The sequence below is a fragment of the Heterodontus francisci genome, chromosome 42 (assembly GCF_036365525.1).
Source record: "Heterodontus francisci isolate sHetFra1 chromosome 42, sHetFra1.hap1, whole genome shotgun sequence".
NCBI classification, from domain to species: Eukaryota; Metazoa; Chordata; class Chondrichthyes; order Heterodontiformes; family Heterodontidae; genus Heterodontus; species Heterodontus francisci.
This window is the reverse complement of record NC_090412.1, coordinates 28,937,549-29,181,448: the sequence shown is the minus strand read 5'-3', so window position 1 is coordinate 29,181,448 and position 243,900 is coordinate 28,937,549. Positions and strand designations below refer to the sequence as shown.

The following is a 243,900-nucleotide window of genomic DNA, read 5'->3' as shown; positions in this document are numbered from 1 at the left end:
GTTTACAGTAGTATCAGTCTTACCATATACTACACTCCCTCCCCACTTGAAAAAAATTATTACCGCACAACACAATATGACTCATCAGTACCTGCAATTTAACATGTTGGGTTGCATTTTTGTCTTTCCTGTAATTGTAGTATAAGGGTAAGAAGGGGTTAATCTTGAGAGACTGTAAAGATTACCACCCACCATGATGATGTAAGAGATCATGCAGGAGAGACTTGAGAACAGATTCAATGTGGCTTTTGAAGGAGACACACAGGCTAGTGTGCAGTGTATATAGTTGTTATTAAATCAATATTAATGTTTAAATATTACAATCAAAGAACCTCTCTGGTAGACTCAATAAGGTGGCAGCATTCAGAACCCAAACATATAACATAGTGAACAGTAGTGGGATCGTGAACAGTGAAAAAGTTTGAAACAACTAGCTGCAGAGAAAAAAAACTGCAGACTTTAAGAGACTGAGAGACGTTCCATAGAACGGATGCAAAGCAAACGATTGTGTGAGCCATAGTGCTGACAGTCAAGGAATCCCGGTTAAAAATAAATTATTTGAAGAGCTTTAGATTAATTTTCTAAAGGCAGCAGTGATTAAAAAAAGGAGAAAAAAAGGGCTGAACGTGAGGGCGAAGAGCGGGAAACCTTTGACAAGCGAGCGATCTGCTGAAAAGCGCAGAAACCCCCGAGCACAGCAGGGAGACTTCATTAACGCAGCTATATTGAAAAGGAAAAAATAAATAAACTTCACATTAAGTCAGCCAAGCTGAAAAAGAAAAAATATATAGCCTGTACATTAAGTTAGCCAAGCCTGGAAAAGAAAAATAAATAATCTGCAGCTCTCAAAGTAAGGGGAAAACCCTTGAACCATCTATCAAACAGTTGTGTCAACTCCATTAAGCAGCTGAGTAAACAAATAAAGTGAATTGCTCAAGGAAAAATACCCTAGAATAGCCTATTAAAAAAACAGCAGGGACACTTAAAAGCACCTGCTACACCATTAAAGCAAGCTAGCCTGGGAATACCAGAGAGTTTCAAAAGTCACTAGGAACCCAATCAGACTTAAAACTGGATGCTATGGAGAAAAAGGTTTCTCAAATATAGTATTGCATTGAGATTGAACAGTTGGGCTGAAGCAGAGCAAGTGAATACATTATTATATGCAATTAGTGCTATAGCTGATGATATAATAGCAAGACAAGGTATTAATGAAACATCAGCCAAATTTGATGAAGTTTTAAATGCTTGTGATTCCTACTTCAATCTGCACAGCAACAAGATTGTTGAAAGAGGAGATTGTATTGTTGTGGGTGTTGCAGATGATTCCATATCAGACCTTTTACAGTCTAAAGAAGACCTCACCCTAGAAAAAGCCATTCAGCTGGTGAGGGACAGAAAGAACAGACCAATCCTGCAAGGTGAAGAAAGACCTTGGGGTTCAGGACACCTCCTGCAACTGCTCAGTTCCTTCATCAGAGGACTGAAAAGAGATCCAAGAAATTATTTCCAGGGTGACAAAGCAAGGATTATTAGCCAGTATTAGACGAAGAAAAGTCCTATCAAAACAAACAAACCCATAATTATAACAGATGATACCGTACAAGAAACCTATCAAAGTTGTCAGAAGGGCAAAAGGTATGAGTATGAGACCAAAATAGAGAAGGAATAATTCTCCAGAAAGACAAGATCAACATCGATCTGATATACTACGAACTCTGGAAGGTACTCTACAGAGAAATAGAAGGAATCTTATTCCTTTACAGCAAAGACATCAATCGATCGCACATTTAGACGACATAGATGATGAACCGGAAATTCAAAAAACACCAAGTGCTACAACCCTCAGTGAAGGCCATCCAAGTCAATACGCAGGAGATCACAGGCAATCTTCCACATTTGATCAGGCAGTGTTGTGAAGCATCCTGCTAGGTTGAATCTATGGGGCTGAATCTTATGAGCCCTCCGGCGCGGGGGTCATGGCGGGGGTGGGGGGGGGGCTGAAAATTCCTCTGGGAGGACCCACCACGACCTGTGACGCTGAGAAGGCCCCACCATATTTTACCAGTGGCACGGCGGGGGCCTTGATCTTAATATGCAAATGAGATTCAAATGAAAGAATAATTGCCTACCTGGTAGCAACAGCCGTCCCACGCCGATATTCTACCTGCCGACTGGAAGTCCCATGCCTTCGGAATTCCGGAGTTCCAAGGCATGACACTGGTGGGGAGAGGGGAGGAGTGAAAACTTCAGGGCGGAGCAGGGAGTACTATAGTAATTGGTTGTAGGAATGGTGGAAGGGGTTGAGGATCAAGGGTGCTGAAGGTTGGGGGGGTGAAAGGTCGACATATTAAAAAGTGGTTTACAGGGGCTATAGGTCATTTTAATTATGGTGAACTCGATGGCGGGGGGTGTGTTGGTGCATTGGTGGGGGGATGAAAGGGGATTCAAAGTTTAAATAAAATTTTATGTACAGTTTTCATCCAGCGGGACGTTTACAAATTTAAATCAAACTGCAGGGCTTGAAGCCCTTTAAAAATGGCACCGTTGTTGGGGACGGAGCAGCCATCCCCTCTACATCATTGGGGGCGGCTGCTCCTCCCCCTCCATTTAAATGAGTCCCTGCACGAAATATCGCAGGGACTCAGCGATGGCGCATCCGCATCTGAAGACCGCCAATTTCAAAGCGCGCCTACGCGATTTGCAGCGCACTAATAAAACTCAGCCATGAAGTCAGAGACTTTGGTGGAGATGGAGTAGTATGTAAATAAAAAAGTGAATGTCTCTAAATATGTACTGGGATAAAGACATGGGGGGTGGGGGGAGATGTATAAGGGTAAGAAGGGGTTAATTTTGAGAGACTGTAAAGATTACTGCCCACCATAATGATGTAAGAGATCACGTGGGGACTCGAGAACAGATACAGTGTGGCGTTTGAAGGAGACACAGAGGCTAGTGTGGAGTGTATATAGTTGTTATTAAATAAATATTAATGTTTAAATATTACAGTCAAAGAACCTCTGGTAGACTAATAAGGTGGCAGCATTCAGAACCCAAACATATAACAGTAATCACAACTAATACATATATGACAGGTACACTTCTTCATCTTCTTTGGCCTCCTTAACTCGAGAGACAATGGAGGAGGTCTGTGGTGTGTGGAGCAGCGTCTGGAGTAGCTATAAAGGCACAGTGCGCAGTGGTTAGCACCGCAGCTTCACAGCTCCAGCGACCCGGGTTCAATTCTGGGTACTGCCTGTGTGGAGTTTGCAAGTTCTCCCTGTGTCTGCGTGGGTTTCCTCTGGGTGCTCTGGTTTCCTCCCACAGCCAAAAGACTTGCAGGTTGATAGGTAAATTGGCCATTATAAATTGCCCCTAGTATAGGTAGGTGGTAGGGAATATAGGGACAGATGAGGATGTGGTAGGAATATGGGATTAGTGTAGGATTAATATAAATAGGTGGTTAATGCTCGGCACAGACTCAGTGGCCGAAGGAACAGGAACAGGCCATTCGGCCCTCCAAGCCTGCGCTGATCATGATGCCTGTCTGAACTAAAGCCTTCTGCACTTCTGGGGTCCGTATCCCTCTATTCCCATCCTATTCATGTCATTGTGAAGATGCCTCTTAAACATCGCTATCGTACCTGCTTCCACCACCACCCCCAGCAGCAAGTTCCAGGCACTCACCACCCTCTGTGTAAAAGATTTGCCTCGCACATCCCCTCTAAACTTTGCCCCTCGCATCTTAAACCTATGTCCCCTAGTAACTGACTCTTCCACCCTGGGAAAAAGCTTCTGACTATCCACTCTGTCCATGCCACTCATAACTTTGTAAACCTCTATCATGTCGCCCCTCCACCTCCGTCGTTCCAGTGAAAACAATCCGAGTTTATCCAACCTCTCCTCATAGCTAGTACCCTCCAGACCAGGCAACATCCTGGTAAACCTCTTCTGTACCCTCTCCAAAGCCTCCACGTCCTTCTGGTAGTGTGGCGACCAGAATTGCACGCAATATTCTAAGTGTGGCCTAACTAAGGTTCTGTACAGCTGCAGCATGACTTGACAATTTTTATACTCTATGCCCCGACCGATGAAGGGAAGCATGCCGTATGCCTTCTTGACTATCTTATCCACCTGCGTTGCCACTTTCAATGATCTGTGGATCTGTACAACCAGATCTCTCTGCCTGTCAATACTCCTAAGGGTTCTGCCATTTACTGTATACTTCCCACCTGTATTAGACCTTCCAAAATGCATTACCTCACATTTGTCCAGAATAAACTCCATCTGCCATTTCTCCGCCCAAGTCTCCAACCGATCTATATCCTGCTGTATCCTCTGACAATCCTCATCACTATCCGCAACTCCTCCAACCTTTGTGTCATCTGCAAACTTACTAATCAGACCTGCTAATTTTTCCTCCAAATCATTTATATATACTACAAACAGCAAAGGTCCCAGCACTGATCCCTGCGGAACACCACTAGTCACAGCCCTCCATTCAGAAAAGCACCCTTCCACTGCTACCCTCTGTCTTCTATGACCGAGCCAGTTCTGTATCCATCTTGCCAGCTCACCTCTGATCCTGTGTGACTTCTCCTTTTGTACCAGTCTGCCATGAGAGACCTTGTCAAAGGCTTTACTGAAGTCCATGTAGATAACATCCACTACCCTTCCTTCATCAATCATCTTTGTCACTTCCTCAAAAAACGCGATCAAGTTAGTGAGACACGACCTCCCCTTCATAAAAACCATGCTGCCTCTCGCTGATAAGTTCCTCTAACAATCTCTCTAAATCTTGGTGGGATAATGACTCTTCAACCACAAAGGAAACAGCCTTGATCTACACTCAGTTCATTTCTATGTGTGCAATACTCCTTTGGTTTCTTATATCATGCTGTTTAGGCCAGCCATTCATGACATAATTTAGCACTTTACTGAGCACTGCATCCCTGTGAGTTTCTTCACTTACTTCTCTGGCAGACGCTGGCATGTCATTTGTGTATGCAAAGTAATTCACAAGTAATTCAGTGGCTAAAAATGAATCAGTCTTCATGGGAAATCTTGACAGAACGTCTTCACTTGCATGATCTGCTGACTTATGGGGCTGCATTTTACCAGCCCCTCGATGCCGTGGGAAAATTAGGGTCAGGAAAAATCTAAATTTAGCTCAGAGTCCATCGAAAAGTTGTTTAAATTTATTCATGCTCTTCCTAAATTCGAGGAAAGGGACATCGAGGCAGTTTTCATGTCTTTTGAAAAAATAGCCAAACAGATGAAATGGCCGAAGGAAAGTTAGATACTGCTTTTATGCAAAGCAGGTTGATAGGCAGAGCTCATGAAATTTATGTCATGCTTCCTGAAGAGGCTTCTGCAGATAATGAGATGACAAAAAAGACTATTCTTGCCGCATATGAGTTAGTCCCTGAAGCTTACTGTCACAAGTTTCAGAATTTAGAGATTGGCTGGGCAAACGTACGTAGAATTTGAGAGGGAGAAGCAAATTAATTTTGACCGTTGGATACAGGCATTAAAGATGGAAACCCATACAAGAACCTTCAGAATTCCTTCAATAGTGAGAACTCATGTAGATAACCTGAAAGTTTTGAAAGCTAGGCCAGCAGTAGAAATTGCTGATGATTTTGAGCTTGTGAATAAGCCAACCTATTTTGTCCATCACCCCCGTAAACCACAGAAGGATCGAAAGTGGGAGAGTGAAAGGAAGGCAAGTAGCTGGGGACAAGAAGGGACAGCTGGGAATGTCCCAGGATCACCTCCTCAGGTCAGAAAGGAAGGTGCTGAGGGTAGAAGTGAGGATCGCAAGCCAAAGTGTTATCATTGCAACAAAAGGGTCATCTTCCTTCAGAGTGCTGGAAATTGTGAGGTAAACCCACAGAACTTGTTGGGGCATGCAAAGCTAGTGCAGAGGAAAAGACTCTGACTGAGAGTATAGCAGACCAGGCATTAACTTTAATGACAGTTGTAAAACCAGATCTAAAACTAAAAGGAGTGTAGAGGTTAAGAATAAAATACCCAAGAGTTATAATGAGTTTTTGTCAAAGGGGAAAGTAACTCCATATCCTGTAAGTGAGGCAGGAAAACCTATCATTATACTCAGGGATACAGGAGCAACCCAAACACTCTTGCTGGGGAAAGGTATGACGTTTCCACCAGAGAGCACCTTGAACGCTATGGTTTTAGTTAATGGAATTGGCGGGGAGTATATACCCATATCTTTATCTAAAGTACACCTAGAGAGTGACTTAATATCTGTGATAGTAACTGTAGGAGTTGTCCACAGTTTGCCAGCAGAGGGAATTGATCTACTCCTAGGAAATGATTTGGCTGGATCAACAGTATCAGTTTCTCCTATAATTACAAAGGAACCAAGTGAAATTAAGGAAACAGAGCAATTACAGGGAAAAGTTCTGGGAATATTTCATGCGTGTGTAGTCGCCCTAGCAATGGCTAAACGGGTTCCATTGTCGGAGGTAAAAAGGGCACCACAAACAGGTAGTCGAGTATCTTAAACCTTATTTTGGGATTTAGATAATCCAAATGAGACGTTTAACAGATCGTCTATCATTGCAGCACAGCAAGCTGATCCAGAGATATACCGAATGGCACAGACGGCTCTGTCAGAAGCTGAGGTGAAAGGAGTTCCGGAAGGCTACTATATGGCAAATGGGGCTTTGAGGAGGAAATGGAGACCGCCTCATAGACCTGCCAACGAAGACTGGACAGTTGTTGAAAAGATAGTGGTACCACCTAAATATCGCCATGGATTATTAAGGTTAGCACGTGACATTCCTTTTGCAGGACATAGGGGAATTTGGAAGACCGAATCACACACAAACCAACATTATTACTGGCCTGGTCTTACAAAGGATGTGAAACAATTTTGTAGAACATGCCATACCTGTCAAATGGTGGGAAAACCACAACCTACCATAAAACTGGCACCACTAGTTCTCATACCAGTGATTGAGGAGTCATTTAGCAGGGGATAAGTAGACTGTGTCGGACTCTTGCCAAAAACAAAAGCGGGACATCAATACATACTTACTATCATGGATATGGCTACTCAATTTCCAGAGGCTATTCCTTTGAGGACAATTACTGCTAGAGTAGTAGTAGAAAAGTTAACCCAGTTCTTTATGAGATATGGATTACCACTTGAAGTTCAATCAGATCAAGGTTGTAATTTCATGTCTAGGATATTTCAAGAGGTCATGGGCAATTTGTGGATTAGACAGTTTCATGCAGACCCCCCACCCCCCACCCCTGCCAAGAATGAAGCATATTAGTTTTGTCATATGAACATTGATTTTAAACTGTTGCTAGAGTGAAGAAATGACTTGTTTGAAGATCACTAGACGCTGGGCTGGAAGGACATTTGCATACTAAGAGATGCTGCTTGTGGAGACAAAGGGCTATTCCCTGCTCCAATTAACCCAAATGGTTTTTGATCACTAGACATTTGAAGGTGTAAGGAAGCTCAATCCAGGCCCTGCTAAGATGATTCACAGAGCCAGAACTGGTTAAACCATTTGGTCACATGACTAACTGGCTGGTCCAGGTTTTTGAACTAGCCACAGGACAGTTTGAATTCAGAAAGCAGTGTGCAACTGTAGCTGGAACAAGGAAGCCTCTCTCTCTCTTTCTCTCTCTCGCTTTCTCCCAAGCCACCGGACCCACGGAAGACATGTAAACCTCAAGAGAGAAAAGACTCCTACATCAAAACAAGTTGAAGCGCAAACTGGACCCCAACGAATTGCAAGACTTACCAGCAACCAATTGAACTGAAAAGACTGTAACTACCAGATATTGCTTCAAACTTTCCCCCTTTATTCCTTCTACTTTTTCTGTCTCTATCTGCGTGTGTATTTATTGCATACGCATGCTAGTGAGGTCGCGTCGTAGTCGTTAACCGGATTAAAGTTGAAGATTAATAAACTTCTACCTTTCTTGTTTAAATCTAAGGAAACCCGTTTAATTTCTTTGCCTTACAATTGGAGCAGTGAACAAGGATTCACTGAGGGGGGAGCTAAAAACACGGTGTTTCAAAATTAAACCCTATTTCGGTTAAACCAGGCAAAGGCTGAGAGGGAACCCCCTAGATCCCTTCTCAGTTGAAATCTTCAGCATATCACCCACAATCACAGGGAGCTTTAGAGAGATTTCACCAAACTCTCAAAACAATGATTAGAACATACTGCCATAAATATCCACATGACTGGGACAAAGGACCAGAGTTTCTTTTATTTGTCATTAGAGACTCACTGAATGAGTCTACAGGCTTTAGTCCTTTCGAATTAGTTTACGGACATGAAGTAAGAGGTCCTCTCAAACTGGGGTGGCACAGTGGCGCAGTGGTTAGCACCGCAGCCTCACAGCTCCAGCGACCCGGGTTCAATTCTGGGTACTGCCTGTGTGGAGTTTGCAAGTTCTCCCTGTGTCTGCGTGGGTTTCCTCCGGGTGCTCCGGTTTCCTCCCACATGCCAAAGACTTGCAGGTTGATAGGTAAATTGGCCATTAGCAATTGCCCCTAGTGTAGGTAGGTGGTAGGGAAATATAGGGACAGGTGGGGATGTGGTAGGAATATGGGATTAGTGTAGGATTAGTATAAATGGGTGGTTGATGGTCGGCACAGACTCGGTGCGCCGAAGGGCCTGTTTCAGTGCTGTATCTCTAAACTAAACTAAACTTATAAAAGACAGATTCTTGGAACAAAAGAATGAATCTTTGATACTAGACTATGACTGGGATTTAACCATAGGCGGACGGGAGCCAGCCACTGACTGAAAAGTTGGTGGCGAACCTGCTTCCGCCTTGCCTGGGGATCTGACCCGTATTTTGCAGGTCGCCGGGCTTCAATTGTTCTGAGGTGGGACAATCAGCGGGCTGGCAGCTCCTAGACTCAGTAGCGTCACCAGGAGCAGTGGCCACTGCTAGGACTACAGCCCAGCTAGAAGTAAAGATGCTGGGGAGCCTGGAAGGCAGGTAAGTTTTGGTTGCCTCGGCAGGGGTAATCGGTCGGGCCCCAGCAAGGCAAGGGTGGTTGGTTGGGGAGACGAGTAGCGTGTTGGGTGTTGCGGGTGGTTGGGGTAGTGGGGGCGGCTCTCCATTGGGCACAGGGTGCCCGATCATGAGGGCTCTCCCGGGATGTGTGTGAGCTGCCTGCTTTTGGCAGGCGGCTTCTCACAGGTCTAAGATGCCCGCTTGCCACACGTAACATCCGCGTGGAGGTGGGCAAAGACCCTTAAGTGGCCGTTTAAGGGCCTTGCTTTGCCTGGGGCGGGCGGGCCGTTTTCCGCCGCCGCACTGTGTAAAGTGGCAGAGGAGGTGGGAGTGGGTTGGGAAGGGCTCCTGGAGCCTCCCGCTCCATTTTACGCCACCCCCCCACCACCTCCCCCCACCACCATCCAGCTCTTTGGCACAATTCAGCCCAATGTATCTGTGTTCCGAGAAAGGCTCACGAAAGCTTGCAGTGTCGCTCAGGAATGCCTTAAAGCATTCCAAGCCAATATGAAAAAATGTGCAGACAAGAATGTAAAAGCACGCAATTTTCAATCAGGGGATGAAGTATAAGTGTCGTTACCATTACAGGGAGAACCATTTAAAGCACCGTTCAGTGGCCCATATAGTGTGATCAAAAGAGTGGGTAAGGTAGATTACTTGATTGACACCCTTGATCACCGGAAGAAGAACCGGTTGTGTCACATCAATATGCTAAAGCAGTATTATTGCAGGGAGGAGGATAAGCCAATACAGGTATGTCAGGGAATCAGGACTGTTGTGAAGGAAAAGGATAGTGAGGATGAGGCAGAAGCAGGCCTAGAAAATTCTCAGGGGTGGGTTGGAAGGGAAAACAATTTTTATTGGCTGTGGGGATGGTGGGAAGGGGTTGAGGGTCAAAGGGAACAAATGTCAGGGGGGGAAAGTTTTGGACACTAATAAAAGTCTTTTATGGGGGAAGAGGGCAATTAATGTAAAAATTACCCATTGCGGGGGGGTGGGAGATGTGATTTACAGTTGAAATAACATTTTATTTTTATTTCCCAGAGATTGGGACCTTTAAATTTGATAATGTAACTGAAGGGCCTGAAACCCTTTAAAAATGGCGCTGGCGCCTGCGCGATGGCACCGGACGCCATTGCCAGGAACGCAGCGGTCGCCCCCCTCTATGTCATCGGGCGTGGCCGCTCCACCCCCCTCTATTTAAATCAGCCGCCACGGGGGCTGTCCAGCAGCACTTCCATGTAGGAAGGCCGTCGAGTTCAAAGGGCGTTGCCGCAGAGCGCAGCGCGCAAATAAAATCCAACCCATGATGTTTAATATCATACTTATGGGTGATGAAAATCAACACCGAGCTCTGAAACCATGCTGCCATTAGGGATAGTGCTTTCTTTGAACCAAATATGATTGTAAGGGCTTGGTGGTCAGTTAACAAAGTGAATATCCTAACATACAGGTACTTGTGGAACATTGTAAAACCAAATATGACAGCTGACGCCTTTCTCAACTTGTCAGTAATTTTTCCCTGACTTTGTTAACATACGTGAAGCATATGCTACAGGCTTCTCCACAGCTTCTTCCATTATGTGAAATAACACCACACCTAGCCCTTGTGTTGAGGCACCACATGCTAAACCGATTGTTTCTTGGAATTATAGTGGACCAAAACAGCATTACTAGTCAGTACTTTCTTCACTTCTTCAAATGCTTTCTGACACTCTACAGACCACTCCAAGCGATTCTGTTTTACACAAGAACACATGAAGTAGGGGCAAGAGTAGGCCATTTGGCCTCCCGAGCCTGCTCTGCCATTTGATAAGATCATGGCTGATCTAATTGTGGCCTTAACTCTACTTTCCTGTCTCCCCCAACAACTTTGACTCCCTTGTCAATCAAGAATCTATCTGGCTCAGCCTTTAAAATATTCAATGACCCTGCCTCCACTGCTCTCTGGGGAAGAGAATTCCGCAGACTAACAACCCTCTGAGAGAAATCATTTCTCATCTCCATATTAAATGGGAGACCCCTTATATTTAAACTGTGTCCCCTAATTCTAGTCTCTCCCATAAGGGGAAACATCCTCTCAGCATCCACCCTGTCAAGTCCCTTCAGGATGTTCTATGTTTCAATAAGATCACTTCTCACAGTGGGGTAAATGTGTTAGCTAAGTCTGGGATGAACTTAGAATAATACACAACAATTCCTATGAATGTTTTAAATTCTTTGTTCTCTTATCTCTTTGTTTTCAAAATCCACTCAACCCTTTCCTGCATTTCCATCTATTTGATGACCCAGGTATGTTACTCTTGACACCATGAAGCAACACGTGCGCTTTTTTGCTTGGATGTCACACTCTTGAAGTCGATCGAGGACTTTGTTCAATTTTACAATATGCTCTTCCTCTGTCTTACTGCTAATTAGAATGTCATCGAAGAAGCAGCACACTCTCTTCATACCACTTAGTACCTGATCCATGATGCTCTGGTACACTGTGGGAGCAGTAGACACCCCAAATGGTAACCTTTTATACTAGTCCAACCCTTTCTGTGCATGAATGGTAAGCAATTCCTTGCTTTTGTCAGTTAATTCTATTTGCAAGTATGCATTTAGTAGCTCTATCTTACTGAACACCTTCCCATTGGCTAAATTAGAAAAAAAATCTTCACTGTTAGGGAGTGGGTAAGTATCATTTTTGATCACCTTACTTACCGTTTGCTTGTAATCTCTACAAATCCAAACAGATCTTTCTACTTTTTTAACTACCACAATGGGTACAGCCCATTCACTGCTCTTCACCTTCTTAATTGCCTCGATCTTTCTATCTAACTCTTCACTTACTGCTTCTAGCTGGGTGTAAGGCACTGGACTAGCTTTGCAGAATGTCGGCTGTACATTGTCCTTTATCTTGTGGTGCCTAATTTTATCATTTGGTCCTTCTTGCTCAAAAACCATTTTGTGCTCTCTTAGCTCTTTCTCAATGTCAGACGTACTCTTACTGATCCCTGCTGTAAATAACTTGGTCCAGTTTAACCGTATCTTCTTAAGCCAATTCCTTCCCATCAGGGAGATTTTGTTTCCTCCAACTACTACCAATGGTAAGTAATAGGATGCATCATCATATTCCATGCTAAAACTAACTTGACCTATCACTGGGATACTGAGCATAAGAGACTAGCGTGCAAAATTAAAGCACATGGGATTGGGGGTAAGGTACTGACATGGATAGAGAACTGGTTGGCAGACAGGAAACAAAGAGTAGGAATAAACGGGTCTTTTTCCGAGTGGCAGGCAGTGACTAGTGGAGCACCGCAGGGATCAGTGCTGGGACCCCAGCTATTCACAATATATATTAATGATATAGATGAGGGAATTAAATGTAATATATCCAAGTTTGCAGATGACACAAAGCTGGGTGGGAGTGTGAGCTGTGAGGAGGATGCAGAGAAGCTCCAGTGTGATTTGGACAGGTTGAGTGAGTGGGCAAATACATGGCAGATGCAGTATAATGTGGATAAATGTGAGGTTATCCACTTTGGTGTCAATAACAGAAAGGCAGATTATCTGAACCGCGATAGATTGGGAAAGGGAGAAGTGCAGCGAGACCTGGGTGTCCTTGTGCACCAGTCGCTGAAGGTAAACATGCTGATGCAGCAGGCAGTTAAGAAGGCAAATGATATGTTGGCCTTCATAGCGAGAGGATTCGAGTACAGGAGCAAGGATGTCTTGCTGCAATTATACAAGGCCTTGGTGAGACCACATCTGGAGTATTGTGTGCAGTTTTCGTCTCCTTATCTGAGGAAGGATGTTCTTGCTATGGAGGAAGTGCAGCGAAGGTTCACCAGACTGATTCCTGGGATAGCAGGACTGACGTATGAAGAGAGATTGGGTCGATTAGGCTTGTATTCACTAGAGTTTAGAAGAATGAGAGGGGATCTCATAGAAACCTACAAAATTCTAACAGGACTGGACAGACTGGATGCAGGAAGGATATTCCCAATGGTGGGGGAGTCCAGCACCAGGTGTCACTGTCTATGGATAAGGGATAAGCCATTTAGGACTGAGATGAGGAGGGATTTCTTCACCAGACAGTGGTGAATCTGTGGAGCTCTCTAACACAGAAAGCAGTGAGGCCAAATCATTAAATATATTCAAGAAAGAGTTAGATATAGTTCTTTGGGCTAAAGAGATCAAGGGATACAGGGAGAAAACGGAAACAGGGTACTGAGTTTGGATGATCAGATATGATCGTATTGAATGGCGGAGCAGGCTTGAAGGGCCGAATGGCCTACTCCTGCCCCTATTTTTCTATGTTTCTATGGCCTGACCCGAGCCTGAATTTTGGACCCAGAAGAGAGACCCGACCAACCTGAATCCGACACATGTCGTTGGGTCCCGTCGGGTTCGGGTCGGGTAGTAAAGCTCTATAGCAGGGCGGATGTAGATGGGATGATTCTCCTTGCTGGTGAGTCTAGAACCAGAGGACATAGTCTCAGAATAAGGGGCAGTCCATTTCTGACTGAGATGAGGAGAAATTTCTTCACTTAGAGGGTTGTGAATCTTTGGAATTCTCTACCCCAGAGGGCTGTGGAAGCTCAATCATTGAGCATGTTTGAGACAGAAATCAATAGAGTTTTGAATACTAATGACATCAACAGATATGGGGATAGTGCAGGAAAGTGGCGTTGAGATAGATGATCAGCCATGACCTAACTGAATGGTGCAGCAAGCTCGCCGGGCTGAATGGCCTACTCCTGTCCCCATGTTCCTCCTGCATCTCTTGTGGAAAACCTTATATCTGTGTCCCCCTAGTCATTGTACCATCAGTTAATGGGAACACTTTTTCCTTGTCTACCTTATCTAAGCCTGTCAGTATCTTGTACATATCTATCAAAGCTCCCCTCAATCTCCTTTGTTCCAGGGAGAACAACACCAGCTTCTACAATCTAACCTTTTAGCTAAAATCCCTCATCCCTGGAACCATTCTGGTAAATCTCCTCTGCACCCTCTCAAGGACCCTCGCATCCTTCCTAAAGTGTGGTGACCAGAACTGGATGCAATGCTCCAGTTGTGGCCGACCCAGAGCTTCATAAAGTTTCAGCTTTATCCTCTTTGAGTTTGATTAGTTTATTCAGTTTTCTTGAGTTTAAACGAGAAAGGAGTGAGTTTATTGTACTTAACAATCTAAACCCAGCCTAAACAAAATAAAATAATACGCTACACATTCACGCATACAAGTAGATTACAGAGTGTAAAGTAGATTTTATGGTTGGATTAGAGTTCAGAATAAAATAAAATAAAATACACAGTCCGTGAAGTTGGGTGATTTGGTCACCTTCCAGCTAAAATTATATTCTTGAAGTCTTTGGCTGGTCAAAGTTCACTTTGTGGCTGACCTGCTTGGCTTAGGGTTTTCTTGAAGACAAACTTGTAGGTGGTTCTCTTCCCCTGGTCTCTGTCTGTAGCAATCTGTAGGCTAGGAGGGTCCACAGTCGCAGATGGTTTTCAAACTTGGTGTGCTATCTGGGGAGAGAGAGAGAGAGGGAGGCACACAGCCTTTCTGCTGTTGCACAGTCTGTTAATGCTTGTCTCTCTTTGTTCAAGGAAACTCCCAGCTTTCACAGAGATGGACAGGCGGTCACATGACTGCCTCATGTATTCTCTGAAAACTTCTAATGAGATCCAAGGTTCAGAATTGGCTCCCCAGGCCCCAGGATGCCAACATTTACACTTACAGGGGTTTACTCTTTCAAAGTCAAGGTGTCAGCATTGTCTTGAATATTGTGCTAATGAAGCAATCTTAGATAATTCAATCACTTAGAGCAAGCCATTATTCTGGGTCCATGCTCCTCAGACCTCTGTCTCTTGTTGGAGGCCTGGAATGTGAAAAGGTGTTTCAGATGAAAATTGCAGTAGCCATCTTGGCTGCCAGTTTTTTTTTTAAGTTAACTGCAGGATTTTTTCCATGAAAAGTTTATTGTAAGTTTCCAACTGATTAATTAAAATTCCTCATTTGGCATATTGTTTTTCTTGACAACATGTATGCAGATGATACCCAGCTCTACATAATCACCACCTCTCTTGACTCTTCTACCATCTCTTAAATTGTCAGATTGCTTGTTCAACATCAAGTACTGGATATGGCGTTATGTTGAATGATGATTTTTTTTAATCCACCGGCTGAAAACCTGAATTAAACTTAAAAGAAAAAGAAACAGGTAAAAGGTGACTTTAGTAGCAGCTAAGGTGGCCACCCTATTTTGCATCACTATACCCTACATTCCAATGCATCGAGGTGGAGACAAGTTGTCTGCCCAATCCCAGCAAGAACAAGGACCTGAGGAATCTGAGTGAACTACCTATCCTGCTCCCATTAGCAGAACATTAAGGCTATTACTTGAACATTAAACTCGTGGAAACAAACCACTCAAACCTAATCACTTGAACAATGGGACCCTGGTTGAGAGAAGGGATTTCCTAGACATGGGCTGATTAAGTTGCAAAAGGAAAAACACACTGGTAACCATCATGCTGAATCACTGGGTGACAGTCCTGTGACAGGCCCACCATCTGCGTGCTTAAGCTGGTGTTTTCTCTGTAGCAGCCAGACAAGCAGCGAGAGACTGACAAGAGCAGACCCAGGTGGGGTCCCTCCTCTCTCTCTAGGCCACCTTGCAAGCTTTGAACCCAGCCTGCTGGCCATAATTCCCTCGGCCTATAAATGCTGCAGACAGGGACCCCATAAAGGAAATCATCTGCATCCAGGAGAACAACTGAAGTAGATGCCCACATTTGCAAACCAGAAGCCTCAGGACCACTGAATCCAGCCTGAAGTCAGCCGAGTCACCAACTTGCACAGATTTTTTTATTGCTCCGGACTGTAATCCAACCAATCTATCCTTCCCCACTCTGTAAAGTATTTGTGTGTGTGCGTGTGTATGAAAATTGCAGTGTAGTTTATTATTTTACTTTGATTGTTTAAGTACTGTTGCAAAAGCACTTCAATTTTTTATTAAATTTTGAGGACTTGTGTTTTATTTGGGAAAACTGAAAAGGATTCCATGGATTTTTTTTACCGGGGTCATTGAAAGGACTGAGAGGTCCTGTTTGCAAACAACATGTACTGAAAGTCACCTGTGTTCGGATAAATACTCAGCAGGGGCTTTTTGACTTGGGGGAGATGTTTAGAGAGAAGTGACAGATCAAGATTTATAGGGATCATGAGGCTTGTCTCGAGATATTGTTTTGGTTTCGCTTTGGACAGTGTGTTGGAGTTTTCAAAACCAGCCAAGAGAGCAGTCACCCCAGCTCAGCCTTTACCATCTCTTTGAAAAACCTACCAGTTTTTCCATCTCTTTGAGAAGCTGTTAGAAGCGAGCATAAGAAATAGAGAAATTGATGCTACATTTGTCCTGAAAGGCCTGCTTGAAACCCCTGTTGCCACATTTCTCCGAAGACGCTGGAAAAACCTGCCAGATAAATCCTCAACTCCGCCTGAATGAACTGCTCCAGAGAAAGATCCCAGTGACATCCATCTACACATATTTGGGACTTCAAACCAAATAAGGGACAACTGACATCTTTCCAAATCTTCTCTTTTTTTCTTCAATAATTAGCATGTATTTGGCCAAAGTATTCTATTTTGTCTTTTTTTTGTAACAGAGCTCTAAAAAGAAAATCTAGTTTTTTTCGGTTAACTGGTGTGTGTGTGTGTGTGTGAGGGGCTAAGGTAAAAGGGGGAACTTTCATATTTCAGTCTGTGTTAATGCTTTTCTTCATTACTGATTAAGTCTTGTTTTATAATAAATGGATAATTTTATTGTTTATTAAAGAAACCTGGTTGGTGGATTTTATTCTGAGATTAAAAAATAGCGTCTATGATTGGTCGTATCGGTAACTGGGTAAACATTTAAATAAATGTTGTGATCTGTGTAGAAATGGAAATAGAAAAAACAATGCACTCCTACTGCCTTGGTCGTAACAGTACAATAAAGCTAATCTCTTTCTTTGTTAAACTTGAGAAAACCTGTCCAATTGGTTCTTTTTATGATTGTAGCACATAAATAGTTAAACACTTACTGAACTAGCAAATATATCCACTTTACAAAAAGGAATAAACCTGTTGCGGAGAGGGAAAAGAGGGGAACCCTTTGAGCCTTCCTCACCTGATCATAACAATGTGCAGACATTTCGTCCAACTAAATACTGGGAAGATGGAAGCCATTGCCTTCTCTAGGCACTGACTTCATCCCTCTCCCTGGCATCTATCTGAGGCTGAACCAGACTGTTTGCAATGACAGTGTCATATTTGACCCCGAGATGAGCTTTTAACCACATAGAACATTACTAAGTCTACCTGTTTCCACCTCTGTAACATTGCTCCATCAATCAATATCGGCGACCACGCTCTGGAAGTGGTTCAAGAGTTCACCTACCTAGGCTCAACTATCACCAGTAACCTGTCTCTCGATGCAGAAATCAACAAGTTCATGGGAAAGGCGTCCGCTGTTATGTCCAGACTGGCCAAGAGAGTGTGGGAAAATGGCGCACTGACACGGAACACAAAAGTCTGAGTGTATCCTCAGTACCTTGCTTTACGGCAACGAGGCCTGGACAACGTATGTCAGCCAAGAGTGATGTCTCAATTCATTCCATCTTCGCTGCCTCCGGAGAATCCTTGGCATCAGGAGGCAGGACCGTATCTCCAACGCAGAAGTCCTCGAGGTGGCCAACATTCCCAGCATATACACCCTACTGAGCCAGCGGCGCTTGAGATGGCTTGGCCATGTGAGCCGCATGGAAGATGGCAGGATCCCCAAGGATACATTGTACAGCGAGCTCGTCACTGGTATCAGACCCACCGGCCGTCCATGTCTCCGCTTTAAAGACATCTACAAACGCGACATGAAGTCCTTTGACATTGATCACAAGTCATGGGAGTCAGTTGCCAGCGTTCGCCAGAGCTGGCGGACAGCCATAAAGGCGGGGCTAAAGTGTGGCGAGTCAAAGAGACTTAGCAGTTGGCAGGAAAAAAGACAGAAGCGCAAGGAGAGAGCCAACTGTGTAACAGCCCCGACAACCAATTTTACCTGCAGCACCTGTGGAAGAGTCTGTCACTCTAGAATTGGCCTTTATAGCCACTCCAAGCACTGCTTCAGAAACCACTGACCACCTCCAGGCGCTTACCCATTGTCTCTCGAGACAAGGATGCCAAAGAAAGAAAGAAAGAACATTGCCTGACTTCATCCCTGTCTCAGTTCCTCTGCTGCTGAAACCCTCATTCATGCCTTTGTTACCGCTAGACTATTCCAATGCACACCTGCCTGGTCTTCCACATTCTACCCTCTGTAAACTCGAGGTCCTCCAAAACTCTGCTGCCCATGTTTTAACTCACACCAAGTCCATTCCCTTATCACCCCACTGCTCGCTGACCTACATTGGCTGCTGCTCAAGCAACATCTTGATTTTAAAATTCTCATCCTTGTTTTTAAATCCCTCCATGGCCTCACCCCACCCTATCTCTGCAATCTCCTCCAGCCCCACAACCCTCCGAGATATCTGCACTCTTCTAATTCTGGCCTCTTGTGCATCCCCGATTTTAATCACTCCACCATTGACGGCCATGCCTTCAGCTGTCTTGGCCCTAAGCTCTGGAATTCCCTCTCTATCCCGCTTTCTTCAAGACACTCCTTAATACTCACCTCTTTGACCAAGCTTTTGGTCGTCTGACTTAATACCTGATGAAAGGTTATCAACTTGGCTGGCATGAAATCTTCTGTTGAAAGGTTGTCCACCTGAAACATTAATGCTGTTTCTCTCTCCACAGACGCTGCCAGACCTGCTGAGGTATTTCCAGCACTTCCTGTTTTTATTTCAGATTTCCAGCATCTGCAGTATTTTGCTTTTATTTGCCCAAATATCACCTTACGTGTCTCGGTGTCATATTTTGTTTTATAACGTTCCTGTGAAACACTTTGGGATGTTTCACTACATAAAGGTGCTCTATTAAATAGTAAAAGGGTGGTAAAAGGAGGAGTGGGGCCGATTATGGATCAGAAAGGGGATTTACACATGGAGGCAGAGGGCATAGCTGAGGTATTAAATGAATACTTTGCATCTGTCTTTACCAAGGTAGAAGATGCAACCCAGGCAATGTTGAAACAGGAGGTAAGTCAGACATGAGAGGGGTTTAAAATTGATAAAGAGGAAGTATTAGATAGGCTGTCTGAACTTAAAGTGGATAAAACACCAGGAACAGATGAGATGCATCCAAGGATACTGAGGGAAGTGAGGGTGGAAATCATAGAGACACTGGCCATAATTTTTCAGTTTTTCATAGACTTGGGGGTGGTGCCAGAGGATTGAAGAATTGCAAATATTAACTCCCTCTGGACCATGACCCCACCACCGAACATCAAGCTACTGTCCACAGGACTGTCACTGACCTCATCTCCTCTGGAGATCTTCCCTCTACAGCTTCCAACCTCATAGTCCAACAACCCCGGACAGCCCGCTTCTACCTCCTTCCCAAAATCCACAAACAGGACTGTCCCGGCAGACCCATTGTGTCAGCCTGCTCCTGCCCCACTGAACTTATTTCTTCCTATTTTGACTATATCTTTTCTCCGCTGGTCCAGTCTCTTCCCACCTACATCCGTGACTCTTCTGACGCCCTACATCATTTTGACAATTTCCAGTTTCCTGGCCCCAACCGCCTCCTCTTCACTATGGATGTCTAATCTCTCTACACCTCCATCTCCCACCAGGACGGTTTGAGGGCTCTCCGCTTCCTCCTTGAACTGAGGCCCAACCAGTCCCCATCCGCCATCATCCTCCTCCGCCTGGCTGAACTTGTTCTCACATTGAACTACTTCTTCAACTCCACTCACTTCCTTCAAGTAAAAGGTGTTGCTATGGGTACCTGCATGGGCCCTAGTTATGCCTGTCTTTTTGTGGGATATGTCGAACAGTCCTTGTTCCAGTCCTACTCAGGCCCCCTCCCCCAACTCTTTTTCCGGTACATTGATGACTATATCAGTGCCGTTTCCTGCTCCCGCCCCGAACTGGAAAACTTTATCAACTTTGCTTCTAATTTACACCCTTCTCTCACCTTTACATGGTCCATCTCCGACACTTCCCTTCCCTTCCTCGACTTCTCTATCTCCATCTCTGGGGATAGGTTGTCTACTAATATCCATTATAAGCCCACTGACTCCCACAGCTACCTCGACTACACTTCTTCACACCCTGCCGCCTGTAAGGACTCCATTCCATTCTCCCAGTTTCTCCGTCTCCAACATATCTGCTCTGATGATGCTACCTTCCATGGCAGCGCTTCTGATATGTCTTCCTTTTTCCTCAACCGAGGATTCCCCCCAACTGTGGTTGACAGGGCCCTCAACCGTGTCCGGCCCGTTTCCCGCGCCTCTATTTTAACCCTACCCTCACCCCTTCCCCTCCCTCCCAGAACCGCGATAGGGTTCCCCTTGTCCTCACTTTCCACCCCATCAGCCTCCATATCCAAAGGATCATCCTCCGCCATTTCCGCCACCTCCAGTGTGATGCCACTACCAAACGCATCTTCCCCCCCCCCCTTCCCCTGTCAGCATTCTGAAGGGATCGTTCCCTCTGTGACACCCTGGTCCACTCCTCCATTACCCACACCACCTCGTCCCCTTCCCATGGCACCTTCCCTTGCAATCGCAGGTGCAAATACCTGCCCATTTACCTCCTCTCCCCTCACTATCCCAGACCTCAAACACTCCTTTCAGGTGAAGTAGCGATGTACTTGTACTTCTTTCAATGTAGTATACTGTATTCGCTGCTCATAATGTGGTCTCCTCTATATTGGGGAGAACAAACGCAGACTGGGTGATCGCTTTGCGGAACACCTTCGCTCAGTCTGCATGCAGGACCCCGAGCTTCCGGTTGCTTGCCATTTCAACACTCCCCCCTACTCTCATGCTCACATCTCTGTCCTGGGATTTCTGCAGTGTTCCAGTGAACATCAAATTAAGCTCAAGGAACAGCATCTCATTTACTGATTAGGCACACTACAGCCTGCCAGACTGAACATTGAGTTCAACAATTTCAGAGCCTGACAGGCCCCCATTTTACTTTTATTTTTTGTTATTTTTATCTTTTTAAAATTTTTTTTGTGTTTATTTTATTTTATTTCATGTTTGTACTTGCGACTGTTCAATTTTCAGTCTGTTAACACCCTATCTGTACTAATGCTTTGTCTTTCAACACACCATTAACATATTGTTTGCCTTTGCTCCACGACCTTCTGGTCAGCTATTCTGTGACCTTGTCCTATCTACACCTTCTCCTTTGTTATCTCTCGCCCCACCCCTGCTTTACTTGCTTATAACCTTTTACATTTCTAATATTTGCCAGTTCTGAAGAAGGGTCACTGACCTGAAACGTTAACTCCGCTTCTCTCTCTACAGATGCTGCCAGACCTGCTGAGTATTTCCAGCATTTCTTGTTTTTATTGCAAATATTATACCCTTGTTCAAAAAAGGTTAACTTCGGTAGTGAGAAAACTTCTAGAAAATATAATTTGGGACAAAATCAATAGTCACATGGACAAATGCGGGTTAATTAAGGAAAGCCAGCATGGATTTCTTAAGGAAAAATCATGTTTAACTAACTTGTTGGAGTTTTTTGAGGAGGTAACAGAGAGGGTTGATGCGGGCAATGCTGTTAATGTACATGGACTTTCAAAAGGCATTTGATATAGTGCCACACAACAGACTTGTGAGCAAACTTGTAGCTCATGGAATAAAAGGGACAGTATCAACACGGATATGAAATTGGCTGAGTGACAGAAACAAAGAGTAGTGGTTAATGGATGCTTTTCGGGCTGCAGGAAGTTTTGTAGTGGAGTTTCCCAGGTATCAGTGTTGGGACCCTTGCTTTTCCTGATATATATTAATGATCTGGACCTCAGTGTACAGGGCACAATTTCAGTTTGCAGATGATACAAAACTTGGAAGCATTGTGAACTGTGAGGAGGATGGTGGAGAACTTCAAAAGGACATAGACAAGTTGATGGAATGGGGAGACAGGTGGCAGATGACGTTCAATGCAGAGAAATGTGAAGTGGTTCATTTTGGTAGGAAGAACATGGAGTGACAATATAGAATAAAGGGTACAATTCTAAAGGGGGTGCAGGAGCTGAGGAACCTGGGTGTATATGTGCACAAGTCATTGAAGGTGGCAGGACAGGTTGAGAGCGCAGTTAATAAAGGATACAGTATCCTGGGCGTTAATAATAGTGGCATAGAGTTATCTTCAGGAGCGGAGAGCAGTTGGACCTGTGTGGAAATGCCGAGAACCGGGAGCAGATAAATCCAGTGCGAGGCTCGGGGCCTTCACTTACCTTCAGGAGCGAAGAGCAGTCGGACCTCTTCCAGCACGCCAGAGTTTTGAAAAAAAAAGCCAACAGTGACATCACAGGGAAGCTGCACAGTGATTGGTTGGTGAGTCACTGCTGTTCGGGAAAAGCTCTAAATAACTGGGTAAGTATCGAAGGTAAGAAAGGTTTACAGTTTATTTCACATATAGCTAGTAGTGTTTCTTTTTTAGGGAGTTCTGTAGTAACGAGGACCAGGGAAGAAGGGTCCTAGTGTAACTGATATTATTTGACATTAAGATCTTCCAAAAGGTTAATTTAAAGGGTTACGTCATGGCAGTAGAGCTCAAAGCCGTGGTGTCCTCCATGTCGGAAGCCGGGAACATTTCCAGTGCCCGGGACCGGTATGTGTGCCGGATGTGTCTCCAGCTGCAGCTCCTGGAAGCCTGGGTTTCGGAACTGGAGCGGGAGCTGGGACACTGTGGAGCATTCATGAGACGGAGAGTATCGTGTATAGCAGGTATAGAGAGGTGGTCACACCGCAGGCTCAGACTCCACAGGAAGGAAGGGAATGGGTGACCACCAGGCAGAGCAAGAGGACTAGGCAGGCAGTTCAAGAATCTCCGTTGACTATCCCCCTGCAAAACAGATATACTGCTTTGGATACGGTTAAGGGGAATGGCCTCTCAGGGGAAAGCAGCAACAGCCCAATTCGTTGCACCATGGTTGGTCCTACTGCACAGGAGAGGAGTAAAAAGTGTGGGAATGCAATAGTTAGAGGGGATTCAATTGTAAGGGGAATAGATAGGCATTTCAGTGGCCACAAAAGAGACTCCAGGATGGTATGTTGCCCCCCTGGTGCTAGGGTCAAGGATGTCGCAGAGCGGTTACAGGACATTCTGAAGGGGGAGGGAGAACAGCCAGTGGTCGTGATACATATTGGTACAAATGACATAGTGGGGAAGCAGGTGCGTAGTGGTATTATCACTGGACTAGTAACCCAGAGACCCAGGGTATTGATCTGGAGACAATGGGTTTGAATCCCACCACAGCAGAAGGTGGAATTTGAATTTCATTAATAAAAAATCTGGAATTAAAAGCTAGTCTAATGATGGCCATGAAACCATTGTCGATTGTTGTAAAAACCAATCTGGTTCACTAATGTCCTTCAGGGAAGGAAATCTGCTGTCCTTACCTGGTCTGACCTACATGTGACTCCAGACCCACAGCAATGTGGTTAACTCTTAGATGCCCTCTGAAATGGCCTAGCAAGCCACTCAGTTGTACCTAACCGCTACGAAGTCAATAAAAAGGAATGAAACTGGACGGACCACCGGGCATCGACCTAGGCACCGGAAACGACAACGGCAAACCTGTCGACCCTGCAAAGTCCTCCTTACTAACATCTGGGGGCTTGTGCCAAAGTTGGCAGAACTGTCCCACAGACTAGTCAAGGAACAGCCTGACATAATCATACTCACGGAATCATACCTTGCAGACAATGTCCGAGACAATGCAATCACTATCCCTGAGTATGTCTTGTCCCACCGCAGGACAGACCCAGCAGAAGTGGTGGGACTGTTGTATACAGTAGGGAGGGAGTTGCCCTGGGAGTCCTCAATATTGACTCCGGATCCTATGAGATCTCATGGTATAACATGGGCAAGGTAAGCTCCTACTGATTACCACCTACTGCCCTCCTTCAGCTGATGAGTTGAACACCACTTGGAGAAAGCACTGAGGGTGGGGGACTTCAATGTCCATGACCAAGAGTGGCTTGGTAGCGCCACTACTGACTGAGCTGGCCGAGTACTAAAGGACACAACTACTAGACTTGGTCTGCGGCAGGTGGTGGGGGAACCAACACGAGGGAAAAACATACTTGACCTCGTCCTGACCCATCTGCCTGCCACAGATGCTTCTGTCCATGACAGTATTGGTAGGATTGACCACCGCACAGTCCTTGTGGAGACAAAGTCCTGCCTTCACATTGAGGATACCGTCCATTGTGTTGTGTGGCACTATCACCGTGCTAAATGGGATAGATTTTGAACAGATCTAACAATGCAAAACTGGGCATCCATGAGGCGCTGTGGGCCATCAGCAGCAGCAGAACTGTACTCAACCACAATCTGTAACCTCATGGCCCGGCATATCCCCCACTCTACCATTACCATCAAGCCAGGAGACCAACCCTGGTTCAATGAAGAGTGCAGGAGGGCATGCCAGGAGCAGCACCAGGCATATCTCAAAATGAGGGGTCAACCTGGTGAAGCTACAACCCAGGACTATCTGCGTGCCAAACTGCATAAGCAGCATGCAATAGACAGAGCTAAGTGATCCTAAAACCAATGGATCAGATCTAAGCTCTGTAGTCCTGCCACATCCAGCCGTGAATGGTGGTGGACAATTAAACAACTAACAGGAGGAGGTGGCTCCACAAATATACCCATCCTCAATGATGGCGGAGCCCAGCACATCAATGCAAAAGATAAGGCAGAAGCATTTGCAACAATCTGCAGCCAGAAGTGCCGAGTTGATGATCCATCTCGGCCTCCTCCCGAAGTCCCCAGCATTACAGATGCCAGTCGTCAGCCAATTCGATTCACTCCGCGACTGAAACGACTGAAGGCACAGGATACTGCAAAGGCTATTGGTCCTGACAATATTCCGGCAATAGTACTGAAGACCTGTGCTCCAGAACTTGCTGCACCCCTAGCCAAGCTGTTCCAGCATAGCTACAACACTGGCATCTACCTGGAAATGTGGAAAATTGCCCAGGTATGTCCTGTACACAAAAAGAAGGCCAAGTCCAAACCGGCCAATTACTGCCCCATCGGTCTACTCTCAATCATCAGTAAAGTGATGGAAGGTGTCATCAACAGTGCCGTCAAGCAGCACTTGCTTAGCAATAACCTACTCAGTGATACCCAGTTTGGGTTCCAACAGGGCCACTCAGCACCTGACCTCATTACAGCCTTGGTTCAAACATGGACAAAAGGTGAGGTGAGAGTGACTGCCCTTGACATCAAGGCAGCATTTGACCGAGTATGGCATCAAGGAGCCCTAGCAAAACTGGAGTCAATGGGAATCAGGGGGAAAACTGTCTGCTGGTTGGAGTCAAATCTGGCACAAAGGAAGAAGGCTGTGGTTGTTGGAGGTCAATCATCTGAACTCCAGGACATCACTACAGGAGTTCCTCAGGGTAGTGTCCTAGGTCCTACCATCTTCAGCTGCTTCATCAATGACCTTCCTTCAATCATAAGGTCAGAAGTGGGGATGTTCGCTGATGATCGCACAATGTTCATCACCATTCACAACTCCTCAGATACTGAAGCAGTCAGTGTAGAAATGCAGCAAGACCTGGACAATATCCAGGCTTGGGCTGATATGCAGCAAGTAACATATGTGCCACACAAGTGTCAGGCAATGACCATCTCCAACAACAGAGAATCTAACCATCTCCCCTTGACATTCAATGGCATTTCCATAGCTGAATCCCCCACTATCAACATCCTAGGGGCTACCATTGACCAGAAACTGAACTGGACCAGCGATATAAATACCGTGGCTACGAGAGCAGGTCAGAGGCTAGGAATCCTGAGGCGAGTAACTCACCTCCTGACTCCCCAAAGCCTGTCCACCATCTACAAGGCACAAGTCAGGAGTGTGATGGAATACTCTCCACTTGCCTGGATGGGTGCAGCTCCAACAACACTCAAGAAGCTCGACAACATCCAGGAGAAAGCAGCCCGCTTGATTGGCACCCCATCTACAAACATTCACTCCCTCCACCACCGACGCACAGTGGCAGCAGTGTGTACCATCTACAAGATACACTGCAGCAACACACCAAGGCTCCTTACACAGCACCTTCCAAACCCGCGACCTCTACCACCTTGAAGGACAAGAGCAGCAGATGCATGGGAATATCACCATCTGCAAGTTCCCGTCCAAGTCACACACTATCCTGACTTGGAACTATATCGGCCGTTCCTTCACTGTTGCTGGGTCAAAATCCTGGAACTCCCTTCCTAACAGCACTGTGGGTGTATCTACCTCACATGGACTGCAGCGATTCAAGAAGGCAGCTCACCACCACCTTCTCAAGGGCAATTAGGGATGGGCAATAAATGCTGGCCTAGCCAGAGACACCCACATCCCATAAATGAATAAAAAAAGGTAAAAGAAAGAGGTCCTAAAAGCAGAATACAGGGAACTAGGAAGTAAGTTGAAAAGTAGGACCTCAAAGGTAGTGATCTCAGGATTACCAGTGCCACGTGCTAGTCAGTGTAGCAATAGCAAGATATATCGGATGAATACATGGCTGAAGAGATGGTGTGAGAGGGAGGGTTTTAGATTCCTGGGACATTGGGACCGGTTCTGGGGGAGGTGGGACCAGTACCAACTGGACGGGTTACATCTGGGCAGGACCAGGACTGATGTCCTAGGGGCAGTATTTGCGAGAGTGGTTGGGGAGGGTTTAAACTTAAATGGCAGGGGGATGGGCACCTTTGCAAGGAGTCAGAGGAGGGTGGATCAAAGACAAGAACAAAAGGCAGTAAGGGGAATAAGAAATAAGATTCTGGGTACTGCCTGTGTTTACAAGTTCTCCCTGTGTCTGCGTGGGTTTCTGCCGGGTGCTCCGGTTTCCTCCCACCTCCAAAAGACTTGTAGGTTGATAGGTAAATTGGCCATTGTAAATTGCCCCTAGTGTAGGTGGGTGGTAGGAGAATGGTGGGGATGTGGTAGAGAATATGGGGGTAGTGCAGGATTAGTATAAATGGGTGGTTGTTGGTCGGCACAGACTCGGTAGGCCAAAGTGCCTGTTTCAGTGCTGTATCTCTAAATAAAATAAAATAAAAGTGATAGGCAGAGAAATCAAGGACCAGAATAAAACAGGGCCACAGTGAAAAATAGTGGGAAGGGGACAAGTAATGTTAAAAAGTCAAGTCTTAAGACTTTGTGCCTTAATGAGCGGAGCATTCGCAATAAAGTGGATGAATTAATCACACAAATAGATGTAAACGGGTATGATATAGTCGGGATTACGAAGACATGGCTGCAAGGTGACCAAGGATGGGAAATGAACATCCGGGGTATTCAATATTTAGGAAGGACAGACAAAAAGTAAATGGCGGTGGAGTTGCATTGCTGGTTAAAGAGGAAATTAATGCAATAGTGAGGAAAGATATTAGCTCTGACGATGTGGAATCTGTATGGGTAGAGCTGAGAAACACTAAGGGGCAAAAAACATTAGTGGGGGGTGTACATAGACCCCCAAACTGTAGTGGTGATGTTGGGAATGGCATTAAACAGGAAATTAGAGACACATGCGATCAAGGAACATCTGTAATTATGGGTGACTTTCATCTGCATATAGATTGGGCAAATCAAATTAGTCACAATACCGTAGAGGAGGAATTCTTGGAGTGTATACGGGATGGTTCTCTGGACCAATATGTTGAGGAACCATCTAGAGAACAGGTCATCCTAGACTGGGTATTGTGTAATGAGAGAGGAATAATTGACAATTTAGTGGTGCGAGACCCCTTGGGGATGAGCGACCATAATATTATAGAATTCTTCATCAAGATGGAGAGTGACGTAGTTGATTCCGAGACAAGGGTCCTGAATCTTAGTAAAGGAAACTACAAAGGTATGAGGCGCGAGTTGGCCATGACGGATTGGGAAATGTTACTTAAAGGGATGACGGTGGATAGGCAATGGCAAACATTCAAAGAGCGCATGGGTGAAGTGCAGCAATTGTTTATCCCTGTCTGGCGCAAAAGTAAAACGGGAAAGGGAGCCAAACCATGGCTTACAAGGGAAATTAGGGATAGCATTAGATCCAAGGAAGAGGCATATAAATTTGCCGGAATAAAACAACAGATTGGGAGCAGTTTAGAATTCAGCAAAGGAGGACCAAAGGATTGATTAAGAAGGGGAAAAAGAGTACGAGAGTAAGCTTACGGGGAACATAAAAACTGACTGTCAAAGTTTCTATAGGTATGTGAAGAGAAAAAGATTGATAAAGACAAATGTAGGTCACTTACAGTCAGAAACAGGGGAATTTATTATGGGGAACTAAGAAATGGCTGACCAACTAAATGCATACTTTGGTTCTGTCTTCACAAAGGAGGACACAAATATCATACCAGAAATGTTGGGGAACACAGGGCTGAAAGAAATCAGTATTAGTAGAGAAATGGTGTTGGGGAAATTGACGTGAATGAAGGCCGATAAATCCCCAGGGCCTGATGGTCTGCATCCCAGAGTACTTAAGGAAGTGGCCCTAGAAATAGTGGATGCATTGGTGGTCATCTTCCAAGATTCTATAGACTCTGGAACAGTTCCTACAGATTGGAGGGTAGCTTATGTAACCCCACTACTTAAAAAGGGAGGTAGAGAGAAAGCAGGGTATTATAGACCAGTCAGCCTGATGTCGGTAGTGGGGAAAATTCCAGAGTCCATTATCAAAGATTTTATAGCAGAGCACTTAGAGATCAGTGGTAGAATCGGGCAGTCAGCATGGATTTACGTAAGGGAAATCATGCTTGACAAATCTACTAGAATTCTTCGAGGATGGAACTAGTAGAGTTGATGAGGGGGAGCCAGTGGATGTGGTTTATTTGGATTTTCAGAAGGCTTTTGACAAAGTCCCACATAAGAGATTAGCTTGTAAAATTTAGCGCATGGGATTGGGGGTAGTGTATTGTGATGGATAGAAAATTGGTTGGCAGACAGGAAACAATGAGTAGGGATAAATGGGTCTTTTTCCAAATGGCAGGCAGTGAGTTGTGGGGTGCCGCAGGGATCGGTGCTAGGACCCCAGTTATTCACAACATACACTAATGATTTAGATGAGGGAACTAATTGTAATATCTCCAAATTTGCAGATGACACAAAACTGGGTGGGCAGTTGAGTTGTGAGGAGGATGCAGAGAAGCTTCAGGGAGATTTGGGCAAGTTGAGTGAGTGGGCTAATGCATGGCAGATGCAGTATAATGTGGATAAATGTGAGGTTATCCATTTTGGTAGCAAAAACAGGAAGGAAGATTATTATCTGAACGGCTATAAACCAAGAGAGGGGAATATGCAGCGAAACCTGGGTGTTCTCGTACACCAGTCGCTGAAGGTAAGCAAGCAGGTCCAACAGGCGGTATAAAAGGCAAATGGTATGTTGGCCCTCATAGCGAGAGGATTCAAGTACAGGAGCAGGGATGTCTTGCTGCAATTATACAGGGCCACTGTGAGGCCACACCTGGAATATTGTGTGCAGTTTTGGTCTCCTTATCTGAGGAAGGATGTTCTTGCTATAGAGGGAGTGCAGCAAAGATTTACCAGACTGATTCCTGGGATGGCGGGACTGATGTATGAGGAGAGATTGAGTCAGTTAGGATTCTATTGGCTGGAGTTCAGAAGAGTGAGGGGGGAATCTCATAGAAACCTATAAAATTCTAACAGGACTTGACAGGGTAGATGCAGGAAGGATTTTGCCGATGGTGGGGGAGTCCAGAATCAGCGGTCATAGTCTAAGGATACGGGGTAAACCTTTCAGGACTGAGATGAGGAAAAATTTCTTCACCCAGAGAGGGTGAACCTGTGGAACTCACTACCACAGAAAGCAGTTGAGGCCAAAACATTGTATGTTTTCAAGAAGGAGTTAGATATAGCTCTTGGGTCTAAAGGGATCAAAGGATATGAAACTAAAGCGGGAACAGGTTACTGAGTTGGATTATCAGCCATGATCACAATGAATGGTGGAGCAGGCTCGAAGGGCCAAATGGCCTACTCCTGCTCCTATTTTCTATGTTTCTATGTAAGAGCAAGGAAGTTATGTTGAACTTGTATAAGACACTAGTTCGGCCTCAGCTGGAGTATTGCATCCAGTTCTGGGCGCCGCACTTTAGGAAAGATGTGAGGGAATTGGAGAGAGTACAGAAGAGATTCACGAGAATGGTTCCAGGGATGAGTAATTTCAGTTAAGATAGATTGGAGAAGTTAGGACTGTTTTTCTTGAAGAGAAGGCTGAGAGGTGATTTGATAGAGATATTCAAAATCATGAGGGGTCTGGACAGAGTAAATAGAGAGAAACTGTTCCCACACGTGAAAGGATCGAGAACAAGAGGGCACAGATTTAAAGTAACTGGTAAAAGAAGCAAAAGTGACATGAGGAAAAACATTTTCACGCAGTGAGTGGTTAAGGTCTGGAATGCGCTGCCTGAGAGTGTGGTTGAGGCAGGTTCAATTGAAGCATTCAGAAGAGAATTAGACTGATATATGAAAAGGAAGAATGTGCAGGGTTACGGGGAGAAGGCAGAGGAATGGGGGGAGTACCATGAAGCAAGTGCAAAGAAAATTTACTAGGCTGATTCTGGGGATGGCAGGATTGACGTATGAGGAGAGATTGGGTCGACTAGGCCTATATTCACTCGAGTTTAGAAGAATGAGAGGGGATCTCATAGAAACCTCTAAAATTCTAACAGGACTAGACAGGCTAGATGCAGGAAAAATGTTCCCGATGGTTGGAGAGTCCAAAACCAGGGATCACAGTCTCAGGATACAGGGTTTGCCATTTAGAACCGAGATGAGGAGAAATTTCTTCACTCAGAGGGTGGTGAACCTGTGGAATTCTCTACCACAGAAGGCAATGGAGACCAAGTCATTAAATATATTCAAGAAGGAGAGAGATATATTTCTTAATGCCAAAGGGATCAAGGGATATGGGGAGAAAGCAGGAACAGGTCGCCACACTACCAGAAGGACGTTTTTTTTTTAAGAGATACAGCACTGAAACAGGCCCTTCGAGTCTGTGCCGACCATCAACCACCAATTTATACTAATCCTACATTAATCCCATATTCCTATCACATCCCCACCTGTCCCTATATTTTCCCTACCACCTACCTATACTAAGGGCAAATAATAATGGCCAATTTACCTATCAACCTGCAAGTCTTTGGCATGTGGGAGGAAACCGGAGCACCTGGAGGAAACCCACGCAGACACAGGGAGAACTTGCAAACTCCACACAGGCAGTACCCAGAATCGAACCCGGGTCGCTGGAGCTGTGAGGCTGCGGTGCTAACCACTGCGCCGCCTTTGGAGAGGGTACAGAAGAGGTTAACCAGGATGTTGCCTGGTCTGGAGGGTATTAACTATGAGGAGAGGTTGGAAAAACTCGGATTGTTTTCACTGGAACGCCGGAGGTGGAGGGGCGACATGATAGAGGTTTACAAAGTTATGAGTGGCATGGACTCAGAGTGGATAGTCAGAAGTTTTTTCCCAAGGTGGAAGAGTCAGTTACTAGGGGACATAGGTTTAAGGTGAGAGGGGCAAGGTTTAGAGGGGATGTACGAGGCAAGTTCTTTACACAGAGGGTGGTGAGTGCCTGGAACTTGCTGCCGGGGAGGTGGTGGAAGCAGGTACGATAGTGACGTTTAAGAGACATCTTGACAAATACATGAATAGGAAGGGAATAGAGGGATATGGGCCCCGGAAGTGCAGAAGGTGTTAGTTTCAGCAGGCATCAAGATCGGCGCAGGCTTGGAGGGCCGAATGGCCTGTTCCTGTGCTGTACTGTTCTTTGTTCTTTTGTTCTTTGAACAGGGTACTGAATTAGGTGATCAGCCATGATCGTTTCTGAATGGCGGAGCACGCCCAAAGGGCCGAATGGCCTACTCCTGTTCCTATTTTCTCTGTTTCTATGAATGGCTGCCGATACTTCAATCTCCGATCCTGCTGTCTTCACAGTCCAGAGTGTCTGCAGCCACGGCATGCGGTAAGTCCATTGAGGTGAAGAAGGAGCTGCGGGACCCGAGAGAAGTCCTGTGAAAAGGTGCCCCGAACACCCAAAACATCCACGAACGGCCCCCCCGGCCGCAACTTCAAAGCGCCCGCGGGAGATGGCTCGGAGAGCATCTGCAGCGCACTGTCGGCAATGCTGCATGCCTTTATTTAAACCACTGCAAAAAAAAAACCCTTCGCAAATGTAATCACCTCTAAGTCTGCCAAATGATGCTTCACCTCCCGAAGGACGTGGATGAGCTTTCCGGACGTCGATGGTGGGCACTGAGGAAATGGCTTATTATCTGCACCAGATTCCACCCCCCCTCCCCCCACCTTTACCCCCCTTCCACCCCCCCCCCACCCCCGTCCCTGCTCCACCCTCTCAGCTCACCCCCTCACAACCCCGTCCCAGCCCGCCCCCCCTCGCACCATCTTCACCCCCCCCCCCCCACCCCCTCCCTCTACCCCTCCCCCTTGCATCCCCTCCTCCCACCGGCACCATCCTACACCTGTGTAGGGGCCCCAACAACCCCACTGCCTTGTGGGCGTCTCGGGAGAGACCAAGGCTAAGGGAGTAAACCCTAACAGAAAATCCGGAGCGGAACCCCGTAGGCGGTCATGTGTCACCTTTGGCATGTTTCCGGCAGTTCCGGCAGCCATACTGGTGCCAAACGTCGTGTCCTGCACTCCTTTGGACCCCACCAGAAAGGCCGAGAGGGGTTTTTGACGACTGGGCAACTCTCAACCTCCATAAATTTGCCCAGGCATGCGCCATGGAGAGGTCACTCCATAGTTGCCTCACAGCGACTAAAACAACACGGAAGGCAGCAGTTACAGGTTATAAGTCCAGATAAATTGGCGTAGAAACTGGGCACCACGGGTTGCCTTTGTCGGTGGGAGAGGTCATTGCACCTCACTGGACAGCTACCGCCCGCCTCAAACCGGGCAGCCCCCGGTCAATAAGGTTCTGTCCCGCCACAGTCTGCCTGCTTCAATGGGTGCTTGGAGCTCAGGGTCATTGCCCGAAAGGTGGACTGATACACCGCACCAAACAACATGAAAAAAGGAAAGAAGGTACCAGCCCTTCGCTTTGCAAGCTGGAACGTCAGAACTATGTGTCCTGGCCTGTCGGAAGACCTTACACAAATCAACGATTCTCGGAAGACCGCCATCATTAACAACGAGCTCAGTAGATTCAATGTGGACATTGCAGCACTTCAGGAGACTCGCCTCCCCGCGAGTGGCTCTCTAGCAGAGCAAGACTACACCTTCTTCTGGCAGGGCAGGGATCCTGAAGAACCAAGACAGCATGGAGTGGGCTTCGCCATCAGAAACTCCTTGCTCAGCATGATAGAGCCTCCCTCAAATGGCTCGGAACGCATACTGTCCATCCGACTGCTCACCACCTCTGGTCCAGTACACCTACTCAGCATCTATGCTCCAACACTCTGCTCCGCACCTGAAGCTAAAGACCAGTTCTATGAACAACTCCATAACATCATTAGCAGCATCCCCAACACCGAACACCTATTCCTGCTGGGGGACTTTAATGCCAGGGTTGGGGCCGACCATGACTCATGGCCCTCCTGCCTTGGGCGCTATGGCGTTGGAAGGATGAATGAGAACGGGCAGAGACTGCTTGAGTTGTGTACCTATCATAACCTCTGCATCACCAACTCGTTCTTTCACACTAAACCCTGTCACCAGGTTTCATGGAGGCACCCAAGATCACGTCGTTGGCACCAGCTAGACCTCATTGTCACAAGGCGAGCCGTCTTAAACAGTGTTCAAATCACACGCAGCTTCCACAGTGCGGACTGCGACACCGACCACTCCCTGGTGTGCAGCAAGGTTAGACTCAGACCAAAGAAGTTGCATCATTCCAAGCAGAAGGGCCACCCGCGCATCAACACGAGCAGAATTTCTCACCCACAGCTGTTACAAAAATTTCTAAATTCACTTGTAACAGCCCTTCAAAACACTCCCACAGGGGATGCTGAGACCAAGTGGGCCCACATCAGAGACGCCATCTATGAGTCAGCTTTGACCACCTACGGCAAAAGTGCGAAGAGAAATGCAGACTGGTTTCAATTTCATAATGAAGAGCTGGAACCTGTCATAGCCGCTAAGCGCATTGCACTTTTGAACTACAAGAAAGCCCCCAGCGATTTAACATCCGCAGCACTTAAAGCAGCCAGAAGTACTGCACAAAGAACAGCTAGGCGTTGCGCAAACGACTACTGGCAACACCTATGCAGTCATATTCAGCTGGCCTCAGACACCGGAAACATCAGAGGAATGTATGATGGCATGAAGAGAGCTCTTGGGCCAACCATCAAGAAGATCACCCCCCTCAAATCTAAATCGGGGGACATAATCACTGACCAACGCAAACAGATGGACCGCTGGGTTGAGCACTACCTAGAACTGTACTCCAGGGAGAATGCTGTCACTGAGACTGCCCTCAATGCAGCCCAGCCTCTACCAGTCATGGATGAGCTGGACATACAGCCAACCAAATCGGAACTCAGTGATGCCATTGATTCCCTAGCCAGCGGAAAAGCCCCTGGGAAGGACAGCATTACCCCTGAAATAATCAAGAGTGCCAAGCCTGCTATACTCTCAGCACTACATGAACTGCTATGCCTGTGCTGGGACGAGGGAGCAGTACCCCAGGACATGCGCGATGCCAACATCATCACCCTCTATAAAAACAAAGGTGACCGCGGTGACTGCAACAACTACCGTGGAATCTCCCTGCTCAGCATAGTGGGGAAAGTCTTTGCTCGAGTCGCTCTGAACAGGCTCCAGAAGCTGGCCGAGCGCGTCTACCCTGAGGCACAGTGTGGCTTTCGTGCAGAGAGATCGACTATTGACATGCTGTTCTCCCTTCGTCAGATACAGGAGAAATGCCGTGAACAACAGATGCCCCTCTACATTGCTTTCATTGATCTCACCAAAGCCTTTGACCTCGTCAGCAGACGTGGTCTCTTCAGACTACTAGAAAAGATCGGATGTCCACCAAAGCTACTAAGTATCATCACCTCATTCCATGACAATATGAAAGGCACAATTCAACATGGTGGCTCCTCATCAGAGCCCTTTCCTATCCTGAGTGGTGTGAAACAGGGCTGTGTTCTCGCACCCACACTTTTTGGGATTTTCTTCTCCCTGCTGCTTTCACATGCGTTCAAATCCTCTGAAGAAGGAATTTTCCTCCACACAAGATCAGGGGGCAGGTTGTTCAACCTTGCCCGTCTAAGAGCGAAGTCCAAAGTACGGAAAGTCCTCATCAGAGAACTCCTCTTTGCTGACGATGCTGCTTTAACATCTCACACTGAAGAATGCCTGCAGAGTCTCATCGACAGGTTTGCGTCTGCCTGCAATGAATTTGGCCTAACCATCAGCCTCAAGAAAACGAACATCATGGGGCAGGATGTCAGAAATGCTCCATCCATCAATATTGGCGACCACGCTCTGGAAGTGGTTCAAGAGTTCACCTACCTAGGCTCAACTATCACCAGTAACCTGTCTCTAGATGCAGAAATCAACAAGCGCATGGGTAAGGCTTCCACTGCTATGTCCAGACTGGCCAAGAGAGTGTGGGAAAATGGCGCACTGACACGGAACACAAAAGTCCGAGTGTATCAGGCCTGTGTCCTCAGTACCTTGCTCTACGGCAGCGAGGCCTGGACAACGTATGCCAGCCAAGAGCGACGTCTCAATTCATTCCATCTTCGCTGCCTTCGGAGAATACTTGGCATCAGGTGGCAGGACTATATCTCCAACACAGAAGTCCTTGAAGCGGCCAACACCCCCAGCTTATACACACTACTGAGTCAGCGGCGCTTGAGATGGCTTGGCCATGTGAGCCGCATGGAAGATGGCAGGATCCCCAAAGACACATTGTACAGCGAGCTCGCCACTGGTATCAGACCCACCGGCCGTCCATGTCTCCGTTATAAAGACGTCTGCAAACGCGACATGAAATCGTGTGACATTGATCACAAGTCGTGGGAGTCAGTTGCCAGCATTCGCCAGAGCTGGCGGGCAGCCATAAAGACAGGGCTAAATTGTGGCGAGTCGAAGAGACTTAGTAGTTGGCAGGAAAAAAGACAGAGGCGCAAGGGGAGAGCCAACTGTGCAACAGCCCCAACAAACAAATTTCTCTGCAGCACCTGTGGAAGAGCCTGTCACTCCAGAATTGGCCTTTATAGCCACTCCAGGCGCTGCTTCACAAACCACTGACCACCTCCAGGCGCGTATCCATTGTCTCTCGAGATAAGGAGGCCCAAAGAAGATGAATGGAACAGAGGGAATTGCTTTTTCGGAGAGCCAGTGCGGATATGATGGGCTGAACGGCCTCCTTCTGCGCAGTAACGATTTTGTGAACTGGATATTCTTGTCGTTGCACCTCACGGTCGGGCCGCTTCAGTTCCGAAGAAGGGTCACTGACCCGAAACGTTAACTCTGCTTCTCTTTCCACAGATGCTGCCAGACCTGCTGAGTGGTTCTAGCATTTCTTGTTTTTATTTCAGATTTCCAGCATCCGCAGTATTTTGCTTTTATTTCGCTTCAGCGACTAAACTGAGTCTCGCGGAAAAGCCCGAGCGGCCCCGAGCCTCCCCCGAGCGGACCCGAGTCTCCCCCGAGCGGCCCCGAGCGCACCCGAGCAGCCCCGAGCCTCCCCCGAGCGGCCCCGAGCCTCCCCCGAGCGGCCCCGAGCCTCCCCCGAGCGGCCCCGAGCCTCCCCCGAGCGGACCCGAGCGCACCCGAGCAGCCCCGAGCCTCCCCCGAGCGGCCCCGAGCGGACCCGAGTCTCCCCCGAGCAGCCCCGAGTCTCCCCCGAGCGGCCACGAGTCCGAGCTCGAGCTCGAGCTCCTGCTCCTGCCGTTGGGCCGTTCCGCTCCATTCGGCTCGGCTCCGTTATGGAGTCTCACAGCCTGGAGACGGAAGCGGAGATTCTGCACAAGTCGCCGATGATCCACGGAAAGGAGCAGCTCCGACACGGGCACAAACCCCCGATCCTGCTGCCGGTGGTGAGTGAGCCGCGACATCTAGCGCTTTCCCCGCACTTCCCTGTGGTGCCTAACGCGCCGCAGTTCAGTGCTCCCCGGCATCAGGCCGGAGATTCCCAATCTTTCCCGACTACTCTGGAGTCCCCCGGAATTGAAGCTGTTCGACTGGGAGGGGCGGACTGAGGCGGGAGGTCATGTGATAAAAGCTCCAGGAAATGGCCAGACTTGAAGGGGCAGAGCTGTAGCCGGATTCCGTGGGCACCCTTGGCAGAGCTGCACCTGATCCCTGTGGGCACCATGGGCAAAGCTGCACCTGATCCCTGTGGGCATGTTGGGCAGAGCTGCACCTGTTCCCTGTGGGCACCATGGGCAGAGCTGCACCAGATCCCTGTGGGCATGTTGGGCAGAGCTGCACCTGATCCCTGTGGGCACCATGGGCAGAGCTGCACCAGATCCCTGTGGGCATGTTGGGCAGAGCTGCACCTGATCCCTGTGGGCACCATGGGCAGAGCTGCACCTGTTCCCTGTGGGCATGTTGGGCAGAGCTGCACCAGATCCCTGTGGGCACCATGGGCAGAGCTGCACCAGATCCCTGTGGGCATGTTGGGCAGAGCTGCACCTGATCCCTGTGGGCATGTTGGGCAGAGCTGCATCTGATCCCTGTGGGCATGTTGGGCAGAGCTGCACCTGATCCCTGCAGGCACCGTGGGCAGAGCTGTGCTCGATCCCTGCGGGAACCGAAGCCAGAGCTGCACCCCATCCCTGCGGGAACCGAAGCCAGAGCTGCACCCCATCCCTGTGGGCACTGAGGGCAGAGCTGCACTCCATCCCTGTGGGCACTGAGGGCAGAGCTGCACCCGATCCCTGCGGGAACCGAAGCCAGAGCTGCACCCCATCACTGTGGGCACTGAGGGCGGAGCTGCACCCGATCCCTGCGGGCACTGAGGGCAGAGCTGCACTGCACCCCACCCCTACAGGCACTGAGGGCAGAGCTGCACCCGATCCCTGCGGGTTCTGTGGGCTGAACTGCACTCCATCCATGGGGGCACCGAAGCCAGAGCTGCACCCTGATCCCCGTGGACAGCATGTACAGAGCTGCACCCCGATTTCTATGAGTACCAAGGACAGAGCTGCTCCCCGATCCCTGTGCGCACCAAGTGCAGAGTTTCACTCTGATCCCTGCGGGCACTGTGGGCAGAGCTGAACCCAGATCCCTGTGGCCACCTAGGGCAGATCTGCACCCCGATCCCTGCAGGCACTGAGTGCAGGCTGCAACCTGATCCCTGTGGGCACCAGGAGCAGAGCTGCATCCCGATCCCTGCAGGCACCAGGGATAGAGCTGCACCCTGATTCCCACAGGCACCAGGAGCAGAGCTGCACCCCGATTCCCATGGGTGCTGGGGCCAGAGCTGCATCCCGATTCCCGTGGGCACCAGGAGCTGAACTGCACCCTAGTCACCACAGGGACCAAGGGCAGAGCTGCACCCTGATCCCTGCAGGCATTGGGATATTCATCCCAGGTATCCTATGACCCGTGCCAACTCAGCTCTAACCCCAGCCCTGATACCAGCTAGAGGCTGGTATGTTTATTCCTCTGTGGTTCAGATGGGCAATAAATGCCAGTCTTCCCAGTTCACAAAACTCAAATAGTTATAAAAAGGTGCTGCACTAGGATGTGATGGGCTGGGAGCATACATAACTGCAAACCCTCTCACTGTCCCCATCATCAGTGACAGAGTCACACTGTGTTGATATTGCTTTATGCAGTAAGTGAAGCCATGTGTTGAGTATCCATATTTTATTAACATTCCCAGTTAAACAACAGGATTTGCAGGAGCTAGAGTTGAGAGCGGCATAAGCACATAATCCCAAGCAGGCACTGGAAAAACAAATAGTCCATCCTTCAAGCTGGAGGCTTATGCTGTCTTCCAGATCTGTCATCGGTGATTGATGTCTGAATACCAGGAGTTTCTGGGGTTTTGCATATTGTTTGATTTGGAGACTGTGGACCACTGGGACCTGCCTTCCAGAAAAATCCTCAATCTCGGGTGTGTTGTTTACAGGTGGCTCATTAACACAAATCCACTGATGGTGATTGCTGCAGTATGATGAGTTGCCAACTTGCTTGTTGTAGTTTAATGACCCAGAACACTTGTACATGTTCCAGCATTCCAAGTTCCAGCATTCCTGTTATAGTAATGCTGCTGATGTTGCTTCATGCCGATTTGCTCACGAGTGTCTTCCTCAGTTGAATATTATGGCTGTAGGAGTGTTCTTACTATCAGAGGTAATGTCTGGCACCTATGACACATGTCTCCTTGCAGGGCTTGGACCTACACCCTCACTCAGTGTGTTGCACCAATCTAATGGAGCTAGAAACTGATTGACCAGACTCCTTGAATTTTATGAAGAGTCGTTTGGTAATCTGGACTGCATTATTGGCTTTGCCATTGGACTGCGGGCAGTGAGGTGATGTTTAATTCCCCATGTCTTGGCAAACACTGTAAATTCCGGATGCAAATTGTGGATCGTTATCCAATAGTAGTCCAAATCTTGCCAACATTCCCTTCATTTCTTTCCGAACGCTCCATGTTGTAGCTGAAGTAAGGCTGACTGCTTTATTGAAGTTACTGTAGTAAGCACACATGGCAAATAGGATTTAGCCATGTAATTCACAAAGGTCGGCACCAACCTTTGACCAAAGACTAGACACAATCTGGTGCTGTAGTGCCAGTTGACAAGGAGCCATCCAGCTTAATCCTACTTTCTAGCTCTTGGTCCATATCCGAGTACTTTCTAAATGTTCTGAGGGTTTCTGCCTCGACCACCCTTTCAGATAGTGAGTTCCAGATTGCCACCACCCTCGGGAACAAATTTCCCCTCAAATCCCCTCTAAACCTCCTACCTTATGCCCCCTGGTTTTGGACCTCCCCTCAACCAAGGAGAATAGGGCCTTCCTGTCCACTCTATCTAGGTTCTGATGAAAGAAAGGTCACAGACCTGAAATGTTAACTCTGCTTCTCTCTCCACAGGTGCTGCCAGACCTGCTGAGTATTTCTGGCACTTTGTTTTTATTTCAGATTTCCAGCATCCACAGTATTTTGCTTTTATTATAGGCCCAAATCTTTCTTTAGTTATCCTTTTGCTCTTTATGTACTTATAAAAAATCTTTGCGTTTTCCTTGATATTGCCAATATTTTTTCATGCCCTCTCTTTGCTTTCCTGATTTCTTTTTTAAATTTCACCTTGGACCGTTAATTTGTCTCAAAAGTCAGTGTCAGGTGGAGGCATTCAGATACCCGTGAGTCAATCTCAGACCAGCTTTGTTGAGTGATTACATGCAGTTGCTTCTGAATCGGGTCATCCGCTGCAGCGTGATTGAATTGTTGCCAGCATGAGTCTCCAACCAGAAGTAATTTGCGATGATCGAGATCTTTAGCTCACATATCCAATCACAGGTGTTAACCTCTGGCAAGTACGCTCTGCTCAGTGTACCTGCCTGGACCATCATATCCCCTTTCTTATAGAAAATGTTCAGACTGCATTTCTGGAGTCTCAGCAAGATTCTCCAAAGTTGTTTCGGCATGTTGTTTAGTCACTTAAGTACTATGGATTCCAATTGACAGTGATTGTTTCAGTATTCACTGTGTCCCGACCGTTGATGCAGGCTTCAGGTTTATTGCAGGGAAACACCATTGCTAGAAATTCATAGAAACATAGAAATTAGGAGCAGGAGCAGGCCATTCGGCCCTTCCAGCCTGCTCCGCCATTCATTATAATCATCTGCATATTGCTTCTCTTCTGATGTTCGTGCTCTTGATGCATAGGTGACTGGTTGTCCATTTTGCATCAGTTCTGCTCCAAGTCCAAATTGAGCTGCATTACATTGTCGACTGACTTTGCAAAGGATGATAGAAGTTTGGAACTCTTGTCCACAAATGGCAATCGATGGTAGACCAGTTATTAAATCTAAATCTGAGATTGATAGATTTTTTTTTAACCAAAAGTGTCAGGAGATATGCGCAAAAGCAGATATATGGAGTTAGGTCACAGATCAGCCATGTTCTCATTGAAAGGCGAAATAGGCTCGAGGGGCTAAATGGCCAACTCCTGTGTTTTTGCCTCTGAAGTTTCAGTTTGTCTATGTTTAACACCGCACCGCGTTCGTTGAATTGCTGAAGAAAGGCTTCCAGGTGTTATAGTCTTAAGTTACTTCTTAGAGTTATAGTCGTTTACAGCCGAGAAGGATGCCATTCGGCCCGTCGTGACCATGCCGGCTCTCTGCGGGGCAATCCAGTCAGTCCCACTCCCCGCTCGATCCCTGTTGCCGTGCAGCTTTATTTTCTTCAAGTTCCCATCAAATTTCCTTTTGAATCATTGATCGCCTCCGCTTTCACCACCTTCATGGGCGGTGAGTTCCAGGTCATTACCACTTGCTGCGTAAAAAAGTTCATCCTAACATTCCCCCTTCGTACGAAACACTTTTATTGATACTAAAATCACTTGTTAAGCTACTGGTTATTTCACTTGTTAAACTACTTGTTACAATAAATCACAAGACTCACGGCTTGGACTTAAATACCACCCGTTGCGAGGCGAGGTCATCAATTTCCCTCCTGATGGGTTCTCTTCACTGAATCCTGGGCCCAGGGCTCTCTTCCGCGATGATTGTTCCTGTAGGCCTTCGCTCCTGATGTCTCCGATCTTCATTCTTTAATCCAAGTTCTGCTGGCACTGAGTCATGATACACATGCACACCTGGCCCAAGCTCCGTTGTCTTGTTGAGACTTAACCTCATCATCTATTTGACTAGGTCTCAGTTAAACAAGATTCCTCTTTCAGTCCATTGTTCATTGTTTGGCAACCTTTTGCCAGCAGTTTCATATTAAGCAATTCTTAGCACAAGCCGCTTAGTCAGCAGACTGATTCCTTAAACTGCAACCACAGCCCTTTTCACCTCTTCACATTTCTGGTGCTTGTGCAAGATTGGCTTCTTTACCCATCATGCTTTGTAGATGTTTAGCTGTTAGCTATGGTCCCCACTTTGATCCATTGAGCGTTAGCAAATTGGATCACAATTAAATCTCATTATACCTCGCCTTGCATAAGCAGATATTCAAGTCCATGCCATGTTACACTCTAGTTGTATCCATCAATCGCTCATGTTTCCATGCATACAGTACCATGTCTAATTTTATTTCCATTTCAACTTTCCAACGTTAAAATAGAATAACAATGTGGGATGGTGTCAAGCTTCCTGAGTGTTGTTTGAGCTGCACCCTTCCAGGCAAGTGGAGAGTATTCCATCACACTCCTGACTTGTGCCTTGTAGATGGTGGACAGGCTTGGGGAGTCAGGAGATGAGTTACTTGCTGCAGGATTCCTAGCCTCTGACCTGCTCTTGTAGCCACGGTATTTATGTGGCTACTCCAGTTCAGTTTCTGGTCAGTGGTAGCCCGTAGGACGTTGATAGTGGGGGATTCAGTGATGTTAATGCCATTGAATGACAGAGGGAGATGGTTAGATTCTTTCTTGTTGGAAATGGTCATTGCCTGGCACTTGTGTGGCGCGAATGTTACTTGCCACTTATCAGCCCAAGCCTGGATATTGTCCAGATCTTGCTGCATTTCTACACGGACTGCTTCAGTATCTGAGGAGTTGTGAATGGTGCTGAATATTGTGCAATCATTAGCAAACATCCCCACTTCTGACCTAATGATTGAAGGAAGGTCATTAATGAAACAGCTGAAGATGGTTGGGCCGAGGACACTACCCTGAGGAACTCCTGCAGTGATGTCCTGGAGCTCAGAAGATTGACCTCCAACAACCACAACCATCTTCCTTTGTGCTGGGTATGACTCCAACCAGTGGAGAGTTTTCCCCCTGATTCCCATTGACTTCAGTTTTGCTAGGGCTCCTTGATGCCATACTCGGTCAAATGCTGCCTTGATTCACGGACATTCACTCTCACCTCACCAGCTCTTCTGTCCATGTTTGAACCAAGGCTGTAATGAGGTCAGGAGCTGAATGGCCCTGGCGGAATCCAAACTGAGCATCGCTGAGCAGGTTATTCATAGAGAGATATAGCACTGAAACAGGCCCTTCGGCCCACCAAGGCTGTGCCGACCATCAACCACCCATTTATACTAATCCTACATTAATCCCACCTTTCCTCAATTTTCCTACCACCTACCTACACTAGGGGCAATTTACAATGGCCAATTTACCTATCAACCTGCAAGTCTTTAGCTGTGGGAGGAAACCGGAGCACGTGGCGGAAACCCACGCGGTCACAGGGAGAACTTGCAAACTCCGCACAGGCAGTACCCAGAACCGAACCTGGGATGCTGGAGCTGTGAGGCTGCGGTGCTAACCCCTGCGCCACTGTGCCGCCCCACTTGTTAACAGATGCTGCTTGATGGCACTGTTGATGACACCTTCCATCACTTAACTGATGATTGAGAGTAGACTGATGGGGCGGTAATTGGCCAGGTTGGACTTGTCCTGCATTTTGTGTGAAGGACATACCTGGGCAATTTTTCACATTGCTGGGTAGATGCCAGTGTTGTAGCTGTACTGGAACAGCTTGGCTAGGGGTGCGCAAGTTCTGGAGCACAGGTCTTCAGTACTATTGCCGGAATATTGTCAGGGCCCATAGCCTTTACAGTATCCAGTGCCTTCAGTCGTTTCTTGATATCACGAGGAGTGAATCGAATTGGCTGAACACAGGCATCTGCGATGCTGGGGACTTCAGGAGGAGGCCGAGATGGATCATCATCTCGGCACTTCTGGCTGAAGATTGTTGCAAATGCTTTTCCCTTATCTTTCGCACTGATGTGCTGGGCGCCCCCATCATTGAGGATGGGGATATTTGTGGAGCCACCTCCTCCAGTTAGTTGTTTAATTGTCCACCACCATTCACGGCTGGATGTGGCAGGACTACAGAGCTTAGATCTGATCCGTTGGTTTTGGGATCGCTTAACTCTGTCTATTGCATGCTGCTTACACAGTTTGACACACAAGTAGTCCTGGGTTGTAGCTTCACCAGGTTGACACCTCATTTTGAGGTATGCCTGGTGCTGCTCCTGGCATGCCCTCCTGCACTCTTCATTGAACCAGGGTTGGTCTCCTGGCTTGATGGTAATGGTAGAGTGGAGGATATGCCGGGCCATGAGTTTACAGATTGTGGTTGAGTACAATTCTGCTGCTGCTGATGACCCACAGCGCCTCATGGATGCCCAGTTTTGCATTGCTAGATCTGTTCGAAATCTCTCCCATTTAGCACAGTGATAGTGCCACACAGCACAATGGACGGTATCCTAAATGTGAAGGCGGGACTTTGTCTCCACAAGGACTGTGTGGTGGTCACTCCTACCAATACTGTCATGGAGAGATGAATCTGCGGCAGTCAGATGGGTGAGGACGAGGTCAAGTATGTTTTTCCCTCTTGTTGGTTCCCTTACCACCTGCCGCATACCCAGTCTAGTAGCTATGTCATAGAGTCGTAGAGAGATACGGCACTGAAACAGGCCCTTCAGCCCACCGAGTCTGTGCCGACCATCAACCACCCATTTATACTAATCCTACATTAATCCCATATTCCCTACCACATCCCTACCTTCCCTCAATTCTCCTACCTATGATAGCTAACAACAAATTATTTCATCAAATTATTCTCTTCCCCACAGGTACTTGCATTAAACCGCAAGCATTTGTAAATAGAAATAGCTGGAAAAATAGCATCCATAGAAAAACATGAGAATGTTTCAGGTCTTGGATCCTTCTTTAGGAGGCCTGGATGCTGTCAGACCCAAGTATTTCCAGCTTTTTCTGTGATCATGTCCTTTAGTACTCGGCCAGTTCGGTCAGTAGTGGTGCTACCAAGCCACTCTTGGTGATGGACCTTGAAGTCCCTCACCCAGAGTACATTCTGTGCTCTTGCCACCCTGAGTGCCTCCTCCAAGGCGTGTTCAACTTGGAGGAGTACTGACTCATCAACTGAGGGAGAGCGGTCGCTGCTAATCAGCAGGAGGTTTCCTTGCCCATGTTTGACCTGATGCCATGAGACTTCATGGGGTCCGGAGTCGATGTTAAGGACTCCCAGGGCAACTCCCTCTCTACTGTATACCACTGTACCACCACCTCTGGTGGGTCTGTCCTGTCAATGGGACAGGACATTCCTGGGGATAGTGATGGCAGTGTCTGGGACATTGTCTGTCAGGTATGATTCCGTGAGTATGACTATGTCAGGCTGCTGCTTGACTAGTCTGTGGGACAGCTCTCCCAACTTTGGCACAAGCCCCCAGATGTTAGTAAGGAGGACTTTGCAGGGTCGACCGGGCTGGGTTTGCCGTAGTCGTTTCCGGTGCCTAGGTCGATGCTGGGTGGTCGGTCCGGTTTCATTCCTTTTTACTGACTTCGTAGCGGTTAGATACAACTGAGTGGCTTGCTAGGCCATTTCAGAGGGCATGTAAGAGTCAACCACATTGCTGTGGGTCTGGAGTCACATGTAGGCCGGACCAGGTAAGGACAGCAGATTTCTTTCCCTAAAGGACATTAGTGAACCAGATGGGTTTTTACAACAATCGACAATGGTTTCATGGCCATCATTAGACTAGCTTTTTAATTCCAGATTTTTTATTAATTGAATTTAAATTCCACCTTCTGCTGTGGTGGGATTCGAACCCATGTCCCGAGAGTAATACCCTGGATCTCCTCATTTTCCTCCTCATTTTTTCCATCTGGCTCTTTAGCTCCGAACGCACACATCATGCCTTTCCGAATTGAGAGTTGCAACTTTAATTTGTCAGTTTCACACTGCCACTTTGTGTGATCGGCGGCTTGATGTCTATTTCCTGTACCCGACTTATGTAGGACCTTTACAGCCGTCTGTAAGTTAGCATTTCTCGGTCATTTCCACAATTGCCTGATTGGCGGTGTCACGCTCTCTGACAACCCGTTCCTTTTCCTGATAAGCCTTCTCACCCTGTGCTTGGAACTGATTCATATGCAACATATGTACCTGATTTTTCTGTTCCTCATCCGACACTCTTCTACGTAACTCAACTATTTCCTGTTTCACAGCTTTTAGCTCCTGTTTTAGTCTCACATTTTTTATTTCCTTTTTACATAATTCTTTCATGCAACTGGCTATCGCTGTAACCTTACTGAGCTTGGAGGTGCGTTTCGCCTGTCCCTTTATCGCCTGTTCTCAGTGCTTCTGTCCAGCGGGTCCCGGACCCTTCAATACCTTATCAGCATATTCAACCCATTTGGGCCATTTATGATTTAGGTACTCCTGGAGCACCTTCCCCCAATCTGGGCAACTATTTGCCATTATTGCTGTTTGTCCGGCATGTCTGTGATTCAGACAAGGTGTGAATTTAAGGTGATCACTTAGCCGTGTACACCCAGGGATGCCAAAATGTTGACCCCGTACTGAGGTGTCTACTGACATGTCAGACAAAGAGACACTTACACGAGATACTTCGTATGAAACACTTTTATTGATACTTAAGTCACTTGTTAAACTGCTTGTTACTTATTACAATAAGTCGCAAGACTCACGGCTTGGACTTAAATACCACCCGTTGCAAGGCAAGGTCATCAGTTTCCCTCCCGATGGGTTCTCTTCACTGAATCCTGGGCCCAGGGCTCTCTTCTGCGATGGTTGTTCCTGCAGGTCTTCACTCCTGATGTCTCCGATGTTCCTTCTTTTATCCAGCTGGCACTGAGTCATGATACACATGCACGCCTGGCCCAAGTTCCATTGTCTTGTTGAGACTTAACGTCATCATCTATTTGACTAGGTCTCAGTTAAACAAGATTCCTCTTTCTGTCCATTGTTCCTTGTTTGGCAACCTTTTGCCAGCAGTTTTATGTTAAGCAATTCTTAACACATGCCGCTTAGTCAGCAGACTGATTCCTTAAACTGCAACCACAGCTCTTTTCTGCTCTTCACAGTTCTGGTGCTCATGCAAGATGGCTTCTTTACCCATCATGCTTTGTAGATGTTTAGCTGTTAGCCATTCGGTTACAGTGGCTTGGAGGGGAACTTGCAGGTGATGGTGTTGCCATGCATCTAGTGCCCTTGTCCTTCGAGGTGGTAGAGGTCACAGGTTTGGAAGGTGCTTTTAAAGGAGCCTTGGTGAGTTGCTGCAGTGCATCTTGTATATAGAACACCCTGCTGCCACTGTGCATCAGTGGTGGAGGGAGTAAATGTTGAAGGTGGTGGATAGATCAAGCGGGCTGCTTTGTCCTGGATGCTGTTGAGCTTCTTGAGTGTTGTTGGAACTGCACCCATCCATCACACTCCTGACTTGTGCCTTGTAAATGGGGAACAGGCATTGGGGATTCAGAGGTGAGTTACTCACCGCAGGATTCCCAGCTTCTGACCTGCTCTTGTAGCCACAGCATTTATGTGGATTGTCCAGTTAAGTTTCTGGTCAATGGTAACCCGCAAGATGTCTATAGTGGGGGATTCAGCGATGGGAATGCCATTGAACGTCAAGGGGAAATGGTTAGATTCTTTCTTGTTGGAGATGGTCATTGCCTGGCACTTATGTGGTGTGAATGTTACTTGCCACTTATCAGCCCAAGCCTGGATATTGTCCAGGTCTTGATGCATATAGACATGGGCAGCTTCAGTATCTGAGGAGTCGCGAATGGTGCTGAACATTGTGCAATCATCATCAAACAACCCCACTTCTGACCTGATGATGGAAGAAAGGTCATTGATGAAACAGCTGAAGATGGTTGGGCCTAGGACACTACCCTGAGGAACTCCTGCAGTGATGTCCTGGGACTGAGATGATTGACCTCCAACAACCACAACCATCTTCCTTTGTGCTAGGTATGACTCCAACCAGCATAGAATTTTCCCCCTGATTCCCATTGACTCCAGTTTTGCTAGGGTTCCTTGATGCCATACTTGGTCAAATGCTGTCTTGATGTCAAGGGCAGTCACTCTCACCTCACCTCTGGAGTTCAGCTCTTTTGTCCATGTTTGGACCAAGGCTGTAATGAGGTCAGGTGCTGAGTGTCCCTGGCGGAACCCAAACTGTGTGTCAGTGAGCAGGTTATTGCTGAGTAAGTGCTGCTTGATAGCACTGTCAACGACTCCTTCCATCACTTTACTGATGATTGAGAGTAGACTGATAGGGCAGTAATTTGCCGGCTTGCATTTGTCCTGCTTTTTGTGTATAGGACATTGCTGGGTAGATGCCAGTGTTGTAGCTGTACTGGAACAGCTTGGCTAGGGGCGCGGCAAATTCTGGAGGACAGGTCTTCGGTACTATTGCCGGAATGTTGTCAGGGCCCATAGCCTTTGCAGTATCCAGTGCCATCAGCCGTTTCTTGATATCAGGTGGAATGAATTGAATTGGCTGAACACTGGCATCTGTGATGATGGGGACTTCAGGAGCAGGCAGTGATGGATCATCTACTCGGCACTTTTGGTCGAAGATGGATGAAAATTCTTCAGCCTTGGCCTATGCACTGATGTGCTGGGCTCCCCCATCATTGAGGATGGTATGTTAGTGGAGCCTCTTCTTCCTGTCAGTTGTTTAATTGTCCACCACCATTCATAACTGGATGTGGCAGGATTGCAGAGTTTAGATCTGATCCATTGGTTGTGGGATTGCTTAGCCCTGTCTATTGCATTTGCTTCTGCTGTTTGGCATGCAAGTAGTCCTGGGTTGCAGCATCATCAGGCTGACAGCTCATTTTGAGGTATGCCTGGTGCTGCTCCTGGCATGCCCTTCAGCACGCTTCATTGAACCAGGGTTGGTCCTCCAGCTTGATGGTAATGGTAGAGTGGGGGATATGCCAGGCCATGAGGTTACAGATTGTGGTTGAATACAATTCTGCTGCTGTTGATGGTCCACAGTGTCTCATGGATGCCCAATTTTGCATTGCTAGATCTGTTTGAAATCTATCCCATTTAGCACGATGGTAGTGCCACACAACACAATGGAGGGTATCCTCAATGTGAAGGCAGGACGTCGTCTCCACAAGGACTGTGCGGTGATCACTGCTACCAATAATGTCATGGACTGATGCATCTGCAACAGGTATATTGGTGAGGACGAGGTCAAGTAGGTTTTTTCCTCTTGTTGCTTCCCTCACCACCTGCCGCTGACCCAGTCTAGCAGCTATGACGTTTAGGACTCGGCCAGCACGGTCACTAGTGGTGCTACTGAGCTACTCTTGGTGATGTACATTGAAGTCCCCCACCCAGAGTGCATTTTGTGCCCTTGCTACCCTCAGTGCTTCTTCCAATTGATTTTCAACATGGAGGAGCACTGATTCATCAGCTGAGGGAAGGCAGTAGGTGGTAATCAACAGGTTTGACCTGATGCCATGAGACTTCATGGGGTCCGGAGTCAATGTTGATGATTCCCAGGAAAACTACTTTGTTACTGTATACCACCGTGCCGCCACCTCTGCTGGGTCTGTCCTGTCGATGGGACAGGACATACCTGGGGATAGTGATGGCAGTATCTGGGACATTGTCTGTAAGATATGATTCCGTGAGTATAACTATGTTAGGCTGCTGCTTGACCAGTCTGTGGGACAGCTCTCCCAATTTTGGCACAAGCCCCCAGATGTTAGTAATGAGGACTCTGAACGCTCGACAGGGCGAGGTTTGCCGTAGTCTTTCCAGTGCCTAGATTGATGCAGAGTGGTCCATCTAGTTTCATTCCTTTTATTAGACTTTGCAACGATTTGATACAACTGAGTGGCTTGCCAGGCCGTTTCAGAGGGCATTTCAAGAGTCAACCATATTGCTGAGAGTCTGGAGTCACATGCAGGCCAGATGAGGTAAGGACGGCAGATTTCCTTCCCTAAAGGACATTCAGATAGGTTCGACAATCGACAATGGTTTGATGGTCACTATTAGACTAGATTTTAATTGCAGATTAATTAATTGAATTCAGATTTCACTATCTGCCTGGGGCTCTGGGTTAGTGACATTATCACTATGCCATCACCTACCCAAGAGGTATATTTCCAAAGTCTTTTGTATTCTCCTGTTGAACTTGTATCTCTCAAAGGGGACGTTCCCATGTGGTTGGCAGTACTGAGAGAACTTCCTCAGCAGTTCTGCCATCATGTCTCAGTCTCCATCTATGAGCCAATCGACCACATGGAATAGACTTTATGCACTTCTTCCCTGATCGCTATGATCCTGCCTTTTTCCTGCCTTCTTGTCGAGTTCTGTCGCAAGGGGAGTCGTTTTCCAAGGCACTCTCAAATCTCTGTAGCATTCACATTGTGGATGTCGACACTGGAGGTGATGGTAGAGCAAACCCTGGCGCTATCTTGTACAGGCTTTAATTGTCTAGTAACTTTTTTAGTTGTGCAGAATGTTGATATATCCACTAAAAGTGAAAGTTGTTTTAAAAAATCATGGCCACCACTGCCACCATGTTTTGATACTTCGTTATACAGTAGGTGAAGCTGTGTGTTTGTTGAGTATCCAAGTTTTTATCAACAGTCCCAGTTAAACACCAGGCATTTCAGGAGGCAGAGCTGAGAGCTCTGAGTCAGGAACCAACAGCCTAGACATGTGAAGGTGACATAGACGTAGAAAACGGGTGCTTCATGTCACACGCATGACATTCACTGTAGGCCAAGGTCACACAGCCCTCACTGTGGACCTGAGTGGCAATAAACACTGTAGCTGAGACAGCTTGAAGCTGTGCCAGTACATGGCAGAATGCTCTTAATTCAACATGCATGCGTGGGACGTAACCACCAAGGCTTCCCCTCCAGAGCAACAATCCCGTCCTTGAAACCCAGTCTTATTTATATCTGCTACTATACTATTCACTCATTGGTTTGCACCGTTCTACTTTTGTAGGGTCGGGGACTTAGCTTGGTTGCTTCATTGACGGATTACTCCTAGACCAGACCTCCAGGAGCTGCTGGTGTACAGAGGCTGTGATATATGCAGTTTAATGTAATCTCTACGAGTGACATCTGCACTCCGTACACCCCCTTCCCAAGACATGTACCTGAGCACACAGAATCATCAGATCATTGGGCTGAATTTTCAAATGCCAGCGGGATCAGGACCTGGTGCGGGCATGATTTAAAAATTGCGAGCCCGCAAGTCGTGTCTAGATTCCGATGCCTCCAGGACAGTCTGGAATATTCAAAGTGCTGGTGAGGGGGAGGGAACAAGTCTGCTGGCCTCCAATTAACGGCTCATTAATCTCCTTTCAGAGCTTGTTATTGGGCTGGGGAGGTCGGGACTACAATCTTTACTGGAGATCTCGGTGAACCCAACCAATCTGGGGCATTTAGTGCACAGCTGTCAGGTTCGCGGGGGAGGGGGGGGTGGGGGTGAAGGAACGTCTTTTCATGTTAACAATTATCGGGCCCTCTGGTATCCTGTGCTGGAACGTGGCTGTTTCCACTCAGTCTCATCCCTTTATGCTGTTGGCCATCTGAGGAGCTGTCTGTTCTCTTCGGCAAGGCAGAGGCATGGCCCAAGCCTGTCTCTGCTGTTGGCGTCAGGCAGGCAGCTCCTGACTCCAGGGACACTGAGCTTGCCTCCTGCCAAATTAGGGCGTTAACATTTCAAAATAACATAGCAAGAGCGACGCAGTGGAGGTGCGCTTTGAAAATCCGGCCCATAGAGTCATAATGACATAGAAAGAGGCCATTCGATCCATCCCGAGTCCATGCCGGCTCTCTGTATAGCAATCCAATGGGTCCCATTCTCTGGCTTGATCTCCATAGTCCTGCAAGTTTATTTACTTCAAGTGCCCATCCAATTTCCTTTTGAAATCATCAATTGTCTCCGCTTCCACCACCCTTGTGGGCAGCGAGTTCCAGGTCATTACCACAGGCTGCGTAAAAAGGTTCTTCCTCACGTCCCCCTGCATCTCTTGCCCACAATCTTCAATCCTTGTACCATTAGCTAATGGGAACAGCTTTTCTTTATCTACCCTATCCAAACCTGTCATAATTTTGTAGACCTCTATCTGATTTCCCCTCAATCTCCTTTGCTTCAAGGAGAACAACTCCAGCTTCCCCAAACTAAACTTGTAGCTAAAATAAAAGCAAAATACTGCGGATGCTGGAAATCTGAGATAAAAACAGAAAGTGCTGGAAATACTCAGCAGCTTTGGCAGCATCTATGGGGAGAGAAGCAGAGTTAACGTTTCAGGTCACTGACCTGAAACGTTAACTTTGCTTCTCTCTCCACAGATGCTGCCTGACCTTTTGAGTATTTCCAGCACTTTCTGTTTTTATTTATAACCTTGTAGCTAAATTCCCTCATCCCTGGAACCATTCTGGTAAATCTTCTCTCCACTCTGTCAATTACCTTCACATCCTGTGCTGGAACGTGGCTGTTTCCACTCATCCCTTTATGCTGTTGGCCCTCTGAGGAGTTGCCTGTTCTCTTCGGCAAGGCATCCTTCCTAAAGTGTGGTGACCAGAACTGGACACAGTACTCCAGTTGCGGCCTAAGCAGAACTTTATAAATGTTCAGCATAACTTCCCTGCTTTTGTACTGAAAACGTCCTTTTATGAAGCCCAAAGATCCCATATATTTTGCTAACCACTCTGTTAATATGTCCTGCCACCTTCAAAGATCTATGCATATGAACCCCTAGGTCCCTCTTTTCCTGCACACTCTTTAGAACTGTGCCATTAAGTCTATCTTGTCTCTCCCTATCCCTTCCGCAAAAATGTATTACCTCACACTTCGCTATTTAATTCCATCTGCCACTTGTCTGCCCACGAAGGCAAATGACTTAGACACTCCTGCCTCGGTTGCGCAACTCAGAATTCTCCAGGTAAGTTTGGAAAGGCAAAATCAAATTGCACAACTGTATGTTTTTCCAACATGTTCTCAGGATTTGGTTGACGCTGGAAAAGGTTACGTTTATTGTCCAATTTACTGGGCCAGGGGACATTAAGAGTGAACCACATAGTATTGGTCTGGAGTTGTCTTTGGGCCTGACTGGATTGGGTTGGCATGTGTCCTGGCCTGAAGGAGACCAACTCCTTCGGACCACTTTAATTTATTTTCTGAGATCAGCCTGCTAATTATTGAATTCTGTTTATGGTAAAGAGTAGTCAGTTGGAATTTCAAAAGGGAAGGTCACGCTTGACCAACCTTACTGAATTCTTTGAAGAAAGTAACAAGGCATAGCCAAGGGTAATGCAGTAGATATAATATTTTTGGGATTTTTAAAAGGCCTTCAATAAGGTATTGCACAGTAAACTCAGAACTAAGGTCAGAACTGTGCAGTCAGGGGATAGGTAGCAGAATGGTTACCAAACTGGATACAAAACAGAGCATCAGGATTAAGGGCAACGACTCAGACTGCCATAAGGTGGGAAGTAGTGTTCCTCAGGGACCGCTGTTCACAATTTAAACAATTTGGACTCGAATCAGAAATACAATTTTTAAATTGTGGACAGCACCAGATTGTGGAATGTAGTTAATACAGAGGAGGGCTGTGACAGGTGACAGGAAGAAATTAATAAACTTGCAAAATGGGTGTGCAATTGGTAAATGAATTTCAGCATAGGTAAGTGTGCGGTGGTGCATTTTGGAAGGAAGAATAAGGAGGTCACATACCGCTTGGAAAATTAGAGTCTAAAGGGGTAGAGGAGCAGACAGTTTGCAGGTACAGATACACAAATTACTAAAAGTAGTAACACAGGTTAATAAGGCCACTAAAAAAAGTAAACCAAGCACTGGGGTTTATTTCTAGTGGGATAGAATTAAGAAGCAGAGAAGTTATGATAAACTTGTATAGAATCTTGGCTAGACCACATTTGAAGTACTGTGAACAGTTTTGGTCTCCTTATAAAAATGTGATCGAGACACTGGAGAAGGTACATAAAAGATTCATAATGATAGTATCTGAATTGAGGGGTAGTGCTTATCTTATACTTAGCTGAACTGGCTGGGGTTCTTTTCTCTATAAAACAGAATACTGAGGGGTGACCTGATAGTGCTCTTTTAAAGTTATGAAAGGGTCGATAGGGTAAACAAAGAGATGTTTCCACTTGTCTGGGAGACCAGAACTAGAGATCATAAATCTAAGATAGTCACTAACAAATCGAATAGGGAATTCAGGAGAAACTCCTTTACCCAGAGAGTGGTGAGAATGTGGAACTCGCTACCACAAGGAGTGGTTGAGGCAAATAGCATAGACACATTTAAGGGGAAGCCAGATAAGCACATGAGGGGGAAAGGAATGGAAGGATATACTGATAGGAGACTTGTGTGGACCTTAAACACCAGCATAGACCAGTTGGGCCGACTGGCCTGTTTCTGTCCTGTAGACTTGATGTAACTCTTATGTAAAACTTGCCATGGTCGGATCTGAACTCACGAAGTCCAGCACCAAATCTCCTCTGCATTACCACAGATCATGTGGGCATAGAGTGGAAATTCCACATGCCCATCATCACTGAAATCCTAAAGTGAAATTCTTGTCTCAATAGTTTTAACAGAAATGCTTAAAAAAGAAAGTCCTAATTTGAGGCCATTACTAGTTATCTATAGGAAGCATTCTACCTGCTGAGTGACTACACTGTCCTAAGGTCAGACACTGATCGTAACATTAAGTATTTTAGTGAGGGCTTGGATATGAAGCAGAGTCATTTTTAAATTAATTGGGGCTGTGTGTGTTTTGCCCTGAATAGTCCACAAGCAGTCATTCTCCAGAGACATCTCTATCTCCAATCGACACCATGAATTCTCTCTCCAATTTTGAGTCTGAAATGGACCACGATGGACAGGGGAATTACTCTCTTTTCCCAGCCCTCGATAATGTGACAATTTTGTCCGGAACCAGTGAAGCGCTGGAAACGTAAGTTTTGCTGTCAGTCCTTTCATGATTCATTAATGGGGCGGGGGTCTTACTACACTTTGGTTATAAAACGCTAACTGTTTTAACGGGAGGTCTTGTTGGAATTACTCGTGTTTCTCCCTCACCCTTTGTTCTCTCCATTTATGTTGGGGGTCCTGGTCAATATTTACCCTTCAATGAGTACCGCTAAAATAGATTACTCATTTATCACATTGCTGTTTGTGGGATCTTGCTGTGTGTAACTTGCCTGCCATATTTACCTACAGTACAACAATGACTACACTGCAAAAGTATTTCATTGGCTGTTGGGACGTCCTGAGAACTCTTCCATTTAAAATGTTCCAAAATTTTCTCTGTGCTCCTCAGGTCACTGAACCTCCTAGACACCAATTACCCTCTAGTATTGAGGGACAAAGGGATAAAAACAAGGATTTGAAAACTGAAAGGCAAATATTGAAGGCACAAAATTCATTTTCTAGAGAGTCTGGAGGCCTGCAGCCTCCCCAGAAATTGTTGAATTCTTTTTTATACATATTTAGTGCAATTTCCAGTATTTTGGAATATATAATGAACATGGAAATTGCATTTTTTATATAAAAGAGGAAAATGTTATTTGGGGATGAAATATTTTCTTTCTTGTACCAGTAGCAGCAATTAATTTATCATTATGAGAAGTTTTATTAAATTTTCATCTAAAAGGTTGGAGGATTTTAGCCCCATCTGATTGATCACTCTAATCAGGCCTGTAGGTGGAATGTTCAGAAGTGAGCACATCCTTCCACATCAGGCACTGCCCCACAGATAGGACAGATGTGCATTTCTAGGGGGATTCAGGACAGGTTGTGCTGGAAAATATTTATATGCCATGTTGTATTCCCCCTGGGATCTGGGAGAGAGCAGGTGGGATTATAAGATCTAGTAGCATTTGGAGCAAATTCAGGAACACTGGTTCGGGGATTACTAAGGGAGCGGTTCTGGGATCCACAAAATTGAGGAGGGTAGTTTTTGGATCGGGCAACAGTGGGGTTGCAGTCTTGGGGGATTTTAAGCAGAGGGAGATCCTTAGATTTGTCACTGGCCACCTACTACTTGTCCATCAGCAATGTTGGGTCTGTTGAAACTTTCAGGACTGAGATGGATAGATATGTCACATCTTCTCTAACTCCCTGTCTCTTTCCCCCTCATGTTGGTGTTTTTCCTGCTGTTCGGGTTGGAGAAACAGTTGTTTAGTTTTCATAAAACGAGAAGAAAAGACTTACATTTTATGCCATGCCTTTCACAACTCAGGGCACCCAAAGCGTTTTACAGCCCATGAAGTATTTTTGAAGTGTAGTCACTGTTGTAATGTAAGAAATGTGGCAGATAATTAGCTCACAGCAAGCTCCCAAAACCAGCAATGAGATCATGACCAAGTCATCTGTTTTATTGATGTTGGTTGAAGGATAAATATTGGCCAGGACATAGGGGATAACTCCCCAGCTTCTCTTTGACATAGTGCCATGGGATCTTTTATGTCCACCTGAGAGGGCAGATGGAGCCTCGTTTTAACCTCTCATCCAAAGGATGGCATTTCTGAGTGCAGCACACCCTCTTAAGTGTCATCTATCTCCCTGTCATAGGTGTTTGAAGAATGTGGGTAAGAACAGGGAAATGGCATGAGAGTAGACAGCTCTGGCTGAAGAGAAGGCACTGGCATAGGTAGTGGCATGAAGAGGGAGGTGGTTACCTCCTGTGCTGTAAATTTTATGACTCTAATCATTAGAGTTCTGAGAATTGTTTTGAAGTTAGCAGTACAGGAAGAGAAAGGGGGTGCTAAGGTTAATACGAAGGGCCAGTGACACTGAAAATATGATCAGTGTGAATCTGTACGTATTCTTTATTGAATAATAAATTTTGGGTTGGACTCTTGCAAGGGCTGTAAGAGTGTTTCAGATGTAGTCCTAAATCATGATAGCAAATCGCAAGTGATTTATGAATGTTTTGTCGGGATTGTCTTTGAATCATTACTGCACAGAAGGAGGCCATTTGACCCATCGATTCCATGCTGGCTCTCTATAGAGCAATCCGGCTAGTCCTATTCCCCGCTTAATCCTGTAACCCTGCAAGTATTTGCCTTAAGTGTCTATCCAATTTCCTTTTCAAATCATTGTCTCTGCTTCCATCACCCTCGAAGGCAGCAAGTTCCATGTCGTTACCACTTGCAGTATAAAAAAGTTCTTCCTCACAACCCCCCTGCATCTCTTGCCTAAACCTTAAATCTGTGTCCCCTAGTCCTTGTACCATCAGCTAATGGGAACAGCTTTTCTTTGTCTACCTTATTTAAATCATGTACACCTCTATCATATCTCCCCTCAATTTCCTTTGCTCCAAGGAGAACACCCCAGCTTCTCCAACTTAACCTTATAGCTAAAATCCCTCATCCCTGGAACTATTCTGGTAAATCTCCCCTGCACCCTCTCAAGGACCCTCTCATCTTTCCCAAAGTGTGGTGACCAGAACTGGACTCAGTACTCTAGTTGTGGCATAACCAGAGCTTTATAAATGTTCAGCATAACTTCCCTGCTTTTGTACTCAATATCCTCTATTTATGAAGCCAAAGATTCCATGTGTTTTGCTAACCACTTTCTCAATGTGCCCTGCCACTTCAAAGATCTAAGTACATGAACGCCCTGGTCCTTCTGTCGCTGACACACTTGAGAACTGTGCAATTAAGGCTATATTGCCTCTCCCTGTCCCTGCTGCCAAAATGTATCACCTCACATTTGTCTGTATTAAATTCCATCTTCCACTTGTCTGCCCATTCTGCTGGCCTATCTATGTCCTGTTGCAGTCGATTTGTATCCTCCTCACTGTTTGCCACATCTCCAAGTTTGGTATCATCAGCAAATTTTGAAATTTTACTCTTTATTCCAAGATCCAAATAATTTGTATCTATCAAAAATGCAGTGGTCCTAGCACTGACCCTTGGGGAACACCACTGTCTACCCTCCTCCAGTCTTAAAAAAACCCTCCACAACTCGCTGTTTTCTGTCCTTAAGCCAATTTTTCTTATCCAATTGGACACCGACCTTCCTATTCCATGAGCCTCAGTTTTGTTAACCAGTCTTTTATGTGGTACTTTGTCAAATACTTTCTTAAAATCCAGAGACAACATCCATTGTATTCTGTTTATGCACCTTCTGTTATTTCCTCAAAAAATTCAATTAGATTAGTCAAACATGGTCTGCCTTTTACAAATCCATGCTGGTTATCCTTAAGTGACTCAAACCTCTCCAAGTGCCTCTTAACTTTTCTTCCTGATTATTGCTGCTAAAACCTTACTCATCACTGATGTTAAACTGACCAGCCTGTAATTACTAGGAATGTCCTTACACCCTTTTTTGGATAAGGGTGTCACATATGCCACTTTCCAACCCTCTGGCACCTCCCTCATATCTCGGGAAGATTGGAAGATAATGGCAAGCCCTTCCACTATCTCCACCCACTTCCCTTAGCAATTTGGAATGTAGGTCATAAAGACATCTTATCCACTCTAAGCATAGCCAGCCTTTCCAGTACATGCTGCCTATCAGTTTTCACCCCATCCATTAGCTCTACCACCTCTGCTTCTACCAATATTTTGTCAGCATCCTCTTCCTTGGTAAACACCAATACAAAGTACTCATTTTGTACTCTAGCCTTTCCCTGTACCTCTAAGCCCGAATAGGCCCCACCCACCTCTTACTACCCGCTTATTATTTACATTTTTGGGTTCCTTTTTATGTTAACTGCCATTCTTTTCTCATATTCTCTCTTTGCCAGTCTTATTTTCCTCTTCACCTCCCCTCTCAACTTTTTGTATTTGGCCTTGTTCTCGCTTGAAGAATTCACCTGACATGCATCTACACCCTCTTTTTTTGTTACATCATATTGTGTTAAAGCCTGTCACATTCGTTTTGGATACTGAGTCATACAGGCAAGGAAGATCTCATATTTGCTGACTTGGCCCGGTTAGCAGTAGGGCTTCTACTCTTGGACTAGGAAAAGAAAATGAGCCAGAAGCTTGGCATCATTTAACTACTGTCTCCTGATTCATCTCCTCTCTGTTCATTTTTAACCTTGCTGGCCCGGTTGATGGCTGTTCTTAGCATACATATCATTTTAAAGGAAATCGCGTATCATCATAGACAATGTAATGAAAAACAGTTTTTTTTTCTCCCTACTAGTGAACCAACAGCTGACGTGAGTGACAAGCCAAACATGACATGGTTGGATGCTGCACAGGTATGCACTGTTATTCAGTCAACATACTAGTCCATGTTATATATTGCCCTTCGTGTCGAGAATGGTTGGGTCACCAGAAGTTTCATGGATTGCTCCAGATCTAGGTGCTACCCTCGGCAAGCTGTTCCAGTGCAGTCATCACATTGGCATCCAACCCAATAATGTGGAAGATTTCCCAGCTTTGTCCTATCCACAAAGAACAGGATAAATCTAAATGGTCAGTTACCTGCCTTTCAGCCTCTTCCCAATCATCAGTAAAGTGATGGAAGGAATCATCATCGTTGTGGGAACCATCAGTAGTTGGTGCTATTCACAGTGACACATGGGCTGGTTAGAGACTCTGTCGCTGTAGAGCTTTAAGGTTTTCCTGCTTTCTGCTCAACCTCCACGGATGTTTGCTTGTTTTGAAAGTGAGAGATGTCAGTAGGCAGCATGATGCTCCATTGCAGCCTCTCCAGGACTGTGTCCCCACAGGCATCGGTTGTTGGATACCTGCCTGTCCTACACCTCCAGGTCCTTGTCTGTGGTGGCCCATATTCTTTTGAAATACATTGGTTGCTGTTTCCTTGAAATGTTCCCAGCACCAGAACCCTCATAGACCACAGAACCCAAATGCTATCAGACACCGCTCTTCCCAAAGTAGCCTCTAACTGACTTACTGTTGAAATCAACCGTCCAGTCTTGTCCCTGCTGCCGAACGAATTCTTCCAGACTGATTTCACCCAGTCTACTGAATGCCCCCATAGCCACCCCACTGCGTACTCCCAGACTCATTTCTCCGCTCATCTGAGGACCCACACATCAGCCTTCTATTCCTACTAGCCTCATCCTCAAGCCCAACAGTTACCCTGAGGCACCATGTGCTCCCAAGCCCCACACTCCACTTCTTCCCAGCACTGGTTTCCTTCCCAGGCCGAGAATCCAGCCCTTCACCTTTGTTCCGACTTGTACGTATTCCAGCGCTCTCTTTGCCTAATTCTGATATTCACCTCTGACCATCATCTCAGTACATACCCTAGGGTTTTAAAAAAAAGTTTAAAAAGAAGAGATATTGAGTACCTCAATGCAGTAAAGTGTGTCCGAGTCACACAAAAACATTGCAAGATATCTGCATGAGAGCAGAGATAGAATGAAAGATTTATGAAGTAAGGGAAAGAACCTGAGACAAACAGAGACACAGACGCCATTATAGGAACAATATGAGATCCATAGAAAGAGAGAGGAAAATGATTGCATATTAAAGAACCAGCGTGGCAATTTGAGAGTCACACCTAATGGGTGAAACAGTTGCAGGAAGAGTTTGGCCAGGGGAGTGGCTAGTTCTGTTGCACAGGTAGTGCTGAAGACTCATGGACTAGAGTTAGCCTCTCCCGTAGCAAAGTTCGAACATTACAATGTGGAAGATTGTCCATGTATGTCCTAGCCACAAAGAACAGGACAAATCAACATTAGCCATTTACCGTCCTATCATCAGGAAAGTGGTAGAAGGAATCATCAATAGTGCCATCAAGTAACACCTACTAACCAGTGAGTGGCTCACTGATGCTCAGTCAGGGTTCCATCAGAATTTCTTGGCTGCAGACCTTGTCACAATCCTGATCCTGACTTCAACACAAGAGCTGAATGTCAGAGGAGGTGGGGATAACTGCCCTCGACATGAAGGCAGCATTCTATCAAATATGGCACTAAGGAGCCCTGACAATACTGGTCAGTGGGCGTCGGGGATTGGGACAGAATAAAGAGAGCTTTTTTCCATACAAATATCAGCGCTAGGCCTCACGCAGGAGTGTTTGGTGCTGATGCAGGGTACCTGAAATGGAAAGTGTTTCGTTCCCAGCAGTAATGGATGACAGGTGAAATTGTGAGACTAGCTAAGAGGAAAAAGGAAGCATACATAAGGTCTAGGCGGCTGATGAAAGACGAAGCTTTGAAAGAATATCGGGAATGTAGGACCAATCTGAAACGAGGAATTAAGAGGGCTAAAAGGGGTCATGAAATATCTTTAGCAAACAGGGTTAAGGAAAATCCCAAAGCCTTTTATTCATATATAAGGAGAAAGAGGGTAACTAGAGAAAGGATTGGCCCACTGAAGGACAAAGGAGGAATGTTATGCTTGGACTCAGAGAAAATGGGTGAGATTCTAAACGAGTACTTTGCATCGGTATTCACCGAGGAGAGGGACATGACGGATGTTGAGGTTAGGAACAGATGTTTGATTACTCTAGGTCAAGTCGGCATAAGGATGGAGGAAGTCTTGGCTATTCTAAAAGGCATTAAGGTGGACAAGTCCCCAGGTCCTGATGGAATCTATCCCAGGTTACAGTGGGAAGCAAGAGAGGAAATAGCTGGGGCCTTAACAGATATCTTTGCAGCATCCTTAAACACGGGTGAGGTCCCGGAGGACTGGAGAATTGCTAATGTTGTCCCCTTGTTTAAGAAGGGTAGCAGGGATAATCCAGGTAATTATAGACCAGTGAGCCTGACGTCAGTGGTAGGGAAGCTGCTGGAGAAGATACTGAGGGATAGGATCTATTCCCATTTGGAAGAAAATGGGCTCATCAGTGATAGGCAACATGGTTTTGTGCAGGGAAGGTCATGTCTTACCAACTTAATAGAATTCTTTGAGGAAGTGACAAAGTTGATTGATGAGGGAAGGGCTGTCGATGTCATATACATGGACTTCAGTAAGGCGTTTGATAAGGTTCCCCATGGCAGGCTGATGGAGAAAGTGAAGGCGTTTGGGGTCCAAGGTGTACTAGCGAGATGGATAAAGAACTGGCTGGGCAACAGGAGACAGAGAGTAGCAGTAGAAGGGAGTTTCTCAAAATGGAGACGTGTGACCAGTGGTGTTCCACAGGGATCCGTGCTGGGACCACTGTTGTTTGTGATATACATTAATGATTTGGAGGAAAGTATAGGTGGACTGATTAGCAAGTTTGCAGACGACACTAAGATTGGTGGAGTAGCAGATAGTGAAGGGGACTGTCAGAGAATACAGCAGAATATAGATAGATTGGAGAGTTGGGCAGAGAAATGGCAGATGGAGTTCAATCAGGGCAAATGCGAGGTGATGCATTTTGGAAGATCCAATTCAAGAGTGAACTATACAGTAAATGGAAAAGTCCTGGGGAAAATTGATGTCCAGAGAGATTTGGGTGTTCAGGTCCATTGTTCCCTGAAGGTGGCAACGCAGGTCAATAGAGTGGTCAAGAAGGCATACGGCATGCTTTCCTTCATCGGACGGGGCATTGAGTACAAGAGTTGGCAGGTCATGTTACAGTTGTGTAGGACTTTGGTTCGGCCACATTTGGAATACTGCGTACAGTTCTGGTCGCCACATTATCAAAAGGATGTGGATGCTTTGGAGAGGGTGCAGAGGAGGTTCACCAGGATGTTGCCTGGTATGGAGGGCGCTAGCTATGAGGAGAGGTTGAGTAGATTAGGATTATTTTCATTAGAAAGACGGAGGTTGAGGGGGGACCTGATTGAGGTGTACAAAATCATGAGAGGTATAGACAGGGTGGATAGCAAGAGGCTTTTTCCCAGAGTGGGGGTTTCAATTACTAGAGGACACGAGTTCAAAGTGAAAGGGGAAAGGTTTAGGGGGGATATGCGTGGAAAGTTCTTTACGCAGAGGGTGGTGGGCACCTGGAACGCATTGCCAGCGGAGGTGGTAGATGCGGGCACGATGGAGTCTTTTAAGATGTATCTAGACAGATACATGAATGGGCAGGAAGAAAAGAGATACAGAACCTTAGAAAATAGGCGACATGTTTAGAGAGAGGATCTGGATCGGCGCAGGCTTGGAGGGCCGAAGGGCCTGTTCCTGTGCTGTAATTATCTTTGTTCTTTGTTCTTTTTTTGTTCTAACAGCCCTCACCTTTTATTAACACAAAATTCAGACTTTATTCTAACCCGAGCTATAAATTTCACTTGTCGTTTTCAGTACTGCCTTCAGAGTTAGCAGTTTATGGACTCAGAGTTGGTGAAAAGTGTTCACATGTTTTATTACAGATTGTTCTGGAAGAGGCTGGGAGACCGCTGCACATCAAGGAAATCAAGCAGAGGATACTGGACCGAGGACTGGTACAGTCAAAGTAAGATGGCATTTAGTATAGAACTTTCACGCAGTTGGCAAACCTGAGTTGGGTGCAAAGCGACGAAAGGCCTGAAGGTCCCAGGGTTGTTCGCTGGTCAGTGCTGTTGGCTGGGCTCTGCCGTGGGGGTAGGTGGAGTCCTACAAATGGTTTTGGTGCTCCTGAGCTGGAAATGAGAAAGTCAGAATCAGAGAATTGTTACAGCACTGAAGGAGGCCATTTGGCCCATCGTGTCAGCACCAGCTCTCTGAAAGAGCAATTCACCTAGTGCCGTTCCCCAGCCTTCTCCCCGTAGCCCTGCACATTCTTTCTTTTCAGATATCAATCCAATTCCCTCTTGAATGCCTCGATTGAACCTGCTTCTACTACACTGTCAGGCAGTGCATTCCAGATCCTAACCACTCGCTGCGTGAAGAAGTTTTTCCTCGTGTCGCTTTTGGTTCTTTTTCCAATCACTTTCAATCTGTGCCTTCTTGCTCTTGATCCTTTCACGAGTGGGAACAGTTTTCCCCTATCCACTCTATCCAGAACCCTCATGATCTTGAATTCCTCTGTCAAATATCCTCTCAACCTTCTCTTTCCCAAGGAAAACAGTCTCATTGTCTGCAATCTATCCTCATAATTGAAGTTCCTCATCCCTGGAACCATTCTGGTAAATCCTTTCTGCACTCTCTAATGTCTTCACATCTTTCCTAAAGTGTGGCGCCTGGAACTGGACACAATACTCCAGTTGAGGCCGTATCAGCGTTCTATACAAGTTTAACAATACTTCTTGCTTTTGTAATCTATGCCCCTATTAATAAAGCCCAGGATGCTGTATGCTGTATTAGCTGCTCTCTCTGCCACCTTCAATGATTTATACACATATACAGCTAGGTCCCTCTGCTCCTGCACACCTTTTAGAATTGTACCCTTTATTTCATATTGTCTCTCCGCGTTCTTCCTAGCAAAATGAATCACTTCACATTTCTCTGCATGGAACTTCATCTGCCACTTGTCTGCCTATTCCACCAACCTGTCTATGAAGTTCTACACTATCCTCATAGTTCATAATGCTTCCAAGTTTGGTATTATCCACAAATTTTGAAATTGTTCCCTGTACTCCAATGTCTAGGCCATTATTATATATCAGTAAGTGCAAGGGTCCTAACACCGACCCCTGGAGAACACCACTACAAACCTACCTCCACCCTGAAAAACGTCCATAACCACTACTCTCTGTTTCCTGTTACTCAGCCAATTTTGTATGCATGTTGCTACACTCCCTTTTATTCCACGCGTTAAAACTTTGCTCATAGGTCTGTTGTGTGGCAATTTATCAAATGCTTTTTGGAAGTCCATGTACACCACATCAGTAGCATTACCCTGATCAACCTTCTCTGTTACCTCATCAAAAAAACTCCAGCAAGTTAGTTAAACATAATTTGCCTTTCAGAAATCCGTGCTGGCTTTCCTTAATCAACCCACATTTAATTTTGTGTATTGCTGAAAACAGAGACATTTTGTCAAAGCTTTTCATCTTGCACTCATCAGGACAACTCGCAAGAATAACAATGTAAGGGAAAGCAACAAATTTATACTGTATGAGAAGAGATTAGGGCAGCACAGTGGCGCAGTGGTTAGCACTGCAGCCTCACAGCTCCAGGGACCCGGGTTCGATTCTGGGTACTGCCTGTGTTTGCAAGTTCTCCCTGTGACCGCGTGGGTTTTCGCCGGGTGCTCCGGTTTCCTCCCACAGCCAAAGGTGATAGATAAATTAGCCGTTGTAAATTTCCCCTAGTGTAGGTAGGTGGTAGGGAATATGGGATTAGTGTAGGATTAGTATAAATGGGTGGTTAATGGTCGGCACAGACTCGGTGGGCCGAAGGGCTTGTTTCAGTGCTGTATCTCTAAATCTAAATCTAAAGACGAGCAGGTTGATAGGTAAATTGGCCATTGTAAATTGCTCCTAGTGTAGGTAGATGGTAGGAGAATTGTGGGAAGGTGGGTATGTGGTAGGGAATATGGGATTAATGTAGGATTAGTATAAATGGGTGGTTGTTGGTCAGCACAGACTCAGTGGGCCGAAGGGCCTGTTTCAGTGCTGTATCTCTAAATAATAAAATAAATAAATATATGTAGCTTCCAGTATGCGCAGATGCGCCACACTGCGAGCTCGACTGACAATCTTAAATTGTTTTGTGACGGGTAGGTCGTGCCTCACAAACCTTATTGAGTTTTTCGAGAAGGTGACCAAACGGGTGGATGAGGGTAAAGCAGTGGATGTGGTGTATATGGATTTCAGTAAGGCGTTTGATAAGGTTCCCCACGGTAGGCTATTGCAGAAAATACGGAAGTATGGGGTTGAAGGTGATTTAGAGCTTTGGATCAGAAATTGGCTAGCTGAAGGAAGACAGAGGGTGGTGGTTGATGGCAAATGTTCATCCTGGAGTTTAGTTACTAGTGGTGTACCGCAAGGATCTGTTTTGGGGCCACTGCTGTTTGTCATTTTTATAAATGACCTGGAAGAGGGTGTAGAAGGGTGGGTTAGTAAATTTGCGGATGACACGAAGGTCGGTGGAGTTGTGGATAGTGCCGAAGGATGTTGTAGGGTACAGAGGGACATAGATAGGCTGCAGAGCTGGGCTGAGAGATGGCAAATGGAGTTTAATGCGGAAAAGTGCGAGGTGATTCACTTTGGAAGGAGTAACAGGAATGCAGAGTACTGGGCTAATGGGAAGATTCTTGGTAGTGTAGATGAACAGAGAGATCTTGGTGTCCAGGTACATAAATCCCTGAAGGTTGCTACCCAGGTTAATAGGGCTGTTAAGAAGGCATATGGTGTGTTAGCTTTTATTAGTAGGGGGATCGAGTTTCGGAGCCACGAGGTCATGCTGCAGCTGTACAAAACTCTGGTGAGACCGCACCTGGAGTATTGCGTGCAGTTCTGGTCACCGCATTATAGGAAGGATGTGGAAGCTTTGGAAAGGGTGCAGAGGAGATTTACTAGGATGTTGCCTGGTATGGAGGGAAGGTCTTAGGAGGAAAGGCTGAGGGACTTGAGGTTGTTTTCGTTGGAGAGAAGGAGGAGGAGAGGTGACTTAATAGAGACATATAAGATAATCAGAGGGCTGGACAGGGTGGATAGTGAGAGTCTTTTTCCTCGGATGGTGATGGCAAACACGAGGGGACATAGCTTTAAGTTGAGGGGTGATAGATATAGGACAGATGTCAGAGGTAGTTTCTTTACTCAGAGAGTAGTAGGGGCGTGGAACGCCCTGCCTGCAACAGTAGTAGACTCGCCAACTTTAAGGGCATTTAAGTGGTCATTGGATAGACATATGGATGAAAATGGAATAGTGTAGGTCAGATGGTTTCACAGGTCGGCGCAACATCGAGGGCCGAAGGGCCTATACTGCGCTGTAATGTTCTAATTCTAATTCTAATTCTAAGTTTGTCAGCGTAATTCTTAGCACACTGAGGATTATTTAGCAAATGTTGTCCAATCGCGGAATCACATCTGTCATTCACCATAAACTGGTACATTCTCCATGGCAACGCCTCTACCAATTAGAGTCCACTTGCCAACCAATCAGCACTATTTTCCCATGCAGTATAAATTTGTTGGTTTTCCTTACATTGGTATTCTTGCGAAATGTCCTGATGAGTGCAAGACGAAAAGCTTCGACAAAATGTCTCTGTTTTCAGCAATACTCAAAGTTCTGTACTACCAAACGACTATTAATTTTGTCCCGAATTATCGTTTCTAGATGCTTCTCCACCACTGGTTAAACTGACAGACCTGTGTTGCTGGGCTTATCTTTACAACCTTTTTTGAATAAGGTTGTAACATTTGTAGTTTTCTGTCTTCTGGCATCACCACTGAATCTGAGGAAGACTGGAAAATTATGGCCAGTGCCTCCTCCCTGATGTAAAATGAACGTGCTTGGATGTTGGTGAGGATGAGAATTGGGCTACCTCAGTAGTTGAATAGCTTATTGCTACTCAGTCTAGGCTCACACAGGAATGGGCAGTTGGCAAAGTACCGGAGGGCTGCTAGCCCCTGTGGTGCTGTCACCATCAGGCACTTGCAGATCAGGAATTACGCAGAGAGCTGCAGAGTAGAACTGCCTGTGTCCTGCCCTATCAGTGTGTCACAGTCCGAACTTTAGTAGAGCAACAGCCATTTAAGGGAAGAAGAATTTAAGGTTGGCAGAAATGAGACTTATGACAGTGCAATCCTACTGGACAAAATTCACTTGTTAGTATTTTGTGTGTTGCATAGCAGTGCAGGATGATTTTCTCATTTTCGATATAGTGTGTTATACAATTCAGGCAGTGTGCGAGGGCACTGGTACAGCTCCCTCTGGTGGAAAATAAGATCATTGAAATTTAAGTACCAAAGCAGCCCATTTAGCTCAGTATAGCACAATCAGCGCTCACTCCTCTGCTAAAGTAATCCCTTTCAATCTAATTTCATGCTGTATCTGAGCAGCCAATAATTTGTTTTTGATATTTATCTAGTTCTCTCTTCATAAGAATTGTAGAATGATAATAGAAGAAGACTGTCGTGCCTGTGCCAACCCTTTGGTAACACTATTCAATTAGTCCCATTCCCCTGCAAATTTTTCCCCTTCAAGGATTTCTCCAATTCCCTTTTCAAAGTAACTATTGAATCTGCTTCCACAGCCTTTTTAGGCAGCACATTCCAATCGTAGAGTCATAATTGCACAGATAGAGGCCATTTGGCTCTTTCAGTGCATGCCAGATCACAACAACTCACTGCGTTTAAAAAAAAAATTCTTCTCATCAGCCCCTTTGGTACTTTTCCCAATTATCTTAAATCCGTGTCCTCTGGCTACTGAGCCTCCTGCCACTGGAAACAATTTCTCCTTATTTACTCTATCAAAACCCTTCATGATTTTGAACACCTCTATCAAATCTCCCCTTAACCTTCTCTGCTCTAAGAAGAACAATCCCAGTTTCTCAAATCTCTCCACGCAACTGATGTTGCTCGACTCTGGTACCATTCTAAAAAAAGTTTCTCTGCACCCTGTCCAAGGCCTTGATACCTTTCCTAAAGTGTGTTGACTACATACATACATACTACATCATACTAGAGGCAGCATGGTTTTGTGAAGGGGAGGTCATGTCTCACTAACTTGATCGAGTTTTTTGAGGAAGTGACGAAGATGATTGATGAAGGAAGGGCACTGGATGTTGTCTACATGGACTTCAGTAAAGCCTTTGACAAGGTCCCTCATGGCAGACTGGTACAAAAGGTGAAGTCACACGGGATCAAAGGTGAGCTGGCAAGATGGATACAGAACTGGCTCAGTCATAGAAGACAGAGGGTAGCAGTGGAAGGGTGCTTTTCTGAATGGAGGGCTGTGACTAGTGGTGTTCCGCAGGGATCAGTGCTGGGACCTTTGCTGTTTGTATTATATATAAATGATTTGGAGGAAAATGTAGCTGGTCTGGTTAGTAAATTTGCATATGACACAAAGGTTGGTGGAGTTGCGGATAGCGATGAGGATTGTCAGAGGGTACAGCAGGATAGAGATCGGTTTGGAGACTTGGGCGGAGAAGTGGCAGATGGAGTTTAATCCTGACAAATGTGAGGTAATACATTTTGGAAGGTCTAATGCAGGTGGGAAATATACAGTAAATGGCAGAACCCTTCGGAGTATTGACAGGCAGAGAGATCTGGGCGTACAAGTCCACAGATCATTGAAAGTGGCAACGCAGGTGGATAAGGTAGTCAAGAAGGCACACGGCATGCTTGCCTTCATCGGTCGGGGCATAGAGTATAAAAATTGTCAAGTCATGTTGCAGCTGTACAGAACCTTAGTCAGGCCACACTAGGAATATTGCGTACAATTCTGGTCGCCACACTACCAGAAGGATGTGGACGTGTTGGAGAGGGTACAGAAGAGGTTTATGAGGATGTTTCCTCGTCTGGAGGGTATTAGCCATGAGGAGAGGTTGGATAAACTCGGATTGTTTTCACTGGAACGACGGAGGTGGAGGGGCGACCTGGTAGAGGTTTACAAAGTTATGAGTGGCATGGACAGAGTGGATAGTCAGAAGTTTTTTCCCAGGGTGGAAGAGTCAGTTACTAGGGGACATAGGTTTAAGGTGAGAGGAGCAAAGTTTAGAGGGAATGTGCGAGGCAAGTTTTTTACATGGAGGGTGGTGAGTGCCTGGAACTTGTTGCTGGGGGAGGTGGTGGAAGCAGATACAATAGCAACGTTTGAGAGACATCTTGACAAATACATGAATAGGATGGGAATCGAGGGATACGGACCCCGGAAGTGTGGAAGGTTTTAGTTTAGCCAGGCATCAAGATCGGCGCAGGCTTGGAGGGCCGAATGGCCTGTTCCTGTGCTGTACTGTTCTTTGTTCTTTGTTCTACAATACTCTAACTGGGGTCTAACCAGTGATTTATAAATGCATAATATAACTTTCTTGCTTTTGTACTCTCTGCCTATATTTATAAAGCCATGTTCCTTTTTTAACAGCTTTCTTAATTTGTCCTGTTCAAAGATTAGTGTACATGCACCCCAGGTATCTCTGTTCCTGCACCCCCTTCAAAATTGTACCATTTGAGTTATATTGCCTCTCCACATAACACTCCTAATTTTAAATACTGTGTCCAGATGTTAGCTGTGGCCCAGTAGGAGATCTGCTGCCTTGGAGTCAGTGGTCATGGGTTCAAGCCCCACTTCAAAACTTCAGCAAATAATCTAGGCTGGCACTTCGGTGCAGTACTGATTAGTGCTGCACAGTCAGTGGTTCCATCTTTCAGATATGACGTTAACATGTCTTCTGTCTTCTTGAACAAAAAAAATCCTGTGGCACTATTCAAAGAAACACAGAGAAATTCTCCTTGGTGTATTGGCCAGTATGAATCCATCAAGCAGCATTACTGAAACTAATTATCTGATTGTTTATTTTATTGTTGTTGTGGGATCTTGCTGTGCATAAATTGGCCGTTGTGTTCACGACATTACAAGAGAAATGACACTTCAAAATACTTCATTGGCTTTGAAGCGCTTTATGACATCCCAAGATCCAACATGCAACTAATCTGCACCACAGTCAGTGTCAAACTGCCTTACATTATTGACTGATTGTCTTGCTTTCCTTCCCTGTAGCTCCAAATCTAGCCTGGAAGCAGTTCTGTATCGAGAGGTAAGAATTCTTTCTATCCATGTGGACCTGTTACTCCTTTATTTTCACTGTTCATTACATCCTGATGGTACAGAAGGCATGATTCAATTGTAACAACCATTTTAATAAAATATCTCGATCTCTCCTGAATTATTTTTGGCTTCAAAGGTAGAAAATGGGCCACAATATTATTGGCATTCCCTGGGGAGCGTATTACCAACTTTCCAAAGATTAATCTTGGGCTTTTTGTGCTCACATTCCTCTTCCTAAATTTCCAAATCAAACACTGTTTAAAAATTAAATTAAAAATTGCACCCCTGTGTACTTTCCTTTTTTCCTACAATGCCTGTGATCTGCAGTTTTATTTAAGAAGGGTATGTTTGTATTGGCATCTATATTGTCATTGTAACTCAAGCTCTTACCAATTTATTGAGGGTCAGTGGTCCCAAGCATTGAGGCATGAGGGTTAAACTCAGATTTACCATAAAACAGCTCCATTCTTTTTCCCTCTCCCCAACATTCTGCCCTAATCTCTCCTGAACTTTGACTAAGTCTTCAGTTACTTAATGTCACAGCTGAGAAAGATCTTTCCTCACCTGTTGTTCATATATAGACACTTCTAGGAGGTATCCCTGAACAACAAATAAGAACAAGAATCCTAATCTGTCATCCCCCACAATCGTTCCGCCCACAGCTCAGATCAGCTGGTGATGTGGATCAGAGATGAAACCTGGATCTAGGCCTCTGTGGCTCAGCTGCTCACTGATCAGCTCATTGAGACTATTTATCTTCCTTAAACATTTTGATTTTTCTCTGTACCATCCCAATTCTACTTAATCCTAGATGCAGTGACGCTCTCTAGTTAGCGAGCTGTGAACTGTGACTCAGTGAGACATGGAACAGCAGCTCTCCTGAGTCCCTGTGCATCCTGGACTGTATTTTGACCACCAAAAGCTGCAAGATGTCCTAACAGTTGCTGCACAATATATTGATGCGAATTCAACTATATTGACTTGAATAACTTTGTGGAATTTAACTCCGACAAAACAAGATTCTTTAGCAAGGTTTCTGCCTCCATCAAGTAATGGTGTGCGCAGCTAGCGGGTTTTGCAGACATTCTTTTGCAGTTTGGAATTTCTGTAACCAAGCACAGGGTGGCACAGTGGCGCAGTGGTTAGCACCGCAGCCTCACTGCTCCAGGTACCCGGGTTCAATTCTGGGTACTGCCTGTGTTTGCAAGTTCTCCCTGTGACCGTGTGGGTTTTCGCCCGGCGCTCCGGTTTCCTCCCACAGCCAAAGACCTGCAGGTGATAGGTAAATTGGCCGTTGTAAATTGCCCCTAGTGTAGATAGGTGGTAGGAAATATGGGATTACTGTAGGGTTAGTATAAATGGGTGGTTCTTGGTTGGCACAGACTCGGTGGGCCGAAGGGCCTGTTTCAGTGCTGTATCTCTAAATAAATAAAAAAGCACCTGTTTGGGAAGCCCAGTTTTCATGTACAGAGAGCCACATCAGCAGCCAGCTGTCGGGGAGAGGGACACAAGAACAGGGCATTCCTCTAGCAGCCATCTCTTTGTGGTAATATCAAGCTTTTAGATGCTGTGGGGCATCCGGGGACTGATGTCCTCGGGGGAGTATTTGTTGGGGAAGGTTTAAACAAAAATGGCAGGGGGATGGGTACCTTTGCAAGGAGTCAGAGGCGGGGGGAATCAAAGACAAGAACAAAAGACAGTAAGGGGAATAAGAAAAGTGATAGGCAGAGAAATCAAGGGCCAGAATCAAACAGGGCCACAGTGAAAAATAGTGGGAAGGGACATCTAATGTTAAAAAGGCAAGCCTTAAGGCTTTGTGCCTTAACGCGTGGAGCAGTCGCAATGAAGTGGATGAATTGATTGTGCAAATAGATGTAAACGGGTATGACATAGTCGGGATTACGGAGACATGGCTGCAAGGTGACCAGGGATGAGAAATGAACATCCGGGGGTATTCAGTATTTAGGAAGGACAGACAAAAAGTAAAAGGCGGTGGCGTTGCATTGCTGGTTAAAGAGGAAATTAATGCAATAGTGAGGAAACATATTGGCTCTGACGATGTGGAATCTGTATGGGTAGAGCTGAGAAACACTAAGGGGCAAAAAACATTAGTGGGGGTTGTATATAGACCCCCAAACTGTAGTGGTGATGTTGGGAATGGCATTAAACAGGAAATTAGAGATGCATGCGATTATGGGTGACTTTCATCTGCATATAGATTGGACAAATCAAATTAGTCACAATACTGTAGAGGAGGAATTCGTGGAGTGTATATGGGATGGTTTTCTGGACCAATACGTTGAGGAACCAACTAGAGAACAGGTCATCCTAGACTGGGTACTGTGTAATGAGAGAGGAATAATTGACAAATCTAGTTGTGCAAGACCCCTTGGGGATGAGCGACCATAATATGATAGAATTCTTCATCAAGATGGAGAGTGACATAGTTAATTCTGAGACTAGGGTCCTGAATCTGAGTAAAGGAAACTACAAAGGTATGAGGCACGAGTTGGCTATGATGGGTTGGGAAATATTACTTAAAGGGACAACGGTGGATAGGCAATGGCAAACATTCAAAGAGCGCATGGATGAACTGCAACAATTGTTTATTCCTAAAATAAAAGCAAAAATACTGCGGATGCTGGAAATCTGAAATAAAAACAAGAAATGCTGGAAGTACTCAGCAGGTCTGGCAGCATCTGTGGAGAGAGAATCAGAGTTAACGTTTCAGGTCAGTGACCCTTCTTCACAACTCTATTCTGAAGTTCTGAAGAAGGGTCACTGACCTGAAATGTTAACTCTGATTCTCTCTCCACAGATGCTGCCAGACCTGCTGCGTATTTCCAGCATTTCTTCTTCTTATTATTATTAATTGTTTATCCCTGTCTGGCGCAAAAGTAAAATGAGAAAGGTAGCCAAACCATGCCTTACAAGGGAAATTAGAGATAGCATTAGATTCAAGGAAGAGGCATTGAAATTTGCCAGAAAAAACAACAGACCTGAGGATTGGGAGCAGTTTAGAATTCAACAAAGGAGGACCAAGGGATTGATTAAGAAGGGGAAAATAGAGTACAAGAGTAAGCTTGTGGGGAACATAAAAACTGACTGTAAAAGTTTCTATCGGTATGTGAAGAGAAAAAGATTGAAGACAAATGTAGGTCCCTTACAGTCAGAAACAGGGGAATTTATTATGGGGAACAAAGAAATGGCTGATCAACTAAATGCATACTTTGGTTCTGTCTTCACAAAGGAGGACACAAATATCATACCAGAAATGTTGGGCAACACAGGGTTTTTAGTGAGAGAGAAGAACTGAAGGAAATCCGTATTAGTAGAGAAATAGTGTTGGGGAAATTGATGGGATTGAAGGCCGATAAATCCCCAGGGCCTGATAGTCTCTGTATCCCAGAGTACTTAAGGAAGTGGCCCGAGAAATAGTGGATGCATTGGTGGTCATCTTCCAAGATTCTATAGACTCTGGAACAGATTGGAGGGTAGCTAATAGCCCACTATTTAAAAAGAGAGGTAGAGAGAAAGCAGGGTATTATAGACCAGTCAGCCTGACGTCAGCAGTAGGGAAAATTCTAGAGTCCATTATCAAAGATTTTATAGCAGAGCACTTGGAGAACAGTGGTAGAATCGGACAGAGTCAACATGGATTTACAAAAGGGAAATCATGCTTGACAAATCCACTAGACTTCTTCGAGGATGTAACGAGTAGAGTTGATGAGGGGGAGCCAGTGGATATGGTTTATTTGGACTTTCAGAAGGCTTTCAACAAAGTCCCACATAAGAGATTAGTGTGTAAAATTAAAGCACATGGGATTGGGGGTAGTGTATTGCGCTGGATAGAAAATTGGTTGGCAGACAGGAAACAATGAGTAGGGATAAATGGGTCTTTTTCCGAATGGCAGGCAGTGAGTAGTGGGGGTACCACAGGGATCGGTGCTAGGACCCCAGGTATTCACAATATATATTAATGATTTAGATGAGGGAACTAATTGTAATATCTCCAGATTTGCAGATGACACAAAACTGGGTGGGAGGGTGAGTTGTGAGGAGGATGCAGAGAGGCTTCAGGGTGATTTGGGCAAGTTGAGTGAGTGGGCAAATGTATGGCAGATGCAGTATAATGTGGATAAATGTGAGGTTATCCACTTTGGTGGCAAAAACAGGAAGGTAGATGATTATCTGAACCGCTGTAGACTGAGAGAGGGGAATGTGCAGCGAGACCTGGGTGTTCTCGTACACCAGTCGCTGAAGGTAGACATGCAGGTGCAACAGGCGGTAAAAAAGGCAAATGGTATGTTGGCCTTCATAGCGAGAGGATTCCAGTACAGGAGCAGGGATGTCTTGCTGCAGTTATACAGGGCCGTGGTGAGGCCACACCTGGAATATTGTGTGCAATATTGGTCTCCTTATCTGAGGAAGGATGTTCTTGCTATAGAGGGAGTGCAGCAAAGGTTTACCAGACTGATTCCTGGGATGGCGGGACTGACGTATGAGGAGAGATTGAGTCGGTTAGGATTATATTCGCTGGAGTTCAGAAGAGTGAGGGGGGATCTCATGGAAACCTATAAAATTCTAACAGGACTTGACAGGGTAGATGCAGGAAGGATGTTCCCGATGGTGGGGGAGTCCAGAACCGGGGGTCATAGTCTAAGGATACGAGGTAAACCATTCAGGACTGAGATGAGGAGATATTTCTTCACCCAGAGAGTGGTGAACCTGTGGAATTTGCTACCACAGAAAGCAGATGAGGCCAAAACAAGAACAAGTTAGATATAGCTCTTGGGTTTAAAAGGATCAAAGGATATTGGGCGAAAGTGGGAACAGGTTATTGAGTTGGATGATCAGCCATGATCATAATGAATGGCTGAGCAGGGCCGAATGGCCTACTCCTGCTCCTATTTTCTATGTTTCTACAAGGATCATGAGAGTGCTGTTTCCGCTTTAAGTGAGGGATGTAACAACACTTGTATAATTTTTAACTGAGACAGAAAGGGGTGATTGAGCATTGCCAACTGGCTGCTGTAGATGAGACAGATATTTGTTCATCTGCACACAGCCATTGATCTGAGTGAAACCAAGCTTTGTAAAATTCTAATTCTGTTCAACACAGGAATGTTGCACTATTGGCTGCACCATTCCAAACTGTATGGAATAACATTTATAGGTGAACAGAGACTGGTATATTCTTCTGTAACTGCCATAGTTGACAATGTATCTCAGTCTCTTACTGATTGTTTACTTGTGAACAGCAGATATCACAGTGTCCTGGTGCTCAGGGTGGTGCTGCCCAATGTCAGTGAGGTGTTTGGACTTTGAGTCTGGATTCTGCAGGAATAAGGTGGTTTTCTGCTCCAGCTGATCAGATCCATGGTTAGGAACTGCTCAGATTTTTCACTTCCCTCCTGCATTAGGCACCAGAGTAGTAATCTTCACATCAGATTACATAAGTATAAAGCACAGAAGCGAGCCATTCGGCCCAGCCAGCCCACGCTGGCATTTATACTCCACTTGAAACTCGTCCTGTCTTTCCTCATCTAACTGTCTGATCATAACCCTCTTTTCCCTTCTTTCTCATGCTAATCTAGCCTCCTCTTAAATGCATCTATACTAAATGGAAAAGTCCTGGGGAAAATTGATGTACAGAGAGATTTGGGTGTTCAGGTCCATTGTTCCCTGAAGGTGGCAACGCAGGTCAATAGAGTGGTCAAGAAGGCATACGGCATGCTTTCCTTCATCGGACGGGGTATTGAGTACAAGAGTTGGCAGGTCATGTTACAGTTGTATAGGACTTTGGTTCGGCCACATTTGGAATACTGCGTGCAGTTCTGGTCGCCACATTACCAAAAGGATGTGGATGCTTTGGAGAGGGTGCAGAGGAGGTTCACCAGGATGTTGCCTGGTATGGAGGGCGCTAGCTATGAAGAGAGGTTGAGTAGATTAGGATTATTTTCATTAGAAAGACGGAGGTTGAGGGGGGACCTGATTGAGGTGTACAAAATCATGAGAGGTATAGACAGGTTGGATAGCAAGAAGCTTTTTCCCAGAGTGGGGGATTCAATTACTAGGGGACACGAGTTCAAAGTGAAAGGGGAAAAGTTTAGGGGGGATATGCGTGGAAAGTTCTTTACGCGGAGGGTGGTGGGTGCCTGGAACGCGTTGCCAGCGGAGGTGGTAGACGCGGGCACGATAGCGTCTTTTAAGATGTATCTAGACAGATACATGAATGGGCAGGAAGTAAAGAGATACAGACCCTTAGAAAATAGGCGACAGGTTTAGATCGAGGATTTGGATCGGCGTAGGCTTGGAGGGCCGAAGGGCCTGTTCCTGTGCTGTAATTTTCTTTGTTCTTTGTACTCATTTCAGCCACTCCCTGTGGTTGTGAGTTCCACATTGTCACTGCTCTCTGGGTAGAGAAGTTTCTTCTGAATTCCCGATTTGATTTCTTGGTGATTATCTTCTATTGATGGCCTCTAGTTTTGCTCTTGCCCACAAGTGCAAAAGTTCTCTGTGTCTGCTCTCTTAAAACCTTTCATAATTTTGAAGACCTTTATTAGGTCACCCTCAACCTTCTTTTTTCAAGAGAAAACAGACCCAGCTGTTCATCCTCTCCTGATAGGTATAAAATCATAGAATGGTTTTAGCATAGAAGGAGGCCATTCAGCCTACCGTATCGGTGCTGGCTCTCTGTAAGAGTAGCTCACCTAGTCCCACTCCCCAGTCCTTTTCCTGTAGCCCTGCAAATTTTTTCACTTCAGGTAATTATCCAATTCTCTTTGGAAAGCCACGATTAAATCTGCCTCCATCACACTCTCGGGCATTGCATTCCATTGTATACCCTCATGTTTCTGGTATCATCCTTGCAAATCTCCTCTACACCCTCTCCAGTACCCCTATATCTTTTTATTACAAGGTGACAGAATTGTACGCAGTACTCCAGTGGGTCTATGCAAGATTTAATACAAGTTTAGCAAAACTTACTTTTAATTCTATCCCTTGAGAAATAAACCCTAGTGCTTGGTTTGCTTTGCTTATGACCCTGCCAACCTGTGTCGCTACTTTTAGTGATTTGTGTATTTGTACTCCGGGATCCCTGTTTGATCAGAAATCTGTCCATTTGCTCTTTAAACGTCAGCCAAGTTCACATTAACCAGTTCCATAGATGGACAATTCTTAAAATGTGAAACAAGTATTTCTAAAATCTTAACTTTTACAGCAAGATTTAACACTCTCAGGGCTTTTAAAACCATGAATTTTTTTCCCAGTTAGTGAAAACAACTCAAGCTTATTCCAGAGCATTATGTGTAGAAATGGATGATTTTAAATGCTTGCATGATTAGATATTTTTCAATAATTTTAAGACATTTTCTGATCCTTGCTGAACCACGCCGAGTTTAAATGAAATAATTTTGATCTAGGGGTACAGTATTATTCTAAGCTGTATTCTAAGTGGTATTCGGGGTGCTGGGCAGTTGTGTTAGATGTGATACAGCTGAGCATCAGTATATTACTGTATTACAGACTCAGAAAGGGAGCAGACGATTCAAGAGACTTGAGAACAGGAACGGGGTTTTTGCCCTATTGGTAAGTGTGAATTTGGGATATTTTAATTGCTGTTTTGATTTTGCTTTTTTTCCCCTTTCCCCTCCTTTCCTGGAGGCATTGACTGGGGTATTTTCCATGAATTAAAAAAATAAAGCAAAAAAACTGCTGATGCTGGAAATCTGGAACAAAGGCAGAAAATGCTGGAAATACTTAGCAGGTCAATCAGCATCTGTGGAGTGAGAAACAGAGTTAACATTTCATTATTCATATTGAATTCCATTTTCCACAGTTTTGCCCACTCACTTAATCTGTCTTTGTAACTTCCTGCTATCATTTGCAGTACTTACTGTGCCTCCCAACTTGGTGTCATCTGTGCAAAATATGGTGAGAAGCTGAAGGCCCAGTATCAGTCCCTGTGGAACACCACTAGTCACAGCCCACCAATCAGAGTACTTTCCCTTTATCCCTACTCTGCTTCCTAACTCCCATCCAAATTTCTAACCCATCCCTCCAATTCAATGCAATTTAATTTTTGCTTGTAATCCCTTGTGGGAAACCTTATCAGATGCCTTCTGGAAGTCCATCTAGTTAACATCCATTAGCACTTTCTGTTCCACCATGTTAGTGGCTTCCTCAAAAATTCAATTAAATTAGTTAGACCCTTCACAAATCCACACTAACTCTGATCAACTCATTTGTGCAAGTGCTCAGTCACTCTGCTCCTATTGACAGATTCTAGTAACTTCCACACAACTGACATCAGACTGATAGGTCTGTAGGTTCCTGGTTTCACTCTACGCATAGAATCATAGAATGATGCAGCACAGAAAAATGCCTTTTGGACAATCGTGCCTATGCCGGCTCCTAGGTAGAGCTATCCAATTAATTCTACTTCCCTGCTCTTTCCCCTTGGCCCTACCATGTGTTTTTCCCTTCAACTATTTATCTAATGCTCTTTTGAATGTTACTATTGTGTCTGCTCCCAGCACCCTTTCAGGCAGCACATTCCAGATTGCAACAACTCACTGTGTATAAAATTTTGTGTCAAATCGCCACTAGTTTTTGTGACAATCACTTTAATCTGTGTCCTCTGGTTATCGACTGTGCTGCCACTGGAAACAGTTTCTCTTTATTTACAGTAACGAAACTCGAACCCTCACAACATTTAAGAAGTATGTAGATGAGCACTTGAACCGCCATAGCATACAAGGCTACGGGCCAAGTGCTGGAAAATGGGATTAGAATAGTTAGGTGCTTGATGGTCAGCATGAATTCAATGGGCCGAAGGGCCTGTTTCTGTGCTGTATAATTCTATGACTGTTCATGCTTTTGAACATCTCTATCAAATGATCTCCGAGCTTTCTCTGCTGTAAGGAGAACAGTCCCAGTTTCTCCTGTCTCTCCACGTAACTGAAGTCCCTCATCCCCGGTACCATTCACCCCAACCCTTCCTAATTTGCCTTTCTATTCTTCTGACCAAAATGGATAACCTCACACTTATCCACGTTAAACTCCATCAACCAAATTTTGGCCCATTCACCTAACCTATCCATATCCATTTGTAAATTTCTTATTTCTTTATTGCAACTTACTATCCACTTATTTTAGTGTCATCTGCAAATTTGGCTATAGTACCTTCTATCCCTGCATCCAAGTCATTAATATAGATTGTAAATAGTTGGGGCCCGAGGACCGAACCCTGTGGCAACCACTAGTTACATCTTGCCAACCAGAAAAGGACCCATTTATCCCAACTCTCTGTTTTCTGTTGGTTAGCCAATCCTCTGTCCAAGCTAATAAATTGCCCCTAACCCCACGTGATCTTACGTTGTGTATTAACTTTTGTGCGGCACCTTATCAAATGCCTTCTGGAAGTCCAGATATACTACATCTACAGGATCCCCATTATCCATTTTGCTTGTTACATCTTTGAAGAACTCTCGCAAATTAGTCAAACACGATTTACCCTTCATAAAACCATGCTGACGCTGATGGATTGTGTGTAATGTTGTTTTCCCTTACATTGGTATTCTTGTGGATTGTTCTGATGAGTGCAAGATGAAAAGTTTCGACAACATGTCTCTATTTTCAGCAATACTCAAGTTCTGTCCTACCAATGACTAGATTTGTCTATCTTAAGTCTCCATTACTTTTTTTTTACTTATATTAAATCCAATAAATTTCTCCCCCTGATTTATTTTTAGTTTTCCTTGTGGCTCTAGTATTTTATTCTCTTCATCTACTGTGCAGCCAGATGTAAAATCCTCATTTAATAATTCTGCTATTTCCTTCTTATTGATGACAAGCTGTGTCTGTCTTTAATGGGTGCACGTTTCCCTGAATATGTTTATGAAATCTTACAAGTCCCCCCAAGGCAGTTTGAGAATTTTCAGTTTAAAAGTCCAGAAATAGAAATCTGGTATCAGTAAACTGTCGCATTGTTGTAAAAACCAAACTGGTTTACGAATGTTTACCTTACTAGGTCTAGTCTGTATTCCAGTCCCACGCCAAAGTGGTTGACTGTTAAATACCTCCTGAAATGGCCTAGAAAGTCACTCACTTGTTAGAGATGGATAATAATGGGCCCACATCCTGAGAATGAATAATAATTTTTTAAAAAATCCCCGGTGAGCTCATTTCCTTCCAATTGCCTCCACTTTATCCATTGTGTGATCTCCAGATTGCATGCTCTGTTCTGGTCTCGGCTCCAATGTGCCAGTTTCCTTTTACCTGTGTATATCACATAATCTCTTTGTTAACTGCTGAAAAGTATCAGACCTCAGAGTTACATTATTAAGACAAAGCTTAGTGATTGGTTGAAATAAGTCATTCTGTGATATTACTGGTTGAATATTTGACTAACTAAATATGAAAGAATCAAAAGCAGTTCAGTTGCATCAGTGTTAATGGGGAATAAATCAGTGGCAGAAAACTGAGCAATCAAATCACTTGTTTTTTTCAAACTACCACCTGTAATTTGGCAAATAGCAGTCAGCAACCAGTCAGTTTGCTAAATAAATGTGTGAAGTTGGCTTCAGTTACCATTTTGATTTTTCAGTTATCTGAAAACATACCCATATTAAAAAAACCTAAACAACAGTTCAGAATAAATTGCTCATTCTTACTGTCAGTGTTGCCTGTACAGCATTGTAAATCCTGAAAAGGTTTTCTCAAGCCTACTCCTTGAGCTCCAGTTGGATTATTGGCTGGAGTTTAAATAATCGGATTGGGATTAGTTATCTGTGCACCCCCCCACTCCCCTATCCCGATTGTAGTCACAGCAACTGCCATCCTCTTCATTTTGACCTTACCCACAGCCTCTGCTGAGGTTTCAGCAACACGACTGCTGTTCTTCCTTTTGCAACTTGACACAGTTCCCTATTCGTGTTTTCTTGAGAACCGCTTGCTCACCCGCTTACCTGGCCATCTTGCTCGTGACGTCATTGACCCATTCTTACAGAGTGCTTCCAGGCCAGGTCAGAGGTGAAGGAGGAGATCAAGGTAGCAGAGGAGAGATTCGAAAGAGAGCGGACTATGAAAGCCGAGTACAAAAGAGAGCAAACTAAAAACAATAACATTTGGACAAGGGGAACAAGAGAGTGAATGAAGGAGGAGTGTGAGGTGGGGTGTGTCAGCTATGGCTCACTGTCGTCTGAGTCAGAAGGTCCCGGGTTCAAGTTCCACTCCAGAGTCTTGAGCACAAAATCCAGGCTGACACTTGCCGTACAGTACAGAGGGAGTGCTGTACTGTTGGAGGTTCTGTCTTTTGGATAGGACGTTAAACCAAGGCACCATCTTCCCTCTCAGGTGGATGTAAAAGGTCCCAGGGCACTATTTCAAAGAAGAGTAAGGGAGTTCTTCCTTGTGTTCTGGACAATATTTATTCCTCAACTATCATCACTCAAACAGATTATCTGGTTAATTATCTCATGGCTGTTTATGGGAGCTTGCCATACTCAAATTGGCTGCTGCATTTCCTACATTATAGCAGTGACTGTACTTCAGAAGTATTTCATTGGCTGCAGAGCACTTTGGGTCGTTCTGAGTTTTTTTTTTAGTTTTAGAGATACAGCACTGAAACAGGCCCTTCGGCCCACCGAGTCTGTGCCGACCAACAACCACCCATTTATACTAATCCTACACTAATTCCATATTCCTACCACATCCCCAACTGTCCCTATATTTCCCTACCACCTACCTACACTAGGGGCAATTTATAATGGCCAATTTACCTATCAACCTGCAAGTCTTTGGCATGTGGGAGGAAACCGGAGCACCCGGAGAAAACCCACGCAGACACAGGGAGAACTTGCAAACTCCGCACAGGCAGTACCCAGAATTGAACCCGGGTCGCTGGAGCTGTGAGGCTGTGGTGCTAACCACTGCGCCGTTGTGAAAGATACTATATAAGGTTGTGAAAGATACTATATAAATGCAAGTCTTTTCTATTAGAAGGTTAGAGGGGTTCCATAGAAGTAAAACAGCAACAAGAGAGACTATTTTGGAGATTTTCCAGTAACAATGTCTTAAACAAGAAGGCTGCAAGAGGATAAGAGTTTTCTGCTGGCAGTGTGTCTGAAAACGATTGAGAAGTACTGAATCAGCTAATTTTCAGATATATTTATTGTCTAGGGTGGTCATGGGTGAGTGAGGGCAAGCTTAGAATTATGAATACAGAACATCCAATACTTCTATACTCCAGCCTACTCCATTTTTCCCAGTCCTCCCAGTGCCCCCTAATCTCCCAGCAACCCACCAGTTCTCCCAGATTGCTAACCTCCTGATCTTTCTCAGTCTCCTCCTTGACTCTACCCTGTCCATTTTCCCTCCCATCTCCCCAGTGCACCCAGCCACCATCCTGCACCACCCACCTGTTCTCCTAAGCTTCACACCCCATCCAGTAAGTTCCTCCATGCCTTGGCCACTCCAGAGCCTAGCCACCCCTAAAAACACCCCCCCCCCCCCAACCCCAGTCATAAAATGTAATTCCGTCAAGTGTTCCCAGATCCTAGCATTTCCACAGCCCTTTCCTTCTAGTACTCTAACCCTTGCCTCTTGCTTCTTCCCAACCACAACCCCATCTTCCCCCTCTACTGTTTATGCTGTAGTATCCCTCCAGTTGTGTATTGCTATCCTGGCTCATGCTGCCTTTGGCCATCCAGCATATCATAAGCCTTATAACAGAGTAAGAGATTGACATTTAGCACACCAGTCAAGGAACATGTCACAGAATTGTAGACAACATATTGAGAAAAATGTGGTGCACCAAAAGAGTGAGAGAGTGTGACACAGAAAGAAATAGAGATTGGGAAAGGAGCAGGATATCATTACAGAAAGAGATTGCTTTCTGTGTGTGATCAGTGCCACAGGAGATTAGCTGTTTTGTGCGTGGTGCATGATATAACACTGCTGCCATAAAAGAGCGGATTCTACAACTTACTGTCAGCAATGGTTTAAACAACCCAGCAACCCTTGTCAGGTCTCCAAATATAGACCTAGTTGGAGGCTGGTGTTGGGTTAGTTCCTGACCGTAGACAGTGCCTGTGGCTGCATTTGGTCTGCCACCTGAGGAGAAAGAATCAGCCAGGATCCTTACGTTGAATGGCAATCCTGTGACCACTGCTGGGAAATGCACCGGCACAGGCAATGGATGAGGACAGTATGGGGCTCAGGTGTGACGTCTCCCATTGTTAAATAGCCTGTTGACACATATGCAATAAACAGCCACTTGGTTGCGATATCCAGAGGTTGGCAGTAGCTGAAGAGCCATTTGAAGCTCAGTGACTGGCTTTTGAAGAGGAGAAGAGGGAAATAATGAAAATAGTTTCTTTAAACTTTCACTGATTAGCCCCATCAAAAATGTTCACCTGCAAACCAATGCACCCTTACAACTACAACTCGCATTTATATAGCACCTTGAATGTAGTAACGTGTCTTAAGGTGACTCACAGGAACATAATCACAGGAAACTTGCCTTCTCACAGTGACAGAGAAGATGTACTAAGGGACAAGAAAACCTGTTGTATCTAAAATGGTCAAGTTTTGCCTTCCAGACGGAGAAAGAACGACAGCAACTTCTCCAGACTTACCCGACACAGCCTTTCCTCGTGCCAGTGACTCATCCACCTGAGTATCCTAATCCGCAGTTAATGGACCATCTCTCCAACTTCCCTTCCCCCTCCATATTCCAGGAGACTAAACCCAAACTGAAGAAGGTTTTGAAGAAGAGCCTGAATGAGAAGTATAGGATTAAGTACCTCAGACTGCGGAAAACTGTGAAAGCTCTGATATTTGTGAGTATTTGCATTAATTTTGAGCAGCATTTTTGCACCACTGTCTGTTTGAAGCAGGAGTGTGCAGTTTTTGCTAGTCTTTAGTATTTTATGTCAAGACGAGAATGATATACACTTCATTGTGTTGTACTGCTCATTCATCATGCTTGTGCAAATTAAACCGTCTATTGTAGCAGGGCCTAAGCTTTGGCCTGGTAAGTATGTGCATCAGGTCTGCTTGCAGAAAAAGGAGACTCGTGGCGGTATTTGTCACATTCCAGGAACTGGGGGTTATGATTCTTGGGCCTTGCTGTTATTTCCGAGATATTGGGCAGAATAAGTACACTCTAGGTCATAGGGTACACGAGGTCTGTTTAGTTTTTAGTTTAGTTTAGAGATACAGCACTGAAACAGGCCCACCGAGTCTGTGCCGACCATCAACCACCCATATATACTAATCCTACACTAATTCCATATTCCTACCACATCCCCACCTGTCCCTATATTTCCCTACCACCTACCTATACTAGGGACAATTTATAATGGCCAATTTACCTACTAACCTGCAAGTCTTTTGGCTAGTGAGAGGAAACCGGAGCACCCGGAGAAAACCCACGCAGACACAGGGAGAACTTGCAAACTCCACACAGGCAGTACCCAGAATTGAACCCGGGTTGCTGAAGCTGTGAGGCTGCAGTGCTAACCACTGCGCCACTGTGCCGCCCTGTGTCTGCTTACAGGTTCGACTAGTGACACTGAACCTGAGGAATTATTAACTGTAAAAGCCCAGAAATGTGAGTTACTGAGGTTCTAGCAAGCATTTTAGCTACTAATTTGGGTAGAGTATGTTGTTGAGTATAGTATACATTCTGTGAAGGAGTAGAAAAGGAAGTATGGAATGCACATTTCTGAGTTAAGTAAGGAAGAAGGTGACTTTTCTTTATCAGCCTGCTTATGCTTATGATGACTGTATATTTCAGGAGAATGCAGCTCTGTGTGATGAAATTGCTTACATAGAGCAGAAATTCTTCCGAACCAAAGAGGAAAGACGGTAAGGGATATTTTCACCTGCTGATAGTTATACTTGATGTGTTTTAGCTGCCTGGTCTTGTGGCTGACTGGTTATCCATTGTGCAGACTAAATCAGGGTAAAAACTTATAACACTCAGTCCTGAACTAAAAGTGGGAGCTAATAGATGGGAATTTACATTGAGTTGCAACCTTTGTGGATGCTTTTGTCCAAAATGTTAATAGTGCATTGCCTTTTGAGTTGTAAAATTGTTTTATTGAAGCATTTAGAATTTAAAAAAACATTAGATATATTAATTCACAAAATAAAATATTCATATTGGAAGCTGAAAATCTGTCAATGGATTTTGCTCAAAAATATACTTTTGCAATTATCAGAATTTGTAATTTTCCATTTTTTCCTCTATTTCATGAAATCTAATTTAGTTTTAATACAGGTACATAAAAAGGATGTTTCTAGCCGTGATGTTGTCCCTCTCTCTTTAAATGCACCTTAGGTTCCTATTAAAGAGACTATTGCAGCACCAGACCTTAACTGATGGGACTGATGCTGCAGGATCCAGCAGCACTGTGCTTACCCCTCCCATGTACAATGTCCCTGGAGGAACCAGCCAAGTGCCAGGAGTCTCAAACCTCCCCACCACACCGGTTACCAGTACTTCAGTTGGAGAGGAGGCGGTGGGGAAAAAGTCAAAGAAAGACAAAAGAGACAAAGGAAAAGATAATGGAAAAGATGATGGTAAGCCTTTGGGTATCCTGTATGCAATGCGGGAGTGACCACTGTACATGTTTGATGCACAATGGTGCAATCATGAGTTGGTGTCAGAAAGCAGAGCATGTGTTCAGTGTAACTGCTGCTGACTGTGCAATTGTTAACTTCCAGCAAAGCATCAGGAGTCAGCACAGATCATTTAACCTCATTGAGCATGGAGTGCAGATTCTTTTAGTAGCCCTTTAGCAAAAACTATTGTTTTGCCAATCCTGGTGCTGATCTGCACACCCTACCAATGTTAGCGATGGAATAGGCATGGAGAGAGTTACTGTCTCAGGTGCGGGTCAGATGAGGCAGGGCAGCATGGTCAAGACTTGAGGTGGGAAGTGCACAGTTGGTGTAAAGGGGGTTCAAAAGCAGAGATTGTGGAGGAGAAGGACAGGAAGGTCAGTGAGAAGCAGCTTTAAATCAGCTGCAGAATAACTCCATAATAGGTTTGGAAAATTCATGAGATCCACCAAACTGCCACTGAGCCGCTGATTGGCCCTGTGGAGCCTCACTATTCCCCCACTTTTGCTCTGTGCCAGGCTCAGTTTCTGTTATGGTGGATAATGGAGATTCTGTTCTAAACGATTTTGAAAGCAAAGCTGCAGATGTGTTCAGGATTCCTGTCATTTGACTTATCCAAGAGAATGCTTTTACCATGCCACCTCCCCCCCCACCCACCCCGTGCACAGTTTTCTCCTGCACTGCATATGCTGAGTGTGCTATTCCATGGATGTTGCCAGCCCTTTGGAACTTGCATAAGTTACCACTCTTTATATATATGAGGGTGGATAGTGAGTCTCAGCAGGCTGTTTTATCTTTGGGGGCATCAGAGCTAGTCATGACGTGACATGCACACTTTCCAGCATGAGTCAGTGGATACTAATCAGGAACATAAACTTGGAAAGATCTGTCTCCGTCCATGGGTGACAAGACCACTTGTAGCACCTTAAATGTGCTTACATGCAACAGTATTTGGGACCTTCTTGGTCTGTATGTCTCATTATTACAGGGAGCAGTGTATTCCCACACTGTTAGTCATTGGGCAAGCTTCAACATTTTGATTTTTAATTAATAAGCGATAGCTCCCGATGCTGTCATGGTGAAGCAAGCCACCTACAGTCAGCATGAAAGCAGCAGTCGTTCCACACGCGCCTCTCTCCAGAGGCAAGCTTGCAGTTGAGGTTGGGAAGCCACATCTTTCAGTGAAGAAGTAGGGGGAGGGGGTCTGTCTCTGGGCACCATTTGTGGTTTATGGAGGGTAATTCCCAGCTTGTTGGTTTCCTCGATGGTGTAGTTTATTGGAGTGTTTCCTTCTATTTGAGGAAACACTCACGGAACTCACAGGACCCTAGCCATGGGCAACTAAATGGCACATCACTGTACTGAATGGAACCGTGCTCCCAGGCAAGCATTGCAGCAACCCAATCTCAACCATGACTGAACTCTAGATTATCTCCCTGGAGGTTAAGTGGCTCATCCATTCATTCACATTGAGTCTACAGCTCAGAAAGAGCTGCACAGCTGGCATTAATGCTCCACATAAGCCTCTTCCCATCCCTCTTCATCCAACTCTAATTAGCATATCCTAATTCTTTCTCCCTCGTGTTTATCTAGCTTCCCCTTACTTAGTTGCCTCAAACACTCTCAGTGGTAGTGAATTTTCACATTCTTTGGGTAAAGAATTTTCTCCTGAATTTCCTATGGGATTTATTAGTGACTGGCTTGCTTTTTGATCCCTAGTTTTGGACTTCCCCATAATGGAAACATTTTCTCTACGTCTACCCTATCGAACCCATCCATAATCTTAAAGACTTTGATCAGGTCACACCTCAGTCTTCTCTCTTTTAGAGGAGAGGTCCAGCCTTCATCCTTTCCCGAATAGTATATCCTCTCAGTTCTGATAGCATCCTTGTGAATCTGTTTTGCACATTTGCCAATGCTTCTATATCCTTTTTATAAGACGAGGAAGCAGGAGAGAATACTAACATCGACCTTCCCAGGCAAAGTTAGTTGCCCCACACTGATAAAATGCCAACTAGCGTTTAAGTTTATCACAGTACTTGGTGTCTGCGTCCCAATTGTAAAATAAAATGTAGTTATTCCTCTTGTTGTCCACCCACAGAGAAGGCTCAGTGATTGTGAGAGGTGATCTAAACTTTCCTCTCCAGACCAAGCTTGACAAACTGGCTCCATGTACAGGCTATCCAGGGCAAGCAGTCCGAACTATGCAAGAGTGTATAGCTAACTGTGCACTCTACAAAGAAGGGTATATCTCTACTCAAACCCAACTAAATGTATTTCAGGCTCAGTGACCTCCCCTGAAGCAGTTGCAGATGTTTGCATTGAGCTGCAATCTCAGACCATGCGCAGATTGTCTGTCCTCCACTTCTCCTTTGCTAATCTACCAGTGCATCCTGAACACTGGCACCTAAACTCTAACTTCTCGATGATCCACAGTCCCTGTCCTCCCTGAATCCTGTATAGCAAAAAGCCCGGGGTCTGATACCATCAGCAGTGTTATTGTGGGAAACCCCCAGGGTGTTCCAAGGGGCCGTGCTGTCGCCCTGTTGGTTCCCAGGGGCTGTGATGTCGCCCTGTCGGTTCCCAGGGGCCGCGATGTCGCCTTGTCGGTCCCCAGGGGCTATGCGTTCGCCCTGTCGGTCCCCAGGGGCCGTGCTGTCGCCCTGTCGGTCCCCAGGGGCTGTGCTGTCGCCCTGTCGGTCCCCAGGGATCGTGCTGTCGCGCTGTCAGTCTCCAGGGGCCGTTCTGTCGCCCTGTCAATTCACCGAGTGCCACGGAGTGTTGTCAGAGAGACCTGGAGCAAGGTTAGAATCCCAATACAAAAGACACCAATCAGAAAGCGTTAAGCTGGCCCTGAGACAGACCAGGGTGAACTAACAAACCTGCTGTCAGTGGCAGTGGAAAAGCTTCTCTGATATATTAGAGTAAAATATTATTCCACATAGGGTCCACCTCACTAGGCAGATTGTTCTGTCTGTCCAGGTTTACTTTTATGTTGTGGAGGCAGTGTGGGGGCAGTGGGAGGAAAGATCCTTTTGTAGAGGTTAGATAGTTTGGGAGTGGTGGTTGCCCCAAGATATTTGAAATGAGCCAGTGATCGCCAAAGCAGCGTGCCTTGCAAATATCTGTGGGGGTGTCCAGAGCATAGAACATGCCCTTGATTTTACCGTATTTAAGCTTGTATGCCAACAGTGGCCAAACTCCAGATTTGTTTTGAAAATTATTAGGGAGTGAAGTGGGAAGAAGATGACACCAGCGTACAGTGACACTTTGTGTTCAGCTCCGCAGCCTTTACTCCATGGATATCAGTGCTTGGTCTCGTCTTGCTGCCAGGAACGCTATTATGAGGGCGAAGAGGAGGGCTGATTGGAGCATCCCTGTTTCCTCCCTCGACAGATGGAGAATGCGGTGTTGCCAAAGGCTATTTGATGAAGTACGAGGTGGCCTCTATGTCAGGGAGAGTATCAGTGTTTACAAGCGAACATGGAGTGATGCAGCATGTTGAGAACGTACATGGTGGCTTCTCAGGAATGGCTAAAAGCATTTGGTCAGCATGCACTGGACCACGGTGCCAGTGTCCAATTCCGTGGGCAGGTATTGGCCAGTATTTGACATGGTGTTGAGAGCTGGGTATATAGCTTTCTTGAAAGCATCAGGGAAGATATCTGTCTCTTTGACATGCTGGGAGTGTTCCAGCAGGAGGAATGTCCTTTTGAGAGAAGACCCATATCGAGCTGGTCAGCCATCCAATCCAGGCCTTTTTTGGGCTGGAGGTCTATACTACTGACTTGCTGAGATCAAGCGATCCAGTGCCGTTGTCTGTTACTGGGAGAGAGGAATTTGGCCATTGGTGAACATTGGAGGGTGGCCTGGGTCCTGAGGTGTACAGTGAGGTACAGAAGTCTACAGATTCCTTGCTGATCTCACTGTCATTAGAGTTTAGCTTAACCTTTGCATTCTGTTATAAAAACAGATGACTGCATTGCTCTGTGGAGAGCTGGCATGGACTTGATGGGCCGAATGGCCTTCTTCTGTGCCATTAGTGACTCTGTGACTCTATGACCAGGTCTGATAGCATCTCTGGAGACAGAAGCAGAGTTAACATTTCAGGTCAGTGACCTCTTGTCAGAACTAGAAAAAGTTAGAAATGGAATGTGTTTTAAGTAAGTACAGAGGTAGGGAAAAGTGGAAGGGGGAAAGGACCAAACGGGAAGGTATGTGATAGGGCAGAAGGCAGGAGAGATTAAATGACAAATAGGATGATGGTGCAAGGCAAAAAGAGATGATAATGGGACAAGTAAAGAAATAAAAGATGTGTTGTGAGGAGCTGTAAATGGGAATAGCAGAATCATCACCAACAGCTGCTGTCTAGAAAAAATGGGAGGAGTGATTATGATCTGATATTGTTGAACTCAGTATTGAGTCTGGAAGGCTGAAAAGTGCCTGATCGAAAGATGAAGTGCTGTTCCTTGCTAAGCTTCATTGAAATAGTGCAGGAGGCCAAAGACAGAGAGGTCAGAGTGAGAGTGGGGCAGAGCATTAAAATGGCAAGCAACTGGAAGTTTAGAGTCATGCTTGCGGACTGAACAGAGGTGTGCAGCAGTCTGTGTTTGGTCTCTGCACTGTAGAGGGGACTACATCGTAAGCAGTGAAAGCAGTATACTAAATTGAAAGAAGGACGAGTTAAATAGCTGTTTTATCTGGAAGGAGTGTTTGGACCCCGGAGAAGGGAGGATGTTGCATCTCCTGCGTTTGTATGTGAAGGTGCTGTGGATAGGGGAGGGAGTGATTGCAGAGTGGGCCAAGGTGTCAGGGAGGGAATGTCCCTGTGGAATGCTGAAAGAGGAGGAGAGGTGTAGGTGTGTTTGCTGGTGGCATTGCGCTGGAGGAGGTGGAAATGGCAGAGGATGATCCACTGAATGTGGAGGCTGGTGGGTAACAGATAAAGATAGGGGGAATCCTATCCTGGCTCTAGGGGTTGGAGAGGGAGATGGGACATATATGGTAGTGGGCCCTGTCAACCACAGTAGAGGGCAGTCCGTTGTTGAGGAAAAAGGAAGACTTACTGGAAGCGCTGGAAGGTTGCATCGTCAGAACAGACATGACAGAGACAGAGAAACTGGGAAAATGGAATAAAGTCCTCACAGGAAGCAGGGTGTGAGGAAGTGTAGTTGAAGTAGTGGGGGAGTCAGTGGGCATTTAGTAGATATTGGTGACAGCCTATTCCCAGAAATGGAGACAGAGAAGTCAAGGAAGGGAAGGGTTGGAGATGGATCACGTGATGGTGAGGGAAGGGTGTAAATTTGAAGTGATGTTGATGAAATTTTCCAGTTTCGGTTGAGAGCAGGAAGTGGCACCGATAGATTTATCAGGTACCAGAAAAAGAGATGAGGGAGAGGACCTGAGTTGGACTGTATTCTGTTGTTTGCTTGTTGTCACAGTGTGTCACAGTCCTTGACCTACCTGGAACAACCTTCCCAATTCCCTCCTGGTACAATAAAAGTGAACATACACCCTGTCTCCTTTACTTCTTTCACATGCTTTCTGCTGGTTGGGGAGTCTAGGACTAGGGGGCGTAGTCTAAAAATTAGAGCCAGGCCTTTCAGGAGTGAAATTTGGAAGCACTTTTACACACAATGGGTGGTAGAAGTTTGGAACTCTCTTCCGAAAATGGACATTGATGCTAGATCAGTTGTTAATTTTAAACCTGAGATTGATAGACTTTTGTTAGCCAAAGGGATTTGGGCTTAAGGTGGGGGGTGGGGTATGGAGTTAGGTCGCAGATTGGCTATGGCTAAATGGCCGCCTCCTGTTTCTATGTTTCTTTCTAGCAGCCAGGTGTTTTTCTCGTATTTTAGCTTGCTATTTATTGCTTTAATTGAGTCACAATCTATAAGGTGTTCAAATCCAGATCCATGTCCTGACATAACGCGATACAATTATGCAAGAGCTCCTAGTAGTTTTGGTCTGTGAGCAGATAGCTTGAGGGAGGAGCCAAGCTATATAATTTAAACACAAATAACTGTGCAAATTATTCTGTATCTAACTGTGCTGTATCTGCCCTGGGAGTGTTTGATGGGACAGTGTAGAGGGAGCTTTACTCTGTATCTAACCCTATGCTGTACCTGTCCTGGGAGTGTTTGATGGGACAATATAGAGGGAGCTTTACTCTGTATCTAACTGTGCTGTACCTGCCCTGGGAGTGTTTGATGGGACAGTGTAGAGGGAGCTTTACTCTGTATCTAACCCCATGCTGTACCTGCCCGGGGAATGTTTGATGGGGACTGTGTAGAGGGAACTTTACTCTGTATCTAACCCCGTGCTGTACTTGCCCGGGGAGTGTTTGATGGGGACCGTGTAGAGGGAGCTTTACTCTGTATCTAACCCTGTGCTGTAGCTGCCCGGGGAGTGTTTGATGGGGACAGTGTAGAGGGAGTTTTACTCTGTATCTAACCCCGTGCTGTACCCGCTCTGGGAGTGTTTGATGCTGACATTGGGTGCCTAACATGGAAAGTGCTCCATTTGTCTGCACCTTAATGAGCACAAAATTTCATCAAAAAATGGTGGAAAGGTTTATTAAGGTATATTTATGTTTATTGTTCAGCCCTGTCTAAATAGATTGTGCTTGGAGTGGGTGGTGCATTAAACAGTTTCTAACTCAGGGTTGTACATGCATGGATCAGCCACAGTTGTTCTGCATGGATATTGGAGTCTCCACAGACTGAGTCAGTGGGATGTAGATCTGGACCTGCCGTCAGTGACATGCTGTTATTCGGTCAGTGCCTGGATTTTGCTTCAAACATGAGTCATACGTGTGATTGGCACCTCCCTTTGAATTCAGCTGATAGTTATTCAAATCCACAACTGCTTTGGGTGGTACTGAAGTAGCTAGGACTGTTGGAATCATAGAGTTGATCTTGAACTTTCACAAAGCTTAAGTCAAGACAGTAAGTTCCTGTAGGTGGCAAGAATCTAAGAAAAAAAGAATAACTGTATACAAAAGTTTAATATAAAAATACACAGTTTATTATATAGATTGTAAACCATTTATTATTTTCCTCCTTTTGAGGAATTAGCATGGTTTAACATCTACTCTAAATATATGCATTCTATATTTCTGTTACTTATCCATGTGTTCATTTATTGTTCAATAAATTCAATTGGCGTTTAAAGCCAAAAAACAGGTCTGGTGTGATGATGTGATATTCTGCCACTTCTTGGAGGACATGCAAAGATTCCTGTAGGTACAGGATAGATCCTGTAAAGAAATCTAAAGAAAGTGTTTCTGTTGTTATCCTGGGTACACTTTAAAAGCTTACCTAGCTACCTGAACCAGTGAAGATACCCTCAAGGCTGTACTGAGCCATGGCTCCTCTATGCGAGTAGTCAAACTACAAAAACTGAAATGTCTAGACTGTTTTCTGGGTCTTACTCAACAGTCCTGGGACCTCGAAGTGGATCTCAAGGTTATTATGGGAGGCAGGAAACCACAATATGGTTCCGACATCTCCAACTTCTCACACATAAAGAGATTCTGCTTTCCTCTGTCCCAGCCATTATTAATGGCCACCCCAACTCTCGAAAATTATGGCCTTATATTCAACTCATGGCTGGGCCTCTAAATCTACACAGCCTGTCTCTGGATCCCATCTGAGAATGCCAACCAATGTCCAGGAACACCCCATAATAACAGCCTAGAAAATCCCTCTGAAAATACCAAGGGGTCTGAAGATCCTTGTCGCAATGTGGCAATATTCGAACACGCTTTAGCGATGGTTGGATTCTCAATCTGGCACCATGCTAGTAGTGTCTTGACCTCCTTCCAACAGCTGGTTGGCTTTCCCAATATGACCAATCCTGTTTCTCCATGACGTGACCACACTCTAACAGCTCCAACATGGGCTGACCTCTCAAGCTGTACTCCACACCACAATGAATGCTATAAATACAGCTCCACCCTGCGTTACATGTTTGCTGCAAGTTGAAAAACAACACTGTAAATCTGATTGGGGGGGTGGGGCCTGGGAGTAAGAGGCTGCCAGATAGAGGAGGAGCAATGGGACAGGTCTGAAAGTAGACCCTGAAGACTGCAACCGCTTGCGAATATGCAAAAAAAATGCAGGATAGCAGCTGGCACTTTATATCATGAAGCCACTCATCTACAGCTCATGAGTTTACACCCATCAGGAACAGGAGGAGGCGAGTCAGCCCCTCAAGCCTATTCCGCCGTTCAGTTGGACCATGGCTGATCTGTATCTTAACTCCATCTATCCACTCTGGTTCCGTAATGTTGGCGGTGGTGTTCTACAAGGGTCAGTGCTGGGATCACTGTTCACCATTTACATAAACAATTTGGGAATTGGAATTACAATCTCAAAATTTGTTGATTACACCAAATTGAAGGGTGTAGTTCATACAGATTAGGAATACAACAAAATATAGGAAGACATTAATGAACTTACAGAATCGGTGTGTAATTGGCAAATGAACATCAATAGAGATCAGTGTGAGGTAATAAGTTCTAGTAGGAAGAATAAGGAGACCACATATTCCTTGGAAAATAAGTGTCTAAATGGGCCAGTGGAACAGAGGCATCTGGGGTTCAGATACACAAATACTAAAATTGTGAGGCAGGTTAATACCATAAAAAAGCAAATAATTCACTGGGGGTCAATTCCAGAGGAATAGAATTGAAGAGCAGAGAAGTTTCATTTGACCTCATTAGAACCTTGGTTAGACCACACTCGGAATATGGTGAACAGTTCTGGTCTCCAGATTATAAAAAGGATGTAGAGGCACTGGAGAAGGTGCAAAAAAGATCTACTAGAATGATACCTGAACTGAAAGGTTCTATTTATCAGGAAAGATTGAACAGGCTGGGGCTTTTCCCTCTGGAAGAGAGAAGACTGAGGGGGTAACCTAATTAGGTGTCTTTAAGATTATGAAAGGGTTTGTTAGGGTAGATGTGGTGAAGAAGATATTTCTACTTGTGAGTAAGACCAAACTAGGGGCCATATATATAAGGTAGTCATTAATAAATCCTTTGGGGAATTCAGGAGAAACTTTTATACCTGGAGAGTGGTGAGAATGTGGAACTTGCTACCACAAGAAGTAGTTGAGGTGAAGAGCATTTAAGGAGAAGCTAGATACACTTGAGGGAGAAAGTAATATAAAGGTATGTTGATACGGTGAGATGAAGAGGGGTGAGAGGAGACTCATTTGGAGCATAAACACCAACACAGAATGAATGGCCTGTTTCTGTGCTGTAAATACCTTCTAATATTTTGTAACCCTTAATGCCCATACCAAACAAAAACACATCATTCTCAGTTTTGAAATTTTCATTTGACCACCACCTCATCCCCCCCTCAGCCTCAATAGCTTTTTGGAGGAAAGAGTTCAGATTTCCACTACCCTTTGTTTGAATAAATGCTTCCTGACATCACCCCTAAATGGCTGAGCTCTAATTTTGAAGTTTGTTCTGGACTGTCCCACCAGAAGAAATGGTTTCACTATACCTACAATATCAAATCCTTTAATCATCTTTAGCACCTCAATTATATCACCTGTTCATGTCTATACTCGAGGGAATGCAAGCCTAGTTTTTTTTTGTATTCATTCATGGGATGTGGGCATCACTGTCCAGGCCAGCATTTATTGCCCATCCCTAATTGCCCTTGAGAAGGTGGTGGTGAGGTGCCTTCTTGAACCGCTGCAGTCCATTTGGGGTAGGTATACCCACAGTGCTGTTAGGAGGGGAGTTCCAGGATTTTGACCCAGCGACACTGAAGGAACGGCAATATAGTTCCAAGTCAGGATGGTGTGTGACTTGCAGGGGAACTTGCAGGTCTATTCAATCTGTTCTCTTAATTTAAACCTTTTAGCCTGGTATCATTCTTGTGAATCTGTACCAGACCCCCTCCAAGGTCAGTATGTCCTTCCTGAAGTTAGTGCTCAGATCTCAACACAGTGTTCCAGCTGGGGTCGAACCAGAGCTCTGCAAAGCTGTAGCATAACTTACACCCCTTTATATTCCATCCCTTTGAGATGTAGGCCAACATTCCATTAGCTTCTTAAGTTTTTTTCTTGTACCTGTTTTAAGTGATTGCTGTACATGGCCGTGAATCTCTCTGCTGCCCAACAGTTCCTAGCTTTTCACCATTTAGAAGATTCTCTTCCTATCTATTTTCAGTTCAAAGGTGGATGATCTCCGTCTGTTTTGTCCACTCACTAAATTTATCAGCATTCCTTTTGTTACTTTCTGCTCCCAACTATACTGGTTACTAGAGTCATTTACATAGAGTCACTTATGGCACAGAAGGAGGCCATTCGGCCCATCAAGTTCATGCCAGCTCTCCACAGAGCTATGCTGTCAATCCCACTTCCCAGCTCAATCCCCTGCAAGTCTATTTCTCTTAGGTGGCTATCCAACTTTCCTCTTGAAGTCATTGATTGTCTCCACTTCCACCACCCTTGTGGGCAGCGAATTCCCGGTCATTACTACCCTCTGTAAAAAAGGGCTTCCTCATATTCCCCCTGCATCTTTTGCTCAAAACTTCCAATCTGTGTTCCCTAGTTCTTGTGCCATTTGTTAATGGGAACAGTTTTTCCTTGTCTAACATATCTAAGCCTGTCATAATCTTGTAAACTTCTATTAAAACTCTCCTCAATCTCCTTTGTTCTAATGAGAGCAAACCCAGCTTTTCCAACCTAACCTTGTAGTTAAATTCCCCCACCCCGGAACCATTCTGATAAATCTCCTCAGCACCCTCTCAGGGACCTTCACATCCTTCCTAAAGTGTGGGACCAGAACTGTGCCACCTAACTTAATGTCATCAGCAAATTTGGATATACAGCTCTCTATTCCTTTATCTAAGTCATTGATAAGTAAAGTGACGAGCTGAGGCCCAAGGGGGACATCTCTAGTCACATTCTGCTAATTGGAGCACATACCCATTGTACCCACTCTCTGTCTCCTACTTTCTAATGAATTCCTTACCCATGTCAAAAGGTTGCTTCCAATTTCCGTGCACTTTCATTTTTGCTAACAGTCTTTTATGAGGTACCTTGTTGAATGTCTTCTGGAAATCCATATAAATAACATCCATAGACACTCCCTTATCTACCATGATGTTAATGACCTCAAAAAGTTTAACTAGGTTTGTTAGACATGGCTTACCCTTAATAAATCTATGTTGGTTTCTCTGATCAGCTCATCGATTCCTTGGTCTTACACTTTCGAGGTTGATCCTACCTAGCAGAGTGAGAGTGTCACTTCCAGACAAAAGAAGATGTGCCATGGTGCAGTCTGCACCACCAGCACACCACCCCCCCCCCCCCCCCCCCACCCCACACACCCCCAATACAGAACAAGTGGATGAAGCAGCTGTGGAGAATATGCCAGTACAGTCTCCAGCAGGAGGCACTGGACAATTGGGCCCTTCCTTGGAAGCTGGCACATTACCTCCTCCACTAAAATCAAATGTAGCTGCTAGCCAGCAGAGGCTTTCTTCAATGTGTCTGGTCTCCTAAAGCATCATGCACACAACAATCCAACCATGCAACTCCCTTTTCTATCTGTTGACAGACTTTTTATTTTAATCAAACCCATGGGACATAGCCAGTCTATTTTCACCTGCGTGTGGCTGCAAGCATGTGCTGACAATCTCAAAGCGCCACCCAAATGTAGCATTTGTGCAATAAAACTGCTCGGGGACTTCACAAGCTGCCTCTATGCATTTGTTTCTCTGAACAAAAAATATGGACATGGAACAGCTTTCTATGATGGCTTCACCGAATGTTCTGAATACCAAAGGAGATGTTTCCACATTTTGTGCTTGATATATGTAGTTTAGTCAAAGCGCTAACGTGCAATTAATTCTAGGTCTGAAAAAAGTATCAAAGAAGAAACGAACTGGGGACAGGAGCACCCGGAAACTGGTTCAGCCAATCCCCCTGGACCCTTGCGGCAGGCCAATCTTTCCGATTGTGCTTGGAGGACTGACTATTTACAGTTTAGGAGAGGTTTGCATTCTTATTGTTCTCTTTGATTCCAAGAGAAACATCACCATTGTGGGATATCGCTCGGCATCGCGGTGGCAAATTTAAAGATGATCGCCAATAACTTGGCAGTCTCATTCTGAGAGGTCACATGGCTGGCATGGGAATTGTATATTCTTATAATGTTTCTAACCCATGCTGTACCTGCCCTGGGAGTGTTTGATGGATCAGTGTAGAGGGAGCTTCACTCTGTATCTATCCTGTGCTATACCTGCCCTGGGAGTGTTTGATATTGACACTGGTTGCCTGAAATGGACAAGTGTTCCATTTGTCTGCTGTAACATCCCTCACCTTAATGAACACAAAACTCCATCAAAAGAAAGGTAGAAAGGTTTATAAAGAAATATTTATGTTTTTTGTTCAGCCCTGTCTAAATAGATTGTGTTTGAATTGGGTGATACATTAACTCAGGGTTACACTTACATGTGTCAGTCAGCACTGTTCTGCATGGATATTGGACTCTCCACAGACTAAGTCTCTGGGATGTAGATCTGGACCTGCCATCAGTGACATGCTAGTATGGGGAGTTACTCGGTTAGTGCCTGGATTTTGCTTCAGGAAGGGGGATAAAGTTTCGCCCACCAACCTTTGCCCCCCCATATCACTGTCAGCCACTCTGCTGCACTTACTAGGCAGCAGTTCAGCATCTTTAGCAGACTGATGAACGCAAGTTAGTCATGATTTTGACAGGAGATGTTAGCTGCACATGACGACCCAAGAAAGAGGAAGGGGGTAGAATACCTGGAAAATTGGGTATTGGGGATTCCTAAGCAAGTTTATCCAGTGAGTAACTGAAACATGTAGATCAGTGCACACCTGGAGTTGAATTCCGAACTATGCTAAGTTTATTTTTATTTATTTTGAGATATAGCACCGAAACAGGCCCTTCGGCCCACCGAGTCTGTGCTGACCAACAACCACCCATTTATACTAACCCTACAGTAATCCCATATTCCCTACCACCTATCTACACTAGGGGCAATTTACAATGGCCAATTTACCTATCACCTGCAAGTCTTTGGCTGTGGGAGGAAACCGGAGCACCCGGCGAAAACCCATGCGGTCACAGGGAGAACTTGCAAACTCTGCACAGGCAGTACCCAGAATTGAACCTGGGTCCCTGGAGCTGTGAGGCTGCGGTGCTCACCACTGTGCCGCCCAAAAGTTAGCTTATTTTGGCCAGGATGCGATAATTGGCCTCAGACTCCCTGGACTATGAAGTGTGCAAAAATACATTCCTACCCATGAGTGCCATCCAGCAACATCCCCTCCCCTCCCCATGGCTGGTAAGTGCCCGGTATATGGATGTGTGGTGAGGGGATTGGAATTTGCTCGTGATGTCCATCTTCTGTGCGAAAGGAAGAAAAGAATTGGATTTATATAGCCCCTTTCACAACCTCAGGATGCCCCAAAACGCTTTACAGCCAATAAAGTACTTTTGATGTTGCAATGTCAGAACAGTGGCAGCCAATTTGTGCATAGCTCCCACAAACATCAGTGTGACAATGACCAGATAATCTGTTTTTCATGTGTTGGTTGAGGGATAAATATTGGCTTGGCACTTGGAGAACTCCTCTGCTCTCCTTCATATAATGCCATGGAATATTTTACATCCACCTGAGAGGGCCAATATGACATCTGAAAGACGTCACTTCCGATTCTGCAGCTCTGCCTCTGCTGCACCCGAGTGTCAGCCTGGATTTTGTGCTCACGTCTCTGGTGAGACTTAAACCCACAGCCCTCTGACTCATAGGTGCAAGTGCTACCCACTGAGCCACAGCTGACACCTAGCACTCACATAGCTCTGACATTTTCCTGGCTCACATGTGAGGGGTCCCTGGGAGCTGATGGTATCTGTGGAACTGCTAAAAGCTTGCATCTGCAGGAAAAACGGCAGGGAAGAAATCTGCTGGTTCTCTTTCAACACACATCAGGGACCGAAGCATCAAATGTGCAAATCACCTTGAAGTATGTTACACACTGTACAGTCGGGAATTACACAGCTGAAGTATGCAGTATGGCAATAGAAGCTGACTGTGCTCAGGTGCTGGAATGCCGGCTGTGTAACTAAATGTTTCTCTTTACCAGGGTGAGCTGGTAGCACAGGTCATTGACTGTCAGCTGCCCAATCAGAGTCCATTCTTGTGGTGTGAGCCTGTCTCTATTGAGATGGCATTTTAAATTATTGATTGCACACTAAGCTGTGTTCTTCTGGATGTTAGATAATTGCAGATCGCTCGGGTTTTTGTGATGAGACTGCGATCTATCCCGTGGGGTTTTGCAGCACCCGAGTCTATGCCAGTATGAAGAACCCCGACCGTAAGTGTCTGTACACCTGTCAGATCAAAGACGGTGGAAGTGGACCTCAGGTATTTCAAAATACGTAATGTACAATTCTTCAAATTCGCGTTGCTGAACTATGATTTTAGTGAATATTTCCTAAAGTTTTGAATCTGCATCTTGCTAATGGTGTGGGTGCCCTCTGATAGTGTGGTTGTCCTCTAATGGAGTGGGTACCTTGTAATGCTGTGGGGTGCCCTGTAATGGTTTGGGTGCACTGTAATGTGGATGCCCTGTAATGGTGCGTGTATCCTGTAATGATGGTGCGAGAACACTATAATGATGGTGTGGGTATCCTGTTATTGATAGATGAAGTGAGTGGGCGAAATTGTGACAGATGGATTTCATTGGCGAGAAGAGTGAGGTCATCCATTTTGGACTGAAAAGGAATGATTGCAGTATTATTTAAATAGTGAAAAAGCTAGGAACAGTGGATGTCCAAAGAGATTTAGGGATCCATGTACACAGATCACTGAAATATGGTGATCAAGTACAAAATAGAATCAGAAAGGCTAATAGATTGCTAGCCTTTATAATTAGAGGGCTAGAACTTAAAGTTCAGTTCCATTAGGATATGGTCCCACAGCTTGACATCTCACTGAGACCACAGGGGAATTGATATCTGCAACCATGTAGCTCTCTGCTGGAGGGAGACACAGTGCTGCTGGGAGTGGGCTACTGGGAGAGCACAGTGCTGCTGGGAGTGTCCTGCTGGGGGATTACAGTGCTGCTGGGAGTGTCCTGCTGGAGGATTACAGTGCTGCTGGGAGTGGGGTGCTCAGTGCTGCTGGGAGTGTCCTGTTGGGGGAGCACAGTGCTGCTGGGAGTGTCCTGCTGGAGGATTACAGTGCTGTTGGGAGTGTCCTGCTGGGGCAGCATAGTGCTGGTGAGGGTGGGCTGGAGGGGAGCACAGCGCTGCTGGGATTGTCTTCCTGAGGAATTACAGTACTGCTGGGAGTTAGCCGCTGGGGGAGCACAGGGCTACTGGGGGAGCACAGTGCTGCTGGAGGTGGGATGCTGGGAGACTACAGTGCTGCTGGGACTGTCCTGCTGGGGCAGCACAGTGCTGCTGAGGGGGTCCTGCTGGGGCAGCGCAGGGCTGCTGAGATGGGCTGGAGGAGAGCACAGTGCTGCTGGGATGATTTAGATGGGAGCACAGTGCTGCTGGAAGTGTCCTGCGGAGAGAGCACAGTGCTGCTGGGAGTGGGCTGCTGGGGATACACAGTACTCCTGGGAGTGCCCTGCTGGGGAAGCACAGTGCTACTGGCAGTGTCCTGCTGGGGCAGCACAGGGCTGCTGAGATAGGCTGGAGGGGAGCACAGTCCTGCTGGGATGGTCTGGAGGGGAGCACAGTGCCACTGGGATGGGCTGGAGGAGAGCACAGTGCTGCTGGGATGGGCTGGAGGGAGCACAGTGCTCCTGGGATGGTCTGGAGGGAAACACAGTGCTGTCAGCTTGTGTTAAAGGGGATAGAAATAGATATTAAGTACATCAGTGAAGGAGCAATGCAAAATAGAACTGCGAAAGAGGTAAGAGATGCTTCCAGAAAGATTTTTTTTATCCTTGAGCAATGTTCTGGGGTTAACTCCGATTGTGCAGTGTGCTATGTCATTTATCACGTGGTGTGTTGTACAATATTGCACACGCAAGGTCTGGAAATTATTCCTGCATGAGCCATGGTTGACCCACTAGTATAGAACATAGAACAGTACAGCACAGTACAGGCCCTTCGGCCCACAATGTTGTGCCGAACCTTTAACCTAGGATCAAACTACCTACATACCCTTCATTCTACTATCATCCATGTACCTATCCAAGAGTCGCTTAAATGTCCCTAATGTATCTGCTTCTACTACCACCGCTGGCAGTGCATTCCACGCACCCACCACTCTCTGTGTAAAGAAACTACCTCTGACATCTCCCCGAAACCTTCCTCCAATCACCTTAAAATTATGCCCCCTGGTGATAGCCCTTTCCACCCTGGGAAAAAGTGTCTGGCTATCCACTGTATCTATGCCTCTCATCATCTTGTACCCCTCTATCAAGTCACCTCTCATCCTTCTTCGCTCCAATGAGAAAAGCCCTCGCTCCCTCAACCTTTCTTCGTAATACATGCCCTCCAGTCCAGGCAGCATCCTGGTAAATCTCCTCTGCACCCTCTCTAAAGCTTCCACATCCTTCCTATAATGAGGCGACCAGAACTGAACACAGTATTCCAAGTGTGGTCTAACCAGGGCTTTATAGAGCTGCAGCATAACCTCTCGGCTCTTAAACTCAATCCCCCTGTTAATGAAAGCCAACACACCATACGCCTTCTTAACAACCCTATCAACGGCACAGTGGGGCGGCGCAGTGGTTAGCACCGCAGCCTCACAGCTCCAGTGACCCGGGTTCAATTCTGGGTACTGCCTTTGCAAGTGGAGTTTGCAAGTTCTCCCTGTGTCTGCGTGGGTTTCCTCCGGGTGCTCCGGTTTCCTCCCACATGCCAAAGACTTGCAGGTTGATAGGTAAATTGGCCATTATAAAAATTGCCCCTAGTATAGGTAGGTGGTAGGGAAATATAGGGAGAGGTGGGGATGTGGTAGGAATATGGAATTAGTGTAGGATTAGTATAAATGGGTGGTTGATGGTCGGCACAGACTCGATGGGCCGAAGGGCCTGTTTCAGTGCTGTATCTCTAAACTAAACTAAACTTGGGTGGCAACTTTGAGCGATCTATGGACATGGACCCCAAGATCCCTCTGTTCCTCTACACTACCAAGAATCCTGTCTTTAAGCCTGTATTCTGCATTCAAATTCGACCTTCCAAAATGAATCACTTCACACTTTTCCAGGTTGAACTCCATCTGCCACTTCTCAGCCCAGCTCTGCATCCTGTCAATGTCCCGGCGCAACCTACAACAGCCTTCCACACTAGTGTATTTTGGGAACACAGTAAGAATTATCAGTATGCCAAAGAGGAAGGATATTGACTGAATGTTTCTGTTTAACAGTTTGAGATTGCTCCTGAAGTTGACCCTCAGAATGCACTCGTTGCCACTTCTGCGTCAGCCTGTCATGCCAACCTGTTGAAAGCGATCGCCATGGCACGGTGAGTTTGGCTTACTGTTGCTGGTTCTGGGTGGTACAGTTGGTAAGCGCGCCATGTGGTGTTGGCTCTGAGCTACACAGGTTAGAAAGGTCAGAGGCAGTTGGACTGATGCTTGGGACCAGTTTCTCTGGGTATTGGGGTGTCTGAAATGTGAAGGATCATTAGAGAAACAGAACGAGCTATCTGTTAGGAACCGTGCACCTTTCAGTAAGGGACACAAACTCAGCTCTGTCACTCAACTCATTTTGTGTGCAATCTCAGCAACTATAGAGGCACTATGTATTGATACTTGTGTTTATGCTTTTCTTTCTCCACTCAGAGGAAAACCATTTGAGAATGTGGTACCATCTGGGGCAGATTTCTTTGGCTTCTCCCATCCCACCATCCAGAACCTGATTCAGAGTTGTCCTGGTGCCAGGAAATGCATCTGGTAAGGTTACAAAAACAACAACAACATGCACTTGTTTTGTGCCTTTAACATAGTAAACTTTTCCAAGGCATTTCACAGGAGAGTTATCAGCCACACAGTGACACTGAGACATATAAGGAGATATTAGGACAGGTGGCCAAAAGCTGAGTTAAAGAGGTGGGTTTTACAGAGCGTGTTAAAAGGGGAGAAGTGGAGAGATTTAGGGAAGGAATTCCAGAGCACAGGGCCAGGGCAGATGAAGTTGCAGGCGCCAATAAAAATTGGGAATGCTCAAGAGGCCAGAATTGGAGGAACACAGATATCTTGGAGGGTTTTAAGGCTGGAAGAGTTTACAAAGGGGTGTGACCATGGAGAGATTTGAACACAAGGATGAAAATCCCAACGGATCAGATCTAAACTCGGTAGTCCTGCCACATCCAGTTGTGAATGTTGGTGGACAATTAAACAACTAACAGGAGGCTACACAAATATCCCCATCCTCAATGATGGGGGAGCCCAGCACATCAGTACAAAAGATAAGGCTGAAGCATTTGCCACAGTCTTCGGCTAGTAGTGCCGTGGATGATCCATCTCGGCCTCCTCCTGAAGTCGCCAGCATCACAGATGCCAGTCTTCAGCCAATTCGATTCACTCTGCATGATATCAAGAAATGGCTGAAGGCACTGGATACAGCAAAGGCTACGGGCCCTGCCAACATTCTGGCAATAGTACTGAACATCTGTGCTCCAGAACTTCCCTAGCCAAGCTGTTCCAGTACAGCTACAACACTGGCATCTACCCGGCAATGTGGAAAATTGTCCAGGTTTGTCCTGTACACAAAAAGCAGGACAAACCAACACGGCCAATTACTGCCCCATCAGTCTACACTCAGTCTTCAGTAAAGTGATGGAAGGTCTCACTGACAGTGCTGTCAAGCGGCATTCGCTTCGCAATAACCTGCTCACTGATGCTCGGTTTGGGTTCCGCCAGGGCCACTCAGCTCCTGACCTCATTACAGCCTTGGTTCAAACATGGACTAAAGAAGAACTTCAGAGGTGAGGTGAGAGTGACTGCCCTTGACATCAAGGCAGCATTTGACCAAGTATGGCATCAAGGAGCCCTAGCAAAACTGGAGTCAATGGGAATCAGGGAGAAAACTCTCCACTGGTTGGAGGTCTGGATCAGTTGGAGTTTCTGAAGAGTGGTAGCTGGGAGAGTGATCAGACGAGCATTGGAATCGTCAAGAATGGAGGCAACAAAGGCCTAAATGAGGGTTGCAGCAGCAGATGAGCTGAGACAGGGACAGATTCGAGTGATGTTATGGAGCTGGAAATAGGTGGTCTTAGTGATGGTGTGGCTACGTAGCTGGAAGCTCATCTTGGGGTCAGATATGACAACAGTCGATTCAGCCTCAGACAGAGAGAGGGACAGAGTCAGTGACTAGGAGTTTGTGGTAGGAACTGAAGGTAATGGCTCTGGTCTTTCCAATAGATACTTGATGGAAATCTCTGCTCATCCAGTACTGGATGTCGTGCAAGCAGTGGGACGACTCAGAGACAGTGAAGGGATTGAGAGAGGTGGTGGTGAGGTGGAGGGTGTCATCAGCATACCTGTAGAATCTGACACTGTGTTGAAGGATGATGTTACTGAGGGGCAGCATGTAGATGAGAAATAGAAAGGGGACAAGGATAGATCCTTGGGGAATTCCAGAGGTAACGGTGCAGGAGCTAAAAGAGAAGCAATTGCAGGAGATTCTCTGGCTACAACTGGATAGGTAAGAATTGAACCCGGCATGTGCAGTCCCACTCAGCTGGACAATAGTGGAGAGGCATTGGAGGAGGATGGTATGGCCAACCGTGTCAAAGGCTACAGAGAGGTTGGGAAGGCTGAAGAGGGACAGTTTGTCTTTGTAACAGTCACATAGGATGTGACTTTGATAACGGCCCTTTCAGTACTGTGGCAGGGGGAAACCTGTTTGGAGTGATTCAAACATGGAGTTGCGGAAAAGATGGGCACTGTGTATGATGAGGCTACATCAATGTGCATTCATAAAGTGCCTTTCTCAACCTCAGGTTGTCCCAAAGTGCTTTACCTCCAAAGAAGTATTTTTGAAGCGTAGTCACTGTTCCAGTGTTAGAAATGTAGCAGCCAATTTGTACACAGCAAGCTTCCACAAACAGCAATAGGATAATGACCAGATAATCTGTTTTAGTTGTTGTTTGAGCAATAAATGCTTTTCAGGACAATGGGAGAACTCTCACGCTGTTCTTCGAAATAGTGGCCTTGGGATCTATTACATCCAACTGACTAAACAGACAGGCCCTCAGTTTAATGTCTCCTCCAAAAAGCAGCTCCTCCAACAGCACAGCTTTCCCTCAGTACTCCCTGTGTGACAGTGCAGTAATCTCTTGGTACTACCCCTCTGACTGTGCAGCACTCCCTCAGTACTACCCCTCTGACTGTGCAGCACTCCCTCAGTACTACCCCTCTGACAATGCAGCACCCCCTCACTACCCCCTCTCCAAAAGTGCAGCACTCCCTGAGTACTCCTCCTCTGACAGTGCTGCACTGGGACTGACAGCCTAGATTATCTGCTGAAGATTTAAGTTGTGCTTGGAGCCACAACCGTCTAACTCTGAAACGATTATGCTATCACTGTGTCAAATTGCAAACATCTTTTTTAAAATTTGTTTGTGGGATGTGCACATCACTAATTGCCTTTGAGAAGGTGACGGTGAACTGCCTTCTTGAACTGCTGCTGTCCATATGGTTTAGGTACATCCACAGTGCTGTTAGGGAGGAGTTGCAAAATTTCGACCCAGTGACAGTAAAGGGCAGGTGATATATTTCCAAGTCAGCATGGTGTATGACTTGGAGGGGATCTTACAGGTGATGGTGTTCCCAGCATCTGCTGCCCTTTTTCTTCTAGGTGGTACAGGTCGTGGGTTTGGAAGGTGCTGTTGAAAGAGCCTTGGTGAGTTGCTGCAGTGCATCTTGCATATGGTACACACTGCTGTCGCTTGCGTTGGTGGTGGACTGCAGCAAAGCACCAAGGATCCTTGGACAGCACCTTCCAAACCTGTGACCCATATCACCTAGAAAGACAAGGGCAGCAGATTCATGGGAACACCACCACCTGCAGGTTCACCTCCAAGTCACTCACATGCTGACTTGGAACTATATCACTGTTCCTTCACTGTCACTGTGTCAAAATCCTGGAATTCCCTTCCTAACAGCACTGTGGGTGTACCCACCCCACATGGACTGCAGCAGCTCAATAAGGCAGCTCACCACCACCTTCTTGAGGGAAATTAGGGATGGGCAATAAATGCTGGCCTGGCCAGCGACGCCCACATCCCATGAACGAATGAAAAAGAAGATATCCTGGAGTGAATTCAATTGGCTGAAACTGACATCTGTGATGCTGGGAACTTTAGGAGGAGACCGAGATGGATCATCTACTCGGCACTTCTGGCTGAAGATTGTTGCAAAGGCTTCAACCTTATTTTTTGCACTGATGTGCTGGGCTCCCCCATCATTGAGGATGGGGATATTTGTGGAGCCTTCTCTTCCTGTCAGTGGTGTAATTGTCCACCACCAGTCATGACTGGATGTGGCAGGACTGTTGTTGGTTGTGGGATTGCTTAGCTCTGTCTATTGCATGCTGCTTCCACTTTTTAGCATATTTGTAGTCCTGCGTTGTCGCTTCACCAGGCTGACACCTAGTTTTTAGGTATACCTGGTGCTGCTCCTGGCATGCTGTACTGCACTCCTCATTGTACCAGTGTTGGTCTCCTGGCTTGATGGTAATGGTAGAGTGGGGGATATGCTGGGTCATGAGGTTACAGATTGTGGTTGTGTACAATTCTGCTGCTGATGGCCCACAGCGCCTCATGGATGCCAAGTTTTGAGTTGCTAGATCTCTTCTGAATCTATCCCATTTAGCATGGTGGCATGATAGGGGGTGTCCTCATTTTGAAGAAGGGACTTTGACTCCACAAGGCCTGGGAGGTGGTCTCTCCTATCAATACTGTTGTGGACAGATCATCTGCCGCACGTAACTTACAGTTACTTATTTGAGATTAAACTCATGAATGCAAAGTAAGCTGCTCGTTGCCACGATATAGCGAGTTCCGTAGCATAGCACTTGCCCTGCACTGTGGAATCACTGCACTACTGGCACATGTGCAAATGCAGCCTCCTCGACTGAAACACCACTGTCTGCGACGTCTCTGGCAGCTGCCAGTAATAAAGATGGCGCTGCTCAATTTGACACAAAAAAGCAAGTTGAACGCGAGCCCCATTACCCCTCAGTGGCCGCGATCAGCGCCTTCACACCATCACTCAACAGCCTTGCTGCCCGGAAATGCAGAGGGGGGTGGGTGAGCAGGGTGTGAGAGGCGAGGGGTGGGATGGGGCAAGGCAGGCAGCAAGCAGGCGGGATGGGGCAGCGAGCTGGTGGAAGTGGTGAAAATGGAGTGGCGAGTAGGAGAGAGCGGTGGGAGGGAGCGGTGAGCAGGCAGGTGCAGATGGGAGTGGGGTACTGTTGGGGGGGTTGGAGTTGGCGATCGTGGGCGGGAGTAGGGTACTGTTGGGAGGGTGGCGATCACGGGAGGGAATGGGGTACTGTTGCGGAGAGTGGCGATCACGGGAGGGAGTGGGGTACTGTTGGGGGGGAATGAGGTGAAGGTTGCGGGAGGGAGCGGGGTGATGTTGGGGGGGTTGGAGTTGGCGATCGTGGGAGGGAGTAGGGTACTGTTGGAAGGGTGGCGATCACGGGAGGGAATGGGGTACTCTTGGGAGGGTGGTGTTCATGGGAGGAAGTGGGGTACTGTTGCGGATGGTGGCGATCACGGGAGGGAGTGGGGTACTCTTGGGAGGGTGGTGTTCATGGGAGGAAGTGGGGTACTGTTGCAGAGGGTGGCTGTCACGGGAGGGAGTGGGGTACTGTTGCGGAGGGTGGCGATCACGGAGGGAGTGGGGTACTCTTGGGAGGGTGGTGTTCATGGGAGGAAGTGGGGTACTGTTGCAGAGGGTGGCTGTCACGGGAGGGAGTGGGGTACTGTTGGGAGGGTGGCGATCACGGGAGGGAATGGGATACTGTTGCGGATGGTGGCGATCACGGGAGGGAGTGGGGTACTGTTGGGAGGGTGGTGTTCACGGGAGGGAGTGGGGTACTGTTGCAGAGGGTGGCGATCACGGAGGGAGTGGGGTACTGTTGGGAGGGTGGTGTTCATGGGAGGAAGTGGGGTACTGTTGCGGAGGATGGCGATCACGGGAGGGAGTGGGGTACTGTTGGGAGGGTGGTGTTCATGGGAGGAAGTGGGGTACTGTTGCGGAGGATGGCGATCACGGGAGGGAGTGGGGTACTGTTGGGAGGGTGGTGTTCATGGGAGGGAGTGGGGTACTGTTGCGGAGGATGGCGATCACGGGAGGGAGTGGGGTACTGTTGTGGGGGGTGGTAATCACGGAGGGAATGGGGTACTGTTGGGAGGGTGGTGTTCATGGGAGGAAGTGGGGTACTGTTGTGGGAATGAGGTGGTGATCGCGGGCATTGAGGAATGAGGCAACAGTCAGACGTCATTACGTGGTGACTTTGTCGCGCGCATGCGCAGACTCATATTGACAAATGTTCAGATGCACTGATGCAGTCGGCGATTGCTCCGCATTGTCAGGAACACTCTGTAATAGAATGAAAGCTGGTTTAGTAGCTAAAGGTGTCACCTAGTGTTGTACTCAGCTGTAACTGTCAGCTCCGTGAGTCATAGTGACACAGGCCCCAAATGCCACAAGCTCAGTCCCCAGCTGAAATTGGGTTGGTTGATTGCAACTTGGGTGTCGAGAGGGGACAACACAATTGACGTGGTCCTTCTGGGTTAGGGAGTCTTGCATAGGGTTAATTCTGCTGATTGCTATCCAATGAGCTTGACAGTACTGTGGGTTTGGAAAGTGCCAGGTTCAGCAATGACATTTGTGTTGGCAGATTGCCTGCTAACACTTATGTCCAGACCCAAACATCGATAATATACTTGAGTGAAGCAATAGAGCGGCCTTACTCCTGGGAGAGGGCATGATGAGAAAAAAATAAACCTAGAGAAACCAGAAGAAGCCAGCTTCAGACCCTGGATGATGTTAAATTAACTCCTCTCTCCAAGACAATACTTTGAGCACTGCACTGGGTAACAGTTTTCCTGAGCTAGGCAGTGCTAGAAGAAGCCAGTAGCCCCTTTCCTGTCCCTATTGGAGCCCTGCAGGAATCCCCAGGTCCATGGGCAGGGTTGGAATGATGCCCGCCAGTTTCAAACAGGCTGCAGGCACTCAGCTTTCCTTCACATATGAAGAATGGGTACTTGAGCTCCCAGTGCAGCTGTACTTCTGTGTGAGTCAGCATCATCGGGAGGGAGAGACAACTGGCAAACTGCACAAACCTGGTGCAAATGGATCAAATGCCAGCTCAGACTTGTATTAAAAAAAAAAATTATGATACAACATCCCATTGAACTCCTCAGAACATTCCACACAATGTCCCACTAACAACAGTGAGAGAAATTAACAAGCTGTATTTTGGTGCTAGTTAAGGGATGGTAACGGGGAGAACCCGCTGCTCTCCATAGTGCCTTACAATTTTTACTGCTCACCTGTACTTGGAACAGACTGACCGAGCCTTGGTTTACAGTCTCATTTGAACCAAGGCACCTCTAACAGTGCAACACCCCTTCATCTCTATGCTGGATTGTCAGTTCCCATTGTGAAACCCACAAACATGAGATCCAGAGTGGTGCAAACTGAAGCAAACTAACTCTTTCCAATCCTGTGTGAAGCATATTTTGACCAGTCTGGACCCAGATCCTAGTGGGCCTGGACTTGCAACACAGACTGAATCTAACTCTGTACAAGTTGTAAATAAATTGTTGATCTGACTCAGAGATTGTTAGATTGTTACTGAGGGAAAAGCAAAGGTTTCCCTGATGTGACGGAGGGTGGGGGGGGGGGTGGAGGTTTTTGATGCATTTATGAGGTTGAGGTCAAGGCGCATTTGTTGGGATTATGTAGGAGGCACTTAACTTTTCATCTGAAATGTACCATAACAAACCTGGGAGTTCCAGTTACCCATGCTGCTGTGAGAATTTGGGGTATCAGAGTCAATTAACCCTTTAACCCCCTATTATCAAGTTTCAAAATGATACGAAGTGATAACCCTATTGGTGACATTGGTTATATTTTATTCAGTATCTTGACACACACTAATGTCTTGAGTAGTAATATCAAAGCACAACAGCATTACCATTACGTCCCGGGTGGAAGTGCGATCACCATGTAACTACTGTCTGGTCGTGCCGTAGGTACCATCACATCAGTCAATGTGACGTAATACTTCTACAATTTCTGTGTTCAGGGAATCTCCTCTTATACTTTCTTTACACTGCAATACCTGTGGAGACCAATTTAACCCAATCATTAACTAGCTATTACTTGAACAGCTATTACTTGCAAGCTGGAACGTCAGAACTATGTGTCCTGGCCTGTCGGAAGACCTTACACAAATCAACGATTCTCGGAAGACCGCCATCATTAACAACGAGCTCAGTCGACTCAATGTGGACATTGCAGCACTTCAGGAGACTCGCCTCCCCGCGAGTGGCTCTCTAGCAGAGCAAGACTACACCTTCTTCTGGCAGGGCAGGGATCCTGAAGAACCAAGACAGCATGGAGTGGGCTTCGCCATCAGAAACTCCTTGCTCAGCATGATAGAGCCTCCCTCAAATGGCTCGGAACGCATACTGTCCATCCGACTGCTCACCACCTCTGGTCCAGTACACCTACTCAGCATCTATGCTCCAACACTCTGTTCCGCACCTGAAGCTAAAGACCAGTTCTATGAACAACTCCATAACATCATTAGCAGCATCCCCAACACCGAACACCTATTCCTGCTGGGGGACTTTAATGCCAGGGTTGGGGCCGACCATGACTCATGGCCCTCCTGCCTTGGGCGCTATGGCGTTGGAAGGATGAATGAGAATGGGCAGAGACTGCTTGAGTTGTGTACCTATCATAACCTCTGCATCACCAACTCGTTCTTTCACACTAAACCCTGTCACCAGGTTTCATGGAGGCACCCAAGATCACGTCGTTGGCACCAGCTAGACCTCATTGTCACAAGGCGAGCCGCCTTAAACAGTGTTCAAATCACACGCAGCTTCCACAGTGCGGACTGCGACACCGACCACTCCCTGGTGTGCAGCAAGGTTAGACTCAGACCAAAGAAGTTGCATCATTCCAAGCAGAAGGGCCACCCGCGCATCAACACGAGCAGAATTTCTCACCCACAGCTGTTACAAAAATTTCTAAATTCACTTGTAACAGCCCTTCAAAACACTCCCACAGGGGATGCTGAGACCAAGTGGGCCCACATCAGAGACGCCATCTATGAGTCAGCTTTGACCACCTACGGCAAAAGTGCGAAGAGAAATGCAGACTGGTTTCAATCTCATAATGAAGAACTGGAACCTGTCATAGCCGCTAAGCGCATTGCACTTTTGAACTACAAGAAAGCCCCCAGCGATTTAACATCCGCAGCACTTAAAGCAGCCAGAAGTACTGCACAAAGAACAGCTAGGCGTTGCGCAAACGACTACTGGCAACACCTATGCAGTCATATTCAGCTGGCCTCAGACACCGGAAACATCAGAGGAATGTATGATGGCATGAAGAGAGCTCTTGGGCCAACCATCAAGAAGATCACCCCCCTCAAATCTAAATCGGGGGACATAATCACTGACCAACGCAAACAGATGGACCGCTGGGTTGAGCACTACCTAGAACTGTACTCCAGGGAGAATGCTGTCACTGAGACTGCCCTCAATGCAGCCCAGCCTCTGCCAGTCATGGATGAGCTGGACATACAGCCAACCAAATCGGAACTCAGTGATGCCATTGATTCCCTAGCCAGCGGAAAAGCCCCTGGGAAGGACAGCATTACCCCTGAAATAATCAAGAGTGCCAAGCCTGCTATACTGTCAGCACTACATGAACTGCTATGCCTGTGCTGGGACGAGGGAGCAGTACCCCAGGACATGCGCGATGCCAACATCATCACCCTCTATAAAAACAAAGGTGACCGCGGTGACTGCAACAACTACCGTGGAATCTCCCTGCTCAGCATAGTGGGGAAAGTCTTTGCTCGAGTCGCTCTGAACAGGCTCCAGAAGCTGGCCGAGCGCGTCTACCCTGAGGCACAGTGTGGCTTTCGTGCAGAGAGATCGACTATTGACATGCTGTTCTCCCTTCGTCAGATACAGGAGAAATGCCGTGAACAACAGATGCCCCTCTACATTGCTTTCATTGATCTCACCAAAGCCTTTGACCTCGTCAGCAGACGTGGTCTCTTCAGACTACTAGAAAAGATCGGATGTCCACCAAAGCTACTAAGTATCATCACCTCATTCCATGACAATATGAAAGGCACAATTCAACATGGTGGCTCCTCATCAGAGCCCTTTCCTATCCTGAGTGGTGTGAAACAGGGCTGTGTTCTCGCACCCACACTTTTTGGGATTTTCTTCTCCCTGCTGCTTTCACATGCGTTCAAATCCTCTGAAGAAGGAATTTTCCTCCACGCAAGATCAGGGGGCAGGTTGTTCAACCTTGCCCGTCTAAGAGCGAAGTCCAAAGTACGGAAAGTCCTCATCAGAGAACTCCTCTTTGCTGACGATGCTGCTTTAACATCTCACACTGAAGAATGCCTGCAGAGTCTCATCGACAGGTTTGCGTCTGCCTGCAATGAATTTGGCCTAACCATCAGCCTCAAGAAAACGAACATCATGGGGCAGGATGTCAGAAATGCTCCATCCATCAATATTGGCGACCACGCTCTGGAAGTGGTTCAAGAGTTCACCTACCTAGGCTCAACTATCACCAGTAACCTGTCTCTAGATGCAGAAATCAACAAGCGCATGGGTAAGGCTTCCACTGCTATGTCCAGACTGGCCAAGAGAGTGTGGGAAAATGGCGCACTGACACGGAACACAAAAGTCCGAGTGTATCAGGCCTGTGTCCTCAGTACCTTGCTCTACGGCAGCGAGGCCTGGACAACGTATGCCAGCCAAGAGCGACGTCTCAATTCATTCCATCTTCGCTGCCTTCGGAGAATAATTGGCATCAGGTGGCAGGACTATATCTCCAACACAGAAGTCCTTGAAGCGGCCAACACCCCCAGCTTATACACACTACTGAGTCAGCGGCGCTTGAGATGGCTTGGCCATGTGAGCCGCATGGAAGATGGCAGGATCCCCAAAGACACATTGTACAGCGAGCTCGCCACTGGTATCAGACCCACCGGCCGTCCATGTCTCCGTTATAAAGACGTCTGCAAACGCGACATGAAATCGTGTGACATTGATCACAAGTCGTGGGAGTCAGTTGCCAGCATTCGCCAGAGCTGGCGGGCAGCCATAAAGACAGGGCTAAATTGTGGCGAGTCGAAGAGACTTAGTAGTTGGCAGGAAAAAAGACAGAGGCGCAAGGGGAGAGCCAACTGTGCAACAGCCCCAACAAACAAATTTCTCTGCAGCACCTGTGGAAGAGCCTGTCACTCCAGAATTGGCCTTTATAGCCACTCCAGGCGCTGCTTCACAAACCACTGACCACCTCCAGGCGCGTATCCATTGTCTCTCGAGATAAGGAGGCCCAAAAGAACACTGCAATACCTGTGGAGACCAATTTAACCCAATCATTAACTAGCTATTACTTGAACAGCCCAATTACAAAAGATGCAATTTACCCTTCTGCCCACTCAAGCCAGGTCAGACTGTCACTCTGACTTCCCACGCTCTGATGCTTATCAGCTCATAAACATTTCAATGCTAGTACTTGGCCAAAACAAGGAAAGCAGGGTGGCTTTGGTACTTGGCTATTTTGTCTCAGCTCTACCCCATCTGGGCCTCTGCGATTCTGCAAAGGTGTTTATCTTTTAGTTTCCACACAGCAGACTGCCTGTTTTCATGCTCTGCTAGATGTTTTACGACAGTTTACCTTTTTATGATTTGGTCCCTTTCAAAACCTTTGGGGTCAAAAACACTTGGTCAATGAAGGCCCAAACCACAATTTCCCATCAAGCCGCCTCTCAGCCACTTTTACCCAGAGCGTACGGCTAGCAGAAATAAAAACATTATTCATTCTAAGATTCACTATAACAATGAAATTAAAGTGTACAACCTGTCATAGTATTTAAGTTTGTTTTCATCAATTAGCGAGAAAACTTGATGTAGGGATTTCCCAGGATTCCTACAGACCATACCTTTGAGGAGGAGGAGCTATCTCCAAACCCTCACTCCATTATTTTCCGGTTGTGTTCTGGCCCTGCCTGTTGTAATATCTACTCGATCTTGTCTTCTCCTTCTGCAAGAGGGCTGTTCATTCTAAATTATTAACACACCAATTAAGTACATGCATTTCCAGCAACAGATAATAATACAAAGAAGATAACTATACATTGTACAGAAAACTACAGTTTACTATATCATCAATAAGTTTTGAACATAAAAGATTTTCCAGCTCTCCCTTTACACATATCCATCTTGTGATAGTTCTTACTAAGTAGTGCTAAAAAAAGAGATGAGCTGTCGAAGATTTTCGTTGTGCATTCATCAGGACAGCCACAAGAATGCCAAATTTCAAAGGGAGCAACAATTTATACTGCATGAGAAAAGGATGCTGATTGGATGGCAAGTTGACTCTGTTCGAGGCATTGTCTTGGAGAATGCTGCAGGGAGTTATATTTTTTATTCTTTCACGGGATGTGGGCATTACCTGTCCGGCAGCATTTATTGCCCTTGATTGCTAATTGAGAAGGTGGTGGTGAACTGCCTTCTTGAACCGCTGCCGTCCATGTAGTGTAGGCACACCCACAGTGCTGTTGGGAAGGGAGTTGCAGGATTTTGACCCAGTGACAGTGAAGGAACAATGATGTAATTCCAAGTCAGGATAGTATGTGGCTTGGAGGGGAACTTGCAGATGGTGGATGGTGGTGTTCGCATGCAACTGTTGCCCTTGTCCTTCGAGGTGGTAGAGGTCGCAGGTTTGGAAGGTGCTTTCTAAGGAGCCTTTCTGAGTTGCTGCAGTGCATCTTGTTGATGGTACACACTACTACCGCTGTGCGTTGGTGGTGGAGAGAGTGAATGTTGAAGGTAGTGGATGGGGTGCTAATCATGTGGGCTGCTTTGCGCTGGATGGCGTTGAGCTTCTTGAGTGTTGTTGGAGCTGCACTCATCTAGGCAGGTGAAGAGTATTCCATCATACTCCTCACTTGTGCCTTATAGATGGTGGATAGGCATTGTGGAGGCAGGAGGTAAGTTACTCACCGCTGAATTCCCAGCCTCTGACTTGCTCGTGTAGCCACATTACTTATATGGCTGGTCCAGTTCAATTTCTGGTGAATGGTAACCCCCAGGATGTTGATAGTGGGGATTCAGCGATGGTAATGCCATTGAATGTCAAGGGGAGATGGTTGGATTCTTTCTTGTCATTGTCTGGCACTTGTGTGGCGTAAATGTAACTTGCCACTTATCAGCCCAAGCCTGAATGTTGTCCAGGTCTTGTTGCATATGGACATGGACTGCTTCAGTATCTGAGGCGTTGTGAATGGTGCTGAACATTGTGCAATCATCAGCAAACATCCCATCATCTGATTTTATAATGGAGGGAAGGTCATTGTTGAAGCAGCTGAAGATGGTTGCGCCTTGGACACATACCTGAGGAACTCCTGCAGTGATGTCCAGGAACTGAGATGATTGACCTCCAACAACTATACACATCTTACTTTGCGCTATGAGAGTTTTCCCCCTGATTCCCATTGACTCCAGTTTTGCTAGGGCTCCTTGGTGCCACACCTGGTAAAATGTTGCCTTGATGTCAAGGGCAGTCACTCTCACCTCACCTCACCTCTTGAATTCAGCACTTTTAGAACATAGGACATAAAACAAAATACAGCACAGAAGGAGGCCATTCAGCCCTTCGTGTCCACGCCAGCCAAATAAGCCATGCACCCAAACTAATCCCACCTTCCAGCACCTGGTCCATATCCCCGCAGGTTACTGCACCTTAGGTGCATGTCCAGGTACCTTTTAAAAGAATTGAGGGTCTCTGCCTCCACCATCGATCCTGGCAGTGAATTCCAGACACCCACCACCCTCTGGGCGAATAAGTTTCTCCTCATGTCCCCTCTAATCCTTCTACCAATCACCTTAAATTGTCCCCTGGTAACCGACCTCTCCGCCAGGGAAAACAGGTCCTTCCTGTCCACTCTATCTAGGCCCCTCATAATTTTATACACCTCAATCAAGTCACCCCTCAGCCTCCTCAATTCCAGGGAAAACAACCCCAACCTATCCAATCTTTCCTCATAGCTGCAACCCTCAAGCCCTGGCAACATTCTTGTAAATCTCCTCTGTACTCTCTCCAGAGCAATTATGCCCGTTCTGTAATGTGGTGACCAGAACTGCATGCAATACTCCAGCTGCGGCCTAACCAGCATCTTATACAGTTCCAGCATCACATCCCTGCTTTTGTATTCTAAACCTCGGCCAATAAAGGAAAGCATTCCATACTCCTTCTTCACCACTCTATCTACCTGTCCTGCCACCTTCAGGGACCTGTGGACATGCACTCCAATGTCTCTCACTTCTTCTACCCCTCTCAATATCCTCCCATTTATTGTGTGTTCCCTCGCTTTATTTGCCCTCCCCAAATGCATTACCTCACACTTATCTGGGTTGAATTCCATTTGCCACTTTTCCACCCACTCAACCAAACCATTGATATCATTCTGGAGTCCACGCCTCTCCTCCTCACTATTAACTACACGGTCAATTTTTGTGTCATCAGCAAATTTCCCAATCATGCCACCCACATTTAAGTCAAAATCATTAATATATACCACAAACAGCAAGGGACCCAACACTGAGCCCTGTGGAACACCACTGGAAACCGCTTTCCATTCACAAAAACATCTGTCGACTTCTACCCTTTGTTTCCTATCACTGAGCCAATTCTGGATCCAACCTGCCACCTTCCCCTGTATCCCATGGGCTTTCATTTTACTGACCAGTGTGCCACGCAGGACCTTGTCAAATGCCTTACTAAAATCCATGTAAACCGCATCCTCTGCACTACCTTCATCAATCCTCCTTGTTACTTCCTCAAAAACTCAATTAAGTTAATAATACATGATCTTCCCTTAACAAATCATATGATTAATCCGTGCCTTTCTAAGTGACAGTTTATCCTGTTCCTCAGAATAGATTCTAACAATTTACCGACCACCGAGGTCAGACTGACTGGCCTATAATTACCTGGCTTATCCCTCGCACCCATTTTAAACAATGGTACAATGTTTGCAGAACTCCAATCATCTGGTACTTCGCCTATATCTAGTGAGGATTTGAAGATGATCCTCAGCGCATCCGCTATTTCCTCCCTGGCTTCCTTTAACAACCTGGGATGCAAAAGATCTGGTCCTGGCGATTTATCCACTTTGAGGGATGTCAAGCCCTCAAGCACTTCCTCTCTCATTATGCTAATCTTATCCTCTTTAACTGCAATGTCTGCATCAACCCTCTCCTTTGTGAAGACAGAGATAAAGGACTCATTAAGAACCCTGCCCACATCTGCATCCACACATAAGTTCCCTTCTCATCTCTGATAGGCCCCACCCTTTCCTTAGTTATTCTCTTGCTCTTAATGTACTGATAAAACATCTTCGGGTTTTTCTTGAATTTACCTGCCAATAATTTTTCATGTCCTCTCTTTGCTTTTCTAATTTCCTTTTTTACTTCACCCCTGCACTTTCTATACTCCTCTAGGCTTTTTAAAGTATTAAGATATTTGTGATCATCATAAGCTTTCTTTTTTTGCTTTAACTTACCCTGTAAGCTTCTAGATAGCCAAGGCTGTAATGAGATCAGGAGCTGTGTAGCCCGGGCGGAACCCAAACTGAGCGACAGTGAGCAGTTTATTGCTCAATAAATGCAGCTTGATAGCATCGACGACACCTTCCATCACTTTGCTGTTGATTGAGAGTAGACTGATTTGTCCTGCTTTTTGTGTACAGGACCTACCTGGGCACTTTTCCACATTGTCAAGTAGATGCGAGTGTTGTAGCTGTACTGGAATAGCTTGGCTAAGGGCGCAGCCAGTTCTGGATCATGAGTCTTCGGTACTATTGCCGGGATGTCGTGAGGGCCCATAGCCTTTGCAGTATCCAGTGCCTTCACCTGTTTCTTGATATCATGTGGAGTGAATTGCATTGGCTGAAGACCTCAGGAGGAGGCTGAAATGGATCATCCACTCAGCAGTTCTGACTGAAAATAGACTCAAAGCCTTGTCTTTTGCACTGATGTGCTGGATTCCCCCATCATTGAGGATAGAGATATTTGTGGAGCTTCCTCCTCTGGTTTGCTGTTTAATTATCCACCACCATTCACTAATAGATGTGGCAGGACTGTAGAGCTTTTTTCTGATCCGTTTATGTGGGATCGCTTAGCTCTGTGTATCACATGCTGCTTCCACTATTGGGCATTCAAGTAGTCCTGTGTTGTAGCTTACCAGGTTGACACCTCATTTTTAGCTATACCCAGTGCTGCCCCTGCATGCCCTCCTGCACTCTTCATTGAACCAGGGTTGGTCCCCCGCCTTGATGGTAATGTTAGAATGGGCGACATGCTGGGCCATGAGATTGTGGTTGAATACAATTCTGCTGCTGCTGATGGCCCACAGTGCCTCATGGAAGCCCTGTTTTGAGTTGCTAGATCTGTTTGAAATCTATCACATTTAGCACGGTGGTAGTGCCACACAACATGATGTTGGGTATCCTCAATGCAAAGATGGGACTTTATCTCTACAAGGACTGTGCAGTGATCACTCCTACCATTGTTGAGGATGAGGATAAGTAGGGCTTTCCTCTTGCTTGCTTCCTCACCACCTGCGCCAAACCCAGTCTAGCAGCTATGTCCTTTAGGAGTCGGCAGGCTTGGTCAGTAGTGGTGCTACCAAGCTACTCTTGGTGATGTACATTGAAGTCCCCCACCCAGAGTACATTCTGTGCCCTTGCTACCCTCAGTGCTTCTTCCAAGTGGTGTTTAACATGGAGGAGTACTGATTCATCAGCTGAGGTGGGGGGTGGGGAGCGGGCAGTAGGTGGTAATCAGCAAGATGTTTTACTTGCTTTCCTTGTTTGACCTGATGCCATTCGACTTAATGAGGTCCGGAGTCAATGTTGAGCACTCCCATAACAACTCCCTCTCGACTGTACACCACTGTCTGCCACCTCTGGTGATGGTGGTGTCTTGGACATTGTAAGGTATGATTCCCTGAGTACAACTATGTCAGGCTGTTGCTTGTTTAGTCTGTGGGACAGCTCTCCCAATTTTGACACAAGCCTCCAGTTGTTAGTAAGGAGTACTTTGCAGGGTCAACAGGGCTGGGTTTGCCATTGTCGTTTCCAGTGCCTAGTTCGATGCCGGGTTGTCCGCCTTGTTTCATCCCTTTTAGCGGCCTCTCTAGCGGTCTGGTACAACTGAGTGTCTTACTAGGCCATTTCAGAGGGCAGTTAAGAGTCAACCACACTTCTGTGGGGTCTGGAGTCACCTGTAGGCCACCAGGTAAGGACAGTAGATTTCCTTCCCTAAATTTCCTTCCCTCAAGTACATTAGTGAACCAGATGGGTTTTTGCGACAATCACCATTACTGAGACAAGCTTTTTTAAAATAAGAATTCCAGATTTATTAATTGAGTTTAAATTCCACCAGCTGCCATGGTGGGATTTGAACCTGTGTCCCCAGAGCATTAGTCTGGGCCTCTGGATTACTAGTCCAGTGACATTACCACTGCACCACCGCCTCCCCTCAGCTTTGCTCCCCATGCTTTCTTTTTCAAGAAACAGCAACGCCTGGGCAAGTTCCTTTTGGCTGTAGATGCTTGCTAGAAGCTCCATGTATTCAAAGGCAGGGACCTGTCCTCTGCTGGCAAAAGGAACATGTCTAGGTGTTGCGCCTTTTTTGAATTAAGCAAAGCATGTGGGACAGTAGTTCCCTGATGCATTCTCCATGGCAATGCTTCAACCAACCAGAGTTGACTTGCCAACCAATCAGCATATTTTTCTCATGCATTATGAATTGTTGCTCCCTTTGAAATTTTGCATTCATGCATCTGTCCTGATGAGTGCAAGATGAAAAGCTTTGACAGCATGTCTTTTTTTTCATCAATACTCAAGTTCTGTACTACCAAGCGACAGGTTCTTACTAAGTATTAGTTCTCCCTAGCCCTCAATTGTCCCAATCCGTTTTTTCTTTTATCTTACTTCCTTTGACAGGTATAAGTGTGTTTAATTCTATCCTAATTATCTTAAAGTCAATTTGTCTATGGAGTGTGTGTCAATGCCTAATGATTGAGAAGTTTGTCTTACTTTACAGGCCACATTAACTATTTCATGTTGTGCTGTTGTCAAGTAACTGAGCATTTCCACATGTTAGTTGCACAAATCACATTTTCACACTCACGCTGGTATCCAAATACCATGCCACATGTGCCACCCAATCCAAGCCTTTCTTAGCCTTTCAGGTGATCTTATCAAAAGGTCAGGGGATTTTGTCTCGAGATCTTTCCGTGTCTCCCCCTGCACAGTCCTGATGTCTCGGGTGGTGACCAGATTATCGAATGCAGTTTTCTTAAAAGGTTCATAGTGGTACTCCTAGAAATCATAGAAAACATTGAAAATTTAAGGCACAGAAAGAGGCCACTTGACCCATCGTGTCTGGGCTGGCCGAATAACGATCCACACACTCTAATCTCACTTTCCAGCATTTGGTCCGTAGCCCTGCAGGTTACGGCATTTGAGGTGCATATCCAGACTCCTTTTGAATGAATTGAGGGTTTCTGCCTCAACTACCCTTTCAGGCAGTGAGTTCCAGACCCCTACCACCCTCCGGGTGAAAAAGGTTTTCCTCATCTCCCCTCTAATTTTCTACCAATCACTTTAAATCTATGCCCTCTCGTCACTGACCTCTCTGCTAAGGTGAATAGACCCTTCACCTCCACTCTATCCAGGCCCCTCTAAATTTTGTACATTTCAATCAGATCTCCCCTCAGCCTTCTCTGTTCCAAGGAGAACAACCCCAGCCTGTCCAATCTTTCCTCATAGCTGCATTTTTCCAGTCCTGGCAACATCCTCGTAACTCTCCTCTGTACCCTCTCTAGTGCAATTACATCCTTTCTGTAACGAGGTGACCAGAACTGCACACAGTACTCAAGTTGTGACCTAACCAATGAGTTTTACAGTTCCAGCATAACCTCCCTACTCTTATATTCTATACCTCGGCTAATATAGGAAAGGATTCCATATGTCTTCTTAACTAACTTATCAATCTTCAGGGATCTGTCGACATTCACTCCGAGGTCCCTTACTTCCTCTACACTTCTCAGTATTTCCCCATTAATTGTGTATTCCTTTGCCTTGTTTGACCTCACCAAATGCATCACCTCACATTTCTCCAGGTTGAATTCCATTTGCCACTTTTCTGCCCATCTGACCAGACCATCAGTATCTTCCTGCAGCCTACAGCTATCCTCCTCGCTATCTACCACACGGCCAGTCTTAGTGTCGTCTGCAAACTTCTTGATCATGCCCCCTACATTTACGTCCAAATCGTTAATATATACCACAAAAAGCAGTGGATCCAGTACTGAGCCCTGCGGAACACCGCTGGAAACAGCCCTCCTGTCGCTAAAACGGCTGTCAACAATTACCCTTTGTTTATTGCCACTGAGCTATTTTTGTATCCACCTTGCTGCATTTCCCTGGATCCCATGGGATTTTTTTTTTTAACCAGTCTGCCATGTGGGACCTTGTCAGAAACCTTGCTAAAATCCATGTAGACCACATCAGCTGCACTACCCTCATCTATCTTCCTTGTTACATCTTCAAAAAATTCGATCAAGTTGGTCAAACGAGATCTTCCCTTAACAAATCCATGCTGACTATCCTTGATTAACTTGTGCCTTTCTAAGTGGCAGTTTATCCTGTCTCTCAGAATAAATTCCAATAATTTGCCCAATACTGAGATTAGACTGACTGGCCTGTAATTATGCAGTCTATCCCTAGCTCCCTTTTTAAACAGAGATACAACATTAGCAGTTCTCCAATCATCCAACACCACACCTGTATCAAGTGAGGACTGGAAAATGGTGGTCAGACCTTCCACTATTTCCTCTCTTGCTTCTTTTAACAGCCTGGGGTAAATTTCATCCGGCCCTGGTGATTTATCAACTTTCACGGATGCTAATCCCATTAATAATACTTCTCTGCCTATGTTTATCACATCCAGTACTTCACACTCTTCCTCCTTAACTACAATATCTGCATCGTCCCCCTCTTTTGTGAAGACAGACGCAAAGTATTCATTAAGAACCATGCCAACATCTTCCGCCCCTACACATAGGTTGGACCTTTTGGTCTTTTATGGGCCCTACTCTCTCCTTAGTTATCCTCTTACTTTTAATGTATTGATAAAACATCTTTGGGTTCACCTTGATTTTGCTTGCCAATATTCTTCAATGCCCCCTCTTTGCCATCCTAATTTCCTTTTTGATTTCACCCCTCCACTTTCTATACTCCTCTTGGCTTTCGGTAGTATTGAGTTCTCAGTGTCAAACATAAGCTTTGCTTTTCTGCCTTATCTTACCCTGTAAGCTTCTTGACATCCAAAGGGTTCTAGATTTGGCCGTCCCATTCTTTTTCTTTGTGGAAACATGTTTACTTTGAACCCCTTGAATCTCCCCTTTGAATGCCTCTCACTGCACAGACACAGATTTACGTTCAAGTAGCTGTTTCTAGTCCACTTTCGCTAAATCACTCCCTAGTTTAGTAGAATTGGCCTTGGCCCAATTGAGAACTCTAACTCCTGTTCCATCTCTGTTCTTTTCCATAATTATGTTAAAACTGACTGAATTATGATCATTACCACCAAAATGCTCCCCCACTGCCGCTTCTTCCACCTGCCCATCTTCATTTCCTAAAACTAAGTCTAAAACTGCACTGTCTCTTGTTGGACTTATGACATATTTATGGGGAGACCAGAACTAGGGGACATAGATTAAGGATAAGAGGTCTCCCTTTTAAGACAGAGATGAGGAGAATTTTTTTCTCTCAGAAGGTTGTTCATCTCTGGAATTCTCTTGTGCAGAAATCAGTGGGGGCTGGGTCATTGAATTTATTCAAGGCTGAGTTAGACTGATTTTTGTTAGACAAGGGAGTCAAGAGTTATTGGGGGAAGACAGGAAAGTGGAGTTGAGACCACAGCCAGATCAGCCACGATGTTATCAAATGGCGGAGCAGGCTCGAAGGGCCGAATGGCCTACTGTTGCTCCTATTTTCCTATGCTGTGATCGTTCTCGTGAAAAATACGAGATATGAAGCAGAATCACAGAACTATTACAGCACAGAAGGAGGCGATTTGGCCCATAATTTCTGCACCGGCTCTCTGAATGAGCAATTCACCGAATGCCACTCCCCCGCCTTCTGCCTGTAACCCTGCACATTCTTCCTTTTCAGATAACAGTCTAATTCCTTTTTGAATGCTTCGATTGAACTTGCCTCCACCACACTCTCAGGCAGTGCAATCCAGATCCTAACCACTCGCTGTGTGAAAACGCTTTCCCTCATGTCACTTTGCTTTTGCCAATTACTTTAAATCTGTGCCCTCTCGTTCTCAATCCTTCCACGAGTAGGAACAGTTTCTCCCGATCCACTCTGTCCAGATCCCTCATGATTTTGAATACCTCTATCAAATCTTCTCTCAGCCTTCTCTTTTCCAAGGAAAACAGTCGCAACTCCTCCAATCTATCTTTTTAACTGAAGTTCCTCAACCCTGGAACCATGCTCATGAATCTTTTCTGTACTCTCTCTAATGCTTTCACATCTTTCCTAAAGTGCCACGCCCAGAACTGGACACAATACTCCAGCTGAGGCCAAACTAGTGTCTTACACAAGTTCAGCTGTTGTGCCTAACACGCACTTACTCTTAAAGAATCCACGGAATCCGATTGGTGAAAGGTATATCAATATTTTATTCACACACTAAATCATCAAAGTACAAGCTCTCACCACTTGTACAGTATACTATCCATCAAGAAACGAGGTGATCAGTCTCGGACGTGCAGCTGCTTTTCTGTTCTCTGAACCCCTGGCTCAGGGTATTTTCTCGAGTGTTCTTCCCCGGGGTTCTCGTACCTTCCTCAGTTTCAGTTGGGTTAAATCTTGTTTCCAAGACCCGCCCCTCTTACTTACTCATAGGGGTCTGGTATAATGACATAATGATAATTCCTTATTTGGCTCAGTGAGAACCTGTTCAAAACTTCACAGTTTCCCATTGTCTATTATGAGTTTAATCATATCTGGTGTCCATGACGACTCCTAGTTTCTGGGATCCTCCTCAATACCTTTTCTATAATCATATCTACAACTCCTTGGCCATCTGTGTACTGTGGCCTCTTTTGCCCATCCTCCCTTCAACACACTGTTCATTTTTGTGTTACTGGCCCCTTTGTTTTAATTAAGTTCTTAGGTGTTTTACTATATGTGTTTTTACTGGGTGTACACAGCATAACCTTCTTGCTCTTGTACTCTATGGCCCTATTAATAAAGCTTAGGATACTGAATGCTTTATTAACTGCTCTCTCAACCTGTCCTGCCACCTTCAATGTCTTATGCACATATACACCCAGGTCCCTCTGCTCCTGCACCCACTTAAGAATTGTACCCTTTATGTTATATTGTCTCTCCATGTTCTTCCTACCAAAATGAATCACTTCACATTTCTCCACATAGAACTTCATCAGCCACTTTTCCACCCATTCCACCAACTTGCCTATGTCCTTTTGAAGTTCTACACTATCCTCCTCACAGTTCACAATTGTTCCAAGTTTGGTATCATCTGCAAATTTTCAAATTGTGCCCTATACACCAAGGTCTAGGTCATTAATATATCAGGAAGAGCAACTGAGAGAGGGGAATATGCAGCGAGACCTGGGTGTTCTCGTACACCAGTCGCTGAAGGTAAGCATGCAGGTCCAACAGATGGAAAAAAAGGCAAATGGTATGTTGGCCTTCATAGTGAGAGGATTCGAGTAAAGGAGCAGGGATGTCGCTGCAATCATACAGGGCCTTGGTGAGGCCACACCTGGAATATTGTGTGCAGTTTAGGTCTCCTTATCTGAGGAAGGATGTTCTTGCTATGGAGGGAGTGCAGCGAGGATTCACCAGACTGATTCCTGGGATGGCAGGACTGACATATGAGGTGAGATTGAGTCCGTTCGGATTATATTCGCTGGAGTTCAGAAGAGTGAGGTGGGATCTCATAGAAACGTATAAAATTCTAACAGGACTTGACAGGGTAGATGCAGGAAGGATGTTCCCAATGGTGGGGGAGTCCAGAACCAGGCGTCATAGTCTAAGGATATGGGGTAAACCTTTCAGGACTGAGATGAGGAGAAATTTCTTCACTTAAGAAGGAGTTAGATATAGCTCTTGGGTCTAAAGGGATCAAAAGGTATGGGGCGAAAGCGGGAACAGGCTACTGAGTTGGATGATCAGCCATGATCATAATGGATGGCGGAGCAGGCTTGAAGGGCCGAATGGCCTACTCCTGCTCCTATTTTCTATCTTTTCTATGTTTCTATGGGTCTCAACACTGACCCCTGGGGAACTCCGCTACAAACCTTCCTCCAGCCCGTAGAACATCCATTAACCATAGCTGTCTATTTCCTGTCACTCAGCCAATTCTGTATCCATGTTGCTACTGTCCCTTTTAGTCCATGAGCTATAGCTTTGCTCACAAGTCTGTTGTGCAGCACTGTATGAAATGCCTTCTGGAAGTCCATGTACAGCATATCCATCAACAGTATTGCTCTCATCAACCCTCTTTGTTACCTCTTCAAAAAACTCCAGCAAGTTAATTAAACATGATTTTCCCTTAAGAAATCCATGCTGACTTTCCTTAATTAACCTGCATTTGTCCATGTGACTATTAATTTGGCCCTGAATTATTATTTCTGGAAGTTTCCCCACCACTGAAGTTAAACTGACTGGTCTGTAGTTGCTGGGCATATCTTTACATCCTTTTTTGCACAAGGGTGCAATTCTGCAGTCCTCTGGCACCACCTGTGAGTGAAGACTGGAAAATTATGGCCAGTGCCTGTGCAATTTCCACTCTCACTTCCCTCACTATCCTTGGATGCATCTCATCTGGCCCTGGTGCTTTATCAACTCCAGACGAATTTCAAGAATTACACAACAGGATTTCACATTTAAAGACTTTTATTGTAACAACTAAACTAAAAGAAATCCCCAATTAACTGAATATTAATTTGTAATTAGCTGATAACCCAAATCACAAAGAAAGGTAAAAGCAATATACTGCGGATGCTGGAAATCTGAAAAAAAAACAAGAAATGCTGGAACAGTTCTGAAGAAGGGTCACTGACCCGAAACGTTAACTCGACTTCTCTTTCCACAGATGCTGCCAGACCTGCTGATTGGTTCCAGCATTTCTTGTTTTTATCACAAAGAAAGGTATTTTCTTTACCTGCTAAAAATACTTGAATACTTCACACCATACATATACATTACACAGTCCTTTTTTGATGATGAAATCCTTTGCAGTTAAATGTATCAAACTCCTCCCAGTTGCAATGGGTTGGATCTCAGGCTATTTCAAAAAATAATGTCTTCTTCCCTCACGTCTCCAAGCACTTCCCACCTGGATGTCCATGAATCTGGTGTTTCGTGGTGATCCTGCTGGTCTTCAACTCCTCTGCAAGCTTCAACTCTCAAAATAGGTTCAAGTCTTTGCAGCCTTTTCCTGCAACAGGCTTCTGTGAGCAGGTGTCTCCTCCCTCTCTCTCTCTTGAGCTGCCATTGCTGGTTCCTTCTCTCTGAGGCTGCAACTGCTCACTATGCTGTGACATTTGAGTCTGCAGATAAGTTCTTAAATTTTTAAGCTGCTGGATCTCTTGCTGCGCCATCAGTGTTCCTGTGCCCCTGAAAATCACCTGTTTGAAAGAAAACAAAACAAAGCATCCATTGTGGCTCTGCCCAAGAGCCCAATGGGTTAATTTATTTATTTATTTAGAGATACAGCACTGAAACAGGCCCTTCGGCCCACCATGTCTGTGCTGACCATCAACCACCCACCTATACTAATCCTACACTAATCCCGTATTTCTACCACATCCCCACCTGTCCCTATATTTCCCTACTACCTACCTATACTAGGGGCAATTTATAATGGCCAATTTACCTATCAACCTGCAAGTCTTTGGCTGAGGGAGGAAACTGGAGCACCCGGCGAAAACCCATGCAGCCCCAGGGAGAACTTGCAAACTCCACACAGACAGTACCCAGAATTGAACCCGGGTCACTAGAGCTGTGAGGCTGCGGTGCTAACCACTGCGCCACTGTGCCGCCATTTGTCTAATCATACCTGTCAATTTAGAAACTTAAAATTTAATGATGCCTAATATATGAATTTACACTCAACGGTACAAAATATGTTGTTTGGTGAATTGAATAATTTTTTAAAAAGCTGTCAGTAGAAAGGGTTAACTTCTCTGCCTGTTTGCAAGAGGGCAAAGGGAATTTTCTCAGATTCACGCAGTTGTCACTTCATGTAATTTTTTTTTAAACTTCCCAATTGAAAAAAAATTCAATTTTGAAACTTCTTACCAAGTACTTTTTATCCGTAAGAATTGAAAACAACAGAAATCATTAGTAACATTATCAACTTCAAAGGAAATGTTCTCATCAGGGAAGACAGTACTTTAGATTAAACTCCGATTGTTCCCCAACTTTTCAGCATTTTTTGTCAAACCAATTTTTCATTCTCTGTTGTTTGCTGTTTAATGTCATTTGGATAAGCTTCAGTAAGACCCCGCATCTTTAATTTAAACTGTATAAAGAAAGAGCAGTTTTTTTTCTCCATTCCAATTAAAGCAAAGCGTTTTGAAAAGTTCAAATAGAATTTCCACCAGACATTCGAGCAAACATATCTTAAAAGCAGAAGCTTATCCTTTGTGAAACAAACTCTTTGGTGCCTTTCACAGTTGCACATATGAATTTTATTCAAAGTAAATCCACACAAGCATCTTTAATTTAAAATATATTCAGTTTTTTAATCCTTTGCAGTTGATAATGTTACGAATGATTTCTGTGCAATATCTTAACATAAACAGACTCAACAGTCACTTTTACACTTTCATACTTCTAGACAACTTACAATTATTGATCATGGATTATGAATTCATCAAAGTGCCAAAACGTTTTGAGATATTTCCAGGTCTTCAGCCAGAGGAAAAGTTAGAGTTTCATCTGCTTGAAAACCAAAAAGATAACTGCAATGTACTGCAGACTATGCTCTCAGTATAGAACTGAACAGTTTACTGTAGACTATGCTCTCAGTCTAGAACTATACAATGTACTGCAGACTATGCTCTCAGTCTAGAACTATACAATGTACTGCAGACTATCCTCTCAGTCTAGAACTGAACAGTGTACTGCAGTCTGTGCTCTCAGTCTAGAACTATACAATGTACTGCAGACTATGCTCTCAGTCTAGAACTGAACAGTTTACTGCAGACTATGCTCTCAATCTAGAACTGAACAGTGTACTGCAGTCTGTTCTCTGTCTAGAACTGAACAGTGTACTGCAGACTATGCTCTCAGTCTAGAACTGTACAGTGTACTACTGACTATGCTCTCAGTCTAGAACTGAACAGTGTACTGCAGTCTGTGCTCTTAATCTAGAACTATACAATGTACTGCAGACTATGCTGTCAGTCTAGAACTGAACAGTGTACTGCAGACTATGCTCTCAGTCCAGAACTGAACAGTATACTGCAGTCTGTGCTCTCAGTCTAGAACTGAACAGTGTACTGCAGTCTGTGCTCTCAGTCTAGAACTATACAATGTACTGCAGACTATATTATTTGTCTAGAACTGAACAGTGTACTGCAGACTATACTATTTGTCTAGAACTGAACAGTGTACTGCAGACTATGCTCTCAGTCTAGAACTGTACAGTGTACTGCGGACTATACTATTTGTCTAGAACTGAACAGCGTACTGCAGACTATACTATCTGTCTAGAACTGTACAGTGTACTGCAGACTATACTGTCTGTCTAGAACTTAACAGTGTACTGCCATCTGTGCTCTCAGTCTAGAACTATACAATGTACTGCAGACTATGCTCTCAGTCTAGAACTGAACAGTGTACTGCAGTCTGTGCTCTCAGTCTAGAACTATACAATGTACTGCAGACTATGCTCTCAGTCTAGAACTGAACAGTGTACTGCAGTCTGTGCTCTCAGTCTAGAACTATACAATGTACTGCAGACTATACTATTTGTCTAGAACTGAACAGTGTACTGCAGACTATGCTCTCAGTCTAGAACTGTACAGTGTACTGCGGACTATACTATTTGTCTAGAACTGAACAGCGTACTGCAGACTATACTATCTGTCTAGAACTGTACAGTGTACTGCAGACTATACTGTCTGTCTAGAACTGAACAGTGTACTGCCATCTGTGCTCTCAGTCTAGAACTGAACAGTGTACTGCAGACTATGCTCTCAGTCTAGAACTGAACAGTGTACTGCAGTCTGTGCTCTCAGTCTAGAACTATACAATGTACTGCAGACTATGCTCTCAGTCTAGAACTGAACAGTGTACTGCAGACTATGCTCTCAGTCTAGAACTGAACAGTGTACTGCAGTCTGTGCTCTCAGTCTAGAACTATACAGTGTACTGCAGACTGTGCTCTCAATCTAGAACTGTACAGTGGATTGCAGATTGTGCTCTCAATCTAGAACTGTACAGTGGATTGCAGACTGTGCTCTCAATCTAGAACTGTACAGGGGATTGCAGACTGTGCTCTCAATCTAGAACTGTACAGGGGATTGCAGACTGTGCTCTCAATCTAGAACTGTACAGTGGATTGCAGACTGTGCTCTCAATCTAGAACTGTACAGTGTATTGCAGACTGTGTTCTCAATCTAGAACTGTACAGTGGATTGCAGACTGTGTTCTCAAACTAGTACTGTACAGTGGATTGCAGACTGTGTTCTCAATCTAGAACTGTACAGTGGATTGCAGACTGTGCTCTCAATCTAGAACTGTACAGTGTACTGCAGACTGTGCTCTAAATCTAGAACTGTACAGTGGATTGCAGACTGTACTTTCAATCTAGAACTGTACAGTGGATTGCAGTCTGTGCTCTCAATCTAGAACTGTACAGTGGATTGCAGTATGTGCTCTCAGTCTAGAACTGTACAGTGGATTGCAGTCTGTGCTCTCAGTCTAGAACTGTACAGTGGATTGCAGACTGTGCTCTCAATCTAGAACTGTACAGTGGATTGCAGACTGTGCTCTCAATCTAGAACTGTACAGTGGATTGCAGACTGTGCTCTCAATCTAGAACTGTACAGTGGATTGCAGACTGTGCTCTCAATCCAGAACTGTACAGTGGATTGCAGACTGTGCTCTCAATCTAGAACTGTACAGTGGATTGCAGTCTGTGCTCTCAGTCTAGAACTGTACAGTGGATTGCAGACTGTGCTTTCAATCTAGAACTGTACAGTGGATTGCAGACTGTGCTCTCAATCTAGAACTGTACAGTGGATTGCAGACTGTGCTCTCAATCTAGAACTGTACAGTGGATTGCAGACTGTGCTCTCAATCTAGAACTGTACAGGGGATTGCAGACTGTGCTCTCAATCTAGAACTGTACAGGGGATTGCAGACTGTGCTCTCAATCTAGAACTGTACAGTGGATTGCAGACTGTGCTCTCAATCTAGAACTGTACAGTGTATTGCAGACTGTGTTCTCAATCTAGAACTGTACAGTGGATTGCAGACTGTGTTCTCAAACTAGTACTGTACAGTGGATTGCAGACTGTGTTCTCAATCTAGAACTGTACAGTGGATTGCAGACTGTGCTCTCAATCTAGAACTGTACAGTGGATTGCAGACTGTGCTCTCAATCTAGAACTGTACAGTGGATTGCAGACTGTGTTCTCAATCTAGAACTGTGCAGTGGACTGCTGACTGTGATCTCAGTCTAGAACTATACAATGTACTGCAGACTATGCTCTCAGTCTTGAACTGAACAGTGTACTGCAGACTGTGCTCTCAGTCTGGAATCATACAGTGTACTGCAGACCGTGCTCTCAGTCTGGAACCATACTGTGGATTGCAGACTTTGCTCTCAGTCTAGAACTGTACAGTGTACTGCAGACTGTGCTCTAAATCTAGAACTGTACAGTGGATTGCAGACTGTACTTTCAATCTAGAACTGTACAGTGGATTGCAGTCTGTGCTCTCAATCTAGAACTGTACAGTGGATTGCAGTATGTGCTCTCAATCTAGAACTGTACAGTGGATTGCAGTCTGTGCTCTCAGTCTAGAACTGTACAGTGGATTGCAGACTGTGCTCTCAATCTAGAACTGTACAGTGGATTGCAGACTGTGCTCTCAATCTAGAACTGTACAGTGGATTCCAGACTGTGCTCTCAATCTAGAACTGTACAGTGGATTGCAGTCTGTGCTCTCAATCTAGAACTGTACAGTGGATTGCAGTATGTGCTCTCAATCTAGAACTGTACAGTGGATTGCAGTCTGTGCTCTCAGTCTAGAACTGTACAGTGGATTGCAGACTGTGCTCTCAATCTAGAACTGTACAGTGGATTGCAGACTGTGCTCTCAATCCAGAACTGTACAGTGGATTCCAGACTGTGCTCTCAATCTAGAACTGTACAGTGGATTGCAGTCTGTGCTCTCAGTCTAGAACTGTACAGTGGATTGCAGACTGTGCTTTCAATCTAGAACTGTACAGTGGATTGCAGACTGTGCTCTCAATCTAGAACTGTACAGTGGATTGCAGACTGTGCTCTCAATCTAGAACTGTACAGTGGATTGCAGACTGTGCTCTCAATCTAGAACTGTACAGTGGATTGCAGACTGTGCTCTCAATCTAGAACTGTACAGGGGATTGCAGACTGTGCTCTCAATCTAGAACTGTACAGGGGATTGCAGACTGTGCTCTCAATCTAGAACTGTACAGTGTATTGCAGACTGTGTTCTCAATCTAGAACTGTACAGTGGATTGCAGACTGTGTTCTCAAACTAGTACTGTACAGTGGATTGCAGACTGTGTTCTCAATCTAGAACTGTACAGTGGATTGCAGACTGTGCTCTCAGTCTGGAACCATAGAGTATATGACAGACTGTGCTCTCAGTCTAGAACTATATAGTGGACTGCTGACTGTGATCTCAGTCTGGAACTGCATAATGGATTGCAGACTGTGCTCTCAATCTAGAACTGTACAGTGGATTGCAGACTGTGTTCTCAATCTAGAACTGTACAGTGGATTGCAGACTGTGCTCTCAATCTAGAACTGTACAGGGGATTGCAGACTGTGCTCTCAATCTAAAACTGTACAGGGGATTGCAGACTGTGCTCTCAATCTAGAACTGTACAGTGTACTGCAGACTGTGCTCTCAGTCTAGAACTATACAATGTACTGCTGACTATGCTCTCAGTCTAGAACTGAACAGTGTACTGCAGACTGTGCTCTCAGTCTAGAACTGAACAGTGTACTGCAGACTATGCTCTCTGTCCAGAACTGAACAGTGTACTGCAGACTGTGCTCTCAGTCTAGAACTATACGGTGCACTGCAGACTGTGCTCTCAGTCTGGAACCATAGAGTATATGACAGACTGTGCTCTCAGTCTAGAACTATATAGTGCACTGCAGACTGTGCTCTCAGTCTGGAACCATAGAGTATATGACAGACTGTGCTCTCAGTCGAGAACTATACAGTCTACTGCAGACTGTGCTCTCAGTCTGGACCCATACAGTGGATTGCAGTCTGTGCTCTCAGTCTGGAACTATACAGTGTCTGCAGACTCTGCACTCAGTCTGGAATCATACAGTGTACTGCAGACCGTGCTCTCAGTCTGGAACCATACTGTGGATTGCAGACTGTGCTCTAAATCTAGAACTGTACAGTGGATTGCAGACTGTACTTTCAATCTAGAACTGTACAGTGGATTGCAGTATGTGCTCTCAATCTAGAACTGTACAGTGGATTGCTGTCTGTGCTCTCAGTCTAGAACTGTACAGTGGATTGCAGACTGTGCTCTCAATCTAGAACTGTACAGTGTATTGCAGACTGTGTTCTCAATCTAGAACTGTACAGTGGATTGCAGACTGTGCTCTCAATCTCGAACTGTACAGTGGATTGCAGACTGTGCTCTCAATCCAGAACTGTACAGGGGATTGCAGACTGTGCTCTCAATCTAGAACTGTACAGTGGATTGCAGTCTGTGCTCTCAGTCTAGAACTGTACAGGGGATTGCAGACTGTGCTTTCAATCTAGAACTGTACAGTGGATTGCAGACTGTGCTCTCAATCTAGAACTGTACAGGGGATTGCAGACTGTGCTCTCAATCTAGAACTGTACAGTGTACTGCAGACTGTGCTCTCAGTCTAGAACTATACAATGTACTGCTGACTATGCTCTCAGTCTAGAACTGAACAGTGTACTGCAGACTGTGCTCTCAGTCTAGAACTGAACAGTGTACTGCAGACTATGCTCTCTGTCCAGAACTGAACAGTGTACTGCAGACTGTGCTCTCAGTCTAGAACTATACGGTGCACTGCAGACTGTGCTCTCAGTCTGGAACCATAGAGTATATGACAGACTGTGCTCTCAGTCTAGAACTATATAGTGCACTGCAGACTGTGCTCTCAGTCTGGAACCATAGAGTATATGACAGACTGTGCTCTCAGTCGAGAACTATACAGTCTACTGCAGACTGTGCTCTCAGTCTGGACCCATACAGTGGATTGCAGTCTGTGCTCTCAGTCTGGAACTATACAGTGTCTGCAGACTCTGCACTCAGTCTGGAATCATACAGTGTACTGCAGACCGTGCTCTCAGTCTGGAACCATACTGTGGATTGCAGACTTTGCTCTCAGTCTAGAACTGTACAGTGTACTGCAGACTGTGCTCTAAATCTAGAACTGTACAGTGCATTGCAGACTGTACTTTCAATCTAGAACTGTACAGTGGATTGCAGTCTGTGCTCTCAATCTAGAACTGTACAGTGGATTGCAGTATGTGCTCTCAATCTAGAACTGTACAGTGGATTGCTGTCTGTGCTCTCAATCTAGAACTGTACAGTGGATTGCAGACTGTGCTCTCAATCTAGAACTGTACAGTGTATTGCAGACTGTTCTCAATCTAGAACTGTACAGTGGATTGCAGACTGTGCTCTCAATCTAGAACTGTACAGTGGATTGCAGACTGTGCTCTCAATCTAGAACTGTACAGTGGATTGCAGACTGTGCTCTCAATCCAGAACTGTACAGTGGATTGCAGACTGTGCTCTCAATCTAGAACTGTACAGTGGATTGCAGTCTGTGCTCTCAGTCTAGAACTGTACAGTGGATTGCAGACTGTGCTCTCAATCTAGAACTGTACAGTGGATTGCAGACTGTGCTCTCAATCTAGAACTGTACAGTGGATTGCAGACTGTGCTCTCAATCTAGAACTGTACAGTGGATTGCAGACTGTGCTCTCAATCTAGAACTGTACAGGGGATTGCAGACTGTGCTCTCAATCTAGAACTGTACAGGAGATTGCAGACTGTGCTCTCAATCTAGAACTGTACAGTGGATTGCAGACTGTGCTCTCAATCTAGAACTGTACAGTGTATTGCAGACTGTGTTCTCAATCTAGAACTGTACAGTGGATTGCAGACTGTGTTCTCAATCTAGTACTGTACAGTGGATTGCAGACTGTGTTCTCAATCTAGAACTGTACAGTGGATTGCAGACTGTGCTCTCAATCTAGAACTGTACAGTGGATTGCAGACTGTGCTCTCAATCTAGAACTGTACAGTGGATTGCAGACTGTGTTCTCAAACTAGTACTGTACAGTGGATTGCAGACTGTGTTCTCAATCTAGAACTGTGCAGTGGACTGCTGACTGTGATCTCAGTCTGGAACTGCATAATGGATTGCAGACTGTGCTCTCAATCTAGAACTGTACAGTGGATTGCAGACTGTGTTCTCAATCTAGAATTGTACAGGGGACTGCAGACTGTGCCCTCAGTCTGGAACTGCATAATAGATTGCAGACTTTGTTCTCAATCTAGAACTGTACAGTGGACTGCAGACTGTGATCTCAGTCTGGAACTGCATAATGGATTGCAGACTGTGCTCTCAATCTAGAACTGTACGTGGATTGCAGACTGTGTTCTCAATCTAGAATTGTACAGGGGAGTGCAGACTGTGCTCTCAATCTAGAATTGTACAGGGGACTACAGACTGTGCCCTCAGTCTGGAACTGCATAATAGATTGCAGACTTTGTTCTCAATCTAGAACTGTACAGGGGACTGCAGACTGTGCCCTCAGTCTGGAACTGCATAATGGATTGCAGACTTTGCTGTCTGACATATAAGCTTGTTTTGAAGGAGCTTAGAAGTTGCAAGCAGCTGAGATGTGCCCTTTATTTGCAGTTATCGCTGGGTGAGGTTTGAGGTGTGCCGGCCTGGAGATGGGCAGGTACCACACGGGCTGCCAGAAGATGATGCGTCAATGAATTTCGAAGCCCTGAGACAGCAGGTCTTTGAGCAGGGACTGAACAATCAGCCCACAGAAGGTAATAAACTTCAGGGCAATAATAGTTGGGGATTTCAACTACCCCAGTATTAACTGGGTTACAAACAATGTGAAGGGCACGGAGGGGATAACATTCTTGAACTGCGTTGAAGAGAACTTTTAGCCAGCACATAACAAGCCCAAAGAGAGGGGGCACAATTCTAGATTTAGTCTTCAGTAATGAAGCTGGGCAAGTGGATGAAGTAACAGTGGGTGGCCATTTTGGAGATAGTGACCATAATACAGTTAGTTTTAGCATTATCATGGAAAAGGACAAAGATAAAACTGAAGGAAAGGTTCTAAATTGGGGGATAGGCAAATTTTACGAAACTGCGGGGTGACCTGGCGAAAAATGAACTGGATACAGCTACTTGAAGGAAAATCAGTGGCAAACCAGTAGGAGGCATTCAAGTGCGAGATATTACGGGCACAGTGTAGGCATGTCCCTACAATGATTAAGGGTGGTACGACCAAATCTAGAGCCCCCTGGTTATCTAAAAGCTTACAGGGTAAGTTAAAGCAAAAAACGAAAGCTTTTAACGATCACAAATATCTTAATACTTTAGAAAGCCTAGAGGAGTGTAGAAAGTGCAGGGGTGTAGTAAAAAAGGAAATTAACAAAGCAAAGAGAGGACGTGAAAAATTATTGGCAGGTAAAATCGAGGAAAACCCGAAGATGTTTTATCAGTACATTAAGAGCAAGAGGATAACTAAGGAAAGGGTAGGGGATATCAAAGATGTACAGGGGAACCTATGCGTGGATGCAGAAGATGTGGGCAGGGTTCTTAATGAGTTTTTTGTCTCTGTCTTCACAAAGGAGAGGGTTGATGCAGACATTGTAGTTAAGGAGGAGGAGTGTGAAATATTAGATACGATAAGCATAACAAAACAGGAGGTGATTGAGGGTCTGACATCCCTGAAAGTGGATAAATCACCAGGACCAGATGGCTTGCATCCCAGGTTGTTAAAGGAAGCCAGGGAGGAAATAGCGAATGCGCTGAGGATCATCTTCAAATCCTCACTAAATACAGGCGAGGTACCAGACAATTGGAGGTCTGCGAATGTTATACCATTGTTTAAAAAGGGTGTGAGGGATAAGCCAGGTAATTCTAGGCCAGTCAGTCTGACCTCGGTGGTGAGTAAATTGTTAGAATTTATTCTGAGGGACTGGATAAACTGTCACTTAGAAAGGCATGGATTAATCAGCGATAGTCAGCATGGATTTGTTAGGGGAAGGTCATGTCTTACTAACTTGATTGAGTTTTTTGAGGAAGTGACAAGGAGGATTGATGAGGGATGTGCGGCGGATGTGGTCTACATGGATTTTAGTAAGGCATTTGACAAGATCCCGCATGGCAGACTGGTCAGTAAAATGAAAGCCCATGGGATACAGGGGAAGGTGGCAGCTTTGATCCAGAATTGGCTCAGTGATAGGAAACAAAGGGTAGTAGTCGACGGATGTTTTTGTGAATGGAAAGTGGTTTCCAGTGGCGTTCCACAGGGCTCAGTGTTGGGTCCCTTGCTGTTTGTTGTATATATTAATGATTTGGATTTAAATGTGGGTGGAATGATTGGGAAATTTGCTGATGACACAAAAATTGGCCGTGTGTTAATAGTGAGGAGGATAGTCGCAAACTCCAGAATTATATCAATGGTTTGGTTGAGTGGGTGGAAAAGTGGCAAATGGAATTCAATCCAGAGAAGTGTGAGGTGATGTATTTGGGGAGGGCAAATAAAGCGAGGGAATATACAATAAATGGGATGATATTGAGAGGGGTAGAAGAAGTGCGACACCTTGGAGTGCATGTCCACAGGTCCTTGAAGGTGGCAGGACAGGTAGATAGAGTGGTAAAGAAGGCATATGGAATGCTTTCCTTTATTGGCTGAGGTATAGAATACAAAAGCAGGGATGTGATGCTGGAACTGTATAGAGCGTTAGTTAGGCCACAGTTGGAGTATTGCGTGCAGTTCTGGTCATCATATTATAGAAAGGACATCATTGCTCTGGAGAGAGTACAGAGGAGATTTACAAGAACATTGCCAGGGCTTGAAGGTTGCAGCTATGAGGAAAGATTAGAGAGGCTAGGGTTGTTTTCCCTGGAATTGAGGAGGCTGAGGTGTGACTTGATTGAGATGGATAAAATTATGAGGGGCCTAGATAGAGTAGACAGGAAGGACCTGTTTCCCCTAGCAGAGAGGTCAATTACCATGGGGCACAGATTTAAGGTGATTGGTAGAAGGATTAGAGGGGACATGAGGAGAAACCTTTTCACCCAGAGGGTGGTGCATGTCTGGAATTCGCTGCCAGGAATGGTGATGGAGGCCGAAACCCTCAGTTCTTTTAAAAGGTACTTAGACATGTACCTGAAGTGCTGTAACCTGTGGGGCTATGGACTAGGTGCTGGAAGGTGGATTTGTTTGGGCGGATAGTTTATTCGGCCGGCGCAGACACAATGGGCTGAATGGCCTCCTTCTCTGCTGTATTTTTTCTATGGTTCTGTGGTTCTAAACAACTTCCGATTCATTCATTCAACAAGTTTGGAATTGGTGTGGTAACTTGTGAAAATTAGTTTTATAAAGAAATATTTTGGGGGTATTTGGTAAGTTTGCCCTTTGTTGTGGTAACTTTATCCACTTTCTTTAAGAGAATATGTTTATGGCTGTGTATTTTTGCAGAATTATGTAATTTGCTTAATTTGTTATAAATGTTATTTTAACTGTTTCTATTGAGCAGAGTGAGGAATTGAAATTGCAGCTATCAGCAGCTAGAAAGGTTTGATTGGAGATTTGTTGTGTTCACTCATTGCTGATTGGTAACTTGTCTAGTGAGTACAAGTGCTTTCTGATTGGCTCAACACCATAATTAAATTAACCAATAGAGACTATCTGGCCCAGTCACACTGGAAAGGAAACGCAGCAGACCCAAGACTTATCATTCACTGCCGCCTTCTTGTAAAGGCAATGACAGTTTCACAAGTGCCAAAACCCTCAGGTACTTTGCCCAAGAGTAAAATAGGTGGGCTGTTCAACCATGCAGGGCTTCATGTTGAGCCTAATCCTATTCTCACCCAACATCATGTACACTTTGCATCATTACAGTCGGCAACAGAATCCTCACTGAGGGTCCCCGCCACAGTGGCGCAGTGGTTAGCACTGCAGCCTCACAGCTCCAGCGACCCTGGTTCAATTCTGGGTACTGCCGATGAGGAGTTTGCAAGGTCTCCCTGTCTCTGCGTGGGTTTTCTCCGGTGCTCCGGTTTCCTCCCACAAGCCAAAAGACTTGCAGGTTGGTAGGTAAATTGGCCATTATAAATTGCCCCTAGTATCGGTAGGTGGTAGGGAAATGTAGGGACGGGTGGGGATGTGGTAGGAATATGGGATGAGTGTAGGATTAGTATAAATGGGTGGTTGATGGTCGGCACAGACTCGGTGGGCCGAAGAGCCTGTTTCAGTGCTGTGTCTCTAAACTAAACTAAACATACTGCAGGGGGCGAGTGACCCAGCACACACTGACCCTCCATCAGGGGGAGGTGAGTGACCCAGCACACGCTGACCCACCGTCAGGGGGAGATGCGTGACCCAGCATCGCTGACCCTCCGTCGGAGGGAGGTGAGTGACCCAGCACACACTGACCCTCCGTCGGGGGGAGGTGAGTGACCCAGCACACACTGACCCTCCGTCGGGGGGAGATGAGTGACCCAGCACACACTGATCCTCCAATGCGGGGAGGTGAGTGACCCAGTACACACTGACCCTCCATCGGGGGGAATGAGTGACCCAGCACACACTGACCCTCCATCAGGGGGAATGAGTGACCCATCACACACTGACCCTCCAATGCGGGGAGGTGAGTGACCCAGCACACACTGACCCTCCAATGCGGGGAGGTGAGTGACCCAGCACACACTGACCCTCCATTGGGGGGAGGTGAGTGACCCAGCACTCACTGACCCTCCATCGGGGGGAATGAGTGACCCAGCACACACTGACCCTCCATCGGGGGGAGGTGAGTGACCCAGCACACACTGACCCTCCAATGCGGGGAGGTGAGTGACCCAGTACACACTGACCCTCCATCGGGGGGAATGAGTGACCCAGCACACACTGACCCTCCATCAGCGGGAATGAGTGACCCAGCACACACTGACCCTCCAATGCGGGGAGGTGAGTGACCCAGCACACACTGACCCTCCATTGGGGGGAGGTGAGTGACCCAGCACACACTGACCCTCTTTTGGGGGGAGATGAGTGACCCAGCACACACTGACCCTCTTTTGGGGGGAGGGGAGTGACCCAGTACACACTGACCCTCCCATCGGGGGGAATGAGTGACCCAGCACACACTGACCCTCTTTTGGGGGGAGGTGAGTAACCCAGTACACACAGACCCTCCATTGGGGGGGAGGTGAGTGACCCAGCACACACTGACCCTCTTTTGGGGGGAGGTGAGTAACCCAGCACACACTGACCCTCCATCAGGGGGAATGAGTGACCCAGCACACACTGACCCTCCATCAGGCGGAATGAGTGACCCAGCACACACTGACCCTCCATCAGGGGGAGGTGAGTGACCCAGCACACACTGACCCTCCATCGAGGGGAGGTGAGTGACCCAGCACACACTGACCCTCCATCAGGGGGGGTGGGGATGAGTGACCCAGCACACACTGACCCTCCATCGAGGGGAGGTGAGTGACCCAGCACACACTGACCCTCTTTTGGGGGGAGGTGAGTGACCCAGCACACACTGACCCTCCATCGGGAGGAGGTGAGTGACCCAGCACACACTGACCCTCCATTGGGGGGAGGTGAGTGACCCAGCACACACTGACCCTCCATTGGGGGGAGGTGAGTGACCCAGCACACACTGACCCTCCATCGGGGGGAGGTGAGTGACCCAGCACACACTGACCCTCCATTGGGGGGAAGTGAGTGACCCAGTACACACTGACCCTCTTTTGGGGGGAGGTGAGTGACCCAGCACACACTGACCCTCCATCGGGGGGAGGTGAGTGACCCAGCACACACTGACCCTCCATTGGGGGGAGGTGAGTGACCCAGCACACACTGACCCTCCATTGGGGGCAGGTGAGTGACCCAGCACACACTGACCCTCCATTGGGGGGAGGTGAGTGACCCAGCACACACTGACCCTCCATCGGGGGGAGGTGAGTGACCCAGCAGACACAGAACCTCCATTGGGGGGAGGTGAGTGACCCAGCACACACTGACCCTCCATTGGGGGGAGGTGAGTGACCCAGTACACACTGACCCTCCATTGGGGGGAGGTGAGTGACCCAGCACAGACTGACCCTACATCGGGGGGAATGAGTGACCCAGCACACCCTGACCCTCCATTGGGGGGAGGTGAGTGACCCAGCACAGACTGACCCTACATCGGGGGGAATGAGTGACCCAGCACACACAGAACCTCCATTCGGGGGAGGTGAGTGACCCAGCACACACTGACCCTCCATTCGGGGAAGGTGAGTGACCCAGCACACACTGACCCTCCATCGGGGGGAGGTGAGTGACCCAGCACACACAGAACCTCCATTCGGGGGAGGTGAGTGACCCAGCACACACTGACCCTCCATTCGGGGAAGGTGAGTGACCCAGCACACACTGACCCTCCATCGGGGGGAGGTGAGTGACCCAGCACACACTGACCCTCCATCGGGGGGAGGTGAGTGACCCAGTACACACTGACCCTCCATCGGGGAGAGATGAGTGACCCAGCTCTCACTGACCCTCCATTGGGGGGAGGTGAGTGACCCAGCACTCACTGACCCTCCATCGGGGGGAGGTGAGTGACCCAGCACACACTGACCCTCCATTGGGGGGAATGAGTGACCCAGCACACACTGACCCTCCATCGGTGGGAGGTGAGTGACCCAGCACACACTGACCCTCCATTCGGGGGAGGTGAGTGACCCAGCACACACTGACCCTACATTGGGGGGAGGTGAGTGACCCAGCACTCACTGACCCTCCATCGGGGGGAGGTGAGTGACGCAGCACACACTGACTCTCCAATTGGGGGGAGGTGAGTGACCCAGCACACAGTGACCCTCCATTGGGGGGAGGTGAGTGACCCAGTACACACTGACCCTCTTTTGGGGGGAGGTGAGTGACCCAGCACACACTGACCCTCCATTGGGGGGAGGTGAGTGACCCAGCACACATTGACCCTCCATCGGGGGGAGGTGAGTGACCCAGCACACACTGACTCTACCTCGGGGGGAATGAGTGACCCAGCACACACTGAGCCTCCATCGGGGGGGAGGTGATTGACCCAGCACACACAGACCCACCAGTCGGGGAAGGTGAGTGACCCAGCACACACTGACCCTCCGTCAGGGGGAGGTGAGTGACCCAGCACACACTGACCCTCCATCGGGGGGAATGAGTGACCCAGCACACACTGACCCTCCATCGGGGGGAATGAGTGAGCCAGCACACACTGACCCGCCATTGGGGGGAGGTGAGTGACCCAGCACTCACTGACCCTCTTTTGGGGGGAGGTGAGCGACCCAGCACTCACTGACCCTCCATTGGGGGGAGGTGAGTGACCCAGCACTCACTGACCCTCCATCAGGGGGAGGTGAGTGACCCAGCACTCACTGACCCTCAATTGCGGGGAATGAGTGACCCAGCAAACACTGACCCTCCATCGGGGGGAGGTGAATGACCCAGTGCACACTGACCCTCCATCGGGGGGAGGTGAGTGACCCAGCACACACTGACCCTCCATTCGGGGGAGGTGAGTGACCCAGCACACACTGACCCTCCATTGGGGGGAGGTGAGTGACCCAGCACTCACTGACCCTCCATCGGGGGGAGGTGAGTGACCCAGCACACACTGACTCTCCAATTGGGGGGAGGTGAGTGACCCAGCACACAGTGACCCTCCATTGGGGGGAGGTGAGTGACCCAGTACACACTGACCCTCTTTTGGGGGGAGGTGAGTGACCCAGCACACACTGATCCTCCATTCGGGGGAGATGAGTGACCCAGCACACACTGACCCTCCATTCGGGGGAGATGAGTGACCCAGCACACACTGACCCTCCATTCAGGGAAGGTGAGTGACCCAGCACACACTGACCCTCCATCGGGGGGGAGGTGAGTGACCCAGCACACACTGACCCTCCATCGGGGGGAATGAGTGACCCAGCACACACTGACCCTCCATTGGGGGGAGGTGAGTGACCCAGCACACACTGACCCTCCATTGGGGGGAGGTGAGTGACCCAGCAGACACAGAACCTCCATTGGGGGGAGGTGAGTGACCCAGCACACACTGACCCTCCATTGGGGGGAGGTGAGTGACCCAGTACACACTGACCCTCCATTGAGGGGAGGTGAGTGACCCAGCACACACTGACCCTCCATTGGGGGGAGGTGAGTGACCCAGCACACACTGACCCTCCATCGGGGGGAGGTGAGTGACCCAGCACACACTGACCCTCCATCGGGGGGAATGAGTGACCCAGCACACACTGACCCTCCATTGGGGGGAGGTGAGTGACCCAGCACACACTGACCCTCCATTGGGGGGAGGTGAGTGACCCAGCAGACACAGAACCTCCATTGGGGGGAGGTGAGTGACCCAGCACACACTGACCCTCCATTGGGGGGAGGTGAGTGACCCAGTACACACTGACCCTCCATTGAGGGGAGGTGAGTGACCCAGCACACACTGACCCTCCATTGGGGGGAGGTGAGTGACCCAGCACACACTGACCCTCCATTGAGGGGAGGTGAGTGACCCAGCACACACTGACCCTCCATTGGGGGGAGGTGAGTGACCCAGCACAGACTGACCCTACATCGGGGGGAATGAGTGACCCATCACACACTGACCCTCCATCGGTGGGAGGTGAGTGACCCAGCACACACAGAACCTCCATTCGGGGGAGGTGAGTGACCCAGCACACACTGACCCTGCATCGGGGGGAGGTGAGTGACCCAGCACATACTGACCCTCCATCGGGGGGAATGAGTGACCCAGCACACACTGACCCTCCATCGGGGGGAGATGAGTGACCCAGCACTCACTGACCCTCCATTGGGGGGAGGTGAGTGACCCAGCACTCACTGACCCTCCATCGGGGGGAGGTGAGTGACCCAGCACTCACTGACCCTCCACTGGGGGGAATGAGTGACCCAGCAAACACTGACCCTCCATCGGGGGAAGGTGAATGACCCAGTACACACTGACCCTCCATCGGGGGGAGGTGAGTGACCCAGCACACACTGACCCTCCATTGGGGGGAATGAGTGACCCAGCACACACTGACCCTCCATCGGTGGGAGGTGAGTGACCCAGCACACACTGACCCTCCATTCGGGGGAGGTGAGTGACCCAGCACACACTGACCCTCCATTGGGGGGAGGTGAGTGACCCAGCACCAATTGACCCTCCATCGGGGGGAGGTGAGTGACCCAGCACACACTGACTCTCCAATTGGGGGGAGGTGAGTGACCCAGCACACAGTGACCCTCCATCGGGGGGAGGTGAGTGACCCAGCACACATTGACCCTCCATCGGGGGGAGGTGAGTGACCCAGCACACATTGACCCTCCATTGGGGGGAGGTGAGTGACCCAGCACACACTGACTCTACCTCGGGGGGAATGAGTGACCCAGCACACACTGAGCCTCCATCGGGGGGAGGTGATTGACCCAGCACACACAGACCCACCATTCGGGGAAGGTGAGTGACCCAGCACACACTGACCCTCCGTCAGGGGGAGGTGAGTGACCCAGCACACACTGACCCTCCATCGGAGGGAATGAGTGAGCCAGCACACACTGACCCGCCATTGTGGGGAATGAGTGACCCAGCACACACTGACCCTCCATCGGTGGGAGGTGAGTGACCCAGCACACACTGACCCTCCATTGAGGGGAGGTGAGTGACCCAGCACTCACTGACCCTCCATCAGGGGGAGGTGAGTGACCCAGCACTCACTGACCCTCAATTGGGGGGAATGAGTGACCCAGCAAACACTGACCCTCCATCGGGGGGAGGTGAATGACCCAGTGCACACTGACCCTCCATCGGGGGGAGGTGAGTGACCCAGCACACACTGACCCTCCATTCGGGGGAGGTGAGTGACCCAGCACACACTGACCCTCCATTGTGGGGAATGAGTGACCCAGCACACACTGACCCTCCATCGGTGGGAGGTGAGTGACCCAGCACACACTGACCCTCCATTCGGGGGAGGTGAGTGACCCAGCACACACTGACCCTCCATTGGGGGGAGGTGAGTGACCCAGCACTCACTGACCCTCCATCGGGGGGAGGTGAGTGACCCAGCACACACTGACTCTCCAATTGTGGGGAGGTGAGTGACCCAGCACACACTGACCCTCCATTGGGGGGAGGTGAGTGACCCAGTACACACTGACCCTCTTTTGGGGGGAGGTGAGTGACCCAGCACTCACTGACCCTCCATCGGGGGGAGGTGAGTGACCCAGCACACACTGACTCTCCAATTGTGGGGAGGTGAGTGACCCAGCACACACTGACCCTCCATTGGGGGGAGGTGAGTCACCCAGTACACACTGACCCTCCATTGGTGGGAGGTGAGTGACCCAGCACACACTGACCCTACATCGGGGGGAATGAGTGACCCAGCACACACTGAGCCTCCATCGGGGGGAGGTGATTGACCCAGCACACACTGACCCTCCATCAGGGGGAATGAATGCTCCCAGCACACACTGACCCTCCATCGGGGGGAGGTGAGTGACCCAGCACACACTGATCCTCCATCGGTGGGAGGTGAGTGACCCAGCACACACTGACCCTCCATTCGGGGGAGATGAGTGACCCAGCACACACTGACCCTCCATTCAGGGAAGGTGAGTGACCCAGCACACACTGACCCTCCATCGGGGGGAGGTGAGTGACCCAGCACACACTGACCCTCCATCGGGGGGAATGAGTGACCCAGCACACACTGACCCGCCATTGGGGGGAGGTGAGTGACCCAGCACACACTGACCCTCCATTGGGGGGAGGTGAGTGACCCAGCACACACTGACCCTCCATCGGGGGGAGGTGTGACCCAGCACACTGACCCTCTTTTCGGGGGAGGTGAGTGACCCAGCACTCACTGACCCTCCATTGGGGGGAGGTGAGTGACCCAGCACTCACTGACCCTCCATCGGGGGGAGGTGAGTGACCCAGCACTCACTGACCCTCCATTGGGGGAATGAGTGACCCAGCAAACACTGACCCTCCATCGGGGGGAGGTGAATGACCGAGTACACACTGACCCTCCATCGGGGGGAGGTGAGTGACCCAGCACACACTGACCCTCCATCCGGGGGAATGAGTGACCCAGCACACACTGACCCGCCATTGGGGGGAGGTGAGTGACCCAGCACACACTGACCCTCCATCGGGGGGAGGTGAGCGACCCAGCACACACTGACCCTCCATTGGGGGGAGGTGAGTGACCCAGCACTCACTGACCCTCCATCGGGGGGAGGTGAGTGACCCAGCACACACTGACCCTCTTTTGGGGGGAGGTGAGTGACCCAGCACTCACTGACCCTCCATTGGGGGGAGGTGAGTGACCCAGCACTCACTGACCCTCCATCGGGGGGAGGTGAGTGACCCAGCACACACTGACCCTCCATTGAGGGGAGGTGAGTGACCCAGTACACACTGACCCTCTTTTGTGGGGAGGTGAGTAACCCAGCACTCACTGACCCTCCATTGGGGGGAAGTGAGTGACCCAGCACTCACTGACCCTCCATCGGGGGGAGGTGAATGACCCAGTACACACTGACCCTCCATCGGGGGGAGGTGAGTGACCCAGCACACACTGGCCCTCCATTGGGGGGAGGTGAGTGACCCAGCACACACTGACCCTCCATTGGGGGGAATGAGTGACCCAGCACACACTGACGCTCCATCGGGTGGAGGTGAGTGACCCAGCACACACTGACCCTCCATCGGGGGGAGGTGAGTGACCCAGCACACACTGACCCTCCATTGGGGGGAGGTGAGTGACCCAGCACACACTGACCCTCCATCGGGGGGAGGTGAGTGACCCAGCAAACACTGACCCTCCATCGGGGGGAGGTGAGTGACCCAGCACACACTGACCCTCCATCGGGGGGAATGAGTGACCCAGCACACACTGACCCTCCATCGGGTGGAGGTGACTGACCCAGCACACACTGACCCTCCATTTGGGGGAGGTGAGTGACCCAGCACACACTGACCCTCCATTCGGGGGAGGTGAGTGATCCAGCACACACTGACCCTCCATCGGGGGGAGGTGAGTGACCCAGCACACACTGACCCTCCATTTGGGGGAGGTGAGTGACCCAGCACACACTGACCCTCCATTCGGGGGAGGTGAGTGATCCAGCACACACTGACCCTCCATCGGGGGGAGGTGAGTGTCCAGCACACACTGACCCTCCATCGGGGGGAGGTGAGTGACCCAGCACACACTGACCCTCCATCGGGGGGAGGTGAGTGACCCAGCACACACTGACCCTCCATCGGGGGGAATGAGTGACCCAGCACACACTGACCCTCCATCAGGGGGAATGAGTGACCCAGCACACACTGACCCTCCATCGGTGGGAGGTGAGTGACCCAGCACACACTGACCCTCCATCGGGGGGAGGTGAGTGACCCAGCACACACTGACCCTCCATCGGGGGGAATGAGTGGCCCAGCACACACTGACCCTCCATCGGGCGGAATGAGTGACCCAGCACACACTGACCCTCCATCGGGGGGAGGTGAGTGACCCAGCACACACTGACCCTCCATCGGGGGGAGGTGAGTGACCCAGCACACACTGACCCTCCGTCGGGGGGAGGTGAGTGACCCAGCACACACTGACCCTCCGTCGGGGGGAGGTGAGTGACCCAGCACACACTGACCCTCCGTCGGGGGGAGGTGAGTGACCCAGCACACACTGACCCTCCGTCGGGGGGAGGTGAGTGACCCAGCACACACTGACCCTCCGTCGGGGGGAGGTGAGTGACCCAACACATACTGACCCTCCATCGGGGGGAGGTGAGTGACCCAGCACACACTGACCCTCCATCGGGGGGAGGTGAGTGACCCAGTACACACTGACCCTCCATTGGGGGGAGGTGAGTGACCCAGCACACACTGACCCTCCATCGGGGGGAGGTGAGTGACCCAGCACACACTGACCCTCCATCGGGGGGAATGAGTGACCCAGCACACACTGACCCTCCATTTGGGGGAGGTGAGTGACCCAGCACACACTGACCCTCCATCGGGGGGAGGTTAGTGACCCAGCACACACTGACCCTCCATCGGGGGGAGGTTAGTGACCCAGCACACACTGACCCTCCATCGGGGGGAGGTGAGTGACCCAGCACACACTGACCCTCCATTGCGGGGAGGTGAGTGACCCAGCGCACACTGACCCTCCATCGGTGGGGGAGGAGTGGGCGAGAGGTGTAACCAACCCAGTACACACTGATGCCCCACAGGCCGGGCAGGGGTGAGTTAGCCCAGCACATACTGGTCTGTATGGCTTACTGAGTGGGAGAGCTGTGGGTGCTCCCTTTTAACAGGCATTGTCTCGGTAGTTGCACTGCCATGTGTTTTATACCCATATAGAATTTCCCAAACTGATGATGATCTACTCTCTAGAGCAAGCATCTTCGGATCAGGAGGATGGAATCCCGATTGAGTCCGGCTCTACACCCAATCTGCCTGCATTAGCCTCCACAGATGTCCAGCGAACTGGAGACCTGGCTGCTGTTGGGCTGCACACCACAGGTTTGTGAAAGCTTGCTTCTGCATTTTAATTCAGTAAGCAGACACCTTACTGTGTGTTAATATTCCAGGGATTCAGATACTGTACAGTATAATCTTCCTGATTCAGATATGTATTTACACAATCTGTGTTCTGTCTGTTTCTGGAGCAGGACATTCCTAACTTCCCCACACCAGCCTCAGAAAAGATATTTTATTTCTGAATTACTAATTCGATACGTAGCCTATGTGAGTTTCTGACTGGATTTTCTTTAAAGTGTGAATGTAAATGATTTCAGAATTTCTGTAGCTCAGCTCTCCGATGCCTTTCATTTTGGATTAGCTCTGAATGAACTCATTGAATCATTAGGGCGGCACAGTGGCGCAGTGGTTAGCACCGCAGCCTCACAGCTCCAGCGACCCGGGTTCAATTCTGGGTACTGCCTGTGTAGAGTTTGCAAGTTCTCCCTGTGTCTGCGTGGGTTTTCTCCGGGTGCTCCGGTTTCCTCCCACAAGCCAAAAGACTTGCAGGTTGGTCGGTAAATTGGCCATTATAAATTGCCCCTAATATAGGTAGGTGGTAGGGAAATATCGGGACAGGTGGGGATGTGGTAGGAATGTAGGATTAGTATAAATGGGTGGTTGATGTTCGGCACAGACTCGGTGGGCCGAAGGGCCTGTTTCAGTGCTGTATCTCTAAACCAAACTAAACAACCATAGAGCACAGACGGAGATCATCAGCTCTCTGAAAGAACTATCCTATTAGCCCCTCTCCCCAGCTCCTTGGCCACAGCCCTACAAAGATTCCTCTTCAAGTATTTATCCAATTCCCTTTTTGAAAGTTACTGCTGAATCTGCTTCCACTGTCCTTTCAGGCAGTGCATTCCAGATCTTAACTACTTGCGTACAAAAATTTCTTCTCAATGCTTCTTTTGCTGATAATAAATCTGTGTCCTCTGGTTACCTACTCTCTTCCACTGGAAACAGTTTCTCCTTATTTACTCCATCCAAACCCTTAATAATTGTAAACACCCCTATTGGATCTCCCCTTAACCTTCTCTGCTGTAAGGGGAACAAAGTAGTCTCTCCACATAACTGAATCCCGCATCCCCCAGTACCATTCCAATAAATCTCCTCTGCACCCTCTCCAGCGTCTTGATATTACTTCTAAACTGTGATGCCCAGAACTGAACACAATAGTCCAGCTGGGGACGAACTTGTGATCGATAAAAGTCCAGCATAACTTCCTTGCTTTTGTACTCTCTGCCTCTCATTTATAAAGCTAAGGACCCTGCATGCCTTTTTAACAGCCTCCTCAACTTGAACTGTCACCTTCAAAGATTTGTCTACATACACCCCAGGTCTCTGTTACTGTAATAAAAGCAAAATACTGCAGATGCTGGAAATCTGAAACAAAACAAAAAGTGCTGGAAATACTCAGCAGGTCTGGCAGCATCTGTGGAGAGAGAAGCAAAGTTAACATTTCAGGTCAGTGACCTGTCATATGAAACGTTAACTTTGCTTCTCTCTCCACGGACGCTGCCAGACCTGCTGAGTATTTCCACCACTTTTTGTTTTGTCTCTGTTACTGTATCCCCTTTAAAATTGTCCCATTTAGTTTATATTGCGTCTCTTCATTCTTTCTACCAAAATGTATCACTTCACACTTTTCTACATTGCCATTGACACATTTGCCATTTGTCTGTCCATTTCAACAGTCTATGTTCTCATGAAACTATCCACCTCAATGTTTACTCTGCAACTCTTTAAAAAGAGATTTCAGAAACTCCACTGTTACGATTTCAATCTCTGAAACCATTTTTCCATGTGCCATTCTCCTGCAAAATGGTCCTCCTGGGGAGTCAACTCGACCGCATATGAAAGCTGGAAAACAAAGTAAGATTTCACATCTGTTAAAACATAGAAACATAGAAAATAGGAGCGGGAGTAGGCTATTCGGCCCTTTGAGCCTGTTCCGCCATTCATTATGATCATGGCTGATCATCTAACACATTAACCTGTTCCCGCTTTCGACCCATATCCTTTGATTCAAAGAACAAAGAACAGTACAGCACAGGAACAGGCCATTCGGCCCTCCAAGCCTGCGCCGATCTTGATGCCTGTCTAAACTAAAACCTTCTGCATTTCCGGGGTCCGTATCCCCCTATTCCCATCCTATTCACGTATTTGTCAAGATGCCTCTTAAACGTCACTATCGTATCTGCTTCCACCACCTCTCCCAGCAGCAAGTTTCAGGCACTCACCACCCTCTGTGTAAAAAACTTGCCTCGCACATCCCCTCTAAACTTTGCCCCTCGCACCTTAAACCTATGTCCCCTAGTAACTGACTCTTCCACCCTGGGAAAAAGCTTCTGACTATCCACTCTGTCCATGCCACTCAACTTTGTAAACCTGTATCATGTCGCCCCTCCAGCTCCGTCGTTCCAGTGAAAACAATCCGAGTTTATCCAACCTCTCCTCATAGCTAATGCCCTCCAGACCAGGCAACATCCTGGTAAACCTCTTCTGTACCCTCTCCAAAGCCTCCACATCCTTCTGGCAGTGTGGCAACCAGAATTGCACGCAATATTCTAAGTGTGGCCTAATTAAGGTTCTGTACAGCTGCAACATGACTTGCCAATTTTTATACTCTATGCCCCGACCGATGAAGGGAAGCATGCCGTATGCCTTCTTGACTACCTTATCCACCTGCGTTGCCACCTTCAGTGATCTGTGGACCTGTACGCCCAGATCTCTCTGCCTGTCAATACTCCTAAGGGTTCTCCCGTTTACTGTATACTTCCCACCTGTATTAGACCTTCCAAAATGTATTACCTCACATTTGTCCGGATTAAACTCCATCTGCCATTTCTCCGCCCAAGTCTCCAACCGATCTATATCCTGCTGTATCCTCTGACAATCCTCATCACAATCCGCAACTCCACCAACTTTTGTGTCGTCCGCAAACTTACTAATCAGACCAGCTACATTTTCCTCCAAATCATTTATATATACTACAAACAGCAAAGGTCCCAGCACTGATCCCTGCGGAACACCACGAGTCACAACCCACCATTCAGAAAAGCACCCTTCCACTGCTACCCTCTGTCTTCTATGACAGAGCCAGTTCTGTATCCATCTTGCCAGCTCACCTCTGATCCTGTGTGACTTCACCTTTTGTACCAGTCTGCCATGAGGGACCTTGTCAAAGGCTTTACTAAAGTCCATGTAGACAACATCCAGTGCCCTTCCTTCATCAATCATCTTCGTCACTTCCTCAAAAAACTCAATCAAGTTAGTGAGACACGACCTCCCCTTCACAAAACCATGCTGCCTCTCGCTAATAAGTTAATTTGTTTCGAAATGGGAGTAAATGCTGTCCCAAAGAATCCTCTCTAATAATTTCCCTACTGAATGACCTAAGGCTCACTGGCCTATAATTACCTTCAGCAATTGGTGCAGGTTGGTGGTGAGGCTGATTGTTACTAAACTTTTTTTTTATTCATTCATGGGATGTAGGCTTCACTGGCCAGGCCAGCATTTATTGCCCATCCCTAATTGCCTTTGAGAAGGTGGTGGTGAGCTGCCTTCTTGAACCGCTGCAATCCATTTGGGGTAGGTACACCCACAGTGCTGTTAGGAAGGGAGTTCCAGGATTTTGACCCAGCAACAGTGAAGGAACGGCGATATAGTTTCAAGTCAGGATGGTGTGTGACTTGGAGGGGAACTTGCAGGTGGTGGTGTTCCCATGTATTTGCTGCCCTTGTCCTTCTCGTCGGTAGAGGCCGCGGGTTTGGAAGATGCTGTCTAAGGAACCTTGGTGCATTGCTGCAGTGCATCTTGTGGATGGTACACACTGCTGCCTCTGTGTGTCGGTGGTGGAGGGAGTGAATGTTTGTGGATAGGGTGCCAATCAAGCGGGCTGCATTGTCCTGGATGGTGTCGAGCTTCTTGAATGTTGTTGGAGCTGCACTCATCCAGGCAAGTGGAGAGTATTCCATCACACTCCTGACTTGTGCCTTGTAGATGGTGGACAGGCTTTGGGGAGTCAGGAGATGAGTTACTCGCCTCAGGATTCCTAGCCTCTGACCTGCTTTTGTAGCCACGGTATTTATATGGCTACTCCAGTTCAGTTTCTCGTCAATGGTAGCCCCTAGGATGTTGATAGTGGGGGATTCAGCGATGGTAATGCCGTTGAATGTCAAGGGGAGATGGTTAGATTCTCTGTTGTTGGAGATGGTCATTGCCTGGCACTTGTGTGGCGTGAATGTTACTGCAGGTAGTATACTGGTTAAACCAGAAGAGAGGAATAATAAACAGGTGAATAAAGCATCAGTGCTGAAGGACAGGTTAGGGGGTATAGCCCAAATAAGAGTTCTATATACAAATGCACGGAGTGTAAGAAATAAACTAGATGAACTGCAGGTGCAAATTCAAATGGAAGATTATGATGTGGTGGCCATTCTGGAGACGTGGCTGCAGGATGGTCGGGACTGGGAACTAAATATACCTGGTTATAAAGTTTACAGGAGGGACAGGGAAAATGGCAGAGGGGGTGGAGTAGCCTTACTGATTAGAAATAATATCACCTCATTGGTGAGGGAGGATATAATGAGGGGAAAGCATCCAGTGGAGACCTTATGGGTGGAATTGAGGAACAGAAAAGGATCTAAAACTGTAATAGGTGATGTGTCTAGACCTCCCGGTAGCAGTTCTAAGGTGTTAGATTGTATAAATGCACAAATTAGGCAAGTGTGTAACAAAGGCAGAGTAGTATTAAAGGGGGATTTTAACTTACACGTTGATTGGGAGAGGCTATGTCAGAAAGGTAGTGAATTTCTGGAATGTGTCCAGGATAGTTTCCTACAGCAATATGTCATAGATGTAACAAGGGGACAGGCAATATTAGTTATGAGTAATGAGCCAAATTTAATTAGTAGCCTAACTTTGCGTGAACATTTATCAAATAGTGATCAAAACATGATCGAATTCAAGGTAGCGTTTGAAAGTGAAAAGCACAAATCAGCTACTAGAATTTTAGACTTGGGTAAGGCTGACTTTACTGGGATGAGACACAGACTGTATACGGTAAACTGGGTAGATCTGTTAATGGGTCAAACGACTGAAGAACAGTGGAGAATATTTAAAGAAACATTTAACGAAATACAGAGCAAGTATATATCCGAGAGGAAAAAGCTGCACTTCACAGAAAAAACAGCCATGGACAGCCAAAGAGATTAGGGATAGCATAAAACAAAAAGGGCTTACAAAATTGCAAAACGCAACGCAGTTCCGGCCGAATGGGAGCGATACAAAGACCAGCAAAGGGTCACATAGCAGCTTATAAGAGCTCCTGAAAGAGATTATGAAAGGAAACTTGCAAGGGACATCGAAATCAATAAGAAGAAATTTTATAGTTACATAAAGGGAAAGCGGGTGGTCAAGAGCAATGTAGGCCCACTAAAAGCTGAAAATTGAAATATTGTCATTGATAATGGGGAAATGGCAGACATGTTGAACAATTACTTTGTCTCAGTATTTACAGTTGAAAAGGAGGATAAAAATTAATAGCCGATAGGGGACAGGGACTTAATACAATTAATGTCAGTAAATCATCAGTAACAAGGAAATTAATGGAACTAAAGAGTGAGAAATTCCCAGGACCTGACGGTTTCCATGCGAGGGTGATAAAGGAAGTAGGGGAGCACATTGTAGATGCCCGAACTATAGTCTTTCAGAGTTCCTTAGATTCAGGAGTGGTCCCTCTGGATTGGAAAGTTGCACATGTCACTCCACTTTTTAAGAAGGGTGAAAGGGGGAACCAAGGAAATTACAGACCAGTTAGCCTGACATCTGTGTTGCAAGTTGCTGGAGTCTATAATCAAGGATAGGCTGACTGAACACCTAGAAAAATTTCAGTTAGTCAGGGACAGCCAGCATGGATTCATGACGGGAAGGTCATGCCTGACAAATCTCATTGAATTTTTTGAAGAGGTGACTAAGGTAGTGGACAGGGGAATGTCTATGGATGTTATTTATATGGTCTTCCAGAAGGCATTTGATAAAGTCCCACATAAGAGACAGTTAACTAAGGTAGAAGCCCATGGAGTTGAGGGCAAATTATTGACATGGTTAGGAAGTTGGTTGAGTGGTAGGCGACAGAGAGTAGGGATAATGGGTAAGTACTCTGATTGGCAGGATGTAACTAGTGGTGTCCCGCAGGAATCTGTGTTGGGGCCTCAATTATTCACATTATTCATTAACGACTTGGATGATGGCATAGTAAGTCATATATCCAAATTTGCTGATGATACAAAGTGAGGCGGCATTGTAGACAGTCTAGATGATAGCATAAAATTGCAAAGAAATATTGACAGACTAGGTGAGTGGGCAAAACTTGGCATATGGATTTCAGTGCGGGCAAGTGTGAGGTTATCCATTTTGGACCAAAAAAGGATAGAGCAGGGTACTTTCTAAATGGGAAGAGGTTAAGTACAGTGGATGTCCAAAGAGACTTGGGGGTTCAGGTGCATAGATCTTTAAAGTGCCACGAGCAAGTGCAGAAAATAATCAAAAAGGCTAATGGAATGCTAGCCTTTATATCTAGAGGATTGGAGTATGAAGACACAGAGGTTATGCTGCAGCTGTACAAAACCCTGGTTAGACCCCACTTGGAGTACTGTGAGCAGTTTTGGGCACCACACCTTAGGAAGGATATATTGGCTTTAGAGGGAGTGCAACGTAGGTTTACAAGAATAATACCTGGACTACAGGGGTTCAGTTACAAGGAGAGATTACACAAATCAGGCCCGTTTTCACTAGAATTTAGAAGGTTAAGGGGTGATCTGTTTGAAGTCTTCAAGATATTAACAGGAAAAGACAGGCTAGATAAAGATAAACTATTTCCACTGGTTGGAGATTCTAAAACAAGGGGGCATAGTCTAAAAATTAGGACCAGACCGTTCAGGAGAGATGTTAGGAAGCACTTCTTTACGCAAAGGGTGGTAGAGGTTTGGAACTCTCTCCCACAAACAGCAGTTGAAGCTCGAACAGTTGTTAACTTTAAATCTGAGATAGATTTTTGTTAAGCAAAGATATTAAGGGATATGGGCCAAAGGCAAGTATATGGAGTTAGGCCGCGGATCAGCCATGATCTCATTGAATGGCGGGACAGGCTCGAGGGGCTGAATGGCCTACTCCTGTTCCTAGCTTCCTATGTTCCAGTGGTGTACGAGAACACCAAGGTCTCATTGCATATTCCCCTCTCTCAGTTTATAGCCATTCAGATAATCTGCCTTCCTGTTTTTGCTACCAAATTGGATAACCTCAGATTTATTCACATTATACTGCATCTGCCATGCATTTGCCCACTCACTCAACTTGTCCAAATCACCCTGAAGCCTCTTTGCATCCTCCTCACAACTCACCCTTCCACCCAGTTTTGTGTCATCTGCAAATTTGGAGATATTACTTTTAGTTCCCTCATCTAAATTGTTAATGTATATTGTGAATTGCTGGGGTCCTAGTACCGATCCCTGCGGTACCCCACTAGTCACTGCCTGCCATTCAGAAAAAAACCTATTCATTCCTACTCTTTGTTTCCTGTCCGCCAACCAATTTTCTATCTGTCGCAATATACTACCTCCAATCCCATGCTCCTTAATTTTACACACTAATCTCTTATGTGGGACTTTGTCGAAAGCCTTCTGAAAGTCCAAATAAACCACATCTACTGGCTCCCCTTCATCTACTCTACTAGTTACAGCCTCGAAGAATTCTAGTAGATTTTTCAAGCATGATTTCCCTTTCGTAAATCCATGCTGAATCTGTCCAATTCTACCACTGTTCTCCAAGTGCTCTGCTATAAAATCTTTAATAATGGACTCGAGAATTTTCCCCACTACTGACATCAGGCTGACTGGTCTATAATTTCCTGTTTTCTCTCTACTTCCCTTTTTAAATAGTGGGGTTACATTAGCTATCTTCCAATCTGGAGGAACTGTTCCAGAGTCTATAGAATCTTGGAAGATGACCACCAATACATCCACTATTTCTAGAGTCACTTCCTTAAGTACTCTGGAATGCAGACCATCAGGCCCTGGGGATTTATCGGCCTTCAGTCCCATCAATTTCCCCAAAACCATTTCTCTACTAATACTGATTTCCTTCACTTCCTCCCTCTCACTAAACACTGTGTTCCCCAACATTTCTGGTGTGATATTTATGTCCTCCTTTGTGAAGACAGAACCAAAGTATGCATTTAGTTGGTCAGCCATTTCTTTGTTCCTCATAATAAATTCCCGTTTCTGACTGTAAGGGACCTACATTTGTCTTCAATCTTTTTCTCTTCACATACCGATAGAAACTTTTACAGTCAGTTTTTATGTTCCCCGCAAGCTTACTCTCGTACTCTATTTTCCCCTTCTTAATCAGTCCCTTGGTCTTCTTTTGCTGAATTCTAAACTGCTCCCAATCCTCAGGTCTGTTGTTTTTTCTGGCGAATTTGATGCCTCTTCCTTGGATCTAATGCTATCTCTAATTTCCCTTGTAAGCCATGGTTTGGCTACCTGTCCCGTTTTACTTTTGCGCCAGACAGGAGTAAACAATTGTTGCAGTTCATCCATGCGCTCTTTGAATGTTTGCCATTGCCTATCACCGTCATCCCTTTAAGTAACGTTTCCCAATCCATCATAGACAACTCTTGCCTCATAACTTCGTAGTTTCCTTTATTAAGATTCAGGACCCTAGTCACAGAATCAACTACGTCACTCTCCATCTTGATGAAGAATTCTATCATATTATGTTATTTGTGATCTTCATTTTTCAAGCCTGCATTTAGCTCTGTGATCCCCTCCTGATCTGCTTTGGGTTCTGTGTCGAAGCTTCATTCGTTATCCCTGCAACCCTTGAGAAAGAGAAAGAATGTGGGCAGCTTTGGGCTGATAGCTCAAATTCAACAAGTGAAGGTATTTTAATGAGCAGTAGAGCACATGGAAAGAAGAGAAACAGAACCCCAAACATACTGATTGGCTCAAATATCTCCAGCAAAACCACCCTCGGACAGAAAATAAATCACCAATCATTAGGAAGCTGCCCGAGTGACCGCCCTGTCCCCCGAGTGACTGCCCTGTCCCCCGAGTGACCGCCCTGCCCCCCGAGTGACCGCCCTGCCCCCCGAGTGACCGCCCTGCCCCCCGAGTGACCGCCCTGCCCTCCGAGTGACCGCCCTGCCCCCCGAGTGACCGCCCTGCCCTCCGAGTGACCGCCCTGCCCTCCGAGTGACCGCCCTGCCCTCCGAGTGACCGCCCTGCCCCCCGAGTGACCGCGCTGTCCCCCGAGTGACCGCGCTGTCCCCCGAGTGACCGCCCTGCCCCCCGAGTGACCGCCCTGCCCCCCGAGTGACCGCCCTGCCCCCCGAGTGACCGCCCTGCCCCCCGAGTGACCCCCGTGCCCCCGAGTGACCCCCCTGCCCTCCCCGAGTGATCCCCCACCCCCCTGAGTGAGTGCCCTACCTCTTAGTGAGTGCCCTGCCCCCTTGAGTGTGCCTTGCCCCCGAGTGACTGCCCTGCCCTCGACTGTCCGTCCTGCCCCCTGAGTGACCGTCTTGCTCCCCGAATGATCGCTCTGCCCCTTGAATGACTGCCCTGGCTCTGAGTGACAACCCTGTCCCCTGAGTGACCGCTCTGTCCCGACTGACCACGCTGCCCCTGGGTGGGCTGTCCAGCCCCAGGTGTAGGCACTGCCCCAGAGTGACGACCTCGGCCCAATAATCTCTTAAAGTGGAACTGGTCAGCTTGTGACTGTGCTGCAGCAGCTTGGTGACACCTGAGATCAAAGGCCCTTTCTGAAACCTGAGTCTGCTGGAAGGAGTAAAATTTGCATGTTTCTCGAGTTTCTCTCCAATTGCCCCTCATTTCCATCCTGAGCTCATCTTGTTCATTGGATCTATCTCCTGTTTCCTTGACCCTACTCCCACTAAACTACTGATCTCTTTTCCTTTCGAAAGTCCTTGATTGCGTTAGCCCCTCTGGTGTCCCCCAAGAATCTAACCTTGGCCCCCTCCAATTTCTCATTGTTTTTATCCCTGTGGAGACCACCAACAAACAAAAAGAGTTGAATCCACCAATTGACCCCAATTTAAGAAACCAAACCAAACAGACAAGATTTCACTTTTATAAATTTTACTTCAACATTCAAACCAAAACCAACATAAATTAAACATGAAGCAACAGACAGATCACGGTCACTATATATATTACAAATTACACATTAACTATCAGATACAACAGAGATGGGTCTCATGGTTTCACTGGGCAGTCCACCCAGCATATATGGCAACAATTACAGTCACACATTTCTTCTGAAGTTCCTCAGGTAGATTTTCAGCTCCTTTCTTCAAAAATTTAGCAGCTTCCGACAGCCGTTCCCTCTCAGTCCGAACTCCACGGCTGAGGTCTTCACCTTAAGGCGCACTTCTCCTCAGCTCTACTCACGACAGTCTTGATGGCGTGGATTTATCAGTCTTCCCTTTATCCGAGTCCTTCAGTGAGAACCTGTGCACTGTATGCCCGAGTCTGGTTAGTCAGCTATTTTAAGTGACAGAAACAATGCCTGGCTTCAGTCTCCACTTCTTCTGCTTCCAGGTGCTCCACTCCTACCTGATCTGCCTGGTCTGTGGAGGCATTCGATAAGGTGCCACACAAAAGGTTTATATGCAAGATAAGGGCTCATGGAGTTGGGGGTAATATATTAGCATGGATAAAGAATTAGTTAATGGACAGGGAGCAGAGAGTAGGGATAAACGGGGCATTTTCAAGTTGGCAAGCTGTAATTAGTGGAGTGCCGCAAGGATTAGTGCTGAGCCTCAGCTATTTAATATCTATATTAATGACTTAAGCAAAGAGACTCGAGACTAATGTATCTAAGTTTGCTGATGATACAAAGCTAGGTGGAAATTCAAGTTGCAAGGAGGGTGCAAAGAGATGCAGACAGGTTAAGTGAGTGGGCAACAGGGTGGCAGGTGGAGTGTAATGTGACGTTATTCACTTTGGTAGAAAGAATAGAAAAGCAGAATTTTTTTTGAAGGCTGCATTTGCTGACAGTGCAACCACTAGGTGGCGCAGGACTAGCACATGTATAAATGCAGTCTCTTCCACTGAAACGTCACTGTCGGCGACGTGCAGGCAGCTGCTCAATTTATCACAAAAAACAAATTCAACCCGAAAATCCCCTCAATGGTTGCCATCACCGCCCCCATCCCACCCCCAATAGTTCCCCACTCCCTCCTGCCATCGCGCTTCTCTTCACTGCAACCGTCTTCTCGCTGCTCGCTCCCAGCTGCATTCCCTTAACCACTGGCTCCGGCCTTGCTGCTCCCCCCTACCTCCGGCCATGCACTCCCCACTCCCCCTCCCAGCACCCTCCGGCCACTTGCTCCCCGCTTCCCACCCCCCACCCCATCCCGCCGGCTGCTCGTCCACTCTTCCCCCACAACCCACTCCGGCTGCTCACTCCCTGCTTTCACCACCCCCCACCCTCCAGCCACTAGCTCCCCGCTTCTCCGCCCCCCCCCGCTCTGGCCACTCTCCACCCGCTTCCCCCACACCCCCCTCTGGCCGCTAGCTCCCCGCTTCCCCCTCCTGCCTCCGGCTGCTTGCTGCAGGCCACGCCACTTCCCTCCTCTTGACCACTCACTCCCACGTCGCCCCGTCACCCCTCGCGGCCTACTTTGCTTCTTCGGGCAGCGCGGTGGGGAATGATCGGCTGAAGGGAGGGGGGGAACAGTGGTGAGGTCTGGACTGAGCGGCTGAGGGGGGGAAGCAGCTGGTGGTGGGGGGGGGTGGGGACATGGCAAGGGTGGGAGTGAGTTGCTGAGGGAAGGCAGCGGCATGGCAGGGAGTGAATGGTCGAGCGGAGTGAAGCGGTGATTGAAGCAGGGATGATGGGAGGGAGTGGGGTATTGTCCGGGTGAATGGATACGGCGATTGAGGGGTGAAGATGTCATTGCATGGTGACGTTATGCGCCCGCATCCGTGCATTCGTACTGGCACTGATAATGTCCGCGATCACTGTGCATTGTTAGGAGTCACTTTGTTTTTTAAAAGGTGTGAAACATGAAAATGTTGATGTTCAAAGAGACTTGGATGTTCTTGCACAAGGAACACAGAAAGTTAGCATCCAGGAGCAGCAAGCAATTAGGAAGGCAAATAGCAAAGGGATTGGAGTACAAGAATAAGGAAGTCGTGCTACAGTTATACAGGGCTTTGGTGAGACCACACCTGATATGCTGTGTGCTGTTCTGATCTTCATATCCAAGAAAGGATAGAAAATAGAAGCAGGTGTAGGCCATTCGGCCCTTCGAGCCTGCTCTGCCATTCATTATGATCATGCCTGATCATCCAACTAAGTAACCTGTTCCCGCTTTCGCCCCATATCCTTTGATCCCTTTAGACCCAAGAGCTATATCTAACTCCTTCTTGAAAACATACAATCTTTTGGCCTCAACTGCTTTCTGTGGTAGTGAATTTCACAGGCTCACCACTGTCTGGGTGGAGAAATTTCTCCTAATCTCAATCCTGAAAGGTTTACTCCGGATCCTTAGACTATGACGCCTGATTCTGGACTCCCCCACCATTGGGAACATCCTTCCTGCATCTACCCTGTCAAGTCCTGTTAGAATTTTATAGGTTTCTATGAGATCCCCCCTCACTCTTCTGAACTCCAGCGATTATAATCGTAACCAACTCAATCTCTCCTCATACATCAGTCCCACCATCCCAGGAATCATACTGGTAAACCTTCGCTGCACTCCCTCTATAGCAAGAACATCCTTCCTCAGATAAGGAGACCAAAACTGCACACAATATTCCAGGTGTAGCCTCACCGAGGCCCTGTATAATTTCAGCAAGACATCCCTGCTCCTGTACTCAAATCCTCTTGTTATGAAGGCCAACATACCATTTGCCTTTTTTTCTGTCTGTTGGACCTGCATGCTTACCTTCAGCGACTGATGTACGAGAACAGCCAGGCCTCGCTGCATATTCCCCTCTCTCAGTTTATAGCCGTTCAGATAATCTGCCTTCCTGTTTTTGCCACCAAAGTGGAAAACCTCACATTTATCCACATTATACTGCATCTGCTATGCATTTGCCCACTCACTCAACTTTTCCAAATCACCCTAAAGCCTCTCTGCATCCTTATCACAACTCACCCTTCCACCTAGTTTTGTGTCATCTGCAAATTTGGAGATATTACATTTAGTTGCCTCATCTAAATCATTAATATATATTGTGAATAGCTGGGGTCCTAGCACCGATCCCTGCGGTACCCCACTAGTCACTGCCTGCCATTCGGAAAAAGCCCCGTTTATTCCTACTCATTGTTTCCTGTCTGCCAACCAATTTTCTATCCGTCACAATACACTACCACCAATCCCATGCGCTTTAATTTTCCACGCTAATCTCTTATGTGGGACTTTGTCGAAAGCCTTCTGAAAGTCCAAATAAACCACATCCACTGGCTCCCCCTCATCAACTCTACGAGTTACATCCTCAAAGAATTCTAGTAGATTTGTCAAGCATGTTTTCCCTTTCGTAAATCCATATTGACTCTGTCCGATTCTACCACTGTTCTCCAAGTGCTCTGCTATAAAATCTTTGATAATGGACTCTAGAATTTTCCCCACTACCGACGTCAGGCTGACTGGTCTATAATTCCCTGCTTTCTCTCTACCTCCCTTTTTAAATAGTGGGGTTACATTAGCTACCCTCCAATCTGTAGGAACTGTTCCAGAGTCTATAGAATCTTGGAAGATGATCACCAATGCATCCAATATTTCTTGGGCCACTTCCTTAAGTACTCTGGGATGCAGACCATCAGACCCTGGGGATTTATTGGCCTTCAATTCCATCAATTTCCCCAACACCATTTCTCTACTAATACTGACTTTCTTCAGTTCCTCTCTCTCACTGAACCCTGAATTCCCCAGTGTTTCTGGTATGATATTTGTGTCTTCCTTTGTGAAGACAGAACCAAAGTATGCATTTAGTTGGTCATCCATTTCTTTGTTCCCCATAATAAATTCCCCTATTTCTGACTGTAAGGGACCTACATTCATAGAACATAGAACAGTATAGCACAGTACAGGCCCTTCGGCCCTCGATATTGTGCCGAACCTTTAACCTACTCTAAGATCAAACTAACTACCTACCCTTCATTCTATCTTCACCAATCTTTTTCTCTTCACATACCGATAGAAACTTTTACAGTCAGTTTTTCTGTTCCCTGCAAGCTTGCTCTCAGACTCTATTTTCTCCTTCTTAATCAATCCCTTGGTCCTCCTTTGCTGAATTCTAAACTGCTCCCAATCCGGTCTGTTTTTTCTGGCAAATTTATATGCCTCTTCCTTGGATCTAATGCTGTCTTTAATTTCCCTTGTAAGGCATGGTTTGGCTACCTTTCCCGTGCATTGGAGGCAGTACAGCAGTGGTTCACTAGATTGTCCTATGATGAGAGGCTGGGTAAATTGGGCCTGTATTCCTCTGGAGTTTAGAAGAATGAGAGGTGATCTCATTGAAACATACAAGATTCTGAAGCGGCTCGACAGGGTAGACACTGAGAGATTGTTCCCCTGCTGGGGAATCTAGAACATGGGGGCACAGTCTCAGGATAAGGGGTCGATCATTTAGGACTGAGATGAGGAGAAATTTCTTCACTTGGAAGCTTGTGAATCTTTGGAAATCTCTACCCCAGAGGGTTGTGGATGCTTCATCGTTGAATATATTTAAAGCTGAGATAGAGTTTTGGAATATGAAGAACGGGCAGGACAGTGGAGTTGAGGCAGAATATCATCCATATTGAATGGCAGAGCAAGGTCAAGGGACCATATTGTCTACTCCTGCTCCTATTTATTTGGTTTGTATGTTCTTAAGTGAGGCAAAATGTAAAGTAAAATAAAATAGATATTGAAGGTGAATTTATAAAAGCAAAATTGGGAAATAACAAAATATTGTGAATAAATGTGAATAAAAAGAGTATTCCCTTGTAGGAAAGTTTACCCCTGACTAGTTCTGATTCCTTCTACTTTTTGTTGTAACTTCTGAAAAACATTTTCTTCAAGTACCGTTAGCTGAAACTTCAGGCAATCTGACCAATGTCTCACTGAACGTCAAATCTGGACTTTTACATCTGATAACATTTCCATCCAAGATTCTACACTTTTTCAAGTCTGATTACTCTAGGTCAAGTCGGCATAAGGAGGGAGGAAGTGTTGGGTATTCTAAAAGGCATTAAGGTGGACAAGTCCCCAGGTCCGGATGGGATCTATCCCAGGTTACTGTGGGAAGCGAGAGAGGAAATAGCTGGGGCCTTAACAGATATCTTTGCAGCATCCTTAAACACGGGTGAGGTCCCGGAGGACTGGAGAATGTTGTCCCCTTGTTTAAGAAGGGTAGCAGGGAAAATCCAGGGAATTATAGACTGGTGAGCCTGACGTCAGTGGTAGGGAAGCTGCTGGAGAAGATACTGAGGGATAGGATCTATTCCCATTTGGAAGAAAATGGGCTTATCAGTGATAGGCAACATAGTTTTGTGCAGGGAAGGTCATGTCTTACCAACTTAATAGAATTCTTTGAGGAAGTGACAAAGTTGATTGATGAGGGAAGGGCTATAGATGTCATATACATGGACTTCAGTAAGGCGTTTGATAAGGTTCCCCATGGTAGGCTGATGGAGAAAGTGAAGTCGCATGGGATCCAGGGTGTACTAGCTAGATGGATAAAGAACTGGCTGGGCAACAGGAGACAGAGAGTAGCAGTGGAAGGGAGTTTCTCAAAATGGAGACTTGTGACCAGTGGTGTTCCACAGGGATCCGTGCTGGGACCACTGTTGTTTGTGATATACATAAATGATTTGGAGGAAAGTATAGGTGGTCTGATTAGCAAGTTTGCAGACGACACTAAGATTGGTGGAGTAGCAGATAGTGAAGGCGACTGTCAGAGAATACAGCAGAATATAGATAGATTGGAGAGTTGGGCAGAGAAATGGCAGATGGAGTTCGATCAGGGCAAATGCGAGGTGATGCATTTTGGAAGATCCAATTCAAGAGTGAACTATACAGTAAATGGAAAAGTCCTGGGGAAAATTGATGTCCAGAGAGATTTGGGTGTTCAGGTCCATTGTTCCCTGAAGGTGGCAACGCAGGTCAATAGAGTGGTCAAGAAGGCATACGGCATGCTTTCCTTCATCGGACGGGGTATTGAGTACAGGAGTTGGCAGGTCATGTTACAATTGTATAGGACTTTGGTTCGGCCACATTTGGAATACTGCGTGCAGTTCTGGTCGCCACATTACCAAAAGGATGTGGATGCTTTGGAGAGGGTGCAGAGGAGGTTCACCAGGATGTTGCCTGGTATGGAGGGCGCTAGCTATGAAGAGAGGTTGAGTAGATTAGGATTATTTTCATTAGAAAGACGGAGGTTGAGGGGGGACCTGATTGAGGTGTACAAAATCATGAGAGGTATAGACAGGGTGGATAGCAAGAAGCTTTTTCCCAGAGTGGGGGATTCAAATACTAGGGGTCACGAGTTCAAAGTGAGAGGGGAAAAGTTTAGGGGGGATATGCGTGGAAATTTCTTTACGCAGAGGGTGGTGGGTGCCTGGAACGCGTTGCCAGCGGAGGTGGTAGACGCGGGCACGATAGCGTCTTTTAAGATGTATCTAGACAGATACATGAATGGGCAGGAAGCAAAGAGATACAGACCCTTAGAAAATAGGCGACATGTTTAGATAGAGGATCTGGATCGGCGCAGGCTTGGAGGGCCGAAGGGCCTGTTCCTGTGCTGTAATTTTCTTTGTTCTTTGTTCTTTGTTCTTTGGACAAGCTTTGTATTTTTTGATTCACTCATTCAGGGGTTGTGGGTGTTGCTGGCCAGGCCAGCATTTATTTCCCATCCCGAATTGCCCTTGAGAAGGTGGTGGTGAGCTGCCTTCTTGAACCGCTGCAGTCCATGTGGGGTAGGTACACCCACAGTGCTGTTAGGAAGGGAGTTCCAGGACTTTGACCCAGCGACAGTGAAGGAACGGCAATATAGTTCCAAATCAGGATGGTGTGTGGCTTGGAGGGGAACTTGCCAGTGGTGCTGTTCCCATGCACCTGCTGCCCTTGTTCTTCTAGGTGGTAGAGGGAGTGGGTTGGAAGGTGCTGTCTAAGGAGCCTTGGTGAGTTGTTGCAGTGCATCTTGTGGATGGTACACACTGCTGCCACTATGCCGCAGTGGCCGAAGGAGTGAATGTTGAAGCTGGTGGATGGGTATTAATCAAGTGGGCTGCTTTGTCCTAGACGGTGTTGAGCTTCTTCCGTGTTGTTAAAACTGCACTCATCCAGGCAAGTGGAGACTGTTTGATCACTCTCCTGACTTGTGCCTTCTAAATAGTGGAAAGGTTTTGGGGAGTCAGGCAGTGCGTTATTCAGCGCAGAATTCCCAACCTCTGACTTGCTCTTGTAGCCACAGTATTTCTTTGCTGGTCCAGTTAGATTTAGAGTCATAGAGTTATACAGCAGAGAAACAGGCCCTTCGGCCCATCATGTCTATGCCAGCCATCAAGCACCTATCTATTCTAATCCCATTTTCCAGCACTTGGCCCGTAGCCTTGTATGCTATGGCGTTTCAAGTGCTCATCTAAATATTTCTTAAATGTTGTGAGGGTTCCTGCCTCTACCACCCCTTCAGCCAGTGTGTTCCAGATTCCACCCACCCTCTGGGTGAAAAAATATTTCCTCAAATCCCCTCCAAACCTCCTGCCCCTTACCTTAAATCTATGCCCCCTGGTTATTGACCCCTCCGCAAAGGGAAAAAGTTTCTTCCTATCTACCATATCTATGCCCCTCATAATTTTGTATACTTCTATCCCCTAAGCCTTCTCTGCTCGAAGGAAAACAATCCAAGCCTATCCAGTCTCTCTTCATAGCTGAAATGCTCCAGCCCAGGCAACATCCTGGTGAATCGCCTCTGCACCCTCTCCAGTGCAATCACATCCTTCCTATAGTGTGGCGACCAGAACTGTACACAGTACTTCAGCTGTGGCCTAACTAACGTTTTATACAGCTCCATCATAACCTCCCTGCTCTTATATTCTATTCCTCGGCTAATAAAGGCAAGTATCCCATATGCCTTCCTAATCACCTTATCTACCTGTGTTGTTGTCTTCAGTGATCTATGGACTAGTACATCAAGGTCCCTCTGACCCTCTGTACTTCCTATGGTTCTACCACCCATTGTATGTTCCCTTGCCTTGTTAGTCCTCCCAAAATGCATCATCTCACACTTCTCAGGATTAAATTCCATTTGCCACTGCTCTGTCCATCTTAACAGCCCATCTAGATCATCCTGTAATCTAAGGCTTTCCTCCTCACTATTTTCGACACCACCAATTTTTGTGTCATTTGCAAACTTACTGATCATACCTCCTATATTCACGTCTAAATCATTAATGTACAGTACAAACAACAAGGGTCCCAGCACTGATCCCTGTGGTACACCACTGGTCACAGGCTTCCAATTGCAAAAACAACCCTCGACCATTACCCTCTGCCTCCTGCCACTAAGCCAATTTTGGATCCAATTTGCCAAATTGCCCTGGGCTCTTACTTTCTTAACCAATTTCCCATGCGGGACCTTATCAAAAGTCTTACTGAAGTCCATGTATATTACATCAACTGCTTTACCCTCATCTACACATCTAGTCACTTCCTCGAAAAATTCAATCAAGTTTGTTAGACTGGTCATTGGTGATGCCGCCCCCGCCCAGGATGTTGGTAGTGGGGGATTCAGTGATGGAAATGCTGTTGAATGTCAGGGGGAGATGATTAGATTCTCTCTTGTTGGAGATGGTCATTGCCTGGCACTTGTGTGGTACGAATGTTACTTGCCACTCATCAGTCCAAGCCTGAATGTTGTCCAGGTCTTGCTGCATGCAGGCACAGACTCTTCAGTATCTGAGGAGTTGCAAGTGGAATTACAAACTCTGGAATCATCAGCGTACATCCCCACTTCTTTCCTTTTGATGGAGGGAAAGTCATTGATGAAGCAGCTGACGATGGTTGGGCCGAGGACACTACCATGAGAAACTCCTGCAGTGATGTTCTGGGGCTGAGATGATTGATCTCCAACGACCACAAACATCTTCCTTTGTGCTAGGTATGACTCCAACCAGTGGAGAGTTTTCCCCTGTTTCCCATTGACTCCAGTTTTGCTAGGGCTCCTTGATGCCATACTCGGTCAAATGATGCCTTGATGTCACTCTCACCTCATCTCTGGAATTCAGCTCCTCTGTCCATTTTTGGACCAAGTTTGTCATGAGGTCCTGAACTGAGTGGTCCTGGCAGAACCCAAATTGAGCATCGGTGAGCAGGTAATTGTTGAGTGATGTGCTGCTTGATAGCACTGTCAACGACACCTACCACCCCTTTACTGATGATTGAGAGTAGACTGATGGGGCAGTAATTGGCTGGATTGGATCTGTCCTGCTTTTTGTGGAAAGGACATACCTGGGCAATTTGCCAGGTAGTTTACAAGATGTGACTGGAGCTCCTTGTTTAATTTTGCAGCATAAAAGAAAGTTGTAATTGTTCTTATCTTTCTTATCGAATTATTTTTAAGATCAGCGAGGTTCAGTCAAGGTCAGCATTGAATGAACCATCAGCAAAATATTTATAGAGGAATGACCCTATAAAAGTGAGTGGCAACAGCATTTCAAGTAGCTTTCAAGTGCAGACTCGACTTTGGGAGAGGTACTGGAGAGTTAACAGTGCATTTGGAAACTTACCTCAGCACAAGTCTGTTCATGAAAGAAGGGAAGAGGGAGATAAAAGCAAATGTGTTCAGACTATAAAAGATGACAATAAATAGGACTGCATTTTACAAACCGACCTGTCTGTGTGCTTTCCTCTCCATGTTCTTTAGTTGTTCAGTTATGCTTATGGTGCGATTGTGTCACTGTTGCTCATACTTCCTTTCACTTGTCCTATCAGGTAGCACGAGTCTTCAGTTTGCACCAAGACTGCATTCTTCACCCTCTCATACTCCAGGTAGCCTTCACTCCTTGCACTCTTCAAGCACATCATCAGGGACTTTGGTGCGAGGTACTTGTAAGCTACTAAAGTTCACAATTTCTAACCTAGGGAGAGGAAGTGGATGTTGTGGCATTGGAGAAGCACTGGACTGGTACATTAGAGTAGGCAGGTGTTGTAGGCAGAGGAGGTGGGTGATGGAGTGTGTGGCTGCTGGAACCGGGAGGGTGATGAGGTGGTAAGGTGTTGGAGGGGGGAGGGTTCTGGAGGGGGGAGGGTTCTGGAGAGGGGAGGGTTCTGGAGAGGGGAGGGTTCTGGAGGGGGGAGGGTTCTGCAGGGGGGAGGGTTCTGGAGGGGGGAGGGTTCTGGGGGCGGAGGGTTCTGGAGAGGGGAGGGTTCTGGAGGGGGGAGGGTTCTGGAGGGGGGAGGGTTCTGGAGAGGGGAGGGTTCTGGGGGGGGGAGGGTTCTGGAGAGGGGAGGGTTCTGCAAGGGGGAGGGTGCTGGGACGGGTGGGTGATGAAGCGCGGCATGTTTGGAGTAATCAGGTGATGTTGACAAGCTTAATTGTTGTAAATAGGTAATGTTAAAGGGTAAAGGGAGTGAGTTTGGGAGTGGGATTGGATTGGGTGGGATATTAAAGGGTAGGAAGAATGGGATTAAACTGAGTGGGATATTAAAGGATATGGGGAGTGAGCAGGGGTGTGGGGTTAGACTCGGTGGGATATTAAGGGGTATAGAGAGTGAGCAGAAGAGTGGGATTAGATTGAGTGGGATATTGAGGGGTATAGGGAGTGAACAGGAGAGTGGGATTAGATTGAGTGGGATATTGAGGGGTATAGGGAGTGAACAGGAGAGTGGGATTAGACTGGGTGGAATATTGAAGGTACAGGGTGGGGTAGATGATGTTGATGGAGGTGAGAGGGAGTTCAGGATTAGACGAGGGTTGGTGGAGAAAAGCAGTGACAAGATGGTGTTTTGGCCAAACGGTCTGTTGCTATGCTGGAACTTTCTATGATTCCTCCTTTGACATAGCTGTAATTTTGTTGCAGGTTCACTGGAATTAAGTCGGAGCCTCGCATCCCAGAAACCTGTGGTACCACAGATTCCATCTCCACAGCAACGGATTACCTCACCGCAGCAGCAGAGATCATCGCCTGCCTCGTTCAACTCTCCCAAACTACCTGAGTGAGACGCTTGGTCTGAGGGGTTCAGACCCGACAGGGTGAAGGGAGGCAGCTGGTGCTCACTGGGAATGTAGAGCTGCCTCCAGTGAGATGTGACATTGATGTTCTACACATGGACAAATATAAATTGGTGATAAAATTTTACAGATTATCAAACCCTCAGTACTGTTCGATTTATTTATCCTCTGATTTGGTGTTTTAATTTGTTCATCACTGTGCTCAGCTCATTTCAGGCCCTCCAATGCTGAGAGGCATCAACCTCCCACCTTACAGTGTGGGAGATTCTGGATAGCAGCCATTCCAGTTCCTCCAGGAAATGGGGTTCAGTGTTGCGGGAGGGTGGGGGGGTCAACATTTATATCAAATCGTGAAAGCTGCGAATACTGGTTAGTATGTCGGTGCCCCATGACAGTGCTGAAGTGGACACAATATTCAATATCCTTTGTAAAGATCTAATCGATGTGTTAAATGTCATTCTGGATCAGTTCCATTAGTCACAAACCGTGTCAATCCGATCAGTTCTGTCACTTTCAAGCCCGTCTCTGGCAACCAAATCTGTATTGGGTTAAATCCCATTGGAATGAAGGTCTGAGGGTTGGGTACTGAGAATGGATGATGGGGAGTGCGGGATTGTGCGCTGAGGCTATCGGGCTATAGGCTTCAGCATTTTTCCTATTAATTTCCTCCTCTGCCCCCCCCCAACCCCAAACATGACTTGTTGGGAGGCAAGTTTAAAGGTGCCAGTATATCACTCAAATATCCCACCCATGTGCAATCTTAGACAATGAATATTGAGTGAGAGTCTTTGTGCAGGACATCACAGCCTGAACTGATTCTCACCCAATGCCCATACATGCACTGAGCAGGAGTCGCTGGATAGTAGATTCTTTCAATAGGACAGGAGTGGGCCATTCAGCCCCTTGAGCCTGTTCTGTTAGATCTTGGATAATATGTTGCATGCATTTGTTTCACATTCCTTGTTGCCTTTAACTAACTTTATATTTTTATAAATCTTAGTCTTGAAAATTTCAATTGTCCCCCAGCATCCACAGCTTTCTGAGGAGAGAGTTCCAGATTTCCACTACCTTTGGTGTGAAAAGGTGCTTCCTGATTTCACTGCTGAACTGCCTGACTCTAATTTTAAGTTTATGTCCCCTTGTTCCCCACCCAAGGAAATAGTTTCTCGTATTGAGGTGGCACAGTAAATAGTGTAGGTGGGAGCAGAAAGTCTTGCTGCGAGCGGGCATGGACTGCTTCAGTGTCAGAGGAATCTTGAATGGTGCTGAACATTGTGCAATCATCAGCAAACATCTCCACTTCTGACCTTATAATGGAGGGAAGGTCATTGATGAAGCAGCTGAAGATGGTTGGGCCTGGAACAATACCCTGAGGAAATACTGCAGTGATGTCCTGGGGCTGAGATGCTTGACCTCCAACAACCACAACCATCTTCCTGTCAACAGCTGCTCATGAGATTCCCTGAGGTCCAACTGGATTTAAGGAAAAAATAAACTTACAGTCTGCATCCCACAGGAACCTCCAGGTAGCACTCTGGGTTTTGTTATCTTAGTCCAAAATAAGGTCAAAGGAAATAGTTTCTCTCTGTCTACCCCATCAAATCCTTCAACAATCATAGAACGTTTAAGGCACTGAAAGAGACCACTTGGCCCATCATCTTAAACACCTTGATTAGTACACCTCGTAACCTTCTGTACTCAACGGAATACAAGCCTAGTCTATGCAAACTGTCCTCATAATTTAACCCTTTCAACCCCGGTATCATACTGGTTAATCTGTGCTGCAGCCACTCTATGGACAATATATCCTTCTTGAGGTGAGGTACCCAGAACTGAACATGGTACTTCATTTGCAGTCTAACCAGAGCTCTATGTACCTGCAGCATACTTCCACCCCTTTGTATTCCAGTGCCCTTGAGATGAAGGCCAACATTCCATTAGCCTTTTAAAATGTTAATTGTAGTTGGCTTGAGCAGATAAGTGGCAAGTAACATTTGTGCCACACAGTGCCAGGCAATGAGCATCTTCAACAAGAGAGAATCTAACCACCTCTTCCTAACATTCAATGGAATTACTATCACTGAATCTCCTACTATCAACATCCTGGCAGTTACCATTGACCAGAAACTGTACTGGACCAGTCACATAAATACTGTGGCTACAGTGGCGCAGTGGATAGCACCGTAGCCTCACAGCTCCAGCGACCCGGGTTCGATTCTGGGTACTACCTGTGCGGAGTTTGCAAGTTCTCCCTGTGACCACGTGGGTTTCCTCCGGGTGCCCCGGTTTCCTCCTACATGCCAAAAACTTGTGGGTTGATAGGTAAATTGGCGATTGTAAAAAAAAAAATTGCCCCGAGTGTAGATAGGTGGTAGGAGAATTGAGGGAAGGTGGGGTTGTGAGAGGGAAAAAATGGGATGAATGTAGGATTAGTATAATTGGGTGGTTGATGGGTGGCAGGGATTCATTGGGCCGAAGGGCCTGTTTCAGTGCTGTATCTCTCTATGACTCTAAGAGCAGGTCAAAGACTGGGAATTCTGCAGCGAGTAACTCAACTCTTGACTCTGCAAAGCTGTCCACCATCTACAGGCACAGTGAGGAGTATGATGGAATACTCTCCACTTGCCTGGATGAGTGCAGCTCTAACAACACTTAAGAAGCTAGACACTGTTCAAGACAAAGCAGCCCGCTTCATCAGCACCCCATCCACTCCCTGCACCATTGGTGCACCGTGGCTGCAGTGCGTACCATCTGCAAGATGCACTGCAGCAATTCACCAGGGTCCCTTCGACAGCACCTTCTACACCTGTGACCTCTACCACCTAGGGGAACAAGGGCAGCAGACGCATGGGAACACCACCACGTGCAAGTTACCTTCCAGGTCACACACCATCCTGACTTGGAACTATATCGCCATTCCTTCACTGTCGTTGGGTCAAAATCTTGGAACTCCCTTCCTAACAGCACTGTGGGTGTACCTACCCCACGTAGACTGCAGCGGTTCATAAAGGCAGCTCACCACCACCTTCTCAAGGGCAATTGGGGATGGGCAATAAATGCTGGCCTGGTCAATGTTGTTCACGTCCCATGAACGAATAAAAAAAAGATCAGGCTGGGTCGCTGATGGTGCCTGAGACCAACTCCTGTCATTGAAAGACCCTTCCCCTGGGATCTGGTGCAAGATTCTGTTTTGGCTATAGCAGACAGTGGGTTACACTTCACCAGTGCAGACACTCAGCACAGGAGGAGGCCGCACCATTCTGTCTCTCAAATGGTGCTATTATGTTCCCTGCACTTTCCCAATGCAAGCTGTAATATGCATGTGTTAGATTGAGGGGGCAGGGCGAGGAATTACATCATACTCTCTGAAGGACATAGATTGCATGTATGGGATTCTGATCCAATCTATCTTACTCAAGGTGCCGCTCAACCTGTATGGATGAGGATCTGCTCCACTTGTAACCTCTCTCTAAGTTATGAATGGTGGGAGAAATCTGATACTGTTGAGATGAGTGTCTCGTGTGTACCATGTATCTTCTACTCCCGAGAAACCATGGACTGAATTTTCCTAGCCCTGTGATGACAAGTTCAGAGGCGGGGTGCCGGGAATGTGGGGGGAGCCCCACTGGGACACCTCCCTGCCACCAGAGAACATTCCGGGAATATGCTGGGATCTGTGTCGGCTGCCCGCTCCACTGAGGCAGGGTGCCAATTTACATAGTTAAGTCCCCAATTAAGGGTGATTTTGTGAGGTTGGTGGCAGAGTGTCCCCCCCGCCATGTCGAACAGCTCTCTGAGTGGACTTCGGTTCCATCTAGGAATTGCACCATTGGATGTCTGGACTTCATATGATTATGGTCACATATCCTCGCAACCTCTACAGGATACCAAGTTGCTGACGCATGATTGAGGACTCTGACCTTTTGTCCTACTGTCTAACAGCACTGTGGGTGTACCTACACCACATGAACTGCAGCAGTTCAAGAAGGCAGCTCACCACCATCTTCTCAAGGGCAATTTGTCCTACAATCAAGCTAATTCTGGTCCTGCTTGCCTGTCATACGATGCCTTCATCTTCCCTTGTTTAGAAAGCTTAAAAAATGACGACTGGCAACATCACCAATCATCGGCAATCCCTCTGGCCTTTGGGCACTTGCTGCAACGAACTGAAGCCCAAGGAGAGACTTCCAGTTATGGAGTCATAGAGTCTTACAGCATAGAAACAGGCCCTTCGGCCCAACGCATCCATGCCAACCATAATGCCTTTCTATACTAATCCCACATGCCTGCATTAATTCCATATCCCTCTATGCCTTTGTCATTCAAGTACCTGTCCAGATGCCTCTTAAATGTCGCTACTGTTCCTGCCTCCACCACCTCCTCAGGCAGCTCATTCCAGATACCCACTATTCTTTGTGTGAAAAATTTACCCCTTTGATCCCCTTTAAACCTCCTCCCTCTCACCTTAAATCTATGCCCTCTAGTTTTAGTCACCCCTACCATGGGAAACAGACTCTGGCTATCTGCCCTATCTATGCCTCTCATAATTTTATATACCTCTATCATGTCCCCTCTCAGCCTCCTTCGCTCCAGGGAAAAGAGACCCAGCCTATCCAATCTCTCTTTATAACTCAAGCCCTCCGAACCAGGCAACATCCTTGTGAATCTTTTCTGCACCCTCTCTAGCTTAATCACATCTTTCCTGTAGTGCGGCGACCAGAACTGCACACAGTGCTCCAAATGCAGCCTAACCAACGTTATGTACAACTGTAACATGAACATGATGTCCCAACTCTTGTACTCAATGCCTCGGCCGATGAAGGCCAGCATGCCATATGCCTTCTTCACCACCCTGTCTACCTGTGTTGCCACTTTCAGGGAACTATGTACTTGCACCCCAAGGTCTCTCTGCTCAACAACACTCCCCAGGGCCCTGCAATTCACTGTATATGTCCTGCCCTGGTTTAACTTCCCAAAATACATCACTTCGCACTTGTCTGCTTTAAATTCCATTTGCTAATCCCTTGCCCACTTTCCCAGTTTATCTATATCCTGTTGTAACCTTAGACAACCTTCTTCACTGTTCACTATACCACCAATTTTGGTGTCATCTGCAAACTTACTAATCATGCCCCTAACATTCACATCCAAGTCATTAATATATATGACAAACAACCGAGGGCCCAGCACCGATCCCTGCGGCATAACACTGGTCACTGGCCTCCAATCTGAAAAACAACCCTCCACTACCACCCTCTGCCTCCTATCACCAAGCCAACTTTGTATCCAATTGGCTAGCTCACCCTGGATCCCATGTGTTCGAACATTCTGGACCAGCCTCTATATCTCCTCTTTGTGTCAAGACTCCCAGCCTTTGTGTCCTCCTTTAGATAGACTGACCCAAAAACGTGACATGGATTTTCTACTATCTTCGGTGTATTACTGAATTCATGTATTGTGACAATTCGTAAAGCTCAGTATACTGGAAGTTCTGAGATAGTTGGTCCAGTTGTGTTTACAATGTAAACATTTGTGGTAGACATACGGAGTTCCCATTAGCTGCACTGTAAGGTTATTGTTCCAATGCACTTGATTGGAGAATCATTGTAGGCAGTCAGCCTAGCAATGGTGTGTCGTACCATAGATTACCATTTCTTTAAGTACATGCCCTTCAGTATACGGATGGACAGAATATTTGCACCTAGAATCATTTATTTACGGCACAGGAAAAGGCCATTCAGCCCATTGGGTCCATACCATCTCTCCGCAGAGCCATGCAGTCAGTCCCACTCCCCAGCTCGATCCCCGTAGCCCAGCAAGTCTATTTCTCTCAGGTGTCCATCCAACTTCCTCTTGAAGTCATTGATTGTTTCTGCTTCCACCACTCTCGTGGGCAGTTAGTTCCAGGTCATTTCCTCCCGCTGCATAAAAAAGTGCTTCCTCATAGTCCCACTTGCTCCAGTATCGGTTTTTATTCTGAGCTTACGCTTGCCGCTCTTTTACCGACATATAATCCCAATCATGGCAAATGCCTCAGATTGCGTAATAGCATTGACATGTTGATCCAAATTTACAATGTGAAATGCTTGCACGCTGTTCACATGAGTACACTCTTCATCAATGTCCTCCCGGCAATCTCTCTCTCTGCTCGCCTGCTGTACCAGCTTGGGCCTTTGTTGTGTGTTGGAATACCTTTTGTTGCATTTGCCATCCTGTCTTGCAGACGTTCTCTCTACATGTGATCTGCCACCATTCCTGTGTGCAGTATCTGAGCTTGGCCTTCTGCACTGTCTTGCCTGATGTTCTCACATGCCACAAGCTTTGCACTGGTCCTGGTACACTGGACAACTGCCAATTGGGTGAGTCAGGCCACATTTACCACAAGACTTAGCAGACTTCTGAGCCAAGGTTACTATGCCCATTGTCGTAGCCGCCCCCAACGCTTGTAACTGTTGGTGCTCAGCCATGATGGCTTCAAATTTCCTTCAGTCATTGAGTAGTGCATCTATGGTGTCACTTTCTTTTCTAGCAGGTCTTTTTTGAAAGGCCTCTGGTGGGGTAAATGCGATTACAAGCTCTATAACCCATTCTGACAATTCAGTATCTGTGAAGTCACATTCTTGAGCTTTGCCTCAGCATCTTGTCACAAACTGGTCAATGGACTCATCTTGCCTTTGTTGATAGGTCACAAGCTCAAGCCTATCAACTCAGAAATGTACCTTCACCTTCAGCTTGCTAGGGTCCTTCTGATCCTCAGCTGACAATCCTGATGTATTGATCAGTCGCAGGTCCTCATTGCCCAGTGTGATCTTAATCTTGATGGCTTGTATCTCTGGTTCTCTCTCTTCTTGATCCAGGAAACACAGTCAATTCAGACGCAATGCCTGATGTCTTCTAATCTCTAAATGGGTATCTGAAAGTCATTGTCTTAATGATCCTGTTTTCTATAAATATAGGACTTTTTGCAAGTTTTCTTTTTCACAGGCACACTACTTGTTTCTTGTTTGGACAGATTAGTTTTCCACAGGCTTGCCCCTTTAAGAGTGAGACACCACAGCTGCTTTCTGTTTGCACAGCTTGTTTTTTTCAATTGTGAGACAGCTTTGTTCTCTGCAGCCAATTGTACCTTGCAGTACCGGCAGCTGTCACAACCAGGCTTTCTCACTGTGCTGTGGACCTCCAGTGGTTTTGTTGAGTTCTTCCCTCTCTTTCCAGCTTAGGCCCTGCCTCTGAAGCAAATAAAAATGGAAAACTAAAGCAATAATGGCTTCAGCTACTGCTTTTCAAATTTTTCGACTCACTGCCAGCTTAGTTGAAATCTCCGATCTCCTGGCAAATTTCTTGCTGTAGTCACAAAGTTTCAACACCTCCCAGAGACCTGTCTGTAGCCCAGTTCACTGCACTGCTGTGGGGTCCCCTGTCAGCTGCTGTCCAGGATCTTCAGTCACTTCAGGTAAGCAACCTGCTGTTCTTTGCTCTCTCTTAGTGTGTTCTTCAGAAAAAATCAATGTTGGCATGATGTAGTATTTGGTGGTCTTCAGAAAAAATATCCCAAATATTACCACCACATAATATTACTTGTTCCTTTGGTATGTGAACTGTTGTAAGACTCGCAGGACGATAAGTAATATCCAAAGAGAATGTGGGCTTTTATTATACTTCAACTAGAATATATATATATATGCAAAGAGTTACAGCACAAACCACATCTAAACACATGTCACTCTTTTGGGATGCACCCATAACTCCCTGGTCATGTGTGACATGACATCACTTCCTCCAGTGATCATCACTTACTGCTTCTTAAGGTGGTCTGCTCTTAAGGTTGTCTCCACAACAGGACTGAATAACTTGAAACAGGTTGAGGATATTTAATGCTGATCTTGGGTTTTTAGAGAGGTCTGTCTCCTTACTCCACTCTGGTTTCGATACTGGTCACCAACTCTGTTCCGTTGGAGGCCTCTATGGAAAAGGAACACCCAGACCTCGTCACATGTACTGCATGTTCAAAACCCTCTTTTCCAATGAATCTAAAGGAGAAGGGAGACACTGGTCAGACATGTTCCTCCTCTATGATGTTACAAAAAGCTCCAATTTAAAAAGAAAAATACAGCTTGTGGGGAGGGAACAAATGCAAATCTGAGCTGCACCATTGCAAGGTGCTTCATAGGTGGGCTTCAGGAATATGGACTGAGCCAGGAAGAGAAAGATTAGGAGATGCAGCAGAAAACTGGTTGAGGAGTTCTGAAAAAAATTTTTAAAGCAGAAAAAGGTGGAGAGAGTTCCAGTGAGCAGGGCTGGTGAAGCTACCCATTAATAGTGGAATGAAAGGAGGGAGTGGAACAATCGAGGATAAAATTAGAAGAATGGAGCTCTTAAGAGGGCTTATAGGGCTGGAAGAACATGCACCACATTGGGGAGGTGGCAAAGCCATGGAGGGGTTAGATAGAAACATAGAAAATAAGAGCAGGAGTAGGCCTTTTGGCCCTTCGAGCCTGCTCCGCCATTCATTGTGATCATGGCTGATCATCCAACTCAGTATTCTGTTCCTGCTTTCGCTCCATATCCTTTGATCCCTTTATACCCAAGAGCTATATCGAACTCCTTCTTGAAAGCATACAATGTTTTGGCCTCAACTGCTTTCCGTGGTAGCAAATTCCACAGGCTCACCACTCTCTGGGTGAAGAAATTTCTCTTCATCTCGGTCCTGAATGGTTTACCCTGTATCCTTAGACTATGACCCCTGGTTCTGGACTCCCCCACCATCGGGAACATTCTTCCTGCATCTACCCTGTCAAGTCCTGTTAGAATTTTATAGATTTCTATGAGATCCCCGTCACTCTTCTGAACTCCAGCGAATATAATCCTAATCGACTCAATCTCTCCTCATACGTCAGTCCCGCCATCCCAGGAATCAGTCTGGTAAACCTTCGCTGCACTCCCTCTATAGCAAGAACATCCTTCCTCAGATAAGGAGACCAAAACTGCACACAACATTCCAGGTGTGGCCTCAACAAGGCCCTGTATAATTGCAGCATGACATTCCTGCTCCTGTACTCGAATCCTCTCGCTATGAAGGCCGACATACCATTTACCTTTTTTTAACTGCCTGTTGCACCTGCATGCTTACCTTCAGCGACTAGTGTACGAGAACACCCAGGTCTCGTTGCATATTCGCCTCTCTCAGTTTATAGCCGTTCAGATAATAATCTGCCTTCCTGTGTTTGCTACCAAAGTGGATAACCTCACATTTATCCACATTATACTGCATCTGCCATTCATTAGCCCACTCACTCAACTTGCCCAAATCACCCTGAAGCGCCTCTGCATCCTCCTCACAACTCACTCTCCTACCCAGTTGAGTGTCATCTGCAAATTTGGAGATATTACATTTAGTTCCCTCATCTAAATCATCCATATAAATTGTGAATAGTTGGAGTCCTAGCACCGATCCCAGAGGTACCCCACTAGTCACTGCCTGCCATTCGGAAAATGACCCATTTATCCCTACTGTTTGTTTCCTGTCTGCCAACCAATTTTCTATCCATTGCAATACACTACCCCCAATCCCAAGAGCTTTAATTTTACATGCTAATCTCTTATGTGGAACTTTGTCGAAAGCCTTCCGAAAGTCCAAATAAACCACATCCACTGGCTCCCCATAATGAAGTCTACCAGTTAAATCCTCGAAGAATTCTAGTAGATTTGTCAAGCATGATTTCCCTTTCGTATATCCATGCTGACTCTCATGGAGTGATACAGCACTGAAACAGGCCCTTTGGCCCACCGAGTCTCTGCCGACCATCAACCACCCATTTATACTAAATCCGACATTATTCCCAGATTCCCTACCACATCCTCACAATTCTCCGACCTACCTGCACTAGGGGCAATTTAACAATGGCGGATTTACCTATCAACCTGCAAGTCTTCGGCTGTGGGAGGAAACCGGAGCACCCAGCAGAAACCCACACAGTCACAGGGAGAACTTGCAAACTCTGCACAGGCAGTACCCAAAACCAAACCCACGTAGCTGGAGCTGTGAGGCTGCAGTGCTAACCGCTGTGCCAGACTCTATCTGATTCTACCACTGTTTGCCAAGTGCTCTGCGATAAAATCTTTGAGAATGGACTCCAGAATTTTCCCCACTACTGACGTCAGGCTGACTGGTGCTCCTTGCTTTCTCTTTACCTCCATTTTAAATAGTGGGGTTACATTAGCTACCCGCCAATCTGTAGGAACTGTTCCAGAGTCGAGAGAATCTTGGAAGATGACCACCAATGCATCCACTTGAGTTGAGAGATTAAAATAAATTGAGTGATGAGAAGGTCAGTATGGCGGAGGTGATGGATGACTGAGACTCAATGCAGGAATCAATACATCATAACATTTTGGAGAATTTATAGTCTGTGAAGGTAGGAGGATTGGAATAGATGAATCTAAAAGTGACCTGGTAAGAGTTCAGGGGCAGAGGGGCTGAGGTGGGATGCGGGAAGTGGGGGAGAAGCAAGAAATGAGTGTGCAGCATACAGGTGGAGTGTCTGTGAATGGTCTAACGGTGTGGAACTAGCCCTCTGTCTGTGAATGTTATCACCGTGTGGAACGAGCCATATGTCTGTGAATGTTGTCACTGTGTGGAACTCGCTCTGTGTCTATGAATGTTATCACCGTGTGGAACGAGCCCTGTGTCTGTGAATTTCATCACCGTGTGGAACGAGCCATATGTCTGTGAATGTTATCACTGTGTGGAACTAGCCCTATGTCTGTGAATGTTGTCACTGTGTGGAACTAGCCCGATGTCTGTGAAAGTTATCACTGTGTGGAACTAGCCCTGTGTCTGTGAATGTTATCACTGTGTGGAACTAGCCCTATATCTGTGAATGTTATCACTGTGTGGAACGAGCCCTATATCTGTGGATGTTATCACCGTGTGGAACTAGCCCTATATCTGTGAATGTTATCACAGTGTGGAACCAGCCCTATATCTGTGAATGTTATCACCGTGTGGAACTATCCCTATATCTGTGAATGTTATCACTGTGTGGAACTAGCCCTATGTCTGTGAATGTTATCACTGTGTGGAACTAGCCCTGTGTCTGTGAATGTTATCACTGTGTGGAACTAGCTCTGTGTCTGTGAATGTTATCACTGTGTGGAACTAGCCCTATATCTGTGAATGTTATCACTGTGTGCAACTAGCTCTGTGTCTGTGAATGTTATCACTGTGTGGAACTAGCCCTATGTCTGTAAATGTTATCACTGTGTGGAACTAGCTCTGTGTCTGTGAATGTTATCACTGTGTGGAACTAGCCCTATATCTGTGAATGTTATCACTGTGTGGAACTAGCCCTATGTCTGTGAATGTTATCACTGTGTGGAACTAGCCCTATATCTGTGAATGTTATCACTGTGTGGAACTAGCCCTATATCTGTGAATGTTATCACCGTGTGGAACTTGCCCTATATCTGTGAATGTTATCACTGTGTGGAACTAGCCCTATATCTGTGAATGTTATCACCGTGTGGAACTAGCCCTATATCTGTGAATGTTATCACTGTGTGGAACTAGCCCTATATCTGTTAATGTTATCACCGTGTGGAACTTGCCCTATATCTGTGAATGTTATCACCGTGTGGAACTAGCCCGATATCTGTGAATGTTATCACTGTGTGGAACTAGCCATATGTCTGTGAATGTTATCACTGTGTGGAACTAGCCCTATGTCTGTGAATGTTATCACTGTGTGGAACTAGCCATCTGTCTGTGAATGTTGTCACTGTGTGGAACTCGCTCCGTGTCTGTGAATGTTATCACTGTGTGGAACTAGCCATATGTCTGTGAATGTTATCTCTGTGTGGAACTAGCCCTGTGTCTGTGAATGTTATCACTGTGTGGAACTAGCCCTGTGTCTGTGAATGTTATCACTGTGTGGAACTAGCCCTATGTCTGTGAATGTTATCACTGTGTGGAACTAGCCATCTGTCTGTGAATGTTGTCACTGTGTGGAACTCGCTCCGTGTCTGTGAATGTTATCACTGTGTGGAACTAGCCATATGTCTGTGAATGTTATCTCTGTGTGGAACTAGCCCTGTGTCTGTGAATGTTATCACTGTGTGGAACTAGCCCTGTGTCTGTGAATGTTATCACTGTGTGGAACTAGCCCTGTGTCTGTGAATGTTATCACTGTGTGGAACTAGCCCTGTGTCTGTGAATGTTATCACTGTGTGGAACTAGCCATCTGTCTGTGAATGTTGTCACTGTGTGGAACTAGCCATATGTCTGTGAATGTTATCACTGTGTGGAACTAGCCATCTGTCTGTGAATGTTGTCACTGTGTGGAACTCGCTCCGTGTCTGTGAATGTTATCACTGTGTGGAACTAGCCATCTGTCTGTGAATGTTATCACTGTGTGGAACTAGCCCTATGTCTGTGAATGTTGTCACTGTGTGGAACTCGCTCCGTGTCTGTGAATGTTATCACTGTGTGGAACTAGCCATCTGTCTGTGAATGTTATCACTGTGTGGAACTAGCCCTGTGTCTGTGAATGTTGTCACTGTGTGGAACTAGCCATCTGTCTGTGAATGTTGTCACTGTGTGGAACTAGCCATCTGTCTGTGAATGTTGTCACTGTGTGGAACTAGCCATCTGTCTGTGAATGTTGTCACTGTGTGGAACTCGCTCCGTGTCTGTGAATGTTATCACTGTGTGGAACTAGCCATCTGTCTGTGAATGTTATCACTGTGTGGAACTAGCCATCTGTCTGTGAATGTTATCACTGTGTGGAACTAGCCCTGTGTCTGTGAATGTTATCACCGTGTAGAACTAGCCCGGTGTCTGTGAATGTTATCACCGTGTAGAACTAGCCCTGTGTCTGTGAATGTTATCACTGTGTGGAACTAGCCCTGTGTCTGTGAATGTTATCACCGTGTAGAACTAGCCCTGTGTCTGTGAATGTTATCACCGTGTAGAACTAGCCCTGTGTCTGTGAATGTTATCACCGTGTAGAACTAGCCCGGTGTCTGTGAATGTTATCACCGTGTAGAACTAGCCCTGTGTCTGTGAATGTTATCACCGTGTAGAACTAGCCCTGTGTCTGTGAATGTAATCACCGTGTAGAACTAGCCCTGTGTCTGTGAATGTTATCACAGTGTGGAACTAGCCCTAAATCTGTGAATGTCATCACTGTGTGGAACTAGCCCTATATCTGTAAATGTTATCACTGTGTGGAACTGACCCTGTGTCTGTGAATGTTATCACTGTGTGGAACTAGCCCTATATCTGTGAATGTTATCACCGTGTAGAACTAGCCCTGTGTCTGTGAATGTTATCACTGTGTGGAACTAGCCCTATATCTGTGAATGTAATCACCGTGTAGAACTAGCCCTGTGTCTGTGAATGTAATCACCGTGTAGAACTAGCCCTGTGTCTGTGAATGTTATCACTGTGTGGAACTAGCCCTAAATCTGTGAATGTAATCACCGTGTAGAACTAGCCCTGTGTCTGTGAATGTTATCACTGTGTGGAACTAGCCCTAAATCTGTGAATGTCATCACTGTGTGGAACTAGCCCTATATCTGTGAATGTAAGCACCGTGTAGAACTAGCCCTGTGTCTGTGAATGTTATCACCGTGTAGAACTAGCCCTGTGTCTGTGAATGTTATCACCGTGTAGAACTAGCCCTATATCTGTGAATGTAATCACCGTGTAGAACTAGCCCTGTGTCTGTGAATGTTATCACCGTGTAGAACTAGCCCTGTGTCTGTGAATGTTATCACCGTGTAGAACTAGCCCTGTGTCTGTGAATGTTATCACCGTGTAGAACTAGCCCTGTGTCTGTGAATGTTATCACCGTGTAGAACTAGCCCTGTGTCTGTGAATGTTATCACCGTGTAGAACTAGCCCTATATCTGTGAATGTAATCACCGTGTAGAACTAGCCCTGTGTCTGTGAATGTTATCACAGTGTGGAACTAGCTCTATATCTGTGAATGTTATCACTGTGTGGAACTAGCCATATGTCTGTGAATGTTATCACTGTGTGGAACTAGCCCTGTGTCTGTGAATGTTTTCACCGTGTCGAACTAGCCCTGTGTCTGTGAATGTTTTCACCGTGTGGAACTAGCCCTATATCTGTGAATGTTATCACTGTGTGGAACTAGCCCTGTGTTTGTGAATGTTATCACTGTGTGGAACTAGCCCTATGTCTGTGAATGTTATCACTGTGTGGAACTAGCCCTATATCTGTGAATGTTATCACCGTGTAGAACTAGCCCGGTGTCTGTGAATGTTATCACCGTGTCGAACTAGCCCTGTGTCTGTGAATGTTATCACCGTGTGGAACTAGCCCTGTGTCTGTGAATGTTATCACCGTGTAGAACTAGCCCTGTGTCTGTGAATGTTATCACTGTGTGGAACTTGCCCTCTCTCTGTGAATGTTATCACCGTGTAGAACTAGCCCTGTGTCTGTGAATGTTATCACCGTGTAGAACTAGCCCTGTGTCTGTGAATGTTATCACTGTGTGGAACTTGCCCTATGTCTGTGAATGTTATCACCGTGTAGAACTAGCCCTGTGTCTGTGAATGTTATCACTGTGTGGAACTAGCCCTGAGTATGTGAATGTTTTCACCGTGTGGAACTAGCCCTGTGTCTGTGAATGTTTTCACCGTGTGGAACTAGCCATATGTCTGTGAATGTTATCACCGTGTAGAACTAGCCCTGTGTCTGTGAATGTTATCACCGTGTGGAACTTGCCCTATGTCTGTGAATGTTATCACCGTGTAGAACTAACCCTGTGTCTGTGAATGTCATCACTGTGTCGAACTAGCCCTATATCTGTAAATGTTATCACTGTGTGGAACGAGCCCTATATCTGTAAATGTTATCACTGTGTGGAACTCGCCCTATATCTGTGAATGTTATCACTGTGTGGAACTAGCCCTATATCTGTGAATGTTATCACTGTGTGGAACTAGCCCTATATCTGTAAATGTTATCACTGTGTGGAACTCGCCCTGTGTCTGTGAATGTTATCACCGTGTGGAACTAGCCATATGTCTGTGAATGTTATCACCGTGTGGAACTAGCCCTGTGTCTGTGAATGTTATCACCGTGTGGAACTAGCCATATGTCTGTGAATGTTATCACCGTGTCGAACTAGCTCTGTGTCTGTGAATGTTATCACCGTGTAGAACTAGCCCTGTGTCTGTGAATGTTATCACCGTGTAGAACTAGCCCTATGTCTGTGAATGTTATCACCGTGTAGAACTAGCCCTGTGTCTGTGAATGTTATCACCGTGTGGAACTAGCCCTATATCTGTGAATGTAATCACCGTGTAGAACTAGCCCTGTGTCTGTGAATGTTATCACCGTGTAGAACTAGCCCTATGTCTGTGAATGTTATCACCGTGTAGAACTAGCCCTATGTCTGTGAATGTTATCACCGTGTAGAACTAGCCCTGTGTCTGTGAATGTTATCACCGTGTAGAACTAGCCCTATGTCTGTGAATGTTATCACTGTGTGGAACTAGCCATATGTCTGTGAATGTTATCACTGTGTGGAACTAGCCCTATATCTGTGAATGTTATCACCGTGTGGAACTAGCCCTATATCTGTGAATGTTATCACCGTGTGGAACTAGCCCTATATCTGTGAATGTTATCACTGTGTGGAACTTGCCCTGTATCTGTGAATGTTATCACTGTGTGGAACGAGCCACATGTCTGTGAATGTTATCACTGTGTGGAACTTGCCCTGTATCTGTGAATGTTATCACTGTGTGGAACGAGCCACATGTCTGTGAATGTTATCACCGTGTGGAACTAGCTCTGTGTCTGTGAATGTTATCACCGTGTAGAACTAGCCCTGTGTCTGTGAATGTTATCACCGTGTAGAACTAGCCCTGTGTCTGTGAATGTTATCACCGTGTGGAACTAGCCCTATATCTGTGAATGTAATCACCGTGTAGAACTAGCCCTGTGTCTGTGAATGTTATCACTGTGTGGAACGAGCCACATGTCTGTGAATGTTATCACCGTGTAGAACTAGCCCTGTGTCTGTGAATGTTATCACCGTGTAGAACTAGCTCTGTGTCTGTGAATGTTATCACCGTGTAGAACTAGCCCTGTGTCTGTGAATGTTATCACTGTGTGGAACTTGCCCTTTTTCTGTGAATGTTATCACTGTGTGGAACTAGCCCTATATCTGTGAATGTTATCACTGTGTGGAACTTGCCCTGTATCTGTGAATGTTATCACCGTGTAGAACTAGCCCTGTGTCTGTGAATGTTATCACTGTGTGGAACTAGCCATATATCTGTGAATGTTATCACCGTGTAGAACTATCCCGGTGTCTGTGAATGTTATCACCGTGTAGAACTAGCCCTGTGTCTGTGAATGTTTTCACCGTGTAGAACTAGCCCTGTGTCTGTGAATGTTATCACCGTGTCGAACGAGCCCTGTGTCTGTGAATGTTATCACCGTGTGGAACTAGCCCTGTGTCTGTGAATGTTATCACCGTGTAGAACTAGCCCTGTGTCTGTGAATGTTATCACCGTGTAGAACTAGCCCTGTGTCTGTGAATGTTATCACCGTGTAGAACTAGCCCTGTGTCTGTGAATGTTATCACTGTGTGGAACTAGCCCTATGTCTGTGAATGTTATCACCGTGTAGAACTAGCCCTGTGTCTGTGAATGTTATCACCGTGTAGAACTAGCCCTGTGTCTGTGAATGTTATCACCGTGTAGAACTAGCCCGGTGTCTGTGAATGTTATCACCGTGTAGAACTAGCCCTATGTCTGTGAATGTTATCACTGTGTGGAACTAGCCATATGTCTGTGAATGTTATCACTGTGTGGAACTAGCCCTATATCTGTGAATGTTATCACCGTGTGGAACTAGCCCTATATCTGTGAATGTTATCACCGTGTGGAACTAGCCCTATATCTGTGAATGTTATCACTGTGTGGAACTTGCCCTGTATCTGTGAATGTTATCACTGTGTGGAACGAGCCACATGTCTGTGAATGTTATCACTGTGTGGAACTTGCCCTGTATCTGTGAATGTTATCACTGTGTGGAACGAGCCACATGTCTGTGAATGTTATCACCGTGTGGAACTAGCTCTGTGTCTGTGAATGTTATCACCGTGTAGAACTAGCCCTGTGTCTGTGAATGTTATCACCGTGTAGAACTAGCCCTGTGTCTGTGAATGTTATCACCGTGTGGAACTAGCCCTGTGTCTGTGAATGTTATCACCGTGTAGAACTAGCCCTGTCTCTGTGAATGTTATCACCGTGTAGAACTAGCCCTGTGTCTGTGAATGTTATCACCGTGTAGAACTAGCCCTGTGTCTGTGAATGTTATCACTGTGTGGAACTAGCCCTATGTCTGTGAATGTTATCACCGTGTAGAACTAGCCCTGTGTCTGTGAATGTTATCACCGTGTAGAACTAGCCCTGTGTCTGTGAATGTTATCACCGTGTAGAACTAGCCCTGTGTCTGTGAATGTTATCACCGTGTGGAACTAGCCCTGTGTCTGTGAATGTTATCACCGTGTAGAACTAGCCCTGTGTCTGTGAATGTTATCACCGTGTAGAACTAGCCCTGTGTCTGTGAATGTTATCACCGTGTAGAACTAGCCCTGTGTCTGTGAATGTTATCACTGTGTGGAACTAGCCCTATGTCTGTGAATGTTATCACCGTGTAGAACTAGCCCTGTGTCTGTGAATGTTATCACCGTGTGGAACTAGCCCTGTGTCTGTGAATGTTATCACCGTGTAGAACTAGCCCTGTGTCTGTGAATGTTATCACTGTGTGGAACTAGCCCTATGTCTGTGAATGTTATCACCGTGTAGAACTAGCCCTGTGTCTGTGAATGTTATCACCGTGTGGAACTAGCCCTGTGTCTGTGAATGTTATCACCGTGTGGAACTAGCCCTGTGTCTGTGAATGTTATCACCGTGTAGAACTAGCCCTGTGTCTGTGAATGTTATCACCGTGTAGAACTAGCCCTGTGTCTGTGAATGTTATCACCGTGTAGAACTAGCCCTGTGTCTGTGAATGTTATCACCGTGTAGAACTATCCCGGTGTCTGTGAATGTTATCACCGTGTAGAACTAGCCCTGTGTCTGTGAATGTTATCACCGTGTAGAACTAGCCCTGTGTCTGTGAATGTTATCACCGTGTGGAACTAGCCCTATATCTGTGAATGTTATCACTGTGTGGAACTAGCCCTATATCTGTGAATGTTATCACTGTGTGGAACTAGCCCTATATCTGTAAATGTTATCACTGTGTGGAACTCGCCCTGTGTCTGTGAATGTTATCACCGTGTGGAACTAGCCATATGTCTGTGAATGTTATCACCGTGTGGAACTAGCCCTGTGTCTGTGAATGTTATCACCGTGTGGAACTAGCCATATGTCTGTGAATGTTATCACCGTGTCGAACTAGCTCTGTGTCTGTGAATGTTATCACCGTGTAGAACTAGCCCTGTGTCTGTGAATGTTATCACTGTGTAGAACTAGCCCTGTGTCTGTGAATGTTATCACTGTGTAGAACTAGCCCTGTGTCTGTGAATGTTATCACCGTGTAGAACTAGCCCTATGTCTGTGAATGTTATCACCGTGTAGAACTAGCCCTGTGTCTGTGAATGTTATCACCGTGTAGAACTAGCCCTATGTCTGTGAATGTTATCACCGTGTAGAACTAGCCCTGTGTCTGTGAATGTTATCACCGTGTGGAACTAGCCCTATATCTGTGAATGTAATCACCGTGTAGAACTAGCCCTGTGTCTGTGAATGTTATCACCGTGTAGAACTAGCCCTATGTCTGTGAATGTTATCACCGTGCAGAACTAGCCCTCTGTCTGTGAATGTTATCACCGTGTAGAACTAGCCCTGTGTCTGTGAATGTTATCACCGTGTAGAACTAGCCCTATGTCTGTGAATGTTATCACTGTGTGGAACTAGCCATATGTCTGTGAATGTTATCACTGTGTGGAACTAGCCCTATATCTGTGAATGTTATCACCGTGTGGAACTAGCCCTATATCTGTGAATGTTATCACCGTGTGGAACTAGCCCTATATCTGTGAATGTTATCACTGTGTGGAACTTGCCCTGTATCTGTGAATGTTATCACTGTGTGGAACGAGCCACATGTCTGTGAATGTTATCACTGTGTGGAACTTGCCCTGTATCTGTGAATGTTATCACTGTGTGGAACGAGCCACATGTCTGTGAATGTTATCACCGTGTGGAACTAGCTCTGTGTCTGTGAATGTTATCACCGTGTAGAACTAGCCCTGTGTCTGTGAATGTTATCACCGTGTAGAACTAGCCCTGTGTCTGTGAATGTTATCACCGTGTGGAACTAGCCCTATATCTGTGAATGTAATCACCGTGTAGAACTAGCCCTGTGTCTGTGAATGTTATCACTGTGTGGAACGAGCCACATGTCTGTGAATGTTATCACCGTGTAGAACTAGCCCTGTGTCTGTGAATGTTATCACCGTGTAGAACTAGCTCTGTGTCTGTGAATGTTATCACCGTGTAGAACTAGCCCTGTGTCTGTGAATGTTATCACTGTGTGGAACTTGCCCTTTTTCTGTGAATGTTATCACTGTGTGGAACTAGCCCTATATCTGTGAATGTTATCACTGTGTGGAACTTGCCCTGTATCTGTGAATGTTATCACTGTGTGGAACGAGCCACATGTCTGTGAATGTTATCACTGTGTGGAACTAGCCATATGTCTGTGAATGTTATCACCGTGTGGAACTAGCCCTATATCTGTGAATGTTATCACCGTGTGGAACTAGCCCTGTGTCTGTGAATGTTATCACCGTGTAGAACTAGCCCTGTGTCTGTGAATGTTATCACCGTGTAGAACTAGCCCTGTGTCTGTGAATGTTATCACCGTGTGGAACTAGCCCTGTGTCTGTGAATGTTATCACCGTGTAGAACTAGCCCTGTGTCTGTGAATGTTATCACCGTGTGGAACTAGCCCTGTGTCTGTGAATGTTATCACCGTGTGGAACTAGCCCTGTGTCTGTGAATGTTATCACCGTGTGGAACTAGCCCTGTGTCTGTGAATGTTATCACCGTGTAGAACTAGCCCTGTGTCTGTGAATGTTATCACTGTGTGGAACTAGCCGTATATCTGTGAATGTTATCACCGTGTAGAACTATCCCGGTGTCTGTGAATGTTATCACCGTGTAGAACTAGCCCTGTGTCTGTGAATGTTATCACCGTGTAGAACTAGCCCTGTGTCTGTGAATGTTATCACCGTGTAGAACTAGCCCTGTGTCTGTGAATGTTATCACCGTGTGGAACTAGCCCTGTGTCTGTGAATGTTATCACCGTGTAGAACTAGCCCTGTGTCTGTGAATGTTATCACCGTGTAGAACTAGCCCTGTGTCTGTGAATGTTATCACCGTGTAGAACTAGCCCTGTGTCTGTGAATGTTATCACTGTGTGGAACTAGCCCTATGTCTGTGAATGTTATCACCGTGTAGAACTAGCCCTGTGTCTGTGAATGTTATCACCGTGTAGAACTAGCCCTGTGTCTGTGAATGTTATCACCGTGTAGAACTAGCCCTGTGTCTGTGAATGTTATCACTGTGTGGAACTAGCCATATATCTGTGAATGTTATCACCGTGTAGAACTATCCCGGTGTCTGTGAATGTTATCACCGTGTAGAACTAGCCCTGTGTCTGTGAATGTTATCACTGTGTGGAACTAGCCCTATGTCTGTGAATGTTATCACCGTGTAGAACTAGCCCTGTGTCTGTGAATGTTATCACCGTGTAGAACTAGCCCTGTGTCTGTGAATGTTATCACCGTGTGGAACTAGCCCTGTGTCTGTGAATGTTATCACCGTGTAGAACTAGCCCTGTGTCTGTGAATGTTATCACCGTGTAGAACTAGCCCTGTGTCTGTGAATGTTATCACCGTGTAGAACTAGCCCTGTGTCTGTGAATGTTATCACCGTGTAGAACTAGCCCTGTGTCTGTGAATGTTATCACCGTGTGGAACTAGCCCTGTGTCTGTGAATGTTATCACCGTGTGGAACTAGCCCTGTGTCTGTGAATGTTATCACCGTGTGGAACTAGCCCTGTGTCTGTGAATGTTATCACCGTGTAGAACTAGCCCTGTGTCTGTGAATGTTATCACTGTGTGGAACTAGCCGTATATCTGTGAATGTTATCACCGTGTAGAACTATCCCGGTGTCTGTGAATGTTATCACCGTGTAGAACTAGCCCTGTGTCTGTGAATGTTATCACCGTGTAGAACTAGCCCTGTGTCTGTGAATGTTATCACCGTGTAGAACTAGCCCTGTGTCTGTGAATGTTATCACCGTGTGGAACTAGCCCTGTGTCTGTGAATGTTATCACCGTGTAGAACTAGCCCTGTGTCTGTGAATGTTATCACCGTGTAGAACTAGCCCTGTGTCTGTGAATGTTATCACCGTGTAGAACTAGCCCTGTGTCTGTGAATGTTATCACTGTGTGGAACTAGCCCTATGTCTGTGAATGTTATCACCGTGTAGAACTAGCCCTGTGTCTGTGAATGTTATCACCGTGTAGAACTAGCCCTGTGTCTGTGAATGTTATCACCGTGTAGAACTAGCCCTGTGTCTGTGAATGTTATCACTGTGTGGAACTAGCCATATATCTGTGAATGTTATCACCGTGTAGAACTATCCCGGTGTCTGTGAATGTTATCACCGTGTAGAACTAGCCCTGTGTCTGTGAATGTTATCACTGTGTGGAACTAGCCCTATGTCTGTGAATGTTATCACCGTGTAGAACTAGCCCTGTGTCTGTGAATGTTATCACCGTGTGGAACTAGCCCTGTGTCTGTGAATGTTATCACCGTGTAGAACTAGCCCTGTGTCTGTGAATGTTATCACCGTGTGGAACTAGCCCTGTGTCTGTGAATGTTATCACCGTGTAGAACTAGCCCTGTGTCTGTGAATGTTATCACCGTGTAGAACTAGCCCTGTGTCTGTGAATGTTATCACCGTGTAGAACTAGCCCTGTGTCTGTGAATGTTATCACCGTGTGGAACTAGCCCTGTGTCTGTGAATGTTATCACTGTGTGGAACTAGCCATATATCTGTGAATGTTATCACCGTGTAGAACTATCCCGGTGTCTGTGAATGTTATCACCGTGTAGAACTAGCCCTGTGTCTGTGAATGTTATCACTGTGTGGAACTAGCCATATATCTGTGAATGTTATCACCGTGTAGAACTATCCCGGTGTCTGTGAATGTTATCACCGTGTAGAACTAGCCCTGTGTCTGTGAATGTTATCACCGTGTGGAACTAGCCCTATATCTGTGAATGTTATCACTGTGTGGAACTTGCCCTCTATATGTGAATGTTATCACTGTGTGGAACTAGCCCTATATCTGTGAATGTTATCACCGTGTGGAACTAGCCCTATATCTGTGAATGTTATCACTGTGTGGAACTTGCCCTCTATATGTGAATGTTATCACTGTGTGGAACTAGCCCTATATCTGTGAATGTTATCACCGTGTGGAACTAGCCCTATATCTGTGAATGTTATCACTGTGTGGAACTTGCCCTATATCTGTGAATGTTATCACCGTGTGGAACTAGCCCTATATCTGTGAATGTTATCACTGTGTGGAACTTGCCCTATATCTGTGAATGTTATCACTGTGTGGAACTAGCCCTATATCTGTGAATGTTATCACTGTGTGGAACTAGCCCTATATCTGTGAATGTTATCACTGTGTGGAACTAGCCACATGTCTGTGAATGTTATCACCGTGTGGAACTAGCCATATGTCTGTGAATGTTATCACTGTGTGGAACGAGCCCTGTGTCTGTGAATGTTATCACTGTGTGGAACTAGCCCTGTGTCTGTGAATGTTATCACCGTGTGGAACTAGCCCTATATCTGTGAATGTTATCACCGTGTGGAACTAGCCATATGTCTGTGAATGTTATCACTGTGTGGAACGAGCCCTGTGTCTGTGAATGTTATCACTGTGTGGAACTAGCCCTGTGTCTGTGAATGTTATCACTGTGTGGAACTAGCCCTGTGTCTGTGAATGTTATCACTGTGTGGAACTAGCCCTGTGTCTGTGAATGTTATCACTGTGTGAAACTAGCCCTATATCTGTGAATGTTATCACCGTGTGGAACTAGCCCTGTGTCTGTGAATGTTATCACTGTGTGGAACTAGCCCTGTGTCTGTGAATGTTATTACTGTGTGGAACTAGCCCTGTGTCTGTGAATGTTATCACTGTGTGGAACTAGCCATATGTCTGTGAATGTTATCACCGTGTGGAACTAGCCCTGTGTCTGTGAATGTTATCACTGTGTGGAACTAGCCCTGTGTCTGTGAATGTTATCACTGTGTGGAACTAGCCCTATATCTGTGAATGTTATCACTGTGTGGAACTAGCCACATGTCTGTGAATGTTATCACCGTGTGGAACTAGCCATATGTCTGTGAATGTTATCACTGTGTGGAACTAGCCCTATGTCTGTGAATGTTATCACCGTGTGGAACTAGCCATATGTCTGTGAATGTTATCACTGTGTGGAACTAGCCATATGTCTGTGAATGTTATCACCGTGTCGAACTAGCCCTGTGTCTGTGAATGTTATCACCGTGTGGAACTAGCCCTGTGTCTGTGAATGTTATCACCGTGTGGAACTAGCCCTATATCTGTGAATGTTATCACTGTGTGGAATGAGCTCCGTGTCTGTGAATGTTATCACTGTGTCGATCTAGCCCTATATCTGTGAATGTTATCACTGTGTGGAACTCGCCCTAAATCTGTGAAGGTTATCACTGTGTGGAATGAGCTCCGTGTCTGTGAATGTTATCACTGTGTCGATCTAGCCCTATATCTGTGAATGTTATCACCGTGTGGAACTCGCCCTAAATCTGTGAATGTTATCACTGTGTGGAACTAGACCTGTGTCTGTGAATGTTATCACCGTGTGGAACGAGCCCTGTGTCTGTGAATGTTATCACCGTGTGGAACCAGCCCTGTGTCTGTGAATGTTATCACCGTGTGGAACGAGCCCTGTGTCTGTGAATGTTATCACCGTGTGGAACGAGCCCTGTGACTGTGAATGTTATCACTGTGTGGAACAAGCTCCGTGTCTGTGAATGTTATCACTGTGTCGAACTAGCCCTATATCTGTGAATGTTATCACTGTGTGGAACTCGCCCTAAATCTGTGAATGTTATAACCGTGTAGAACTAGCCCTGTGTCTGTGAATGTTATCACCGTGTACACCTACCCCTGCGTCTGTGAATGTTATCACCGTGTAGAACTAGCCCTGTGTCTGTGAATGTTATCACCGTGTAGAACTAGCCCTGTGTCTGTGAATGTTATCACCGTGTAGAACTAGCCCTGTGTCTGTGAATGTTATCACCGTGTAGAACTAGCCCTATATCTGTGAATGTAATCACCGTGTAGAACTAGCCCTGTGTCTGTGAATGTTATCACAGTGTGGAACTAGCCCTAAATCTGTGAATGTCATCACTGTGTGGAACTAGCCCTATATCTGTAAATGTTATCACTGTGTGGAACTGGCCCTGTGTCTGTGAATGTTATCACTGTGTGGAACTAGCCCTATATCTGTGAATGTTATCACCGTGTAGAACTAGCCCTATATCTGTGAATGTAATCACCGTGTAGAACTAGCCCTATATCTGTGAATGTTATCACTGTGTGGAACTAGCCCTGCGTCTGTGAATGTTATCACAGTGTGGAACTAGCCCTAAATCTGTGAATGTCATCACTGTGTGGAACTAGCCCTATATCTGTGAATGTTATCACCGTGTAGAACTAGCCCTATATCTGTGAATGTAATCACCGTGTAGAACTAGCCCTATATCTGTGAATGTTATCACTGTGTGGAACTAGCCCTAAATCTGTGAATGTCATCACTGTGTGGAACTAGCCCTATATCTGTGAATGTTATCACTGTGTGGAACTAGCCCTATTTCTGTGAATGTTATCACTGTGTGGAACTAGCCATATGTCTGTGAATGTTATCTCTGTGTAGAACTAGCCCTATGTCTATGAATGTTATCACCGTGTAGAACTAGCCCTGTGTCTGTGAATGTTATCACCGTGTAGAACTAGCCCTGTGTCTGTGAATGTTATCACCGTGTAGAACTAGCCCTGTGTCTGTGAATGTTATCACTGTGTGGAACTAGCCCTATATCTGTGAATGTTATCACTGTGTGGAACTTGCCCTATATCTGTGAATGTTATCACTGTGTGGAACTAGCCACATGTCTGTGAATGTTATCACCGTGTGGAACTAGCCATATGTCTGTGAATGTTATCACTGTGTGGAACTAGCCCTGTGTCTGTGAATGTTATCACTGTGTGGAACTAGCCCTGTGTCTGTGAATGTTATCACTGTGTGGAACTTGCCCTGTGTCTGTGAATGTTATCACTGTGTGGAACTAGCCACATGTCTGTGAATGTTATCACCGTGTGGAACTAGCCACATGTCTGTGAATGTTATCACCGTGTGGAACTAGCCATATGTCTGTGAATGTAATCACCGTGTAGAACTAGCCCTGTGTCTGTGAATGTTATCACTGTGTGGAACTAGCCACATGTCTGTGAATGTTATCACCGTGTGGAACTAGCCACATGTCTGTGAATGTTATCACCGTGTGGAACTAGCCACATGTCTGTGAATGTTATCACCGTGTGGAACTAGCCACATGTCTGTGAATGTTATCACCGTGTGGAACTAGCCATATGTCTGTGAATGTTATCACTGTGTGGAACTAGCCCTGTGTCTGTGAATGTTTTCACCGTGTGGAACTAGCCCTGTGTCTGTGAATGTTATCACTGTGTGGAACTAGCCACATGTCTGTGAATGTTATCACCGTGTGGAACTAGCCATATGTCTGTGAATGTAATCACCGTGTGGAACTAGCCCTATGTCTGTAAATGTTATCACTGCGTGGAACTAGCCATATGTCTGTGAATGTTATCACTGTGTGGAACTAGCCCTATATCTGTGAATGTTATCACTGCGTGGAACTAGCCATATGTCTGTGAATGTTATCACTGTGTGGAACTAGCGCGATATCTGTGAATGTCATCACTGTGTCGAACTAGCCATATGTCTGTGAATGTTATCACTGTGTGGAACTAGCGCTATATCTGTGAATGTCATCACTGTGTCGAACTAGCGCTATATCTGTGAATGTTATCACTGTGTGGAACTAGCGCTATATCTGTGAATGTCATCACTGTGTCGAACTAGCGCTATATCTGTAAATGTCATCACTGTGTCGAACTAGCGCTATATCTGTGAATGTCATCACTGTGTCGAACTAGCCATATATCTGTAAATGTTATCACTGTGTGGAACTAGCCCTGTGTCTGTGAATGTTATCACCGTGTGGAACTAGCCATATGTCTGTGAATGTTATTACCGTGTGGAACTAGCCCTGTGTCTGTGAATGTTATCACCGTGTGGAACTAGCCCTGTGTCTGTGAATGTTATCACCGTGTGGAACTAGCCATATGTCTGTGAATGTTATCACCGTGTCGAACTAGCCATATGTCTGTGAATGTTATCACCGTGTGGAACTAGCCCTGTGTCTGTGAATGCTATCACCGTGTGGAACTAGCCCTGTGTCTGTGAATATTATCACCGTGTGGAACTAGCCCTATAGATGTGAATGTTATCACCGTGTAGAACTAGCCCTGTGTCTGTGAATGTTACCACCGTGTAGAACTAGCCCTGTGTCTGTGAATATTATCACCGTGTGGAACTAGCCCTGTGTCTGTGAATGTTACCACCCTGTAGAACTAGCCCTGTGTCTGTGAATGTTATCACCGTGTCGAACTAGCCATATGTCTGTGAATGTTATCACCGTGTGGAACTAGCCCTGTGTCTGTGAATATTATCACCGTGTGGAACTAGCCCTATATCTGTGAATGTTATCACCGTGTGGAACTAGCCCTGTGTCTGTGAATGTTATCACCGTGTAGAACTAGCCCTGTGTCTGTGAATGTTACCACCGTGTAGAACTAGCCCTGTGTCTGTGAATGTTACCACCGTGTAGAACTAGCCCTGTGTCTGTGAATGTTATCACCGTGTAGAACTAGCCCTATATCTGTGAATGTTATCACTGTGTGGAACTTGCCCTATATCTGTGAATGTTATCACTGTGTGGAACTTGCCCTGTATCTGTGAATGTTATCACTGTGTGGAACGAGCCACATGTCTGTGAATGTTATCACTGTGTGGAACTTGCCCTGTGTCTGTGAATGTTATCACCGTGTGGAACTAGCCCTATATCTGTGAATGTTATCACCGTGTGGAACTAGCTCTGTGTCTGTGAATGTTATCACCGTGTAGAACTAGCCCTGTGTCTGTGAATGTTATCACCGTGTAGAACTAGCCCTATGTCTGTGAATGTTATCACCGTGTAGAACTAGCCCTGTGTCTGTGAATGTTATCACCGTGTGGAACTAGCCCTATATCTGTGAATGTTATCACCGTGTGGAACTAGCTCTGTGTCTGTGAATGTTATCACCGTGTAGAACTAGCCCTGTGTCTGTGAATGTTATCACCGTGTAGAACTAGCCCTATGTCTGTGAATGTTATCACCGTGTAGAACTAGCCCTGTGTCTGTGAATGTTATCACCGTGTGGAACTAGCCCTATATCTGTGAATGTAATCACCGTGTAGAACTAGCCCTGTGTCTGTGAATGTTATCACCGTGTAGAACTAGCCCTGTGTCTGTGAATGTTATCACCGTGTAGAACTAGCCCTGTGTCTGTGAATGTTATCACTGTGTAGAACTAGCCCTGTGTCTGTGAATGTTATCACTGTGTGGAACTAGCCCTATATCTGTGAATGTTATCACTGTGTGGAACTTGCCCTGTATCTGTGAATGTTATCACTGTGTGGAACGACCCACATGTCTGTGAATGTTATCACCGTGTGGAACTAGCCATATGTCTGTGAATGTTATCACTGTGTGGAACTAGCCATATGTCTGTGAATGTTATCACCGTGTGGAACTAGCCCTGTGTCTGTGAATGTTATCACCGTGTGGAACTAGCCCTATATCTGTGAATGTCATCACTGTGTCGAACTAGCCCTGTGTCTGTGAATGTTATCACCGTGTGGAACTAGCCCTATATCTGTGAATGTCATCACTGTGTCGAACTAGCCCTGTGTCTGTGAATGTTATCACCGTGTGGAACTAGCTCTATATCTGTGAATGTCAATACTGTGTCGAACTAGCCATATGTCTGTGAATGTTATCACCGTGTGGAACTAGCCCTATATCTGTGAATGTTATCACCGTGTGGAACTAGCCCTATATCTGTGAATGTTATCACCGTGTGGAACTAGCCCTGTGTCTCTGAATGTTATCACCGTGTGGAACTAGCCCTGTGTCTCTGAATGTTATCACCGTGTAGAACTAGCCCTGTGTCTGTGAATGTTATCACCGTGTAGAACTAGCCCTGTGTCTGTGAATGTTATCACCGTGTAGAACTAGCCCTGTGTCTGTGAATGTTATCACCGTGTAGAACTAGCCCTGTGTCTGTGAATGTTATCACCGTGTAGAACTAGCCCTGTGTCTGTGAATGTTATCACTGTGTGGAACTAGCCCTATATCTGTGAATGTTATCGCCGTGTGGAACTTGCCCTGTATATGTGAATGTTATCACTGTGTGGAACTTGCCCTGTATATGTGAATGTTATCACTGTGTGGAACTTGCCCTATATCTGTGAATGTTATCACTGTGTGGAACTAGCCCTATATCTGTGAATGTTATCACTGTGTGGAACTTGCCCTATATCTGTGAATGTTATCACCGTGTGGAACTTGCCCTGTATATGTGAATGTTATCACTGTGTGGAACTTGCCCTGTATATGTGAATGTTATCACTGTGTGGAACTTGCCCTATATCTGTGAATGTTATCACCGTGTGGAACTCGCCCTATATCTGTGAATGTTATCACCGTGTGGAACTAGCCCTATATCTGTGAATGTTATCACCGTGTGGAACTTGCCCTGTATATGTGAATGTTATCACTGTGTGGAACTTGCCCTATATCTGTGAATGTTATCACCGTGTGGAACTAGCCCTATATCTGTGAATGTTATCACTGTGTGGAACTTGCCCTATATCTGTGAATGTTATCACCGTGTGGAACTAGCCCTATATCTGTGAATGTTATCACTGTGTGGAACTTGCCCTATATCTGTGAATGTTATCACCGTGTGGAACTAGCCCTATATCTGTGAATGTTATCACTGTGTGGAACTAGCTACATGTCTGTGAATGTTATCACCGTGTGGAACTAGCCCTATATCTGTGAATGTTATCACTGTGTGGAACTTGCCCTGTATATGTGAATGTTATCACTGATGTGGAACTTGCCCTATATCTGTGAATGTTATCACCGTGTGGAACTAGCCCTATATCTGTGAATGTTATCACTGTGTGGAACTAGCCACATGTCTGTGAATGTTATCACCGTGTGGAACTAGCCACATGTCTGTGAATGTTATCACTGTGTGGAACGAGCCCTGTGTCTGTGAATGTTATCACTGTGTGGAACTAGCCCTGTGTCTGTGAATGTTATCACTGTGTGGAACTAGCCCTGTGTCTGTGAATGTTATCACTGTGTGAAACTAGCCCTGTGTCTGTGAATGTTATTACTGTGTGGAACTAGCCATATGTCTGTGAATGTTATCACCTTGTGGAACTAGCCCTGTGTCTGTGAATGTTATTACTGTGTGGAACTAGCCCTGTGTCTGTGAATGTTATTACTGTGTGGAACTAGCCCTGTGTCTGTGAATGTTATCACTGTGTGGAACTAGCCATATGTCTGTGAATGTTATCACCGTGTGGAACTAGCCCTGTGTCTGTGAATGTTATCACTGTGTGGAACTAGCCCTGTGTCTGTGAATGTTATCACTGTGTGGAACTAGCCCTATATCTGTGAATGTTATCACCGTGTGGAACTAGCCCGGTGTCTGTGAATGTTATCACTGTGTGGAACTAGCCCTGTGTCTGTGAATGTTATCACTGTGTGGAACTAGCCCTATATCTGTGAATGTTATCACCGTGTGGAACTAGCCCTATATCTGTGAATGTTATCACCGTGTGGAACTAGCCCTATATCTGTGAATGTTATCACTGTGTGGAACTAGCCCTATGTCTGTGAATGTTATCACTGTGTGGAACTAGCCCTATATCTGTGAATGTTATCACTGTGTGGAACTAGCCACATGTCTGTGAATGTTATCACCGTGTGGAACTAGCCATATGTCTGTGAATGTTATCACTGTGTGGAACTAGCCATATGTCTGTGAATGTTGTCACCGTGTGGAACTAGCCCTATATCTGTGAATGTTATCACCGTGTGGAACTAGCCCTGTGTCTGTGAATGTTATTACCGTGTGGAACTAGCCCTGTGTCTGTGAATGTTATCACTGTGTGGAACTAGCCCTATATCTGTGAATGTTATCACCGTGTGGAACTAGCCCTGTGTCTGTGAACGTTATTACCGTGTGGAACTAGCCCTGTGTCTGTGAATGTTATCACTGTGTGGAACTAGCCCTATATCTGTGAATGTTATCACCGTGTGGAACTAGCCCTATGTCTGTGAATGTTATCACTGTGTAGAACTAGCCCTGTGTCTGTGAATGTTATCACCGTGTGGAACTAGCCCTATATCTGTGAATGTTATCACCGTGTGGAACTAGCCCTATGTCTGTGAATGTTATCACTGTGTGGAATGAGCTCCGTGTCTGTGAATGTTATCACTGTGTCGAACTAGCCCTATATCTGTGAATGTTATCACTGTGTGGAACTCGCCCTAAATCTGTGAATGTTATCACTGTGTGGAACTAGACCTGTGTCTGTGAATGTTATCACCGTGTGGAACGAGCCCTGTGTCTGTGAATGTTATCACCGTGTGGAACCAGCCCTGTGTCTGTGAATGTTATCACCGTGTGGAACGAGCCCTGTGTCTGTGAATGTTATCACCGTGTGGAACGAGCCCTGTGACTGTGAATGTGATCACCGTGTAGAACTAGCCCTGTGTCTGTGAATGTTATCACTGTGTGGAACTCGCCCTAAATCTGTGAATGTGATCACCGTGTAGAATTAGCCCTGTGTCTGTGATTGTTATCACCGTGTAGAACTAGCCCTGTGTCTGTGAATGTTATCACTGTGTGGAACTCGCCCTAAATCTGTGAATGTTATCACTGTGTGGAACTAGACCTGTGTCTGTGAATGTTATCACCGTGTGGAACGAGCCCTGTGTCTGTGAATGTTATCACCGTGTGGAACCAGCCCTGTGTCTGTGAATGTTATCATGTGTGGAACGAGCCCTGTGTCTGTGAATGTGATCACCGTGTAGAACTAGCCCTGTGTCTGTGAATGTTATCACCGTGTGGAACCAGCCCTGTGTCTGTGAATGTTATCATGTGTGGAACGAGCCCTGTGTCTGTGAATGTGATCACCGTGTAGAACTAGCCCTGTGTCTGTGATTGTTATCACCGTGTAGAACTAGCCCTGTGTCTGTGAATGTTATCACTGTGTGGACCTAGCCCTGTGTCTGTGATTGTTATCACTGTGTGGAACTTGCTCTATATCTGTGAATGTTATCACTGTGTGGAACTTGCCCTATATCTGTGAATGTTATCACTGTGTGGAACTAGCTCTATATCTGTGAATGTTATCACCGTGTGGAACTAGCCATATGTCTGTGAATGTTATCACTGTGTGGAACTAGCCCTGTGTCTGTGAATGTTATCACTGTGTGGAACTAGCCCTGTGTCTGTGAATGTTATCACTGTGTGGAACTAGCCACATGTCTGTGAATGTTATCACCGTGTGGAACTAGCCATATGTCTGTGAATGTTATCACTGTGTGGAACTAGCCATATGTCTGTGAATGTTATCACCGTGTGGAACTAGCCCTGTGTCTGTGAATGTTATCATTGTGTGGAACTAGCCCTATATCTGTGAATGTTATCACTGTGTGGAACTAGCCACATGTCTGTGAATGTTATCACTGTGTGGAACGAGCTCCGTGTCTGTGAATGTTATCACTGTGTCGAACTAGCCCTGTGTCTGTGAATGTTATCACCGTGTGGAACTAGCCCTATGTCTTTGAATGTTATCACTGTGTCGAACTAGCCCTATATCTGTGAATGTTATCACTGTGTGGAACTCGCCCTAAATCTGTGAATGTTATCACTGTGTGGAACTAGCCCTATATCTGTGAATGTTATCACCGTGTGGAACTACCCCTGTGTCTGTGAATGTTATCACTGTGTGGAACTAGCTCTATATCTGTGAATGTTATCACTGTGATGGAACGAGCTGCGTGTCTGTGAATGTTATCACTGTGTCGAACTAGCCCTATGTCTGTGAATGTTATCACTGTGTGGAACGAGCTCCGTGTCTGTGAATGTTATCACTGTGTCGAACTAGCCCTATATCTGTGAATGTTATCACTGTGTGGAACTAGCCCTGTGTCTGTGAATGTTATCACCGTGTGGAACCAGCCCTATATCTGTGAATGTTATCACCGTGTGGAACCAGCCCTATGTCTGTGAATGTTATCACTGTGTGGAACTAGCTCTATATCTGTGAATGTAATCACTGTGTGGAACTAGCTCTATATCTGTGAATGTAATCACTGTGTGGAACTTGCCCTATATCTGTGAATGTAATCACTGTGTGGAACTTGCCCTATATCTGTGAATGTTATCACTGTGTGGAAGTTGCCCTATATCTGTGAATGTAATCACAGTGTGGAACTAGCCCTATATCTGTGAATGTAATCACCGTGTGGAACTAGCCCTATATCTGTGAATGTTATCACTGTGTGGAACTATCCATATGTCTGTGAATGTTATCACCGTGTGGAACTAGCCCTATATCTGTGAATGTTATCACAGTGTGGAACTATCCCTATATCTGTGAATGTTATCACCGTGTGGAACTAGCCATATGTCTGTGAATGTTATCACCGTGTGGAACTAGCCCTGTGTCTGTGAATGTTATCACAGTGTGGAACTAGCCATATGTCTGTGAATGTTATCACCGTGTGGAACTAGCCATATGTCTGTGAATGTTATCACCGTGTGGAACTAGCCCTATATCTGTGAATGTTATCACTGTGTGGAACGAGCTCCGTGTCTTTGAATGTTATCACTGTGTCGAACTAGCCCTATATCTGTGAATGTTATCACTGTGTGGAACTCGCCCTAAATCTGTGAATGTTATCACTGTGTGGAACTAGCCCTGTGTCTGTGAATGTTATCACCGTGTGGAACCAGCCCTGAGTCTGTGAATGTTATCACCGTGTGGAACGAGCCCTGTGACTGTGAATGTGATCACCGTGTAGAACTAGCCCTATGTCTATGAATGTTATCACTGTGTGGAACTAGCCCTGTGTCTGTGAATGTTATCACTGTGTGGAACTAGCCCTATATCTGTGAATGTAATCACCGTGTCGAACTAGCCCTATATCTGTGAATGTAATCACCGTGTAGAACTAGCCCTATATCTGTGAATGTAATCACCGTGTAGAACTAGCCCTATATCTGTGAATGTAATCACCGTGTAGAACTAGCCCTATATCTGTGAATGTAATCACCGTGTCGAACTAGCCCTATATCTGTGAATGTAATCACCGTGTCGAACTAGCCCTATATCTGTGAATGTAATCACCGTGTCGAACTAGCCCTATATCTGTGAATGTAATCACCGTGTAGAACTAGCCCTATATCTGTGAATGTAATCACCGTGTCGAACTAGCCCTATATCTGTGAATGTAATCACCGTGTAGAACTAGCCCTATATCTGTGAATGTAATCACCGTGTAGAACTAGCCCTATATCTGTGAATGTAATCACCGTGTGGAACTAGCCCTGTGTCTGTGAATGTTATCAAAGTGTGGAACGAGCTCTATATCTGTGAATGTAATCACCGTGTGGAACTAGCCCTGTGTCTGTGAATGTTATCACCGTGTGGAACTAGCCCTGTGTCTGTGAATGTTATCACCGTGTGGAACTAGCCCTGTGTCTGTGAATGTTATCACTGTGTGGAACTAGCTCTATATCTGTGAATGTAATCACCGTGTGGAACTAGCCCTGTGTCTGTGAATGTTATCACTGTGTGGAACTAGCCCTGTGTCTGTGAATGTTATCAAAGTGTGGAACGAGCTCTATATCTGTGAATGTTATCACCGTGTGGAACGAGCCCTATATCTGTGAATGTTATCACCGTGTGGAACTAGCCCTGTGTCTGTGAATGTTATCACCGTGTGGAACTAGCCCTGTGTCTGTGAATGTTATCAAAGTGTGGAACGAGCTCTATATCTGTGAATGTTATCACTGTGTGGAACTAGCCCTGTGTCTGTGAATGTTATCACTGTGTGGAACTAGCCCTATATCTGTGAATGTTATCACCGTGTAGAACTAGCCCTATATCTGTGAATGTAATCACTGTGTGGAACTATCCCTATATCTGTGAATGTTATCACCGTGTGGAACTATCCCTATATCTGTGAATGTAATCACCATGTAGAACTAGCCCTATATCTGTGAATGTTATCACTGTGTGGAACTAGCCCTATATCTGTGAATGTTATCACTGTGTGGAACTATCCCTATATCTGTGAATGTTATCACCGTGTAGAACTAGCCCTATATCTGTGAATGTTATCACTGTGTGGAACTATCCCTATATCTGTGAATGTTATCACCGTGTAGAACTAGCCCTATATCTGTGAATGTTATCACCGTGTGGAACTATCCCTATATCTGTGAATGTTATCACCGTGTGGAACTATCCCTATATCTGTGAATGTAATCACCGTGTGGAACTAGCCCTATATCTGTGAATGTTATCACTGTGTGGAACTATCCCTATATCTGTGAATGTTATCACCGTGTAGAACTAGCCCTATATCTGTGAATGTTATCACCGTGTGGAACTATCCCTATATCTGTGAATGTTATCACCGTGTAGAACTAGCCCAATATCTGTGAATGTTATCACTGTGTAGAACTAGCCCTATATCTGTGAATGTTATCACCGTGTGGAACTAGCCCTTTATCTGTGAATGTGATCACTGTGTGGAACTAGCCCTGTGTCTGTGAATGTTATCACCGTGTGGAACTATCCCTATATCTGTGAATGTAATCACCGTGTGGAACTAGCCCTATATCTGTGAATGTTATCACTGTGTGGAACTATCCCTATATCTGTGAATGTTATCACCGTGTAGAACTAGCCCTATATCTGTGAATGTTATCACCGTGTGGAACTATCCCTATATCTGTGAATGTTATCACCGTGTAGAACTAGCCCAATATCTGTGAATGTTATCACTGTGTAGAACTAGCCCTATATCTGTGAATGTTATCACCGTGTGGAACTAGCCCTTTATCTGTGAATGTGATCACTGTGTGGAACTAGCCCTGTGTCTGTGAATGTTATCACCGTGTAGAACTAGCCCTGTGTCTGTGAATGTTATCACTGTGTGGAACTAGCTCTATATCTGTGAATGTTATCACTGTGTGGAACTGGCCCTATATCTGTAAATGTTATCACTGTGTGGAACTGGCCCTATATCTGTGAATGTTATCACCGTGTGGAAATAGCCATATGTCTGTGAATGTTATCACCGTGTAGAACTAGCCCTGTGTCTGTGAATGTTATCACTGTGTGGAACTAGCTCTATATCTGTGAATGTTATCACTGTGTGGAACTGGCCCTATATCTGTAAATGTTATCACTGTGTGGAACTGGCCCTATATCTGTGAATGTTATCACCGTGTGGAAATAGCCATATGTCTGTGAATGTTATCACCGTGTAGAACTAGCCCTGTGTCTGTGAATGTTATCACTGTGTGGAACTAGCTCTATATCTGTGAATGTTATCACTGTGTGGAACTGGCCCTATATCTGTGAATGTTATCACCGTGTGGAAATAGCCATATGTCTGTGAATGTTATCACCGTGTGGAAATAGCCATATATCTGTGAATGTTATCACCGTGTGGAACTAGCCCTATATCTGTGAATGTTATCACCGTGTGGAAATAGCCATATGTCTGTGAATGTTATCACCGTGTGGAAATAGCCCTGTGTCTGTGAATGTTATCACTGTGTGGAACTAGCCGTATATCTGTGAATGTTATCACTGTGTGGAACTAGCCCTGTGTCTGTGAATGTTATCACTGTGTGGAACTAGCCGTATATCTGTAAATGTTATCACTGTGTGGAACTGGCCCTATATCTGTGAATGTTATCACCGTGTGGAAATAGCCATATGTCTGTGAATGTTATCACCGTGTGGAAATAGCCATATATCTGTGAATGTTATCACCGTGTGGAACTAGCCCTGTGTCTGTGAATGTTATCACTGTGTGGAACTAGCCCTATATCTGTGAATGTTATCACTGTGTGGAACTAACCCTGTGTCTGTGAATGTTATCACTGTGTGGAACTAGCCCTATATCTGTGAATGTTATCACTGTGTGGAACTAGCCCTATATCTGTGAATGTTATCACTGTGTGGAACTAGCCCTATATCTGTGAATGTTATCACTGTGTGGAACTAGCCCTGTGTCTGTGAATGTTATCACTGTGTGGAACTAGCCCTATATCTGTGAATGTTATCACTGTGTGGATCTAGCCCTATGTCTGTGAATGTTATCACTGTGTGGATCTAGCCCTATGTCTGTGAATGTTATCACCGTGTGGAACTAGCCCTATGTCTGTGAATGTTATCACCGTGTGGAACTAGCCATATGTCTGTGAATGTTATCACCGTGTCGAACTAGCCCTGTGTCTGTGAATGTTATCACCGTGTGGAACTAGCCCTGTGTCTGTGAATGTTATTACCGTGTGGAACTAGCCCTATATCTGTGAATGTTATCACTGTGTGGAACTAGCCCTATATCTGTGAATGTTATCACCGTGTCGAACTAGCCCTGTGTCTGTGAATGTTATCACTGTGTGGAACTAGCCCTGTGTCTGTGAATGTAATCACCGTGTAGAACTAGCCCTATGTCTGTGAATGTTATCACTGTGTGGAACTAGCCCTGTGTCTGTGAATGTTATCACTGTGTGGAACTAGCCCTATATCTGTAAATGTTATCACTGTGTGGAACTAGCCCTGTGTCTCTGAATGTTATCACTGTGTGGAACTACCCCTGTGTCTGTGAATGTTATCACTGTGTGGAACTGGCCCTATATCTGTGAATGTTATCACCGTGTGGAACTAGCCCTATATCTGTGAATGTTATCACTGTGTGGAACTGGCCCTATATCTGTGAATGTTATCACTGTGTGGAACCATCCCTATATCTGTGAATGTTATCACCGTGTGGAACTAGCCCTATATCTGTGAATGTTATCACTGTGTGGAACTGGCCCTGTGTCTGTGAATGTTATCACTGTGTGGAACTAGCCCTATATCTGTGAATGTTATCACTGTGTGGATCTAGCCCTATGTCTGTGAATGTTATCACTGTGTGGATCTAGCCCTATGTCTGTGAATGTTATCACCGTGTGGAACTAGCCCTATGTCTGTGAATGTTATCACCGTGTGGAACTAGCCATATGTCTGTGAATGTTATCACCGTGTCGAACTAGCCCTGTGTCTGTGAATGTTATCACCGTGTGGAACTAGCCCTGTGTCTGTGAATGTTATTACCGTGTGGAACTAGCCCTATATCTGTGAATGTTATCACTGTGTGGAACTAGCCCTATATCTGTAAATGTTATCACTGTGTGGAACTAGCCCTATATCTGTGAATGTTATCACTGTGTGGAACTGGCCCTATATCTGTGAATGTTATCACTGTGTGGAACCAGCCCTATATCTGTGAATGTTATCACTGTGTGGAACTAACCCTGTGTCTGTGAATGTTATCACTGTGTGGAACTAGCCCTATATCTGTGAATGTTATCACTGTGTGGAACTAGCCCTATATCTGTGAATGTTATCACTGTGTGGAACTAGCCCTATATCTGTGAATGTTATCACTGTGTGGAACTAGCCCTGTGTCTGTGAATGTTATCACTGTGTGGAACTAGCCCTATATCTGTGAATGTTATCACTGTGTGGATCTAGCCCTATGTCTGTGAATGTTATCACTGTGTGGATCTAGCCCTATGTCTGTGAATGTTATCACCGTGTGGAACTAGCCCTATGTCTGTGAATGTTATCACCGTGTGGAACTAGCCATATGTCTGTGAATGTTATCACCGTGTCGAACTAGCCCTGTGTCTGTGAATGTTATCACCGTGTGGAACTAGCCCTGTGTCTGTGAATGTTATTACCGTGTGGAACTAGCCCTGTGTCTGTGAATGTTATCACCGTGTAGAACTAGCCCTGTGTCTGTGAATGTAATCACCGTGTAGAACTAGCCCTATGTCTGTGAATGTTATCACTGTGTGGAACTAGCCCTGTGTCTGTGAATGTTATCACTGTGTGGAACTAGCCCTATATCTGTAAATGTTATCACTGTGTGGAACTAGCCCTGTGTCTCTGAATGTTATCACTGTGTGGAACTACCCCTGTGTCTGTGAATGTTATCACTGTGTGGAACTGGCCCTATATCTGTGAATGTTATCACCGTGTGGAACTAGCCCTATATCTGTGAATGTTATCACTGTGTGGAACTGGCCCTATATCTGTGAATGTTATCACTGTGTGGAACCATCCCTATATCTGTGAATGTTATCACCGTGTGGAACTAGCCCTATATCTGTGAATGTTATCACTGTGTGGAACTGGCCCTGTGTCTGTGAATGTTATCACTGTGTGGAACCATCCCTATATCTGTGAATGTTATCACTGTGTGGAACTAGCCCTATATCTGTAAATGTTATCACTGTGTGGAACTAGCCCTATATCTGTGAATGTTATCACTGTGTGGAACTGGCCCTATATCTGTGAATGTTATCACTGTGTGGAACCAGCCCTATATCTGTGAATGTTATCACTGTGTAGAACTAGCCCTGTGTCTGTGAATGTTATCACCCTGTAGAACTAGCCCTGTGTCTGTGAATGTTATCACCGTGTAGAACTAGCCCTGTGTCTGTGAATGTTATCACCGTGTAGAACTAGCCCTGTGTCTGTGAATGTTATCACCGTATGGAACTAGCCCTATATCTGTGAATGTTATCACCGTGTGGAACCAGCCCTATATCTGTGAATGTTATCACCGTGTGGAACCAGCCCTATATCTGTGAATGTTATCACTGTGTAGAACTAGCCCTGTGTCTGTGAATGTTATCACCCTGTAGAACTAGCCCTGTGTCTGTGAATGTTATCACCGTGTAGAACTAGCCCTGTGTCTGTGAATGTTATCATCGTGTAGAACTAGCCCTGTGTCTGTGAATGTTATCACTGTGTGGAACTAGCCCTGTGTTTGTGAATGTTATCACTGTGTGGAACTAGCCATATGTCTGTGAATGTTATCACTGTGTGGAACTAGCCCTATGTCTGTGAATGTTATCACCGTGCAGAACTAGCCCTGTGTCTGTGAATGTTATCACCGTGTGGAACGAGCCCTGTGTCTGTGAATGTTATCACCGTGTAGAACTAGCCCTGTGTCTGTGAATGTTATCACCGTGTAGAACTAGCCCTGTGTCTGTGAATGTTATCACTGTGTGGAACTAGCCCTATATCTGTGAATGTTATCACAGTGTGGAACTTGCCCTATATCTGTGAATGTTATCACAGTGTGGAACTTGCCCTATATCTGTGAATGTTATCACTGTGTGGAACTGGCCCTATATCTGTGAATGTTATCACTGTGTGGAACTGGCCCTATATCTGTGAATGTTATCACTGTGTGGAACTGGCCCTATATCTGTGAATGTTATCACTGTGTGGAACTGGCCCTATATCTGTGAATGTTATCACTGTGTGGAACTGGCCCTATATCTGTGAATGTTATCACTGTGTGGAACTGGCCCTATATCTGTGAATGTTATCACTGTGTGGAACTGGCCCTATATCTGTGAATGTCATCACTGTGTGGAACTAGCCCTATATCTGTGAATGTCATCACTGTGTGGAACTAGCCCTATATCTGTGAATGTTATCACTGTGTGGAACTGGCCCTATATCTGTGAATGTAATCACTGTGTGGAACTATCCCTATATCTGTGAATGTTATCACCGTGTGGAACTATCCCTATATCTGTGAATGTTATCACTGTGTGGAACTAGCCCTATATCTGTGAATGTTATCACTGTGTGGAACTATCCCTATATCTGTGAATGTAATCACCGTGTGGAACTAGCCCTATATCTGTGAATGTTATCACTGTGTGGAACTATCCCTATATCTGTGAATGTTATCACCGTGTAGAACTAGCCCTATATCTGTGAATGTTATCACCGTGTGGAACTATCCCTATATCTGTGAATGTTATCACCGTGTAGAACTAGCCCAATATCTGTGAATGTTATCACTGTGTGGAACTAGCCCTGTGTCTGTGAATGTTATCACTGTGTGGAACTAGCCCTTTATCTGTGAATGTTATCACTGTGTGGAACTAGCCCTGTGTCTGTGAATGTTATCACTGCGTAGAACTAGCCCTGTGTCTGTGAATGTTATCACCGTGTAGAACTAGCCCTGTGTCTGTGAATGTTATCACCGTGTAGAACTAGCCCTGTGTCTGTGAATGTTATCACTGTGTGGAACTAGCTCTATATCTGTGAATGTTATCACTGTGTGGAACTAGCCCTATATCTGTAAATGTTATCACTGTGTGGAACTGGCCCTGTATCTGTGAATGTTATCACCGTGTGGAACTAGCTCTATATCTGTGAATGTTATCACTGTGTGGAACTGGCCCTATATCTGTGAATGTTATCACCGTGTGGAAATAGCCATATGTCTGTGAATGTTATCACCGTGTGGAACTAGCCCTATATCTGTGAATGTTATCACCGTGTGGAACTTGCCCTGTGTCTGTGAATGTTATCACTGTGTGGAACTAGCCCTATATCTGTGAATGTTATCACTGTGTGGAACTAGCCCTATATCTGTGAATGTTATCACTGTGTGGAACTAGCCCTGTGTCTGTGAATGTTATCACTGTGTGGAACTAGCCCTATATCTGTGAATGTTATCACTGTGTGGATCTAGCCCTATGTCTGTGAATGTTATCACTGTGTGGATCTAGCCCTATGTCTGTGAATGTTATCACCGTGTGGAACTAGCCCTATGTCTGTGAATGTTATCACCGTGTGGAACTAGCCATATGTCTGTGAATGTTATCACCGTGTCGAACTAGCCCTGTGTCTGTGAATGTTATCACCGTGTGGAACTAGCCCTGTGTCTGTGAATGTTATCACCGTGTGGAACTAGCCCTGTGTCTGTGAATGTTATCACCGTGTCGAACTAGCCCTGTGTCTGTGAATGTTATCACTGTGTGGAACTAGCCCTGTGTCTGTGAATGTAATCACCGTGTAGAACTAGCCCTGTGTCTGTGAATGTTATCACTGTGTGGAACTAGCCCTGTGTCTGTGAATGTTATCACTGTGTGGAACTAGCCCTGTGTCTCTGAATGTTATCACTGTGTGGAACTACCCCTGTGTCTGTGAATGTTATCACTGTGTGGAACTAGCCCTATATCTGTGAATGTTATCACCGTGTGGAACTAGCCCTATATCTGTGAATGTTATCACTGTGTGGAACTGGCCCTATATCTGTGAATGTTATCACTGTGTGGAACTGGCCCTATATCTGTGAATGTTATCACCGTGTGGAACTAGCCCTATATCTGTGAATGTTATCACCGTGTGGAACTAGCCCTATATCTGTGAATGTTATCACTGTGTGGAACTGGCCCTGTGTCTGTGAATGTTATCACTGTGTGGAACCATCCCTATATCTGTGAATGTTATCACTGTGTGGAACTAGCCCTATATCTGTAAATGTTATCACTGTGTGGAACTAGCCCTATATCTGTGAATGTTATCACTGTGTGGAACTGGCCCTATATCTGTGAATGTTATCACTGTGTGGAACCAGCCCTATATCTGTGAATGTTATCACTGTGTAGAACTAGCCCTGTGTCTGTGAATGTTATCACCGTGTAGAACTAGCCCTGTGTCTGTGAATGTTATCACCGTGTAGAACTGGCCCTGTGTCTGTGAATGTTATCACTGTGTGGAACTAGCCCTGTGTCTGTGAATGTTATCACCGTATGGAACTAGCCCTATATCTGTGAATGTTATCACCGTGTGGAACTAGCCCTGTGTCTGTGAATGTTATCACCCTGTAGAACTAGCCCTGTGTCTGTGAATGTTATCACCGTGTAGAACTAGCCCTGTGTCTGTGAATGTTATCACCGTGTAGAACTAGCCCTGTGTCTGTGAATGTTATCACCGTATGGAACTAGCCCTATATCTGTGAATGTTATCACCGTGTGGAACCAGCCCTATATCTGTGAATGTTATCACCGTGTGGAACCAGCCCTATATCTGTGAATGTTATCACTGTGTAGAACTAGCCCTGTGTCTGTGAATGTTATCACCCTGTAGAACTAGCCCTGTGTCTGTGAATGTTATCACCGTGTAGAACTAGCCCTGTGTCTGTGAATGTTATCATCGTGTAGAACTAGCCCTGTGTCTGTGAATGTTATCACTGTGTGGAACTAGCCCTGTGTTTGTGAATGTTATCACTGTGTGGAACTAGCCATATGTCTGTGAATGTTATCACTGTGTGGAACTAGCCCTATGTCTGTGAATGTTATCACCGTGCAGAACTAGCCCTATATCTGTGAATGTTATCACCGTGTAGAACTAGCCCTGTGTCTGTGAATGTTATCACCGTGTGGAACGAGCCCTGTGTCTGTGAATGTTATCACCGTGTAGACCTAGCCCTGTGTCTGTGAATGTTATCACCGTGTAGAACTAGCCCTGTGTCTGTGAATGTTATCACTGTGTGGAACTAGCCCTATATCTGTGAATGTTATCACAGTGTGGAACTTGCCCTATATCTGTGAATGTTATCACAGTGTGGAACTTGCCCTATATCTGTGAATGTCATCACTGTGTGGAACTAGCCCTATATCTGTGAATGTTATCACTGTGTGGAACTGGCCCTATATCTGTGAATGTTATCACTGTGTGGAACTGGCCCTATATCTGTGAATGTTATCACTGTGTGGAACTAGCCCTATATCTGTGAATGTTATCACTGTGTGGAACTGGCCCTATATCTGTGAATGTTATCACTGTGTGGAACTGGCCCTATATCTGTGAATGTTATCACTGTGTGGAACTGGCCCTATATCTGTGAATGTTATCACTGTGTGGAACTGGCCCTATATCTGTGAATGTTATCACTGTGTGGAACTGGCCCTATATCTGTGAATGTCATCACTGTGTGGAACTAGCCCTATATCTGTGAATGTCATCACTGTGTGGAACTAGCCCTATATCTGTGAATGTTATCACTGTGTGGAACTGGCCCTATATCTGTGAATGTCATCACTGTGTGGAACTAGCCCTATATCTGTGAATGTTATCACTGTGTGGAACTAGCCCTATATCTGTGAATGTTATCACTGTGTAGAACTAGCCCTGTGTCTGTGAATGTTATCACCGTGTAGAACTAGCCCTGTGTCTGTGAATGTTATCACCGTGTAGAACTAGCCCTGTGTCTGTGAATGTTATCACCGTGTAGAACTAGCCCTGTGTCTGTGAATGTTATCACTGTGTGGAACTAGCCCTGTGTCTGTGAATGTTATCACTGTGTGGAACTCGCCATATGTCTGTGAATGTTATCACTGTGTGGAACTAGCCCTATATCTGTGAATGTAATCACCGTGTAGAACTAGCCCTATGTCTGTGAATGTAATCACCGTGTAGAACTAGCCCTATGTCTGTGAATGTAATCACCGTGTAGAACTAGCCCTATGTCTGTGAATGTTATCACTGTGTGGAACTAGCCCTATGTCTGTGAATGTAATCACCGTGTAGAACTAGCCCTATATCTGTGAATGTAATCACCGTGTAGAACTAGCCCTATGTCTGTGAATGTTATCAAGGTGTGGAACTAGCCCTATGTCTGTGAATGTTATCACTGTGTGGAACTAGCCCTGTGTCTGTGAATGTTATCACTGTGTGGAACTCGCCCTGTGTCTGTGAATGTTATCACCGTGTGGAACTAGCCCTGTGTCGGTGAATGTAATCACTGTGTGGAACTCGCCCTGTGTCTGTGAATGTTATCACTGTGTGGAACTAGCCCTGTGTCGGTGAATGTAATCACTGTGTGGAACTAGCCCTGTGTCGGTGAATGTAATCACTGTGTGGAACTCGCCCTGTGTCGGTGAATGTTATCACCGTGTGGAACTAGCCCTATGTCTGTGAATGTTATCACCGTGTGGAACTAGCCCTATATCTGTGAATGTAATCACCGTGTAGAACTAGCCCTGTGTCGGTGAATGTAATCACTGTGTGGAACTCGCCCTGTGTCTGTGAATGTTATCACCGTGTGGAACTAGCCCTGTGTCTGTGAATGTTATCACTGTGTGGAACTAGCCCTGTGTCTGTGAATGTTATCACTGTGTGGAACTAGCCCTGTGTCTGTGAATGTTATCACTGTGTGGAACTAGCCCTGTGTCTGTGAATGTTATCACTGTGTGGAACTCGCCCTGTGTCGGTGAATGTTATCACCGTGTGGAACTAGCCCTATGTCTGTGAATGTTATCACCGTGTGGAACTAGCCCTATATCTGTGAATGTAATCACCGTGTAGAACTAGCCCTGTGTCGGTGAATGTAATCACTGTGTGGAACTCGCCCTGTGTCTGTGAATGTTATCACCGTGTGGAACTAGCCCTGTGTCTGTGAATGTTATCACTGTGTGGAACTAGCCCTGTGTCTGTGAATGTTATCACTGTGTGGAACTAGCCCTGTGTCTGTGAATGTTATCACTGTGTGGAACTAGCCCTGTGTCTGTGAATGTTATCACTGTGTGGAACTAGCCCTGTGTCTGTGAATGTTATCACTGTGTGAAACTAGCCCTGTGTCTGTGAATGTTATCACCGTGTAGAACTAGCCCTATATCTGTGAATGTTATCACTGTGTGGAACTAGCCCTGTGTCTGTGAATGTTATCACTGTGTGAACTAGCCCTGTGTCTGTGAATGTTATCACCGTGTAGAACTAGCTCTATATCTGTGAATGTTATCACTGTGTCGAACTATCCCTATATCTGTGAATGTTATCACCGTGTAGAACTAGCCCTGTGTCTGTGAATGTTATCACCGTGTGGAACTAGCCCTATATCTGTGAATGTTATCACTGTGTGGAACTAGCACTGTGTCTGTGAATGTTATCACTGTGTGGAACTAGCCCTGTGTCTGTGAATGTTATCACCGTGTAGAACTAGCTCTATATCTGTGAATGTTATCACTGTGTCGAACTATCCCTATATCTGTGAATGTTATCACCGTGTAGAACTAGCCCTGTGTCTGTGAATGTTATCACCGTGTAGAACTAGCCCTATATCTGTGAATGTTATCACCGTGTAGAACTAGCCCTGTGTCTGTGAATGTTATCACCGTGTAGAACTAGCCCTGTGTCTGTGAATGTTATCACCGTGTAGAACTAGCCCTATATCTGTGAATGTTATCACTGTGTGGAACTAGCTCTGTGTCTGTGAATGTTTTCACCGTGTAGAACTAGCCCTGTGTCTGTGAATGTTATCACCGTGTAGAACTAGCCCTGTGTCTGTGAATGTTATCTCTGTGTGGAACTAGCCCTGTGTCTGTGAATGTTATCACCGTGTAGAACTAGCCCTGTGTCTGTGAATGTTATCACCGTGTAGAACTCGCCCTGTGTCTGTGAATGTTATCACTGTGTGGAACTAGCCCTGTGTCTGTGAATGTTATCACCGTGTAGAACTAGCCCTATATCTGTGAATGTTATCACTGTGTGGAACTAGCTCTGTGTCTGTGAATGTTTTCACCGTGTAGAACTAGCCCTGTGTCTGTGAATGTTATCACCGTGTAGAACTAGCCCTGTGTCTGTGAATGTTATCTCTGTGTGGAACTAGCCCTGTGTCTGTGAATGTTATCACCGTGTAGAACTAGCCCTGTGTCTGTGAATGTTATCACCGTGTAGAACTCGCCCTGTGTCTGTGAATGTTATCACTGTGTGGAACTAGCCCTGTGTCTGTGAATGTTATCACCGTGTAGAACTAGCTCTATATCTGTGAATGTTATCACTGTGTCGAACTATCCCTATATCTGTGAATGTTATCACCGTGTAGAACTAGCCCTGTGTCTGTGAATGTTATCACCGTATAGAACTAGCTCTATATCTGTGAATGTTATCACCGTGTGGAACTAGCCCTATATCTGTGAATGTTATCACCGTGTAGAACTAGCCCTGTGTCTCTGAATGTTTTCACCGTGTGGAACTAGCCCTATATCTGTGAATGTTATCACCGTGTAGAACTAGCCATATGTCTGTGAATGTTATCACTGTGTGGAACTAGCCCTATATCTGTGAATGTTATCACCGTGTAGAACTAGCCCTGTGTCTGTGAATGTTATCACTGTGTGGAACTAGCCCTGTGTCTGTGAATGTTATCACCGTGTAGAACTAGCCCTGTGTCTGTGAATGTTATCACCGTGTAGAACTAGCCCTGTGTCTGTGAATGTTATCACCGTGTAGAACTAGCCCTGTGTCTGTGAATGTTTTCACCGTGTGGAACTAGCCCTATATCTGTGAATGTTATCACTGTGTGGAACTAGCCCTATATCTGTGAATGTTATCACTGTGTGGAACTAGCCCTATATCTGTGAATGTTATCACTGTGTGGAACTAGCCCTGTGTCTGTGAATGTTATCACCGTGTGGAACTAGCCCTATATCTGTGAATGTTATCACCGTGTGGAACTAGCCCTGTGTCTGTGAATGTTATCACTGTGTGGAACTAGCCACATGTCTGTGAATGTTATCACCGTGTGGAACTAGCCCTGTGTCTGTGAATGTTATCACTGTGTGGAACTAGCCCTATATCTGTGAATGTTATCACTGTGTGGAACTAGCCCTGTGTCTGTGAATGTTATCACTGTGTGGAACTAGCCCTATATCTGTGAATGTTATCACTGTGTGGAACTAGCCCTGTGTCTGTGAATGTTATCACTGTGTCGAACTAGCCCTAAATCTGTGAATGTTATCACCGTGTGGAACTAGCCCTATATCTGTGAATGTTATCACTGTGTGGAACTAGCCCTGTGTCTGTGAATGTTATCACTGTGTCGAACTAGCCCTATATCTGTGAATGTTATCACTGTGTGGAACTCGCCCTAAATCTGTGAATGTTATCACTGTGTGGAACTAGCCCTGTGTCTGTGAATGTTATCACCGTGTGGAACGAGCCCTGTGTCTGTGAATGTTATCACCGTGTGGAACCAGCCCTGTGTCTGTGAATGTTATCACCGTGTGGAACGAGCCCTGTGTCTGTGAATGTTATCACCGTGTGGAACGAGCCCTGTGTCTGTGAATGTTATCACCGTGTGGAACGAGCCCTGTGTCTGTGAATGTTATCACCGTGTGGAACCAGCCCTGTGTCTGTGAATGTTATCACCGTGTGGAACGAGCCCTGTGTCTGTGAATGTTATCACCGTGTGGAACCAGCCCTGTGTCTGTGAATGTTATCACCGTGTAGAACTAGCCCTGTGTCTGTGAATCTTATCACTGTGTGGAACTAGCCCTGTGTCTGTGAATGTTATCACTGTGTGGAACTCGCCCTATATCTGTGAATGTAATCACCGTGTCGAACTAGCCCTGTGTCTGTGAATGTTATCACTGTGTGGAACTAGCCCTGTGTCTGTGAATGTTATCACTGTGTGGAACTCGCCATATGTCTGTGAATGTTATCACTGTGTGGAACTAGCCCTATGTCTGTGAATGTTATCACTGTGTAGAACTAGCCCTATATCTGTGAATGTAATCACCGTGTAGAACTAGCCCTATGTCTGTGAATGTAATCACCGTGTAGAACTAGCCCTATATCTGTGAATGTAATCACCGTGTAGAACTAGCCCTATATCTGTGAATGTAATCACCGTGTAGAACTAGCCCTATGTCTGTGAATGTAATCACCGTGTAGAACTAGCCCTATATCTGTGAATGTAATCACCGTGTAGAACTAGCCCTATATCTGTGAATGTAATCACCGTGTAGAACTAGCCCTATGTCTGTGAATGTTATCACTGTGTGGAACTAGCCCTATGTCTGTGAATGTTATCACTGTGTGGAACTAGCACTGTGTCTGTGAATGTTATCACTGTGTGGAACTAGCCCTATATCTGTGAATGTTATCACTGTGTGGAACTAGCCCTATATCTGTGAATGTTATCACTGTGTGGAACTAGCCCTATATCTGTGAATGTTATCACCGTGTGGAACTAGCCCTGTGTCTGTGAATGTTATCACCGTGTCGAACTAGCTCTATATCTGTGAATGTTATCACTGTGTGGAACTAGCCCTGTGTCTGTGAATGTTATCACTGTGTGGAACTCGCCCTGTGTCTGTGAATGTTATCACTGTGTGGAACTCGCCCTGTGTCTGTGAATGTTATCACCGTGTGGAACTAGCCCTATGTCTGTGAATGTTATCACTGTGTGGAACTCGCCCTGTGTCTGTGAATGTTATCACTGTGTGGAACTCGCCCTGTGTCGGTGAATGTTATCACCGTGTGGAACTAGCCCTATGTCTGTGAATGTTATCACCGTGTGGAACTAGCCCTATATCTGTGAATGTAATCACCGTGTAGAACTAGCCCTGTGTCGGTGAATGTAATCACTGTGTGGAACTCGCCCTGTGTCTGTGAATGTTATCACCGTGTGGAACTAGCCCTGTGTCTGTGAATGTTATCACTGTGTGGAACTAGCCCTGTGTCTGTGAATGTTATCACTGTGTGGAACTAGCCCTGTGTCTGTGAATGTTATCACTGTGTGGAACTAGCCCTGTGTCTGTGAATGTTATCACTGTGTGGAACTAGCCCTGTGTCTGTGAATGTTATCACTGTGTGAAACTAGCCCTGTGTCTGTGAATGTTATCACCGTGTAGAACTAGCCCTATATCTGTGAATGTTATCACTGTGTGGAACTAGCCCTGTGTCTGTGAATGTTATCACTGTGTGAACTAGCCCTGTGTCTGTGAATGTTATCACCGTGTAGAACTAGCTCTATATCTGTGAATGTTATCACTGTGTCGAACTATCCCTATATCTGTGAATGTTATCACCGTGTAGAACTAGCCCTGTGTCTGTGAATGTTATCACCGTGTGGAACTAGCCCTATATCTGTGAATGTTATCACTGTGTGGAACTAGCCCTGTGTCTGTGAATGTTATCACTGTGTGGAACTAGCCCTGTGTCTGTGAATGTTATCACCGTGTAGAACTAGCTCTATATCTGTGAATGTTATCACTGTGTCGAACTATCCCTATATCTGTGAATGTTATCACCGTGTAGAACTAGCCCTGTGTCTGTGAATGTTATCACCGTGTAGAACTAGCCCTATATCTGTGAATGTTATCACCGTGTAGAACTAGCCCTGTGTCTGTGAATGTTATCACCGTGTAGAACTAGCCCTGTGTCTGTGAATGTTATCACCGTGTAGAACTAGCCCTATATCTGTGAATGTTATCACTGTGTGGAACTAGCTCTGTGTCTGTGAATGTTTTCACCGTGTAGAACTAGCCCTGTGTCTGTGAATGTTATCACCGTGTAGAACTAGCCCTGTGTCTGTGAATGTTATCTCTGTGTGGAACTAGCCCTGTGTCTGTGAATGTTATCACCGTGTAGAACTAGCCCTGTGTCTGTGAATGTTATCACCGTGTAGAACTCGCCCTGTGTCTGTGAATGTTATCACTGTGTGGAACTAGCCCTGTGTCTGTGAATGTTATCACCGTGTAGAACTAGCCCTATATCTGTGAATGTTATCACTGTGTGGAACTAGCTCTGTGTCTGTGAATGTTTTCACCGTGTAGAACTAGCCCTGTGTCTGTGAATGTTATCACCGTGTAGAACTAGCCCTGTGTCTGTGAATGTTATCTCTGTGTGGAACTAGCCCTGTGTCTGTGAATGTTATCACCGTGTAGAACTAGCCCTGTGTCTGTGAAAGTTATCACCGTGTAGAACTCGCCCTGTGTCTGTGAATGTTATCACTGTGTGGAACTAGCCCTGTGTCTGTGAATGTTATCACCGTGTAGAACTAGCTCTATATCTGTGAATGTTATCACTGTGTCGAACTATCCCTATATCTGTGAATGTTATCACCGTGTAGAACTAGCCCTGTGTCTGTGAATGTTATCACCGTATAGAACTAGCTCTATATCTGTGAATGTTATCACCGTGTGGAACTAGCCCTATATCTGTGAATGTTATCACCGTGTAGAACTAGCCCTGTGTCTCTGAATGTTTTCACCGTGTGGAACTAGCCCTATATCTGTGAATGTTATCACCGTGTAGAACTAGCCATATGTCTGTGAATGTTATCACTGTGTGGAACTAGCCCTATATCTGTGAATGTTATCACCGTGTAGAACTAGCCCTGTGTCTGTGAATGTTATCACTGTGTGGAACTAGCCCTGTGTCTGTGAATGTTATCACCGTGTAGAACTAGCCCTGTGTCTGTGAATGTTATCACCGTGTAGAACTAGCCCTGTGTCTGTGAATGTTATCACCGTGTAGAACTAGCCCTGTGTCTGTGAATGTTTTCACCGTGTGGAACTAGCCCTATATCTGTGAATGTTATCACTGTGTGGAACTAGCCCTATATCTGTGAATGTTATCACTGTGTGGAACTAGCCCTATATCTGTGAATGTTATCACTGTGTGGAACTAGCCCTGTGTCTGTGAATGTTATCACCGTGTGGAACTAGCCCTATATCTGTGAATGTTATCACCGTGTGGAACTAGCCCTGTGTCTGTGAATGTTATCACTGTGTGGAACTAGCCACATGTCTGTGAATGTTATCACCGTGTGGAACTAGCCCTGTGTCTGTGAATGTTATCACTGTGTGGAACTAGCCCTATATCTGTGAATGTTATCACTGTGTGGAACTAGCCCTGTGTCTGTGAATGTTATCACTGTGTGGAACTAGCCCTATATCTGTGAATGTTATCACTGTGTGGAACTAGCCCTGTGTCTGTGAATGTTATCACTGTGTCGAACTAGCCCTAAATCTGTGAATGTTATCACCGTGTGGAACTAGCCCTATATCTGTGAATGTTATCACTGTGTGGAACTAGCCCTGTGTCTGTGAATGTTATCACTGTGTCGAACTAGCCCTATATCTGTGAATGTTATCACTGTGTGGAACTCGCCCTAAATCTGTGAATGTTATCACTGTGTGGAACTAGCCCTGTGTCTGTGAATGTTATCACCGTGTGGAACGAGCCCTGTGTCTGTGAATGTTATCACCGTGTGGAACCAGCCCTGTGTCTGTGAATGTTATCACCGTGTGGAACGAGCCCTGTGTCTGTGAATGTTATCACCGTGTGGAACGAGCCCTGTGTCTGTGAATGTTATCACCGTGTGGAACGAGCCCTGTGTCTGTGAATGTTATCACCGTGTGGAACCAGCCCTGTGTCTGTGAATGTTATCACCGTGTGGAACGAGCCCTGTGTCTGTGAATGTTATCACCGTGTGGAACCAGCCCTGTGTCTGTGAATGTTATCACCGTGTAGAACTAGCCCTGTGTCTGTGAATCTTATCACTGTGTGGAACTAGCCCTGTGTCTGTGAATGTTATCACTGTGTGGAACTCGCCCTATATCTGTGAATGTAATCACCGTGTCGAACTAGCCCTGTGTCTGTGAATGTTATCACTGTGTGGAACTAGCCCTGTGTCTGTGAATGTTATCACTGTGTGGAACTCGCCATATGTCTGTGAATGTTATCACTGTGTGGAACTAGCCCTATGTCTGTGAATGTTATCACTGTGTAGAACTAGCCCTATATCTGTGAATGTAATCACCGTGTAGAACTAGCCCTATGTCTGTGAATGTAATCACCGTGTAGAACTAGCCCTATATCTGTGAATGTAATCACCGTGTAGAACTAGCCCTATATCTGTGAATGTAATCACCGTGTAGAACTAGCCCTATGTCTGTGAATGTAATCACCGTGTAGAACTAGCCCTATATCTGTGAATGTAATCACCGTGTAGAACTAGCCCTATATCTGTGAATGTAATCACCGTGTAGAACTAGCCCTATGTCTGTGAATGTTATCACTGTGTGGAACTAGCCCTATGTCTGTGAATGTTATCACTGTGTGGAACTAGCACTGTGTCTGTGAATGTTATCACTGTGTGGAACTAGCCCTATATCTGTGAATGTTATCACTGTGTGGAACTAGCCCTATATCTGTGAATGTTATCACTGTGTGGAACTAGCCCTATATCTGTGAATGTTATCACCGTGTGGAACTAGCCCTGTGTCTGTGAATGTTATCACCGTGTCGAACTAGCTCTATATCTGTGAATGTTATCACTGTGTGGAACTAGCCCTGTGTCTGTGAATGTTATCACTGTGTGGAACTCGCCCTGTGTCTGTGAATGTTATCACTGTGTGGAACTCGCCCTGTGTCTGTGAATGTTATCACCGTGTGGAACTAGCCCTATGTCTGTGAATGTTATCACTGTGTGGAACTCGCCCTGTGTCTGTGAATGTTATCACTGTGTGGAACTCGCCCTGTGTCTGTGAATGTTATCACTGTGTGGAACTCGCCCTGTGTCTGTGAATGTTATCACTGTGTGGAACTCGCCCTGTGTCTGTGAATGTTATCACCGTGTGGAACTAGCCCTGTGTCTGTGAATGTTATCACCGTGTAGAACTAGCCCTGTGTCTGTGAATGTTATCACCGTGTAGAACTAGCCCTGTGTCTGTGAATGTTATCACCGTGTAGAACTAGCTCTATATCTGTGAATGTTATCACCGTGTGGAACTAGCCCTATATCTGTGAATGTTATCACCGTGTAGAACTAGCCCTATATCTGTGAATGTTATCACCGTGTAGAACTAGCCCTGTGTCTGTGAATGTTATCACCGTGTGGAACTAGCCCTATATCTGTGAATGTTATCACCGTGTAGAACTAGCCCTGTGTCTGTGAATGTTATCACTGTGTGGAACTAGCCCTGTGTCTGTGAATGTTATCACCGTGTAGAACTAGCCCTGTGTCTGTGAATGTTATCACCGTGTGGAACTAGCCCTATATCTGTGAATGTTATCACTGTGTGGAACTAGCCCTATATCTGTGAATGTTATCACTGTGTGGAACTAGCCCTATATCTGTGAATGTTATCACTGTGTGGAACTAGCCCTATATCTGTGAATGTTATCACCGTGTGGAACTAGCCCTATATCTGTGAATGTTATCACTGTGTGGAACTAGCCCTGTGTCTGTGAATGTTATCACCGTGTGGAACTAGCCCTGTGTCTGTGAATGTTATCACTGTGTCGAACTAGCCCTGTGTCTGTGAATGTTATCACCGTGTGGAACTAGCCCTATATCTGTGAATGTTATCACTGTGTGGAACTAGCCCTGTGTCTGTGAATGTTATCACTGTGTGGAACTAGCCCTGTGTCTGTGAATGTTATCACTGTGTCGAACTAGCCCTATATCTGTGAATGTTATCACTGTGTGGAACTAGCCCTGTGTCTGTGAATGTTATCACTGTGTCGAACTAGCCCTATATCTGTGAATGTTATCACTGTGTGGAACTCGCCCTAAATCTGTGAATGTTATCACCGTGTGGAACTAGCCCTATATCTGTGAATGTTATCACTGTGTGGAACTAGCCCTGTGTCTGTGAATGTTATCACTGTGTCGAACTAGCCCTATATCTGTGAATGTTATCACTGTGTCGAACTAGCCCTGTGTCTGTGAATGTTATCACCGTGTGGAACGAGCCCTGTGTCTGTGAATGTTATCACCGTGTGGAACCAGCCCTGTGTCTGTGAATGTTATCACCGTGTGGAACGAGCCCTGTGTCTGTGATTGTTATCACCGTGTAGAACTAGCCCTGTGTCTGTGAATCTTATCACTGTGTGGAACTAGCCCTATATCTGTGAATGTAATCACCGTGTCGAACTAGCCCCGTGTCTGTGAATGTTATCACTGTGTGGAACTAGCCCTGTGTCTGTGAATGTTATCACTGTGTGGAACTCGCCATATGTCTGTGAATGTTATCACTGTGTGGAACTAGCCCTATGTCTGTGAATGTTATCACTGTGTGGAACTAGCCCTGTGTCTGTGAATGTTATCACTGTGTAGAACTAGCCCTATATCTGTGAATGTAATCACCGTGTAGAACTAGCCCTATGTCTGTGAATGTAATCACCGTGTAGAACTAGCCCTATATCTGTGAATGTAATCACCGTGTAGAACTAGCCCTATATCTGTGAATGTAATCACCGTGTAGAACTAGCCCTATGTCTGTGAATGTTATCACTGTGTAGAACTAGCCCTATATCTGTGAATGTAATCACCGTGTAGAACTAGCCCTATGTCTGTGAATGTTATCACTGTGTGGAACTAGCCCTATGTCTGTGAATGTTATCACTGTGTGGAACTAGCCCTATATCTGTGAATGTTATCACCGTGTGGAACTAGCCCTATATCTGTGAATGTTATCACCGTGTGGAACTAGCCCTATATCTGTGAATGTTATCACCGTGTAGAACTAGCCCTGTGTCTGTGAATGTTATCACTGTGTGGAACTAGCCCTATAGATGTGATTGTTATCACCGTGTGGAACTAGCCCTGTGTCTGTGAATGTTATCACCGTGTAGAACTAGCCCTGTGTCTGTGAATGTTATCACCGTGTCGAACTAGCTCTATATCTGTGAATGTTATCTCTGTGTGGAACTAGCCCTGTGTCTGTGAATGTTATCACTGTGTGGAACTCGCCCTGTGTCTGTGAATGTTATCACCGTGTGGAACTAGCCCTATGTCTGTGAATGTTATCACCGTGTAGAACTAGCCCGATGTCTGTGAATGTTATCACTGTGTGGAACTAGCCCTGTGTCGGTGAATGTAATCACTGTGTGGAACTCGCCCTGTGTCTGTGAATGTTATCACTGTGTGGAACTAGCCCTGTGTCGGTGAATGTAATCACTGTGTGGAACTCGCCCTGTGTCGGTGAATGTTATCACCGTGTGGAACTAGCCCTATGTCTGTGAATGTTATCACCGTGTGGAACTAGCCCTATATCTGTGAATGTAATCACCGTGTAGAACTAGCCCTGTGTCGGTGAATGTAATCACTGTGTGGAACTCGCCCTGTGTCTGTGAATGTTATCACCGTGTAGAACTAGCCCTGTGTCTGTGAATGTTATCACCGTGTGGAACTAGCCCTGTGTCTGTGAATGTTATCACTGTGTGGAACTAGCCCTGTGTCTGTGAATGTTATCACTGTGTGGAACTAGCCCTGTGTCTGTGAATGTTATCACTGTGTGGAACTAGCCCTGTGTCTGTGAATGTTATCACTGTGTGAAACTAGCTCTATATCTGTGAATGTTATCACTGTGTTGAACTAGCCCTGTGTCTGTGAATGTTATCACTGTGTGGAACTAGCCCTGTGTCTGTGAATGTTATCACCGTGTAGAACTAGCTCTATATCTGTGAATGTTATCACTGTGTCGAACTATCCCTATATCTGTGAATGTTATCACCGTGTAGAACTAGCCCTGTGTCTGTGAATGTTATCACCGTGTAGAACTAGCCCTATATCTGTGAATGTTATCACCGTGTAGAACTAGCCCTGTGTCTGTGAATGTTATCACCGTGTAGAACTAGCCCTGTGTCTGTGAATGTTATCACCGTGTAGAACTAGCCCTATATCTGTGAATGTTATCACTGTGTGGAACTAGCTCTGTGTCTGTGAATGTTTTCACCATGTAGAACTAGCCCTGTGTCTGTGAATGTTATCACCGTGTAGAACTAGCCCTGTGTCTGTGAATGTTATCTCTGTGTGGAACTAGCCCTGTGTCTGTGAATGTTTTCACCGTGTAGAACTAGCCCTGTGTCTGTGAATGTTATCACCGTGTAGAACTCGCCCTGTGTCTGTGAATGTTATCACTGTGTGGAACTAGCCCTGTGTCTGTGAATGTTATCACCGTGTAGATCTAGCCCTATATCTGTGAATGTTATCACTGTGTGGAACTAGCTCTGTGTCTGTGAATGTTATCTCTGTGTGGAACTAGCCCTGTGTCTGTGAATGTTATCACCGTGTAGAACTAGCCCTGTGTCTGTGAATGTTATCACCGTGTAGAACTCGCCCTGTGTCTGTGAATGTTATCACTGTGTGGAACTAGCCCTGTGTCTGTGAATGTTATCACTGTGTAGAACTCGCCCTGTGTCTGTGAATGTTATCACTGTGTGGAACTAGCCCTGTGTCTGTGAATGTTATCACCGTGTAGAACTCGCCCTGTGTCTGTGAATGTTATCACTGTGTGGAACTAGCCCTGTGTTTGTGAATGTTATCACCGTGTAGAACTAGCTCTATATCTGTGAATGTTATCACTGTGTCGAACTATCCCTATATCTGTGAATGTTATCACCGTGTAGAACTAGCTCTATATCTGTGAATGTTATCACCGTGTGGAACTAGCCCTGTGTCTGTGAATGTTATCTCTGTGTGGAACTAGCCCTATATCTGTGAATGTCATCACCGTGTAGAACTAGCCCTGTGTCTGTGAATGTTATCACCGTGTGGAACTAGCCCTATATCTGTGAATGTTATCACTGTGTGGAACTAGCCCTATATCTGTGAATGTTATCACTGTGTGGAACTAGCCCTATATCTGTGAATGTTACCACTGTGTGGAACTAGCCCTATATCTGTGAATGTTATCACTGTGTGGAACTAGCCCTATATCTGTGAATGTTATCACCGTGTGGAACTAGCCCTATAACTGTGAATGTTATCACTGTGTGGAACTAGCCCTGTGTCTGTGAATGTTATCACCGTGTGGAACTAGCCCTGTGTCTGTGAATGTTATCACTGTGTCGAACTAGCCCTGTGTCTGTGAATGTTATCACTGTGTGGAACTAGCCCTGTGTCTGTGAATGTTATCACTGTGTGGAACTAGCCCTGTGTCTGTGAATGTTATCACTGTGTCGAACTAGCCCTATATCTGTGAATGTTATCACTGTGTGGAACTAGCCCTGTGTCTGTGAATGTTATCACTGTGTCGAACTAGCCCTATATCTGTGAATGTTATCACTGTGTGGAACTCGCCCTAAATCTGTGAATGTTATCACCGTGTGGAACTAGCCCTATATCTGTGAATGTTATCACTGTGTGGAACTAGCCCTGTGTCTGTGAATGTTATCACTGTGTCGAACTAGCCCTATATCTGTGAATGTTATCACTGTGTCGAACTAGCCCTGTGTCTGTGAATGTTATCACCGTGTGGAACGAGCCCTGTGTCTGTGATTGTTATCACCGTGTGGAACCAGCCCTGTGTCTGTGAATGTTATCACTGTGTCGAACTAGCCCTATATCTGTGAATGTTATCACTGTGTCGAACTAGCCCTGTGTCTGTGAATGTTATCACCGTGTGGAACGAGCCCTGTGTCTGTGATTGTTATCACCGTGTGGAACTAGCCCTATATCTGTGAATGTAATCACCGTGTCGAACTAGCCCTGTGTCTGTGAATGTTATCACTGTGTGGAACTAGCCCTGTGTCTGTGAATGTTATCACTGTGTGGAACTCGCCATATGTCTGTGAATGTTATCACTGTGTGGAACTAGCCATATGTCTGTGAATGTTATCACTGTGTGGAACTAGCCCTGTGTCTGTGAATGTTATCACTGTGTAGAACTAGCCCTATATCTGTGAATGTAATCACCGTGTAGAACTAGCCCTATGTCTGTGAATGTAATCACCGTGTAGAACTAGCCCTATGTCTGTGAATGTTATCACTGTGTGGAACTAGCCCTATGTCTGTGAATGTTATCACTGTGTGGAACTAGCCCTGTGTCTGTGAATGTTATCACCGTGTAGAACTAGCCCTGTGTCTGTGAATGTTATCACCGTGTCGAACTAGCTCTATATCTGTGAATGTTATCACTGTGTGGAACTAGCCCTGTGTCTGTGAATGTTATCACTGTGTGGAACGAGCCCTGTGTCTGTGAATGTTATCACCGTGTGGAACTAGCCCTGTGTCTGTGAATGTTATCACCGTGTAGAACTAGCCCTGTGTCTGTGAATGTTATCACCGTGTCGAACTAGCTCTATATCTGTGAATGTTATCACTGTGTGGAACTAGCCCTGTGTCTGTGAATGTTATCACTGTGTGGAACTCGCCCTGTGTCTGTGAATGTTATCACCGTGTGGAACTAGCCCTATGTCTGTGAATGTTATCACCGTGTAGAACTAGCCCTATGTCTGTGAATGTTATCACTGTGTGGAACTAGCCCTGTGTCGGTGAATGTAATCACTGTGTGGAACTCGCCCTGTGTCTGTGAATGTTATCACTGTGTGGAACTAGCCCTGTGTCGGTGAATGTAATCACTGTGTGGAACTCGCCCTGTGTCGGTGAATGTTATCACCGTGTGGAACTAGCCCTGTGTCTGTGAATGTTATCACCGTGTGGAACTAGCCCTGTGTCTGTGAATGTTATCACTGTGTGGAACTAGCCCTGTGTCTGTGAATGTAATCACCGTGTAGAACTAGCCCTGTGTCGGTGAATGTAATCACTGTGTGGAACTCGCCCTGTGTCTGTGAATGTTATCACCGTGTAGAACTAGCCCTGTGTCTGTGAATGTTATCACCGTGTGGAACTAGCCCTGTGTCTGTGAATGTTATCACTGTGTGGAACTAGCCCTGTGTCTGTGAATGTTATCACTGTGTGGAACTAGCCCTGTGTCTGTGAATGTTTTCACTGTGTGGAACTAGCCCTGTGTCTGTGAATGTTATCACTGTGTGAAACTAGCCCTGTGTCTGTGAATGTTATCACTGTGTGGAACTAGCCCTGTGTCTGTGAATGTTATCACTGTGTGGAACTAGCTCTATATCTGTGAATGTTATCACTGTGTTGAACTAGCCCTGTGTCTGTGAATGTTATCACTGTGTGGAACTAGCCCTGTGTCTGTGAATGTTATCACCGTGTAGAACTAGCTCTATATCTGTGAATGTTATCACTGTGTCGAACTATCCCTATATCTGTGAATGTTATCACCGTGTAGAACTAGCCCTGTGTCTGTGAATGTTATCACCGTGTAGAACTAGCCCTATATCTGTGAATGTTATCACCGTGTAGAACTAGCCCTGTGTCTGTGAATGTTATCACCGTGTAGAACTAGCTCTGTGTCTGTGAATGTTATCACTGTGTGGAACTAGCTCTGTGTCTGTGAATGTTTTCACCATGTAGAACTAGCCCTGTGTCTGTGAATGTTATCACTGTGTGGAACTAGCTCTGTGTCTGTGAATGTTTTCACCATGTAGAACTAGCCCTGTGTCTGTGAATGTTATCACTGTGTAGAACTAGCCCTGTGTCTGTGAATGTTATCACTGTGTGGAACTAGCTCTGTGTCTGTGAATGTTTTCACCATGTAGAACTAGCCCTGTGTCTGTGAATGTTATCACCGTGTAGAACTAGCCCTGTGTCTGTGAATGTTATCTCTGTGTGGAACTAGCCCTGTGTCTGTGAATGTTATCACCGTGTAGAACTAGCCCTGTGTCTGTGAATGTTATCACCGTGTAGAACTCGCCCTGTGTCTGTGAATGTTATCACTGTGTGGAACTAGCCCTGTGTCTGTGAATGTTATCACCGTGTAGAACTAGCCCTATATCTGTGAATGTTATCACTGTGTGGAACTAGCTCTGTGTCTGTGAATGTTTTCACCGTGTAGAACTAGCCCTGTGTCTGTGAATGTTATCACCGTGTAGAACTAGCCCTGTGTCTGTGAATGTTATCTCTGTGTGCAACTAGCCCTGTGTCTGTGAATGTTATCACCGTGTAGAACTAGCCCTGTGTCTGTGAATGTTATCTCTGTGTGGAACTAGCCCTGTGTCTGTGAATGTTATCACCGTGTAGAACTAGCCCTGTGTCTGTGAATGTTATCACCGTGTAGAACTCGCCCTGTGTCTGTGAATGTTATCACTGTGTGGAACTAGCCCTGTGTCTGTGAATGTTATCACCGTGTAGAACTAGCCCTATATCTGTGAATGTTATCACTGTGTGGAACTAGCTCTGTGTCTGTGAATGTTTTCACCGTGTAGAACTAGCCCTGTGTCTGTGAATGTTATCACCGTGTAGAACTAGCCCTATGTCTGTGAATGTTATCTCTGTGTGGAACTAGCCCTGTGTCTGTGAATGTTATCACCGTGTAGAACTAGCCCTGTGTCTGTGAATGTTATCACCGTGTAGAACTCGCCCTGTGTCTGTGAATGTTATCACTGTGTGGAACTAGCCCTGTGTCTGTGAATGTTATCACCGTGTAGAACTAGCTCTATATCTGTGAATGTTATCACTGTGTCGAACTATCCCTATATCTGTGAATGTTATCACCGTGTGGAACTAGCCCTTTGTCTGTGAATGTTATCACCGTGTGGAACTAGCCCTGTGTCTGTGAATGTTATCACCGTGTAGAACTAGCTCTATATCTGTGAATGTTATCACCGTGTGGAACCAGCCCTGTGTCTGTGAATGTTATCTCTGTGTGGAACTAGCCCTATATCTGTGAATGTCATCACTGTGTGGAACTAGCCCTGTGTCTGTGAATGTTATCACCGTGTAGAACTAGCCCTGTGTCTGTGAATGTTATCACCGTGTAGAACTAGCCCTGTGTCTGTGAATGTTATCACCGTGTAGAACTAGCCCTGTGTCTGTGAATGTTATCACTGTGTGGAACTAGCCCTGTGTCTGTGAATGTTATCACCGTGTAGAACTAGCCCTGTGTCTGTGAATGTTATCACCGTGTAGAACTAGCCCTGTGTCTGTGAATGTTATCACCGTGTAGAACTAGCCCTGTGTCTGTGAATGTTATCACCGTGTAGAACTAGCCCTGTGTCTGTGAATGTTATCACCGTGTAGAACTAGCCCTGTGTCTGTGAATGTTATCACCGTGTAGAACTAGCCCTGTGTCTGTGAATGTTATCACCGTGTAGAACTAGCCCTGTGTCTATGAATGTTTTCACCGTGTGGAACGAGCCCTGTGTCTGTGAATGTTATCACTGTGTCGAACTATCCCTATGTCTGTGAATGTTATCACCGTGTGGAACGAGCCCTATGTCTATGAATGTTATCACCGTGTGGAACGAGCCCTGTGTCTGTGAATGTTATCACTGTGTCGAACTATCCCTATGTCTGTGAATGTTATCACCGTGTGGAACGAGCCCTATGTCTATGAATGTTATCACCGTGTGGAACGAGCCCGATGTCTATGAATGTTATCACCGTGTGGAACGAGCCCGATGTCTATGAATGTTATCACCGTGTGGAACGAGCCCTATATCTGTGAATGTTATCACTGTGTGGAACTAGCCCTATATCTGTGAATGTTATCACCGTGTGGAACGAGCCCTATATCTGTGAATGTTATCACCGTGTGGAACGAGCCCTATGTCTGTGAATGTTATCACTGTGTGGAACGTGCTCCGTGTCTGTGAATGTTATCACTGTGTGGAACTAGCTCTATATCTGTGAATGTTATCACCGTGTGGAACTAGCCCTATGTCTGTGAATGTTATCACTGTGTGGAACGTGCTCCGTGTCTGTGAATGTTATCACTGTGTGGAACTAGCTCTATATCTGTGAATGTTATCACCGTGTGGAACGAGCCCTATATCTGTGAATGTTATCACCGTGTGGAACGAGCCCTGTGTCTGTGAATGTTATCACTGTGTGGAACTAGCCCTGTGTCTGTGAATGTTATCACTGTGTGGAACTCGCCCTGTGTCTGTGAATGTAATCACCGTGTAGAACTAGCCCTGTGTCTGTGAATGTTATCACCGTGTGGAGCTAGCCCTGTGTCTGTGAATGTTATCACCGTGTGGAACTAGCCCTATATCTGTGAATGTTATCACTGTGTGGAACTAGCCCTATATCTGTGAATGTTATCACCGTGTGGAACGAGCCCTATATCTGTGAATGTTATCACCGTGTGGAACGAGCCCTATGTCTGTGAATGTTATCACTGTGTGGAACGTGCTCCGTGTCTGTGAATGTTATCACTGTGTGGAACTAGCTCTATATCTGTGAATGTTATCACCGTGTGGAACTAGCCCTATGTCTGTGAATGTTATCACTGTGTGGAACGTGCTCCGTGTCTGTGAATGTTATCACTGTGTGGAACTAGCTCTATATCTGTGAATGTTATCACCGTGTGGAACGAGCCCTATATCTGTGAATGTTATCACCGTGTGGAACGAGCCCTGTGTCTGTGAATGTTATCACTGTGTGGAACTAGCCCTGTGTCTGTGAATGTTATCACTGTGTGGAACTCGCCCTGTGTCTGTGAATGTAATCACCGTGTAGAACTAGCCCTGTGTCTGTGAATGTTATCACCGTGTGGAGCTAGCCCTGTGTCTGTGAATGTTATCACCGTGTGGAACTAGCCCTATATCTGTGAATGTTATCACCGTGTGGAGCTAGCCCTGTGTCTGTGAATGTTATCACCGTGTAGAACTAGCCCTGTGTCTGTGAATGTTATCACCGTGTGGAGCTAGCCCTATATCTGTGAATGTTATCACCGTGTAGAACTAGCCCTGTGTCTGTGAATGTTATCACCGTGTGGAACGAGCCCTATATCTGTGAATGTTATCACTGTGTGGAACGAGCCCTATATCTGTGAATGTTATCACTGTGTGGAACTAGCCCTATATCTGTGAATGTTATCACCGTGTGGAACTAGCCCTATATCTGTGAATGTTATCACCGTGTGGAACGAGCCCTATATCTGTGAATGTTATCACTGTGTGGAACTAGCCCTATATCTGTGAATGTTATCACCGTGTGGAACGAGCCCTATATCTGTGAATGTTATCACCGTGTGGAACGAGCCCTATATCTGTGAATGTTATCACTGTGTGGAACTAGCCCTATATCTGTGAATGTTATCACCGTGTGGAACGAGCCCTATATCTGTGAATGTTATCACCGTGTGGAACGAGCCCTATGTCTGTGAATGTTATCACTGTGTGGAACGTGCTCCGTGTCTGTGAATGTTATCACTGTGTGGAACTAGCTCTATATCTGTGAATGTTATCACCGTGTGGAACTAGCCCTATGTCTGTGAATGTTATCACTGTGTGGAACGTGCTCCGTGTCTGTGAATGTTATCACTGTGTGGAACTAGCTCTATATCTGTGAATGTTATCACCGTGTGGAACGAGCCCTATATCTGTGAATGTTATCACCGTGTGGAACGAGCCCTGTGTCTGTGAATGTTATCACTGTGTGGAACTAGCCCTGTGTCTGTGAATGTTATCACTGTGTGGAACTCGCCCTGTGTCTGTGAATGTAATCACCGTGTAGAACTAGCCCTGTGTCTGTGAATGTTATCACCGTGTGGAGCTAGCCCTGTGTCTGTGAATGTTATCACCGTGTGGAACTAGCCCTATATCTGTGAATGTTATCACCGTGTGGAGCTAGCCCTGTGTCTGTGAATGTTATCACCGTGTAGAACTAGCCCTGTGTCTGTGAATGTTATCACCGTGTGGAGCTAGCCCTATATCTGTGAATGTTATCACCGTGTAGAACTAGCCCTGTGTCTGTGAATGTTATCACCGTGTGGAGCTAGCCCTGTGTCTGTGAATGTTATCACCGTGTGGAACTAGCCCTATATCTGTGAATGTTATCACCGTGTGGAGCTAGCCCTGTGTCTGTGAATGTAATCACCGTGTAGAACTAGCCCTATATCTGTGAATGTTATCACCGTGTGGAGCTAGCCCTGTGTCTGTGAATGTTATCACTGTGTGGAACTAGCCCTATATCTGTGAATGTTATCACTGTGTGGAACTAGCCCTGTGTCTGTGAATGTTATCACTGTGTCGAACTATCCCTATATCTGTGAATGTTATCACCGTGTGGAACTAGCTCTATATCTGTGAATGTAAGCACCGTGTTGAACTAGCCCTGTGTCTGTGAATGTTATCACCGTGTAGAACTAGCCCTGTGTCTGTGAATGTTATCACCGTGTAGAACTAGCCCTATATCTGTGAATGTTATCACCGTGTAGAACTAGCCCTGTGTCTGTGAATGTTATCACCGTGTAGAACTAGCCCTATATCTGTGAATGTTATCACTGTGTGGAACTAGCTCTGTGTCTGTGAATGTTTTCACCGTGTCGAACTAGCCCTGTGTCTGTGAATGTTATCACCGTGTAGAACTAGCCCTGTGTCTGTGAATGTTATCACCGTGTAGAACTCGCCCTGTGTCTGTGAATGTTATCACTGTGTGGAACTAGCCCTGTGTCTGTGAATGTTATCACTGTGTGGAACTAGCCCTGTGTCTGTGAATGTTATCACTGTGTCGAACTATCCCTATATCTGTGAATGTTATCACCGTGTGGAACTAGCCCTGTGTCTGTGAATGTTATCACCGTGTAGAACTAGCCCTGTGTCTGTGAATGTTATCACCGTGTAGAACTAGCCCTGTGTCTGTGAATGTTGTCACCGTGTGGAACTAGCCCTGTGTCTGTGAATGCGATCACCGTGTGGAGCTTGCCCTATGTCTATGAATGTTATCACTGTGTCGAACTATCCCTATGTCTGTGAATGTTATCACCGTGTGGAACGAGCCCTATATCTGTGAATGTTGTCACCGTGTGGAACTAGCCCTTTTTCTGTGAATGTTATCACCGTGTGGAACTAGCCCTATATCTGTGAATGTTATCACTGTGTGGAACTAGCCCTATATCTGTGAATGTTATCACCGTGTGGAACTAGCCATATGTCTGTGAATGTTATCACCGTGTGGAACTAGCCCTATATCTGTGAATGTTATCACCGTGTGGAACTAGCCCTATATCTGTGAATGTTATCACCGTGTGGAACTAGCCATATGTCTGTGAATGTTATCACCGTGTGGAACTAGCCCTGTGTCTGTGAATGTTATCACTGTGTGGAACTAGCCCTATATCTGTGAATGTTATCACTGTGTGGAACTAGCCCTATATCTGTGAATGTTATCACCGTGTGGAACGTGCCCTGTGTCTGTGAATGTTATCACCGTGTGGAACGAGCCCTGTGTCTGTGAATGTTATCACCGTGTGGAACTAGCCCTGTGTCTGTGAATGTTATCACCGTGTGGAACGAGCCCTGGGTCTGTGAATGTTATCACCGTGTAGAACTAGCCCTGTGTCTGTGAATGTTATCACTGTGTGGAACTAGCCCTATATCTGTGAATGTAATCACCGTGTAGAACTAGCTCTATGTCTGTGAATGTAATCACCATGTAGAACTAGCCCTGTGTCTGTGAATGTTATCACTGTGTGGAACTAGCCCTATATCTGTGAATGTTATCACCGTGTAGAACTAGCTCTATGTCTGTGAATGTTATCACTGTGTGGAACTAGCCCTGTGTCTGTGAATGTTATCACCATGTGGAACTAGCCCTGTGTCTGTGAATGTTATCACTGTCTGGAACTAGCCCTGTGTCTGTGAATGTTATCACCGTGTGGAACTAGCCCTATATCTGTGAATGTTATCACTGTGTGGAACTAGCCCTGTGTCTGTGAATGTAATCACTGTCTGGAACTAGCCCTGTGTCTGTGAATGTTATCACTGTCTGGAACTAGCCCTGTGTCTGTGAATGTTATCACTGTCTGGAACTAGCCCTGTGTCTGTGAATGTTATCACTGTCTGGAACTAGCCCTGTGTCTGTGAATGTTATCACTGTGTGGAACTAGCCCTGTGTCTGTGAATGTTATCACTGTGTGGAACTAGCCCTGTGTCTGTGAATGTTATCACCGTGTGGAACTAGCCCTGTGTCTGTGAATGTTATCACCGTGTAGAACTAGCCCTATATCTGTGAATGTTATCACTGTCTGGAACTAGCCCTGTGTCTGTGAATGTTATCACCGTGTGGAACTAGCCCTGTGTCTGTGAATGTTATCACCGTGTAGAACTAGCCCTATATCTGTGAATGTTATCACTGTCTGGAACTAGCCCTGTGTCTGTGAATGTTATCACCGTGTAGAACTAGCCCTGTGTCTGTGAATGTTATCACCGTGTAGAACTAGCCCTATATCTGTGAATGTTATCACTGTGTGGAACTAGCCATATGTCTGTGAATGTTATCACAGTGTGGAACTAGCCCTGTGTCTGTGAATGTTATCACCATGTAGAACTAGCCCTATATCTGTGAATGTTATCACTGTGTGGAACTAGCCCTGTGTCTGTGAATGTTATCACTGTGTGGAACTAGCCCTGTGTCTGTGAATGTTATCACCGTGTAGAACTAGCCCTATATCTGTGAATGTTATCACTGTGTGGAACTAGCCATATGTCTGTGAATGTTATCACAGTGTGGAACTAGCCATATGTCTGTGAATGTTATCACAGTGTGGAACTAGCCCTATATCTGTGAATGTTATCACCGTGTAGAACTAGCCATATGTCTGTGAATGTTATCACTGTGTGGAACTAGCCATATGTCTGTGAATGTTATCACCGTGTGGAACTAGCCCTGTGTCTGTGAATGTTATCACCGTGTGGAACTAGCCCTGTGTCTGTGAATGTTATCACTGTGTGGAACTAGCCCTGTGTCTGTGAATGTTATCACAGTGTGGAACTAGCCCTATATCTGTGAATGTTATCACCGTGTAGAACTAGCCATATGTCTGTGAATGTTATCACTGTGTGGAACTAGCCATATGTCTGTGAATGTTATCACCGTGTGGAACTAGCCCTGTGTCTGTGAATGTTATCACCGTGTGGAACTAGCCCTGTGTCTGTGAATGTTATCACCGTGTGGAACTAGCCCTGTGTCTGTGAATGTTATCACCGTGTGGAACTAGCCCTATATCTGTGAATGTTATCACCGTGTGGAACTAGCCCTATATCTGTGAATGTTATCACTGTGTGGAACTAGCCCTATATCTGTGAATGTTATCACTGTGTGGAACTAGCCCTATATCTGTGAATGTTATCACTGTGTGGAACTAGCCCTGTGTCTGTGAATGTTATCACTGTGTGGAACTAGCCCTGTGTCTGTGAATGTTATCACTGTGTGGAACTAGCCCTGTGTCTGTGAATGTTATCACCGTGTGGAACTAGCCCTGTGTCTGTGAATGTTATCACCGTGTGGAACTAGCCCTATATCTGTGAATGTTATCACTGTGTGGAACTAGCCCTATATCTGTGAATGTTATCACTGTGTGGAACTAGCCCTATATCTGTGAATGTTATCACTGTGTGGAACTAGCCCTATATCTGTGAATGTTATCACTGTGTGGAACTCGCTCCGTGTCTGTGAATGTTATCACTGTGTGGAACTAGCCCTGTGTCTGTGAATGTTATCACTGTGTGGAACTAGCCCTGTGTCTGTGAATGTTATCACCGTGTGGAACTAGCCCTGTGTCTGTGAATGTTATCACCGTGTGGAACTAGCCCTATATCTGTGAATGTTATCACTGTGTGGAACTAGCCCTATATCTGTGAATGTTATCACTGTGTGGAACTAGCCCTGTGTCTGTGAATGTTATCACCGTGTGGAACTAGCCCTGTGTCTGTGAATGTTATCACTGTGTGGAACTAGCCCTGTGTCTGTGAATGTTATCACCGTGTAGAACTAGCCATATGTCTGTGAATGTTATCACAGTGTAGAACTAGCCCTGTGTCTGTGAATGTTATCACTGTGTGGAACTAGCCCTGTGTCTGTGAATGTTATCACCGTGTAGAACTAGCCATATGTCTGTGAATGTTATCACAGTGTAGAACTAGCCCTGTGTCTGTGAATGTTATCACTGTGTGGAACTAGCCCTGTGTCTGTGAATGTTATCACCGTGTGGAACTAGCCCTGTGTCTGTGAATGTTATCACCGTGTGGAACTAGCCCTATATCTGTGAATGTTATCACTGTGTGGAACTAGCCCTATATCTGTGAATGTTATCACTGTGTGGAACTAGCCCTGTGTCTGTGAATGTTATCACCGTGTGGAACTAGCCCTGTGTCTGTGAATGTTATCACTGTGTGGAACTAGCCCTGTGTCTGTGAATGTTATCACCGTGTAGAACTAGCCATATGTCTGTGAATGTTATCACAGTGTAGAACTAGCCCTGTGTCTGTGAATGTTATCACTGTGTGGAACTAGCCCTGTGTCTGTGAATGTTATCACCGTGTAGAACTAGCCATATGTCTGTGAATGTTATCACAGTGTAGAACTAGCCCTGTGTCTGTGAATGTTATCACTGTGTGGAACTAGCCCTGTGTCTGTGAATGTTATCACCGTGTAGAACTAGCCATATGTCTGTGAATGTTATCACCGTGTCGAACTAGCCCTGTGTCTGTGAATGTTATCACTGTGTGGAACTAGCCCTGTGTCTGTGAATGTTATCACCGTGTAGAACTAGCCATATGTCTGTGAATGTTATCACCGTGTCGAACTAGCCCTGTGTCTGTGAATGTTATCACTGTGTGGAACTCGCCCTGTGTCTGTGAATGTTATCACTGTGTGGAACTAGCCCTATGTCTGTGAATGTTATCACTGTGTGGAACTAGCCATATGTCTGTGAATGTTATCACTGTGTGGAACTAGCCATATGTCTGTGAATGTTATTACTGTGTGGAACTAGCCCTATGTCTGTGAATGTTATCACTGTGTGGAACTAGCTCTATATCTGTGAATGTTATCACTGTGTGGAACTAGCCCTATGTCTGTGAATGTTATCACTGTGTGGAACTAGCCCTATGTCTGTGAATGTTATCACTGTGTGGAACTAGCCATATGTCTGTGAATGTTATCACTGTGTGGAACTAGCCCTGTGTCTGTGAATGTTATCACTGTGTGGAACTAGCCCTATGTCTGTGAATGTTATCACTGTGTGGAACTAGCCCTGTGTCTGTGAATGTTATCACTGTGTGGAACTAGCCCTATGTCTGTGAATGTAATCACCGTGTGGAACTAGCCCTGTGTCTGTGAATGTTATCACTGTGTGGAACTAGCCCTATGTCTGTGAATGTTATCACTGTGTGGAACTAGCCCTATGTCTGTGAATGTTATCACTGTGTGGAACTAGCCCTATGTCTGTGAATGTTATCACTGTGTGGAACTAGCCATATGTCTGTGAATGTTATCACTGTGTGGAACTAGCCATATGTCTGTGAATGTTATTACTGTGTGGAACTAGCCCTGTGTCTGTGAATGTTATCACTGTGTGGAACTAGCCCTATGTCTGTGAATGTTATTACTGTGTGGAACTAGCCCTGTGTCTGTGAATGTTATCACCGTGTGGAACTAGCCCTGTGTCTGTGAATGTTATCACTGTGTGGAACTAGCCCTATGTCTGTGAATGTAATCACCGTGTGGAACTAGCCCTATGTCTGTGAATGTTATTACTGTGTGGAACTAGCCCTGTGTCTGTGAATGTTATCACCGTGTGGAACTAGCCCTGTGTCTGTGAATGTTATCACTGTGTGGAACTAGCCCTATGTCTGTGAATGTAATCACCGTGTGGAACTAGCCCTGTGTCTGTGAATGTTATCACTGTGTGGAACTAGCCCTATGTCTGTGAATGTTATCACTGTGTGGAACTAGCCCTATGTCTGTGAATGTAATCACCGTGTGGAACTAGCCCTGTGTCTGTGAATGTTATCACTGTGTGGAACTAGCCCTGTGTCTGTGAATGTTATCACTGTGTGGAACTAGCCCTATGTCTGTGAATGTTATCACTGTGTGGAACTAGCCCTATGTCTGTGAATGTTATCACTGTTTGGAACTAGCCCTATGTCTGTGAATGTTATCACTGTGTGGAACTAGCCATATGTCTGTGAATGTTATCACTGTGTGGAACTAGCCATATGTCTGTGAATGTTATTACTGTGTGGAACTAGCCCTGTGTCTGTGAATGTTATCACTGTGTGGAACTAGCCCTATGTCTGTGAATGTAATCACCGTGTGGAACTAGCCCTGTGTCTGTGAATGTTATCACCGTGTGGAACTAGCCCTATATCTATGAATGTTATCACTGTGTGGAACTCGCCCTGTGTCTGTGAATGCGATCACCGTGTGGAACTATCTCTCTGTATTTGAGTGTCAGCGACAGCAGATGTTCTGACCATCACAGTGGATGCCAATCATTTGCTTGGCCAGCATCGCTGCAGCTGCCCTTCCCGCAGAACTCGGAGCAGGAACAGCGGTGGACTTTGTTGCTGGGCTTCAGTGTTTACGAATCCCATCTGGTCACTGGTGAAATTACAAACCGGTATCAAATGCCAAAGTTGCAAGCAAGTGAAATCATGGCCCCCGCCAGCTCACCCTGAGCATGCATCCTGTGAGCTAAGCTGCACCATGTTATTATCACTGGGTGTCACCTTCATACGAAGGATCAACCCTTTCTGTTCACAGTCTCTGCTCCCTCCGCCTGCACTTCACATAAACAGATCAACTCAACCGCATCAGGTCAAGCTTCATCACTGAAGGAGAAGGCAGCACTAGTACACAAGCTGTGTTAGAATGTAAGATTAATGTCTAATACAATGAGGAAATACGAAGATGTGTAGAGGAAGTGAGGGACCTTGGAGTGAATGTCCACAGATCCCTGAAGGTAGCAGGATAGGTCGATAAGGTGGTTAAGAAGGCATATGCAATCCTGACCTTTATTAGCCGAGGTGTAGAATACAAGAGCAGGGAGGTTATGCTGGAACTGTATAACTCATTGGTTTGGCCACAGCTTGAATACTGTGTGCAGTTCTGGTCACCTCATTACAGAAAGGATGTAATTGAACTAGAGAGGGTACAGAGGAGAGTTATGAGGATGTTGCCAGGACTGGAAAAATGCAGTTATGAAGAAAGATTGGACAGGCTGGGGTTGTTCTCCTTGGAACAGAGAAGGCTGAGATGAGATCTGATTGAAATGTACAAAATTTTGAGAGACCTGGATAGAGTGGAGGTGAAGGGTCTATTCACCTTAGCTGAGAGGTCAGTGACAAGGGGGTATAGATTTAAAGTGATTGGTAGAAAAATTAGAGGGGAAATGAGGAATAACTTTTTGACCCAGAGGGTAGTGGGGGTCTGGAACTCACTGCCTGAAAGGGTAGTTGAGGCAGAAACCCTCAACTCATTCAAAAGGAGTCTGGATATGCACCTCAAATGCCGTAATCTGCAGGGCTACCACCAAATGCTGGAAGGTGAGATTAGAATAGGTGGATTGTTTTTCGCTCGGCACAGACACGATCAGCCAAGTGGCCTCTTTCTGTGCCTTAAACATTCTATGATTCTGTGACAACGGCAGAACAAGGGGACACAGATACAAACTGGTATCTAGTGCATCCTGTAAATAGGTTTGATCATGTAATGGGTGTGATCCCATAACGGGTTTGATTCTGTCATGGTTTGATTCTGTCATGGTTTGATTCTGTCATGGTTTGATTCTGTCATGGTTTGATTCTGTCATGGTTTGATTCTGTCATGGTTTGATTCTGTCATGGTTTGATTCTGTCATGGTTTGATTCTGTCATGGTTTGATTCTGTCATGGTTTGATTCTGTCATGGTTTGATCCTGTAATGGTTATAATCCTGTAGTGGGTGTGATCTGTTGTGGGTTTGATCCTTTAATGGATGTGATCCTATAATGGGTTTGATCTTTTAAAGGGTTTGATCCTGTAATGGTTACAATCCTATAATGGATGTGATCCTGTAATGGGTGGATTCCTGTAACAGGTGTGATCTTGTAATGCGTTTGCTCTTCTATGGGTGTGATCCTGTAATGGGTGTGATCCTGTAACAGGTTTGATCCTGTAATAGTTATGGTCCTTCAATGGGTGTGGCCCTGTAATGGTTTGAATCCACAATGGATGTGATCCTATTACAAGTATGATGCTGTAACAGATTTGATCCTGCAATGGGTGTGAACTTGCAACAGGTGTGAATTGACCTGTGTGGTTTGACCCTGTAACAGGTTTGACCTTGTAACGTGCCCTTTCTACGTTTTTGTAATTTCCTTTTCAATTTTACCCCTGCACTGTCTATTCTCCTCTTGGCTTTATGTAGTATTTAGCTCTTGCTAGCTAATATAAGCTTCCTTTTTCTTTGACTTATTCTACTCTGTATGCTCTTTGACATGCAATGGGGGGAGGGGGGTGGGGTCTAGATCCCACTTTTTTTTCTTTCTGGGAACAATTTGTTCTGAACCCTCACTATCTCCTTCTCAAATGCCTCCCACTGCTGTGACACTGATTTGTCTTCAAGTAGCTGTTTCCAGTCTACTTTTGCCAATTCACATCTCAGCTTAATAAAATGGGCCATTTCCCAATTTAAAACTCCATAAAATCATAAGAAATAGGAGCAGGAGTAGGCCATTCAGCCCCTCAAGCCTGCTCCTCCATTCAATAAAATCATGACTGATCTGATTGTGGCCTTAACTCCACTTTCTTGCCTGCCCCCATAACCCTTGACTCCCTTGTAGATCAAAAATCTGTCTAACTCATTCTTGAATATAATCAATGACCCAGCCTCCAAAGCTCTCTGGGGAAGAGAATTCCAAAGATTAACGACCCTCTGAGAGAAGAAATTCCTCCTCATCTCCATCTTAAATGGAAGATCCCTTATTCTGAAACTGTGCCCCCTAGTTCGAGTTTCCCCCATGAGGGGAAACATCCTCTCAGGATCTACCATGTCAAGCCCCCTCACAATCTTACATCTCAATAATATCACCTTTCATTCTTCTAAACTCCAATGAGTATAGGCCCAATCTCCTC

General features: G+C 46.0%; 1 protein-coding gene across 6 annotated transcripts; it reads left to right on the top strand.

Annotated features, from left to right (window-relative positions):
• The first annotated feature begins 37,004 nt into the window (after positions 1-37,004).
• On the top strand, positions 37,005-171,073 carry tbrg1 (transforming growth factor beta regulator 1). 6 transcript variants are annotated; one of them, XM_068020261.1, is made up of 18 exons: positions 37,117-37,206; positions 49,899-50,007; positions 54,865-55,031; positions 59,237-59,294; positions 63,309-63,391; positions 70,528-70,564; positions 78,106-78,168; positions 84,183-84,422; positions 85,382-85,452; positions 85,928-86,169; positions 98,096-98,235; positions 100,494-100,640; positions 103,605-103,702; positions 104,022-104,132; positions 136,746-136,888; positions 149,528-149,689; positions 169,695-169,805; positions 170,783-171,073. In XM_068020261.1, the coding sequence occupies exons 3-18, from the start codon at positions 54,913-54,915 to the stop codon at positions 170,920-170,922; spliced, it is 1,965 nt and encodes a 654-aa protein (XP_067876362.1). In that variant the 5' UTR covers positions 37,117-37,206; positions 49,899-50,007; positions 54,865-54,912; the 3' UTR covers positions 170,923-171,073. The 6 variants fall into 6 exon arrangements, with proteins under 6 accessions (XP_067876359.1, XP_067876360.1, XP_067876358.1 ...); XM_068020258.1 differs by lacking the exon at positions 49,899-50,007 and having other exon boundaries at positions 37,005-37,206; positions 149,561-149,689; XM_068020259.1 differs by lacking the exon at positions 49,899-50,007 and having other exon boundaries at positions 37,005-37,206; positions 169,695-169,751.
• The last annotated feature ends 72,827 nt before the right edge of the window (positions 171,074-243,900 follow it).

Coding starts and splice junctions, on each gene's coding strand:
- tbrg1 (XM_068020257.1), top strand. CDS start 37,096: ATGGAGTCTCACAGCCTGGAGACGGAAGCGGAGATTCTGCACAAGTCG. Junction 98,236..100,493: donor CTATTTACAGTTTAGGAGAG/GTTTGCATTCTT, acceptor TCTGGATGTTAG/ATAATTGCAGATCGCTCGGG. Junction 136,889..149,527: donor GAACAATCAGCCCACAGAAG/GTAATAAACTTC, acceptor ATACCCATATAG/AATTTCCCAAACTGATGATG.